General features: G+C 32.7%; 16 protein-coding genes and 4 non-coding genes across 29 annotated transcripts; 7 read left to right on the top strand and 13 right to left on the bottom strand.

The window, feature by feature from the left end:
• The first annotated feature begins 6,391 nt into the window (after window positions 1–6,391).
• Window positions 6,392–9,602, top strand: LOC106713936 (palmitoleoyl-protein carboxylesterase NOTUM). The gene is made up of 3 exons (XM_014506842.2): window positions 6,392–6,567; window positions 8,025–8,128; window positions 8,338–9,602. Exons 1-3 carry the CDS (start codon window positions 6,523–6,525, stop codon window positions 9,473–9,475), a joined length of 1,287 nt encoding a protein of 428 aa, XP_014362328.2. The 5' UTR covers window positions 6,392–6,522; the 3' UTR covers window positions 9,476–9,602.
• A 44-nt stretch (window positions 9,603–9,646) lies between these two features.
• Window positions 9,647–19,976, bottom strand: LOC106713569 (PI-PLC X domain-containing protein 1). Of its 3 annotated transcripts, XM_045679910.1 has the most exons (9): window positions 19,668–19,976; window positions 19,239–19,251; window positions 18,844–18,920; window positions 17,789–17,940; window positions 15,478–15,734; window positions 14,365–14,577; window positions 13,403–13,490; window positions 12,754–12,988; window positions 9,647–10,570 (listed from the first exon to the last, which is right to left on the bottom strand). In XM_045679910.1, exons 1-9 carry the CDS (start codon window positions 19,729–19,731, stop codon window positions 10,227–10,229), a joined length of 1,443 nt encoding a protein of 480 aa, XP_045535866.1. In that variant the 5' UTR covers window positions 19,732–19,976; the 3' UTR covers window positions 9,647–10,226. The 3 variants fall into 3 exon arrangements, with proteins under 3 accessions (XP_045535866.1, XP_045535867.1, XP_045535868.1); XM_045679911.1 differs by lacking the exon at window positions 19,239–19,251 and having other exon boundaries at window positions 18,840–18,920; window positions 19,668–19,975; XM_045679912.1 differs by lacking the exons at window positions 18,844–18,920; window positions 19,239–19,251 and having other exon boundaries at window positions 19,668–19,970.
• A 2,475-nt stretch (window positions 19,977–22,451) lies between these two features.
• On the bottom strand, window positions 22,452–28,607 carry LOC106713563 (glutamate receptor ionotropic, kainate 2-like). Its single transcript, XM_045679919.1, has 16 exons — window positions 28,433–28,607; window positions 28,220–28,360; window positions 27,586–27,912; window positions 27,168–27,259; window positions 26,977–27,093; window positions 26,618–26,800; window positions 25,925–26,080; window positions 25,561–25,761; window positions 24,887–25,138; window positions 24,595–24,818; window positions 24,131–24,268; window positions 23,612–23,810; window positions 23,287–23,515; window positions 23,093–23,208; window positions 22,853–23,005; window positions 22,452–22,752 (listed from the first exon to the last, which is right to left on the bottom strand). Exons 1-16 carry the CDS (start codon window positions 28,512–28,514, stop codon window positions 22,570–22,572), a joined length of 2,793 nt encoding a protein of 930 aa, XP_045535875.1. The 5' UTR covers window positions 28,515–28,607; the 3' UTR covers window positions 22,452–22,569.
• Window positions 28,608–28,705: 98 nt separating this feature from the next.
• LOC106714162 (glutamate receptor 4) lies at window positions 28,706–35,354 on the top strand. The gene is made up of 16 exons (XM_014507129.2): window positions 28,706–28,912; window positions 28,981–29,118; window positions 29,297–29,400; window positions 29,653–29,815; window positions 30,156–30,370; window positions 30,491–30,640; window positions 30,823–31,002; window positions 31,083–31,286; window positions 31,356–31,586; window positions 31,671–31,894; window positions 32,150–32,287; window positions 32,470–32,668; window positions 32,877–33,108; window positions 34,388–34,503; window positions 34,634–34,786; window positions 35,041–35,354. The coding sequence occupies exons 1-16, from the start codon at window positions 28,831–28,833 to the stop codon at window positions 35,233–35,235; spliced, it is 2,724 nt and encodes a 907-aa protein (XP_014362615.2). The 5' UTR covers window positions 28,706–28,830; the 3' UTR covers window positions 35,236–35,354.
• An 87-nt stretch (window positions 35,355–35,441) lies between these two features.
• Window positions 35,442–41,680, bottom strand: LOC106714152 (glutamate receptor ionotropic, kainate 2-like). Its single transcript, XM_014507117.2, has 16 exons — window positions 41,662–41,680; window positions 41,486–41,578; window positions 41,166–41,309; window positions 40,709–40,818; window positions 40,296–40,452; window positions 39,919–40,127; window positions 39,530–39,715; window positions 39,287–39,439; window positions 38,633–39,070; window positions 38,329–38,552; window positions 38,110–38,247; window positions 37,720–37,918; window positions 37,090–37,321; window positions 36,646–36,758; window positions 36,286–36,444; window positions 35,442–35,826 (listed from the first exon to the last, which is right to left on the bottom strand). Exons 1-16 carry the CDS (start codon window positions 41,675–41,677, stop codon window positions 35,650–35,652), a joined length of 2,748 nt encoding a protein of 915 aa, XP_014362603.2. The 5' UTR covers window positions 41,678–41,680; the 3' UTR covers window positions 35,442–35,649.
• Window positions 41,681–46,631: 4,951 nt separating this feature from the next.
• LOC106713944 (ejaculatory bulb-specific protein 3) lies at window positions 46,632–47,273 on the bottom strand (the record flags this gene model as incomplete). The annotated part of the gene is made up of 2 exons (XM_014506855.2): window positions 47,086–47,273; window positions 46,632–46,810 (listed from the first exon to the last, which is right to left on the bottom strand). Coding segments are annotated over exons 1-2 (363 nt in total), but the record flags the coding sequence as incomplete, so codon positions are not given.
• A 5,993-nt stretch (window positions 47,274–53,266) lies between these two features.
• Trnav-cac lies at window positions 53,267–53,339 on the bottom strand. The gene has a single exon. It is a non-coding gene; the product is annotated as a tRNA-Val (tRNA).
• Window positions 53,340–67,679: 14,340 nt separating this feature from the next.
• Window positions 67,680–78,460, bottom strand: LOC106713684 (glutamate receptor ionotropic, kainate 2). Of its 4 annotated transcripts, none has more exons than XM_014506554.2 (20): window positions 78,226–78,460; window positions 75,964–76,040; window positions 75,271–75,426; window positions 74,552–74,736; window positions 74,303–74,460; window positions 74,048–74,189; window positions 73,317–73,484; window positions 73,228–73,248; window positions 72,654–72,806; window positions 72,303–72,521; window positions 71,951–72,201; window positions 71,469–71,648; window positions 70,587–70,724; window positions 69,435–69,633; window positions 68,880–69,111; window positions 68,618–68,733; window positions 68,297–68,452; window positions 68,148–68,161; window positions 67,989–67,997; window positions 67,852–67,916 (listed from the first exon to the last, which is right to left on the bottom strand). In XM_014506554.2, exons 2-18 carry the CDS (start codon window positions 76,037–76,039, stop codon window positions 68,150–68,152), a joined length of 2,562 nt encoding a protein of 853 aa, XP_014362040.2. In that variant the 5' UTR covers window position 76,040; window positions 78,226–78,460; the 3' UTR covers window positions 67,852–67,916; window positions 67,989–67,997; window positions 68,148–68,149. The 4 variants fall into 4 exon arrangements, with proteins under 4 accessions (XP_014362024.2, XP_014362017.2, XP_014362040.2 ...); XM_014506546.2 differs by having other exon boundaries at window positions 67,886–67,916; window positions 68,135–68,161; XM_014506538.2 differs by lacking the exons at window positions 68,148–68,161; window positions 70,587–70,724 and adding an exon at window positions 71,002–71,133 and having other exon boundaries at window positions 67,680–67,916.
• Window positions 78,461–84,450: 5,990 nt separating this feature from the next.
• Window positions 84,451–89,388, top strand: LOC106714336 (glutamate receptor ionotropic, kainate 3-like). Of its 2 annotated transcripts, XM_014507363.2 has the most exons (17): window positions 84,451–84,695; window positions 84,767–84,927; window positions 85,007–85,174; window positions 85,255–85,421; window positions 85,568–85,764; window positions 86,150–86,415; window positions 86,485–86,589; window positions 86,664–86,780; window positions 86,935–87,141; window positions 87,240–87,401; window positions 87,471–87,670; window positions 87,748–87,949; window positions 88,024–88,115; window positions 88,228–88,364; window positions 88,438–88,553; window positions 88,720–88,872; window positions 88,949–89,388. In XM_014507363.2, the coding sequence occupies exons 1-17, from the start codon at window positions 84,620–84,622 to the stop codon at window positions 89,225–89,227; spliced, it is 2,805 nt and encodes a 934-aa protein (XP_014362849.2). In that variant the 5' UTR covers window positions 84,451–84,619; the 3' UTR covers window positions 89,228–89,388. The 2 variants fall into 2 exon arrangements, with proteins under 2 accessions (XP_014362849.2, XP_045536086.1); XM_045680130.1 differs by lacking the exon at window positions 84,767–84,927.
• A 1,000-nt stretch (window positions 89,389–90,388) lies between these two features.
• On the bottom strand, window positions 90,389–96,921 carry LOC106713715 (glutamate receptor ionotropic, kainate 2). The gene is made up of 17 exons (XM_014506565.2): window positions 96,839–96,921; window positions 96,288–96,433; window positions 95,863–96,027; window positions 95,407–95,564; window positions 95,055–95,251; window positions 94,712–94,962; window positions 94,376–94,480; window positions 94,104–94,217; window positions 93,593–93,793; window positions 93,312–93,473; window positions 92,992–93,191; window positions 92,640–92,838; window positions 92,466–92,554; window positions 92,153–92,283; window positions 91,855–91,970; window positions 91,107–91,253; window positions 90,389–90,808 (listed from the first exon to the last, which is right to left on the bottom strand). Exons 1-17 carry the CDS (start codon window positions 96,903–96,905, stop codon window positions 90,551–90,553), a joined length of 2,706 nt encoding a protein of 901 aa, XP_014362051.2. The 5' UTR covers window positions 96,906–96,921; the 3' UTR covers window positions 90,389–90,550.
• Window positions 96,922–109,052: 12,131 nt separating this feature from the next.
• LOC123721409 lies at window positions 109,053–112,742 on the top strand. Its single transcript, XM_045680091.1, has one exon. It carries the CDS (start codon window positions 109,053–109,055, stop codon window positions 112,740–112,742), a length of 3,690 nt encoding a protein of 1,229 aa, XP_045536047.1.
• Window positions 112,743–114,100: 1,358 nt separating this feature from the next.
• Window positions 114,101–230,007, top strand: LOC106714260. 2 transcript variants are annotated; one of them, XM_045679902.1, is made up of 12 exons: window positions 114,101–114,182; window positions 132,562–133,284; window positions 133,547–133,779; window positions 220,302–220,475; window positions 223,779–223,938; window positions 224,376–224,683; window positions 224,925–225,146; window positions 225,502–225,639; window positions 225,723–225,849; window positions 226,254–226,360; window positions 226,849–227,063; window positions 229,603–230,007. In XM_045679902.1, the coding sequence occupies exons 2-12, from the start codon at window positions 132,638–132,640 to the stop codon at window positions 229,831–229,833; spliced, it is 2,562 nt and encodes an 853-aa protein (XP_045535858.1). In that variant the 5' UTR covers window positions 114,101–114,182; window positions 132,562–132,637; the 3' UTR covers window positions 229,834–230,007. The 2 variants fall into 2 exon arrangements, with proteins under 2 accessions (XP_045535858.1, XP_045535857.1); XM_045679901.1 differs by having other exon boundaries at window positions 226,843–227,063.
• Trnag-ucc lies at window positions 171,266–171,337 on the bottom strand. The gene has a single exon. It is a non-coding gene; the product is annotated as a tRNA-Gly (tRNA).
• Window positions 172,756–172,827, bottom strand: Trnag-ucc. The gene has a single exon. It is a non-coding gene; the product is annotated as a tRNA-Gly (tRNA).
• A 302-nt stretch (window positions 230,008–230,309) lies between the features above and the next one.
• On the bottom strand, window positions 230,310–230,920 carry LOC123721385. The gene has a single exon (XM_045680007.1). The coding sequence runs from the start codon at window positions 230,909–230,911 to the stop codon at window positions 230,384–230,386; it is 528 nt and encodes a 175-aa protein (XP_045535963.1). The 5' UTR covers window positions 230,912–230,920; the 3' UTR covers window positions 230,310–230,383.
• A 156-nt stretch (window positions 230,921–231,076) lies between these two features.
• LOC106714014 lies at window positions 231,077–235,259 on the bottom strand. Its single transcript, XM_045680006.1, has 7 exons — window positions 235,011–235,259; window positions 234,710–234,789; window positions 234,093–234,250; window positions 232,672–232,743; window positions 231,496–231,634; window positions 231,306–231,424; window positions 231,077–231,223 (listed from the first exon to the last, which is right to left on the bottom strand). Exons 1-7 carry the CDS (start codon window positions 235,061–235,063, stop codon window positions 231,077–231,079), a joined length of 768 nt encoding a protein of 255 aa, XP_045535962.1. The 5' UTR covers window positions 235,064–235,259.
• Window positions 235,260–235,418: 159 nt separating this feature from the next.
• LOC106713550 (DNA mismatch repair protein Msh2) lies at window positions 235,419–262,740 on the top strand. The gene is made up of 16 exons (XM_045680005.1): window positions 235,419–235,672; window positions 236,229–236,278; window positions 245,594–245,788; window positions 245,990–246,181; window positions 248,609–248,761; window positions 249,297–249,532; window positions 252,327–252,485; window positions 254,473–254,677; window positions 255,256–255,415; window positions 256,414–256,588; window positions 257,480–257,664; window positions 258,453–258,671; window positions 259,636–259,868; window positions 261,066–261,157; window positions 261,831–262,056; window positions 262,450–262,740. Exons 1-16 carry the CDS (start codon window positions 235,636–235,638, stop codon window positions 262,678–262,680), a joined length of 2,748 nt encoding a protein of 915 aa, XP_045535961.1. The 5' UTR covers window positions 235,419–235,635; the 3' UTR covers window positions 262,681–262,740.
• Window positions 236,958–241,463, bottom strand: LOC106714007 (uncharacterized protein DDB_G0283357). Its single transcript, XM_014506932.2, has 2 exons — window positions 239,096–241,463; window positions 236,958–238,825 (listed from the first exon to the last, which is right to left on the bottom strand). Exons 1-2 carry the CDS (start codon window positions 241,419–241,421, stop codon window positions 237,066–237,068), a joined length of 4,086 nt encoding a protein of 1,361 aa, XP_014362418.2. The 5' UTR covers window positions 241,422–241,463; the 3' UTR covers window positions 236,958–237,065.
• On the top strand, window positions 259,024–259,108 carry LOC123721428. The gene has a single exon (XR_006756233.1). It is a non-coding gene; the product is annotated as a small nucleolar RNA U3 (small nucleolar RNA).
• A 1,383-nt stretch (window positions 262,741–264,123) lies between the features above and the next one.
• LOC106714023 (death-associated inhibitor of apoptosis 1) lies at window positions 264,124–272,241 on the bottom strand. Of its 3 annotated transcripts, XM_014506949.2 has the most exons (3): window positions 272,152–272,241; window positions 271,874–272,009; window positions 264,124–265,952 (listed from the first exon to the last, which is right to left on the bottom strand). In XM_014506949.2, the coding sequence occupies exons 2-3, from the start codon at window positions 271,941–271,943 to the stop codon at window positions 264,862–264,864; spliced, it is 1,161 nt and encodes a 386-aa protein (XP_014362435.2). In that variant the 5' UTR covers window positions 271,944–272,009; window positions 272,152–272,241; the 3' UTR covers window positions 264,124–264,861. The 3 variants fall into 3 exon arrangements, with proteins under 3 accessions (XP_014362435.2, XP_014362451.2, XP_014362443.2); XM_014506965.2 differs by lacking the exons at window positions 271,874–272,009; window positions 272,152–272,241 and adding an exon at window positions 270,875–271,197; XM_014506957.2 differs by lacking the exons at window positions 271,874–272,009; window positions 272,152–272,241 and adding an exon at window positions 267,520–267,631.
• Window positions 272,242–279,168: the final 6,927 nt, after the last annotated feature.

The following is a 279,168-nucleotide window of genomic DNA, read 5'->3' as shown; positions in this document are numbered from 1 at the left end:
TTCAAAGTGGCACAATGAAGTGTTACTTTGGTCTAGCTTTGTTTTTTTTTTATAAAATTTATTTTCTACGTGTTTCAGTTTTATTCTGTATAACTGTGCGTTTCCACTGCCCGATATACATTACAATTGTTTTTAAACAAGTATAACGGCAGTCGGAACTCAAAGTTAGTAAGAGTAAATTGTATTTTGAAAGAGATCGAAATGTGTATTGTTTATTTATTAATTTCAATAAAAGAAGTGCATAATATAAAAATTGTTTGAATTTTTCCTTCTACAGGCTATTTTATAAATATATATTTTATGTAAATCTATACTAGTAAGGTTTGTTAATTGGAATAATGCTTCATAATTATGATACTTGCTCATTTATTATTCATGACTTCAAGATAAATCTTTACAGTTAATAAAATTGGAATGTCCGTATGATATATAAAAAAACATATTTCGTTTATTGTTCACACGATGTGTTTACATTAATTATAACGAAAAATCTTTTCTTTATATTTGTCTATCTGGTCTCTTCGCATTTGTTCCTTGTAATCTCTAAAACTGTTGGATCGATTTTGATGGAACTTTTACTGGAAAGTAAACTGTGTATAAGAGATTAACTTATGCTATTTTTTTTATCGTTGGCGGAGTCGAGAGCAAAAGATATTTACAAAGTTATTTAAACTTGAGTTTTTTGTTACGATCCAAATAATAATTTCTCAAAACACAACATACTTGGATATTAAGAGTTATTGTTGGCTCGTTTTTTTTCAAAGAAAATGAGGGAGAATGTTTTATGTAAGTGTTCTGACAATGAAAACGCACATGTTCATGCAAAATATAAAAGTTGAGGGTGAAAACATTTTATAGCACGTGTGGGATTTGAATATACCTCTTTATAACTGGGCTACTTAATTTTCGCATGTTTAAACACTTTAAATCAAAATAATCTTTTATGTACCTTATTATGTCGTAATGTACACGTGTAAACAGTTCGCGTATATAATGTTTACATATTATGAAGTTACCACACTTTCTAATTAAATTTCAGGACATGACAATTTTAAAATATAGCTGTAATGGAACGGACATACTTTAGGCGGCTCAAGGCAACAGCGCGCTGCTATCGAATCTCTTTACGTTACACTTAAAACTGTGTTCTACGCAGTGATTCGTACGACGTTCCAAGTTTGACAATATGTACGAGTATTCATTTTGTTTGCAAAATTGGAATGTCCGAAGTTAATCGTAATTTATAGTCACCTAATCAGCAGTGTATCCAGAATGCGGTGAGGCGTAGTAGCCGGTAGCTACGAGCACGTCGACGTACTCGCAGATGTTTACGCTAAATTAATTATACAAGCTGCCACTAGATGTTGCAGCAAACGAACCTTATTGTAATAACAACTTGTGGCTTGAGTACCTATATTTTAATATTCATACTAGTACGAAATTAATTAAAAGTAAATAACATATTAAAACTAGGTCTGAACTTTTAACTTGTTTAAATAGAAACTAAAAGAAACTTTTCTTATTGCAAAAAAAGAGTTGGACGATAAATAACGACGTCCAGCAACTTGCCAACCATCGGAAAATTTTGTCACCATTTGATGGATGGATTATTTTAAACGGTCGCCAGTGAAAAAAAATAAGTAGCTACCATCATCAGCTACCTTCCAGTCAATTCCGTTAAAATTGGTCCAGCTGTTTCGGAGATTATCTGGAACAAACCGGGACTTGTGGATAGACAGACAGACAGACAAAAATTTTATACATTGGATTTTCGTCATGAGCAACGTAAATATACATCATGTTCAAGAGATATGTGTTTTCTAAACATTACTTACTTTACTTATAGTAATGGTAGTTGGCTTTTAAGCGTTTATTAATACTGCTGTTATACTGTTTTTTATTTATTTATATCCTGCCACGAATTAAAAAATAATTCTTTTGCCTAAAAATATTTTACATCTATCGAAAAATACAACGAAACTTCGAATTATAGAATTAAAAACGTTCAATATAACATAAAAGACATGGATATTTATACAAAACGAATGTATCCTTGTCGATGTGTTTGTTATCGATGAGTTACATCTATTGAATAAATTTCAGGGCAATAAATTATGTCAGATATAATCAAAAATAAATTAACTGTGAATTATTATTGAGTCTTGTGAAATCGATAAAATAAATTGGTTGAATAAAAACTCTCACGATTATTTTGCTCAAACAATCATGTTTGATAGCATTGACGTTGATTCTCACTGCTTAAACATCACTATCCCCCTTTAACACTAAAAAAACAAATATAGCATCTATTTTTTACAGGTGTTTCAACAGTGGAAAATCATCTTAACATAATGTTTTATTAGAATTTCAAGTTAACTTCGATTTTTTTTTAGAATTTCCATACGATGTAAAAGAATTCATTTTATTTTTGTATGGAATGAATATAACATTTCTTTGTAATCAACCAAACGGCAACTGGGCTTAGTAAATTCTAGTGTGGCTGAACACATTTTATCGCAAACAGGTTGATCTATAATTGCAGTCAATTCTTAATCGATTGCATCCTGAATGTGTTACTATTAAAATAGTTTTTCTAAACAAAACATTGTAACGACTGAGAACTGGTTCAATTTGCAGCATTTTTTTTTTAGTTTTATTTTATGTTATTATCTAATACCAAAGATGTTTTATTATTGATCTTTCAACCAACCATTCTCATGCTGTCTCTTGGAATTGGAAAGATACGTCACAAACGCATGTAAACCAGACGCCCTTTGATAATAATAATCTTGGAAAATGTCCCACATTCTACACAAAACTGTAATCTGTCCCATAACGCCTTTTATAACCCATCCTGTATCTGAATTAACTCAACCATACCCATAATACATAGTTTAATTGCGCGCCTACGACCTATATACAGCGTGTCCGGACTCCTTTGTACTCAACGTATCCGGACATCCTCTGATATAGTTTGTTGTATACATTGATAGATTATATTTATGTTTTAAGAATAATTTATTTAGAAAATAACTAAAATACGATTAGTTTTACGTTAAGCTTAAATCTAAAAAGTTAATTTTAAAGTTAAGGGATCAAATTGTTGCAGTCGACAATTGAAAATTCGTATAGTAGTATTCACAATGAGCACACCTTCGTCACGCGCTGTCATACATTATGTCATTCAAAATTATAAAGCAATTAATTAAAACGTCACCGCACAAAGGGCCGATCACACGTGACGGCCGGTGGTGGAAACGGCACTGGTGCGCCGGCGGCCCCTTTGATGTCCTCCCTTCTCTTTGATCGCGCCGCTCCGACAATCCGCCCGACTACTTATCGGTTCGGATTTATTATGATTCGGAGGCTGCGGGTCCGGGGAGCGGGCGGCGGGCGGCGGGCGACGGCGGGGGCTCAATTCAACCACTCGCAGACTGCATACTACAACTTACAAGAAGCTTTCCCATTCATACTAATTTCACTTTTGTCTCATTCTATTGAGAACGTATATAACTTTTTTTCCAATAAGGTGCTATAACGAAAGCTTCGCTGAAATAATCATCGTTTACTGACATTTCTGTAAATTATTTCAAATAAGTTTGAGCTAGGTTGTGGTTCAAGATACGTTGTTATTTCTCAGGTATTATTTTGCGTAAATCATAAATAAATTTGGAGGTACTTCTTAAATAAATTATTACAAATATGACTTCAGTTGTAAAAAAAAAACTAAGAGAACATTGTGTGCGTGAGTGGACATGGTTATTGACGGGTGCCATATTTTTTGTCCGCCCGTATCGGCGCGGAGTTCGGTAGCACTTCGAGAGCTTTTATAAAAAAAATCTTGACCGTATTTCAAGCGACGGATGTTTTATTCGGTATTTTGTTATTGCAAATTAGTTCACATATTTATTTTGGTCAATAACATGTTTTGTGTGGACAAAAGTTCGCAGGAAGTAGTGTACTAAGATGTCGATAGTAACATAATTAAAAATAGAAAATAACAAGTTATATTTTTGAGTCAATGAACATATGCATTCGAAAATAATTTTGAATATTAAATTATATAAGGTTACCCTAAGTATGTTTGGTGAATTGTTATGTATCTCTTTGGTAACTGTCAAAGACATAATAGGGCTGACAACTGAAAAATGCAAATATAATTAATTAAAAAAGGGATGAAAAATTTAATTAAAATGGGCGAAAAGTTACCCGACAACATGGAAAGAGTCGTAATGTTATTGTGTAAATAATATTGTATTGCATTCAAAAGCATAATTTTTGGCCGCCGATCTGTTTGTATGTAACTTGTCCAAATCGAAATATCTGATTGGAATTTGTTAGAGAATCAGCACTACATATCTCTTGCGAGAGATTTTTTAACAATATACTTTATGGGGGTTATAGGTCTGTTAACTGCCTTAACGATTTAATGATAAACGATTAGGACTCGCGCACAAAACAGTATCTTTGTTGTGTTTATTGTTAAAGAAAAACGAGCTGTATAATGGTCTCTTGTACTAAATCGCTTTTAAAACGCCGTCCAACTAAATCATAATGGGATTGAATAATAAGCCGTGAAGATTTTGAATGATCTTAATGGCTAATTCTTCCGCTCTGCTTGTAGCGGCGGCGTCGGCGTCGCCTCTTCTTTCAGACGTCCTGATTTATCGTCCGGCCGCTAGATGCTATGCCGGTAGTCAATAAAACAAATTTAATGAGCCTGCCTCGTATCATGTATCAGAGGCGGCATCATAAAGGTAGGTACCGACTGTCAAAGGGCTCATTGTGCCGGCTTGCCTTTAGATGGCATTTTTACAGGCAGGTACAGGCTTTGAAGGTCCGTGCCGCAAGTCAATTATATTCTACTTAGCTCAGTGCACATCGAACGACACTTCGCAACAAAATTGTCTTCTATATCAAATGTAATATTTCTTATGAGAAAAAGAAACGCTGATAGGAAGCATGTCGTAATACACAAAAGAAAACAATTATTGCGAAAGGGAATTACATACCTTCCAATTAAGACAGGTAACTACAAACATATGATAATAATAATCAAAGTTATTAAAACATTATGTTTATTTGTTGTAGGCTGTTCGATTTTCTTGTTTGTAACAACATTAAATTTATTAATAATATATTGATAAACAATGTCATTAAAATGCAATGTTTATGCGATAAACAAGTTCTTGAATTATTCATGATACATTGGTATTATTATCTGGGCAACTTAGATAGATGTCATATAGGCGGCGTATCATCGTCTGACAGCCACATGACCTTTACCAAGACAACACAATCGCAGAGTAGTTGTAGGGTCATAATGTTCTGCAATCACTGTTTCTATGACAAAAGAGTTTAACTTTAATGCTTTAATATATTGAGACATATAAGACACCAAGGTGTTACTGGCCTGCTCGTTCTTTTGACGTATGTACCTTGTTGCAGTAATTCTTTTTACGGTAATAGTACCTATGTCGCGACACCGTTCCACTCATGTGGCATGTCCTTTAGAGCATGAACCTTGGCGTTTAACAGTCGTGCATAGGTACTAAATGCTCTATTAGGATTCATTAGAAAGGTTTACATTGCAATCGACATAATTATTGAAAACGTGTTATTTGTATTAACTATTTATGTATGACGTCATCTTTACACGAAGAATGGCACTTCTAATGTTTGTTTATGTTTATAACGTTTTTATAAAATTGATACAATAAATTTATAGCCTTTATTGCATGAAGCAGGTAGATCCTAATTTCGCGTTTACCACAAAGATACAAAGGTGTATCGTAAATAATTTTAATCAAAATTACATATATGTAGGTGTATCGTAAATAGTTTTATCTCAATTGTTTTCTGGGATGTAAAGTTACTGACATCGACTAATTTCTTTCTGATTAACGATACATATTGATCAACAAGATAGCTATAACTTTGTTGTATAAAATATCAAATTGATCAAAGCAAAATTCACTTCAAAAGGTTCGCTTTTCGAAACTTGTAAGTATGGTATAGAGTGTACTGAACTCATTAGAATGTAGATATAAATTAGAAGATCAAACGGGCCGGTGGGCGGGACTTGACGCGTCCCACAGATGTTTGCCAAAAGGAGTTATTAAAGTGAAACGAGGTGCAAAACGCGTGGCCGGTGTGCGCGGGCGCAGAATCCCGAGGGCACAGGCACGGCAGCGGCAGCCTGGCTCGCTCGCGTGGCCCTCGCGCCCTCGCGCCCGACTCACGCGCTCCGTAATGCTTGCATAATAATAATGACGGATGCCGATCGCGCGGCGGCGCCTTTGATCCGCGCCGCCTTTGATCTCGCCGCCGGAGCCGCTCCTGGCGCACAAACGAGCGCCCGCCACTCTTTACCTTTATTCGGTCGGACGCCGCGCCACGAGTCGTACGGCGGCTCCGTCCCCGGCATAAATACAGCCTTTATTCGGTGGCTACTGTGCGCGCAGTGACGTCACGAGGTATGGGGTGTGCGAGATACCGGGGCGCGCAGGCGCAGCCGCCGCGATGACCGCGCTTCTGCGCATCTCTCGCCTCGCATGGACCATATGTGTACGCATACTATTTTTTTAATAGTGATTTATTTTTGTTTTGATGTCTGAAAAATTTGGTGATGATAATTTCTAGGATATGAGGAAAGTACTAAGTTTTAGAGTAAATTATTTAAGTGAATTTATGTGACAAAAGTGAACTAGGTATTTGTTTGCAGACTGTGTTTGTTTTTTAATGTCGCGCGTGTTTTTGTTGATTCTGTCTTATCGTGTCAATACATTGATATTTTACTCCAAAATAAATATTTGCGTGTCTATTTTTTGGAATTTAAAAGAAGAAATTTAAACTTACTTAACTAGTTTCTCCGTATACTACTAGCTTGCATTAAACTTCCTATCTAGCTATTCAAGTTCCTACCTAGTTAAAGTTGTTTTAAGTTAAACATAAATTGGATGTATTAGGAGTTCACACTTCGTTTAAAATTAATTTACAAAAAGTAGGTTTAGAGGGGAATTTGTTATGGTGCCTTTGCACGCAAACCAGCTAAATATTTTGTAAAACATTTGTCGGGTGTTATACGAAAACAGCGATATCTAGGCTTGTAATTCCGCTATCAGAGTATAGAATTTTTGGCTTATGTTTATAAATGGTTGTTTAAAAATTAGACATAATGTAATTGAGAAAGATAAAGTTATTTTGGTTTTTTGACCGAAAATAGAAGACAATCGATTTACGTTGTAAAAGTTTCTGGCGAAGTGAATACGAATCTATACCGTACCCTTTTTTGTATAAGGAAAGGATGGGAAGGGAAATAAGACTAAAATTAGGCCTCCGAAACGTCAACTTATCAAATGAAATGCGGAATTACTTTCGCTTCACGCCTGGCTTCTGTGTGGAGATGATTGAATTCAGGAAACACCTTCAAATTGATGCCAAATCATTTCAGTTCAAATCAACTACAAATATGATTTAGTTCAATCATTTTAAAATGCTTCCAAAGTGCCCGATTATTTTTATAGAAAAAAGAAGAGGACAAATTAAAGAAACAAATTACATTTATTTAACAGATTACAGAGACGTAGTTTTATTGTAAACACACAATTTTATCGTGTTTATTTTATTTATTGTAAGTAAAGAGAAGCCGCGATCATAAAATTGAATTATTCATATTGGTCGCATCGCTCGGGGAATGTGACTTAATAATGCACTCGCATGAAGAACGCGTTCGTGAAATAAACAGAAAAAACATCACTTTGAGTGTACCGCTTAATAAAAAAATACACTTCATGTTGCTTTAATGGTTACTCTTTAGAAGCTATGATGATAAGGCTAGGAAGTGGCTTGCATCTCGGCTTAATATTTACGATAAACCTTAGATTCTTAGATCATTACAACTCGTCTGTACAACTTTTTTTAGCTTATACCTTTTTTCAATTCTGCAAATGAGGGGAAGGGATTTCGAAGGATTCTACCGGAAAATAATACTAACTCTGTATTTGTTTTTCATTGATACTCAGGTTGTACTGTGCGTCAGCAGCGAATGTGCGGCGCGGCGCGAGGGTCTGCGGCTGGCGCGGCTTGCCAACTCCTCGCTCACCTGCAACGATGGCTCGCCGGCCGGGTAACTATATGCTTTTATTCAATATCAAAATTATACAATGTCACTATACATTCAAGCTCAAGTTTGGCACAAAAAAGTTTAGCGTTTTGGGTTCTCGTTTACCGTTTAGCTGTTGATGCCTTCTCAAAGGCCCTAAAATCTAGTTCACATTCGATGCAAACCATTAGTGCCATTTTTTTATAAAATAGATATTATGTGTTATATTTCAGGTTTTATTTTCGGCGCGGCAGCAACAGTCAGCACTGGGTGGTGTATCTGGAGGGCGGCGGTTACTGCTGGGACGAGGCGTCGTGTGCAGCGCGCTGGCGGCGCCGGCCCGGCCTCATGTCTTCTGCGCGCTGGCCGCGAGCGCGCCGGCCGCCTGCGCTGCTCTCCGCTGATCCCACTGCCAACCCGCTGTGGCACGCCTCCAATCATGTCCTGTTGCCGTACTGCTCTAGCGACATGTGGGCCGGTACTCGACTCACAGCGGTGAACGGTAGTTTTATTTTCGCCGGCCGTCTCATAGTCCGCTCGGTGCTGGCCGACCTTCTTAAACTTGGTCTGGCAGGACGACTGCTGCTCGTCGGATCTAGCGCCGGTGGAGCTGGAGTGATGCTGAACGCGGATGCTATTAGAAGGGCACTCAGACCGCATGGGGTGCGAGTCGCTGCGATCGCCGATTCGGGCTGGTTCCTTGATCGACCAGCAAAAGGTCGACGCTCGTTTTCGACGGACGCAGTTGCCAGATTAGGACACTCGTATTGGCGTGGTTCTCCGCCAACTTCTTGTGTACGCGAGTTTTCCGAAAAGCCATGGCTATGTTACTTCGGATATCGCTTATACCCTTACATACGAACGCCTCTATTTGTGTTTCAATATCTGTTCGATTCCGCGCAACTGACGGCGGAAGGGGTTCGCGCGCCCCGGACACGCGCTCAGTGGGACGACGTGCATCAGACGGGAGCGGCGTTGCGGTCCAGCCTGAAGACGGTCAGATCGACGTTCGCACCGGCCTGCATAGCTCACGGTGCACTGGCTCGGCCCGAGTGGCTGGCGATCAACGTCTCTGGCGTGACGCTGCCTCAAGCGATCTCATGCTGGGAGCGTCGGTTGGAGAGAGGTACCCGTGAGAGGGTGCGGTGCGCGCCGCGAAGGCTAATTGAGCGGTGTTCGTGGCCGCAGTGCAACGGATCGTGTCCGCGGCTGCGGGACCCGCGCACGGGCGAGGAGGTGGCGCTGGCGGCGCTGCTGCAGAGCTTCGGGTTGGATGTGCGCGGTGCGGCCGCCGCCATGGGACTAGACGCGCGCCAGCTAGCACGCATGAGCCGCGCTGAGCTCCTGCCGCTCCTAGCGCCGCACACCTGACACGGGCCTTCACTATACAATTTTAGTGCAAACGCACTGTAAATCTACCTCGTTTATTACAAGTACAAGTATTTTTAATGTTTAGGTACTATTTATTAATATTAGTGGTATGCTTATTTGAATAAGTAAAAAGAAGATATTTTTAAATAATGTTTTTATTTATACCTTTGGTGTCTAACAATCGATGTATTCTTATATAATACCGTAATTTACATATGTACAAAAAACATCCTTGCTGAGCAGAAGTCCCAAAACTCGAAAATGCGCATTTTCATTATGGTAAGTATTGAATATTTAGTGTCCGATAAGTTTATTATATCATAGTCGCAATGACTTACATTTGGAATACAAACAATAGTCGTGAGTTTCTTTTCATATATTGATCTTTGCTGCGCTTTTTCTGTTAATTTTTGAACCTCTATAATTTTCTTAATGACTACGGAACTAGAAACATCGCGTGTCAATACATAAGTTTGATACAAGATGAGCTTTTGAAACTGCAGTCCCTGTAGTCTTAGAGTATGAAGCTTGTAAACTTCTGTTCCGGAATATATGATATGTTCATTTCTAAATAGAACTTACAAAATATCTCACTATAGTATCCCCAATGGAAAGTATGGCAGTGTAGCATTGAATGCGATCATTATTAAACTAGATAAATCTGTGCGGTGTGAACAGAACAAATTGCGAGGCGGCTTGCTAACGAGCGACCTCAAATCGACCTATTTACCCGTAGAGCTGTTTCACTTCGTCATAATCGAGCTCCTCGTTCTGAGCTAAGTGCTATCGATAGGTCGATGACATCGTTGCCTAGGAAGAAGTCTGTTGAGATTATGTTAGCGTGACGTCGCCATTGGTTGTACAGTCGACTGGTTACTACTTTATTAACAGCTTCAGCATTCGCTCGCAGTGACCCGCGAAGCAGGAGAATATCTAGTACTGTTGGTGTCGTTTGTGCCATAGCTGAGAATAATGGTGAGAGCGCATGTGGTTGTGGTGATGACGGTATAGCATCATCTAAGTACTCGAATAAGAGAGTGGGACTGTTCGTATTTGCCCATAGGTGAGGTAGGATCGGCCACAGCCATCTGTTTTCTGAAAAAAACAAAGAAATAACATGTAAAATACGTAAACAAAACAAAGTACAGTCAATATAAGAAGCAATCGGCGTTAATTTTCGAATAATTAAAAATTCTTGGAAAGCTTTCATTAATTTATTCAGCCTAGCATAGGCAGACCGATAGCAGCAGACTTAACAATAAAGTAATAAGCATCCAATATGTTAAGTAATCTCTGTGAAACAATAATTTTCCTCGAATGTAATTAATAAAAGAATAATCTAGAAGATTGAAAAATATTACTAGTATTATTAAATAATACGAAATTGATCAAAAATAAGCTTAATAATTAATTTATGACAAGTTTTGATAACAAAATAAAAGAAAGTTTAAATAATGCACTGATATGATATAACTTTTTGTGTAATAACTTTTTAAAATATGTGTTCAAAAGGAAAGGTCACGTAACTCTAATAATGTATCTGAAGTTACTGACGAAGCTGTTTTTAGGCCGCTTGGGCATAAAGTTATGATCTTAACGTGCTTAGAGTAAACCCCAGTAGAGCTAAGTTTTCGAAAACTCTTGAGTTTAGTCACTCTTTAAGTTTAAATATACCGGAAGACGACCTTAATACTAAAGTTTTTAGTACGTTACTAGTCCCTTTCAAAATTTAACTGATACATTGATTTTTAATATTTTAATATACTCATTAATTTATGAAATGGAAATTACTTTAGATCCTATAATTGACATAAGCTATTTCCGTCGTTGTTTTTTTTATGAAAACGAGACTGAAAAGATACCTAAAGATACGGGGAACTGTGTGAGCACATTTTCTTGACCATCGATAATATTGCCACCGTGTAAGAAATTAATAATAAGCCATAATTAAGTTTTGTACTAAAATATTGAATCTACATACAGCGTGTCCCAAAATTCAAATTTAATTCAATACATTTATCAATAAAATTGTAATGTCTGTATGTAACAGTAATGCATGCATATTATAGGCCACATTTTTTCGCGCTGACAAAGTCGCGATCACGTTTTAATTCTAGATAAACATTTTATAACTAGTATGTATTTCTTAACAAGTCCTTTATGTTGCTTTATAATTTAAATCTGATATAAAATAAACATCGCCAGGAGAATTCTCTCAAGTTATATGTGCTTAGAATGATGTTACATTCCAATGTTATTGTCTCTATGATTGTAATTGAATAGTCTAGACCAGAGGTGGCCAACCTTTTTAGACAAGATATCTACTGTTTTGTGAAATCTTCATATTAATGATCTGAATATTAAATCTGAATGATTAAATTTTATAATCTCTTTATATTAATGTGAGCATTTCTTGTGCTTTTCTTTTGACTTTTTGTTTGTATTTTTATATTTTTGTTCGCGCAAAAGAATTGTTTAAATTGCTTCTATTTGTGAGGACCTATTATTGGCTATGTTTGTATTAACTACTGTCTTACCTACTTTGTAAAAATGGCTGTTGGTCTTCCTAGAAATAAACAAATAAATAAATAAATTACGTCTTAGCACCTTCCGTACCGTTTGTTATACTTATTTATATGTTTCGCTTTGATATAATTGACTAATATAAACTACTCGCATATTAAGTCAGCTTTGTTTACTTATAAGAAATTGAAAGATCAACTAAAAAATTTTGTGTTCCGCAGAAATATGATATGTAGAGTGTATGATAATATTATATATATATATATATGTATATAGTTTTATTCGGAAATATGTGATCAACATGTTTGTGAAAAGAAATCCCACATTCATTTCATTCATCTAATATTCTATTTTTCTCGTACTTTAATATAAGGAGTACTTTATTGATTGAACTGTTTACTTGGATTTATAAAGAACTTACACAGTACTGTTTATTTCCAATTGATTCGAAAACTTTGGGAACTGGCAAATATATAAGATTATGAAATCTTAACATATGTGATTGCGCTTTATTACTATATACGTATGTATTATACTATTTATTTTTATATGTACTAAAAATATGATTAAACAAGTTTTGGCATGACAAATAAATAACGTCAGGCTAAGAGGTAAGGGAAAGTATGCACATTTTACAATTATACCTCTAATTTGGGGATTATACCTATTATTACAACTGTATTATGTACTCTAGTTTAAAATTTCCTTTCTCATTCAAGAACTTTGCCAACATTTTGCGTTTTAATTTATATTACCTGTAACAACAGCATGATCGACGTAACTAAACAGCAGACGCTTGTTAGCGTTGATAAGAGACTGCAGCGTGGGTCCCCGGGTGCCTGGGCCGGTGCCCAGTTGCTGCGCATGTGCGAGGTGCGGACCCAGTTCACGCTTCACTAGATCCAACAAGCCAGCGTGCACACTGCGTATTGGGCTGCCGTCCTGCTCGTAGAACCCCACTGGGAAGTGGTGTGCGTCCAGAAAGACAACCTAATTTAAAATACAAAGAATCAGTTTACGGCAATAACTAAACTATGTCCGTAAGAATCACAGTTATCCAATTGCAACGAATTTCTATAAAAATAAACGTAAACTGTGAATTTTTTGACCTAAAGGCCAAAAAACTTCTTACGCGTTTATTATCAACAGAAACGCGTTCATAAAAATATACGAATTTTGTGAAAACTAATTAGAGGCATATGATCTTTACACACAGGTTCGCACACTTTGTAATCACTTCACAATTAAATTTTGTAATCTTATTTTGAGATATTTGTGAACTTTCGTGAAATTTTGTTTAATAATCCTAACTTCGAATCTCGTGTTGCAAATTAGCCTCCTTACCCTAAATATTCTTGCTTATTATTTACAGATAAAAAATAAATTACCAAAATAATTTATTACCTCGTTAGTGGCATCTAAGAAAGCTCTAATTTCCTTCAGTAAGGGCGCCAAAGGACGGACTCGTATTAAGTTGTGATTTAACCAGTATCTGAAAAACGAATTGATGTTTACATAGACATTCATTGTATGTAGGTTGAACTACGTAACTATCTTATGCAACGTCTCCGGAAACGAGCGGAGACCGCTAATCAACGCACCGCATTCTGCAATCGTCTAAATAGTACTACATTGATACAAAAAGATGCTAGAAATTGTTTTTTACATTTTCTAGATCTGCATGTAAATGTCTGCTTTTTTACTAACGGTAATTTTTTATAAAAATGGCTTTAATTTAATAAAAAGTTTATTACAAACATTTGGTTATAATTAGCAACAAAGTCGAAATTAAGGCTTCTTGAGGTACAACATTAATAATCATAAAAAATTAAAATTAGTACTTCTTTTTGTTCTATTCTTTTCAACTTACTTAATTTTTAGCAATACATCTACTTTTTAACATAAGTTTGAATGAACGTTATGCAATTTTACATTTTATCTGTTGTAACAATCGATTGTCCATTTTAAAAAACAATTCAACGTGAAGCAGCTACCAAAATTGTTGTATACACCAATTTCATGTGTAATTGAGTGTAAGCTAAATTTGGAACCTTGCCAACATTGTTTCAAATTCTTTGATTCCATTTCAAACGATGTCTTTAATATTATTCTAGTGTTAGTAGTTTGGCTAATACCAGTGTCGGCTCGTATCATTGAAATAAACAATACCGGAATTACCTAACTCTGTATGGAACTAAAGTTGGAGTATTCTAATTAATTATGAGGTTAACAATATTGGAACAATAGTTTTATACAATTCATCATTAAAGGCCCTATCCATTTATCCAACGTTAAATAATCCATCATTGACAAGGAGTGATGAGTCTTAAAAATTAACCATTGAAAATGAAGATTACTTTACGCACCTTTCATCTTTATCCGTATAAAATTCATAGTATCCTATCCTAAAGTCCAAGTATCTGATGCCGTGGACGAGCTGCGCCCAGATGGAGCGGTCCTGGCAGAGGACGAAATTGTCTCTGGTCACACTGCTGATTTCCGTGTCGAAGCTCCATGCGCCCGCATTATGTGCGCCTGGTAGCACCAAATGACCGATCCGGAGCTTGTTGATCTTAGCTCTGCAATTAGTTTTATTATTAAGTAATACTTGAAGATTTATCAATGCTTTTGTAGATATTTAAGACCTCACTATTAAACAAGTCACACTTCATTCGAATTGATGAGTAAGTGCCTATTTAAATAACAAACTTTCTCGCTTCTCAAAATTATGTTAAACAATGACTGATCGTTGGTTTCTGTTACCAATATCTCTGTATACAACATATAGTCATCCCTCTCATTATCTTTGACAAAATAAAGATAACATAACGTTTTATACAAGAATTTTGGTCTCAGAAAGCAACGATAAGTGAGGAGTTTGCGTTTGACCGATTTTTTAGAATGCAATTTTTAAAATATTGATCCCAGCAGTCTGTCAATTTCTTATTTAAGGAAGAACCAACCAACTTTTCACTAAATTTTGGTTTCACACGTTGTGAAAAAATGTGTATGATTTTTGTTGTGCCATATGCTCAAGTTATATAGTAAACATATAACTATGGTAAGTATACAACATGTATGTATTTTCGGTTATGTAAGGGAAGAGCAGTATCGTTATTAATATTCATTAAGTTAATTGAGGCCACAGTCTATAAATCACTACGCCGAACGTGGAAGTGTAGCGTGCTCTGAGTAGTATTGAAAAGTGTAAACCTCAAATGTTTTCATAGAAAATTACAGCACGAGAGCATTTCTCTACGAATATAGAGTTGCAGTTCAAGTCAACAAATGCTTATATTAATTCCTATTTCTGATTTTTGCTTTTGTTCATATTTCATATGCAATTAAAAGGTGTAAAAAACCGTAAGATCAGCATAGTTCATTGAACCAGTATTAAAAATTATTTTACATGAAAGGGCAAATAATTTTGCAATTTTTTACAATAATTATTGAATGCAAAATAGAAAAAGTATTTTTACGCGTTATCTTCCATCCATGTTGGTTGTATCTTCAAGCAGTTATACGCCTTGATTTCGGCATTGTCTTTTGATTGTCCGGCGCCGACCCAAGGCCATAGACAGTGTGGTCCTTTAGCACCAGCGCCGGTGTTCCAACCAGCAGGCAATGTGCTCGCTCCCAGAGATGTCTTCGTCACGATGCGACCTTGCGGTGACTCTATCGGGTAGAAAACTAACGCATCATTCCACGTACCAGGTTGATGATCAAAAAGACCAATCTGTAAGAGGGAAAATGTAAAATATCATTATTTTGTACTGAAAAGTACACATTAATAGTTTTTCTAAAATTCACATAAACGTTTTCATTTAGATCCTTGAAAAATACACGTAGATAGACATCTTATTAAATATAATTAAACAAAATTAGCACGAAGGAACGAAATCGATGAGTAACTACAAACTTTCTAGCCTATAATACGACATAGATTTGAACGAGCCAGTACCTCAAACTTACCATCTGATTATGGCGGATGCCTTCAAGAGAAAGTGGACAGGCGATAACTAATGCGTGCTATCCTTCACTAATTAACTACAATTAGATGGAGCTACGATTAGGTTCGTTATACTGATTTAATTTCTGCCATTTGCATTGTCTTCTAAATGAGTATCTAGTAAATTAACTAAGGACAGTGATATAATTTAGCTTATTTTTACATAACCGTGAAAATAATGTGAGAAATAGTTCTATAAAGTGTGGTTACACTCTGAGTTTCCACTTCAAAACAATGTTTTTCTATGGGTTTCAGCAGTTTAAATACATGGTTAACATTAACACATTCCTATACGTAATTTTAGAAATAGTATACTAGGGTAATTGACCAGTAATTGCTTTCGAGCACTGATGACATATCCTGGCTACGTTCTATTCGTATTCCCACTATTATCTAGTTTCGTAATAATTCGTTTGAAAGGGAACGAGTGATCGTGATATAAAAATAGGTCGTCAATGGAACTCACGTGGGGCTTGCGATACACACGAGCAATAGTTACTAGCATACAAGGTAGTGGATTGACTCTTTCAGTTGTAATCTGCATACAATAGCTTGTAAGACATTTATTAATGTTGCGAAACACGTGATACTACACGTGATAAAACTTTTGAATTTACAACTATATTTAAACGTTATCGGTAATCGGTAAATGTATTCTAAAAGACAGTATTGTTTTTTTAAACATATACCTCACAAATTATATTTTTTAAGATAATTTAAGATGTCAACGCGTGAAACAACGAATAATTTACGACCGTATCCTGGAAGGGTAGATAGAGACGCCGGCCCTTCATTTGAAGCAGTCAAGATACTTGCTTCTTCTACATTTATACATTTACGCATAAACGCACGTCGGTTTCGGGGACGCGTTAACACGTGAAATTTAAAATAAAAATAAATTGACTCATGGCAGTAATTCATAAGTCAAATAAAAAAGGAAAACGATTGAAGAACGTAATTTTAGAATTAGACAAAAGCGGAATTCCGTGATCATGGTTAGTTTGATTAGAACAAGTTGTCGTTTTCGTAAATAATTTCGAACATTTATTTTTATCAAGTAATCATTGGAAATATTTGTACTTTTAACGCATAAAATCTTTTAAGGGGGTTATAACTTCATGGGCTCTAGCTAAGTTACATGATGTACCAGTAGGTATTTATTATCATATGTGCATTACGATGTTACGTGGATGACGTGGAAAACAATGTCGTGTGGAAAACGCGGTAGTTATCTGATTTATGAGTGTAAATTAAACGCCTACCGCGTTTAAATTGTGGTCGTCAGGTGAACGGACATCCTACTGCATGTATTACGTTCGCGATAATATGTATGTTGTATTATTACATTTGAAGAACACGAATATTTAAGTTCATACAGTTTGTCCAAAAATTATTGTTTTTTTTATAGACAGAAAAAGGGAGGTGTTTGACATAAAATGTTACTAAACTAGCGCGTACCATGTTTCAGTCACATAACCTCTTGACAACCTGATGGCGGGGTCATAGTCAAGCACTAGCTTATTTATTAAAAAAAAAAAGTTTATTATTTTTATTATTTGGCAGTAGCAATTCACGATTTCGTGCATTCGCAGTTTAAATGCGTATTCTAACTGACCCTCCCACCGAGACCTAGTGTTATTTGTACTGTTCGCATTCAAATTCAGTTCACTTCGCCCTGACGCTAACATTACGCATAACGTACTCGCAGAGAATAAACGCAGTCTGCTCACAGTCAGCAGCTTTTATTATTTTAGGTGGAAACATGAGTTCTAGTTACTCACTTGTCCAGGTGCGTCGTGGCAATCGGCAAAGTCCCAGTTAAGTTCAATAGCATCCAGTATTTCCCCTCCGCCGGCCAATCTGATCGCAGGCGAATGGATTGTCACCCAAACTCTCCCGCAACTCGATTTCTCTAGCAATTGTTTTTCTGTCGCTGAAATATTGAATTATGTGTTGAATTTGGAAACATAATTAGATTTGTGCTGTAAACAATACAAGCTTAAAATATTAAAAGTAGTGCAATCGACAGACGAAAAACAAAGTGGCTAATAAAGTGCTTGATTGCAATTTAAAAAAATTCGCCCGCATTTTAAATTTTACTATAACCTCGCGTCAACTATAATTCAAAGAAATATTTCTTTTGTCGGTGAAATTGATTCATTACTTTTAATGCGCATAAAGAGAGAAGTTAAAGCATCAACGCGTGGGTCAGAACTTATTTTTTTTTATCAAAGTACAGGATATTCACTTTATGGTCAGTGACACGACTGTAATTTTGTACATTACGCTTTTGTCACTGTCACATTTCATGTTATTATCTACGAATTGTTTAAGAATTCAATATAGTTATTCGTTTAAAATAAATAATATGACATAACCGCAAACGGTACAGTATTTTATTATTAAATAACATAGCAAACATGACTGTACTTTGTATATCGGTGGTAAGAGAAATATTTTCACAATATATTATTGCTATAATTATTACGTGTTAGTATCGACATAAACTAATAGTAAATATTATCACAGATTTCATTAAATTAACGGGAAGTTGATTTATATATTACGTGATTAAAGCCTTTACCGAACTAACTGAACTAATTTTACAACAAAACTGTGATTGTTAATTAAAACCAAAATCTTACTTGAAACATTGTTACAATTCTATTTTGAGTAAATTTATACATATTCTATAAGTTTTTTACGCATCTTGCGTAGACGAATGTTTTTAAACCAACACCCAATATTAGATCTAATTGTTAATAATTGAAGATGCATTAGTGCAACCTATCACCAAATTAGTGCTTCCCTTTTGAACATATATCTACGTACATACACGTTGTAAGTTCCTCACAATTCGACTTGAGTTTATGAAAGTTTGAGACGACGGCGTTCGCAGAGGTATTACTCGCACTGAAATTGTATTGGATTCATCAGAATGCTTTTTTCTTCTCATTTGATTGGAAAACTGTTTTTTTATTATTTCATACTTACGCTAGCTTCGATTTTTCACTTGACATTTATTTAAAGCATGGTTATGATTTTTGTACATTTTCTAAATTAATAAAAAAAATGACAGGTAGTTTAAACTATTGCAAATACGTTAATTAATTCAATTGTATTTAATTTATTGCAAAAATGCATCCAAAATTCACACTCCATGAAATAATTGCATTGTGAAATGTTGTGTTGTTAATTGTGTACGAAGATATGTATCATTGTAGTACTCACCTATAGGTCATACCTGGAAGAGTATAACATACAATTGTATAATGTAAATTAGTAGATATGTGTGTTAATATTTTTTTACAAGTTGACACTTTGGCCAGTTATATTGTCAGATTTGAATCACGAAATAGATTTTTTGCACTTAACTTTGTGTTTAATATTGTTAAAAAAAAAAATTGTCTATTTTATACGTGTTCCTAACGTTTGAGGCTAAATCGTTTAGAGTCGATTGCAACACTAATTATGTAATTGTGATGACATAACAAATGTATGTGAATAATACGTTAGTTTAAACGCGTCCGTTCCTTTTACGGGTGGGTCGATGTTATGCAAGATAAAAGCAATACAATTCGATAAGAATCGCGATTAAAATAGTAATTATAAAATTAAGCGAAATAAAAAAAAAATTTGAAAGTGTAAAAAAAAACTTACGCGCAATAGTAGCGCCAAGCGCGGTTGCGGCGAGCACTACCGCAGCTACCCACGCAACGACCATATCGATCGGTGGCCCACGCGCCACTGGCTCACTACAAGCAACAGATTTGGCATTCTTTTGCTACAATTGAACACAAGCAAGCAACTGTTCACTTCACGTTATGTGAATCATCGTGCCTTTGTGTCTGCCAGTCACAAACGGTCATTGGAATCCATTAATAGAACTCTCTGTTAACATATCAGCTGGAAGACCGGCTCTCGCGTGTAATTTTGATAAAACACGAGACAGATATTATCGCAGCTTCTTATATATAAAATTCTCGTGTCATAATTTTAGTTACCATACTCAGCCAAAACGGCTTGACCGATTTTTATGAAATTTTATATGCATGTTCAGTAGGTCTAAGAAACGGCTATTATCTATTTTTCATACCTTTATTAAGTTATTTTACTCCGCGCAGACGGAGACACGGGCGGCAGCTAGTTAAAGTCTAATATAAATTCGGTTTCTGTCTATGTATGTTTTCAAGAATAACTCTTTTAAAATCTTCCGGGTTGTCAGATTTATAGGAAGTAAACCTTTTCAAAATATGTATGTACATATGTAAGCACGTATGCTTTAGTATTGTTTTTCCACCCTTTACGAAATACGATGAACTGCACCGTGTTCCAAACCAGACAACAATATGTGTGTGTGCCGGAGGCCGTATTGTAGTTCTTTCTTTTCTTACCTTTCTCTGACAAGGAATTTTGGTGAATTCAGGTGTTCACTGGCTTGTTTGCCACCTTTATAATATGAAAAAATGTACAATACTGTGCAAGGGATCGCACAGAGTAGACCATAAAAGAGAAGATCAGAAAGAAAGGTCGCGACTCACGGAGAGGCGGAAACGACGCACAGAAAGAGAGAGAAATCCTTAATTTTTTGTCTCTAACAGCAAGCAAATCTCTAACAGCGAGCAAAGTCGGGATATTTTTAAATACTTTTAACATAACATATGACGCATTTGCAATACATTACCTATATTGTTATTAATTATGTTTATAATTTAATGACGTAAACGTAACGTGATTTTTTGATAATTTTATCGCATATTACTGTTTTATATCACTAGCCTACTGTTTTAATACGTACTTTAGATAAATAATCATTTGACGGTAATAATTTAAATAACAATTAAATTAACAATTTTTAATATGGACATCATAACGCATTAGCAATAGAAATTCAGTGAAGACGCTATCAAATAATTGTCGTCAAATTTTTGCCAGCGTAATTATCATAAAACATATTAAAAAATCACAGTTATGTTTGTTTTAACGTAGATTAAAGAATGAATTAGATAAACTAAAAATCTTATTAATATTATAAATGCGAATGTTTAGATGTATGTATATATATATGGATGGATGGATGGATGTTTGTCAGAAGGTATATATAGGTAGGTAATATGCAGAACGCCTCAAAAGATCCCGATGAAATTTGACATAGAGGTAGAACAAAGTCTGGAAGAACACATAGGCTACTAATTATTTTTTTAAATTCCGCGCGGACGAAGTCGCGTGCGACAGCTAGTATAAAGAATGAAATCCAGAAATCTATACTATTGAAAGAAGAAAATTTCACAATCTCTTCAAAGTATACAAAGAACTGGATAAAAGTAATCAATTCCAAGAGATAATACATTTTAATTGTAGATAAAAAAATGATTGAGACTTATCATTAACAATCAAATAAGAATTAACTGATAATTATTTATTTATTACAATCATTATCGTTCATTGTTTTGTTCTTTTATGAAAAGGAATCGGTAAACAAAGCTTTGCAATTTTGTATTTCGAACTGTGAATACATAACCTAAATATTTTAGGTACTTTCTTATATTCTTTTTAGCAACTCATATTTGTTGATACATAAAGCTTTTAAACTCGCATTTTACGGCAAAATGTGTTGTTTACTTGGGATTAGTCATGACATTTGGACATATTACCATAAAAAATCACATTAATTTGTTATCAAGAGTTTCTATTGCTTGTAAAAATACATAAAATCATCCCTTTAATTCGCTATGAAGAACAGAGAGTGCTTTTCCCTTCTGTCGATTAAAGGTAGGCATCTGTAAATACAGATGTCTATGGGCAGCGGTCGATTCGTTAATCGTTTTTCACCTTATACTAAAAAAATAATAAAAGCGTTATTAGGCGTTTACGTAACCAGAAGTACGTTTCATCGTTTATGCGAACCGAAATATCAACCGATAATTGATTTTACATTAATCACTCCAACGACGACAGTAGCAAATTATTCGAGGTGTACGTATACTCGTAGATGTTGTTTTTTGATATTGTCGCGTTTAGAGATTCAGGTACTGGGATATTATTATTATTATTATTATTATAGGTATTATACATCATCATCAGCTCACTATACGTCCCCACCGAGGGGCTCGGAGCCTACCCTAAGTTAGGGGTGACTAGGCCATAGTCAACCACGCTGGCCAAGTGCGGGTTGGTTGACTTCACACATATCATTGAATTTCTTCTCAGATATGTGCAGGTTGCATCACGATGTTTTCCTTCACCGTAAGAACGTCGGACAAATGTACATATGTAAATCGAAAATCGAAAACACAGTAGTACAATGCGGGATTCGAACCCAGGACCTGCAGATTGCAAGTCGAGTGCTTAACCCCTGAGCCACCGACGCTCTCCTGAGCCACCGACGCTCATTTAATTGACTATTATACATTTGAAACAAAATCCTAAATGAAATTGGTACATTTATTTAGTGTTTGCATTAATATGTGACTTCTTTTATATATTATCAAAATCAAAATATTACGAAAATTTTAATGTCGAAATGTTTTTGGAATATTTTGTGAACAAGTAGGTTGTAAGTCTAGCGAGGTTCTCTTTCGAGATCAAGAAAGTTGTCGATGCCATTAGCACGTTCTTTGTTTACGGTCTGCAAAGAGGAGGCAGCAGAGGGCGCGCGGCTGGGGTTACGCAGCACGGGCTTCTGCAGTTGGAAGAAATTCAATGAAGCTTTAAGTTCTTTGATGAATACTTCCTTGTGTGTCACCTGGAAATACCGTAATCAGTTAGAAAACATAATAATTAATTTCATTAGTACAAATTATTAAAACATTTTCCAATACAGAATTCTTTAAAAGTGTACATACCCTTTCACGAACAACGATATTTCTGACTTCGTTCATAAATTCTGCTGCCGTTATAAACAACGCTAAGACAAGTCCGCCGATTAGTACGAGGAACGCTCCAATCAAATTTTTTATCTCCAAATCTCCCTCTACATCATTCTTATCTTCCTCTTGCTGAAGTATTTAAAATCGTAAATCTAATTAAATTAAGGTTAACAAGAGCTTTAGTAAGCCAACAGTTGTGAATAATAATGTACTTACGTTACATGATTTAGCACCATACTTATTTTCCCACCATTTTCTTTTAATTTTATCTAAAGCATTGGATTCCTTTAACTTTAGAATAGCTCTATTAATATCTGTTCTAAAAGGCGAATCTGTAAGGAAAATAGTTTTGTTACATTTTTTATTTAAAGGAGTTATTTAAAGGAAATTCTGTGACAAAAACTTCTTACTTGCAGGCATAGCTATACCATAATCTTTAGAATCTAATTCACCACCCACTTTCTTTAATTCACAATTTCGTCTTAATTTATATTCGATAGTTACAGATTCCATAAAGAAAGCATATTTCCCTTTGCCATTGATTACTCTCTTTTCTCCTTCGTCATTATTATTTACTAAAACTACTTTATTTGCGTTCATGTTCTCGTACATCCTTTGATACATCTTGTCTTTTGAATTCTGTAAATTTAATTTTTCTTCAATTAACGTAAGTTCTTTTGTTTTTATTTTGACATTTGTATGTTCTTTAAGTTCGGTCATTGTTATTTTATTTACCTTGAAAAATCCCAATGTAGATCCACCATCTATAGCACCATAGAGGATTTTGTTTTGAGTTGCCAAATCTTCGACGCTATTAATTGGTTCGTTCTCTAACGCAGATGTCATAGAGGCTGATAGTTGAGCAATATATGTCTGACAAACTATCACTGCGAAGAACCACCACATTGAACAAACCCATCTTGTGCCTATAGCTCTAGAGAAAAATGGAATAAGTGTTTTAATGTGAAATTAAACATAAAATTTTTTGAAGAAATAATGAGTATATAAGAATAATGAGATATATTAACTATTAACTAATATTTAAATCATATCTTTAATATATGAGGAAGGTAACATCTTTCGAAGCATAGAATTACTATATAAACACCACATACCACGTTTCTTATTTACCCTTATTTTGTACAATGCTCATTAGCTAGAAGAAAGAATACTTTGAGTATTCCATAAATATCCGAAAAAAAAACAAGGAACATGTTCTGTCATGGTTTCTTGTATAATATAAAAAATGTATACTTAGGTAAAATATCACATCCTTGCGTCATTATAGAGCCCATTGTGAGCCAAGCGCAATTTTTGAAATTCCAAATGTTTTCCAATTCCTCAGGATCTTTATCACACGGTTGCGGATTTTCCCAATCAGCTGGTGATATTCTGATAAATATAATTTATGTTTATCTAATCGTTTCAGTAAATAAATTAGTGATTTATAAAGAATGATAAGTAACTGATATTTGAATAGATCTATTCATTTGTGATATTAAGATTTAATCAATATTTTGATGAAAATTAAACAAGCCTCGCATAAGTAACTCTATTGGTGTAACATGGATAAGATTGAAGCGATTAAAATAGTTTTCTACGTGCGATTTTTGTAAATTTGCGTATCACCATCGATTAGAAAAGAACCGGTGGAACAGAGATATATTTATGGTTAATTAATGACATTTAAAATATTAATTAGGAATTCAAATTGTTACCTCGAACAAACAAATAGAACGATAGAGACAACGCAATATGCTGTCGCTATATACATCCAGACTTCAAATGTATAAGGATTTAGAAATGAAAACATTCCTGGGTCCACTTTCTTCTCTTGAACGTACAAAATACTTATTCCCAAACTCATGAAAGGTACAGAGAAGTCGACGACTTTCTTCCTTTCTTCTGTTATTGTCAAATCACAAACCGCTAAATCAGCTTTCTGTGAATATCATTGTCATCAAATTATAAAAGAGCGAATTTTAATCAGGTCTTAATTATTTCACTAACCTTATCCAACAAATCTCCAATTAAGCCATTCCATTTCTTTTTTTCTTTATCATATTGACCATAAATATAATCTGTATCATATTTAAATGAATACGTATAGTTAAAATTTTCTTTCTTTAGTGTTTCAAAGATTTGCTTAACGAGGTCAACTGAGAAACCTTCGTATCTTTCACCGTCGTCTTCTTCTTCACATTCAAGTGTTGTGCATTTTTCTTTTTCATAAAAGTAAGGCTTAGCTTTACGAGATATTACCTAAGGATACGAATTTTACAAAACATATCAAATAAAGCAAAGCTATATAAAATTATTTCGAGGAATCGAGTGATTAAGAGATTTACGTCAAAATTACAAACACAAAATTTTTCAAGTAATAATTTATTTGAAATAATAATAAAGTATTCTACGTTCGTATTTGTAATGGGTAAATGTATTTTAACATTTCTGATAGCAGTTCAAAGTCATGTACTATATTGATTTATTAGAAATGTTTAGTATCAGTCTCTTAAGTCCTCTGGAAGAAGTCTTTTAAATATCTTCTAACGATATCGATTCATCCATCCATCCACGCAAGTGATATTTTATATTAAAAAAGCAATAATTTATAAAATATACTGTATCGAATGAAGAATTATTGAATTGTGATTTTTTGTGTGCTTCAAGTATACTATACTTACGTAGAAATGTTTTCTAGTTTGCTGATTAACAATGTTATCGGCATCCGGCCGGTCCTCTATTATATTTTCTCCCGAAGAGGACTCCCAATTACCTATTGTTTGTCTTTTTCTTAGATATATTTCGTTGACGTGTAGAAGATAATTTGTTCTTTTACCCATTTCATTAAACTCAATGTTTCCAGAAACTCCGGTTGTTTTCGTCTGGAATTTTAATCAAATAAGGTTAGTGAATAACTGATCGCTGTTTTCATTTTGGATTGAACTATTATAATCTGAGTAATGTTTGAATTAAAATTAAACGTTGTTGTAAGTAATACATAAAAAGTATTAAATTATAAGTAATATAGTTTAGAAAAGAAGTAACCTTTAAAATTTCCTGTTGCATCAAACCACCATGCTCCCATATATCTTCAGAATCGCAGGAGAATGTTGGAGGTTTTTGGATAGATGTTGTTTTTTCTACAGTTTTAAGAGCCTTAACAACATGATTTGCTACGTCATTTATAAGCAACGCCTCTATCTGGAAATCATAACCGCGAGTTTTCACTGCCGAAACATCTGTTTAAAACATCATCTGTGTCTTTCCAAAAGAATAAGAGGGAACACCATAATATGTTTTTTTAGATATATTTTTGGGAAATTCACGATAATGTTACATTTAATTATAAACTTAGACAATGTTTCAAATAAATTTTAGCTTAAACAAATGTCGACCCTTCTACTACACACTGATATTAGACATTACGAGAAATCATGATTATTGAAAAAACGATTATGCGTAGACTTTCGAAATACGATCTTGACAAATAAGTGTAACAAAATACTTTATTAGTAAAAGTTTTGTTGATACATATTTAAAGGTAAAACTCTCTAATAACCACGTTGACGTCCTTAATATAAATCACTGACGGACAACGGTTTAAAATACGTGTTTATCTAAACAGAGTCTAACTGTAATTTTTTGGAGTAATACAGTTAATCTTAAAGAAATTCTGTTTAAATGATAGCAGATTCTTTGATTGTTTATTTTCGCGAAAAAAGATGTATATTTTTATACCGGCATGTCAGTGACAGGAGGTGACACTGTGTTGATAGCCCATCGTTCAACTCTCTGTGCTAAAAAGTGCTGTGCGTCTATTAACTTGTCATAATCTGTGATACTAAGCCAAGTGATGTTACATCGGTAGTCAGTGAGCTTGTGAGCCACGATCGAAGTGTCCAGTGAAGCGAAAATATAATGCTGCAAGAAAATAAAGATAAAAATTATTACAATAGTAAATTAAATTAATAATAAAAGAAAAATACAATTTGTTAACAAAAAACGATAATGTCAAATGTGAAGAAAATAGAAAAAAATATTGTTTAAGGGGAAAAGGTTCAGTTGATGCTGTTTCCTGCTATAAACAAAATTCTTACCTGATAAAAATCATCTAAATTTAACATGTTTATAATATCCATGTACTTAAGAACATTATCCACGTGACAATCAATAAAGAATCGAGTTTCTTGGCTGTTTTGCAACTCTTTGAAAACCTGCAATTTAAAAAAAAAGCGATTTATTTTCGTAGTTATTTTGGGAACCAACTTCGTGATATATTTTTACTAACTTTATAATTATCACCATCGGGTTCGAGTTTTCTTATTGTCACTGGATACTGGTCTGTGTATTCTGCTAAAATTTTCTGTATACGTATTAACCCTGAAAAATATAGACAATTACAGTACTGTTGGCTCTCAAGACTTGAAAAGATTTTCGTTATTTGTAACTAGCTTTTAGCCGCGACTCCTCGTTTCCTGGTTCTAAGCTACCTGCCCACCAATTTTCAGTCAAATTGATTCAGCCGTTTTTGAGTTATAAATAGTGTAACTAACACGACTTTCTTTTATATATATATGTAAGATTACACTCTAGATTTTATTTTCGCCTGAATGACCAATTAGACTCTAAAATACTTTTTACACATTAACATGTTTCTGTAAAATTTGTTATAATAAAAATTCATTAATAATACTATAGTATCTTACCATATTCATCTTCATAAAGTGCAGCGAAATTTTCCCATTTGTAATATTTTAACAATGCCGCATGCGCTGTAGAAATTTCATCACTGTCAGGATAGAAATTAATGATATTTTTTTTATATTCGACTGCATCTTCATGCATTTCAGTTTCGGTGCTGTTATCGACTATTGTTGAATCATTTTCAAATATATATTCGATCTCTGGAGGCTGCCAGGTAGCTTGTAAATATGGGATTTTAGAAATAAAGCACTGATCAAGTACTGCTGTATTTTTAAATGGACTTTGTGGTCCAACTATAGCTATTGGTTGCATCATTTTGTTTGAACATACTAAAACAAAAGGAAAATGTTTATAAAAATACAATCCTATGTACCTTTTTAAGGGTATATGTATGATTATTATTCGCTACGATCAAGAGTTAGTTTTACTAAAGCTTTGATAAAAAATTTAGCTGGAATTTAATTCGAATGATCTAATAAGGAAGGCGAATTTCTGAATATTCTGCTAATCATAAAAGTTAATTCCCATTACGCATGTAAATTAAATTTAGCTCAGTTTCTTTCAAGAATAATGATAGTGATGGTAATATTATTTTTACACAAGTGTAATGATTTGGATTTGGAATTTGGAACTTACCGTCGCGCCATGTTGTATAAATATCCGGTCTAGAACGCGGTATAATAATTGGTTCCAGTCTGTAATCATCTAAGCTTGCATCTTTCATACTATCGTCGAATGCTAGCCTTTGAGTGATAGCTTCTTCTTCGAATATACCCGCTAAAAGCGTTTTTTTAAAGAAAAAGTTTACAATATATTTTGTATCAATGTTTTGTTATTTGAAGTCCATACCTATTTGATATGTTGCATCGCTTCTGCTCTGCGCACTGCACTTTTGACTTATTAGGTACAAAAACAAAATAAGCCAACACATGTTTATTTACAATACTATTTAATATTCACAAAAACAATGCACGTCTTCATTTGTTTCTTACTTTAGATTAGTAAACATTGAATTTTACCGCAAATATTTGTTTATTTTATTATTCTTTTCTCAACATAACTTCACTGAAAAATGTTTTCGATGTTATTAAACTGAATAGACTCGCAATCGTGGTAAACATCACTTCGTTTCTGCCACATTTATAGTGCGTGATGTGACCTAAAATTGTTTTCCAAAAATATTTCAGACGGCGTGAGGCCGGCGCGCTCGCCTCATGCTCGTCTGGAAACTATTTTAAAAGTAAAATATGTCTCCCATAAGTTCATTGTTAATATTGTTTATTACGTATCTTTGTGTAAAAGTTGATACTCTCTCTCGTTTTCCCGTAGGTATGAATTTACAACCTAGAAAAGTCTTCTCTCACATTACTTGTCATTAATAAATATTTGTTTTTCAGGCGCACTATTTAATCATGAAACAAAATCAAGATCAGAAGAGGTTTTTAAAGTACTATCGAGCTTGGACACTTCGAAGCCGTTTCAAGGACGTATTCTTCATCCAAATGTCATCAACTCTTTGTCTGTATCACAAGAACGTATGTATTCTGACATTTAAAGGCTTTTATCTGTAAATCCCCCCCCCCTCCCAAACTTTTTAATTTAGATACGATATTTTTAAGGCATCTTATTATTAAGCACTTCGAAAGCAATAAAGCGCTATGTAGCAGTTTTTTGAGAAATTGCAGTGTAGTAATTTTTTTTTTATATTTTTAGTATGCTCCGATACTTTGGAAAATAGAGGTATCGTAGCATTAATCGATGTGCGGCCAACGAATGGTATTTGTGATATCACTTGCTTGCTTTGTAATAAACTGCATGTGAGTATAAAACATATTATTTTACCTTTCTTTGTCTTTTTAGCCTTACTGTGTTATGTTACTTCGGCTCAGTAAAGCAAAAATTGCTGTCATTTTTTAAACAGGCGTTAATTTTCTTTGTATTAGTTTGGGCCATGTAAAGTTAGTTATCCTCGATTGGCTGGTTATTTATTGAGTTTTTTAAACTTGTAGTAAATTTTACAAAGCTTGTCTTTCTTCAATCTGAAAATATACATATATTTCAAATTTCAGGTTTCCCATCTTTCCGTTGCTTGGGAAATACCAGATACCTCGGATCAAGATGAGTTTTCATTTTTCTACCATCCGCCACCAGAGCTTATATCAAAAGCATACGCCACACTTATCAAAGAGTTAGAGTGGGACAGATTTACGTTCTTCTATGAAGATGATGGCAGTAAGTTGATTGAATGTTTTTTTTTTCGTAGATATTCTAGGATGCTATACTTACAGATGGATTAAAAACCGAATATAGTGGTTGGATGGTGGAAAGTTGACTTTTACAGTAAGCAGAGGACAACCTGGCTTTGATAATTATGTTAAATTCACACATGAGACCTACGACTTTACAGGTTGTACACGGCCTAAATTATGTTGAGTCATTGACTGCCACATTTAGGACCTTATTTAAAAAATAATTAGGTTTAAAAATATTACGGCTATCAATATACTATATATATGAAAACACCACTTTACATTGCCGGTTCGGTGTGTGCCATTAAATATTAACCTTTCAGGTTTCATACGACTTCAAGAAGTAATAAATTATTGGCCATACAACAATGAACGGATACAATTTGAAAAATTAGAACCCGAGGGCGATAATCGGAAGACATTCAAAAATGTATTTGGGGTACTAAGAATTAGTTACCACTTAATAGATTGTGAAGTTAACAACATACAGAAGTACATGAAGGAAATTGTTTCTGTGAATAATTCAACACAATATCAGGTACATTGAAATAAGGGTTATTTGTATGAAATGCTTTTTTCAAAAGTAGTTTCTGATAGTTTCTAACTATTTTTTTGTAAAGTATGGGTTAAGTTATAATTTTGTTTTTAATATTTGCAGAGTTTTATTTTAACAGCTCTCGATTCGTACTTGATAAAACTAGACGAGATCTCTCAACTTCGTGCAAACGTATCAACTCTACATTTAACAAAATCAAATGAACCCATTTGGAGAGATTTCGGTATAAACACTGCTGAAATGCCAGTTACGGTGAGATATTTTTGTTTACTTTATATAACGGTCATAGAGGAAAACTTTTAAATTTTATTCATATTCATTGAAATGTATGATTGTAATAGTACGTTGTTTCAATTTATGTTTGAATTTTGATAACTGTGTTAATTATTTCAAAGAAATAACGTATTGAGGAATTGTTCTTACTTAATTTTTAGATTGAGACAGCACTAACTGCTGATGCACTTAATCATTTTGAAAAGGCTATTCGTACTATGAGACAGGAGAATATGATGGAATATATTGATCCACCTGAAATATGTTTTGCTGAGAATAAAGCTGCTTATAAAGAAAAAGCTTGGATACACGGAGATGCCTTAAAGGAAGTGTTATTACAGGTAGGGATAAACAATGGAATAATATTAAAGATTACTATAAATAGTTTCATTAAAGATATTAACTTATTTTTTTGTTTCAGACTACATTTAGAGGTACTACTGGAAACATAACTTTTGATGAGAACGGTAAAAGAACTAATTTTACACTATATTATTCCAAATTAGATAAAGAAAGTCAATTTGTTCACGTCGGTACGTGGGATTCAAAAACAGATAGCTTTTTAACCATAAACAGTGCGGTTACAGATAGATCTAAAGCTATAACTTCGGATTCTGTTGTTAGGGTACGTACAGTTCATAAAACATTAATATCTTAACATAAAATTATCATTAAAAAATTTTCTTTGTATTAGGTTGCCATGAAAGTAGGTATGCCATACTTTGATGTTGAAGAAGCAAATGGAACCATCATCCAAAAGGGTTATGCAGTAGACCTTATTGATGCCATTTTCAAACATATAAGACAGCAAAAAGGATATGGTGATATTAAGCATGAAATATATAAAACTAATGCGAATAGTGCTGGAAATCCAATAGTCGGTACAAAGAAGTGGGATGGCTTAATAGGAGAAGTTTTAGAATTGGTAATTGATACTTAGGTCTATGAATTTAAATATTTTTCAATTACTGAACAGTGACTTCTGAGTGACTCTGTGATTATGTTACAGAATGCTGAAATGGCTGTTAGTGATATAACAATAACATCTGAACGTAGTGCCGTTGTGGAGTTTTCAATGCCGTTTATGTCGTTGGGTATTAGCATGCTGGTCAGAGAACGTGATCCCCAGCAACCTGATATGTTTTCCTTTATCAAACCTTTGGCTCTGGATGTTTGGTTATATTTAGCTACTGCTTACATAATTGTATCATTTGTTTTACTAATTTGTGCTAGGTAAGTTATTAATATAATTAAACAAAGTCTTATAATTATGTCAATGTCTGAGCTCAAAAAAAAAAACTTAGCTCGATTTTATTTTCAAAGAAAGAATGATTTGTGAAGAAGGTTTAGGTAGACTTCTTTTTGGCAAAATGGCTAAAATATTGCATTAAATATTAAAGGTGGCTGAAGTAAATACTTCGTGCTGAATAAATTTTCAAGTATTTTGAACATTTCTTCAGCATTATTGCAGTAGTGGCTTATTTTTAGAATGAGTCAAGGCGACTGGGTCAATCCTCATCCTTGTAACCAACATCCTGAAAATCTACAAAATATTTGGAGTCTATACAACTGCATGTGGCTCACAGTCGGTGCTATAATGACACAAGGTTGCGATATATTGCCAAGGTAACTTAAATCGTTGATGTTTTTACAACTAGCTAAATTATCATTGTTAAAATTTAATTTAGATTTTGTGCATTGTTTTGTTTCCATATTGTACAAGTTTTCTTTCTGTATTAATTTGTTTTAAGTTTGAAATTTTGTGACTTTTGTGAAAGTTATTGGTGATAATAATGTTATGATTCTAGAGCGGCGGGGTCACGTTGGGTGACAGGAATGTGGTGGTTTTTCGCCCTCATAGTGACTGCGTCATACACAGCTAACATGTCAACATTTTTGAGTAACAGTCGACGTGATAACGAAATAAAAGACGTCAAAGAACTTTCGGAACAAAACGAAGTTTCATATGGTGTTCTTATTAATGGTTCAACTTACAACTTTTTCGCGGTGGGGATAAAATTTTATTCTTGAAATTTGATTATCATTTTAATCTACTTGCTATGTTTTTCTTTTTACCTTGAATAACTGCCATTGCGGGGTGTAGATTTAATTTAAGAAACTTACTAACCCTTACGAAGTGACTTTATCGTATCATATCAGTATAGTGGAAGATAAAAAATTTGCTAAAATAGGTAATTCTTTTTTTTGCAATTAGAATTCAAATGATTCAGTATATCAGAAGATTTGGACAGTAATGAAATCCGCCAAGCCAACAGTCTTTACCAACAACAACGATGAAGGCAGAGATCGAGTGGTGAGAAGTAAAGGAAATTACGTCTTCTTTATGGAATCTACTGCTATTGAGTATTATATGCAAAGGAATTGCGATTTGAAAATGGTCGGTTCTAAGCTAGATTCTAAAGATTATGGCATCGCTTTACATAAAAGTGAGTTTTAAATTTAATCTTTGGTTTCTATTTTTAAATAAAAAAAGTTTTGGCTTTTAATTCACTAATAAATTGTTTATTTACACAACTACTAAAAATTACTCGGATAGGTAATTTAGCAACAATACGCATTTGAATTGTCATGTCCGGAACAAAAGCAAGATTTAGAAAGCGTTGTATTTGTCTATCGCAATTAATTATAATCTAATCTACCTGACTAATACCGATAACCAATGATGTTGTTAAGTCGATTTAATAAATTAAAATATTAGATTAAATATAATACATAAAAACTAAAATATATCATTAAAAGGTGTCCCTTTAGGCAAGGTTCCGAAGATACTGGCAGCGTTCCCCCTTTGAATGGCAAGACTTATTCTTTGTCCGAGGTAGCTGCCAGCTCTTCGGTCTCCTGTGATGTCGACTAACCTTTTTGCTGTTTCCTTAAAAAGACTTTTAGCGCTAGGACCCCACGGACCAAGGGTCTCGACACCGAATGGGACAAATTCATATTCGGAGCCGAGACCCCTGTATTTGTTAGCCTTAGCCTTTTCAGCCGCTTCACAAGCCGCACCAGCTCTGTTGTTGGTTCCATGAAGATGGGATGGGGCCAGCGTGTCTGAACAGGTAGCATCCCATACCAGCACCCGACCCATCTTCCATGGAATCAAACTCATACCGTCCGGCCTCTTGCCATCGTCTCTTGCAATACCAGTTGGTTCTAGTAGACTTGGTACGTTGACGGTGGCAAGAGACCGGCGTATGATATCGTTGAGTGCTGCATGTCTTGAGAAGCGGCCTGCACTTTTTTGGCATGACAGTCCGTGATGTCCTAGAATGTCGACATCACTGCCACAGGGACATTTATGAGAAATGCAGACCGGAACCCCGAGCCGTAGACAGGTTGCGATTCGGAGCGTGTCAGGCTCAAGAAATGTTCCTTTATTTGTTGACGGGTACGCGTGAAGCCAGTAGCCGGCCTCATGCGTACCCACAGCCAAAAGCCTAGCACGCGCCGAATCTGTACTACAGCTCAAAAGATTGTCGTAAGTCAGTTTGCAGTTTAAGTCGTCCCAGCTCCTCTGTGACTTTGGAGAAACTGGAAAATTTTGACCTGGGCATGCAATTAAAAAAGCGTTTCTAGCTTCTTCCAAGCCAGCAATCTCAAAGTTTGAAGGGGGTGCCCTTAAAATTTTACTTATGAGATTTGCTGAACTATGGACAGAAGATAGAAAGGCTGGTAAAGCGACACTGGAAATTTTGACTAATTATATTTCAGATTCTCCCTACAAAAGGCTAGTTGATAATGCTATATTAGCATTACAAGAGACAGGAGATCTATTGGCAATGAAAAAGAAATGGTGGGAGAGTGACGTTAAAGAAGGAAATTGCGAGGTACTTTTAACTTTTTGATATTGTTTTGGAATTTTTTCTTGGTTTTTGATTCGAAGGTCAATATACCAATTTAATACTGTTGTATGAATACTATTTTGTATTGGTGTTTTAATTTTATATCTCTTTTCAGAAATCTACGAACGAAGCAGAAGATAATGGTTCATTACAAATGAAGAATACCAGTGGAATATTTTTAGTGTTGGGTTTCGGTGGAATTTTAGGTTTCTTCGTGGCGATAATTAATTTCCTATTACATGCGCGACAAATTTCTGTGAAAGAAAAGGTATAGTAAATTTTTTGATAATTATTAACTTACCTAAAAAAAAATCTTGTACTTACATTTCCGAAATCAGCAGCCGAGAAGAATTAATTCTTCATAGCGCGTGGTTTACTACATGACAAAATTAACAAAATTAATGTATAAATTGATTAATTTGTAGTAAAATTAACCACATAAAAATAAACGGAATCTTAGGTAACCAGCTCTTAGATGAGAGAACCGACTGGCATCACCATCATTTCGTTTTATGGTTGCAGGTGACATTCAAAGAGGCTGTCCTGAGCGAGTGGCGGGCGTCGCTGGACCCGCGCGTTCTGCACAAACCTGCCGCTCCCCCGCGCTCCGCGCCACCTTCAGCCTCGCCATCCCTGCGCCGTGAGCGCTCGCAGTCTCGAGCCGTCTCCGTGCTCAGAGCTGCTACATCTTTCATCAATTTTGATGAGATATATTAATTTAATACTATAATAATATATAATATACTTGTCATCACAACATTTTATTGTTTAACTGCTTATTCAGAATTTATAAATAATCGGAATCTTTTCATTAAACACAAATGATCAAATAAAAATTAATACTTAGGAAGTGCGAACACACGACAAAAGCCACAAATAAGTATCGTATAAGACGACTAGCAGATAGAGAAAAAGGGAGGAAATAAAAGAGAAATGGACGTGTAAGGCATGTTGACTTTATTGATATAAAATTTTTACAGTGATTTATCTACATTGTCAATAGTAGTCAGAAACTGAAGGTTCAGATCGCCGTGAGAATTGTATTATCACATTTGTTATTTCGGGTTTTCTAAGAGATGACAATATTACTAGTGTTACTAAAGTAGAAACCCAAGTAGCAGTAGTGTTAAATTATTTAAAAACATCGAGGTGAAAAAGATCAACCGCTGAGCGTAGTACTGACGATGCCCTCGATGCTATAGACCCCGAGGCGGATGATGACGGTCTCGAGTGAACAACGGGCTTCTCAGTTTCCCAGAAACTTAAAGCGAACGCCAATTCCGCCCAAAACGCATCCGTTTGCGACATCTGAAAGGGATTTTTCTTATTCATTCGTTTATTTATGTATGTTTTTTAACGACTAATATTATTATGTTTATTGAATATAGATTCATTTAGCATTTCTATGTTAGTTAGTTAGTTAGGGCTTTGATTTTTTTAACATGAACATGTAATATTGCAAAAAGTCAGGTTCCACTGTTCTAACACCCACCTGTATGATAACAATATAGTTATACCTTTTATTCTTTTAAGAAAAGGATACAACAAAATATCCTTATTCCGCTACGGCAGTAGCAATGATAAATAATAATAGTACAAAATTGCAACAACTCCATCACAGTTCACGTTCGTGCCCCAGGGGCGTAAGCAGAGATTACGGATTTAAATGCGGCGCGGTACTGATACACCTTCCTTGTTTCTTCCACATTAATACATCTACGCATATTGCAGAATGGTTTCGGGTGCTCTTAATAATGGAAAAATTACCTTTTGCTCGATTGCAACTTCTCTAACATGCCAAAGAAACTCAAAGCCCCCCATAGCTGCGGCCATCCCGCAACCAATACCCAGCACCACGAACACGCCACCTACGTTGTCCACGCCCAATTCCTCAGCACTCGCACCCTCCTCTCCTGCTTCTTCTGCCTACAAAATACAAAAGTTAAAAAAGTTTAAATTTAATCTGACAGCTTGACAACCGAGCCTGTTAGAAAAATTCAATTAGTTAAAACAATAAAAAAAAAATTATAAACTGAAAACTATCGTATCGTTGGATAATGTATAGTGCAAAATAGACTCTGAAATTTTGACTTATGTACAATTTTCATTCTTAGTGATATAACTTACAACGCAGGCTTTTTCCTTGGGGACTTTCCACCAACGATTTTTAAGTTCAACTAATTTTCCACTTTCAGCAAGTTTCAGCACTGCGTTATCAACGGCTGTGCGGTATGATGAGTCTAAAACACAAAGAGATAAAGAGAGACAAGCATAGATGTTTCCGCAGTAAAAAGTTTTTTTTGTAACTTGTCAGTTACAACTTGTTTACAGCACCTGTTTGCCTTGAAGAGGCACTTAGATGGCAATAAGCCTAAAACAGCTGGGGCTGTTACTTCCATATTATTACCGGATTTTGAGGCAGACGAGCTCTTCGGTGGACGATTCATGAAGTGACTGGGCTCAAGGGCCCAGGAGAGGGGACCACGGCTTGGGTTGTCACTCATTACGCGTTTAGTATTCCGATTTAAGGGTGCCTGAGAGAGGAGTGAAAACGTTAACTTGTTTACGTACCAAATGGCATCGCTATGCCGTATCCTTTGGAGTCCAATGTGCTACCGATTTGCATGAGGTCACAGTTGCGCTCTAATTGATATTCAATGGCAGTTGATTCCATTAGGAAAGCATACTTCTTTTTCATTTTTATCACTCTGTCTACTCCTTCGTCGTTATTTTTAACAAAGACTGAGGGTCGCGTCGATTCCATGGTTCCCCACATCTTTTGAAATGTTGATACATTTGAACGCTAAAACAGTACAATCACTATTATCGGCCGGAGTGTCAGTCTATCGATCGACCCAACGGGAAACACCCCTTTTATTAGTCAGTTCATATTATTTTACTCATCTAAGATTCTTTGCTTGGTTTACGTGGCATTTTTAATTAACATTTAGTACGAATTTAACCGATCTAAAGATTGCCATTACATTCGAAAAACATTATCTATTGTTTAGAGGAAGATCAAATAATTTTTGTTGTCCGTTTGTTCAAATTAAAATAATTTTTGAATTGATCTCAATGATTGAAAATGATTTTATGCGTCCAAGAATTAATGACGATAACTTATTAAGGTTGCTTAACTTAGTCTTGGGTTGAGAAATTACTTTCAAACTTAGACAAATTTAGTTTGATATCGTGTTTTACCTTGAAGAATGAATACGTCGATCCACCTTGTACCGTACCATATTTAATTTTAGTTTGCATAGCTAAATCTTCAGCGCTTTTTATTGAATCATCCATGGCGGCGTTGGTCAGGAAAGCAGCCAAGTTCGCAGTATACGAAGAGCACATTATAAGTGCAAAAAACCACCACATTCCGCACACCCATCTTGTTGAATATCCTCTGAGAAATAGTACTTCATTATACTACTTAGTAAATAGATTTTCATTATACAGAAGAATTTAAAGGCCAGAACATTTTTAATACAACGAGTTACGAAAGATCTTTCACGAGGTCTTTTAAATGTTAGTTGTAAAGATGCTTAAATTTTATTAAGTTGTATTTAATAAACGTTTGGTATCAATACTCCTTACTTTGGTAGGATATCCGAACCTTGCGTCATAATTGAACCAACGGTAAGCCAACATGAGTTTTTGATATGCCAAATATTCTCCAGTTCCTCCGGAGATTTGTCACACGGATGAGGATTTTCCCAATCTTTTGGCGCTAATCTGAAAAAAACATGTCTCTTAAAAATGTCTATTAATGTATGAAGAATTTGAAGAACAATTTCAAATTTAATACTTTCTTACCTAGCTAGTATGTGAAGTAGTAACGAAACCATTAAATAAGCCGCTGCCATATAAATCCAGACATCGACGGAAAATGGTTTGAGGAAGGAAAATAATTCGGGAGGAGGCGGTGTCGGTTTTGAATACAGAATACTTATACCCAAAGTCATAAAAGGCGTTGTAAAGTCAACCGAAGATCGTCGCTCGTACGTTATAGTTAGATCACAAATAGCTAAATCAGCTTTCTGTAATAAAATAATCGAAATCCATTGTTGGGTATTTTATGGACATTTTATTACTAACTTAACAAAACAAATAAACAAACCCTTTCCAATAGATATCCTATAAGACCGTCCCAGGTCTTAGTTTCTTTATTGTATGAACCGTAAAGATTTCCTGGTACTATGATTATTTCATAATTGAGATGTAACGATTCCGCTAATATTTCATGTATTAAATCTTTTGAATAACCTTCGTATCTATCATTACCAGTCAATTCTTCGCCTTCTTTAGGAGTCCTTTCAACCAAATATGGGGCTCCAATTCGTGACACTACTCTAAAAGTTTTGTTTTGCCATTTCTCAGCTAACAAATCTGAAACTTCCACCGCTGTTCTCGCATATTTATAACCAGTGATGGAATTCCATTTTGCTATGCTGTTAAAACCACTATTAGATAGTTCCATTATTTCGACATTAAAATAAGTTCGTTCACCAGTGGTATTATCCAGTACTATTTTATCTGTGATACCAGTTGTCGGATTCTGAAATATTTAATAGATCAATTAATTATGAAACAAGCAAGTTAGTGTTAGAGTAAAGTTATGTTATGCTTCTGCATTTTTTACATCTCATTACTGTTTCAGGATGTTTATGGGTAGCAGTACTGGTTACTATCATCGGGTGAACATAGAGATCACTTAACGATAGTAACCAGTGTTTGCTTTAAAAAACGTTTTTCTATAATAAATTAAATATACCATTAGTAAGTGATCTAAGAATTCCTCGCCAACTTCCCATTGACTTTCAGAATCACATTCAAGTTCTTGGGGCTCTATCGTAAATCCTTCCGGTGCAGTTTTAAATGCATCTGTTATCAATGTTGCAGCATCGCTGGCTAGTGCAGCTTCTACCTTTTAATAAAAAAAAATAGAATAAAAAATTTAACTTTAAAATTATTTTCTTTGTCACTAGTAAGAACTGTATTGATTAAATATATTTACTGTTATTTCCTGGGTTGTTTTTGGTATTTCGACATCAGACCCACCCCTCGTCTTCCAATCTGCTAAATATGATAATGTTCTTGAATCGGAATGATCCACAATACGCATTGAGGTCACGTTTGATAGACCATACCGAAGCTCTTCTAGATCCAATGTATGTGCATCGAGTGACATCAGGACATAACTCTGGAAAAAACACGAATAAAATTATATGTAATATCAATTACTTAATACGCAAATGATATTAGATGAAATAGTTTTTGTATGAGTATTATGAGAAAATGAGTCAAAGGCTGAGTTTTGCTATTTGAGGCATAATTGTTTCCAAGCAGTGATATATTTATGGTTGTTAAAGATAAGAACCTAAACTAGGTTAAATGTGAACGTACCATGTAGTCTTCGAAAAATTTTACTTCATTAGCTTGTCTTAAATATTCAAGGATCCTTTCTGCTGGACAATCGATGATGACTCGCGTAGCTCCGGTTGTCTTCACTGCTTTGAACAATGGTCGATTGTCCCCACCGGGTGCTAGTCTACGTACAAACCATTTGTGTCCCGGCTCTGCGTGTTTTAATATTTCTTGGAGTCTTATTAGACCTTTTGAAATAACACAGGACATTTGATTTTGCATTTATGTTAAAAATATTATTCTGCATGGGTGTTGTGTCGAATACATATATTGCGGTGACTTTTTACCTATTGTAACGATTCAGAATTCTAAAATACCACAAGTTTGCAGTTAAAAATATATTAAACTTATCTAACCTTGATCATCATCATAAAAGAGTGTGTAGCTGTTCCAATTACTATCCTTAATGTGTGACGCAACAGCTTTTGAAAGAGCGACTGCTTCAGGATACAAGTTAATTCCGGGCGGTGTAGGTCTTTTTATTCCTCGGGCAGGAGTAGGTCGCCAAACAGCCTTTAAAATGTTATTTATTTAAAATTTCCTCTTATAAGTTATGGGGCATATCTATTGTTGTAATTGTAGTTGTATACAAAAATAGTGATGTGAACATCTGATTTCTGGATCACGACTTGTTAAGTTATAACAACAGTTAGACGACTTCCCTGCTATAAATATGATAGGGGGTAAAATAATTTATTTAGGAATTATAATTTCAACAGTGTTTTAAGTAAAACAAGACATTGCGGACAAAATTTTGTTTAACACATACTTGTATGTGAGGTACCCTCGCAGCTCTACAGCGCGCTTCGACCACAGCAGCTGAGTTCGCGTCCGATGGCCCGAATATTGCAACAACGCCGCCGGCTAACAGTTCGCATGCTGGAATATACAGTATAATCATATATAATATAAATTCTTCTTTTTCATTTTTCTTTCTGACATATACAGTATACAATTCCAGAAATATTTACGCCGTAATATTCATGGGATATTCATGTAAAAAAAAGGATTCAGTAGGAAAACAATGTTCACTGAAATTTAACAAGATTTATGTTTTTAAGTACACTTATGATATTAATCATAATATGTTCAAGTTATTTAACTGTCACTTCTTTTTGTTTTTTGGAAGATTAGATAAGAAAATGTATCAAAGAACAAAATTGACATTAAAAATAGATCCATGTCTCTAAACCTGTAGTAAAAAATCAAAGAAGAATTTGTGTTACCGGCTTTAGACGCAGCAAAGCTATCACCCTCAGGTATATGTATGACTTTCATTGTAAAGTGATAACGTTTACTTTCAACAGACGCTCGCGTCAATGCCGAAGAAAACGCAACTTCTGCCAATGTATTCGGTGGTAAGATAACACCTGAAATAGAAATCTTCATTTAACTCTTAACTGTAAAACGATAGAGTTCCATTAATACAAATTTTACAAATATATAACGTTTAGGTATTTTATTCTCAGATTTTAAAAATTAATGGAGTGACGGAAAGACTTTCCACAGTCACAGAAATATTCTGACTATCAATTTTTATACTTACCAATAGGAATAGTTGTCTTTAAAGATTCAAACTTTCTAAACGCGTTAATTTTAGGTGCAACCACAAAGTAAAGTAGACACACTTTGACTACATCTGTGAAGTAAAAAAATCCTTGTTAACTACATTTAAATTAGCCCTAAAAACTACAAACAAAAACTACAATGAACAGAACGTACCTTGAAGACGAACCATTTTTTATTCACGAAACTTTGTGAACGAAGAGATTGTTAGGGTGCACAACGTTTCTTATTAAAAGTTTCTATGTTGCATTTTGCTTTTTTTTTAAACGAAACTTGGGGACTAGGATAGTAAGAGACACTAGGTCACTGTAAGCCGATCGATGCCAGCGCCCCCAACTGATTCGCTACCGGAATCGTTCCAAGCGTTTGACGTATGCATCATAAGAACACAGCCAAATAAATTGCACTGTATATTATAAATAAACGACCGAACTAAATTAGTTTTCGAAATAGAACATCACCTAATTTAATATTCAGCGCATCGATTGTACTATAGTACCTAAATACTTACTGAGCTAGATAATCAGAAAAATTTACTTCGTAAGCCGGCATTGGCAAGCCGGAACAAGGCTGTTTATGTTATATGCCTATAGTTCCGCTTTTTTGTTGTAAGTACCATTGTGATCCGTAATATAATCGGCTTGACCAATTTAGAATTGTATGATGTCACTCGAAACATATTCTTACTGCACCAGAGAAGACCTGTCTTGTTATAAAGACATAATCAGGTCTTTGAGTCAGTAAGTCAGTTTGCGAGGCAAGAGCAGGTGAGACGAAATGCCACGGTCTCTGCGCTTGGCACTAGTCCAGAAACTAACTACTAGTTCTAACTGTAGACACTAATATCGGTCGTCCGTAAACTTGTGGTTAACGCATGCTTACATTGTTAACCACTGGATCTGGTTTCGTATAAACAATATGCTGGCTTCCAGTTATGACGATATTTGGTTAGTGTCTTAGCACAAATATTATCAACTCGAATATAATAATTGTTCTACTCGTCAAAAGTAATTTTATTACCAAACAATGAAAATGGATTTCGAGGAACAAAGGAAAAACAATGTTTATCCTTTCATTGAAATTGTCACTTCAGAGATCTAGCAAGTCGAGAAAGTATTCGTAAAGTCGTCGAAAAAGTTGTATTAGATTTGTACAGCGTCTCCTTTGGGGCGTAAAGTACAACGACAAATCTCACAAAAATTTTGACATATTATGTCGTGACGTTACGAAAATGCATATCGAAAAATTTTCGTGATAGAACCTCTGTTTTACCCTGCACTAATATATTCACAAAATTTATAATTTCATTTAAATAGTGTCTCAAATACAAATAGTAAACCATTAAAGTAAGTATTCTTAAAGTATCATAAAATCTGTATTGTATATGAAAATTTTCATATTCAATTCTTTACCCTGATATATATTTCACACGGCAAAAATACGTTCCCTGTTTTCTATAGATATTTACATATCAAAGTTAAAATATCCTTTGTGAAAATATACAACAGTTTTATGGCAATTTATAGAATACAACGACCTTTCCTCTCGAGGAAAATAACTTTAGATGTTGCCAAACTACTTTGAAGACATGTACTGTATATGCTCGTATTTGAAAAGGAAGTTTATTTATAATCATAAATTGCATTTAACTTAACAACTTCTTGATATGATAAAACAAGGTTAAATATCGAATAGTAAAGCAATATAAATTTTGGCAATAAAAACTCAATATTCACAATAAAATTTACAGAAACTTGCCGCAAAAATTACGTGTATTTCAGAATAAAACTGCATCTTTTGGATAACTAATTCTAACTAATATCGAAAGCCCAAAGCAGGCAGACCTTACAGTAACAAGCTTAATTGGTATATGTTTAGGCAGTATTCAATTGCACTATAAGCGAATTGGCATTAGTTATCACACGCCGAAGTCGGCAAAAATACACCACAATTTCACTTCTTAACATTGGCAGACGCCAGCAACAACAACATCTGTTGCATGAATAGGTCGGATTGCCCGGTGAAATACCACGACCACATAGAAGACAGGCGTGAAGTGGAAGTAATTCCGCGTTCCGTCTAATGAGTGTGTTGCTGGAGGCCTCATTTTAGTCCTCTTTCTCTTTCCACCCTTTTCTTATAAGGTGAATTTGATGGAGGAAGGGGCACATAGGAAGGGGATGTATTATTTTTGTGTTCGTCCCCTCTGTCGACAAAAGGTGAGCAAAGCATTTGAAATTGCGGATGTCGATGAGCAGTGGTCGCAGTGGTGGCCGCTTGCTCGTTTACCATTGTATAATATAAAAAGAAAGACATTAACAAAGTTGATTATGACACGTAACAATGACTATATGAATAATGACAGACACTTTAAACACTTTAAAACTATACTATTTTTACAATATACAAGGTAAGGAAAGTTTATTTAGGGTGTAGTTAAAGAAATATGTACAATGTTACATTTGGTATGAGGTAAAAAAGCAATAAAAAGTAAGACTGCTGATATATTGAGGTTATTTATAGCGGTGTTAGTGGAATTGTCGCTATTACGGCTTACGGTACATTAACTCGTAGGTAGAAGTGTTTAATATTTTGAAATGAAACCGTTTATGTTTTGTTGAAATCACCACAATAATGATAATGACTGAAAACTCATCATCATCTCATTGATTAGTCCATAAGCTATCCATACTTTCTTCTCATGCCTTTCTATATCCATTCCTATTTAAATGTCAATCATCTCTCTATGGTTCTTCAACAGTTAAATTTCCCAATGTCGCTAATATATTCATTCATAAGTTTATTAATTCTCATCATACCACAAATCCATCTTAATATACGGACACATGCAATGTTTTTTTATTCTATACTTTGGTGGATTAGTAGGCGACAATTGTTGACCCATTTTCCCATTAATTGTTAATACTAAAAACAATATATGGCCATATTTTTGTAGAAACATAATACAGTATTGTTGAAAGTAAAATTCATATGCCGACAGCTGTACCCGCTGTCTAATTGCGCTTTTTCTCTTCGTTTTATTAGCAAAAAAGTCGTTTTACAAATGTTGTACGCCGCTCGTATTTTCTTTGGTTAATTACTTTTAGTGGAATTACAACAGAGTTATCTAAAGCGCGTTACTGATTCATCGTTCTTCTTGTATTTCTTTTTGTACTTACGTACTATTAGTTCATCTGGAATTTGCTTCGTTCAAGACATTATTGGGTACGAATAATGAGTGTGGTGGGTTTTATTATATGTACTTTGGTTTTTTTTTAAAGTTTAATTTATACATATCGGTAAACTTTAAATTCTTAATTATGTCTTCGGTGATACAAATAAATTAATATAATCATGATAACACTAGAAACTTCTTTAAGGATTTTATAATTAAAAATATATTAAACTTTTTTATTTCATAGTTGGTAGTTCTAGTAATTAGATTTTTTGTAGTAAATTAGACAAAATCCTTATTTTAAAAACTGTTCTTAGTAATTACATTTATCTGAAACATCTGAGGATCTTAAAAAACTTTAACTACTAATTTACCTAACAATTTCATCTGCTTTGTAATGGACAATAGAAAATACTTGGTAATTTTTTGTTTATCCATTCTCTCTTTTCATCCATTCTACCAGATTATGAGGTCGTTCCTACGTTTATATTAGAAATTTTTATGAAAGGAAAAAGAAGGAAAAAGGAAAAAGAACGTACGACCATTTATAACGTTCTTTCGATCATTATCTGCGTATAAATACATAAAAGTTTCATCTTGTATCGTTTATTATTCTTTATTTATTAGGTATTTATTTTTTCATTATATAGTAGATAGAATGTTCAAAATAAAGGGAAAAAATACGAGTAATATTCTTTTTCGTTATGATCACATTTTCTGTTTGGCTACAATATATTTAACATACACTGATATATTTTGCGTAGCACAAAACTGGCTGTTATTTTTTAAACTGCAGTCTCGTGCGATGCACAATTTACTGCAGAATGTATTTCCTTTAGAACTAATTAGAGCCAGCATGATGTAAACGAACTTCAATGTCTACAATTTTTAAATCTCATCACTAATTAGTAATTTTAGGCTATTTTTTTAAATTAAAAGAAAAAAGGAATGTACTTTAACAATAATACAACTATGGTGGCTTCATTGGTGAAAAATATATTTCCGTATATTACTTCTTACCGAATTTTAAAGTGTATGTGGTAATTAAAAAAAAATATCAAGAAATGAAATTTATATATGAATTGAATAAAAAGTACATATATTTTTTTTTTTTTATAAGAGAAGGGGGCAAACGAGCAGCGAGAACACCAAGGTGTTCATCGACGCCCATGGACATCTGCAATACCAGAGGAATCGCAGATGCGTTGCCGGCCTTTGAGAAGATGATACGCTCGCTTCTTGAAGGACCCTAAGTCGTAGCGGTTTGGAAATACCGCCGAGGACAGACCATTCCACAACGCGGCGGTACGCGGTAGAAAGCTACGCGAAAACCGCACGGTTGTGGATTGCCAGCCATCGAGGTGGTGTGGATGGAACTTGGCGGTCTGTCGGGTCATCCGATGACGGAACTCGGCGGCAGGAATTGTTCCAAACAACTCTTCTGAGCACTCCCCGTTGTAAATACGGTAGAAAATGCAGAGGGAACTAACGTCCCTCCGCAACGCAAATATATGATGAGTGCCGAATGAATCATTTTGCCAAAGATGTGACATACTGGCCACTAAGAACTGTTGACTTTTTATCGAATAATTTAGACGAGAAAAAGAGAATCGCGCGGAAAGTGTCAACGACGGGATGTAGTAGATAATTAAAGTTTAATTGAAATTTTAATATAATATCTTAACAACGAAATATGGCATTTTTGTCTGTCGTGCAGCTGTTTTCAATTTTTGATTTATTTATTTTTATGCAAGATGTGATACGAACGGGATTACAACGAAATGGCTATTGTAATTTATTGTAAAACTAAATAAAGAACATTATAAAACTTATTAGTTTACAATTATCCATTTTGTTATCAAAATACTCGTACATACAGACCTGCAAACACACTTCTCTCCTTAGGGCAAATAATATTAATACTTATATCTTTTTGTAATTCAATTTATTTTTCTAGAATAAACTTATTAAAGTCATCGACATATTTATTCTCTGGATCATACTTGTCGAGGAGTTGAATCCAAGATTTGGGATGACGTTTCATAACTGTCCCTATAATTTGTTTGATTATCTCCTTTTGTTTGTCTGTACATTTTTCACACGACGTTCGTAATACTTCTGGTATATCTCCTGAAATTGTAATAATTTATTGACAATTCAAATATTTAAGAAGAAATTCAGTAATGCGTGCAGCCAATCCGCACTCGGTCATTATGATTAATTAATTAATATTCAATCAAAAACGTTACTTATATAAAACAAGCTAGAGCCATAAGAAAGGTGACGAAATACGCTATTAAATAATTTTATACTGTAACTATAGCTTTAATACTTTAGGACAAATTCCAGTTTTATTGTATTGCTATTTTGTTATAACTTTTTTAAAGACTTAGGTAGTTACTTACTTTTGAATTCCTTAGCATCAGGTGTACAAGGACCTTTGTCTAAGAAGCATTTTGTATAACTTATTAAAATTCTATCATTTTCTAATAAAGATCCAACATCGAAGTCATAGTATCGCGGATTGTTAAAATCACCTTCCACTAATATTACAATAGTAGACAAAGTCGCAAGACGAAGTGTCATCATAAAATAATTTTACTATTAATATGTTTGTAAAAAAAAAGTTAAAAACGAGAATAAGTTTATAATTTACGTGAGAAAAATAAACAATACAACACATTAACGAAATCTACATGTTTATCTAGTTATAACTAACAGAGCAATATCAACAAGATGACTTATATATAGTGTTTTCGCTGATATTAGATGAGTCAACAAAAAATATGACTGTAATTAGTTTTGTTTGTATGCTTCGATGCACAACAATTATGAAGAGTTTAATTTTAAGTATGGAAAAGAACGTATTGTGTACTATATATTTGAAGAAGGATTCTAGAGACTTTTCATCATTTTTATTTAAACTAGTATATCATAATCTTTTTTTTTCGATGCAGATAAAAGTGAAATAAAAATTGTGTATTGATATTTGTATTAAAAATCTTTTATAAAGTATAAATGCAAAATATTACCCGGATTTATATATAAAATTGCTTTTAAATCCATAACCAGATGTGTGGGACAGTTCAACTAGTTCAGAGTAAATCAATACTAACTTGATTACGGATTCAGCGATCCAACAAACAGGATGTGCTGTCTACATAATGTATACTTAGTTACTACGCACACACAATCACGAGTTTGTCGTGTTGTTACCGACTTTATCGTGCGATAATTAATCGTCTAACCTTAGGTTTCTGAGACAATAATTCCCGTTCTTCTGACCGCCAGTGATTCATAATGTGGTCAATGTTATAAAAAGTATGTTTCCTTTTAATATATTTGTATCACCATAACTGGTTCCGGTATAATTACTTTGTTATTTATCTGTTAAGATCGTATATCGGAAGCATATTCCAATATTCATGTTTTTTGATAATCTGTCTGTCTAATGTCAGCGTGCTATAAGAGGGTTGTCATAAGTTTAAGTTAAACTGTAATTGAAACACTATCTGATTATACGTAGGCTTCTTAAATAACAATGTTCTTATACCGAAAGCATTTTTGGTGTTAAATATATTTAAGAGTAAAACTGTTTATAACTTTGATATCTATAATTTCAATCACCGGCAGCGGTCAAAGGGTTAAGTCATGTGTTTAACTAAACAGTGCCCAATCGTATTTTTGGAGTAGTATTGTTATTTTATGTACTTCCAAAATTAACAAAGGCAATAATGCTCATCTATCGAAGGCTTCATTCGCATTTCAGTTTAGAGAAAAAATCATATGAAATATATTAAACTAGCTGTCGCCCGCGACACCTTCCGCGAGGAATTAAAAAAAAACTTTATAAGTAACGTAAGTGTTCTTCCAGACTATATTCTTTATCTGTGCCAAATTTCATCAAAGGAGATAGCTTCAAACAAACATCCATCAATCTAAACATTCGCATTTATAATATTAGTAAGATTAAATGTGGAACTCGATTAAATTTAATTGCTTCAAATAAAAAAAAAAAATTTGTATATAGGGAACAATAAGACAAACATTAAATGGAAATAATGAGATACCTCTGAGAGAATGTTGCTTCACAAAGAATGACGAGGGGTCTTGTACTCGTAATGCTAAAAATATACAATGTTAAAAGGACAGATAAAAGAATCGTATGACTGGAATTTGAATAACAAAACAGATTCTTTATAAATAAAGCTTCACAATAGTTAAAATACAGAATTTGTTATATATTCGTTGACTGGATATAAAAAAATACGAATAACATAATACAACCGTAACCTAGAGGGTTGAAATGGGTTGCAAATTATAGATTTCTACATACTCTGCGTAGCATATCGTAGAACACTTTTCTTATTACGTTAACAGTCTATATTTATAAATCTAGGCATACATTTCCGGCTGTGAAAGATAATTGTTGTAGCGCCATTTACCAAAGTTATCGATATTTATAATTTTTTTTCTGTATGTTCTTTCAACATTTCTTTTAATTTAACAACATAATGTATCTCTATTCGTCTTTACATGATATCTGAATTACCTAAGCATACATTTCTCATATTGTCACCTCATTTCAAGTCATTTGATGTGCCAGCTGAAAACCAGCGCAGGGGCAGTTTAGTCTTCGCTGAGCTTCGCTGAGCTGGCTCCCTTTTGCCACACTATTGTACCAAGTTTGTGCCTTGTATGTGTGTGTTTTTTCTTTTTTGATTTTATATTTCTTGTGTGGCAATAAATGTTTTTTCTTTCTTTCTTTCTTTCTTTCTTTTATTTGAATAAGTAACCGTAGAATTCCACTGTGGTGACACTTTGAAAAAGTCGAGACAACAATTTGTTTCAACACTGTTTGACAACCGTGGAATTCTATGGTGGAACGAGAATCATAACATTGCCGAATCTGAGTAGTCTTTAAAAGTTAGAACAATCAATCTCTCTAAAGGCATCTCGTAATGGACGATTGGGAGTGATTTAATTAAAACATCGTTAATCATTTCGCTAAATTAATCTGCTTTCTATTGTTGATACTTGTTGTAAACGAGTTCATTAGTTATCTTATTAAATTGACACTGCGTTTACCATACCGTGCAGGTACCGGAGGCCTAATTTTAGTCCTCTTTCCCTTCCCACCCTTTTCTTGTTAGGAAAGGATGGGAAGGGGAAGTGGATTTGGCGGAAGAGGGGACGCATGGGAGGGAGAATTGTCTTCTTTCTGTGCGTCCCCTTCTCCGTTGATTAAAGGTAGGCAACGCATCTGCATTTGCGGATGTCTATGGGCAACGGTCACCTCGCTATTGCGGCGAATCCAGGTGGCCGTTTGCTCGTTTGCCACCTTATGACATATATAAATAATAAAAAAACCATGTCTTGTTCCTCACACAGAATTATATTGTCATCCTGCTCATACTGTTTGAAAAAATACCTAAATTAAAACCTTTGTTTATTAAAGATAGGTCGAGTACTATAGTGAAATTTTCGTGAATAATAATTTAAAAATTCATACGTCCTAATTATAGAAATACAAAGTGAAATTATCAAAGTTAAAGTTTTGATTAAGGTTTTAACAAAATATTACAGCAACAGGTGTTACGAAATTTGCCCTAATTTAATAATTGTGCCCCTGTCATATTGCAAGTGTGAAATATACTAGTATAACCTTTGCGTTGTAAGAATCTTATATTTTTCTATATTCTTTTATTAAAAAATAACAATATACTCATGTGACTCTACAATGTTGGCTCTACAACACTACCATAAAGAATTAGAGTCGAATGACACATCACTCTTCAAAACCGGTTAAGCGTATTAGGCTCTAGTGAAAGATATATTTGTTACATAGTTAATGTAATATTGCTTCAGTATCTTGTTTTCACATGTAGCCGAGTTATAGGTACGTACGAGCCATTAATCTTGTCTGGCATAGATTCGCTTCTGGTTGAGCTTTACACTTCGATTGCTCTCAAAAACTCACTTTAGGTATTTTCACCTTATGTTTATTTATAAAAGGTTAAATAGTTTGCTTTAATATAACCATACCACTACAGCTGTCTGTGCGAAATTAAAAAAAAAATAATTAGTAGCCTATGAGTTCTTCAAGACTATGTTTTACATCTATGCTAAAATTCGGCGAGATCCGTTTAGCTGTTCTGGGGATACCTAATAACAAACATCCATCTATCCATCCATCCAACATTCGCATTTATAATATTAGTAAGAAAACATTAATTAGGCATTTACTTTTACAACTAAAACATTGTTCAAGATAAATTGCAACCTATGAAGTAATCCACATGTTTTTCCAAGAAAAACCAAAGAGATGAGTTCAGACAATTTTTTCCTAAAGTTAAGTAATGTAAGACAATGCGTGAGTAATATAGATGTGTCTGAGACGAAAGTGAAAGTTCTAGACGGAGTTACACTGTTTATCTGATGTGTTAGCCCATTTTTTGGTCTGGGAATGTGACAAAATTTATCAGTAGCAATAAATAAGAAAGTTTGAGTAGACCAATAGCGACCGTAAATGTAAGTGAGCCTCCTGTAAAAAAAAATAGAAGAACCATTCACTTTATTATAAAACAACAAACTTGATTTTTTTGTTTGATCTACGTATATTGTTATTAAAACATAATGTGATTGTATTAAATTAAACTAATATTATAATTTAGATAGATATATTTAGATGAATGGAAGGATTTTTTTTAAGTCCAAAACGGCTAAACAAATCTGGATGAAGATGATTTGGCCCAAAGATTGATTACTGGGGAAGCAAATGTTAGTATGATGAATTAATTAAGTGAGGTTACTTATTCTGTATACATTTTGTTCAAAATATTTATAAATTGTAGACTGATAACTAGAAAATACAGCATTAAAAATAATTTATGAACGGTACTTTGTTGTCATGTCGAGCTAAAATCCTTTATCTTCTGCATTATTCACTGCGTTTTGCTGTGAGTAGACACATAAAATGTAAATTTGTACGAACTGCGAAGTGCATCTTGCTCAACATTTGTGATTAAGTTAAATGTAATATTTTGATAGACGAAATGAAATTGTCATAAAGTAAAATATTATAACCGACGCAAAATAATATATGCGTTAGTTTTGTTATTGGTTAACCCAAGCCTAAATAAAGTAAGATAAATAAATAAATAAGGTTTAAATTTAATCGGACAAAAAAGATCCTTATTTTTGATAACATATTTTTGATTTACAGAAAACATAATACATATAGGAAAAAAAAAATTAAGTTCTGACAGTAAAATTTACCATAGAAAAAAGTTATAGCAAATTTACTGGAAGAATATTACGAGTATATCCAGGTAAATAAAAAATAAGCAACAATATTATCAAAGCACGAGAAAAAAGGATGCTTGTCGAAATATATGATCCGCAAAAAACTATTTTTACAGCTGTATTCTGACTTTTGCAAAGGTAAGTTATTTATTTTTTTAGAAAACTTATGAAGAGAACAATATTTTTAATAAAATCTTTCTAAAGAGTTACTTTTGTAGTTTTGAGTACTTTTTTCTAACAGAATGTTAGAATGTGAAGAAGCCATGTACAGTTATATAGTTAATAATTTAAAATTATTAGATTTTGGTAGTTAAAATACTTATTTTATCAGCAACACGTATTCATCATCAGCTCACCATACGTCCCCACTGAGGGGCTCGGAGCCTACCCCAAGTAAGGGGTGACTAGGCCATAGTAAACCACGCTAGCCCAGTGCGGGTGGTTGACTTCACACATATCATTGAATTTCTTCTCAGATATGTGCAGGTTGCATCACGATGTTTTCCTTTACTGTAAGAACGTCGGATAAATGTACATATGTAAATCGAAAATCGAAAAACACATTGGTACATGGCGGGATTCGAACCCAGGACCTGCAGATTGCAAGTCAAGCGCTTAACCCCTGAGCCACCGACGCCCGTACACGTAACACGTATTCATTAATATTTAATAGTAGTAAATTTGTCGTAAATAAAGGATGTTCCATTAAAAAGTTATTATTAGTTTTTTCTTCATATTTCGGAATTCAATTTGATCGTTTAAAACAAATGATTATTTCTTTAACGACACAGGTATGAGAGTTTAAAAATCGCACTAAAGAATTGTCAAGTAGTCTTTGTAGCCCTTTGTGTACAATTAATATTATAAATCTACTAAGTGACCAGTCAACGTGACTGTGTAGAACAGTAATTTAAATTATTTAATACTCTGAGAACAATTATGTTCAACTTCATTTCTGTGCAACGTCAAAGACAACAAGTTACAAAGAGCTTTCGCTTGAAAGCTCATTAAAACAGAGACGGTAATTTCGGTCGCTTTGCAGTTGAATCCTATCCTGTTTATTCCTTCTGTCTTTTTACTCTAAAGGTAAGAAAAAAATTGCTGATACAACTTTTTACTTATTTTCCTCCTTCATAAGAATAATCAATGTTTGTAAAATTGTTGTCTATTCCTAAAGCATTTAATAGAAGATTTTGAAGAAACTTTGGTTTTTTGTGTATGTTTGGCCTAAAATAAAAAAAGGAATGTCTTAATTTTCTGAAAGGAGAATGTTAATAAAAATGTTTCCGCCCGGGATCGAACCGGGGACCTTGTGCGTGTGAAGCACACGTGATAACCGCTACACTACGGAAACTTATATTTGTTATCCAAATGCATTAGTTACTTAATAATAATGATACTGCACATATTAAGACAAACTAAGAATCTTTTTAAATACCCTAATTTTAGTAAATGGATGTTATCGTGTAACACTATTAAAAAGCTCCAAAAACAACGACTCTTCATCTTTTTTGATTACAACTTTGAAACCAGGCAACGTATATCCAAATCTACGCTTCGGATCCGTGTCTGCAATCCAAATCCATTTGCAAATTACGACGTCGTTACGAACACAAATTTCGCAATGCATAGTGATTTATAAATGCCATTTTCCGATTTTGCTATCTCTTTTTTAGCATATTTGAATTCATTGAAAGTGAAATTGTGTGTAAATTTTAAAGATATTCTTTGAAAACGCTATAAAATGTCAAATAGGGACTGCGGCAACAGATATATTTTAATGAGGCAAAAATATACAGCCAGGTTGAAAAAAAAACCGGTGTAATTTTCTGTCCATATAATTTTAGGAGTATACGAAAACTCTTTTAGGTGAAATTCTGAAAAAAAAAAATCTTTAATTTACATTTTTACACAAAACTATTGTCTATTTAGAATTTCACATTTCATTCGGCGGGCATAAAAAAATCCAGGCCATGCGTGTTGGGGGGAAAGTGTGGGGAGGCAGATGTGTTTGCTCAGCCGACGCCTGTAATGCTGTGTTCCGGATGCTGCGCCACGCACGGACCAATCTGATGCTAGTTAAATACGAGGGGAGCACAGTTAGTCAGAGCAGCAGATGCGGACAGTACTGCTACCTATTGTTTTCATGTGTGCGTTCAAAAATAGCAGTACTGTTTGTTCTACCATACTCTTCCGTCGCACTGTTCTTGTGAAAGTAACATTAATTTCAATTTTAGTGTGAACATTTCAAGCTCTCCGCAGTGCGAGTATTACATGGTTACTTAAAAAAAAGTTGACGTACGACATTTACGTTTACTACATATTTTTTTAGATAATTGATACAGTATTCATAACACCAAGGATTTTTTATAATGCTGTTGCAAGTAAATTCTAACTCAATGTTTCTTTGACATGGTGCAATTTCCTTGGATGAGTACATTTCCTGCCATATTCGTTCTAATTGCGAAACGGAAATTGAATCACCGTATATGCATATTGTATAATAATCCACACGGTAATATCCGAAAGCGATGTTAAATTAAAAATATATTAATTTCAAACTAAGCCATAATAAATGATTCTTGTCTTTTGTGAAGGAAATTGATTAATATTGATCTCTCAAAAATTTAATGTAAAACTTATGTAACGAAATGTACATAAACTAGCTCAAAATGAGAAGAGCGAATGTAATTAATAAACAGTGTGAAAACCATAGTAATGTGCAATAAAACGTTTTAAGCATTAAATGGGTTGATGTAAATAGGAACACACCACGTGAGCGGATAGATTTGAGTTCACCTAGTTTTAATATCTATTGTGCTTTAGTCGTTTGAGAGTTAAATGAAATTGACTGCTACTGAATTAAATAAAATATAGCATTTGAAAATGAAAAATTAAATTAAACGTTGTGTTTTGAGATGGATAGTTTGTACATACGAGTACATCTTTTGATAGAATAGTAGTTAATGTGACGAAATTAACCAAAAGTCAAGTTGTTCATTATTTATTAAAGTTTTCTACCTCTTCAATAGTTTAAGAAAGCAAAGAGATAAACGTACAACTGTTGCTTTTATTTAGTGTTTAGATTTAGATTATTAACATTTTATATATTGGTAGTAAAGCCGTAACACAATTTGCATGAATGAAACACAAGGGAATAGCTTGACCAATGAGGTGTCTCATTTGAGATTTACTACTTCTCATTTTACTCCATTTTCATCTATTTCTAGTTTTTTTTTTAATTAAAAATATATATCTCCACTGGCTGTACAAAGCTGGTAATGCAATTTTTACGGAAGAAATTTGTACGTAAGGTAGTAAATAACATTGAAATGTAAATTATAAGAGGCGAGGCGACAAAGAAAATTATTGCGTTCACACTGATGTTTTTATTACTTTTCTTGTTTAACATCTTTGATTCGGAAATAATGTAGGGTCGTAATTCTTACAAGAAAAGAATTTAAATGATTTTTAGCCACTTAGCCACAAACAAATTTTATTTGCTTTTGGTTGTCTTTACGAAGAAATTTATTTAATATATTCGTGATTTCTTGTTTTTTTATATTACTTCTCTGGTAAGAACAAGCAAGTTTCTTTCTGTGAAGGAAATCTGCCCATGTCTGAGAAGAAATTCAAAGTTGTGTGTAGACAAAAAATCCGCACTCGGACAGCGTGGTTTACTAAGCCTCGTCATGTCTACTTTAGGGTTGGCTCGAGACCCTTGTGTGGGATATACATGAGCTGAGGACATTCTACACTGTTTAATTGAAACTGAAGATTGAAGTATTTACTGAATATAGTACAAAAGTAAAAGAAAATTTAAGTAACAATTGAAACTTTCTGCCAAACTTCTATTTGCTTGCTACACTGCATAATCGACCAGTGAACTGTAAAACATCGTTCTAACATCTTCGTCCGTATGCTATCACGAAAATCCTTATATTTTGTATAACTTACATAGTTCAGAAACATTTTCAAAAATTTACAAAATATATAATCTGCCTAAGTATATAGAGAAAACTATTGGCTTAAAAATTGAGGTAGCGAAAATTTATCTGGAAATGTGCGTGGTATACCTACTTTCTTATTCTTTTCCTTTATGTGTCACATGGGGACTTACGGAAGTTATTTATGGACCTTGAATAATTAATTTATATTGTTTTCCTAATACTTCCTACATTACCTGTTGCTAATTTATTTTCGTATTATTTTTTTACAAATTAGATACATTTATCCCGAAGTGAAGAAGCAAGTAATGTTATGTAATTATTTCAAAAAATAATGAGTAAGTAAAAATGTAGAAATAAATTTGAAAACTTAAATAATCCTGGTAATGGTTTCTTTGCTGATTTTATTCACTTTTTCCTATGTTTTTTTGCAAACCTTGGCTAAAGAAATTGAATATTTCCTGTAAATTACATAAACTCCACTTTGCTAGCGCTAAGCAAATGATTGAAATAAATTTTACGCGCGTATTAGCTAGTACAGATTGCTCTACCGCAAATCACTCGCCGTCCACAATTAATTGCTCGTAAACACGAAACGTTCTCACTTTAACAAAAGCTATTTGGTAACGACCATGTTCATTCTATATCCTGTATAATTTATTTACAAGAAATTACGACCAAACGTCTTGTTTTTAATAAAAATACAAATCAAAATTCAAATATTTATATATATACATACATGTTTTAAGTTTCAAGTCAACATAAAAACTATGTATACCTTTTATTAAAATTTTGATTATTGACGGTCGAGTTGGCGATTGCAACTTTTATGGCGAACACAGTTATATCTAAGGACTTACTAGCCAAAGTTAAAAGTTGCGTAAGTAGTAAGTCCTTAGATATAATTGTGTTCGCCATAAAAGCTACAATCGCCAACTCGACCGTCAATAATCTAAATTTTAGCCAAAATTTTTTAATTTTCGTAAATTATTTGTTATTCAGGGCTCGAAATTGGGATTACTGGAACATATTCCCGATATAGAAATTATTTTGTAATAATTTTTGACAAACATCTACCGAATACTTTCGGAATAAAACTGACTTGCACCTGTCGCTTCTCTAAATATTCAATATTGGAAAGTCAAAGAGAAGATTCGAATGGAATAACTTATAAAAGAATGTGATGCAAGGAGGGATTTGGTTTCATATTTCTCTCGAAGTTTTCGTACATTGTATTAAAACAATTGACTGTTGTGTTTGTATTTACTTCACCAACAAACTTCTTTTATGAACATGTAACTGTATCATCTGAGCTCTCCGTTGACATTACTAGTGGAATATTCCCAATGAAACGGTATCAATTCATCGACATTTCAGACAGGTTTTCACAAGTTTGAACATAAGTATAATAAAAAATAATTTCAATTACGAGATTTGACCCAAACAAATAGGTTTCGTAAAGTTAAATATTATCATATTTACAGAAAATATTGTTTCAGCTTTACTTCCATTTGTCTACGTTGTTTGTTTTTTAATTTTAACTACAAAGACCACGGTAATTTGATGAAGACACGGAAAACTAAATAAAAATTTCTTAAATGATTAACAAACATCATAAAATGTCATAAATTTTTTTAAACAGATTGTGTTTGATTTAAATGAAATATTAGGGTAAAAGGTTAAGATATTTACATCGTTCAATCTTAACTAACATAAAATCAGGTTTCGTAATCTTAAATTGGTGGCTCACGTGGAAACGATCAATTTTGAGCGAGTCACGTGTCGGAGAATGTCTTGACGTTCGATAGCTTACAAAGGGTGAGCTTCTGCAAACATCGTTTATCAAAGGATTCTCAATAATGTATTAATAATGTTAGCTCCGATATCCGCATCCTTTTCATACGATAATCGCTTCCAAAATCTTTAGGAAAATCAGTGCTTGTATGTCTAATATCATAAACCAATGGAAATATAGCGATTCATTTTTAATAGGGTAAGAATGCTAGAGAAGGTTAGTATGTTAAAAATATAATCTTACTAATATTAGGTCCTTACATATGAAATTGGCGTTTTGTATGGGAGGAAAAAAAGTCGAATATTTTTTAATATAATATATTTAATTAATCAAAGTATGAACCATTATTTTCTATGCACTTTTGCCATCTCATAGGTAGTTCATTGATCCCTTTACTAAAAAAACCAGTCGGACGGGAATCAATAAAATCTTTGAAGACGATTTGGACTGCCCCATCGGAGTTGAATTTTTTCCCTTGCAAGAAGTTATCCAAATTTCGAAAAAAATGGTAATCTGTTGGAGCAAGGTCCGGGGAGTACGGAGGATGTCTTAGACTTTCCAATTGAAGCTCTTCTAATTTAGTAGCCGTCTGTTACGCAGTGTGTGGTCTAGCGTTGTCGTGAAGCAGCAGTGGCGTGGAGCGATTGACCAGCCTAGGTTGTTTAGCCGATAGCTTTTCCATCATGGTTTGCAATTGCTGACAATAGACATCAGCCGTAATAGTCTGGCCAGATTTGAGAAAACTGTAATGAACAATACCGGCACTAGTCCACCAAACGCTTACAAGTAACTTTTTTGGGGTTAATTTTCGCTTGGGGCAGGATTTGGCTGGCTGGCCAGGATCCAACCATTGCGCTGAGCGCTTCCGATTATCGTAAAGAACCCATTTTTCATCACAGGTAATGATTCGGTTTAAAATACCTTCATTATTGTGCCGGTTTAGTAATGTAACGCAACAGTCGACGCGCGTTTGCCGGTTTGCTTCACAGTCAATTCGTGAGGTACCCACCTTTCAAGCTTTTTAATCTTCCCAATTTGCTTCAAGTGAATTAAAACAGTTTTATCACTACCATCGCAGCCTGCAGCTAACTCGGACGTGGTTTGCGATGGATCCGCTTCCAAAATAGCCTTCAACTCTTCATTATCAACTTGAGTCTCAGGCCGTCCACGGGGCTTGTTTTGCAGATCGAAATTTCCAGAACGAAAACGTTGAACCAAAAACGAACTGTGTTTTCTTTTGCAACACGACCGCCATACACATCATTCACCCTTCGAGTCGTTTCCGCAGCACTAGTGCCACCGTGGAACTCGTACTCGTAAATAATGCGATATTTTTAGTTTTCCATTTTGTAAAATGAGTGACGCAAACAGAAAAAAACAGAAGAAAAAAAACAAACGAATGACGGTCATCGAACCACAGATACATGAGTCTATAGCTGTACAAATTTGAATTTGGAATTCCTTACCAAAGAGGAGAAATTCGTGATTAAATTGGCCAGTACGAAAAACGCCAATTTCATATGTAAGGACCTAATATTATATATGCGAATGTTAGTATAGATGGATATAATACATGGATGGATGTTTGAAGGTATCTCCGAACCGGCTCACCGGATCTTGATGAAATTACTACGTATAAAGTTAGGCTACTTATGAAGTTTTTTCTTTAATGTCACGGGGACAGAGTCGTGAGCGACAGCTAGTTTATATAAAGTAAAAACAATATTCAATTTATATACATTTTGTTTACAATATGTTTTGAAGTTAATTTGACATCTATACAATTAATAAAATTAGAGTGTAGTATAAAATGAAGTGAAAACAATTTTCAGGTCTAAATGAAACTTTTTGATTGCACAGTGTTTTGACATTTTACATTTTGATACAAATATTGCTGATAAGCAGTTTTCAGTATGCGTATGTGGAATTCGTTATTAAATGAGGTTTTTTTAAAGCTCCAGTCGGAATACTTGTTACCTGTTACTACGCTGCTCCCATTACGTCGTCGTCACGTCCCGCTGTCGTGAATGTTTGCGGATGCGAACAAAGTTTGCGGAACCAGAGAAGTTTGACAATTTAAATAGAACGCTTTTCATGTTACAAATTTAGAAATAGGGTGAGGAAATTGGTAAAGTTTTAATTTAAATTGTATATAAACTGTGATTACTTTTTTATTATTTGTACTCATTGTTAAAAATTGGTTTCCTCATTCATTTAAATTTTAAACGAATTAAAAAATTGGAAATTTAACTGTTGAAGTCTGAGCGTCAATTAAAAAATTAATTGTAGTTATAAGGAGTCATCATATCAGTGAATTACTTAAGAGATTAATACAGTACTTATAATCGTAGTCGATTATAATAAACAACATTATTCTTTAAGGATGTAATAACAGACTTATTAAAAACATACTTGTTCACATCATCAATTTAAACACTAAAACTATCTAAAATAATATTGTTAGCCAGCGAAATGTGTATATGAATTTTCTCATTTCCATTGATTTCGATAATAGCTGTAACCTTTTGCTAGGGATTAGACCGGAAACCTTTAAATTTATTAATTCATCTAAAGATATTAATTTTAGATTGGTTTTAACTTGCTAGTTCATGTAAATAAATATAAGCAACATCGAATTTCTCATTATTTATGCACAAGGAGAATAGTAGAAAGGAGTTAATAGTTCTGTATTTAAATGCAAAGCGAGCGAAATGAACACTGTTCTAATTAGTTGAAAGTGGCCACAGCTCTTTATGAATTTTTCGCCTCGCTGAATCCTTGGAAACTCTATTTAACTTGAAACTAGGATAAAGATGAGTAAGACTAAATAAAAATGAATATTTAAATTTCCTTGTAATTTAAATTTCATAACTTTAAAATATGTATAAGGTCCAAAGTTTTTGTACAAAACAAGATTGTTTTTTAGAGTATGGTGTACATGTTTACTGACCGCTTGATGTTTTTGACACACTTGTATGACTTTTAATACTCGTAATAAGAAGTATGAATGTTTTCATACAAGTGTTACCATAGTGAAAACCCAGCATGAAAACATTTTTCTACTACAAGCATTTATCATTTATATCCCTGAATTTATCAAAAGCGTAGACGGAACCAACACCGACTAAGGTTGATCTCGTTATCCGTCAAAGATTTCGATATCATTTTTCATCGCCCCATGAAAACATTTGAAAGAAAGTAGAAAAATATTCCATATGTCGTTTGAAATAAGTTTCTGTTTATTTTCATTGAAGTTTGAAAAGTATTTGTTCCTGGATCTAAAAACACATAGAGATAATCGAGAATCCATGAAATGCAAACAAACTTTTCAACAAAGATTCCTTTTACATAAGTACTTGATAAAAGTAATATACATAAATTAACAGAAATTTCCATATTCAGTTAAAAAAACATCAAGTTACTCCCGCACCAGTTATCTTCAGTCCAATTCCTGATAAAATTAGTCCAGTTGTTTCGGATATTACTAGAACGAACGCGGTTTTGAGGACAGACAGACTTGAATTTAAAAAAATTGGTTTTTCGTTATAATTTTATTGATATAATATGTTAACTATTGTAAAATACATATACACAGGGAATCTTAATACAGTTGCAAACATCGTACATTATGCAGTTGAAGAAATTTACACAACGTAGGAAATAAATTATTCTCAAAGACCAGGGAATATGTTTCGCTCGAGTTAGTCAAATTACTTCAAGTACTTTCTGTTTTGTTGCATTTCCCAAGTTACAGCAGCTGTTAATGAAACTACACTTAATGTAAGTTAAGTAACAGTAATAAAGATGGGAAGTTTTTACCTCAACTATAAATTTAGGTTATAAGTAGAGAAAATTTGTTTTTGAGATATACTCAAAAACTAGATACTAAAAATAGATTGAAATTGTCGTCGTCATCTCATATAATATGTTCTCATCGAGGGGCTTGGAGCCTACTCAAATAGGGTGACTATACCATAGTCAACTATGCTGGCCTAGTACAGGTTGTCTTCGCACACATCTTTGAACTTTTAACAGTGGTAGATCCCGCAACAACAATATTTGTTGGGTGCACGAATCTCGACATATAAATTTCAGTCCAGTCCGGTCAAGGACTTAGCACTGCGCCACTGACATTCTACGACTGAATTTAATACGAGCGTTAAGATACATCGTTCAATGCTTACTGGGTTTCAATCGATAGGTCGTCTGAAGAATTTCTTTTTGTAGGCTAATTTTTCTCTTTTCATATATTGTTGTCTAACTTTATCCGAAATGTTGAACGTGCCAAAAATCTATCAAAATAAATGAATTACCCTTGGTCTAATAAGTGGGTATTCGTGTATTAGCTTTTGTCTTAACAGCTTTTAATCTTGTATCTGTAACAATTTAACTGAATTTTATCTAATAATGTATAAGCTATAAATATTTAGCTCCGCCATTTTCTTTACCACTAGTAAAACAAACAGTGCAAATAAATTAAATGCAATAAGCAACAATGTATGTAATTACCTACATAAAAGATTTCATTTCAGTCAAATCTCCAGGCCTAATTTAGCTAGCACTCAAATTGACAAAAAGATTTTTAGTGTAACCTGAAAACAAGTTGGATCGATCAGGCGTCTGAAGAATTTCTTTTGTGCCGTGCTTTTGCTTAAATGTCGTAGAAAATATCTTGTAACTTTTAAAAATAAATATACTGATTTGAAGATGAATTAGTTCAAATACAGATCAGATACATTGTCTTATTATACAGCTTAGTATTAAAATACTCTTACATAATTTATGTCTGAATACTGGCAGTAAAATGACTTTTATATTTAAACGTAAAATATGATTTGTTTTATGATTCATACGAAATGTGGCTGTGACAATGTTTCATATTAAAATATATTCTCCACCATGTTGTTCGTTTAATAATGTTACAATGTTGTCATGATGTCATTATTATTATTAAAAAAATAATGTCATAACAATTGGTGAAAGACATTTTACATAAGAAAAAGTCCAGCAATGAACTGATATAGTCCGTTGATGTCAATGTGTGCATTTTTTTATTCCGCGCGGACGGAGTCGTGGGTAAAAGCTAGTTACTAATAAATCAGACGGTATCTTGTGATGACTTCCAGAGAAAAGTGATTGTTTTCAATGAAGAGACAAGATGAAAGTTACCTTAGTAAGCATTGTTGAAGCAATTGAAGTGTAAAGCTCTTGAGATATCCGCTCTCCAGACGCGGCACTAAGTCAGGAGAGATTAACGGCTTGTACGTGCACATAACTTGCGCGAGTAATCGTCTGCTCGCAGATTTAGTTGATAATTCCATATAAAATCTGTGTACTTTTGTCCATAAACTTTAAATTTTCTTTAGGAGTCAATATTTCTAAACGACTTTTCTTTGTTTCTTTCGCAACATCTTTAAAGTAACTTTCTGTTACGAAAGCAAAAAGACTGGCTTTGTCTGTTTGATATTATTTAACTTCACGCCTACGAAATCGCGGAAAATGTTACCATATGTACATAATATGTGCACCGAGACATGAAACGTTGAGTTGTGTATTCTAACAAACTATGAAGTCTGTGTGAGACGTCTTCTCCTTTGAGCAAAGGATTAACGTTCATATTTCGTATGCATATATTTTAATTAGAAAGCGATTTTCATCTCTGTTCATACAACACTAGCAGTTGCCTGCGACTTAGTCCGAGCGGAATAGAAAAAAGAACAAATATATGTCACCCGGGATAGTGTAGTTTCCCAACAGAGTAGGAATTTTTCAAATCGGTCCTGTAGTTTCGAAACCTACTCAATGCCAAAAAAACAATGAAATCTTTTCTCATTATAATATTAGTGTAGGTAAAACATTTCAAAGTGTTAATGCAATTATTTAATTACAAATCATTTGGTATTTACTATAACTGTTTTTAACCATTTTAACTATTGCGTATACAAAAAGTCCGATTTGAGTATTTGTATGGAAATCTTATTAAATTACAATAAAAATATTTGTTGTGGGTAGACATTGTGTAGGCGGTTAGATTCATACGAAATGAAGCAGTATTAAGTCGATAATATTATAATATCAGACCACGATGTCTTATAAAAAGAGGCATCTAAAAATAGTTCCATGAATTTTCAAGTTCTTCGCAATTTTGCTTTTTCGTTTAAAATGGTAGAATTTATATGAATGTTTGATAATTGACAGGTAATTCTTCTTTTTAAAAATACAAATTAAATTTAATCATCGCATTTTGACTTGTCATTGTTTTTTTTTTTTTTAAATTAAGAATGTCTTCATAAAAGTGCTTTATATATATTTTTTATGAAAATATTAACATAAGTAAATTTCTAGTTTTTTGTGAATCGAACAGAATTTTGATGAATATGATAGGTATAAAAATGTTCTTAAAAAAAACAAATATGAGGGTACTTTGAAATATGTTTAGGGCTTCGTACTGAAAAGCAATTCACTAAACGCAAGTGGCGAGAGGGTGTCTGACGTCAGTGAAGGCAGGACGAGAGTCTAGTTGCGTTGACACTCGAGCTTTTCATTTAAATAACAGTGCCTAAAGCCATTTACACATCTTCAGTTTTTACCTCGCAGTTTTAACCGAACAGTCCAATAAATAGTACAGTGAACAATGACGTGTGTGACTGATGGAAGAGATTAAATTGAAAAAGTGATCTTTGCAAGTCTTTGTATCTAAAATTCATGCACCGGTGGATTAAGTAAGTTGCATTTGCATTAATACTTTTAAAACATCAGAGATACTTGTTTTTCTTTCAGAAACTCAACGTAAGAATGTTACAAAAATCTACGAGGTAGATAATACTTTGCGGATTCTGTCATTGCTTTTAATTAAATTAATATAACCTAAATTTATTCACATTTACACTTGATTAGCTGATGCCCGCGAGTTCGTTGGCGCGGAATAAAAAAACGTAATAATTAGCCTATGTGTTCTTCCAGACTATGTTCTACAGCTGTTCTGCAGCTGTTCTGGAGATACCTTCAAACAAACATCCATCCATCCATCTATCTAAATATTCGCATTTATAATATTATTAAAATTCATATACGTGATTACATTGTGGCTTACGAAAAACTATTCTGAAGACTCAGATGTCAATAGATTCTAATACTTCCCTAAGAATGACATAATTAGTACGATGTGAAAAAATTATAGCAATTTAGATTTTTTAATTAAATTTTATTTGTTCCTAACCTTCGTGAATTATTTTAAATCACCGTAAACATTAGTTCAAAGAACATTGGTCTTGCGAGGGCTCTGACGCAAGCCATTCGGGCATTCAGTAAAGAGCAGAGCTCTGCTTTGAGACTAATTAGTTAAGTGGGTTCGGTTTCGTTAACTAAGTAATTAAAAAGTATATTTTTAAATAAATTTAAAGGAAAACCATAAGAAATGTAAAACAAAGAAATAAATAAAAATTAAATAACTGCTTAGTTTTTTATTTTTATGAAACAACATATTTTTATTTTAATTTGAAGTAAATATTATTCGGTTGGCTTATATAGAATTAGGATAAAACTTAGCGCAAAATTCGTGTACATTTGTCCCTCGAAATGTCTCTATTAACCGATGTGTTTTTTTTTAATAAAGTTTGTGAGTCTAAAATCAACATTTTAACTTAACGAAATATTAGGCTTACATTAATTTGACCTCATTTGCTACCCTACTTAAAGTTTGTTTGAAATAAACAAAAAGTAGAGTGTGAGTAATTGAAATTAAAATTATTTCACCTACCAAAGTAAATAATTCCACTGAATTAACTTGAAAACTAACACAAGGCTGGCATGTATTTTGTAAACGAACTTGGCAAAAACATGTTCTACTGAAATTTACTTTGCATTTTTATGATTAAATGCAAACTTCGTAGTGAATTTTTATTTAGCTACGCGAGGTGAAGTTAATGACAATTTTTATTATTTTAACTGTGATGTAAACTCATAATACACTCCCGAAAAACGTGAACAAAACTAACTTCTTTATTTATCGCTCGAGGAAATTATTGCAGATGTTTCTGAATTAAGACTTTGGAATTTTAAATATCCTTAATATTTTTAATTTATTTTCGTCTGTTAATAACATATGAATTTAAAATAACACGGAGTAAATGTTTACAGCACTATCCGTATAATCCACCGATCCTAATTATTCACAACCTCATTCTATTGTTATTGTTCAAGTTGACCCAAATTTTACACGCGTGGCATGTTCCTGTACGCTGCAGTTTACATGTATACATAGTGTGTACAATAATGTTTACACAATTGAAATATTCTATCATTTCAATTCATGTAGTTTCATAGATAGTTTAATTGAGGTATTACGTTAACTTGAGAATTTAGAAAGACCACTTTGATGATAAAAGTAGCGATTGACCATCACCTCACCTAATTTAAACAAAGGCTGAAACTAATATTTTATTATACTTGTGACTCTTTATAATAGGTTGCCATCTAATCTGAATACTTCATGTTATAAGAACTTTATTAGTTTCTTTAACAATGTTTCTTGCAAAAGAATATGTGTTAGTTGGCTTACTTAATAAAATAAAAGATATGATTGATAGATATTTTTTTTATTTTCAAATTGAAACCACAGATAAAACTCTAATCATTAAAAAGTTTAATTTTACAAATTTTAATACAGATATTTGTCGAGCGTTTTGGCACATCGTGAGCTCTAATTTATCGTGGATTTCAACTGCTGTAACGATCCTCCGAAACATAAATTAAGTAATTTTCAAAATCTTTTTTCTCTGAAAACTGGATTACTTTGCGAGTATAACGGCGGTGGAAACTCACGATTAAATACATTATACAAATATTCATTTTGGCTGTTTGGAAATTACATTACATAATTATATTACATATATTTTATGACATTCAGTGTTTTTAATTATTTTTAATATTCGTCTACTGTTTAAGTATAAATAACGACACAATAAATATTTTTAAATATTACACTATTCTATTATAATAACAGAAAGATTTAATAATTATTATCTCAAAAAATTATGTTACTTAATTTGTATTATATTTTTGTTAAACTTAAATATGTATTTACAAATAACTTTAATCCGTAGACAAGTGAACGTAGACATATTTAGTATAAATACATTTTTCTCTTAATAATTAAAGTTCCTAATTAATAATAATCAAAGTTATTTAATAGTAATATTTACATACTACTTATTGTGCCTCCAAAATTTGGCACGAATTTCTAATTTGGCATTTCATAGTATTCATTCATTATTAATATACATAGAAAACAGGGATCATTTATTTATTTCTAAGACCATATTCTACAATAAATTTAGATTAAGATATATTTTAACTAACGATATTTATAGTTTAAACTTTAAAACGATGTTAATATTAAAAGAAATTAACTAATAAAAACAAAGGCCCATGTATAACATATAAAGTTTTATTATCCTACCATTGAGTATTGACAGAACAAATATTAAAATGTCATATTTAGGTTATTATGATTGTAAATTTTTTTTAGCTTTAAAAAAAATTTGTGCACGTCTTATCTTAGCCTTTAACTGCAAATAATGGAACAAAATCATGCTATTGTCTTTAACATTATCTTTTAAAAAGGCAACAATTTTGTATAGAAATCCACGGGTATGTCGATATATTAATACATATCTCTTTTTTTTAAAGAAACGTAAATTTAATAATTAAAAGCGACAGTTATTTTAGATTAGCTCTTGTTGCAAGCTGTCATTCTTAGAACAAATTTTGTTTTAAATATAATAGTAGCAGTACGACAGTTATGTAACTCTAAAATTACCTAAACGACTGTTGATAAAATTTTAAATTTACTAGAATTTAATTTCATCTCATTACATTCAAATCTTATGAAATACAATGTATCAACGTAAAAATTACAAAATCATTGTCACTCATTCACTTATTACCTTTATAAAATACGTAATTCCGGCAATATTAGGCATACGCATTGTCAATAGGCCTACACATCGCTTGTTGGCGAGGAGGCAGAGTCACGGCGCTAGTGAAGCTGACTCTTTGTACTAAACCCATAGTGAAGGTATGGGGACCCAGCGCCATCTCTAGTATTAGCTGGCCCCCCACCGCTGCCGGTACTCGGGCACTTGAGCGCAGATCTCAGCTCCGAAGCCATTTCCGAACAAAGAGACGCCTGAGCCCACAAATTTACAAAAGGTAGATTTTATTCAAAACAAAATATATTTTGCGCTCAGAAAAAGTTTACCTCTTCCTTCTGATATATCCATTGCAGCATAGATAAAAATATTAAGAATTAATTAATTTAATTATGCTTATTGAAATAAATATTTTTTTTAATAAAAAATTAGGTGTCCGATCTAGCGGCTACTTAAATTATTCAAAGTAGTTTACCTATACAACGTACATTCAAAAATAAACCTAGAACAAAATGAAATAGGGATTAAAGCGGTTAACTAAACACATCAATAGATATTGATTACGCAAAATAATATAAAGAAAGTAATAATAAATTGAACCATTAGTTGTTGAAAAAATAATGACTCAAATACGCACCCGTTCATCAACGGCCACCTTTCTAGATTTCCAAACGAACTCGCAGACGGCTATGACACATGCTACCCCCATACCGCCCATTAGTACGACGAACACACCGCCTACATTCGCGAGGCCCAGTTCGTTAGCGGTGGACGACGATTTTGAGGTTTCATCCTGCGTAATCCAATCACGTTCATCAATAATCTTAACAAGATTAGACATACTTTAAACTATGACAAGTTTTTATTTCTTATAATATTTATTGTATTTAGGGATCGATTTTGTAATATTTGTTTGTAGTTTCTGTTATAGTGTTGTTAACGATTTTGTGAAACTTACCCTACAAGAACCACCGCCGCGTTTCTCTTTCCACCATTTTGTTTTTAAAATGTGTAATTTCCCTTCCTCTTGCAACTTTAACACGGCTCCACTAATCGCAGTACGATATGGTGAATCTTAAATAAAAATAATTTTTGTAACACCAAACATCAATATATTTCTAATTTATATTCACAGTCTTAAATCATCAAAAAAAATTCAGTTTAATAAGTAAGTTTAAAAAAAAACAGTGTATCAATTTATCGTATTATCAATGTCTTACTTGGGGGCATCGCGATGCCGTATCCTTTTGAATCTAACATTCCTCCAACTTGTGTAAGATCGCAGTTCCTTTCGACAACATATTCGATAGTAGTCGATTCCATTAAATAAGCATAGGCGCCTTTACCCCGCATCACACGTTCTTCGCCTTCTTTATTACTACTAGTAAACACAGAAGGCCTAGCGGATTCCATAAAGGACCACATTCTTTGATATGTTGAGAAGTTTGAATCCTAAGTACCAAAAATGAATAATAAGACAGAATAAAATAGATTCATAAATGAATTTTGTTCTTTATAAGCAAAAATAAATGCTAAATGCATTATAACATACTCATATAACATATATTCACTGCTAGACCTATAAGTATATGCCTTATCCATAATTGTTGTACGAACAATAACTTACAGCACCCCAGCAGTGGAGTCTCAAAATGTTGCCTCGATAATTAGCCCTTTTAATTAAGAATTACTAATTACACACTTAATGTAAAAAATATATCTGAAAAAGATGGTACATAGTGAATTGTGTAACATTGATAAAATTAAAACTTTACCCTGAAAAAAGCTGCAGTAGAGCCACCTTTCAAAGCTCCATATTTAATTTTAGTTTGCTTAGCAAGGTCCTCGGCACTTTCAATGGGCGAGTCCATTCGTTCCACGGTTAGGAACGCTGCTAAATTTGCGGTGTAAGAGGATATCATTATCAATGTAAAGAACCACCACATTCCAGCCACCATTCTTGTTGAAACTGCCCTGTTTGTAAAAAATAATAAATTTTAGAAAATATATTAAATAATGATGAACGATATTTATATCTATGACAGTAATTTTTCCACTGCTGATACACAAGTACATAAACAAACCAGGCTAAAAGAGATATAAATTGTTTCTGAAATATCAGAGGTAATAATAGTTTTGTACAAGTGTTTCTTCGGTGGAAATTAATTTTAAGATTACACTCAAAAACACAAACACAGTTAAAATCTAAACTAGCAGCTACATAATATAATTTACAACTTGATGCAGCAAGCTATAGATACTACACTGGGCCAGTTGTTTTTGAAGATGAAATCCTAGCAATGTAATACAATATAGCAACATATCCAATAATCCTACTTCATTGCATAATTTGATGGTTAAATATCACAAAGGGTTGTTGCGGTCCCTTTGAAAGTAATTAAATATACAAATATTGGAGATGGATCTATTTCCGGGATTTTATTAGCATAGGATTTCTAATTAAACGCAACTAAGGTTTGGTGAATTATTATTAACCCTCCCTATGTATGTAAAGAGGAACCTAACGGAATTAACGACAAAATTAATGAGAATGGGAACGTGAGATTCAAAATGTGGCTATTTCCACATAATAAAGTCGTTATAGAAGTATGACCCCTTTTGGAATGAAAAGAGGGAAACACTGTTTAAGGCAAAAGCGATTTCCGAAGGTTTTGCCGTTTTGAAGGTTTGCCGCTCAACCCACAAACTGATGATCTGAAGTTTCAAGAAAGGGATGAAACATGTTGCAAAATTTTATAGGAAAACAGAACTTCAGGATATTTAGACGCCAGAAACTTAGCTTAATACAAATGAATCGATTGATGCAAAATTACTAGCATCAGCTAGTTTATGATACTTCTATTTTATCTAGCTATAAACAAATATCTGCAACCGTTGAAGCTATCTGTTAGCCAATATGGACTTACTTCGGTGCGATATCCGAACCTTGCTGCATCAAGGATCCAATAGTGAACCAAAGCGAGTTCAACAGAGTGAACTGGTTCTCCAGCACTTGGGGCTCGTCAATACAGTTCCCGGGGCTGTCCCATTCGTAGGGGCTGAACCTGCGCCCAAATACAGCCCGTCATTTAAAATTATCAGTGTCAATTCTCGAAATATAAACCCTCCCAACATAATCGTAGGCATTATCCCAAATTAAACCGTTATTATCCTTGATGAAGACTTAAAGAGTAAATACATTACGTAAGTTAGTTACGGAATCTACTGTAGAAATAAATTGTTTTCATTAGAGCCGTGTATTTACTACCCATTTCATTCTAGTCGAATTCGCTACGGTCACTGTTGTAAAACGCGTTGCGTTTTTATAATCTCATATCTTACTTGGGCAGAAAATCACAACTTTGCTGCATAAGGGATCCGATAGCGAACCACAAACAATTGGCCAACGAGAAAATATTTTCCAATTTTTCGCCATCCGACGAGTGAGTTGGATGCCATTCGTACGGTGTGAACCTAGTGGTAATCAGCTTATGGTAAAAGATCTCAATTTGTTAAATGCATTATTGTTTGAATAATCAAGATTAAGTCACCGTATATATATTTTCAGAGCTAAAGTAACGGTTATTACTTTCATTGGTTTCATAATATAATTAAGATGCTATGTGATATAATTATTGTCATACTAGTTAGTATATAAAATGTAGTAAACTCTTCAGTTCAGAAAAACTTTTCTATAGAATATACGCACGGAATGTCCTTTAAGTGCATTTGAAATTAAATGTGAATCATAAAATGGTAATACCAGTTTAAAGTGTATCTATTTAAAAACTTATTTTTATTTTACGCACCTTGCAAGAATAAATAAAAGTACAGAAACTCCCAAATACGCTGTTGCCATATAAATCCAAACATCCAAGGATAGAGGCGATAGGAATGAAAATAAATTTGGCGGTTGCTTTATAGGCTTCCGATATAAAACTGATATGCCGAGATTCATGAAAGGCATCGTGAAATCAACCACTTGTTCCCTGTTGTACAAAGTAAAGTATAAAACATTTTAGGAAAACGCTATTTAAGAAAAAGGCTCGAAAAGTATTCGTTATACAAAATTTGTAAAGCAATTAAATTTTACATTAAAATTGTCATGATTTACTTCGTATATTTCGCTCCGCTAAGAACCTTTTCAATTACTAAAATTTACAACCATCGTAACTTTTAAAGTGCAGTTACAATAGATTTAAATATTATCAGAAGAAATCAACTAGCTTAAAAGTTATGAATATATGAATGTAATAATAGCACAATTCTAAAGAGCATCTACAATACATACCTATCATAGGTGATCGTAAGATCAGCTATAGCGACATCGGCTCTTTGTTCCAACAACTCTCTTATCATTCCATCCCACTCTTTTGTCTCTCGATTGTAAGAGCCGTATCGTCCATCTGGCGCTAATTTAAAAGTATAATTAAAGCCAAGTACTTTCGATATTTCATGTATCAGGTCAATCGCGTAACCCTCAAACTGCGCATTGCCAATAAGCTTTTCACTTGCTTCTTTTCTCATACAGTATGGAGCACTCTGGAATGAAAATGGAATTTGAAAAAAGCAATAATAACACTACTTACCTATTATTATTTTATCGTTTTGGGTGATTTGTAATATGTCAAAAAATCAAATACCAGAATCGTGGTCACAATCAATGTTTTATTCTGTAGTATTTCTACTATTTGCTTTTGATTATCGCCGTAAGACCTCGTGTAATTGACACCCTCTGAGGAATTCCACGTCCCAGCCTTTTGCAAGCCGTCCCTTGTTAATTCAATAATGTCAAGAGTGAAATCGCTCCTAAATCCTTGGTGGTCAAACTTTATAACACCAGTTAGTCCTTTCATCTCCACCTATTTACATAAAGTTTACACTGAGTTTAGTATTACACACTATAAACTACTAGCATAGTTTATATAAGTAATACTTATTTATTTATTAATTCAACTACTTTATAAAAAAATTAAACTAATAATGTAACTTACAATCTTCATATAATTGATAAGACTGTATCCATGAGGCCATGTGTCTTCGGCGTCGCAGGACAAAGGTTTTACGTCAATTTGTTGCGAAGTGTCGAGGTCGTGCAACGCTTTAGCGAACAAATGTACCGCGTCGTACATCAGAGCTGTTTCAGTCTGTATCAAAATAAAAAAATCATAGTTATGACGTTACTAGCTGTCACCCGTGACTCAGTCCGCGCGGAATTAAAAGAAAACTTGATTAGTAGTGCGTGTACTAGTGTTCTTCCAGTCTATGTTCTACATCTGTGCAAAATTTTAATAGATAATCAAGGGGAAAACTACGCTTAAAAAATAAACATTTTTTTACTTGTAATCTGTTATTACTGAGAAATAATTACAAATAATTTTTTTTCAGTCCGTCGCCAAAACTTAATAATTCCACATATTTTGAGGAGATGTGTTAGAAGTGATACATTCAAGTATTTATTAGTTGTTAATCCTGGGATTAGAACAAAGTCCCACAAAACTATATAAAATAATTTGACTGCTATTATCTTTTTTTTCAAACGACATAGTGAAAATAAAGTGCACTTACCTTAATAAAAGTCATATTTTCCTGAAAAAAGGTTAATTTAATTACTTCAAATTTTCAATAAGTATAAGTAATATGATTAACTTTTTTACCTTAGCTGATGTATGACCTAATTGTAATTTACGGCCTTTTCTAGCTTCATCATAAACCCAGTCCCGAACTACTCGTTGTACGTCTGATCTCTCTGGATCTAACAATCTTAAAGCTGTTATATTCGTACCACCATATTTGAATTCTTCTAAATCAACGCTGTGTAGATCCTAAAGAATCACATATCGAATATATTCATACAAAATTAAGTAAGTCACTTATCGTTGGTTTCTGAGACCAAAATATCTATATAAAACATATTGTTATCTCTGTTTTTTCAAAGAGAATGAGAGGGATTGAAGTATATTTTATACAGGGAATTTGGTCTCAGAAACCAACGATTAAACACTTATAATCAGCTCCCTAATTTATCTAACACCTATCTTCGAGTACTCGGATATTTATAAACCAAATGAGAAGTTACTTGTTTAAACTCGTTGTTTCGTTTTACCTAGAAATCCCGTTTACGTTATATTTACTCCGCTATGTCTTTTTACAACCTCTAGCACATTGTTTCAAAAAATGAACCGAAGCAAAAAAAAAATGCTATAAACCTGGTGGTTTGTTCCAGCGAACCATTTAGGCTTACAGCTAGAAACCGAAGAAATGTGGAGCTATCTTTGTGTTCCACTATTACTTCGTTATCATATCTTTCACTTATTTTCGGTTGCAGTTTATTTTCACGGCTATGTGCTATATACCGAAACTCAGATTAAATTAAAAGTATACTAACCAGTGATGTTATTAGATAGCTATGGTAATCTGACATCATGCCGATCTGTTGTGCTTGTTGTAATACATCACGTATTCTTTCTGTCGCACAGTCGAGAACAATGTGTGATTCTGCTGAATTTTTTATTTGCTTCAAAAGTGGCCTACAAAAACATTTACATTAGAAATTAGGTATAATGCTAGTTTCACACGAGTGTAGTGATGTCCAGTGTTATTGTTTAAAATAGGAATTCATGTAAATAGAAGCATAAATTACCTGTAATCATGTGATTCAGGTAGTTGTCTAACTGCGACTGGGAGTTCTGTAGGCCCATGGGCCTTCAGAAGCTCTTGTAGGCGAACCAAGCCATCGCTATTTTCATATACAATGGTAAATGACTTCCAACCCCACGCTCGAACAAGGTCTACGTAAGCCTAAAATTATCGAAAATAAATATCAAAATATGAATTGAATTATTTTAGTATCTTAAAGACAGCTCTAAATATATACTGGTATTTCACTTACACGGCTTAACGCGGCGGGATGTGGATACAAGTTTACGAGACATGACTCTCTTCTAGTGCGGTACTCCCACCTTGTTTCCAAGTGGGGCAGTTCCATGGTGTCGCAGATAGATTGGACGTGGGCAGCCGCCGGCGCCGACTGCGGCCCGAATATCGCCGCCACACCACTTCTTAGCAGGTGGCATACTACATTTGTTCATTGGAATATATGAAAAAGTACACAACATACTTTTGCTAATATACTCGTAGAAGCTAGCAACGTATATTTTTTGTGTTTTGCAAATTAAATTAGTTACTACAAGTTTGATTTTTTAAAACTAAGTTTTTGTATAATTTTTCAAATCAACTCATGACTTTATTTGAAAAATGCCGAAATGCTCTGTAAAAGTGGGACTATAAAGTTGTTCTTTAATTTTAAAAGAAAATTTGTAAAAGAATAATCGAGAGAAATTAATCCAAAATCAGTCAGTTTTATCTGTACGGATACGCTATTCCAGACTGTGCCAAATTTTATCCAGATCCTAATATTATATTTGAGTTATCAGCTAACATCTATCCATCCATACATCCATCTAAACTTTTGCTTGTGTAATGTTTTTACGATTATAGTTTAAGTATTCACAAAACTTTTAAAACATAATACGAATAAATAAAATAACTAATGATTACTAACGTAAATTACGGCGTAAATAATAAACATTTTGAATAAGGGAAACAAACCTCGTTTAGACGCGTGAAAGCTATCTTGTGGTGATATGGTTTCGACTTGGGCTAACAATTTGGCTCGGGGTAAAACCGCTCTGTCCGCATTTACCCGCTCGACCGCGTACCGGAATGCCACCTCTTGCTTATCATCCTCAGGATGGAATAATCCACCTTATTTACATAATACATTCATTAGTAAAATGTTAAAAGTCTTCAAAGCTATGATAGTTTAGGAACCAACAGAAACATTTTGTAGTAGTAAAAGCTGACAAATTTCCATCCCATGGTTTCTTTATTAATAAACTGTGGAAACGAGAAGAGGCCTAAAATTTGGCATTTGACATATATTTAACATTGATATGTTTACAATGTCTGTAGACTATCATCATCTCCCTGGCCTTTTCCCACTCACGTGGGGTGGGCTTACATGGTTTTATAAACCTTAAAGTTTTGGCTTAAGTTTTTACGGCCCGCCACCTGCCTGTCGCCTACCCTACTTGGGAAGAATTTCTTAAAATTAAATATAATATAAACTAAATAATTCAAAATTGCTTCTAAAAATACGCCAAAATTAAAAAGGAGTAAAAAATTATTATAAATAGAAAAACTTTAAGCTCTTGTCACTAGTAGTTAGTGATCCCCGTATACTTCAGTGGTCCTTCTGTATCAATTTACGTATTAATTTCTATAAATACGAGTAAGTCTTACCAATTCTTATTGTATCTGGCAACGCAGACAGGTGTCCAAATAATAATATCAGGAAAATTATTTTTGTTCCCCTCATTCTGAAACCATAAAATTGTTGGAAAAACTTTTTTATACCCAATGTCTGAAAGAAAAAAAATTAACAACCGATGATTCTTCATGTTTTAAATCTAAGTATTTTTAGGCCCTTGTCATAAAAATACATGAAGTGCTTCTTGTGAAGCATACATTAGTTCCTACTTAACCTTTTAACAGCTACAATGGGTTTTATAGGTACTTCAATAGGCATCAGCTCTGCAAATGGCTCTGTAATTACAGACAAGTTACTCTAATCTCATCGCAATTTAGGTTCATTAACGTTATTTAGTAATTTAAGCAATGCTACAAGTTTAAGTAGGAAAGGCTATTTGGAATTGTACAATATAAAATATATATATATTTTTTGTATTTAGTACTGTATTTAAAAATTATGAATGTTAAAACTACTAAATAAACTATATACTTATACCAAACTAAAAATAAAATTAGATAATGTAAAAAATCGACCCTAAATCGCTGCGCTCGCAAGGTAAGGTGCCCAAGAGGCTGGCGGCATTTCCCCGTTGAATGGCCAGGCTCAACCTTTGTTCGAAATGCGCGCCAACCCTTGGATCCCCTGAGACGTCCATGAGGCGTCCGGAAATCTCCTTGAACAGCTGAAGGGCTTCCGCACCCTAAGGCCCCAAGGTCTCCACGGCAAGAGGCACAAATATATATACGGCTCTCCCAAGGCCGCATATTTACACCATTTATTGGTTTTTGTATTTATAAAATTTCTTAATTCGAGGTGTAAAATTCAAGGGCGAATTTATATATTAACAACGAATGTGTATTAATTATTCTAGATTTTCATCATAGAACTTTCATATTGGTATTGTCAAGTCTTTCATTAAAAGACCTTTCCCTACGTTAATAATTATGACTAGATTACTAGTATGACTAGAATTTATCTCATTTAAATAATAATTTTCATCGAAATAGCCTTACTTAATATTATTTCCAAGATTTTTGCACATTGTTAAAATTTCTGAGCTGTTTTATTTATTTATTTACATATTTATTTATTTACATTTCACATTACAAAACAACATAATATGAATCAGACTGTATTTCCTTTGGCCAATTAATAAGATGATGCAGTGTTATGATAGAATTAAGACTAGTTATTGTACAAATGGATAACTACTAAATAACGTTTTATTTTAAAGATGCTGTTTTCTTAGTTGATACAACTTTATTATCCTAGGACGGCTTACATATTTAAACGGGACAGTTTTGATTATGTTTCCACAATCCCTATTTTGCGTAATGAAATGCTAAATGGTCTTGATATTCTAATCTTGATCGATCTTAACTTGAGTTTACATTGTTCGAACACATAAGATAACATATTACTATTTTCTTTTTTTGGAAAGAGTATGAAAGAGATGAGGGAATAAGATTCTACGCCAGGTGATTAAGTAGTTTCAAACATTTTAGTTTGAAAATTGGTAACAATATGAGTGTACATTTATGACGTTTAACATTGGTAGAGTCTGCAACATCTGTTACTCTAATGGAAAGCGTTCCTTGAATTAACACTACGTTACAAAAGACAGGCGTTAAGTATATTGTCTGGGTTTCGCATAACGAATAGGGGCCCGGAAGCTTAGTTTTAGACGCCTCCGCATTCCGTCCCTTTTGAAATCGAAAAATTTTGCTGAAAATTTTGTTTGAGGTAAAGGGAGTGAGTGTGAATTTAAACAAAGCAACGAACGTAACGAGAAATAAAGTAAGAACTTGCAAATTTTAAATCATATTTGCAGTCTTATTTCCATGTGCTTGTAATTCAAGCTCTTTTTTTCTGGATCTCTTGTTAAAATGTTTACCAATCATGCACGGAAATCAACAAACATCTTCAGATACTTTCGTACCTCACTTAAAACTAAGTACTTTTTACTTCTACTTCAGACCCTCCATTAAAAAAACACGTTTGAACCGTATCCATTCCTTGTGACTACGAGTATTATCTTCAAATTAGTATTTGATAACATTATTAAAAATATAAAATAATATTATAGGATTATAGTATTTGAAATTGATATGATACAAAATAAGAATAAACAACAGTGTTTGATTATTATACAAAAACAATATTTTGAACCAACAAATCTATTAAATAATATGTGTATGAGGACTCGTCACAAGCATTTCTTTGGTTTCAGTTGGCGTTAAAAATATACTCACCTGCACTGATTAAACAATTTTCCACTTCAGCAATTACATTTGGTGTAAGGTTTCAAAACTGAAGCTCAAATTATATAAATAATACATGCAAAAAGATAACGAATATAAATCACAGACACCAATCACTTCTTAGGAACAGTATTCGTTGTAGCCGTCTTATATCACATAGCGTAAACAATTATAGCAGTTATCAGAAGTAGTTATTTATAGATTTAATTGAATCGGATAATGAGTCGTTTATGGTGATTTATTAAAAGCGATATTTAAAGCCGGTAAAGGCACGGCCGGCCCCGATGGCAGCCGCGGGTAGCTAACGCTTGCAGGGACGAAGCGCTGAAACCTTACCGCGCTTGCGCGTACATCCACTCGCCGTGGTTCCTATCCACATACACGCCTTTATAATCCTCGTCTCCTTATTCTATACCCCAGGAGTACAATTACTTTTCATAAGCGATTTAGACATTAAATCTATTGACATTAATTTACATGCTTAATTAAAATTTATAATTCATGTGGCTACAATTTAACCCAATATTTGTCTTTGAATTTAAATTTCCTTCCTTCTTTACCCTTCTAGATAAATAGTTTGCGTAAAATTACAAAACAGACCAAGTATTTAAAAGTTTATACTCTACACAATAAAGCGTAAATCACCAAAGAATTATATCAATATACCGAAGTTTTTATTTTTATCTAAGTACGCAATTTTTTCGCCAGTACTCAAAGTCTGGTTATTTATTCTATCTTAGTATTAAAATATTTCAAACAAATCATTACTTAAATTAACAATAAAAAACAATAAACATCGTAAAATTATTCGAAATAAACGTTGCGGTAATACCGTGCTAGTGGATGGACGACTCTAGTAAACTGCCCGCTCGCACACACACCCCGTCGTCCATTGAACTCGTGAGGATTTCATGTCGGCAACGCAAATTGTCTTTTCATTATTCACGCCGCGAATATTTTACCCTTTGACATACCAACAATGGGCTACGAATATGCACCATGCTATGCTAATTATGATCCGCTCCAGAAAACAACAACGGAAACTCTACAGGAATTAAAAAGTAACGTTTGCAAAAAATATTTCATTTCACATTTTTTTCTATATATTAAATTAAAAACATTGAAAGCTAAAGTTGTGCGCAAGTCGATTCAGAGCGTAAAAAGGCTGCGTCTTTTCAAGAAAAAGTAGGGATTTTATAAAAAAAATCTGAAAATATGGTAACATTTAATTAGTATTTATTTGGGTGGGTTTACCCAAATCTAAATTAACGTACTTCTAGCGAACTACGTAGCTATAAAATTACGATAGTCCCGGATGTAAGAAATTATTATATTACATCACTTCATTGAAATAATATTTTGTGAGGATATAAAAGGTTTTGAAAGGCCTCATTTAAACAGAAAGGGATACAAGTGGTCGTTGCTCTATCAAGCAAATTGTCTATATTCTGGCCCGCTGTAATTCCTGTGCAAATTTTATTGTTAATTTTATATTATTTTAGTATAGTTCATTCAAGTTATCTTCATACTTATCAAAAACTGTTAAATTTGATGCATAAAATGAATCTCAAATTATCATTTTTTTTTGCCATTAATATATGATGATGAATGTATATGAGCTTCGAAGTATAAAATATAAAGATATGGATTTAGCTTTCCTTGTATTCCCTTAAAAAACTGCCTTAATGAAGCAATTCACCTGTTTATCAGCATGTCTATCAGCAATAGCTGTATAGAAATAAAGCTTTCAAATATATAGCTGATGTATCTTTTTACCATCATATCTTTTGTGGAATCGGACAATATTACACAGTTATTTATCCTTATTTCGAATAATCTTCCGCAAAAGTTTATAATAAAAATATCTTGGGGAAGTAAAGTGGGCGAAAGTTCCTATAGCAATGCACGAGGGCACTAAACTTTTGAGGTTATTCGAGTACCAATTGTGCGCTGGCTTACTTCCAAAAGATAAATGTCAAGTCGACCTCAAATTTATCTTTAAGAAATAGATCGCTTTTCGATCTTATGGTAATCATAAGAAGAAACATTTACGGAAACAATTATTGTGACAGATATGAAAAGATGTAAAGATTCAAATTCAATGAGTTATGAAAATTAAATTAACGTTGGCTTCAGTGTCGTTGTCTACGTCGTCAACTACGCCTATGATACGTCACGTCATGTCATTTCATGTCAGATGATTTGATAAAAAATTGAAAATCTTTTTCTTTCAGTTGTCAAATTGATTAGACAGAATTCAATTACATAGATAACGTGTTTTTGAGAGACAAAATCTCTTCTGCAATACCACTAAGAAGAAATTCGTGTGGAATACTGATTACGAACTATATGAGTCACTAGCTATTGCGCGCGACTTGGACTGAGCGTAATTAAAGAAAAACTTTTTCTTGTAATAAATATATCATAATATTACTCAGTTAAAATTTTGCTTTCCAAAGGTAAAAGAATTTATGAAACCGGTTCAGTAGTTTTTTACCTTATTCACAACATACAACAATACAAATCTTTGTTCTTTGTAATTTATTGGTGTAGGTGGATGTAATGAAATATAAAAGGGTTTCAATGGAGTTGTCTGTCTTGTACTCTTTACGGAATTTTATCACGTCCTTGGTAGAAAGTCTCTCACGAACGGGTTTAAATTCCTATTCATATTCGAGACCTGAATTTGACGACGTGACTGATGTCACAAATTAGGTTGCTGAAAAGGTTTTTTAAACCACAATGTATTCGTGAAGTAAAGATTTGGAACAAGTTCCCTTCGTTGATGTATCCGTTCATTGTTCGATTAACAACCCATCATTTACAATTTACATAGTTGGGTTCTTTTTAAGTTACAAATAGCAAGGCTTAAGAAACTATTTATAAATAGGATAAACGTGAACTAAACAAAAATAAATCGATAAAAGTAGGAACTGTTGAATTTTTCATCACACGTCTTGCATTATTAACAGCATTTCAACGGTCTCTTCTTAAGAGCACTCGGACTTAATCTGGCGAAAGGTAAATGCAATTTTTCTTGGTTCCCTTTGTGTTTCAAAATGTATTTTCATAATTTTTCTTTATGTAAAACTCTTTTTAGCTGTCTACAATTAAGTGTCGTTAATTGGGTAGTATTTTTGCCAGCCGAGTGAAGCCGGGACGGGTTCGTAATATTTTTATATTAAGGACTGGCGATTTTCTAGACTCCAAATTACTTTGAGATCGAAAAGTGAACAAGAGGTCGAATCCAATATTATTTTAATTTACATAATATTTAGAATATATCTCAACATATCGCGAGAAATTAAGTAAGTATATAATTACTCCTATATTTTCTAAGAGAATGTGATGGGTAACATGTTTTGTTAGGAAACTTACCGCATTTACTTTAGTAAACTTAATCAAATGTAAATTGTATTTCATTCCTTTTTAAGGATATTGCGCTAACTTATAAATGTGAAATTTGACACAGTTAAAGTTAATATGGAGAAGAAGTGGATATATTTTTGATAAAAAAAATTTATTATGAATACAAATAGAATTTTGACCAATAAACGACCACTAGAATTTAATATGCAATACGATGCAAATTCAATGTACAGTCTTCAAGTATAGATATACAAAGTAATAAGATTGAAGTATCTGTGTACAATATCGAGAAAAATTATATTTCATAAACGTGTTTCGTTGCTGATAACGAAAAACTTTTTTTTAAATTTTTTGTCCGTCAGTCTGTATGTCTGTTCACAACGCTGCGTTTGTTTTAGGTAATCTCTGAAACAGCTGGACCGATTTTGACTGGACGGGAAGGTAGCTGATGCACGCGGACATATTATAGATTTTTTTTTATATTCTGCGCTGACAAAGTCGCGAGTGTACAATAAAATGCGTAATTGTTATTGCTTACTATGTATTCCTAACATATAGAATTTTAAACGATCAGCTTACATATCACCATGTATTCCCAGTTTGTATGCAAACGATTTACATCGTAAACCCTTTTTTATGGCCTGTGTTTTCTAAGTATATGACACGAGGGAAACCCTTACCAACAACAATATATTAAAAAAGGTATTTGTAAAGGGAACGAAATTAAAAAAAATACTCAATCTAGTGATTTATGAAAACATTTAATTGTTTTCACCCATTTGTATCACTCGGTATACAAATAATGAAAGATTAACCAAAGAAAAGTTTAGTGGTAATTAATTGTACCTATTTATTTTTTTAATACAAGAACATGTCTAAACATCGATAAAAAATTCATCGATAAGAATTTTACATTTCGTAATTAGGCGTAAGATGAAAAATACGTAATTATTTAAATCTTCCTGAAATTCTATAGACAATGCTAATACCATCATAAATTAGGAAAGATTTGTGAATTTCAGTGCTGTAGTTAAATTATTAATATCGTCTGAAAGCTTTGGTAAAGTCAATTTAAGACAATGTAACGACTTACCCAAACTATACTCGATTAAAAATATTTTATACTAGTAAAGGTACTAAACTTCTAATTTAAAGTATAAAATAATTTAATCAACCGAGGTATATCAATACATAGTATAAGACAAAGTCGCTTTCGCTGTATGTCCGTATGTATGCTTAGATCTTTAAAACTACGCAACGGATTTTGACGCGGTTTTTTTTAATAGATAGAGTGATTCTTAAGGAAGGTTTGTATGTATAATAAATGCATAATATAGTAGAGAAACACTGATAAATTTAAAGTTTTCTAATGTGAACGCTGTGAACGTTGTGTATAAGGACATTCTGTAGTAGGTATATTTAGCATTGCACCCGTGCGAAGCCGGGGCGGGTCGCTAGTTTATTATAAAATGATAATAAAATCTCAATTTTTCATGATTATAAAGGACCTTTGATACTTGATAAACTTCGTATCAGAACAGAATTGTTTTTTGCGTTATGTTTTATACAAAGAGAAAAAAAAATAGCTGAAGGTTTTGAACATTACGCATAATAGAAAGATATTAAAATTGATTCTGAGCATAAATAATATATGAAATACCTTTAAGAAACATTTTGATAATTCTACGGATATATTATAAATGCGAATGTTTAGACGGATGGATGGATGTTTGTTTGAAGGTATCTCCAGAACGGCGCAATGGATCTTAATGAAATTTGGGATGGATGTAAAACATAGTCTGGAAGAACACAGGCTACTTATTAAGTTTTTTTTTCAATCCCGTATAACAATCATGGCTGTTTTACAAGGTTTAAGCCTCATGTAGCTAGGTTTTTACTACATCATTATCATCAGTTTTTGTCTTCTCATAGGACGTAGGCCTTCTCCAAAGCTTTCCACACTTTATGGTCCTCCTCTCTATGTATGTAAACAAATCTACTTTTTCTAAGAATACTTACCTTTTATAACCATTCGAATTAAAATGTGAGAAAGTATTTTCTTATTAAATTGTTCACGTATTGTGAAGTGGAAGAATCCCGAGGCGTGGGCGTAATTAAAGAAGTTTCTAGATGAAAATTCCCATCCGTGAGTGGTAATAAAATCATTGAATATATCGATGTTAGAATAGTTCACATATAGGATGGCCACTTGACCTTTGTTAAAACAACAATACTGATTTCATTCTGAAGGTTAGTATTTTGATGTTTTATCACTTACCGAGTTTTAATTCAGTCTTATTTGCAAATACTCTTTATCTTTGTTCCTAATTATTATACATCATGCTTATTATTATCAGTTACTTATGTCAGGTTTACTTAAAATGCATCACTGAAAGTCATGGATGTATTTTATCTATGTAAAGTTATTTGATAAAGGTTAGTTTTTTAAATAATCTTGATTTTCTAAAACGGGAGTCTTCATTGAATTAAAAATAACCTTTTAATGCATGATGCAATTGTATTATCCAGCCATCTGGTTATATTCCATGTTTACTAAAGAAAGTCGAAAGGAAGGACTTGCGAAATCTGTTTTAGTTGAGAAATCGTTTGATAGATGGCACTGTTTGTAATATAAGATTACGCGCTGATTATCAAAGCAAAGGCAAAAAATGGGCTATTATAAACGTTCTAAAATCCACATTCTAGGTCGCAACAATATTGAATTTAAGATAAAAAAGATGAATCCCGGCCCGGTAATCAGGGTCCAATTTTTAAAGAAGTCGTGTTGGAGTTAACCTCTTAAACAAAAGTGCATAGAATAAGATTTAGGGCACTTTGCCTATTTGTAGTTCATGCCAAGTACGAATGTGTGACACAATTATGTTGCAAATGAAGAGCAGGTTCTAAAATTATTGTCTGTTAGTTTTACCGTCTGCAACTACGCAGATCGGATACTTTGATAGTGTGACATATTTAAAAATCAATAATTACTAGCAAATAGCATGCTACGGTACAGATGCATTTTGTAAAAGAAAGTGTTTTCTACTTGTTTATTTCCTTACTCCAACATGCTTTGGCAGATAGAACTATTGGTGAGTATTGGCTTATTATTTTTTAAACAATAATATTGATAAAATTAAATCATAAAATTATGAATTGACAGGAGCAATATTCGATGATGGTAGTTTTCTATATGAGGCTGCTTTTAACGTAGCCATAGAAGCAGCGTCAGAAAATCAGGAGAATCCATTCGTACCGAATGTCATCAGAACTTCACCAGGTGATGTTGTTGAGGCAGAAAATGCAGTATGCTCTCTTCTAGAAGTAAGATTAATCAAAATAAAGAGTTTGTAAATAGCGCAAATAAAGAAAAAAATTAAGATAACATTCCTTTTGTTGTCAGAGCAACGTGTTTGGTGTGTTTGGACCTATTCATAGATCTTCATTACAACATGTGCAGTCCATAGCCGATTACTTGGAGCTGCCGCAAATTATTACAGAGTTCATAGAGGCACAAAATCGAAATTGGTCTGCCATAAATTTATACCCAAGTCACATAGCATATTCTCAGGTATATTTTAGTATCGTTTATACTTTAAAATAAGAATTGACTGTTTCATTTATAGTAATACTACCTATGTTAATTTCTAGGTTTTTGCTGATATTATCAAAATGAAAGGTTGGATAGATTTTACTATTATTTATGAAGGTGCTGAGCTTTTACCGTTTTTGAACAACATTTTAACAATGCAGAATTTAGTAACAGATGAAAACATCCGAATGACAGTTGTCCAACTACCGGATGGCGACGATAACAGGTAAAAATCATAGTTTTTATGCTTGTTCCACACCCGTTACAAAATTAATGGTAAGATGCGACGATACTATGGTACAGTGCGCTGAGGAATTTTGTTGTTTGTGTTTCTGGATACCTCACTTTTATTCAGAATTTATTTATTTTCAGAATACAATTAAAGAGCATAAAAATGTCTGGTTCAGTTAATTACTTAGTAATAAGCGGTAAAGAAAATCTAGCTGAAATCCTTTTACAAGCTCAACAAGTTGGAATTATGTCAGACAAACATAGCTACATAATAATGAATCCTGATTTCCACACAATTGATATTGAATTATTTAAACACGGAGGCTCTAACATTACAGGTACAATCGTTTTAATTCAATGTACTATTGCCGACCGAGTTAAATACTAGTTACTATAAATTAAATAAAATGGGGTCTGTATTAATAATTTTCATGATAGTAGTCCTTGCTATATAAGAAAAGGAACTGAAGTCCGGATAGTTAAATAACAGATTCAGCTTCTTGCTTATACTTTAATAGATACAGCTTCTGGATTTGTCACCCTAATTTCGTTTGCAAAATTTCGGACGACGAAATTAAATTATTATTGACTAGTCTCTACTTATCCTTGATATAATCTTGTATCTATTATACTCCAAGCGCAGTTCCCATAAATACTAACACAAACTTTTGCAATGTAAATTTTCCTCATCTTCATTCAATAATAATATTATTTATATTTTAGGTGTGCGATTTTTTGATCAAAGTGCAGAGAACATTCAAAATTTTATAAAATCGCTAAATGAACAAGTTACAGATTTATCGGAGGGTAAAATTGAAAATGCTGTTCCGGAATCAGCACTTAGTTTTAATTTAGCATTAGTATATGACGCAGTGTCCTTATATACTACTGCTTTGAAAACGATAGGTCTTGAGGAAGGTTCCAACATTACTTGCGAATATCAGGACACGTGGAATTTTGGATCAAGTATTATAAATTTCGTGAGAACTGTAAGTAATACAAAACTCTCTTCTGATTTAGAATTATTAACAGGTAATAAGTGTTTAACTTTTTATTAGATGGAAATCGATGGAATGACAGGTGTTATAAAATTTGACGAAGATGGTTTACGATCTGACTTTGAAGTTGATGTTCTCGAAGTTATGTCTCATGGGTTCGAAAAGGTGAATTAACACAATTTTATTTATATTGATCAAATTAGTTCCCCTTTAAATTAGAGATTTCTTTTCAATCTTAGGTAGGTACTTGGAATGCTGAAGACGGATATGAAGATACGAGAACTGTTATACCACCGGTTGAAGAGGAAGGAAGCGATTCAATGAAAGGCAAACATTTTATTATACTTACCGCCTTGGTGAGCTCGATTTCATTGTTTATTACTATTGTAGTTTTGAATGATTCGCATATCTAAAATGTTAAGTTGATGACCCACTACAATATGATAATACGAGTATACTGACATAGTAAATTAAAAAAAATTTTATATTTTTCATTTTCTTAAATTTTAGAGTGCACCGTATGGAATGCTCAGAGAATCTTCAAATAAGCTGGAAGGAAATAATCGCTATGAAGGTTTCGGAATAGAAGTCATAGAGGAGTTAGCTAAAATGAATGAATTTAACTATACTTTTGATATCCAAGCTGATGGTGTTTATGGATCGTACGACAGCAAAACGAAAAAGTGGACTGGCATGATGGAAAAAATTATGGATGGTGTAAATTTTCAATATTTTATAAATATGTAATTACTACACTGAATATATTATAATAAATGAAAAGGATTTTATTTGACGATTGTACATTTGTATTGCAGAGAGCTGACTTCGCTATCACAGACCTAACAATAACTGCCGCGAGGCAAAAAGTTGTTGATTTTACAAGCCCATTCATGAATCTAGGTATTACAATTTTGTATAAAAAGCCAACGAAACAACCGCCAGATCTTTTTTCGTTTATTTCTCCTTTTTCTCTAGAGGTTTGTTATTTTATAAATTTAATTATAATTAAAATTGAATATATTCAAATTAAGTAATATGTGTTTCAGGTTTGGGGTTGGTTGGCCGGAGCTTATGTGGGAGTGTCCGTCCTTTTATTTATTTTAGGAAGATTTGCTCCGGAAGAGTGGCAAAATCCATACCCTTGTATAGAAGAACCCGAAACATTGGATAATCAATTTACCTTAGCTAATGCTTTCTGGTTTACATTGGGCAGTGTACTCACACAAGGATCAGAAATTGCTCCCATGTAAATGACATTTTTATTAATTACATGTATTGTACTTGAAAAACAAAGCTGTGAACGTAGCCTAAATTTCATTCTAGAGCAGTATCTACAAGAATGGCAGGAAGTATGTGGTGGTTTTTTACACTAATTATGGTGTCGTCATATACCGCAAATTTAGCTGCGTTTCTGACGGTCGAGTCTAAATTTTATGCTATTAAATCTGTATCAGATTTAGCAAGCAATCCTTATGGCATTACATACGGAGCAAAAAAGGGTGGTGCTACTTTCAGTTTTTTCAAAGTAAGAAATAAAATTAATAAAGATAATTTCTTTAAAAATCATCAATGAATCTTTGCACAAATTGTCAATTTTAGGAATCGGATAATTTACTGTATCAAAAAATGTATCACTATATGGACGAACATCCTGAACTAATGACATCAACAAATGATGAGGGACTATTAAGGTATTTTTCTTATTATACTTATCAAATAATTTATTTGATAAAGAAATCTTAATCTTAAAGGTTATAGAGAGCAGAAAAAATGTTGTTTTAAGTAAAACTAATTATTTTTAAGGGTTAAATCCGAGAAAGAGAACTATGCGTTTTTGATGGAATCTACTTCAATTGAATACATGGTTGAAAGAAATTGTGATGTAGCGCAAGTAGGAGGTTTGCTAGATAATAAGGGGTACGGCATCGCTATGAAAAAAAGTATGTATTTGTACCTGTATGTTGTTAATCACATAATAATGTATTTAACTATATTGAAACCGTTTCCTTTTAGATTCACCTTACAGACAACCTATGAGTGAATCAATTTTACAATTGCAAGAAGAAGGCAAATTGGCAAGGATGAAAGATAAGTGGTGGAAGGAGAAAAGAGGTGGGGGCGCGTGTGCGGTAAGAGCTTCATTATTTATTTAGCCTAATCTCAGATCACCATTACCAATCTTGCAAGGCGACAACACCTCACGTTAAATACGTTACGTTGATTGGTTGCGATGACCACCAACTTCAACTAGTATAAAATCTCAAGAACTTATAACACTTATATTTTTATCATAAGGATGACGATGCAAGCAGTGGTGATGCTCAGCCGCTGGTGCTAGCTAATGTCGGTGGTGTTTTCATTGTACTGGTCGCGGGATCTGCTCTAGCGGTCGTTTGCGCTTTTATTGAAATGATATTTGATGTCTGGATGATATCACGTACACATAAGGTAAGAAATATATTGAAAAAAAAATGTTTTTAATTACAATACATACAGTATTTAATGCGAAACAATTATTTTCAAGGTATCATTTAAAGATGAACTAATTGCTGAATTAAAATTCATATTGAGCTTCAGTGGGGATACTAAGCCAGTACGACATCGGGAGTCGACAGGATCTAAAAGTCCTAAGAGGGATGATGATGATGATAAAAGTGGTGATGTGGAATTCACTGGAGACGATAACAGACCTGATCACGCACCAACCCCGCGTTCCGAAAGATCTTCACATTCGAATCATAATGCTCACAGCAGACGTCAAAGTAACGCTATACAAATAGCAAGAATGAGAAAGTTTACTTAGCAAATTAAAATTAGTAACGATTCTAATTTGCTTTATACTTTTCCTGAATGCTTTTGGCTATTAGTTATCTTAGCATTGCAACTTAAATCAAATATGCCAGTCAGTATAAGATTACTCGTATGTCTCAAAGTGACCATTATTTATTTACACATTATACAAAAGTGAAAGAAAGTTATAGGTTGTTTGCTACACAGAAATAAAAAATATTTACATTTATAAAATGTTTTTTATTCCCTGATCATAATAAACTATTTGGTAGAGTGCAGATATTTCGCCACCAAATTAGCAAATTGACATCCTTGTGCGACACGCACTTGATTAACCAGGTCGTGACACATACTCGTATGTATCCGACTATCTGTTGATGTTAATACTAAAGAAGATAAGACTATGCAGGAAAGAAATCTTTTCTTAGCGAAAAAAAATATCGCAATACAAACGAACATTTGTACATACACATTATATAAACGTCTAATATTTCGTCGATGGATGATTTATAATTCATTTTCAAACCAACCTTTTTAAGTTTTTATTGCTTAATAATGCCATAAAAGTAGTGCGATCTGATTCCATTAACACACAAAATCTTTTCCTGAGCTGAAAATAAATTCGAATCAGCCTTTAAACTGTTAAATGCTTCCACCGCTATACTACGGAGTATCAATTTGAGTAGGGTTTGATTTTTTTTAATAAATTTGTTTTAGATGTAAATCATACCCTTGCTGTGAGTTTTGTCGTGCAATTTATATGGCTAATGGGCTCGCGGAGAAAGATTGTGGTCGCAAAGGTCGGTGTCCATTTCGAGCAGACATTGAAATAATGCTCTTATATATCACTTGTTTATTATTTTATGTATTATTTAGTTTTTATATACTTTAACTGGTTACCTAATGATATACATTAATCACTTTTTCTACTTAAACCATTAAAATTAGACATTTTTCGACATAATTTTCTATATTAACGCCGTTTCACTATTCACCATTGTTTACATATTCACTATTGATTTAAAATATATAATGAAATAAAATTAAGTGATCATATTAATATAAAAATTAAAGTTTATTTCTTACACAATTATACAAAGCATTAATGTTATAATAAGAAAAAAATATCAAGACATGCAAATAAATAAACATAATAAAAGCCAACTACGTCTACTTATGTACTGAACAAGTGACATCAAATATTTGTCTGTTTTTTTTTACAAGAAATCAAGAATAAAGCGCACCTCGCCTACTCATCAGCAATTCCTCTGGTGTTGTTGGGGACTTTTAATATTTTGCGACACGCTGCTTCTTTGTCCCTTTCTCCTTTAAAAAATCAGCTGTATTCACGTCGTTTAGCGAAAGCCATACTAAGACCAGAATGTTTGGAACTATGCGAGCGATGTGTCCTATTAGTGTCCGTAGATCTGCCAGATTTAATAGAGCGTAATGATTTGATTTCATCCTTGGCTTCAGCCTCCGCTAAAGAATCAGAACTGCCCTGTGCCTTCTGGTGACGTTTCACAGGTTTGATGTCACCACTGAATTTTAATGCGAACTTCAACTCTTCTATCAGCTCAAATTTGAACGTTGTCTGAAATTTTTAAAATATTTTATGAATACACAACGACTTTAGAAAGCAACAACCGAAATACGGATACATATAATTATTTTGTTTAAATTTGGGAAAAGTCAATGTTTTAGCATACAAATTTATCTGTACTGTATTCGTGAAATATACTGTATCTTATAGAATTTGATACTTAAAAAAATATTGTTCCTTGATTTAATCGAATTATAAATACATCATAATTATTGAGTTGTTAATTTTTTAAAGAGTTTTTTAGTTTAAAAGCTATCGCCTAAAGCATAATTGTTAAATTTATACTTACATTATATTTAACTGTGCGCTTAAATACGCCCCAGAGCATATCAATAATAGATATAAAAAGTCCAATTAAACAGCCAACACCCAGTACAACAAAGGCGCCTAACATATTTTTCAAGCCGAGTTGCTTTTGTTCTTCATCCCGTTTTATCTGAAAATTATTTTAATTTAAATTAGTAACAACTCTTGTGATTACATTAATTGTAAAAGAATTTTCACAATGAAAACCTTTATGATATCTTACCACAGTATGTGTGGTTTATATACAATTTTGCTTTAAATAAATATGACTTAACAAGAAAGTATATCATAAATATAATTTTAAAAGACCTTTGGGTGAAAATTAATTTCGTCAGATGAACAGTTTTGTTTTTAAACAGTTTCAACCTACGCAAACAATAGTAATAGGCAATGTTCAAGTAATGAGTGTTCGAAACTCAATTTAGAACATTTACATACAAAAGTTTGATGATCAAATTTAATGCACAGGTGATATCTTGCTGACGAATAAAATAAAAATGTTATAAAACTGGCTCAAAGGGATCTAAACTTGCTGTTCTAATCAATGTAAGTAAAAAGTCGTAAAAACTTTCTGATTTGATTGTAACTCAAGTTTTAGAAACATCAATTGAATGTATTAAGAAGTGTAGTTTGGATTGAATTATACAATTGGATAAATTTAGTTCTATTTAAGATAACAGATTTAGAAATTATACGTATAATAGTAATTTTAAATACATCTGAAATCTTACCCCACATTTTCCTCCACCGCGTTTCTCCTTCCACCATATATTTTTCAATTTCTGTATTTCTCCTGATTCTTTTAATTTTAGTAAACCATAGTCAATGTATTTCTTGTAAGGTGAACCTGGAAGATTTTTTTTATATCAAAAGCTGCCAAACGAGCAAACGGCCACCTGGATACGCCGCAATAGCGAGGCGATCGTTGCCCACAGACATCCGCAAATGCAGATGCGTTGCCTACCTTTAATCAACGGAGAGGTGGACGCGGACGTGGTAATATTAAATGTAAAAAAAAAAATTACGCACCTTTTTTCATTCCAATACCATAACTTTTCGAATCAAACGAGTCACCTACTTGAAGTAAATCGCAATGTCTTTCTTTGTAGTACTCTAACGATGTAGATTCCATAAAAAATGCATAAGTTTCATTTTCACATCTGGAAACAATTAATCAATACGTCAGATTATCATCAAAAGTTTTAGTGTAGTAAAAGTTGCAAACAAAAAGAAATTACTGCAACACTCAAGAATCACTTGGGATATTTTGCTCTTTTTGAGTGGAAGTTAGAGTAATTGTATGTTTATTCTTAACCTGCACTGTAATGAAATATTCACTTACTTTGCCACACCGATATCATTAGTAGCTACCAGCCAATGATTATCAACCATCTTTTTGTACATACCCGCTAGTATGGGATTTGGTGAATGCTATAACCACAAAATAAAACCACATTATAACATTCCACATTTAAATTTAAATATCTTAATTAACCAAATTAAAAAAGTATATAACCTGGAAGAAACCTAAAGTTGATCCTTTTCTCTTGGCTCCGTATGAAATTGATTTTTGCTTGTAAAGTTCTTCCAAAGTTTCAAAAGGTAAAACGTTTTTTTCAACCGTAAGAAAAGCCACTAGGGTTCCCACATACGAAGCGACAATGACCATAGTAAAAAACCACCACACACTTGTAATCATACGTGGAGCTAAAGCTCTAAAACAAACAGAAACATGTAAAAATTTAATGAATCTCTAACTAAAGCATCCTGTAAACGACTTGTCCTTACAAATTTTGAATACTCGATCAAATGAATAAAAAAGTACATTCACACTTAAGAGAAAGTTTGTAACACAAATTAATACTCACATCGGAGCAATTTCAGATCCCTGTTGCATAACTGAACCAATAATAAGCCAAACAGAATTAGCAAAGCTAAACTGATTGGTCAGTTCTTCAGGTTGTTCTATACATGGGACAGGATTCTGCCATTCTTTGTACGAAATACGTCCGACAAATATCATGATTACTCCAAGACCAAGTTGCACTAACACCATATAGTACCATACCTGTAATGATGTTTTATTAAGCCTAGATTCTTAGTAACATTAATATATGTATTAACTTGTTATTAGTTTTAGTAGAAGGTAAGCAGAAAAAATTCATGGCGTATAAAACACTTCACTTACTTCTTTGGAAAATACTGCCATGAAAGAAAACATTTCGGGTGGCTGTTTACTGGGAGTTTTGTACAAAATCCCTATACCCAGTGACATGAATGGCGTAGAGAAGTCTATTGCACTTTGTCTTAGAGACGTTATCGTGAAATCACATATTGCGAAGTCGGCTTTCTAAAAATAAACTTATTATCATTTAAGGATTCCGATATCCTTGGCGGTGGAACTACTACAAATTTTAAAAATATTGATTTATAAAAATAAACTTAACCTACTCATTTTTCTTTACTTACATCTTCCATCAGTTGATAGATCATTCCATTCCACTTTTGTGTTTGAGGATCTTTTGTACCGTACTCAAGTTCTACTTCAAATTCATAGCTAAATCCTAATATTTCGGATAACTTCTCTATTAGATCTATAGTAAAGCCTTCATATCGATCATTTCCCTCCAATTGGTCAGATGATTCCTTCACGTATCCGTAAGGAGCTGACTGAAATTATAAAAATTAGCAGCATACACATTTTTTGTAATTTAATTAATATTTATTCGCACACGTTGTAAGATACTTTGACAAAGAATAAGCATACACTATAATTGGTCAAGATAGCCGTATGAATTTGTACAATTTAAAATGCAAAAAAAATTGTATTTGGCATGAGACATTTGCCTAGTTCTAGGTAAGATTGTACTAATTTTAAAAGAATTAAACCCGTGGCAATACTACCTAACGAAATTTAAGTTGCGTTAATTTTTCTGGGGTAGCATTTAAATTTAAATAGGTAACTTCGAAAAAGGCTTACCGTCGCAATCAATACTTTAAAAGTTCTATTCTTCATTATTGTCTCTTCAACAATATCTGATCCCGCTAAAATTGGCCTAGAAATTGTGAGATTATTGTTATTCCATGTACCGATCTAAAAGAAATAAGATTTCAGTTACTAACGATAAGATGTTGAAAATTATAAAGAATTAAGGGAAGATTAAACAAGCTGTTGCTTCTTAGTATATGAATATTAATGTATACCCCTAGGGGTAGTAGGGATCTAGATCATACACGTGTATACTTACTAACCGTTATGTTTCCAGCAGGTGTTAATTCCAATACATCAAATATAACATTGTGTCTGTCACCATGGCCATTGAAAGTCAATGTTCGTGTAAAGCCTTCTACCTTGTTCTGAAACAAAGCATTTGACTTTTTTGGTTATTTCTCGAATGTAATAGCGGGTGTGATCTAGAATTTCTTATATTATAAATGTGAATATTTAGAAGGATGGATGGATGCATGGATGATTTTTTAAATTTGGCGTAGATGTAACACATAGTCTGGAAGAACACATAACTACTTAAGTTGTTTTTTTATTTTTATTTCTAGTAGTTAATATTAAATAAATAGCAAGCTACATACAGTTTTCATAAAATTTAGCAGTGAAGATCCATGATTCCAAGAAGTGCCGTTTTCACAACTAAGACCTTCAGGTCTCTTGAGCCCGTATTTCATTTTCTCAGTTGCTTTAGAAAATATAAGAACAGCGTCATGTATTAACAATATTTCACTTGTTAGTTGATCTGCTTCATGAGCGTAGACGAATTCCTTATTAAAGTTGAATGCGAAATTCCATAAATCCTCATTTTCTTCGAAGTCTGCTAATCTAAGCCCTGTAGAATATGTACATTTTAGATTGATACGCCCGTGCAAAGAGTTTATACTGTTAGGGGTTATTGAAAATAATGAAAAAAAAAATATTCACCGGTCATATTAACTCCTCCATATCTATATCGTTCCAAATCTAATGTGAATAAATCTGGAGACACAAATATGTATGAATGCTCATCAGCTAACAAACCAACTTCTTGGGCGTGTTGTAAAATTATAGGAACATTTTCTTGAGGACAATCTACTACAAAATTCACGTATCCACTCTCTTTGGCACTGATAAGAACGTCTCTAAAAATAAATATTACTTTTATTGTTTATTCACTATAAACTGTTACAATGACAATTTCAAAATTATTATCTCTAATTTATTTAATATTTTAAGAATGTATAACTCTATATTGTATTGTACTATAAATGAAACTATGTGCCTAAATTAAAATTACCTGTAATCATTCCCATTTAATTCTCTTAGAGTTACGACATATCTATCATTATGTGTATTTAATTGGAGCAAACTGTTTGTGCGAATTAGACTGTAGCCTTTCAAATAAAGTATTGTAAATTCTTCCCATTCTTTACGGGCTACCAATTTCTTCATTACCTGTAATGTTCCAAAATGTCTCTTTAATATTTAATGATAAAGTTGAGTCAGACTGTTTGCTCACTATGATAATATCTTTGTTTCTTTTCTAAATGCATGTATACTATGTCGTTTTATAAAATACTGTGTTATTATTTGAAAATATGATATCTTTTTATTTTAAAATGTAATTTCTAAAAAAAAATCTTGTATTATTGATTTTTGTTTAGAATCATCCTACTTCTTTACTATTAATTCATCATACGACAATTACTTTAGTGTTTAAATATGCTAATATAGTATAGATATAGTTGCTTACCATATCATATGCCATTGAACTGGGATGCAAATTTAGTATATAAGAGTTTTCTTTAATATTATTATGTTTTATAGTGACGTGTGGCAGTTCTAGTATATCGCATAGAGCTTGAATGAATTCAGTAGACTGACCTCCTGTACCATCTATTATACCTATCACACTCTCCTGAAATTAAAGAGCATAAAAAATTCGACTATTCATAATAAATATTAAAAAGAAATTCAACTTATTTCGAAGTTATTTTTGAGGCGATAATGTAGTAGTCTAACGGCCATAACATAGCATCAAGACTGTATACTACAGGCCTAAACTAAGGTTTAACGGATTTTTAAAAGCTGGACTTTGTCAATCGTTTCGAAAACTTCCTTGGAGTGCCTTTTAGTTTTATAAGGTTTATTGTTTTTGAATAACTGCTGCTGACTCACCTCAGCTAGTTCGCATACATGACGATTGAGTTCGAGTATCGTACCATTTCTTGCGATTTCCTTAATCGATATTTCGAAGTTGTATAGTTTGGCGCTTACAGATAATGCCGCCTTCAGTTCTTCTGAGTCTGAGTAAAAGATACCTCCTGGAAGAACGTAAATATTAATAGACGTAAGCCAGATTTCTGATGTACCTTAGAAAGCCTGTATAAGAATAGCTATCATCAAAAATGTTTATGGTAAAAGGTAAAAAATTGCAATGAACTCATAGTCTATTCGTTGTCTGATAACCAACGAAAGCAGGGTTACTCATTTCTATTTAAAAATAATTTCACTATTTAAAACACTACCTAAACCTACCTATAGATTATTACATTTAAAAAGAAAAACAAAAAACAACGCTAAAAAGATTGTCGGGTCTGGTTAACGTAGCTTTTAATAGTAAACGTTTGGGAAATTAGTTCAGCAGTTTAAGAGACAAAAAACAAACGTCGATTTGTTAATTCATAATGTGATTACAGTATTACAGTGTATCAATAAAAATTACTAACCAATTGTAAACACTTCCGACAGTATACATTTCGTACATAATAAAAATAATAGCACTTTTAAAATCATCTTAATAAATATTTAAACTTTACACAAAACCACTTTCACATAATAAAAGTAATAATAATTATATTTTATAACTTATAAAAGTTTAATGTTAAACAATAGTTAAAAAAGTAGAGTTAAAAACGTATTAACGTTAAGTCGGCCGTCGGTAATGTGTTTGGATTGGTGTCTGGAGCGGCGTGCGCGACACGACGCGTCTGAAATAATCCCGGACTATATTTAGTTGGAGTTTTCCGCAAACGACATACTTTATCCGATAGCGACGCGACGTACCGACGACAACTCTGACAAAAATGTATTGAAATCAAAAGCATTGTGATATTAATTAATTAATGTATAAACAGCCCAAATTCATAAAATTTATTTCTTTAGCCGTGGGTTTCTGAGACTAAGATTTCTGTTTAAACCTTATTGCTATCTCTAATTTGTCAAAAATGATGACATGGATGACGGTATGTTTGATACAAAGATCTTGATCTCAGAAACCAACGCTTTAAGTGTTAAAAGAGGCTTCTTAAGTAACCGATAATGACTATAAGTATAAAAAATAAAGTACTAAAATGCCAAAGAAATCAGCAACATTAGCTTCAGGTTCCATTTTGGATACCAGTGTGTCTAGCATTGTTGTGGTTAGGAGAGTTTTCACTGTTGTAATACCTTTATAACAACTTTGAAAAACACTAGTGTTACCGACATTCGTAAATTAATGGTTCATTCAATTTCTTTCGAAATTTAAAGATACGAATTCAAATGTTGTTTACTTCGCAAATTTTTATTAGTATTCAAAGCAGCGTCATCGAACGCTCACTCACTTGAAGTGCATACGCAAATAAGGTTCATTACACATGATTCTAGATGCGTGCAACAAACGCAAAAATTAACCCTTCGTGGAACAAACAACGATTTTACACCAGTAAGGAATAGGCAAATTTTCCATATCACCTAACAAGTTTTTTGGATTCTTAATATCAATAAATTATCCATAATTAAATTGAATATAGATTTCAAAACATATGTTATTCATTAACAGCTTTTTATTGTTTTTACATAAAAAATATAAGCAGCAGTTTTGTATTTAATGACAGAGTTGTAAGGTTTTGTGTTTCTTCTCTAAATTCTTTTAATTTCGTGTACAGTCGTCCTAAAGTCAAATGGAAACTAACAATAGTCGCGCCGCTGATGCGCCATAAAATGTTTACGAGCGGTATTGCAAAAGTATGTTTATGTTGCTAAAGTAGGTGGCATATGTATAGAATTAGAAATATTGACTATGTTGAAATCTCTGATTTTGAACATTACTATCATTATCAGCTCACTATACGTCCCCACTGAGGGCCTTGGAGCCTACCCCAAGTTAGATGTGACTAGGCCATAGTTAACCACGCTGGTTCAGTGCGGTTTTGTTGACTTCACACATATCTTTGAATTTCTTCTCAGATATGTGGAGGTTGCAAAACGATGTTTTCCTTCATCGTAAGAACGCCGTATAAATGTACATATGTAAATCGAGAATCGAAAAACACACTAGTACATGGATTCGAACCCAGGACCTGCAGATTGCAAATCAAGTGCTTAACCCCTGAGCCACCGACGCTCTATCGAACATTACTATGATGATAAATTATTTTGTGTAACAATATTTATTTTCAACAATTTAACCGCGATAGTACAGTTGTTTAAATATTGACTTCATGAATAACTATTTCCGCAGTATAAAATAAGGACTACAATTCTTAAATATATGAGTTCAATTGAAATAACCATCATAGAAAGGGAAGTATAAAAAATAAAAGTATATTTTTTACAAGTACAAGGTACAAAATACGCTGCGCCATTAGAGGCAATTTCTTGGATAAACAAATTTGACGTTTGGAAGGCCGGTGAAAAGGTTCCGCCACTTCTAATTATTTATTTATACAGAGTATTTTATTACATAAATATAAATATCTTATAAACGCTTCTTTTCGAACAATACATTTATTAAATTGAAGTAAACATGTCAATGAAGGTCTTTTATATTTAAAAACGATGGTTTTGTTACTGTCGTAAAAAAAAAAAACATTTGACTGACTGCACCTTTAAGAAAATTGTACTAGCTTGATTAAAATAGATCCCATATTAATCACAATATGAAGATAAGAATGGAACATTGTGTAAATGCAGATAAACATTGAGGGTTTTCCTTAACGACAAGTTCGCGTGTAAGGACATAACTGGTTGTAGACTTTGCATTTACAATGTCCTAGAGTGAAGCAACGGTTTCACTTGCCTCTAGCACATTGACTTACGTAAGCTTAGCGAAAACTATACAAGGATGTCCCTCTACAGTCGTGCGCTGAACTTATACTGCATCAACTAAACCCAGGACAGTATTACGTTAGACAGCTCGTCTATTTATGTACCATTGCATAGAAAAGTGACGTATGTAAGGCTATCAAAACATATGCAAACAATACAAGAGGCTTAGCATGAAAATTTGCGAGAAAGTGTTATTTGTTGGTGTATTTTACACACGGTTGGTTGCACTGCAAATTTTGTCGATATCGTTACAAAAACGTTCACACGAATATTAGTGCTAGGCCCTCGGAACCGCTTTCGTTTCGTGTTCATTCCATTTGCTATAAGAGTCCTTCTGCCAATTATATAGTGTTTTGTTTCGCTTCGGATCTGGATGACTTTCGCCTCTTTGTGGTAGAGGCATTAAACGCTCAACTGTACTATAGTCACATTTATTTTCTTACCGGTGTGGAAACGTTACGTATATTAAGGTTAGATTCCCGCGGCGCACGGGAAATGCCTCGCCCTCGTTTTCAATGCAATTTAACAAGACCTTTCAACTTAAAAGCATTGTTTGCAAAGATGATCGTATTAATGAAAATTTATAAAATGTTATCGTCGGTTTAAACATATAGTAACTTAAGTAAAATCTTGCACTATTTGATTTCATTAAACAATTTCAACTAAAAACTGAGACTAGAAACTTTAATAAGTTATAAAATATTTTGAAAGAATTCTTTTGGGTCACATGTCATGAATTTCATACTAAAATTAAACCCTCTTTCTTTTAAACAACGACTTTTCTATTGATCAAAATTTATCTTACAAAATGTTTGTTAATATATTGTTCGTAAGAAATGGTATTCATACCACGATTAAGCTGTTTGAGCTCCCGACATTTCGGCAGAAAGTACCAAAATATCGAAAGGGTTCGGTCGTGGTAAGCATCCCGTTTCTTACGAACAGTATAGTAAAAACCACGAAAATTTAAAGTTGTATAAAGTTTTTGTTTGTTTTATTATAGACGAAAATAAAAATAGCGTTCGATTATTTAGTAAAAATAATAAAATATATCAATTTTGTATCATGAAGGATTATCCTTTTGGAATGAGATGCAGCCGTCATAAATTTGCACACAAATAGAAATTTTCTTGTTTGTGAGAAAAGTCATTGAACTGCGTAAGTTATTCGATATATAAAAATTATCAAATTATAAACTCGATAAAACTTTTTAGTAACTAAAAGATACAGTCGCGAATATTGCTTCTAAACTCTCAATTAATATATTTATCACTAGCAGTTGTCCACGAATTTTTCCAAGCGGAATTAAAAAAAAATAGCGTACGTAACCCTGGGATAGAGTAGCTTCCTAACAACGAAAGATTTTTTTAAATCGATTCAGTGGTTCGGAGCCTATTCAATGCAAACAAGCCTTTCTTTTTTATAATATTAGTGTATATAAAAATTAGCACAATGTTATACAGGCTTATCCTTGAATGAATTACTTGTCATTGTTAAAAAATGAATGTATACAAACACTTAAACTACGTTGGAAACGTAGCATTTAGCAGATGAAACAAAATACTAATTAGTTTAAGAGAAAACTCTTAATCAAAATATTTAAATTATATATGAACTTTAAAAAGTCTAAATAAATAATTTTGACTAAGTTGTTTTATGCAATACTGTAAGGTGGCAAACGATCAAATGGCTACCGTAATTCGCCGAAATAGCGATACAAATGCTACCCGTGGACTTCCGCAAATGCATATGCGATGCGATCCTTTAATTATCATAGGATTAGATGCACAGAAAGAGAATATATCCCCCTCTTTTGCGTTCCCTGCTACGTCGTTGAAATAACCTCATTTTTACAATTTATATTGTTGCATGAATTCTTTTGAATTTAAAAAAAGTAATTGATTAATATTCAATCTGCGCAAACCGATTGCATCGAAATTTCAGTAGCGAAATAATTTTATTAAGTTACGCTTCAACACAAATTCTGAGCGATATATTCCATCCATTAAGCAAATTTACCTTTTATGTTGCTCAGTACAAAAATGAATGGTGTTATCGTGCATATAGGAAATATTATAGTTTAAGTGTTTTGTTACAATGGCAAAGTGAAAGTCTACAAATTATAAAATAGGACTGGAATTGATCCTTTTGTGGTTGATGCATCGCACGTTCGAAAGATTTGAACCGTCGTTACTTGTACGTACCGCAAATGAATGGAACAAGTTGTCAACCTCAGTTTTTCCGCCAACTATGATTTGTTTGTCTTAAAGAGTAGGGTAATTACAGCAAGCGCGTCGTGCGCGAATAGGGTAATTAAATTAGTAATTTTAGCTCACACGTACCCTAATTTAATTTTCAGTTTAATATTTCAGTCAGAGCTTTAGGGAACATCACTACTCAATATCAGAAAGTCAAGGGCTAGTTCATTCATTGTAAAACAAAATTAGTTAATCTTACTAATAATATAAATGCGAAAGTTTAGATGGATGAATGGAAGGATGGACGGATGGGTGGATTTTTGTTCGAGGGTATTTCCGGAACGGCTGAATGAATCTTGATGAAATTTGACACAGATGTAGAACATAGTCTAGAGGAACACAAAGATTACTTACTAAGTTTTCCTTTATTTCGCGCGGACGGAGTTGCGGGCTACAGCTACTATTAAGATATATTCGAAAGTTGAGATGAGACGAAGGCAAGAATAAAACGTGACAGTATAATTTTGAAAGATAGAAAGATTATTTTAATAGATATTCCGGTCAAAGATATAAAATTAATATTTATACGTTCTCTAACAACTTTTCTTCAGAGTTAATTTGAACCGGCGCAACAGGTGGAACCCATCTCTGTATAATTTGTCGAAACTATGATATTATTACATTTAAGAGATGTCATTAGCGTGACAGTCAATGAATTTAGTCAGTTTTTATTGACATCCAGTTACAAAATAAAGTCCATAACTTTTTTTAACACTGACTTTTGAACATTTCTTGTACAGTTGGATTGAAATACAAAATAGGTATAAAGTAGTCTTTGCCATAACACATTTAAGAGGGTTTGGGAAATTATGTTGTTAAAGCTGTGTTTTTATTGAAAAACGAGGATAAAATAAAAGATCTTCCATTCAATTCCGCTTTCCCTTGTATTTTTTTTATCCAGCATTTTCGTGGTTAGCACTTAACATTATTGTTTTATTACTTGCCTAAATTTTTACATGTTATATGTTTTTATAGACTGAGGAAATTATTTTGCAATGTTTTATAATCGTTAACATGTTCTGACGATATCAGCTGCCAGAAAATATATATATATGAAAAAAACATAGATTTTTTAAGCCTCGCAGACTGTGGAAACTAACCTCTTTAACATCATTTCGTCTCTTGGTGTCTGTCTATTGTTATTTCACAAATACGTCGCGTGCAAAGTGACAAAGCGACTTTACTTGATATTTTAATAACGATGTGTCGAGCGAGCTTCTAACGAGACATATCATTGTTCGAAAATTGAAAAATCTTCGTCGACCGTTGAATTATTCAAGAAAAATTGATATAGAGGGGATAATAAAACAACTTACAGGCGCTTCGTCGCGACACCAAGATTTGTAGTGAAATATTAGATTCGATGTCATCCCCATCTGTTGAAATGCGGGCTAGTACATATTAAATTGTTACTTTATCGCTTATACGTTTTACGAAAAGAGACAATGGTTTCTTTTTTCTTTGTATTTCTTTGATATTTAACTTTACCAGTCTGACACGAGGGTAAAATTTTTTCTCAAAATTACATTCCATTTAGAAATTACAAATGCAATGTAAATAGCTCTAGTCTGATTATCTTGGCGTTAACGTTTAGACTGTACTCCTGGCCTATACATCTCAGCTAACAAAACCATTTCTAATTTGATAATAACTTTTTAACGATACATAACCTATAACTTAGTAATAATACTTCACAATAAAGTTAAATTTAATAGACGTCGTAAAGTTTATGTCAAACTTTAATGGTGTGTAACTCGACAATAATTTTCATTATGCGTTATTGTTTTTATAAGGGACGGTTACGAGACGGTGCTTGAAGTTTGACATACCAAATCAAACCAAGCAACTTATATAGTCTTTGAATCAAGAGAAACAAAGCAAAAACGAAAAATTTAATGTAATCTTAAATGAATTTGTTGTTTATGTTATGTTTAATATATTAATCTTACTTATCTTACTAATATTATAAATGAGAATATTTAGATGGATGGATGTTTGTTAGAAAATATCTCCGGAACGGCGCAACGGATCTTGATGAAATTTGACACAGAAGTAGAACATAGTCTGGAAGACCAAATAAATAGGCTTTACGTTTTTTTAATTCCGGGCGGACGGAAACGCGGGCGACAGCTATGTAATATTTTCTAATTTTCTCTTTTTTGTTCATTAATACAGGGTTCATTGTATCGAAGCAATAAATATGACACGACACGCAATTTGGCAATCCATCAAAATGGGTTACCGTTACAAGAGCCAATTCGACTATGCACTTGTAGTGGTCGCTTCAATGTTGTTTCGACTATAACTATATCAACATACAGATTACTATAAACTTAATAACATGAAGAAATAACATATCAGTAAGTGAAAATTAAAATCTCTATTGCATACTACAATGTACACTTCCGTGGTTAACAATAATAGGAAAAAGAAAATGATTTCGCGCAAGTTTACATTTACACCTAATTTTCTTTTTTATTTTGCAAAAAGAAAACTTTTTTTTTTTCTAATTTACACTGTAAGTAAAAATAAAAAAGAATGATAAGAGAAAGTGTATTTGTTATTTTTGTATAATCTAAACTTTAACCCATGTCTTTTCTAAGATAACTTTAATTGAATTTATTTTAAACTTTTAGACGCGTAACTATTTTCGTGCTATAAAATCAAGCTACTTATTTCAGCAAACCTCTTTTACAAATGGTTTCTTGTCTTATAAATTTTCGATGTACTTAATAAAGCCTCACAAAACGTTCGACTATTTTAAGTGCTCTATTTGGCTTTGCATTTTATTAGCACTTGACTTATTTTCATTCCTCTGGTCGTAACACTGATCTTAATATATGTACGCTGAATAGTACACTGCTTGGAAATTACAGCTTTTACTTTGTTTCGTATTAAAAGTGTCAGTTGAAGTTACTGTCGACTAATTCTATGTCTATTATTAGTTCGAGTTTCCAACACCGCTACTAACCCGCTACAATCAGCGCCAAAATGGCATAAATCAAATAGACACAAAATACCACGGCTTATAGCCTGTCCAGTGGAATATACAGGTCAGTGGGTTGTAATGAACCTTGTACGCGGAAACTTTATTGGGTCATTACCACTGCTCCCTAATTCCTGTAATCGAAGTTTGCTAAATATAAATAAATATATTGATATACGCGACCTGATTCCGATAGGTATTTGCGCTTGTTGAGATATCAATTGCTTTGAATATAAACTGCTTGATTATTTCAGATAAAGTCTTTATGAGACTCGGAACATTAAAGATCACAGCTCTTTGTGTTAATGTTCAATAAGGTTATATTGACTTACTACATATAGAAGTTATTGTTTCTATTTGCATATATGTAAATCTATAAATTATACTTAGTTACAAATATATATACCAAATTCTTTTTGAATTTATAATATTGAATTTAAAAAAAAGTAGAAAGAATAAAAGTGATATTTGAGAACATTCCATTCCACCTCTGACACTAACATTAATGAAATTGTAAGTTTAAATTTGGAATGCATGCACTTCAAAAACAAAAAACAATATACCTATATTATAAACTTATTATATAGTTATATATTGTTTAATTAAAAACAAATTCATCTGTGACTAATGTGTCTCATTTTAAACAACAATTAACTATAACAGTTCGTGTTATTTTAGTTGCAAACAACTTCTACTGAATTGCACAAACTTGTCATGGTCTTGCAAACTTCTCAAATACTAATTGGAGATTCACATTTAAAATTATTGAAGCATAAATCGTCTGCACAACACAATATTTTGTTTAATATATACTTTGTTTAATATATAATAAATATAAGATGTAATTTCTGACGTTAATTTCAATATTGAATGCTCGACCTCAATTTATTATGTTGAATAATATACAGTTTAACCTGGATGTGCAAGAGTCAAAGGGACCGATATATTTTTTCTCGCTTATAGAAGTTTCTAGCTCATCCAGGTCCGACTGCACATACATAAATAATCTAAAAAGACATATGTTTAATATTGATCAGATTATGACAAATCTTCGGTAGGATATGAGGTTAATCGCGAGGGTTTATGATCTAAAAAAAGGCACTTGCAACGCTTGATGCGTTACTACTATACTTGTATTTAAAATGTCATGTTCTGTCTATTCTTCTGTTAGCTCTTCAGTAATTTGTGGGTTTTGCCTTAGTCGAGAATGAGTTGGAAATATTAAGGACTTAATGAATAGATGTAGTGGAAAAAAATTAAATCGATGCTTGTTATAACTGCTCACTTAGAGAACATCGCGCAGTGACGTGAACTGATCCGATATAGCTCGAGTCATTTGCTACAAAAACGTAATCAAGGGATTACACGTTGTATTAATTTCAAACATTTTCAGTTATTCTTAATTACACTTCTGAAAATGGTTATTATATAGTTATGGATAGATGTTGTTAGACTAATTACAACTAGACTCTTTTATTATCATCCTTTCAGTTTCAGTTGGATCAAAATGAGAATTTCATCTTGTGGAAGCGAATATGAATATAAAATCTTTACTAACTTAAGCATTTTATGACAAAAGCAATAAGCTTTATCTTGCTAATATAATAAATGCGAATGTTTGGATAGATGTTTCTTTGAAGGTATCTCCAGAACGGTTCTACGGATCTCGACGAAATATGGTACAGATGTAGATCATAGCCTGAAAGAACACATAGGCTACTTATTATGATTTTTTTAATTCCGCGCGGACGTAGTCGTGGGCGACAGCTAGTTTTTTAATTAATTGCGTGACATCACTTGATTTAGTTTAATGTTAAACTAAATCAAATGATGTCAGACTTAAAAATTTCCACCCCTGATTAAATTTCTTATCAATTTCTTCGTCTTTTTTTTTCTTCTTAGTTTTAAAACTCGAAATCTGTAATTTAACATTTTTACATGCTTCTAGTTGTTACACTGTTAACAGTACGCAGGATACGTGACTGGCGAAATTTGTGGCTCAAACCGACAAACTTAGTTAAATAATAAAACGGCTTGACTTGATGGAACTATTGAGCGCGCAAATTGAGTTTTGTTCCGGCGAGTCTATTGATAGTCTGCAACATTAATATCTGTCGCTGCAGTGCGTCACGTCATCATTTGTTTAGTGTCAACGCACTTCCGCCGGTTAAAGCTTATATACTATTTCCACACGAAGGAAATCAGTAAGGCAGAGCGTATTTTGCATGTTTCTAGTGTTGAAACCCTTGCATCCTTGTCATTTCATTGAAGAAAACCGAACCGTTCTGTTTCGTCATGGATTAAAACAATAGTAGTACTGGACTGTCTACTGCTCTGCCTTACTGTTTTGACCTCGTGTGAAACTGCGTTTTCGAATCTTTGAAATCATTACCAAGAAATAAAAAAAAAAAACATACATACTTGAGGAACGTTACGAATACATTTTAACTGTAAAAATACTGGACATTTACCTGTCTATAAAATTTAAAAAGACATTAAGAATTATTTTGGTATGTTGAATTTTATAGCTTCATTGCTTTAAACAAGAAGGCGTCGCTAATTTGAGTCATTAAAGTTGGTTTCGTTATTATGTACTTACTACAAAAAGATGATTCAACAATGCCTATAACGGATGAGCATGTATTCGTTGATATAATATTATTTATTAAAAAATATTTAAGACTTTCATTAAAAGAGACATTGTCATTAAGACTAACTATTTATAGACAGTAACTTAGTATGTTCTATAATTCTGTTATGAATTGTTATTCCTACCGATCACTTGATAACAATCAGCAATAAATAGTACTTACTATAATTTATATTTTTACCACTTATCAAGAAAAAAGTAAAATAATTAACAATATTTCTAGTCGGCAGAGAGTAATATCCAACGAATCATTGAACATATCACCCACCATATAAGATCGAAGCCTGTTAGATTGTGGAGTGTGCGGGAAGCCGATCTGTCGGATACGTGATTAACTTGTACTTCGTTACTCACATCGACGAGATTCTTCATTTATTATAGAACTAGCAACTACCCGCAGCTTTTCTCGATATCCTTTAATAATTTTAATACATTGAAAATACATTTCAATACTGCTTTAGTTTTTAAAAAGCGCTTAGAGCCCTTTGTAAACAAAAAAAAACGTAAATTTTCGAAACCCAGCGACTTTAGTCGCTAAGCGATTGACGCAATACAATGTAATATAGGTTCATGCACATGCACGCGTCGCCAAAGTCATTCGCTCGGTATCTGCTTGTCAAGATCGTCGTGAGAAAAATCGCTGCGACTGTCAAAGTATGCAGAGCAAATTTACGCAGTTGGTTTGTAGTCGGAATGCTTGTACTAATCGAATAGATGACTCGCATCGACGATTCGACGTAGTGTTTACGAAGCGCACGTAACGACTTTGTGAAATAAAGATACAATATTACTTTCCAAGATTTACGTTATCTTGGGCTAGAAGTAACTAAATTGTTTAAGGGTCATCAACATCAAATCAATTCGTAGTAGATTATAATTATCAGTTAAGCCAACATATTAAACAAACTTATGTTATACATATATGTGAGAAGATAGGAAAGAAATAATGAGAGAAGACGTAACGAAACATATGATATGATCGCTAGAATAGATATACAATCAAGAATATATTCACCATAGGTTATTTTTTTCTTTCCCAATCACCTACCACTGAAGTAATCAATTAGAGATTTATATTCGCAATCTTATATTTAGCAACGCTGAACTGTACGCAAAAATAGATAATGATATTGCCTTGGCTACATTTCAACAATCAAAATCTTTTGTATTGTTGACTTAGATATGTTATAGATTATTTATTCTTTAGTTAAATCCTACTATAAAGAAATCGGCTTATAAATATAATCTATTTAAAGAGATTTTGTTTGTAGAATATCTTACAGACTCTACCGACGCAACAATCGCCCACGCGGTATTAGACATCTTGTGATTTCTCAAAGGAAAAGCATGAACCTAAATAACCTTACCTGTATAGTATATATAGGTATGCTTTGTTATTACAGTGATGCAAATATCAGAGGAAATGGGCTTAAGTTCAAAAAGAAAATCGCACAGAAAGTTCTGATTAAATTTGGTACTTAAGACTAAAAATTCAATTGTTTTTACAAGCAGTGTGTTAGTAACGATTACAAAACTAGATGGCGCTGTTCGATAATGAAACGCGATATGGTTTGGTGTAACTATTTTGAATATACATTGTATTAATTTAAGATTTTTTGAGTTGAGTTGTTCTTTTACTTGTGAATTGTTAAGTGAGTTGTGAGTAATAAATCTATATCAGTGAGTGAGTGTCTAGTGCTTTCCCCTACAATTTTATGGTCCAATCCACGCCGGATTTTGAGATAACGGGACTTTCGATTATTCAAACACTTAGAATAATTTGGAGAATTTCGCTTATAAGCGACTTAGAATATTTTACTGACTACGAGACTTGTAAAATTTTCAAGTTCACTGATCAAGGGACTTAGAAAAATTTGAAGAAATTTGGACTTAGAAAATTTTTCAATAAATTTGGACTTAGAAAAATTTAAATTACAAGTGAATCGATAACATTGCAAATGGAGACCTTAATATCAGAACAAGAAGTTACTTTAGAACTTATTAAAAAAATCGGAGTAAATTTCAGAAAATCCTCTAAGTCAAGATTGAAAGTTGCTACAATTCAAGTGAAAGTTGAGACGTTAAATGAGTATTGGACGAAATTCAGAACAACACATTTTTCTATAGTGCAAATAGCTACTTCTGAGCAAAAATTAAAGCATAAATATTTCGCTATAGACATGTTTGGCATAGGAGAAGAGGAATATATCAATACAAAATCAGACATGTTAGAGAAAATAGAGGAGTTAAATGAGAAAGCACCTGAGTCATTAGAGAAAAATATAACACATAACCAAACACAGGAAGTCAAGCTACCAAAAATTAATATACCCCAATTTTCTGGAAATTATCATGACTGGAGTACATTTAGAGATTTGTATACAACACTTATACATAACAATCATTCTTTATCCAAAGTTCAAAAGCTACATTATTTAAAATCAAGTATAACCGGTGAGGCAGAGCAATTATTAAGACAAATACAAATCACGGAAAGAAATTACGATGTTGCATGGGAGACTTTAAATAACAGATATAATAATCGAAGAATAATTGTTCAAACTATACTAAATCGACTCTTTAACCAAAGAAAACTATCCCAAAGTACAGCCAAAGGAATCAAAGATTTATTGGATACGACAGTCGAATGTCTTAACAGTTTAAAGAACAATGATGTGGAAACCACAAACTGGGACATCATCGTTATCCATTTGATAGTCAATAAGCTGGACGATGAATCACATAAGCAATGGGAAGAAGATGTTGGAGAGTTACCCATAGATATCTTACCCACTTTTGAGAGATTTACAAAATTCCTAGAGACAAGATTTAGAGTCTACGAGATGATGTGTACTACTTCAGTTAATGTGTCAAGAGAGAGAAACCCTTCAAAAACAAAATCATTTATTACAACTAATAATACTCAACATTGTCCATTTTGCAGACAAGATCACCGCTTATCAGCATGTACAGAATTTGCGAAATTAGATGTGAACAAACGAATTGAACATATACAGAACGCGAGATTATGTTTTAATTGTCTATCACCGAGTCACAGTGTCATACATTGTAGATCTAAAGCGTCCTGTCATGAGTGCAGAAAGAGACATCATACATTAATTCATCTAACCAGAACAGAAAGAGAGAGTGAGCCTAACAAGTCTGAAAATACAACCATAGAGACTCCAACTACATCTGAATCGAGAGTTATTCGATCACATCTTACAGTACAAGGAAAAACTGCATTATTAGCAACTGCACTGGTTAACATCGAAACTAGTAAAGGGCCTCAAACCTTAAGAGCTCTTATAGATCCATGTTCACAAGAGTCCTTTGTAAATGAAATAACTGTGAAACGTTTACAATTACGCAGAAGAATAGTGGAAGGCGAGGTGAGTGGTGTAGATCAGATGACATCAAAAATCAAATATGCTACTGAGTTGGAGATCACTTCGAGACTTACAAATGCATTCAAAATTAACTGTACAGCATTTGTAGTAAAACAAATCACAGACTTTTTACCCACTTCAAGAGTCAATAATGAATCATTCTCTCACATCCAACATTTAACTTTGGCAGATCCAACATACATGGAGCCAGGTACCGTAGATTTACTTTTAGGAGTTAATGTATTTACTGAAATAATAATGAGTGGAGTAATTAAAGGAAGTGAAGGGTCACCAATTGCCCAACAAACACAGTTTGGTTGGATAATATCTGGAGGAGGTATAAAAGAAAATATAACAAGGGGAATAGTAAGCATGCACTTAAACGTAAAACTAGAGAAAATGTTAGAGAAATTTTGGGAAGACGAGAATGTGGAGATTAGAACTAACACACCTTATACATTAGAAGAGTTACGAGCTGAGCAAATTTACGAGAGTACTACAACAAGAGAACCTAATGGAAGATACGTCGTCGCACTTCCGTTTAAGCACGACGAACCTAACCTACCTACACATACATATGAGAGAGCACTAGACAGATTCAAGAGATTAGAGAAAAAACTATCACAAAATGAGAAACTGAGTCACGAGTATAATAAAGTCATGAGAGAGTATCTTACTTTAAATCACATGGAGCCGGTAAAAGAGAGAACGAGAAACGAGAGAGCCATATACCTACCGCACCATGCAGTATTGAGAGAAGATAAAATTACGACAAAAGTTAGAGTTGTGTTTGATGCTTCAAGTAAAGGAAGCAACAATATTTCACTTAATGATGAGTTATTAATTGGTCCACCGCTACAAGAAGAATTACGTAGTATTTTGATGAGATGGAGAATGCATAAGATTTGTTTTACAGCCGACATAATCAAAATGTACCGACAAATAAGACTGAGAAAGGAAGATACAGATTATCACAGAATATTATGGCGTTTTAGTGATGAAGAAGAAATACAAGATTATAGATTGCTAACAGTCACATTTGGCACAGCATGCGCGCCATACCTTGCAATAAAAACACTTAAACAAGTAGCGATAGACGAAGATAAGGATGAGTCATTACAAGAGGCACAGAGAGCCATTCTTAACGATTTTTTCGTTGATGACATTTTATCAGGAAGTTACGATGTAGAAACTGCAATCGACATTCAAAGTAAAGTTACAAAAATACTACAATCAGGAGGTTTTGAGCTACAAAACTGGAATTCTAATAGTAAACAATTTATGGAAGAGATCGAGAATAGCAAAAGAGCATCAAAAAATGAGATAGAGCCAAACATAAAAGATACAATAAAAACGTTAGGTATTAACTGGAATACACTAACTGACAAGTTACAAATAACAAATACAGTCCACAATTCGAAAATATCACTTGAACCAACTATAACTAAGAGAAAGGTACTTACCGTGATAGCTTCGCTGTTCGATCCTATGGGTTGGCTAGCACCGAGTATTATTGTTGCCAAAATCTTCATGCAAAAACTGTGGGCAGCAAAAATTGCATGGGATGATGAGCTACCAGCCTCACTACGCACTGAATGGTGCAAATACAATTCTCAGTTAAACAAACTTTCTGAAATAAATGTAGATAGATGGATGGGTACCTCGAATACACATCGTAGATTTGAGTTGCATGGTTTTTCAGACGCTTCAGCAGCAGCATATGCCGCAGTGGTTTATGCTAGAGTTGTGCAATCCAATGATGAGATCAAGGTTTCGTTGATAATATCAAAAACAAAGGTAGCACCTTTAAAACAAGTAACGCTCCCACGTTTAGAATTATGTGCTGCTCTTCTGCTGACAAAACTTTTAAAACATGTCGCGACCGCATTGAGAGTTGATGAGACACATACTTACGCTTGGTCCGACTCACAAGTAGCTCTATGTTGGATAAACGGCGATCCCAATAGATGGAAACCATATGTAAAAAATAGAGTGATTGAAATATCAAATACTTTCAAACCAAATTGGTCTTACATACCTACAAAAGAGAATCCTGCTGACCCAGCATCACGAGGAGTAGCGCCTGAAAAATTAAAATCCCATGAGTTGTGGTGGCAAGGTCCATTATTTCTAAAAGATATATACATAAAAAGACTTACCTGTGAAGTACCAACTACTACATTGGAGCTAAAAGAAACAGTTTCTTGTATGACAGTTAAGTCGCAAGAGAAAACTAATAACGGTGATAGCATACTGTAGACGATGGCTGCACCTGAAAAATAAAGATAAGGTTAATACATCATTTATAAATTTTGAGGAAAGAGAAGATGCACTTACCGTTTGTTTAAAGTTGTCACAAGGCATAGAGTTTAGAGATGAAATTGAGAATTTGAAAAGGGACTTACCTATACAAAAGAAAAGTCGTTTATTATCATTAAAACCGTTCTTGGATGAGAACGAAGTGTTAAGAGTCGCAGGTCGCCTAAAGCAAGCTCACATTCAGTATCAGAGTAAGCATCCTGTAACTATATCAAAAACTAATGTACTCTTACCATTATTGTTAGCAGATGCCCATTACCTGATGTTTAAAGGACTATCGTCCTTTCCGGGGGGAGTGTGTTAGTAACGATTACAAAACTAGATGGCGCTGTTCGATAATGAAACGCGATATGGTTTGGTGTAACTATTTTGAATATACATTGTATTAATTTAAGATTTTTTGAGTTGAGTTGTTCTTTTACTTGTGAATTGTTAAGTGAGTTGTGAGTAATAAATCTATATCAGTGAGTGAGTGTCTAGTGCTTTCCCCTACACAGTGGAACAGTTAAATTGTTAGAAATTCTCAAGGAAAGGTTTACATCAGTTTAAACACTTTCACACCTTTTTTAATATTAATTAATTGAAGCAAATACTATAAATTTAGGAGGTTATGCATTATGTTAACTATTTCAAGTATCTGCAGTACAGATCAAAAACAGTACTGCAACGTATGGTCAATATCAAGTTTCAATTCAGTCGAATTTATCTTGATTGGAATGCACGGCCTTAGCAATGCACTCGTAACAACATTAATTATCAAAGAGAGATGCGTGTCTTTAAGGGTATGTAATTAAATTCCGGTCAAAGCGCTTGCCTAACCTTATTGCTTCGAACTTAAAGTTAAATTTTGTATCTCGTTATACATACTAAATATATTTATAAGGCAATTTAAAAGAAATAAGAACTTTGCCTACTCATATGTAGTTAGCTATTCCCTTTTCCTTATGTACTTCTTACTTAATAAGGCTTAATTTTTTCAATGTAGGCGTGAGAAAAAAAATCTTTCACAACTCAATAAACGAATTGTGGTCAAGCACTATTTTAATCGTTATAATAAAACTGAGAGTATAAAACTTTAAAATAGGTTAGAGCACATCGACATTTTCAAAACTACCACGTTGCGAAAAAACATCAAATCAATAGGGTCATCTCATTTGATGTGAAATGGTTTTTGGATTTAAACTAGTTAATTTTAAAGACTAAAGAATTTAAATACATTTTTGTTTACATATAAATATGCGTACAAGATAGCTGTAGTGGCGTGATATCAGCGTTTATCAGGCAGTGTTGGCTCGCCGCCGCTATGGATTGCACGCGGCGTCCACTCTGCGTCTCCCGCGTTCCTCGCGATCGTGTTTACTAAACTTTTTCAACTAAAAGGTAAGAATTTATATTTAATAAATAACATTTTAAATACATATTTTTTAATTTGTATTTTTAGCATACAATTTAATTTTAAAATATAAAGTAAATAAATTTAATATTAAATTACAGTTAACTTGTTTGAAAACTTTAATTACAGTTTAAATTTAGTTTATAAAATATGTTAAGTTGTGTTTGAAACTATACAATGCAAAACAATCTTATACTTGTGTTTAATTTAGTAAATTTTAAACGGACTGAGTCTGAAACATAGTATTTTTTATTAATATAAATAATTGATATTTTAAAATGTACTATATTTATCATTAATTAATAAATTATAAGATATTTTTAAAAAGCTTAAATTAAATATGAAGTTAAACTTAAATTTTCTTTAAATTAAAACTTACATATTAACTTAAATGTTAAATGTTTTCTTTTTTTCAAATAGACGTATTAAATTAAGATTGTATCACTGAATTACTAAAAACGAGTGTCTCGTTAATTAGACGTGCGTACCACTTGATTGACAAAATAAATTGGCAACCGTCAAACTTTGACCATTATTCTCAGGCTCCCAATTCTTTTGTCTAGCTCTGCAGGGTTTTAATAAAGACGAAAGTTTTAGAAGTCCCCCGTTCAATTATTATTCGGTTAATTTATTATATCATTACGTTGTAGTATCTTAGCCTAATGAACTTGCATTAATGTTTCGATATTGACAATGCAATTTTGTATAACAATCTTTTCAATCGTTTTAGTTGAATAGTTGCACATCTGTATATTTAAAAGAAAGTCGTGTTAGTTACACTATTTGTAACTCAAGATCTGTCGAACTGATTTAGCTGAAAATTGATGGGGAGGTAGCTTAGAACCAGGAAACGGACATAGGATAATTTTTACCCCGTTTTCTATTTTTTATTCCGCGCGGACGGAGTCGCGGGTAAAAGCTAGTTTTATGTAATTTTGCAAATACATAATTGAGATTTATGATAAAGTTTGGTGACAGATTAAAAAAAACACTTATGTGCCTAGCTAGTAATATCATTGAGACGATAATTTTTTTTTAATTTTTATTTTGTATACAGAGCACTGATTTGTTTGTACATTATTTTCTCTTTTTATTTCGCCATAAATATAATTGATATATTGACAGTCATATAATTTAAAATTCTTTATTACACTCAATGTCTGAATTTACCTGGCAAATGCAATAAATCTGTGCACTCAATTAACTCAATTTGCGTAATGGATTCGAAATTAAAAAAATCTGTGCGACGATTGCTACACATTCGAAATGTCACATAGTTTAATTGGTAGTGTTATACGCTACAACATTGTCAGGTGTGTGTCAGGTACTCGAGTCGCTAGTACAGTCAACTTCGTTCGCAGTATTCCACTTACAAATATTGCCTTTCATCTCGCAACGGACCTAAACTTTTCCTTTTAAAAATAAACGGTATTATCGATAATTTGATCAAACTACAGGTTTAATGAATTGTAATCTTTGATTATTGTATAGTTTAGAATAAATTATTGCAACATTTTACTTTAACATTTTTAGGCTTATTTAACTGTGATTTAGTGATCTTGTCGAACATGAATGAACGAGAATCTCTTTAAGTGAGAATCACCAGTTGGTCTTTTATAAACCAGAAAAATATCGCGGTTCCTTGGACTCCCGCTCATCCAGGTTGGACTGTACATATTGCAGTCTCTTTTTTGTCGAAGATAGTGAAAGGAATGACAGTATGTATTAATATATAAGTGCAGTCAGTACAGTTCTGTGCTGACGTTTAAAAGATTGACTTTAATGTGGAATACGACCAAAGAAGGCAACTGTACATTCCGTTCAGTACGCACCTGACCGCTAGGCGGCTACGTGTCCGCACATCGCTTGCATGACGTGACCGAAATCATTACTCACCGACAACCAGTGCAATCGTGTTTTAGTCACCTCATTGCCGAACTATAGCAAATTATTTTGGTCTTTTTTCCGTTAAAAGTTAAATAGATATAAGGAGAGTTTGAGAGAGAAATGCTAATATATTTGTTATCAAAAAAGTGTAACGTATGTATGTATATAGGTATATATTTCATTAAAGATGGTGTAGTGGAATGACTGTTGTTTCCGAACGTAATTACTAAAATTATTAATACTACGTAATTATTATTAAAAAGTTTGCTTTTATTATTTCAATTGAACAAATAACAAACTTCCACTTATTTCTTGGAAGTGAAAAACTTAGTGAGCTATAAACTGCTAGAGATACTTTTGCTAACATTTTACGCTTCGATTAATACGTGAACAGTTACAATTATAAGAAATAGTTAATCTTCATAATTTAATTATGAAATGTACCATATTACATTTAAATCAAATTCAATAATAATTTTGATAAATGTAGTACAGTAATTTTAATTTTACTAATATGATAAACGAGAATGAGACTGTTTGGATGTATGGATGTTTGTAAGAAGGTATCTCAAGAACGGCAGCATGGATTTCCATGAAATTAAGTATATGTATAGAACATAGTCTCGAGTAACACATGACATACTTTTATAGGTATATAAGTAGGTAAATAATAAAAATTAACAACAAGTCGTACCTTTTACCACGCATAAATAAATACAACAAAAATAAATAGATCAGAGCAGTTAATCTTAGGGAGGCAGAATGTGTTATGAACGCACGTTCGGCAATACACAACATATAGTCGGTTTCCAATTTAATTTACGAAAACGGGTACTGGATGTGGAAAATAATCAAGCGAATCGAAGCTAATCAAGACATGCTATTATAAAAACGTAGACTGGATAAGAATCTCGAATGAAAAGGTCAATTAAAACTGTTTAAAGTATGTAGTTTAGGGAAAATATATATATATATGTGTCGTAATCAGAAGAAGAAATTAACTTTAATAAATCGAAATTAGAACACGAGCCGCGTTTGAAGAGACTTCTTGTACGATGTGCGTGTGACATTGCTCATTCTGGTAATAGGGATTGTAGCTAAAGCATTGTTTTGTTGTACATGAGCCTGTGAATCAATTATAACCAGTTAAGAAGTGATAAACAGTGTATTCCTTGAATCAGATATTACCCACTACCGCCCACAAGTGATCTCAATCAATAATAATTCTGATAGCGAGTCATCCCGGCCGTTTATATATTTTTTAACTTAGTAACTTGAACAATTATTACAGACTACTAGTTGACCGCGACTTCCGTTAGCACGGAATTAAAAATATCTGGTAATAAACATAGCCTTGTCACCCTGGAATAGTGTAGCTTCCCAAATGTTAAAGAATTTTTCAAATCGGTTCAGTAGTTTCGGAGCCTATCCAAGGCAAACGAACAATCAAATCTTTCCTCTTTATAACTAATACTAATATAGATAAGTAGATGGATAAGAAAAAGGTTTTGTTTACGGTGGGTTTAAAATAACTGTACAAAAACATATAATTTTCTCTGTTTTTTATTTCAAACAAAATGTGAGGGTGTTTCGGTAGTGGAAACGCAGTTTTATAATACATGAATCTTCAGATAATTGAATGACAAGAGGATTTTTACAAGTCAAGTGCTTAACCCCTGAGCCACCGATGCTCACAACAACCCTCATTATGGCTATTTATTTGATATAAAAAAACAATACATTATTTGCCATGCCAAAAAAACAGTATAGCCTTTGTCAAATCAAGCTGCAATGTGTTTTGTAAATATTATCGAAAAATTTAGCTTTATTCTTTTAAATTTGTATTTTTAAATATTTATGCTTTTTCTAGGTAACATAAACACGTTTGTCTTAGTGTGAATAACATGCCAATTGAACAGAAATTGTTTGCTACAATATCTGTGTCTTACAAATAATGTATCATCAAGACCGAAAATAAACCATATTACCTTCCGCACAAAAACAAAACAACAAGTTCAACGGCGTCTATTCTTACCATTGTTCTGCAAATAAGATTAAAACAAATGCTTACTGAAAACTAAAGAATGTTTGCAAAATTTTTGGAAGCTAACAATAGAAAAGTCTCCTTGGAAAACTTTGTTGGTAAGATTGAATGAATAACATATTTCAATTTTGTCTAACGGATTACTCCAGTGGGCCTACTTCGAATATTAGCGACAAGCGCTTTCGTATCAACATCTTTAATTATGTCAAAATTTGTATGAGATTGTTGTTGTACCTTACGCTCAATAGGTGCGCTGCACAAATTTTAATATAAATTATTTCGATGACAATTGTCACAAGTATTCATGCGAGGCCTACAGTAGATAATGACAAGATGACATAAGGATTTTTACCTTTACACAATTTAATTGAAGTCTCTTTTGAATGGCTGGAAATACTTTGTTTTTTTTTGTTTTCTTAGGCTTAGACTAGATTAAGTTTTAAATGTTAGTCAATTTGGCTGCACATTTGCAGTTATTTTTAAGCACTATGCTGAATAATTTATTACAAACACAAATATGAAAGTTGATTAAATAATCATAAAATGAGGAGTTTGTAGTAATATAGAATTACGTCATGTTTAACCATTTCTTCATTAGAGAGGAGCGTTCTATTTGTACTCGGTCGCAGCCCGCCTCGAATGGTTCTCATTCTAAACCTAAAGAAAAATAATAAATGGACATAGCACGACATTTTCCTCTTATTTTATATATATTTTCTACATGAAAATAGTATGCACGACTGACATGGCTGTAATAATTTTAGAGTTTAATAATAATGTTTTGATGTAAATGGATTTCGATGAAGAGACCGTTGATAGGTTACAGTATGAAATAGCACATAGGCTACTAAGTATTCTATTTATTACTTAGCCTCTTCGTACACAAGACTGTAAATCTTCGAAACTAGTATAGTCGCGAGTATCGCGTTGCTCACACTCACGCCGTACACATAACCTTGAATCGTCGATGCAAGTTCGGTCAGGAGAGGTATGACGAAGATGAATGTGAACTGTATAGATTTGTTCCACCATCTTGAAAATGCAGTAAATGCGACAATAATTTCTACAATTTTATTATTTTTAGTTTCCTTTGATCTTCAATAAACTTATTGTTGTGCTTCAGGAAGCTTTAGAAAGTTATAGAATTCTTTCCTCTATAAGTTATTGCAGTAGTAATAAAAATGTAAGTAATTTAACTTAATTTATAATATTTAAATTAGACAATCATCTTTACTAAAGTTCTAGACCAAACCACTCTTTCTGATTATATATAAACACTAAAATTACTAATGTTTCTATACGGGAGTTCTGAACGCTATAAGACATAATTTGGAAGCCACTTTCATATACTTACGTCCCTATTTTTATTGCTATTTTATATCAAAATGAAAACACATTTGGAAATATTTTAGGCTGTTGATTTCAGAAGGCATAAAAAGGCGGTATGATGACGTCGAATTATTTAAAGTAAATTAAGTATATAAATTTAACGAGTATTCTAACGCTATAATGCTGTGTGTAACGTTCCCGTACTATTAAATATAATTAATCTCAATTGCACGTGTTTCTTGGCACCTAAAATTTATTCCATTTATAAATTGCTCGATAAAGGCCGACAATGTGTCTATGTCCATCATTATTGAATTGGTCTGGAAATTATATAACATGGCACTTTCAGGAACTCATTCTAAAAAAACTAGCCCATGGATAGATCCTAGTTATTATCATAACTGAACACAGTCTGTCAAATCAAAAACATACAGATGAATTGAGAAACTGCTCCATTTTTTTAGCCGGTTAAAAATAAAAGAATTAAAGTATTAAATTTTAGTACCCAAGTTCAAAAATAACATAGATGGAAACATGGATATGTTTCAACTAACAACAGCCAAAATGGATGTAAATGAAAGAATACATTAAGCAAAATATTTTTCATAATCTCTCGCATTCCTTTAAAATTCTATCAACAACCGGCCCTATTGACAACCAGATACATTAATATTTGTTCGCCCTAGCTTTGCAGCAAACACCGAGATAGTGTTTACTTAGACTGCTCTCTTACGGACTTATCACTGAGTCTAGATTGAATTGTAAAAAGACTAAACATTTCCCATTATAGAAATATAGTCTAGTAGTTGAAAATTTAATACTTAGAACATAATTTAATTGCGAAAACATTTGAGTTTGAGTATAATGAAAATAAGGATAACATTGCGCAATTTTAACGAAATAAGGGTACCAAAAGTAAATCCAAATAGCGCTGGCTCCTACGTATACAACCGTAAGCCACAATTTTGCGATTTAACCCCTGTTTTATGTTTTTTATTTTATTTTTATCAATTACTTATTTCTGTGCAAATTTAAAAGTAACGTTAGAATGATAAAGAACTGTATATTTTGGTTGTCTGTTGTATGCTATGTTTGATGCAACGTAATCAATCGTATCAAGTTTTGTCTTGAAAAATTAGCGTTTCAAACATACGATAGTTTACGTACCTTCGGGACCTTCAATATAGGTTTCCATTACAATGATAATAATAATTTTAGCGAACGACTTTAAACGACTGAAGATGCCTTCAAAAGTATAATTGCAAAAGTTCCAAATAGCTTTAGTATGGAGTTAAAATCGTTAGTATGAAAGTTGCAAATCGAATTCAGAATATGATTACAATGGATCTCACTCACACGATGTGATTTTCCATTAAACGAAATACAACCATAATTCTGTATTTTATGCTACTTTTGAATGTTTAATTTTAGTAATAATTTAATAATATTATAATAGGATTTGTTTGACGACAGAGGAAAACCGGATTGGAACCCACGAGGTCAGATGTCCACGCCATTACCAATTAGGCTATAGAAACTTTATTTTATTACATTTTCATTTTTCATTGTAAATATGCTTTTGTGTTGTTTTCATCGTACAAAGTTCTAAGTAACCTGGCTTACTTATTTTGTTTGCGGCAGTTGATTGCATTTTGTTTATTTTATCAAAGAAACTAAGCACGCTTGCTATAGCTATGTTATTTACAGAATTTTTCTTTACGAGTTGTTTTAAAAAGTTCTTGATCTTGATATAATTGGTATGTCTAACTTATCTTACCAAGGATTCTGAACGAAATCAGAAAATAAATCTCTTCAACTTTAATTACTTTCCAAATTAACATAATAAAGTTAAATGACAATGTTTAATTGACAGAAATATAATAAAACTAAAGTAATGTAATTGCTACCATTTCTAATTTTTCCACTTATAAATTATTTATAAAGTATATATGAGGTAGGAAGGGACATAAATTGCGTCGCGTAATCTCACCCGACCTTGAACCGAAGCCGACGCTTCCTTACCAAATATTCTTGACGTAATCCTTGTGCTTAGAACCATTAAAGCGTGCGATATAATTGTGGAAAATTATTCTACACGCAAACATTATTATGACCTCTACGCGTCCGATAAAATATTTCATAAATCGTGTTCCCATGACAATATTTAACGATGCAAATGATTACTTTGATCACCAACAAATGTTTTTGAGGGGTTTTTTTAAAAGCTTGGGAGACAATAATCTAATAACTTTAAGATTTTATAAATTTTTTAATGTAATATTTGTACACAAAATTTATTTCCAAGTTAAAATTTCAAATATAAAAACGACCGACTAAAACGACTTAGGCTGGTGTGTATTTCAGCACGTGTAAAATAAAAATTTATTCAAAATTCATTAATCCATCATATTTTATGAGGGTTCATTTTTATTCATACTCATACCAAATTTATATTCTGTAAAAGTTTTGTAGCTTCAGAATCATAATGTAACATTTTTTATAACATATCATTGATTGTACGTGGCTACATGTTATGTAAGAGTTTCTGTAAAACATGAAATGTTTGGTAGTAAAAAAAATACAACAAAATTTTTTAACAGCGTAGTGTGATTTAAAGTGTAGTAATAATAGCAGATACATAAGTATGTTCAAAATAGCAGTGCCTTTTAGGATCACCCGAAAAAAGCGAAGCTTCATAGTATAAAGTGTAGAAAAAATATGAAATGTTTTGCAATTTTTGCAACATAACACTTATTCGCCGAAAAAAGTATACGGACTCTACCACTCCCCCTCACGCTTTTTATTTCCGTGCATGTCGTGTGCATAGATATATATTATAACGGTTAACTGAAGTAAATCTGACGTTTTTCATGAATTGAGTGTCCGCGAAGGGAGCGGCCCAAACGTTCATACAAAAGCTTCGTTTCAAAATGTGAATATTATAAACAAATCGATGTCTTTTAACATCAATACACATCAGATGCATCACGTACGGAATTAATTAATTGATTAAATTAATTAAACCATTATATGCCCACTATTTTATTTTTAAAACACACTCTTACTGAATTTCTTATTGTATCCAAATATTACCTGCTATGTACCCAGCTGATCCTAGGTGACGCAGGTGCACTAAACTGCTATTTACCTCGTTATTATGTATAAAGGCGTGGACATACTTTGTTTGTATTTACCATCTTTGTATTGTTATATAATTTATAGCACAAACCATAATACTGCAATTATATTAGAGGCTGAGAGGTTTTTTACCTATACATTTTTAGTTAGCTTGAGTGCTTATTTATTTTAAATTCAATAACTTATTGATTTTGAAAACATTTCACAGTTAAAGTGCTACAACTGCTTACGAGTTCTCAGCGCGTAGCTTGACTAAGTAGGAAATATACAAAAAAGAAAAGCTTCAGTAATTTCCTGACATTGACCTCAATATCAAACCCGCAACGGACGCTGTGACTGACATTGATAAATCAGCCACGACAACGTGTTCCGTCTAAATGAAAATTCCTTGTAATCAAGACTTAAAAGATTGCAATTCACATTTGTTATTTGGGCCAATTTCCATCGATTTGTTTGATTAATTCTTCTCCAATTTCTACGGACGATTCTATATTCTGTTAGACTAGTAACAAGTTCGACTAATTTTGTCTAAATCTTGAGTTTTCACTTAGAAATCTTATTAACGTTATGCGAAATGCGAATATTTAAATGGATGGATGGATGTTTGAAGGTATCGCCGGAACGGCTTAACGGATCTACATGAAATTTGGCACAGATGTAGAACATAGTCTTGAAGAACACTTAGGCTACTTATTACGTTTTTTTAAATTCCGCGCGGACGGAGTCGCGGGCGAAAGCTAGTATTCTGATCTAAAGCTAGCATGTTGTAATCATAGTTAAACATCTTATGTGCCGAAAAAAAATTTTTTTTTGAAAAGTGATGTTTACTTTAAGTGTTAATTTTAAACATTTAAGTATTTTGGATGCTTCAGTTATTCTATCCCAAAATTATAAAATAACGAAAAACTTACTTATTTATTTGAAACTGCAATACCCTAGAGAGCCATTTATATTACAGCTTTAAAACAATGTTAACAACGTGCAACATATTTTCTTGTTACTACTAGAAGTTAGTTGAACGTTATTTATTGGCAAAGAGTGCGCTGGCAATAATTGTCTTGTATACCTTTGAAGTTATGCCGTCATATGCAATGTCATTGACATAATCAGAATACCTTTACATATTGGGCCAATTTAATTTGACATGTATCAATTTTAGCTTCATAGTGAGGTGAACTGCTTAAAAACATCGATTAAAGTGAATTAATGGATTCAAACTTCAAATATGTTATGTTAATCGAATTTCATCAGTTATACTTTTTTTGCATATTATATTTTTATATATTAACTAGCTGTTGCCCGCGACTCCGTCCGCGCGCAGTTAAAAAATGGGGGGGGGGGGGGGGTTATGAAAAATAGATGTTGGCCGATTCTCAGACCTACTGAATATGCTCACAAAATTTCATGAGAATCGGTCAAGCCGTTTCGGAGGAGTACGGGAACGAAAACTGTGACACGAGAATTTTATATATTAGATAAAATTGTAGTGTCTGTATTTAATATCCAAAAAATAGTCATATTTCGCACACATGATGTATTTACGATGCTGATTTGTTTGTTTGTCTTTCTGTCTTTATGACTGACCGCAAAGCCACGTTTGTTACGAGTATTTTTTTTAATTCTACGCTGACAAAGACGAGTGCGACCGATAGTACGAGTATACTAATATAGCTAAATTATCAAGACAATTTCAAGGAGTTATCATAACGTAGGATTATACAGCGTCATTAGTAATATCTGCAAACTGTCTAGCATCCGAGAGTCGTTTGCTATCAGCTTGAATACGCCAACATAATTTAAATGCTTGTACGTTTCAATTCTATTAACCGTCTTTTAGGTATTTAAATAATGCTAATAGCATTCCATTCTTTTTTTAATTTGGGTCGCTATTCTATGGAGGTTTATCTATATATATATTAGGGTGATTCAAAAAAATTTTTTATTTTTTTTTTTAACCGATACCCTCTCAAATGTTACTATTTGATATAAAAAAAATTTTCACCAAACCCGAGCCCTATAGCTCAACTCTAAGGGGTCGCTACTGTTTTTTTATTTTCCCATTTAATTAACATGGGAAAAATCGTTTTTTGTTTTAAATTGAATTTACACATAATTAACGCAATTTTTTATAAAAAACAATTTTATATTCTTAAAGTAGAGTCTTCGAGCTTTCCAAAACTCTATTACAAAGTACAATTATCTTTACATAAAGACTAATTACAGCTATTTAAAAATCACTAAATTTCGAAATTTGAAAAATGCTTGGAATTATTTTAAACAACACTTGTTAATGCAGAATAATTCAAATTAATAGCATATCAGAAAGGCGTATTTATCTTAACTGCTACATTGTACTCTAATTATCATTAATAAAAAACTATTAACTAGAATGAACATGTTCAATTTTTTATTTAGATTATTAATATAAAAATATGTGACAAAATTATATTCCATGATTACTTGTAATCATACACTTAATTCATTTATCTTATTGATATCATGTGTGCTGCAACCTACACAACGTACTAAAAAACATTTTCGAAATTTGTAATATATAAAAATTCAATGCTTACTAATAGTTTAAGTAAAAATTTTGAGGATTGTGCAAAAAAAAAAATATTTCCAACCATTTTTCAAATTTCGAAATTTAGTGATTTTTAAATAGCTGTAATTAGTCTTTATGTAAAGATAATTGTACTTTGTAATAGAGTTTTGGAAAGCTCGAAGACTCTACTTTAAGAATATAAAATTGTTTTTTATAAAAAATTGCGTTAATTATGTGTAAATTCAATTTAAAACAAAAAACGATTTTTCCCATGTTAATTAAATGGGAAAATAAAAAAACAGTAGCGACCCCTTAGAGTTGAGCTATAGGGCTCGGGTTTGGTGAGAATTTTTTTTATGTCAAATAGAAACATTTGAGAGGGTATCGGTTAAAAAAAAAAAATTAAAAATTTTTTTTGAATCACCCTAATATATATATATATATATATATATATATATATTTTTTTTTTTTTTTTATTTTAATGTACAAAACAATTTAGAATCAATACAATTTATAATAGGCAGCAGTACGAAAACCCACAGGGTTTAAGTGTACTCACTGGTCGCTTAGTTTATTACAATCAACAAATTAAGAATATTACAGACGTCCTTTACTTCATTTCAATAATTTTACTGAGAAAGATTAAACTGTTTTCAGATCATAAAAACCGTTTGATTGACAATTGTATGATAAATATAAATTATTGAGTTAGAAGTGCCGATTTCAAGGTACTTTTACATTTTGTTGGCTTTTTAACGATTTGGTCAAGCACATCGCTTTCTAGTTCGTTGAGCAGCTGCGGCAAGAGATATTGCCAATTGCGCATACCATATACATTATTGTAAGTAGGTAATTTATATTTGGGTACATTAGGTAAATTTCGTAACTGGTTAGGCCTTTGATTTAGTTTTAATTGGGGTAAGTTATCTATTTCATCACAAATAGTATACAATTTAATTTTTTTATGGATATCTAAAATGTTACAGTAACGGAAAATATTCTGCTCATTGCATGATTTTTTTAAATGCTTTGGTATGATTATTTTAAGTATTTTTAGTTGCAACAAATATACATTATTTATATAGCTACTGTATGTTCTGCCGTAACTGCTCAACCCATAGCCAATGACAGCGTCGGCCAGCGCGTTGTACAACATTCTCAAAATCTTATACGGTAATTTCTGTCTGAGTAGGGACAGCCTAGAAAGAACTGATCTTAGCTTTTTACAAACGTAATCTATATGTGGCTTCCAGTTAAGCTTACTATCTACAATAAGTCCTAAGTATTTATGTTCCTTGACAGTTTCAATTAAGGTACAACCTTTGTTGCAAACGGGTGTTTGTCGGTGTAGGCATTGGTGGGAATGTGCTGTTATGGAAGGTTTGATTAATGATTTAATATGAGAGGAATGTATGTGCATGAGCTTAGTTTTTTCGTGGTTTATGACCAAGCCTACATCGTGAGCCCATTTGCATAACAAATCAAAATTTAACTGCATTTTGTCTATTGCGTTCGTTAGGCATTGATCTGCTACAACAATGCAAGTATCGTCAGCAAATTGGTATACAGAGCCCTCAGTTAGTACGTTACACAAGTCGTTACAATATAGTAGGTATTCCGTCGGGCCCAGTACAGAACCTTGAGCGGTGCCTTCTTCAGTTGGAATAAAATCACTAAAAACGTTATTTATCTTTAATGTCGTTAATCGGTTGTTGTGGTAATTTTTAAATAAATCTAAAAGAGGTCCCTGTATGCCATTTTGTGCGAGTTTCTCATATAAAGTTGAGAATTTTAAAGTTTCAAATGCCTTACTAAAATCTATAAACATTGCAAGTACATGCTTCTTTTCATTCAGGTAACTGTTAACATCATTCGTGAATTTACATAATAGTTGCGTTGTGTTTTTATTTTTTTGAAAACCATATTGACGTTCGTCTATTATGTTGTTATTAATTAGATACATGCACAATTCATTGCCGATATACTTTTCTATAATTTTATCTATACAAGAGAGAATTGTGATTGGCCTATAGTTATTAAAAACATTGAAAGCACCCTTTTTGTGTATTGGTCTTATAACACCAATTTTTAACTTATCTGGGTAAGTACTTTTCGCTATGCATACATTTATAAGATGTGTTATTACAGGAGTTAATTGTTCACATACATATTTAATGTCCGAGGCACGTATGCCGTCATAACCTGGACTTTTATTAATATTCAGATTTTTTATTATAGTCTCAACAACCTCAATTTTTGCCTTTTTTAATCTCATTGTAGTTTCCGGACGATTTATATATTTTTGTTCATCTAACAATGGATTATTACAAGAGTAGCTAATATTTTTAACATTATTTCTAAATTCTCGAGCAAAGTTATTTACTAGGTCTTGTAACTTACAGTTTGAAAAGGACTTTGTAATTGTGTCATCTAACGATTTAGTTATTTTTCCACATAATTTATTTATAATTTGCCATAATCTTATTGGGTTATGAAAATTACTCTGTACATCTTTTTTAATTGCTCTGTTTCTTAAGTTGTTAATGTATTTATTTGTTTTATTTCTATATTTATTGTATAATAATTTGTTCTCTTTATTACTCATATCTTTTAACCAAATTTTTAGCAACTCCTTTCTTTTAGCACACATATAAAGCATTCTGTTATTTACCCAATTACAAAGTCCACGTTTATTTAATTTTACATTACAAATATATCTGCATTTATCATAAACAATGTTAAACTTCTCTAAAATAAAATTCAATACGTCATTAGGGTCTTCGTATGCAAGCGCCGGGCTCCAGTCAATATCGCGCAATAGAGGTTGGACTTTATTTTTATCGAGTTTAAGTACGTTTTGCCTATTCCGCACTATACTACAGTTATCGACAATGACTAATCCGGTAATGAAGTGGTCGGCGATCGCATTGTTTACAACTGCAGTTTTTATGAATCGTTCAGTGTTATTTTGTAGTAACGACGCACGGATAAAAATATGATCTATACATGTTTTGGTAATGCGATCATTTTTTAATTCCACTCGCGTATATTGACTGATTCCCGATTCTAATCCTAACTCGCTCAATACATTTAAATATTGTAAGGTGAGGGTGTTACATTGTGATATATCAATGTTCATATCACCTATAAGCACATAATTGGTCTTAGATGGGGATAACTTGATTAGTCGCGACAATTCGTAAACAAAAAGTGGCTTACTTAAGTTCGGCGGCCTGTACACCACACAGATGTCCGTCTTGTAGTCATAACTTGTAGTTATCGTACCTGTGATACACTCGAACGAAAGAGTATTTGTAGGTCTTCTGTTAAATTTTAAACTATTGTGCACATATAGAATAACTCCGCCACCTCTTCTCTTGTCACGCAATTCATAGTACATTTCGTAGTTTTCGAGTTTAAATAAATTAGTGCAGTCCGCTGAAATATTCGCTTCCGTTATAGCAATAATACTTATAATTTTCGTGCTATTCGTTATAATATACTCAAGTTGAGGAAAGTTTTTGATAATTGATCTGATGTTTACATGGAAGATAATTAACGCGTTTGGTTTACTGTGAGATGTGTTGTTAATAAAATCATTCCAGTTGTCCAGGTTAGTTTCTTCTATAGTAGCGGTTCATTGGGTATTGTTTTGACTTTTTAGCGTTGACTCCAATCTTTCAATGTCCTCAGTAGATCTAATAATATGAGGTTTGTCAGTCTCTGTACGTCTAGCGAAGATTGATCCTTTCTTGTACCAAACGAACTTGCACAACCCGTTTCGCAGGAGAGTATCCTTAGCTTTCCATAGTAAAAATGAATTATTTGGTGTAAGCGATTCGCGTATTCGTATTCTTGAATCATCGCTGCGTCCTATGTCTTTGCAATTTATGATGGTGTTCCTTGCCGAGCTCAGCCATTTATTTTCTTCGCCGTGAGACAGGACAACCACGATTGGGGTGGGGTTAGTAATATTTGAGTTCCGTTTGTTAATCTTTTTTCGGTAGACCTCTAAGATAGCATCTTGCCGTTGGTTTAATTTTGAGCATATTAATTTCGTTACAGACATAATATTTTCGTCCTTCTGTTCTTGTAAACCGTGGATCTCGAGGCGATTACTTAATATATTTTGAGATATAGCATTTATTTTTTGTTCTAACACTTCGTTTTATAATATATATATATATATATTAATAAAGTCGTGTTAGTTACACTATTTATAACTCAAGAACGGCTGAATCGATTTGACTGAAAATTGGTAGGCAGGTAGCTTAGATCCAGGAAACGGACATAGGAATTTTTACCCCGTTTTCTATTTTTTATTCCGCGCGGACGGAGTCGCGGGTAAAAGCTAGTTTTTAATAAAAATGTAACTTGACTATTCACGTCTGAGTTTTCTAATATTGATTTTCTGAAATTATTTTAATAATTTCGAATGTCAGACTTTAAAAAAAAACGTCATTACTCTTAAATCAGAGGAATTATGCACGAAAATAATATGTCTCTTGTTTTGAACTAAAGCTTAATGCCAAAGAATTTATCATAGAAATCAAAGATAATCTTTTGTCTTTTTCAAATCGACTATTAAATGTTATCGTCTAGTAGAAAAGAAATTCACAAACACATTTCCTTGCTCCCTTTGATATAATTTAAATAGACAAATTAATCAATGCCGGAGTGTCACGACGAAAATAACGTAGCCTGTCGCGGTAACAAATAGCCTCACTCTACTCCTTACAACGAATTAGCTGCGATTTCATTAACATTACACATTTTTCGCTCCAATGAGCTCATGATAAATGTGGACATACTTTTATAAGATTACACTAACTGCCACGCTTAGTTGATAAATAGCGATTGAGAGTAACCTTTGGTGTAGATTTTATACGAAACAAAATAATTAATTAAGTAACAATTAAAAACTTCGATTGCAGATTAAAGTGGAATTACTGAAATAGTTGTTAAAACATTAAGTATTTTTGTCTTCTTTTTTTCCACGAGATTGTATAGGATAACAATATGTACCAATACAAGAGTCACTGCAGTATTACTGCAGTGACTCTTCACTGCACAATTAAATTTATACAAATGTAGTTAATAGAATAAGTTTTTAATGTAGTAAATAAAAATACATAAAAATAAGCAAGTAAACACACACTCGGATAAATATATGTAATGAAGATGCGTAGACATATGGAGCTACGAGATAAATATGCAAGACAGATCAAAGAACACGTTAGGTTTTCTTCAGGGAAATGTAATCATGCAATAAGGTTGCAGATTCAAAGTAATATCGTATTTGATTTAACACACATAACATCTATATACGAGTATATAAAAGAAAGTTGTGTTAGTTACACTATTTATAACTCAACAACGGCTGAATCGATTTGACTGAAAATTGGTGGGCAGGTAGCTTAGAACCAGGAAAAGGACATAGGATAATTTTTACCCCGTTTTCTATTTTTTATTCCGCGCGGACGGAGTCGCGGGTATGAGCTAGTAGTTAAATACATGAACAAACTATTATAATTTTTAAAGCAAATCAAGCTACGGGTTATAATAATTTCGATGAAATGAAAACGAGAAATTCAATGTAACAAGAAAAATCATAGTGAGCATCACATAATTATGTGTGCAGAATGGAAAGGATCTGTATAGTAGAACCTCATTTATGTAACATTTTGCTCCTACTGGTTAAGGAAAGCACAGTTTTTATAATAATTGAGGGTCTATGATAATAAATGACAAACAGACCATTTGTTTTAATGTAAGGTATGTTACTGATAAAGTTTTCGTAGTACGTATAAATTAAAATACATTTTGCATGTCTTAGTACAGAGAGCAAAGTTCAGTTCGTGTAATTGTAGACAATGTATAGATAACTGTCTGAAAAGTTGTGAATGCTGCGTTAATTTTGTTTGTAAATATCCAATTTGTTCGTTTATTTTTAATTCTATTCTTTAAATTACTCGAATTTTGCAATCTGTTATTTCACCTTTCTTCTAACTACTAAATGTAAACTACGTTATTGTACTACGAATGGATTAAATTTTCATTCCGAATTACTAATTTCGAAAGTATTGTAAATAAAGAAAAAGTTTTTATGTTGTAGTACTAACTTATTACTTTTTAAACACAGTTCGAAAGTTTGAATTTAGGACTTCGCTTCTTCGAAAATTTAAACTACCGCTAACTCAACTTTGCATCAAGTAGGCTAAAAATAACTTAGATATGGGTTTAGTAATGTGTTTGAAGTCTCTATTAATTTCATTCTCTTTTTATGTCAAATTAGGTTACATGTAAGATTGATTCAAATCTTACTAATATTATACATGCGAATGTTTGGATGGATGGATGTTTGTTTGAAGGTATCTCCGGAACGGCAAAAGGGATTTCGCTGAAATTTTGCATAGTTGTAGAAAATAGTCTGGAAGAACACAAAGGCTACTAATTAAGTTTTTTTTTTAATTCCGCGTGGACTGTGTCGCGGGTGACAACGAGTATAGTATAATTTGCATACGTAGCGTAGATGGCGCAGTTGATACGCGCTTGACTGTATCGGACCCAAATTTAAACGTCCTAGTTCGATCCCCGCAATGTAACAATGTGTTTTTTTGGATTTTCAAATTAGATATGAACATTTATCCGGCGTTCTTACAATGAAAGAAAATATCGTGTTACAAACTGTACATATCGGCCTTGAAATTTAAAGATATGTGTGAAGTCAACTACCAACCCGCACTGGGCCAGCGTGGTTAACTATGGCCTATTCATCCCTAATTTGGGTAGGTTCGAGCCTCGGTCAGCTGCTGACTAAATAGTGTTAGAATCCATTTTTTTTTGAATATCAATTCTAGTTTTCTAAATTTAATAAATACCTTCAAAGAGTCTTTGCACAATCGCACATATATTCATGAATTACTTTGAGATATTTTAAATTAATATTTCTCTTCTCCATTCTAATAATAATATTTTCTTTGTTAAATACAAAGAAAGGTAAGAAGCGCTTTCGTGGGCGGTCTTGAGTGATCTTGGAATTATGTCTGGTTCTTTGTGCTTTTCTAACTGGTTCTTATAGAAATATAATAATAGCTAATTTAATTAATCTTCATTTATGCTAATTTAATTAACATTTCTGAGGTTTGTAAAATATACACAGCATTACATACTCGTATAAATAACGTCAGGTGTTAAATAAGGTATGAAATTTATCTTTTCCATTATAGCCATTTTTAAGCGAAATATAAATATACCCTAAACGATCAATGAAATGAGTCTTTTTCAATCAGATCTTAGGATATTTGGATAGAACTTTAAAATATATTTTTTTTGTGACTGAGTAGTCACTGTTTGCCTTGAAGAGGCATTTACAGAAGAGGCATTTACAGTTTAAAAATAAACTTCAATTGTTTCTTTTCAGATTAACTGTTGTTATCAAGTGACAAATGAAAGCGAAACTGGAGTTTTAAAAATGATATCAACTAAAAAACAAGACAATGACATTACGCCGCTGTGACAGTTTGCCTGGCCGGCTTCGGGAGGCGCCAGTTGCGCTTGATTCAATTCCATCCTCTCCGCCTAAAGCTAAACTACCAGACTCCAGCACCATTCCCGATTTTAATGACCCACCTAAATTAGAAGAAGTTATAGCAACATGGAAATCACTTTATACAGATGTTGAAAAAATTACCAATGGTTTGCCTACTATTAATGAATCGTGCAATGGTAAAACAATCAATAGAGAAACTGTCACTCATAATTTGGTATCAGAATTTGGGTCTAGTAAGAACGAGATCCGGAAAAAACTTGTTTTTGAAAAATCAAACGGTGGTAACGCAAAAGACAGCAACACTAACAACTCTGTACATGCTGATGTGGTCCAAACAAATCCAGAATACGGCACTAGTAAAGCTCGCAGAAAGACTTTATTGGAACGCCTTCTCTCCTGGCGAACTCCGGAGTGCAACTGTCGTGAAAAGTTCACACCAAAGCGGACCACGCCGAGACTGACGGCTGAAGAATTGTTATGTACTTGTGGTGTTTCTCGAGTTAATTTCCAACAACGACAGAATAAGTATGCGGAGCGAGGTCGCTCTAAAAGTGTAGGCTACGAAGCGGCTCGTGAAGTGACTCAATTTCGTCGGTTAGTGTTGTGTATTGTGTTTCGTAGTTAGAAGTTATTTATCAACTGGCCCTCCAACATTCTATCCTATTTATATAATTTTGTCATAATCAGTGAAAATATTTCATTCATTAAAAAATGCAGAATAATCTTTAGATAAATAATTTTGAAACCATTATGACATGATTATTATTTTGGAACAGATTGTTCGGTACTACCTAAGGTATAAGGACCAGGTGATGATTTACTTCGACTACATCTAATAGTGTATCTGTGATGTTAGGTGTGCTAGTGCGGGTGCAACAGTGGGTATTGAAACAGCAGCTGCGTTACGTGCGCGGGCAGCGCTGACGCTCGCTCGTCGTTACTACCCCGAAGGTGGTTGGGGTTGGACGATCACGGTCGTCGGAACGTTGGTGCAAATAATCACACACGGACTGCAACTCGGCGGGGGCACGGGAGCTGTGGCCTGCACTGCCGCGGTCAAGTATCGTGTTCCGCCGCTTTACAGCTACGGTAAGTCTTCTATGAAGTTTTTGGTAATCGTTCGTGACGTCATCTTTTTAGTGTATTACTTGCTACTGAAATGAGTAGAAGCACAAAGGACTCTTCCAAATTTTATGTCTCTATGTTACGGATAACTGTTTAGTTGTGTTGAAAAAAGATACTTTTAAAATGTCAAATATACCACGTATTTTTTCTAGTTAGCTAGTTACTAGTTTAGGAAATTTACGTCATGTATAAGATATTACGACTTTTGGACTAAACAGTGACGCCGCACAAATAATAACCATAGTAATGTATCAAGATTGATAAGAACTATTTTGTACAGTAGGAATTCTTAAAGTACATTTGGCAATTGTTATTCGTTGCCACGAAAACGTGTTCTATTTCTAGTGAATTAATGTGTTGAAATAAAATTTACGGAATTTGTTATAGAAAATTCAATTGTTTATTTTCAAATGAATCAAGGCATAATATGATTGGGTATTTACAGATTTCTTATAATTTTATGTTTAGATATTGTTGTTAATAAAGTATGTGAAAGAAAAAAGCAATAGATTTCCCAGACTAGACAGGCAGTGTCAAGTATACACGATATATTTTAGACATAAGATGCCATTGGAGCTACATTATTCACATTCTAAAGGAGAATTATATCTTGAATAGCAGCGGAAGACATAATTTTCATCGTGCCTAATAATCGTATAAATAACGGTTTGTTACGAAAAATATACTTTAAGTTGTCTGAAAAGTTTTATTTGTTAGCGAACACAAATCAAATGTTACATTGCAAATAGAAATTTCTTTTAACATTATTTATTCCATATTTAAATAATTTTTAGTTTACATTATTTTTATTTTAAATAATCAAAGGAATTCTTCGCATTTCAAATAAAATAACTAGAACTAGTTCTATATCAAATTGACACAAATACTATAATTCTGAGTAAATTTTTAATCCAATAAAACCCAACAGTGGACGTACTTGTTGTATTGATAGTGACAAGGTAAGTGTGGCTACGAATTCTGATATATTAAATAATCCAAATCCCCATTTCATACATTATTCATTCTCATTTAACCAATCAATGCTTTGAAATTTAAATGACCAATGAATTAAGGACCAATGAGGTATACGAAAAGGGATGTTAAAGAAAGTTTTGTCTCTTGATTAAAATGTTCTTCTTGACCACGGTCCTTTTAACCTTTGAAGTTTGGCAATGCTGTTAGCATGAGCATGCACTACTAAACGTCCAAGTTCGATTCTACCCAGGTATCAATGTGTATTTCGATTTTCGTATATGTACTTATCCGAGGTTCTTACGGTGAAGGAAAACACCAGCACATATCTGCGAAAATATTCAAAGATATGTGTGAAGTCCGTTAAACTGCACAGTGGGGTGTTCACAAAGGTCTAGTCTACATTGGGATAGTTCCGACCCCCTCGGTGAGGACATATTGGAGGTGACGACGACGATTTTTCAATGCTGAATAACTGTACAAAAATTTGTCATCCCTCTCAATTTCTTTATTATTATTTTTATTTATTTATTTATTTACAATACAATAATAACCTAAAATATTGAAAATTTGAAAATTTTGAAAATTGATTCATTTTCCAAAAGTATGTTCCAGCGAAACCAGCGGTTATATGTAATTAAATTGACTTGAATACTTATTAAGTCTTGATGTAATTACTTAACCTGCAATTGCAACTATTAGGTTATATGATTCAATTATTTTTTAGCCGACTTCAAAAAGAAGGAGGTTATCAATTCGACTGTATTTTTTTTTTTTTATGTGTGTTACCGCGAAACTCCGCCCCTGGTGGTCCGATTTTGATGAAAAATATTTTAATCGATAGGAAGTGCTTGCAGGTGGGTCCCATTTTTTTGTTTTTTTTTTTTAAATAACTAGAAGACTAGTAGATTTTGAATATAGCTTCAAAATTTGTTGCGAAACTTAGGGACATTTTTGCTTTCAGCGCTTACGTAGGCTAAACTATAGGACCTACATAAAATTATGTATGGCGAATTGTAGCTGTTTAAATGTGCTAATTAAAAGTTCGCGATAGCATATATCTATATTTTATAGTTTTCTCACAATAACCATTTTTTTCTTCAGAAACATCAATTAAATTCATGCCCTATTTCCGACGCTATTATTCGAGTTCAGTATTAACCCTTATGTAAATAAACATGTTCATTATCAAGAGAATTTAATGTAGATTATATTTGCAATTGAAACTATATCATTCTGTCTAATAGTTTAGGAGATATCGTAAGAATAAAATTACGCGGAAACGAAAAATGCTACACGAAAAGCACAATTTTGCTTTCTGGGCTTACGTAGGTCAAACTATATGACTTACATAAAAATGATGTATGGAGTAATTATAGATCCTTAAATTTTCTAAATAAAAGTCTTCGGTGGCATATATCTATCATCTATGGATGTCTCACAAAAACCATGTTATTGTGAACAAACTTCGATTAAAATGCACACGAAAAACAGCGTCGTAAGCTTACGGCGCTATTATATTATATTCGATATGAATCCTTATCCAAATAAATATGTTTGATGGCTAGAGTATTAAATGCAGATTACATTAGCCTTTAAACTATGTAATTCTGATCAATAGTTTGGGAGATATTAAATAATTAAAAACTACGCGCATTCGAAAAATGCTACTGCGGCGCGCGGCTGGACAAAATTATAGGCACGCTACGATGTATTAGTTCGTTAATTTTCAATTTGTATACCGATTTTGATAATTATTTCATTGTTTAAAGGATAAGTGGTTATCTGCTGCATTCTAAATTAGTTTTAGAATTGAATTACACACATATCAAATAGGAAAGTCCTACCGACACCGACTGCGAAATAACAATAATTATACAATATAGACATGTTACAAGAAAGAAGAGAACTTTCTTTAGAGTTTAGAGACACGCAAAATACGCGCTTGTCGTGGAGTTGCGGAAAACTGAGCCCCTACTACTAACTACTAGAGTTTAGAGAGTTTTCATGACATTATTTTGTTTCTTTTTAGTGCATTTTGTTTGAAATTGTTTTTTTATGTTACTTTTGAGTGCATTTTGTTCTAAATTGGTTTTTTTAGGTTACTTTTGAGTGCATTTTGTTTGAAATTGTGTTTTTATGTTACTTTTGAGTGCATTTTGTTTGAAATTCTTTTTTTTAGGTTACTTTTGAGTGCATTTTGTTTGAGATTGTTATTTTTTTGAAGTCGACTATTTTGTTTTAAATTACATTTCCTTCAACGACATTCCAGTTTTGCTAAAATTAATTTGAATATAACGTAAAGTGGTATAGTATCACTTAAATGGGATCTTTATAACTTATTCATGGCATAAATCCTTATTTAGACTCAATTAAACGAACGTCCGTTAATGTTTATGGATTAAGGGAACCTATAACATAAACAACAATCATAAAGCCTTAATCTTCATTTAATGATTTCGAGATTTAAATTAATTACAGATGAAGTGATTGATTTAAATGTCATATCTTACTAATATTATAAATGCGAATGTTTAGATGGATGGATGGATGTTTATTTGAAGGTATCTCCGGAACGGCTGAACGGATTCTGATGAAATTCGGCAAAGGCGTAGAACATTGTCCGGAAAAATACATAGGCTACTTATTATTATTTTTTTATAGTAAGAAATGTCATCATAAATACATACATCACACATACACACCTAATGAACTACGAAACTAGCTTTGAAATTTTAGTTTTCAATTTTCAATACCTTTTGAAAGAGGTTCATTTGAAAATGCCTTTAATAACAGTATTTTGTGGTTAGTTTTTGACATTTTACAGTTTACTTTTAAACTAATTCAAATTTTTCGCAAATAATATAACATCTGTTGAAATTTAATTTCATCAAATACAAAATTCAGAAGTCCAACCCACTGCTTGAGTATTATTACTTCGTATTATCTTTGTGCCGAAAATTATTTTACGACTAAGATAACTTTGCAAATTATTTAACGCTCCACTTTTTATAATTAAGTTTTTGTTTTTAGAAATAAAAAAGCTGTTGTGCCATTTGTAAGATAGTAAATATTTGAAACATAAAAAATATATTTAAACAAAATAAATAAAATATACCACAACACGATTAATGCGAGCAAATAAAATTACTTCCTAAAGTTGCAAACTCTACAAATCGTTTTAAACATAAATATTTTATAATTTTATAAACATTTTTAAGTACTCCTCAGAAATTTAAAATTCTCAACCTTTATCCAAGTAAACAATTTATACGATAAAACCTTTTACGGACTTAATTGAATGACCATTGGTATAATAGTTCGATTAACTCCATAAAGTTAAAAACTATAACTGTTAATCTTCTTTTAATAAGAACTTGTTAGATCAATTAAAGGTCTTAATTTATGTATCGATTCCTACTAAAAAAAACTTACTTTTAACAAATGTTGAGGTAATCAGATACCACAGAAAATAAATCCGTATCCCGAACTCATAGTGTCTCAGCTATCCTTACTAAGTATTATTAAATACACCAATTTAGATAAGTAATTGCTTGTCTTTCTAAAACAGCTTAAGAGGCTAGTGTTCTTGGCTTATTCCGCTTGTATCGTGACAATTACGTAAACACAATCTAGTCTTGAAAACTTGATTCTTTAAATAATTTATTTTTAAAAGATTCTCTTAGGGATGATTTCCTATTTATATTTTAGTATTATTAAAAAATTAAACATTTAATCGTTTGTTTGATTGCACTGAATAGGCTCCGAAACTACTGAACTGATTTGAAAATTTCTTTCAATGTTGGAAATATAGCTATCACCGGGTGAAGTAAGCTATATTCACTACTAGATTCTTGTCATTCCTTCAATTAAATTAATGTGTGTATAAATAACAATCAACGGTATATTCACTTATAAGTTTCTAAATCACAGGAAAGATTGTAAATCTACATATCTTGGTATAACCTTAAAACAGATTAATGTAAAATTAAAAAAAAAAGTTAATCAGTTCCAATAAAAGTATTTCATTGAAAATATGATAACTTTGGCATTGCAGTTAGAGATTAGTATAGAAATGTTGTACTGTTATTTTTTTTTACAATTACATGAGTCCTTCGTCAATGTGTCGGTTACTAAGGTTGAGACCGCTATAATGAACAGACCAATGACCAAGCCTACATTGATAGATGGCCCGGCTCACTGGCACAGAATTGTCTGTGACACATGATGCAGCAAATATTAATGGGTAAAGTAGACGGTATTTAGCGGCGAAATTAAATGTGTTCATGATTAACTATGAAGTAGTATTTACATACATCAGTGTCAAAATGAACAGATTATACTAAAATTATCAATGTCAAAATCATTATATATTTTTTTTTTACATGATGACGTGCCATTTATAAAACAAATACAATTTTATGTGTGGCTTCGCCATCTTGAACTAAATTTATCCAAACACCTCCGTAACTTCGTAATAAATTAAATTAGATTGTTATTGAGTAATATTCTTTAAGTAAAAATTATTTACCGTCTTTTTTCCAATGTAATCATAACACTCTACCCTTTCTAAAGGACTTGATTAGGGTCTAACTCAGGCAGACTCTCAAATTACAATATAATTTATCTCTGACAAGGATCTTTCTATATATTATTGTAATTTGTAAGGATTTTCCATAAATTCAAATAATTTATTACACTTATCTTTGTTATTTACTTACATTAGTTTCTTTTCGTACAATTTCTATTCCTTACTATCTGCCGCACGTGACTCCGTCTGCGCGGAATTAAAAAAAACTTAATTAAAAGCCTATGTGTTCTTCCAGACTATATCTTCATCTGTGTCAAGTTTTATTAACATACGTTGAGCCATTCCGGGGATACCATAACAAACATCCATCCATTCATCTAAATTTTCGTATTTATTATATTAGTCAGATTAGTAAGATATAATACATAAGCATGTCGATATTTTAAAGAAATAAAAGTTGTAACGGTTAAATAATATAAAATTTCTTATACTCGGTACGATTATGATTCCATTCATTTAACATAAATGATGCATTATATTGAAATAGGGGAATTACCTAATGTTCATTTCTATATCCCGCATTGCTGCATAATTCGACCAATTTCAAATGTTGAATTAGTATTAAATGCAGTTTAAATCGATGAAAATCAAATATTGCAGTACACTTTAATGCTAATATTTCAATTCAACAAACCACATTTCGAGACTTTTTAAGAGAGAATGACTTTTGAACTTTTTAAGTGAAGAGAGAACTGTCGTAATAAAAATAATATACGCAATATTTAACATTATCAAAGCGCGACGTATAAAAACCTCCAAAGAAACTATTTCGCGAACAATGTTACTAACGACGAACTTGAAATGATGAATGAGCATCAGGGTTACTTAAACCGAACTTATTCTGGCCTAAATTTCACGAATAACGCCGTATAGCGGACGATATGCTGAACTATCCTTAGTTTAACACTTATGTAAATATTTCTCACTATTTCTACACAAAGAACCTACCTTTAATATTACTAATTTTATAAATGCGAATGTTTAGAATTTAGATGAATGGATGGATGTATGTTTTTTTAGAATGTATCTCCGGAACGGCTTAACGGATCTTGATGAAATTTCGGAAAATAGTCTGGAAGAACACATATGCTACTTATTACGATTTTTTAATTCCGCGCGGACAGAAACGCGGGCGACAGCTAGTCATCAAATCATTCTTATTATGATAGAGTTAGACTACGATTTCACTATATTTAAAAAACTGTAGCCTGATATATATCATGAACTTGTTTAGTAATAGACAATTCACTATTACATAGTAATTTACATTCGCAAAAATTTCTTTCTTTGACAAACGAATTACACTAACAGTAATACGCTCATAAATGTACTCTTTCTTTCAAGTTTACCCGTTTTCATTCCACATATTTTAGCCATACAGAGCTCAATTATGATACAAGATATGCTTCACTTATTAAGATTATTGTACTGATTAAATACCTGTGCACCAATTTTAAGTTTAATTAACAAAAGAATTGATATTTTATAATTAAAACTAGCAGTATTTAAAAACGTATTCTCGGCCGCTTTCATTTTATTTCATAACCAGTTGGTAATAGCGTAGGTTTCCCCTGTCGGTACATCCATCCAAAAAAATTATTTTCCTGCCACTCATTTTTACATTTGAAAAAGATTTTGTATTCGAAGTGAAGTTTGAAAACTTTACACATTAACAAAACTGATTAAAAAAACTCATTTAAATTTAAAGAAAATTTTTTTTTGCAACTGAATTTTTTTGATGTATAATTTAATTATGTTATTTTAATAAAGTCCTTGTACTTCACTAGTGAAATCTTATAAAGAAAGTCATTTTGGCAAAGAAATTTTTTGCAAAGAAAAAAATATCTTTCATTATAATTTTCTTGAATACTTTTTTCAACAAGACATAAATTTACAAGCAAAAATATTCATAGATTAAAAATTTCACAAAAAAAAAACTGCATGATTTAACTGGTGAGCTGGCTGTGACACAATCTATGAAAACGGTTCTGTCCCATGTTTTATCATCTATGGTAAATTCATCAGAATTTCGTGCGACGGGTAAACGGATGAATTGATGGATTTGAGTTAAAATTATCTTCCGCCAAATAATAGCAAGTGATGATGCGAAATTTGAAGCAGCGTATTTGCTTACAAATAGCGTTATACTTGTCTTGTAAAGTAGCCCAAAATTAATCTTGAAATTGGAATTATTCGTATAACAAGTTTTGTATAAATTTCATTTAATCTTACTAATATTATAAATGCGAATGTAAGATGGATGGATGGATGGATGGATGGATATTTGTTTGAAGCATTCTCCGGAACGGCTCAACGGAACTTGATGAAATTTGGCACAGATGTAGAACATAATCTGGAAGAAAACATAGGCTACTTATCAAGTCCTATATTTAATACAGCGCGGACAGAGTCGGTGGTGACAGCTATTTATATAATAATAAATTAAATGTTTAACTCTAAAAAATCTTAATTTCTATGTATAGTGCAAAATTATTGTTTGATTTTTAATGAGTAAACTGATACCGAAGCCGGCAAACTTGTTCCATTCCTTTGTCGTGCCTTTGAACGCACTTTGAACTTTGTACGCACTATCAATGAAGATTCAAAACCTTTCATTCGAATGTGCAGAATATTAACTATAAAAGATGACCAGCCGTATGTTTGAACTACCGATAGTAAAATAGGGATGATCATCTACATTTTTGAACCTATGCGAGATTCTGTAGAAGTATGTTATTATATTATCTTATAAAAAAATCATTCCTAATCTGATCAATGGTTTTTCAGTACTGTTAGTGAGAAAATCAACACTGTGCCGGTGTATCGAAGCAACACTAACACTACAAAAAATATCAAAGCTTACATACGTCCCCTCACTACAGCTATCTGACACTTGGTTTTGGTAACTTTTGGCGTGCCATTCGCTGCAAATTATCTTTATCAATAATGTCTAAAAGTACATAGAGAACAGACATACAAACTTTAATATTTTCTCGTATTTAGATGGAATATAATAACCTAATTAACCTTATAAATATAATGTATTTAATACTCGTGTTAATTGAATTCTACAAACGGAGTATTAGAAAAAAAATTAGGTGTATAAAATGTTCAGCTTTACTTAGTATGTAAATTATTATTATCTCATTTGAAAGGATTATTTATTTTGAGAGTATAATTTTTGGTAGAAGTATAAAAGCTGTGTACAAAGGTGTTATTAGATTTATTAAAGTAAAAATCGCGCCTACCAATTTGATGTCTCGAACATCTGTGTAACGTCATACTCGTATTCCTATTCGATATCCATATATTGTTGCAAAGGCTTTTCTACAAAAATCAACATTGCTAAAAAAATAAAAGTTCCAACATTCATCACACAAACTAACAAAAAAAAATCCTGCAAAACTCTAATCTCTAATTCATCTATATAGATTATAATATCAAACAAGCTTGTTAAACTTTAAATATAATATTTGTTTTATTAAAATATAATATTTGAAGCGAGATTTGTAAAAAAATCTAAATAGATTAGAATTTTAATATAATTTTTTTTTTAATTTGTATTATTTTATTTTACAAATCTCGCTTCTATTATCTTAATATTATATTATTTATCTTTACTTGAATGCTCTCTAAGACTTTTGTTTAACTTTGTTTGAATTAGAATTTAATGAAATGTTTCAAACTAATTTCTTTTACTAGCATCGACTGTGGGTTTCTAAGACAACAATCCCCGTTTCAAACATGTCATCTCTGTTTTGTCAAAGTTAATGACAGGGATTACGATATGTTTTATACAGAAATTTTAGTCTCAAAAACCAACGATGAGTAATCATGTAAATAGAAACATAGATTTAAACGACTACTAACTAAAGATGCAATTCACATAACCAGGTATTTCGATATATCCATAAATAGTCAAACAACTTCTACATTGCCAACTCTTTTAGGGTATCAATGTAGACATGATTTAAAGGAATCAGATAACATCCGTTAAACTATGTTAGTCGTTATGTAAATTAACATCTATCAGATTTAAATAAAAGTTATGTTAACTAAAACTTGAGTTGTAATAGTTACTTAGCCGTAGGTAATTTTTCATAAGACACATTTGTGAGATTAGTAAGAATTCTGAACCGAATTAATTCGTATTTGTATGTATTAATTAATAATTTAATAAAATTATTCGAATAAAAAGTAATAAAGTAAACGGTTTTCAATATACACAATTTCAAAGTTGCCTTTCGACAATTATAAAGAATCCAATTTAATATGTTCGGACGAGTTATTAAAACGATATTTGTGAGGAAAATTTGTTGCCTACATTTTATGAAATAAACTCAAAAGCTTTATTTCGGCGTTGAAAATATAACAATAAAAAGCTTCCAAAAAATTTTCATACACCAAATGTACATACGTTAAAATTTTGTTACTTTTTGCGACGAAACTTACTTTAAATTCCTATGTACTAACTAGAGATTAACGTAATTGTAGTTAATTACTGATTTTAGATCACAGAGGGACTAAAAACAATATAATAAAATTAATGTCAAGTATAAAATAAATTAATTACTATAAAACTTAAATTAATTTATTAAACTGAGTGGTTCGAATTGTTTACAAAATTAACAAACACGTACCAAAAAGTAACTTTACCTTATTTTAAACTCCATTATCATAGAAGACAGAATTATGTACAATGTTGCGACACAGGACTAAAACAATACCAATTCAAGCCCGCAAACCTAATTAAAATTCAGAGCAAATTCATTGTCGTGTTAGAACGAAAATTGTTTTGATATTAATTAGTCAGCAAATTTCAAAACATACTACCAAAAGAATTATTATGTTCCTTTGATTGTTTCAAAACATCATTTTTTAAAAGGTAAAATAATAATTTAAACAATTTAAAATTGTCTGGTTATCAACTCAGACACATGAATTGAAAATATCTAACGTATATCCACTAAGCTAGCCTGTCTCTTACATTGCTGTAATAAATATTTTGATGTAACAACTTAAAAAGTTTTAGACGACTATCATTTATTTTCCACATGGCAGACAACTGATAATAAACCTTGGTATTACTTCTTCTCCAACGAATCACGAAACATAAATTTGAAGCTTTATTAAAGGATTTACTGTACGCTTAGGCATGGACGTTACTAAATTATTTACTTGAACGCTTACCGAAATAGAAATAGTACTTTGTATCCAACGACCGCACGGAATGGCTTTTTGATATTTTATAAAATCGAATTTTATTGAGGGGAAAAATCAAGACAGACGTTTTAAAGCGAAACTGCACATGAATTCATATTTTTTGTCGTCAAATAATTTCACCTTTCCTACAGACGGGTTCTCGACGCGCGTCAGGTATGTGAAGACAAAAACTGTTATGAATTTCGAGTTGTAATAAAACTTGTTTGAACTAAAAAGACCCTTAAAATATATTAAAGTCCATATTCACAATTTAAAGTAGAAAGTTTTTTTGTCTTCTGATGTTGATAATCTTCGTCGAATCTGGATAAGCTAGAACCGGATAAGCGCGATAACTCTACAAGCGAGATTCTTTGTTCTCCGACGGACGACCTCCATAAGCGAAAAACTAGGGTTAAAGAAAAATCTCTATAAGCGAGAAATGTCGCTGTACCGTGGACTCACTCTTATTCAGGTTAAACATTACATTGGAATTAATTCTTCCCTCTATCCTTATCCTACTCTATTCTTGGTGGAAATAACAGATGTTTATATCGGTGTTTTTCCGAATCAATCCTTCATTTGTAATTTTCAGTAGTTACTTCATAATCATGTTATATGGGTACCTTATTTTCTGGATAATAAAAGCCTCTATAGAGAATTATGTAGAGTTGAAGCTATTATCACCACAATATTTCTTTACAATTTCACTGTACCCATCAAAATAATAAACTATTTACATACATTATTTAGGGTAGGCAATGCATCCGTAATTACGGATGTCTATGGTCAGCGGTCGCTTCGCTATTTCAGCGAATTCCTGGCCCTTTTGCCACCATGTGTAAAAAAAATCCATAGAAGTCACTGGCAACAACTAAAACATTTCTCTACTCTATTTCGTTTTTTTTTAAATTATCATCGTTCACGCAGCCGAAGTCGCAGGCATTAGAAAGTTTCTGCAGCAAAGATTTAATATTAGTATTTAATTTATATTATTATGGTCATCAATTCATACTGCACATAAAACGAAGCTGTTGCAACATATGACCTTATATGAAACGAGACTGACAAATTATAACAACGTCTCACATATTAAATTCAAAACAATAACATGTGCGTCTAACTCTCAAATTATTACAACAAACGTGTCATTTAATGAATATTGCAAACTTTATAACTTTAATATTACTTTAAATAAATTTATAACTAACTGTAAGGATGGCGTCCGTGGGTCCTTTTTAAAAAAAGAATGATACACTTTGCTAACTACTTTATTTGGAAACACTATTACAATGGACTGTTCTGAGACTGCTTTTAAATGACTGTTCTGAATTGACTGCTCGCCGTATTGCCGCGAGTCGGACAATTTATACATTTTATGACGTCAAGGACGTTTAGGGGGTTTCTGCAAATATGGCAGTTATGCCTTATTTTCAATTGTTCATAACATAACGTTAAGTTTGTTAAGAATTATTGTGGTAATTTTATAGTTAAAATAAAACAAGGAATACATAAAGCTTTTATATTTACAAATTAAAATAAAGCGTTTTGTTTTAAGGTAAAACATTCATAAATTACAATATTTGCATGGCGGAACAAACAACTTTAATGAAGATAACATTCGGAAGTTTGTGAATAAGAATAGCCAACAGATTGTGCTAAAAGGTAAAAAGAATAAAACTTTTTACCCTCTACATAGAAAATTTTTGCCATCTTTTAAAAAATTGTTATATATTTAGTCAGGAAAAGTGTTAATAAGTAATTCAAACAAATGAAGTTTATAATTTTTTAGACAATGTTTAACCACGAATAGCTACACAAAGACATGGCTTGTAATTGTCACTGTAGTCTACAATTTGAATTTAGAAAACTAAACGTGAGATTCTATTATCTGCAATGGATACTCAAGTTAATAACATCGTCCTGTCGCAAATGGTCCAGGAACGTCTAGTGTAAATTCTTATTTTTTTCCAACGAACAGAGAAGGGGACGCACCTGTCAAAACCTTTTCTTATAAGGAAAATACAGGAAAGGGAAAAATAGTCCTTCTGAAAAATGATATTTTGGAATTTAACCTCACCTTTTTATTATAAAAAATGTTCAGTTAAAATCCACAGCACTTAAAGTTAATTCATATGATTTTATGATGTCATAAAAACATGATGCGAAATGGCTTGGCCCAAATATAATTGATAAAACCGCTTTCTGCTCATAATAGAAGCTTATTTTTAATCGATATTACAACTAAGTTTAAGCACTAAGTTATACAGTTTTAAGTTTAACTCACAAGACGTTCTAATGTATCAAAAAACATTTCTTAAAATGAACGATATTTACGCATAGTATCAATAGGGCTTCCACTTGAAAGGTGGTCTTTACATAATTCATACATCGCATTTACATAATTTGCTGAACACTCAGCTCTATTGGGGTATCGTTAGGCCCCAAGTTTTGTGTTAACGTAATAAAATATTTCATTTATAAACATGTTTAATAACCGTTTCTTTTATTTATAATATTTTATCACATAACCTAATTGCTTTATTAAACATTAATTAAAATAATGATCGATCTTTCATACAAGGTCCCAAATTGAAGAGAAGAAAAATGTCCAACATACAAAAGGTAATAAATATAAAATCGTGTGAACTGAAATTTATTTGTTATGTACAACTGAAATTCGAAACAACGCTAACCAAATTGTTACCCATAGCGACATTCTAACTGTCGGGGCGAGACTTTTTATGTTATATCGTCTAAGTATATACATATTTACACGGTACAATACGGTATAAACCGTACATTATATTCTAAGAATTTTTCATAATAAAAAAAAACAAAGATAATAAATATCCTGGGTCGCTAAAATGCCAAAGGTTCATTTTAATATCGTCAGCAATCAAACAGAAAAATATTAATTGGCAATATAGAATTAAAATAGATTATTGCATTATAAGTGCACAAACTACTTTTGTTGTAAAAATTATTTTTGAGAGTTTTATTAAAATGATAATAGCGTATATATACGGATCTTGGATATCCTGAGCAAATAGTTGTGACCTAAAATAATAATGTCCAAGAACTGCTACGTCACTTATGTCTTTAGTACATCTATCAAATTGGGCCAATCATCTGACACGACCTTTGTACCTATTACGTGCCTGTCTCGTGTGAACTTACCGCATTATACCACAAAATTTTATCACAAAAATTTGTTAGTAATAATACTGTTTTAGATTCGAATAAGATCGTGCGATCAAGTGACGGTAATCGATCGTCGTCGGTTTTTTATACATGTTGACGCCGGTCTTGTTACGAATAAAAGGCCCTGTAGCTAAAGTACATCATTATCTATCGAAAGAAATATGCATTCTTTTTTTTTGGAACGAAGTTCCTTATCGCGCGTTGTGAAAGAATTAGACGGAAAAAATTCTTACGAAAAGTTGTCACGACACTTTTTGCTGTAGTAAGTATGTTAAGGACAAATGAGCGCTACTTCACCATGGCAACGACGTGACAATATATAACGAAAATTCATAGAAATAAAATGTACTTCTTGTGAAGACTTAAGTTTTTTATTCATAGAATAAACATTGGTTCCTTCACTAATTAATCGAAAGGAACTTCGTTCCATCCGGGTGTCCCTTGACACCTCTCAAGTTTTTTTTTCTATATAAGTTTTACTAAAAAAAATCTTGAGAATGCTATATTTTGAGCCATAATAAAATACTCGAAATATTACTTGAGTGTTACTTTTAATCAGTGCAACTGGTTGCTTGTGTTTTGCTTAATATAAAAATTATACACATATGAATTAAAATGTCCATATAAGAACATTGTGTGCAGAGTTTACGTAGAATGCCAGAATACAAATTCATTTATTAACCCACTACTTTAATCGTTTGCACCCGGGGAGTTAACAAGTTATACTTCGTCGACTTCGCTTCATTTACAACTATCCCAAACCAAAAATGGATAACGCAGAATCGTTTTGTATTTTATTCTCGTGTAAGAAATTAACAAAGTATTTTTAAGTCGTGTTTTATTTATGTTAACGATGTCGTTTTGTCGCAAATGCACGGTTTAGTTGAAATTCTAATGAAAAATAAATAATAAATCATGATATATGGCAATTTTTTATTTTTTATTTAAAAATCATATTAAATGAAATAAAATATTAGTAGAAATAGTGGGCTATGGTGATGGCAACTCCGCGATAGGGTCGTATTTTGTTTGAAAATAGAAAAAATTTTTTGTTTTTTTATAAACTCGAAGGACTTTACGATAATTCAAAGAACTAATTAAACCAATCCATACTTAAGAGTATACATACAAACGTCAAAAAGCAAGAACACTAAATAAGAAAGGGTTACTAATCGGGTTTTCGTCTTTTAAGTAGATTTTAACTCACATACGAATTTATTTTATAACAAAATTTATTTTCATCTACGTAATCGAATATAAATTATCCATACAAGGTTCAACGCCAGTGAATAGACGATTTATAACCAAATAATAGTTACAAAACGTGACAAAATACACGTTAACATTATGCTTATAGATTTATTGAAAGTAGGATATATTTTTGTTGAATTTTTTTGCGATTACAATAATGTATTGTGGAAAATGACACAATATTAAAAAGATAAAAAAAAATTCAAAATTAACAATCCAACTATCTATTCCCTCAAATATATGAATAGAATAAAACAACAACAAAAAATAAACACAAAATACTATAGCTATTTTTGTTCATTCGTCATAAACTGAGATAATGTGTAACAGAAATTATTATTCATACTGCAAATTAAGGTGAGGTCACCAAGAAGTGAAAATAACTGGCGCGTAAAAATATGGAAATATTAATATTTTCATACTCTTGAAAATAAGTTTACGACGAAAATATTTATACGTTAGTGAATTATTATTGTAAATGTAATCCAAACAAAAGAAGAAGCGAAGTTTTGATTAACTTGAATAATTTAAAATGAACGCTTGACAGTTCCATGTTAAACGCTATTTCTGTAACTTTTTATTAAGAGATCATATTTGTATATATTAATATAATTGGAGTGTCTATATGTAATATTGAAAAAAAAAAAAATGTCCTAATCCACAAACATTGCGTCGCTGGTAACAAGAACCCAATTTTTATAATTTTTTTCTCTCTGTCCACAAGGCTGCGTTTTTTCCGATTAATGTCCAAATAATATATTTTAAACGGAGATCTTAGTCTCAGAAACCCACAGTAAGTTGTTTAAACTTAACCGCTTTAGTCGTTGAAATAATTTTCATTTGAGCAACTTAACGCCTGTCTTCATCATTTTATACAACTTACTAAACTTCCCGCTTTAATTGTACATTCATTTTCGAATTATCTTACTTAATTCAGAAACTTAAGTGGTTTACTTCGTTAACTTAAAGTAATTCCTACTTAATGTAATTTTCGTATTTTATTTATGCAATTTATTTAATACATTTTTTTTTATATGAGGAAGCAATAATTACTACATATTATATTTTAAAAACTAGAATGGAATATTGCCGTGCATCTTGAAGTGAATTTAGTGCAGCATATTTGGTCAAATTTAAATTATTATACATAATAATTTAAAAGGTTAAAATTTAGAAGTTATAAATGATCGTTGAACGGATTATGTCAAGCAAAACTAACACAAAGTTGCTTAAGTCTTTCCATGTTAGCGTTTTAGTTGAAAACTTTGGACAGTTTTGACGTTGCTTTGGATTGTAATAACTTTAAGTTGATATAAAATATGTAAAATAATACAAAACATTAAGAAAAGGGGAATATTGTACAGAGAACTTACTTATTTTATAAGTTCGAATGTTTGGATGCATGGATGTTTGAAGATATCTCCGGAACAGCTCAACGGATCGTCATGAAATTTGGCACAGATGTAGAACATAGTCTGGAAGAATGAAAGACGGAGTCACAACCGACAGCTAGTTACTTAATAATTGCGCAGAGGAGTATTTTCTTGTTCTGATGTCAGATAAAATATCTGGTACTACAAAATTTTGTTATTTTGACATTCGATTATAGTTATATTTTAGTCAGGGAGTAACCTACGATCATTAATAAGATATTTTTTACCTTAAAGTAGCTCTAATCCTATAAGCTCGTTGAAGTCCATATGCGGTGATCACTTTGCTATTTTCGCAGCTTGTTCCCTTCGCAAAAAAAAAAAAAAACCATTGTACTAGTGACCAGGAAGTTAATATAGGAGAGAGTTGACATCTCTGACTAGCCGTACCATAAGACGATTCTGTGAGGATCATTTTAACCCAATTTTAGAAAAAGTAAAGTTATTGTTTAGTTGCTTGAAAAAATATAAAAAAAGCCTAAAAACACTGTGACTTTTAAAACGTTATCGTTCGTCGTTGAACTTCGACAATCAATCAATATGACACGGTCCGTTGATTCATAAAACATAACCAACAAACTTTTATAAATTTTCAAAGTTTCCATACTACAAATTGATTAAGAAATTATTGAAAGTATTGTTATGTTATATACTTTACAGTTATGTTATATACGTTATATTATATAACAACATGTGATTTTAATAATTAAAATACTGTAAATTTAAAACAAAACAAAATCTACCTTTGTCAAGTATAGTAGTTATGGTTCTGCTATTGTATGATTGAATTATTGTACGTGTTAATTCTGGATATAGTTTATGTTGATTTATAAATGTGAGTGATAAAGATTGAATATGTAACAATTCCAAAAGTATATTAACATTATAAGCACATAAAAGAGCATTTAAATGGTATTTTTATATACTAGCTGTCGCCCGTCTACATAGCATAAAAACTTAATTAGTAGCCTATGTGTTCTTCTAGACTATGTTCTACATCTATCCAAATTTCATTGAGAACTGTTGAGCCGTTCTGCAGGTACCTTCTAATCTGCAGGTATCTTCATCAATCCATCCTACTAATCATTCGCATGTTATATATATAAAAGAAAGTCGTGTTAGTTACACTATTTATTACTCAAGAACGGCTGAATCGATTTGACTGAAAATTTGTGGGCAGGTAGCTTAGAACCAGGAAACGGACATAGGATAATTTTTACCCCGTTTTCTATTTTTTATTCCGCGCGGACGGAGTCGCGGATAAAAGCTAGTTTATAATATTAGTACCTACGATAAAGCTTGCTTATCATTTTGTCTGATATGTATTATCTAAAGCTTTCAAAAGCTTTACCAGGAATCCTTGTATAATTCATGTTATCATCTTATTTACATAATATTTGAAAGCTCAATCGTGGTAAATCCACTAAAGGCTTGTTACGATAATCATTACATAAATTGTATCAAATTAATCATTTTTTTAAGTGAACTTTGGTATCTAAATTATATTCTTATCTAAAAAATAAACCGAAAAATAATATCATTAGTTTACGTATCACTTGGACTTGTAAAGTTGAATAACTAACTTAACTGAATTAACGGAAACGATCGAACTTTTTGTCAAATTTGTTTGAACAAGGTTTAAATGAAATAATTCAAATATGGTAAAAGTAAAACAAATTCATATACTAGTGCATTTTATAATAAAGACATTGAAAAATGTGTCAGCTAAAATAAATAATATTGTAGCCTGCGACACTTTGCTTATGAAAACTGTAGATGTTACAAATTAGGTCATATTTATTCATTTATAAATTATCTCTCATCAATTATCAATCTCGACTAGAAATTCCAAGCTTAACCTTAGTTAGCACTAATCTATGAGAAAACGCGATTCGGTACCACTATAATCACAGTACCAACTAGTGAAGCCTTTTGATGGATGCTGACTCACGACCAGCCCACTGCCACATAATGGCTAACGACAAATGACGCAGCAACTGTCTATTATCGGTCACAGTAAGCGATCACTTTATTTCTAGCTTGGAAATAACAAGGAAATAAAACACAAGTATATTCATATATATTTATATATTTGGGAGCGTCGGTGGCTTAAGCACTTGACTTGCAATCTGCAGGTCTAGGGTTCGAATCCCGTCATGTACCAATGTGTTTTTCGATTTCTGATTTACATATGTATTTTATCCGACGTTCTTACGGTGAAGGAAAACAACGTGATGCAACCTGTACATATCTAAGAAGAAATTCAAAGATATGTGTGAAGTCAACCAACCCGCACTGGGCCAGCTTGGTTGACTATGTCATAGTTACCCCTAACTTGAGCCCCTCAGTGGGGACGTAGCTGATGATGTAATATCTAACCTGTACGGCTTACAATTAAATAAATAATAAAAATAAAGGTTACAAAAAAAATCAATCATTAAAACTGGGAACTTTTTAAGGCACAAACCTTTCCTCGCGTCCTCAGAAGGCTCTACTAAAGATCCATTACAATCTTTCTAGTAGTTTAGGCGACAAACATATAAATAATTTTTTATAAAGACTAGCTATTAACCAAGACTTGGTGTTCGTTCTATTTTCGTATTAGCTTTTGCATATGAGTTAGAGCCAAAATCTCTTAGACTATTTCAACTCATCTTGCTTAAACAATTCTTTACCGCTGTGTTATTCAGAAACATTTTATGGTTTTATTAAAAACAAGTTTCCCATAAAATAAGTTCGCAACGAGCGGATTGTAAAATCGTAAAAAACAAAACGTATAAGAAAGTAGACACATTATTCATAAACTATAGAAGATATTTTCTTATTAAATGAATAAATTTGTCTGCTTATAATTTGAGTATGTGGATGTCCGAGAGTTCTTTTGTAATTACAAACGTATAACAAATTATTCCCAGTGTTAAGAATAGTATCAATAATTTTAATAGTTTCAATTTTTAATCCATATGTTTTAAATTTAAACTATCCAAAAATCGCAAAGGCCATTCAAAAAACCTGATCTATCGTCCAAAAGACAATTGCTTACACCCCTTCTAAAAAAGTTTGTACAAAGTACTAACTTAATTATAAACATCGTTGGATCACTGGATTCGGCCGTTAATTATTAGTGTGTACGTACAAAAATAAATGGTTATTCAATATTAAAACTAGTATATATGAGCTAGATGCAAGGCGAACATTACACGAGGCGTTTTGGTTTTGAATTCACAATGAAGCAGGTAATAGGATTGAACAATGACGTCTGCTATGATATCTATAAAATTAAATCTCAACCATGTAAAATTTTTAGATTCAGAATAATAATTTATTTTACTTTATATTTTATCGACTATTTAAAACTTCGTAAGAGTTTTATACAGTAAAATGTTGAAACAATGATTTTATTCACTTGAAAATTCTAATCTTTTCGTACCAGTAGATAAAGTTACATGTATTTGTAGTTTTCAAATTAAAAATTGTTTGTTTATTACATGTACAGACGTATGTAGATAATAAATACTAATCATATAAATAGGATTTGATTGACATTGAATAGGCTCCAAAACTAATCAACAGATTTGATAAATTCTTTCACTGTTGTGAATCTACCCTATCCTTGAGTGCTTTATTTATCACAATTTTTTTAATTCCGCCTAGACGAAATAGCGGGCAATTGCTTAGTATACTATAATTATATAAAATATATAATGTAAAAGAATAAGAAAGACTACTGTTAATGAAATAACATTTTTTATCCATGATCCTTTGAGAATAGCCTGTTTAACAGTCGCCGAGAATGACCTATCCTAAGAACTCAAATATTTTTAGTAGAAAATTAAGTTTTACTTTTCGAGACGCTGTTTTGGATCAAGATAGAGCACACCACACCAAAACTGTTGACATAGATAATAAACAAGACTGATTACTTGTAGACAATCTATTTCTGATATCGTGGGTTTCCACGGTTGACATACCTGTACAAAATAAATTCGTTACCCTTCAGGTTGAAAAGGATGACAATATTTTTTAGTTCGGGTGGGTGTTCCCGCAATAAAAGCCAACTATTAGATATCCTAGTATAAGTAAACATAATTTATTTAATGTAAATATGAACCAGTTTAATTTAGCATATCTGTTTTACTTTTGACATTTAATGACATTATTCACGTAATATGTTAAGATTTTGATAGAGTAGTTTAATGCTGAATGATATATATTTTGTTTTTCAAAACAATTTTTTTAAATATACCGAGACCCTTTTATGATTACAATATGTAATTTTTTTACAAACAAGTAATAAACAAGAAATATAAAACAAAACATTTTTTTCTAAACCGACTGTGATCAAAATTTATCGAATATCGTCTGATTTACGAGATTAAGGAAGATAGATCATGGGCTTGGTGACATTTATATCATTAAATAAAAAAAATTGTTATAAATATAACAAATTTTGTAATAAATAAAAAAATAACAATCAACAATTTAAACATTGAAAGTTTTCAAATACTATATAAAGATGTAAACTTTAAAAAATAAATCATAATCAATAATTGTAACTCTACAATCTGCTCATTCAAAATGAATTTTAAATCTTAAAACTGTAATTGGTGATTAAAATTTCCTGGTGGCTTACGAAATATACGAACCTTTATCTTTTTGATGACCATTTTTGGCAAGTGCTTGTTAAAGATTCAATTTAAAATGTCACGCATACGCATATCAGTGATGAAAACAGCTATCACTTCATTACCACTAAGAGACTGGATTGATTTGATGCATATTTAAATGGGATTCGATTAATAAATAATAAAAAATAATATCAGTTTCAACAAAAATGTTGTAAACAAATATTTTACAAATACAGTCCACTATCAAAAAGGATAAAACTGGCTTTATGTGGTTTATTTTTATTTACTCTGACAAGTATAAGGCAAGGACGCCTATGACGCCATGGTAGAGGCCAGCAACAACATCGGTTGCAAAAATGGGTAGGCTCGCCCGCTGAAATACCACGACCACAAAATTACATTAAAAAAATCCTTTGTAAAATGTACCTATACATAACGTTTAACAGCTAAAATGTTTCAACTTATCAGCAAAATTCATATATGACTTTATTTGCGTTAAAATTCAATTAATTCTGTAAATTTATATAAACAGCGAGAACACATATGCCTCTTTATTTTAATTAACCCGTCATCAAAACGGTGCCGACGGTTCCAGTGCATTCGATTAATTCACAGTATTATGTGAGTGGACGATTAAGGTTACACTGTTAAAATACTTTTACTTCAATTAACTTTTCGAAATTATTTGTTTAAGTTATATTTAACTTATAAATACCGATAGATAAGCGCCTGTAACACAAAAAGCTAAATTTATGGATCCAGATTTAAGTTGACTCGAACCTGGCACACTTTCTCACCTCTCCTAAAAATATATGTGTATCTTTACGATTATTCTTAAATTGAACATTCTATTAAATTAATTAAGGTAATTAGCGATTAATATCACCTTATTTTTCAAAGGAAATTATTAAGTAAAGGAAAAATTTCATTTCAATAGTTGGTTTCTGAGACCGAAATTTTTATACAAAATATATCATCCCTGTCATTAAATCTTTGATAAAACATAGATAACAATATGTTTTAAACAGGGAATTTTAGTTTTAGAACCGAAACTGTAATTAAACCAATTTAGTGAACATAATTTTTTTGTGATCCCGGAATTCCGTGATAAAATTTCTAAGGGTGTGAAGAGATGCAAGTGTATAAATCATGTAACTGTAACTCATAAATCTTTCTCTTGTTTGTGGCAAATTTTTGTGTCAGTAAAATGTTTTAAGGTATTTCATTCATTATATATACTAGTGAATAACATTTTCTCACACTTAATATAAAATTAACTTAACTTAATCTAAAATAAACTATCATTTACTGTGATTAAATCTTCTTAGTTCAAAATAAAGCAAATTTTTTTTCTGGTATGTAGCAAAGTTTTACAAATGTCCTATCAAAAATTAATGTTATATTTTATAGTCGTCTGACCTATTTGATGTGAACGTTTGCGATATTAGCTTTAGCATCCAGCAATACGGTATTAAATCATCGGATTAGTAATGAACAAGGAAACCTAATTCGACATACAAATAGATGTATTTTCGTCAATAATTCAATCCTGGCTTATTGTTTACTAACAAAAAATAATCAATTTTAATGTGACTTTACAGGTGTTGTACTGTACGTAAAGTATTTTTTTGTAAGAAGATGGCAAACGATCAATCGGGTTACCTGATGTTAAATTAATTTTTAATATAATATTTGTTATTAGTGCGCCAGAGATTGTCGTCAAACAGCTTTCAGTGAGATCGTGGTATTACTTCTATCCAGCCAGTCAAATGGAATGGCTAGAAATTATTTATGGTTGAATCCCAATCTAAACTTGACATAATTTTTTTTAATTAACATTATATATATTAATCTACATGTAAAATACGTAAATAAATCTAACAAAAATCATGGAAAACTAACGGAAATTTCATAAAAAAGACTACGATACGAATTGATGTTTTTTTTTTATATCAGAAGGTGACTAACGAGTAAACGGCCTCCTGAATTCGCCGAAATAGCGAGGCGACCGTTGCCCATAGACATCCGCAAATGCAGATGCGTTGCCTACCTCTAATCAACGGAACCCCTTCTTTGTTGACACGCACAGAAATAGGATATGTGCCCTTCCTATGCGTCCCTCTTCCGCTAAATCCACTTCCCCTTCCCATCCTTTAATAAGAAAAGAGTGGGAAGATAAAGAGGACTAAAATTAGGCCTCCGGCACCTTAATTGGCAAACGACGGATTAGCCCTTGTTTGCCAAACGACCATTATGTATAATGTATATCTTAGTTATAGTATAAGTATATAAATGAACCTGTGAAGTAATTATGCTATGTAATGAAAGCTTTATACACAGAACACCTTTCAGACTAACGCCTTTGTATCTTGATGCTCAGCAATTATTTATAACGAAATGACATAATATATTTTAATCCACAAATTCATCAGTTTACTAGTGCTGCCAAAATCTGTTTAAGTAATCTAACTACTTAAACAGATTTTGGCACCACTAAGTACCTAACTAATTATAATTGCGAATGTTTAAATGGATGGATGGATGTTTGTTTGAAGATATCTCCAGAACGGCTCAACGGATCTTAATGAAATTTGGCTCAGATGTAGAACATAGTCTGAAAGAACGCATAGGCTTATACTTATTAGGTTTTTTTTTTTAATTTCGCGCAGACGGAGTCGCGGGTGACAGCTAGTTGATAATATTTTTTAATCCTCCCATTTAGTAATTATATCATGTATTGACAATTAATTAAGTAATTTTGGGTTTAAGATTTAAAAAAGTAGAGATTTTTACCAGATTATTTTTTATCTATCAAACGTACGATAATGCCTCAGATTTGTAAGCGGTTTTGGTAAGTAATCCATCAATGTAGCAGACAGTTCGTTGATCCCTACAATGAATCCAAGAGAATTCCCCAAAGTAACACAAATTCGATTCCCTACAAATTTGTCATTTTTTACAAACAACTTTTATATTACTCGTACATATTTAATAACAATTATGTTATTATTAAAAATGTTTTAATAACTTCAACATTAAATTACCTTCAAAATTAATTGGGTACTTGTTATTCCTGTTAATATACTTTGAAACTTTTTGCTATAATATTTTTAAAAAGTTTGGCATCTCTTTTTTTATAAGATAAGGGGGCAAACGAGCAGCGGGAACACCAAGGTGTTCTTTACTTGGATTCCATATTATAACATAAATTTTTGATAAAAACATATTCATATATACCGATGAAATATAAAATTAATACTAACTTTTATTGTTGGTTTCCTACACCAAAATCTCTGTATAAAACATATCGTCATCCCTGTCATTATCTTTGACAAAATAGAGATAACAATATATTTTAAATATAGATTTAGGTCTCAGAAACCCACGGTTATTATGCTACTAAATGTTATATTTTATAACAATTCGCTATACATTTAAAGGGAAACGTAACTATACTTTGTAAAAGGGACGTTTTATACTTGAAACTCATAAAATTTAGAACCGTATCTACCTAAACCATGAAAACTTTCGTACTTTTTTCAAACATTTTAACTAAGTGATAAAGCGCTACGATATAAATAATCTAGATAAACCGAGATTAGTAAATAAAAGAACCAATTAAATTGCTAATTGCTTGAGCTCCATAAAACGGCTAGATTGTAGCCCATATCTATTTTATTTTGCAAAGTAACTGAAATTAAGGGTTCTCAATTTTCTTAAGATAATTTTGTACATTTTTTTTTACAAATTAAACCGAAAAAAACGGGAATTTAATTTAATTATAACACGACGTCAAGAAAATAATCAACTATCTCTTTTAACAAAAACAAAAAGAAAATTAAAAGAAATAAATCTATATTAAAATCAATATATCAATCTATATTTGCCCCAGCACGTGTCATTACTTATATTACAAGGTAATATTGAGCTAATCCATTAATCATACCAGAACAGTAATCCGACGCCTACAAAAATACCGCCTTCTATTGTAAGCAAGAATAAGTGATCAATAAAATTATTACGACTAATAGACTATTTTAATACATGATTTACTTAACGTGAGGTAAAGTGAAACTGTAAAACAATATTTTGTCATAAAAACATGATTTACTAGGTTAACGTTTCCTTAATAGGAAAAATACCGATTTATGAACTGCTCTTTGCATTTTGGCTCTTAATATTTTTATCTAGAGAAGGTGGCTCTTGTCTGTTCTATGGAAAAAATGTTCTGAGAAAAATTCAAACAAATTCAAGCTAGCATAGCCGCGTTGTGGCTCTGTCCTTGACGGTATTTCCAAACAGTTACTACTTAGGGACCTTCAAGAAAAGAGCATTTGCCTTCCGTAAAGGCCGGATTGCGGATGTACATGGGCGTCGGATCAAATAACTTTAGGCGGTCCGCTGCTCGTTTGCCCCCTTCTCCTATAAATAAACATAAATTTTTGACGTCCCCATTTCAGACGACTTCGAAAAAATGTCGGAGTAGATATAAAGAAGTATAGTTATGTACCTGATAGGTAATCCTTGCATGTCAATATATGCTTATAGGTCACTCGTGTCGAAAAAATCATTGAGTACCTTGTGGAATGCTTTGTAAATAGAATCTTTAGAAAGCAGATTCGGGAAACTTAATTCGATGAATATCCTTAATCTTGTTTAATTCTCTTATTCAACGCCAGATTCATCTGTCTTAGTAAAACAAAGAAATGTAAGCCATCTTTTCTAGAGTTCATTTATTTTCTCAATCGTTTTAACATTTTAATTTGGCTACCTTAATTGAAAGATAAACTAAATTTGCCACAAGTAAATGCTTTCAGTAATCATCAAAGTTAAGTTTTTGTTTTTAATTGAGGTAAATTGAGTTTGTGAAGCCCATTGCCTATAATTAAATTATGACTTAAGTTCTAAGTTATAAAGTCCGGTATAAACAATTCAGTAATTAGATTAACGAATTCCTATTTGTATTCCCCCGTCTATATGGCTACCAAATTCTAGAAGATTAATAAATAAAGAAGTTAGTGCTGTTTCAAGGTAAGTAGCCTACTGGTACGAGTTAATATACCATCGGATGTATCTCTACTTTGTAAAAAATCACCCCCTAATTGATACAGCCATAAGTAGAGAATACTTACAAATGTAATTGAGATAAATCGAAGAGGCGGTGCTGTAATCACACAAAATTCAATTTGAGACACTAATTAGGACTCACCGTCAATCCTTGATATGGTATCCACAATTAACGGCAATCCAGTTACTCTACTATTTTGTATTATTTTATTTAAATTTTTATTTTACTTCAACAATATTCATCCAATCTCTTCCTTTACTTAATGTTCACCGTTTCATTTTAATCAAATAGAATTTGTAAATTTAAAAAAAAAATCGTCATCTCCTTGACCTTGTCCCACCTACGTAGGTTCGGTACACCAGGTTTCCGTCCTCCAAATGAATCTATCTGCCGTTATCTCCATTGTCACACCCCCTTCTTGATCATGTCATCTTTCACGCAATCCATCCATCTCTTCCTTTGCCTACCTCTACCGTTGTACCCAAAAAAAAAGTAAAAAAAGTGCTGTGAAAAAATTATGCATTACTTTTAACTCTCATAACATAATTATAAAGCTTGTATAAGTTTTTGTATGTGTAAATTATATTTTTATTTGTGACTTTGTGTTTTGCCGTCAAGCCGTGCGGTCGATGCTCTGCAACAATCTAAATTGATTTTTAAGAGAGTCTGAGTGCACTTTCGTGATTACATCCATAAGTAAAAGCGCCGCACAGAATTATATGCTAATTCTTTCAAGATTGGAAATTGCTTTTAAGACAATTTCGTGTAAACGAGTAAAAAATGTTCTTAAATAAATTTACAACCAAAAACAAATTTTATTAAAATTTATTATTAACATTAAACTTTATTAAAAAATAATTTATTGCTGTGGTTAAAAAAAACGAGAACCAGGTTAATTTTTAACAACGCTCTTTATATTTGAAAATAAAGCTTAAGCCTAAGCCAAAGTTAACTCTTTTATTCATCTTTTATTTTAAGTCAGTATTAGTACCTTTTTGGACATAAAATATAAATGTCAAAAGTAACGATGGTCATAAATTTTTTAAGAATTTATACTTTTAAAAAATAGAAAATATTGAAGAACATGAAAATATTTACGCATTGTACATTTTCTTTGTAAAAAAATTTTAATAGTATGATATGTATATTCCATTAAAGCGTAGCTTGATATGTGTCGATACATCCGATGCACCGTCGCGTTAATATTGTGTTGTCACTTGCACAGATATAAAGTAAACATAAAACAACGTAAACATATTGAAGTACAACGAAAACACAGCAATTTATTAATGTGCTTATTAATTTATTATTAATTAAAATTACACTTCGGGGCACACAGTTTTACACAATTGAATCGAATGGTATTTTGTTCATATCGGCGAAAAACTTTATATTTCTTATAGTCAGGTTAAGGAATTATACTGTTATTATAACTTAAAACATCGTCTTTTTGACTTAAAATTCCACACCGTGAAAGAAATATCTAAGTTTGGTTTATAGTTTGAGTACACACATTGTGTAAGTTTAAAACAATGGTACGGTACAGTTTTAATATCTCGATAACGTACGTACTTGAAACTATAGCTTTACAAAATGGCCAATTCGCAGGCTGTTGGTTGCCGCCAGAGGCCGTTACCAACCTCATTCTGTGTTCAAATGATTCCACATCAATTGTAACACATCGAGTTTTCTCTTCGCATTACGCGTTTTCAACTCTATAATGATTTCATTGTTTTTACTTGACTGACTTAAGAGGGTTGTTTAACGCGCGTAAGTATATTTTTGTGTTTGTATTTCAATCCCGCTATGACCTTCTGTGATAGACAAAGTGGGTGTTTTATTTTAATAATAGTGTTTTAAATCAATAAGTATTACATGTGAAAATATTAAAACTTTAATAGGAAATCACACAAAACTAATTAAAAACGGCTACGGCTCATGTACTAGAGGCTGACGCTGACACTAGAGCATACATAAGTGTACCTGTTTGCAATTTGTTTAATGTATTTTTTTTCAATAGTTGTCTATATTTGTGAATATGACCTAACCGTGTTCTTATTATAACTGAATGTAGTTTAAGTAGCTGTATTATATTGTTTTACGTATTAATATGATTTTCTTCAGTGCAAAATATTGATTATTGTCTTACAGATTATTACTGTGTAAAATACCAAAGGGGTTGACGTTAATAATCATTACACAGTATGCAATTTTAAACTTTACAATTACAACTGTTAAAACGGTAACCTTATTATGTATGGACTCAAATTACAGACTATTAAATCACGTGTTATGTTAAGAAATTACCTTAAAATACTGTAAGCGGTCACCTGAACGGCGTAAACAGCGCAGTAAACTTTTGAATTGATTATTAATAAGAGGAGAACGCGTGGGCTCGATTACCATCTCAAACAAATTAAGTCGACTAAAAATATGCTAATTGCTACAAAACCCGAATATTCCATTAAGTTTTAATACTGTTGATACAGTTACTTTGGAAAAGAAAATAAGATTTCGACCTATTTAAGTAACATTATATATAATTGAAATCATAAAAGATGGCTTTAAAAGCTTGAATGGTCCTTATGATAATTGAAAAATTATCCAAAAAATCGTGACACACATCACTAAATTATTCAAACTGTCGTGAGACATTATCATTAACTAGTATAGGCCCTTCAGTCGGTGCCGAAACTGGACAAATGTACGTGAGTGTTTTAGCCGTTTTCTATATTAGTTAACAAAATGTAACCTTTACAAATTAACGTAAGATAGGTAAAGTTGTGTATGAATTAGTTCGATATGCAATATACCTAGTCTTTACGATTTTCCAGGGCAAATTACAAATTGGCGGCGTACACGATTTATGAGCAACAACAAGTTTAACTGGCTATTTGCTGTGCTTTGCTACTATTTTAAAAATTATAAATCTTTTGGGTATCACCCAAAAACAGTTGTCATGCCAAATAAACACTACTACGAATTTTCTTCTGACGTCATTATTATTTCGTTCTGCTTATCGTAACTGTTTTTTTTTAATTAAAAATTAAAATTAACTATAAACATAAAGGATGATAGTCCACGCTTGTACACTAACTTAATTAAAATGAAGAGGCGTATTATTTGGCGATCGGTTCACTTAATTAGTTAATTAAGTGCATCGATATTAATTAATATTTAAACTATGCAGAATCATTCAAAATATTTCATTAACCTATATTGTCCGTATAATGATTGATTTATTTAAAACGCTAAAATTTTAGTTCTCGAAATCGAAAGAGGGCATGTTATTAGTAAGAATTAACATAACATAAATCATTCAATTCAACTAAATGTTGAACAAACATTATCTACTAGATTTCAGCTATATATATATATATATATATATATATATATATATATATATATATATATATATATATATATATATATATTAAATTTACTAGGTACAAATTCTACTCAAACTTTCTTAGAAAATCCACAACGTAGATGCTAGGAAGACTAACTATTTGTGTGTGAATATCCTATAAGACATACATAACCACACACTAAATTAAAATGCATTTTGTGGCCTATTCTTTATCCATCCACAACTATATACTCCTTACAGAGATAAACTTACATAACGATATTAGTGGAGATAATTTTGTTTAATTTCCGTATAGAATAGTTCAGTAATGTATTCGTTACGCCCATTGTCTCAGATCGAAGCTGTTACGGTAATAGTCGAGCTAAATAGCTGAACATTAAAGCACCTTTAGAAAAGTTTAACGCTTATTACTATCCCTTAGGTTTTATTGCAGTTAATATGATTCTTATATAACATCGATGTAAAAAAGTAATAATAAAAGAAAAAACATTTTTTTTTTTTACAATCTATGACTAATTCTGATTTTTGTTTTTTATAGGTACGAAAGTATTTTGGTTTGAACTTAAGTATTTTACGCATTTAACTACTTACGTTTGGATTCTAAGACCAAAATCTCGGTATGACACATATCACATATCCCACGTCATTCTTCTTTCATTATATTTACTCCATTATCATTGACAAGAGATGATATTTATTAAACGGGGATTTTGGTATCAGTAACCCATGATTATAGTTGAACAAATAGACTTAATAGAGTAGGAGAGTCAACACGTACAAAAAGTAAATTAATCGTTGATCTTAAAATGGTCATTTTGTTTGCTTTCTAGCAAATGAGATTATTTTGTGTAGTATATTTTATCAATTCAAATTATATAATATAATGCAATTTATAAAAAAAAAATTAACTCTGAGCTTTTTCTGGCCGTAATAAAGCTTTTGCTTTTTATTATAAAATATACAAAAACATATCACCGTTTATAGATATATTTTTAAATATAATTCAAAATAAAATATTGTAAAAATTGTCAATAAAATAATAAAAGGACAATACATTTAAAAGTTTATTAACCCGTCTTCACATTTTAACTACAAGTTCAAATTTAATACCATTTTTATTACGCCCAAGAATTTCTTTACACAAAACAGTTTTACTACTTTTTGGGTTTTCTTTATAAAATCGTAATAAAATGTATCTAAAAATCAAACAAAAGATGTCTACGAATGAAGTATTTTAAGAACCTCATGTACCTCCATCATATACGTAAAGCGATGTCACATTTTTGTAATAACATTTTTATAGCCAAAATAATTAAATTGTGACCATAAGTAAAATAAAATAAAAACAGTTATTCTATTTTCGTTATAATGTCATTAAGTGAAATTAAACTCTATAAATTTAATACAGTTTTTCACATACGCTATTAACATAATATGATAGTCACCGTCATTTACTATAAATAAAAAAAAACACAAGAATATGTTTTATAGAAGTGCTTCACCTGTTGAAACTCGCGGATACAATTGCCAAAATAGGAAAGATTCAAATAAAAATTTTCATAAGTATGAAGTACTTGTTTTATTTAGTACTAAACTGAGTAAGGAAGGCAATTTTTTTTAAAGTGGTAGAGGCCTAATGCTAACATTAATTAGAAAAGGGTTGATTATTCCTCTTCCCCAACCTCTTTTTATAAGGAAGGTATGTAAACCAAGTGTATATGTGGATCTAGCAAAGAATGGAACCTATAGGAAAAATGGGAAAAGTCCTCTTTAAGTGCGTCGCTTACTCTGTCGATTAAAGGTAAACAAAGCATCTGCAAATGAACATATTTATAGGCAATGGTCACTTCTCTATTTTAGTAAACTCAATTAGCCGCTTACTCATTTGTTATTTTTTGCTATAAAAATAATATTTCGGTTATGTACAAAACAAAATACAGATAAAAATAACACATTGATTCGAATCCCTATATCTCAGAATAAATAACGAAAAACCATTCAAGTTTTTATTCGCTATGCTTATGATACGTAACTTATTGCGAAGCCTCCTGTATTCTTCGTAAAGCTATTTGTGAAGAAATCGACAACAAAATCATACCTTGCTTCGAATATTTTGGTTACGGAATAAACTATAACCAATTTTTTTAGTCTGGACACTTATTACTCTGTGACTGAACCCATACTGATATTTCTAAGTTATTTATTCCTTAAAAAGGACATAATTTTTATCATATACGTATTTAAATTAATCCAGCGATAAAACAACTAGTTTTTGTTAATTAAGGTAATTATTCGTGTAATAACTTAAATTTAAATTTTATTTTATAAAATTTAAGTTCAAATATAATAACATTTAAGAATATTATATGTTTAATTAAAGTGAGTAGAGTTTATTAATAAAAAAGACGTTAAAATTCAGTTCAAACTATTAACTTACGGTTTGTTTTTGTTAAAGCGCCATCTATCGTTGGAACTATACACCATAGTTTAAAAAAGCTCAAAAGCAAGCTTTCGTCTCACCTTTCCAAAGTTTTCCTTCAAGTTTTAACGTTTGCATGATAGATGGCGCTGTACAAGAATTAGTTTGTACTTGAATTTAAAAAAGCTTATACTTTTTATTTAAACAGACAACAATGTTTACTAAAGTTTACTTTTAAGAAGTATCTTTTAACTATATCGATGTTCTAATATTTTTTCCTCGAGACATGGTCCTCGCTTTAAGAACAGTGCCATTAGAGTACCATTTTAATACAAATGAAATTTATTATGACTGTACAATCGAAAGATACATTCGAACCTTTTTTCTTACACATGTATATTACATTTCAATCAATGTACCATAAACGATTGCACTTTAGCAAATGCAATCTGTATTATTTTTATCTCAGTAAATTATTTGTTAAGTAGTATAGTATGTTAACTATTTTTCAAATTCTTATTGGAACGAAGTTCCTTATCGAGCGTTGTGAAAGGGGGCTAGACGGAAAAAATTCTTACGAAAAGTTGTCACGACACTTTTTGCTGTAGTAAGTATGTTAACGACAAATGAGCGCTACTTCACCATGGCAACGACGTGACAATATAAAACGAAAATTCATAGAAATAAAATGTACTTCTTGTGAAGACTTAAGTTTTTTATTCATAGAATAAACATTGGTTCCTTCACTAATTAATTGAAAGGAACTTCGTTCCATCCGGGTGTCCCTTGACACCTCTCAAGTTTTTTTTCCTTAATTAAAGAAAGCAATTACGAGAATTTATATATCAAATTCTACAAAGAAATGGGGAAGTCCCCCAATAGCTTAGCAACTTATTTTATCAGGTTGAACATTAATCACAACAAAACTAATGCCATCATTCACACGTAATATCAATAGATGTTGTTGTTTTGTTTGCAGAATCAAAAGAATGATCTATTGCAGAAAATAACGTAAATAATTATATTAGTTCTTAGTAGTACAACCTACTTAGTACTAATTTGATAATATTCAAAATTCAAAGCTTATATGAGCCCATCCTCACATTTCTTAGGTATTTTGACAGTGTTAGACGCCAGCAACAAATGGTGCACCAATGAGCCGGCTTGACCTGTGCTATACCACGATCACATTGAAGACAGGCGTGAAGCGGAAGTAATTGCGCGTTTCGTCTGATTAGTGTGCTTGCCGGAGGTCGAATTAATGTCTTTTTGTGCGTCTGCAACTACGGAAGTCGCTTCGCTACTTCGGTGAAGTCTACTCTCGGTTGGAATTAATAAGTTTTAAATATGCTTTAGTTCAGACAGTCTGAGTTTATTGGTTCAATAAAGATGTAAATTTCTAAATCTAGTTCACAAAACATCAGCAGTAAGAAGCAAATTTGATTTAAACAAAACTATACGTAAGCAAATACTTTAGAGAACAAGTAAATCACAGACATAAAGTATAAAAAGAACATAATTTGCGTCAGCTCAAAGCATTTGAATAACGGGTTCGTTTGAATTTAACCTAATACCGTTCCCTCGGAGCTCTGGGAGCAACAGACGAACATAAAACTCCCCGCCCCTTACAAACAAGTACGAATAAGGAAACAAAAGCCATAAAGAAGCGATAACAACCACCATAGTTGTTTCCTGTCGCGACACCGTTATTCTTTCATCTTAGCCACTCGGCCAAACAAAAGTCCCAATCAGCACATACGCCTACAGGACCCTGATTTATTCCTTCAGTGGCTATTTGTCAAATAATCAAGGCAGGCTGTTGTTTGGGACGTCGGTGGCATTTTTAATATATTTCCCCCAAACTTTTTTCGTCAGATAACGAGCTACTAAGAAATGTGCCGTCTCCCTGCATAATTTGTTCAAGCGTCATTTTAACGCACCAAATGTCGTTTCTAATTTTCTATCATTATTTTTTCGTCAGATAACGATATTCTTTTGTTAGTAAGTACATTTTTGTTACTATTAGCAATTTTTATAAATATATTTAGTAGGCATTCTTCTAAATAGTTTTAACGGAGCCTTAAGATGGGACATAATAATAGTCGAATTACAAGTTCAAATTCATAACAACTTTACAAGCATAAATACGCATTTGTCGAATACGCACATTGCATTGGACTCTAATATAATATAGGACATATGCTAACAAATTAAGAATTATTGTTAGAATAAATATAATGCATTCACATAATATGTAAATACTAAATTTACATAAATTATTTGAGAAAGCAAATAAAAAGATCAATAAAAATAACAAAGACCAGATTTAAAATATTAAACGTAAGTTCACATTACGAAAAATGCCTTATTATTTTTATGCGATTGATTCAACAGTAAGATTTTAAATAGACATTCAATAATATGTAGAACAACTTTAGCCTTTAACGAACCTCTAAATAATATATTTGAAGTTATAAAATAATTTAAACCAAAGTTATCCTTCATAAACTGTTTATTTATCTATTCTTACCGTTGCAATAGCTACGATTTTTAGGAAACATATCGCTTTCTGCAATCGTTTATATCAAGGTTAAATCAGTGACAAAAAAGTGAATTCAATTTTGCAACTATATATAGGTTTAAATTTTATTACACGGTTAATAAAAAAAACGTTAAACTTCTACATTGCTTTATCTGTCGGAGTTACGATCAAGTTCGGCAAATAAACATTAAAGAAACACTTCGAAGCAGTGATAAAGTGTGACCCTATAAATACGGGTGTTATTTGCCCTGCCAGGGCCCGTTAGTATTGTTTTATATGTCTTTCGATTATCGAAATGTCGAACAAACTAAATGGTCAGTTATACTTCTAGAATGTTCAATCCTCATGGTTTTTATTAAAGTCACGTATAAATTATATTATGTAATAGATTGTAAACTTAAGACCCAAAAAAAGTTTATTACGTTGAATGTGATAAATTGATTTTTTTACACCGGACAAAGATACTTGAGTGTTTTAGCCGTTTTTATATTAGTTTATGATAATGTATCAAGAAAGTTCGAATAATTTAAAAGAATCTAAGTTATAATTTGATACGTGCCAAATCACAAGTTCATTCGAAAGTAATTTAAAAATAATTTGCACTCTTGTGAAAAATGTAAAGAAAAAGTAATCATATATAATTTTACCATCACTCACATTATCACTTCCTCTGCATTCGTGTTTACTTATGCGAATACACGTTCTAAGTAAAATTAGTATTGTTTATACAAGACTGTTGATATCGAACACAATACTTTAAAATATATTTCTAAGCTTGAACGTATATAACTTTGTTAGTTTTTTGCATGATTTCCAGACTTATGTATTCCATTGAAGCAAAGAAATGTCATCTGATTAAAGTGGTGAGAAATTTCTTAACAAAAACATTTATCTCATAGAAAATAAATCTTTACATTCACAAGGGAAGAACTCTTAGTTATGAAGGTATTCCAACACAGTACGATTTATTATTTGCTTGCTCCCTCTTGAAAATAGTTACACTCAAATATTTCTTCCAAAGATTAATGAATAATGTATGAATGCACTGTGAGAGATATTTGTCTCTTGAGGTATGATTTATAAAAGTCCAACAAAGGGACGTGGTCAAATTTCATTAACTTGAATGTCTGATTGCGATAATTTGCATTCCATTTAAAGTTTTATCATACATGTAACAAACTCATGCATTGACTGAATACAGACACATTTGTAACTTGTCAAAAAATATTAAGATTTCAAAATGTTTTTGCACCAACGAACATTTTTTAAAGTCTTCAATAAAACCATATAAGCATTACTAAAACCTTTTCTTAATCTTATTTCTATGATGTATTTTGTAGTTTTGATTATCCTTCTAAAAATCTTTTTAATTTTAATAATTAAGAGCAATAATATAAAGAGATGTTTGATTATCATAACTCATTGAGATCAGTGTAGGCGACCCATCCTTTTAATAATAGGAAGAGCGTGGGCAGTTGCTACGATGATAATTATTCTCGACGCCACGTCACGTGGAAAGGCGACGACCTTTGTATTTGCGTAGACCAAGCTAATAAAAAAGGGATTCCGATCATATATATCGGAATCTCTCAACCAAAAACACAAACAATAAGAACAACGGGCCTAAGTATCACGAACATTTGTGACAATCGCTATCGTATCAAAAAATTGTGCAGCGCTTAAACCAAAAATCCAAAAACCAAAAAAATCTCACACTAATATTAACCTAACTGACGATACGGAAACGATTATAACAAAAATTCGTTATAGGCCCACAGTACTCATAATAACGCTAAATGAACAGATTATAGGTAAGATAAAGAACACATGAAAATGTCATTCTTAAACATTTGAATGATTACCAATATTGGAACAAAATATAGGATTTTAAAAATGTTTTCATGAACCTGGTAACCATTTACATTTGATGATAATAATAGGTATTATTACATTATTTTGTTGACTAACATATATACTTATATGATCTCAACCCTTCTGTCTTGATATTTTCATTATATTTTCCAAAAGACACTGGTGTCTTTTGTTTTAGTTAAGACGTCTATATTAAATAACTAACTGACGCCCGTGACTCTGTCCACGCGAAAAAAATGTAAGTAGCCTATATGAGTGACTGTTCTACATTTGTGCCCAATTTCATCAAGATCTGTTAAGCCGTTTTAGAGATACCTTCAAACAAACATCCATCCATCTAAACATTCGTATTTATAATATAAGTAAGATAATAACGTCTTTTTGTTATAATTCAAAATCAGTTAATAAACTCCACTCTTTTATATTATCATTAAATGCATTGTTTAATGCTTTAACATTTAAAACAGAAAATAGGCCAACGATGACACTCGAAATGTATTATTAAACATTTATCAGAATGCTAATTATCACATTAACAAAATGAAATATTTGTGTAACGAAAATGTACCGCTTCATTTTGTTTATAATGCAACAATTTTAATATTTCATCCAAAAGTCTTATTTCAATTGGCAAAAGGAAAAAAGTTGATGTAGCAATTTTAAGCGCCTGCATATTTTTTTTTAATTTGCCCTAAAACTTTACCTACTTTTTAGTAAGGCGATATTAAATTAGAAATTAAAAGAAAAACTAAGAACTCCGAATTTTATATGCATAGGATACGTTTTGGGAAAAAGATTACTCAAATGACAACGCAATCTTTAAAATTGGTTAAGTCTACAGGAAGTAATAGTATTCACCTATTTTTCTGTATCATAAAATTTTTTATTTCTTTAAAAAGTATGATGCGTTGGCCGGGAATCGAACCCGGATCAACTGCTTGGAAGGCAACTATGCTGACCATTACACCACCAACGCATGTGATACACATCACAATATACCGACTTTTGTACCATAAATGATACATTGTCTTTTTACAATACAAATAATACATTAACCGTGGGTTTCTGAGACCGAAATCTCTGTATAAAACACATTATCATCCCCGTCATTATCTTTGACAAAACAGAGATAACAATATGTTTTACACTGGGATCAAGGTCTCAGAAACTCATGGTAAATCAGGGATGTTAGAACTGTCATAGTTAATTTACTAAAATTACTCACGGCTTAATTTGTAAAATTTAAAATAGGTGTTTCTGAAATTAAAATATGTTGTTATCTCTGTTTTTTCAAAGATAATGACAGGGATGACATATGTTTTATACAGAGATTTTGGCATCAGAAACCAAAGGTAAATGACATTTTCTTAGCGTTCGACATTATCACAATTGGAATAAGCTGATTATTTAAAAAAAATTGCAGGTCGTCTACATAGTAAGTTTACTTAACTATTCAAGGATAAAATTAGAACTCTTAATAGAAATAATTTTATAACATAAATATTTAGTACTTAATTATTTGTCTTAAAGCTGTTATATTTTGAAATACACCAAAAAAGTATGTATAAAATTAAATACAGTTCTTGCCGGAGAAACATACACAAAAGTGTTACATAATTACTCAACTTTTTTATTTTTAATAATTTTAAAATTTAATCAGTGGTATATAGCTGTATTTTTTTGTTTACAATAATTAAATTCCTTATTTTCATCGTTGTTGTCACGGACTTATCTCAATTTAATGATCATGTTTTAAGGTAAGATTTTTAATTACTTATGTCGGCGTCTTGTCATTTTAATCACTTGTATACGTGAATACATTTTTGATATTCTTGTCAGTTTTTTTGTGTACATTAATAAAACATGCAAATAATAATAAAATTTATAATTTAATTAATAATTAATCTGTTACAGTTTTGAATTACTATTAAGTACTTTAAGCTGGTGCCGGAGGCCTAATTTTAGTCCAATTTCTCTACTCACCCTCTTGTTTATAGGAAAGGATGGGAAGGAGAAGTGGATTTGACGGAAGAGAGGACGCCTAAGAACAGAAAATATCGTTTATCTGTGCATCCACTTCTCCTTTTATTAAAGGTAGGCAACACACATCTCCATTTGCGGATGTCTATGGGCAACGGTCGCCTTGCTATTTCGGCGAATTCAGGTGGCCGTTTGCTGGTTTGCCACCTTTTGATATAAAAAAAGCTGTTAAGTTTCTAATATTTCTCTAGACTTGTGGTTAGTTTGGTCGACATCAATAATCGAATGGAACCATCGACATTTTTTTCGGAAATCCGTCGTAGTCTTACCCATTAGGTTACTGGCGCCTAAATCAATATTTAATCAATGAACGTGAGCTACGTTTAGGTGTTTATTGTTTTGCTAAAAAAAAAATGCGTTGGCCGGGAATCGAACCCGGATCAACTGCTTGGAAGGCAACTATGCTGACCATTACACCACCAACGCATATGTATAACGAGGATACATACTCAATGCTGTGAATGATACGTGTCAAACGCATCTTTTATAATAATAATTTCGTTTACACAATTGCATACTAGAAACTTTATTTAAAGGGCACGTACAAAGACAACAAATTATATAATTTAACCTTTTGTAACTGTCTCAATGTTTTGTTGTATGTTACTATACTTTTTAAAATATTATAATTTATTTAAATCCTATTTCAATGAACATTACGCGTGTGGTCGGACCACTTAAACGAAATGTCAAATGACATAACTATAACATGTTAATTCAAAGGAGCGGTTACTAGTACATAGATTAATTTATATCAGACAAAACAATGCACTCTATGTACCAAAGATGATTTAAACCGAATAAAGTTTAAAGGACATTAAAAAGTAAAAATTAAAATGAAAGGTAGAGGTTATTATAACCGAATAGTGCACCCGTTTCTTTAACTAAACAATAATGTTTTAACAAAATAAAACATAAATAGTTGCTAAATTATCTTTTACCATAAGAAGATGTTTTAAAATTTGTGTTAAATTACAATATTCTCAATTTACACAAAAAATAAAAATAATTTCTTAATAACGATATTCATATAATAAAAATATCGTAAAGATAGCAGGCACAATAAAAGCATGCTATATTGTACCGTTCGAAAATAATTAAATAAGAAGAACAGTAGAATTAAGTCCAGCGCGAACGCATATCGACAACCAATGATTTGCGTGCAGGGTTGTCACTAATATAATCTAAATAATAATCTTAAACGACAAGCTGTTGTTATCTTTATCGATTGGAAATCCCAGTTTTGTAGTATTTGAGTATTTGCATTGCTTATTAGGAAATCTATTTATTTTTTATTTTTTATTTGTCTGTCTGTTGACACAAGTCCTTTGTTCCGGGTTATCCCCGAAACGAATGGGCTGATTTCGACGGGCCTTTGAAAGAAAGATAGGTGATGTATGGGGGGATATAATAAGGTACTTGTTTTATCCAGCGCTGACAAAGTCGCGTGCGACGGTTAGTTGCTTTAAAACTAACACGAATTATATTCAAATTAAATATATTCTTTTTGGGAACCCTATTTTAAAAGCACCTACGTTTGCATGTCATGTTGCCACTGCTCGCGTTTTACTTACTCTGGGTTTATACTGCATTTTCAGTCGTATAAAAACTTATTGTCATCCCTTTCATTATTCTTAAGAAATATGAGATAACAATATCTTTTAGAACGGATGTTTCGTCCGTGAAAACTCACGGTACCAACAATCACAAGTCAACGAACTTATTATTTTTGAACTTATTTCTTTAACTACTCAATAACATATTCACGACCCAGGAAAGTAATTGAGTTATTCGTATTTCACATTTTGAGAATTTATAAATAAGTCTTTCACGTATTGTTTAACTTGAAAATTTGGATTCTATTTTAGTTAAATCGAAGCATGTTTGTCTAATTTTTTGCTTTTCATTTGTCTTATTAATGAAATTGCCAACATTAAAGATGCCAAAATATCACTTTAAAACTGACTCTTGTAATCGATTAATTTGTGCTTTGATACCTTATCTAATGATATAAGGCCATAACTTTAGTTAGCGACTGTACTGCACTTTGGCAGACTGATGTAACTTTGGAATTTTATTGTTTCAGAAGTCAGATTTGGCTACGATCATTTCCTTAAAGTGATTTAGATTATACGATTTCAATAAGTTGTTGTAGCATAATATCATGGCAATTTTTAAATGACATTTCATTATACAAATTAAAAAAAAAACTAAAACAATGGAATCATTTGTTTACGTCAAACTCATGTGTTTATTCAGCCAGAAAATGTTTAATAATAAAGTAACAATCGAAGTGCATTCGAGAGCAAAACCAGAAAACTGCACTCCGTTGTGAACAACTCGATTTCGAATACAAAACTTTCTAATAAGAAAAGTTATTTTAAAATAAGAAAATCAGATCTCTTGAACATCCCTTCCTTATTACACGGACTTGTTATTTTGTTACAAAATCTAGAAAGAGCAGACGTAAATTGTATAAATAATAAATCTTTACTTTAAATTAGAGAATACTACCGCAAACTATCACGCATAGAGGCATTGTCTTAATAACAATATTATTAAATGCAAAAGTTACACAGGAATTTAAAAACTAAAAACATTTTTTTATTTGTTTTTTATATACGTTGCACATCAGACAGATGAATCAAGCGTATAGTTGAGAGTATTAAAACACGTCGAGATTAAGTCGATAAGAAACGATAATGTCTTAATGGCAGCCACCGCTACACTAATTAAAAAAGCATTCCATGATCAGGCGACAACTAATTGAGACGGCGAATGCCTATCATTTTGACGAACACTCGCGCATTCAAGTAAATGTTTAGTTTAACTTTTTACTTTGTAGAATAAGTAAATGTAAGAATTGATTGTGTCTTTGAAATAAAATTATTAAATCTTAATTTAGGAAATGAAATTTGTCATTATAAACTACACTAAAGTAAGCTTCTTCTAAGCGCACTTAATGGCTGCTAAAACGGACCTACTAGACAACGTTTCTCGGAATAAGTTAGGTGTGCCTAACACGAATATTTATGGCTTCGTATCGTCATCTTTAATTGTGTAAAAATTGTTATGAGATTTTTGGCGCTCGCTCGCTCCACAAATTTAAATTTAAAAATAAAAAAAACAAACAAATTTTGTCGATGAAGATACAAATATTCGTGCTAGGCAGACTGTACAACTCTTTGGAAATAAATGACTTCAACGTCTTACCTGCTGAATTGAATTCATGTTGAGTTGTAATAAATTTATTTATTTATCTGTAATTACTAACAATGTTGCTACAAAGCGTACGAATAAAAAAATTAAAAATACACGTCTGGAAACTGCGGTTCTCAGAAAATGTAATTTTGTATAAACCCACAAACAAAGCGATCGATCTTAGCACATGACAAAATTGATACCTTAAACAAATATGGATACAGGCATGAATAAACTGACATGCGAACAATTAAGCTCTTAAGAGATGTGAATTTACGCCTTTATTTTGTCCTTGGCACGGATATGAAATCTACATGAATGTTATGACACGTACATCGTTTCACTATACTTTATTATTGATATTAATCGCCCATATTAAATTACTATTTTAATGTTTTTGTTTTTGTTTATCTGATATTCATATTGTAACAGGGCATTGCTTATATTATAAAACTAAATAGTCTATCATTTCATCACGTTCTACGTGTAAAAAATATACGAAGAGATAGTGCCATTATAACGGTAATTATCTAGTAAGAATTAAAAATAAGGACATTGCAACTGATAAAAATAAAAGTTTCGTAGACCGCCAGAGGCTGACGGTGATGAAGCGAAGACCATTCTATTTGAACACAAATCTAATTATTAACTAATATGTACTGACAAAAACAAATTGTTTCATAAGCGAATACCTCCTTACGTAAAGATAACCAAGTATGTATAATGTATTGGTCCAATTTTAATGCGTTCACATTTAACACTATCGTCATATCAATCTTAAATACACGACACCATTGCGCTCTTTAAATTTATTGACAGAGCTTTATATTATGCTTGAGATACGAAGAGTTTTATTTACATGCTGATAAAATTGACGACCTACTACGGACTTAAAATGTAACTTGAGTTCATTAGCATCGACAGGAATGCAGATATTGCGTACAAAGATAGTAATGACTGGCAATATACAATTTGAACTGACTGTGAGCACTTTCTCAGTACGTATTATAAAAGCATTGACATCTATTACTAGGTGTGTATCAATTACGTATTAATGTATTTTGTTCGATGCGCAGCTCATGATTTCCCTTTTCTACCCCTCACTTTTTTTGTTACCAATATTACCTCTTTCTTCTTCCCTTCTCACTTTTGTTTCACAAATTTAATAGTCGCTTAGTAGTAGGACTCTATATTAACCAATAGCCTATAAATGACAGGTTTCTTTATCTATTTTTGTATTGTTTTGTAACAACCTCAAATAGAACGGGTAATTTTTAAAAGGGCTTCGTAACAACGAAGTTGATAACATCGCTGAGCTGCATTTAAACTTCATTGCTTCGTATCTGGAATTCGTTCCCTGGAAACAAGCGCAGCCATTCGTCACCTCGGGGCAAGGGAGAGCGAACAATTTATGTTCTTACACTGTTGTTTATTCGTTTTTCCGGTAAAGTAATATTTTCAATGTTGAAAATATACTCGTATTATAAATAAAATACGCAAGAACAAAATTCTTCACATGACAATTTAATCCTTAAATAAAATAAAGATGTTTTAGCATATTGTACTTACATATTGACAGAGACTTGGCAAGCGAAGGCCAATTCCAAAGTATAGTCAATACAATAAGGAGACAAACTGAAGCTGAACTCGTTTTCTGTTCTAAGTAGGTGGCGCTAACGCCACGAGTGGACTATCATCTATCAAAGCTTTATACGTCATTCAAGCAATTATTTTTCGTTATAAATAAATTATGAACTATCTTAAGAAACTTATTTATAAATTTTTTTCAATGGAAGTTTCACGGAAGCCGTTGCTATGACACAGAGTCCACAGAGTAGTTTGTTTATAAAATAAAGTGTTTTTATTTAATATCCGTGGTATATTTAGTGCTACTGTCACTCTTGATTATGCTGACATCTATAGTGAGTAAAAGGAAGTTTATCTCGCTGTTGCATTGTCGTTGTTTTGCTATCATTCGGCGTCGCGTAGTAAGCCGAGTTTACGAATTAAGACATTTAAATCATAATAAAGGGTAAGAGAGGGATAAAGGAATTACAAATGTGTCATCTTACAAATTGAACTTAATCAGTATTACATAAATTTTCGTTTATCGTGAAGAGTAATGGGTCTGAAATATATCTCCTCAGTAATGACGGATCGGAAATACTTCCGGGTGAACGTATAAGGAAAACAATAAATATTTGAACAATTGCTTAGATATGCAGTAAGGGCTGGTTTCGATGTAATAAAGGAAAGTAATTTAATAAAATAAAAATACATCTCATTTTAGAAGTAACAATAGAGAAACCTATAGTGTGATGTCTAAGCATGTTAAAAATTCTAAGAATAATACACACTGTATTATTTGTATAATTTGTTTAATCTTGTATGGATAGTAAAAAGTACTTACTAATATTATAAATGCGAAAGTTTGTATGGTTGGATGTTTGTTATAATGTGAGAAACATTATAACAATCATCCAAGAACAGAACGGCTCAACGAATCTTGATAAAATCTGGTGTAGATGTAACATATAGTCTGGAAGAACACATAGTTTTTACAGCGCGAACGGAGTTTCGGGCAAAAGCTAGTTTCATAATATTAGCTCTACAAATATTGCAGTAATGTAATTAACTTTTTATTTACTCCTTATCTTAGATTAAAATCAAGAATGAACTATTTTTGAATTCATCTTACATGAGTACATTTAAGAAACGTTTAACATTGAAGATGTCGAAATAATTGTAGAGCAGAAACCATCGGCTCACCGCAGACAAAATCGTATTTTAAATTCAGTGAGAGTAGAAGACAAATATATTTTTATTATTATTACTAAAGATGTTATTTTGAAGATCACTCTTAAAACTTTATTGACTGTTTTATATTTAGTGAATCGCTTTCGTTACAAGAAAAAATAAGTTTTAAATGCACTGTGATTTTTATTATTATCTCCCATTTTTTGAGTGTTCCAATAAAAGTCACAGAGATAACTTTTGACAAGGTATCAGATGTAATAATTTCATCTTTTTAAATAATTTGTTCCCCAGATATCTACCACTAGTATTAGTGGAATACTCCGACTTTAAACCACCTCTATTCATTATACTAGACTCTAATTAATAACGCAACATAAGCGCGAGTGACGGGTTGTCACTTTACTAGTCAGGACTCCAAGTGTGTGTGTGACTCCAACTCCAACTCCCTAGGAGTTCTGATTATATACAATAAGTGAGTAAGGCAACCGTATCGAATACTCCGGAAACGATGATGACAACGTCCCAAAACAGGAACAAATGTAAATTGTTATTTGAATGCGACCTATATGAACCATAGAGTAATAAAATAAGATGTATTTAATGCAAAAAGACAAGTCGAACTCATCTTCATAGAGATAAATTAAGTAGCACGCTTACATAGTTTTCGATACATACGTGTAAAAAGGTTATAAAGTTTTATTTATATTACTAAGAAACACAATTATATAGATCACCCGATTTCTCCATTCTCATTCAATGTTATTTAAATGTCACGCAAATTACATCTAGATACATTGATTGTATGAATGTGACTATAACAGATATCATTAAAATAAAATGTATGAAGTTGTCTAGTCGTATTAATTCTGTTGTTGTTACATACAGAAAAATGATGACATTTAACTGTCTTACACAAAATACAAACATTTATCAGTGGTAACTGAATTACGTAAATATTTTTCGTCATATGGAACCATCAAAAATATTTTTTTGATCCTACAGTGAAATTATTTTAAATAATTTTGTGGGACATAGTTGTATTTCCAAGGTTAACACTGTATTATAAATAAATAAATAATAAATAATTACTGATTATTAAGTTATTTTTTAATAATTGTCTTGTTTTGGGTAATCTTACTAATATTATAAACTAGCTTTTACCCGCGACTCCGTCCGTGCGGAATAAAAAATAGAAAACGGAGTAAAAATTATCCTATGTCCGTTTCCTGGTTCTAAGCTACCTGCCCACCAATTTTCAGGAAAATCGATTCAGCCGTTCTTGAGTTATAAATAGTGTAACTAACACGACTTTCTTTTATATATATAGATGAGAATGTTTAGATGGATGGATGGATGTTTGTTTGAAGATATCTCCGGAACGGCTAAACAGTTTTTGATAAAATTTTGCACAGATATAGAACATAGTCTGGAAGAACACAGGCTATTTATTATATATTTTTTTAATTCCGCACGGACGGAGTCACGGGCGACAGCTAGTTCTTAATATAATTTAACCCAAAACTCTTTTAATCTTGCGAATATTGGGTTTGATTAAAATAAATATTTAATATCCAACTTTGATACTTTGTTATATTTATGAACTTAACCACCTTAACCCATTTTATAGTAGATAGTAACATTGATAAGATTTCCAGATGTAACTTTTGTTTTGATAAATTGCAGGTGATTAAGACAGGAAAACAAGTTTACGAGGAATGTTACTTATCTTTTGAAAACTCTGCTATTTCGTTGAGTCAACAACATAAGAGGAAAATTGTTGTTATTGTCCGTCACTATTACATTTAACATTCTAGACGGGGGTTTGTACTGTCTACCTGTAAAAATATTTTTTTCTTCCCTCTCATATTCACAAAAAATATATATAATAAAAAATATAAAAGAAAAACCTACAATATGTCTAGAATAGTCTCAAAAGCCAAAGTTAAGTTTATCACAAACCACAAACATCAATATAGTAGATTAGTACCATATAAATAATAGTAGCTATAAAACACGAGTTTAAATCCTTAAAATCCTCGTTTTACGGATGTCGAAGCGAAAGAAAAATAATATATAATCAAAGAATTTGGTTAAATGTAAATATTCAGGAAATCCACGCGAACAAATTGCGCCGATTGGAGAATTAATTGTCAATTATAAGTTATTCCATCAGAGGGTCGCCTTTAGGCGTATCGAAATAAAAAGCCAAGAGCTTCTGCACATTGGAGATAAATCTGACATGCGGCCTTTAATACACGCTTTTTAATGATATGCTTCGTAAACTATAGCGCCTTGTAAATATTGTACAGTAAAACGATTTATAGCTGTATCTGATTGAGAGGTACGTAAGACTTCTGGGTTGGGTGGTTATGTTAGTTTTTTTCACACATTAAGTAAAATATTAATAAAAAAAAAGATTATAACATTCAAAGTAAGCAAAATTTGTAGTTTTTCTATGTTGAAGTTAACTTTTTTATTTTAGACACTAACATATTTGTAAAAAAAATACTTAAAAGGCTTTTTCACGCTAACATTTAAGATTTAAATATTTTTCACTTTCATGGGCATCGATAAAATAGCTTAAAGCATTTCATAGACAAAAAACACTAGACCGAAATGTGTAAAAGCAGACAAATATATTTTTATTTTTATTATCGAAGATGTGATTTTGAAGATGAGAGTAAACTTTATTGTACGCCTAATGCTTAATGTTATTGAAATGTTTTGACAAGAGCTTTGTAGTTAAAGACATTTAAAAATATAAAAACTGGACATCGTGAACTGAACTTTTCCGCGGATTCTATCTAAGGATTGTTTCTATCTCAATTTTTAAATTTGTAACGCCGACTCATTTCACTGTATTGACATGTTTTAAAAAATATCACAAAATTGTAACTAGCTCTTTCTGTCTTTCTGTTATGAAATAAAATAAAACACAAATATATATCTTACTAGCTTTTACCCGCGACTCCGTCCGCGCGGAATAAAAAATAGAAAACGGGGTAAAATTTATCCTATGTCCTATTCCTGGTTCTAAGCTACATGCCCACCAATTTTCAGTCAAATCGATTCAGCCATTCTTGAGTTATAAATAGTGTAACTAACACGACTTTCTTTTATATATATAGATATATGCAAGCCACAACACCTATGTCTTTATAACATGTTATATTCTATCCGAATAATGTATTCATATTTCATAATACGGTTAAGCCTCCATTTATAAATATTTTTAGGATATCTATCGACTTACTTTAATTGAATCTAATTATATTGACATGTGCTTCTGACTATTGATTAGGTGAAAAACTATATAAACGTGGGTATTACGTCCTCTCTATTACTACATGTTATTTGAATCTCTTTGACTGTAGTACATAAAAATCTATAACATTTTAGTTTACACATATTTTTATTTTATAGTAAAAAACGCTTACTATAGTGTATTATTTGTTTGAAGTTTTCTTTTTATTACGTCGAAATGTATACATGTGAATATAAACTTAGAAATATGTATTGTTTGTATTTTAAATAACATTTTAATCGTTATTAAAAAAAATAAGAATAAGGTGACAAACAATTTTTAGTAAATCATTTCAATTGAAAAGTCTTAAAGACAACATATTTTCCAGCGTCTCTGTAACATTTTTGGGACATTTATAATTACAATAGTTAAAGCAGTAAGTGAAATGTTTTTAACATATTCATGCGTTACGTTATGTTGTATTTTCATCAAACTTTGATTTTCATTTTTTTTAGTCTAGTCGTGAAACGTTTACGACACTAGAGTACAGTAGAAAAATTTACATACAATACATGTAAGTTGCTTGCAAAAATGAACTTAGTGAATGTTTTGACATTGGACAAATTCAAATATCGAGAAATTGCTGAGCAAGGGACTTCAACTTTAGAACTATTTGCAAACTAAATTTTCTAACACGAGGAGATGCATTGAAAAATAGTTTGGAAGGGTAAAGAAAATTTGGTTGCACAGGAAATGAACCGAGAGGACAACCAACTTTGTATGTGTAACTTTGCAACTACTTACGTGCACCGTTACACAAGAATTTGTCGATCCGGAAGTTTTAGTTCTCCATCCTCTTTGTTATTTGAACACTAAAAATAGTAGAATATTTAAAAGAGAGTATGTTGCTGTTTTTATTGTGTCAGAATAGCTAAAGGATTTTCAAAAAAAATGTGAAAAATTGATCGCCAACATCTTTGTTCCAATCCAATACTTTTTCAATGATACACAAACTGCATATTTTGTACTAAAACTTGTAATTTCCAAAAAATTTCACGTGAAATTGGAATGGGATTAAGATGGGGTAGAAGTTATACTTCCATTTATTAAGGAAATTAAAAAGTAACATATAAAATTCATACTTTACCAATAACGCTAAACGTTAAGTCTGTTTTAAACGAGTCTTGTTAATTTTTATTTTATAAAGATTATTTTATGACTGACCTGAAACAAATTAGTGCCCTCTCTTTAGTGCTTTTTAATTTAAAAAAAAATAATTAATCTCCACTTTACATAAAATACTTTCATAAATTAGATTATACCCAAAACAATAAAAAAAGGTTTAGTGATGGAAAAAGTGTTAAGGAGAACGAGATTCGAACTCGTTTTTCAATATTTTAGATTTTTTTTCAATAATTTAGATGTATGAAGACGAATCGAATGCTACCTCACTAATCAAAACTGGTTCAGTCATTCAGACTCTAGACGATCACAAAGGATCTTAAGTACAAACAAACCAACATACATAAAACAAACTTATTACGCACGAAACTCATCACCCTCTTGTCAGTCGGGTAAAATGTCCATAAAGCGTAAAGAACCAAAGCATGAAAATGCAGGTGTACGTTTTCTTTATCTTTATAACTGTTGAATTGTAAAATATTTTTATTTATCACAAAACTTTGGATCATAGTTTAAACTAATTCTGATAATTCTAATCACACAAACATGTTAAAATGTGTTTGTTCATTTAGATTAATGGCTTGAGTGGGAGCTGGATTTATCTAATGCAACTTATATCTTTTAAAGTTTTAACAACTGGACTAAAGATTTATAGGTTTGCGATTTTTGTTTATTTTCAAATTCCAATCAGAGATATTTGAGTAAACAGTCGGTTTGAATGGGGCCGATAATTATGTTTACGCAGCTGTTTGTGGCAGTTGAAAATATGTTTTTTTTTTTTCTTGTAATTTATAAGCAGTTTATGAGGTTAAGTGTCAATTTACAATGTAACAGTTTTCACCGTCTAAGCCCCTGACTAAAAACATATTATTCTCTCTTATTTCAAAGATAATAAAAGTGATAATATGTTTTATACAATTGATTTTATAGTGGAAATTTGTATTTAAGCAATGATACTTCAAATGTTTTGATTAAATAAAGAAAATTCAACATGTTTTATTTTTATGGTGTTAAAATTAGGAAAATAGGCAGTTACAGGATGTGCGAAAAGAGTCCTTTACCATACCGCAATATTTAAAATTTTGTGGTATTATTTATTAAGAAACTGTTACTCTAAACATGAAAAAATTCGAGAGATATGATATTTAAAACTCACAGCTTCACTAACGTAGACTTTGGTATAGGTACCGACTAGTTTCTAAGCTGGTTTGTTCAGGTCTAGGTCTGAAACTACCTCGTTCCCTACACCAAAATATACGTAACTGAAGTCGTAATTTCTAATTATTTTAAATTTTAGTCTTTTAGATTTCGACATTGACACAGTTATTTCAATTTATTTATAAATGTGTTATCTATAGTATAAACATTTTTTCTACTTAACCTAAACTCAGTAACCCGACTCCAATAAAGAAAAATACTTGGTTTCCAAATATTAAACAACTGTTGCATTGTTGTTACGTTAATCCAATAACAACATTATCATATATTGTAATAACAATATTGTTATTGTCCATTTATGTCACCGCTTTCCATCGAATGAATAAACGGAATTCATATAAAAACAATTATAAAATGCAATTTGTACTCTATTGCATTGTAGATACGTATTAATTTGCAAACACGATATAAGCGAGTGCATTCCGTGTAAACAAGAATAAATCTTACGTTGTTGTTCGGTACGAAAATAAATATCAACAAAGCCTTCTTAATAATTTGTTTTCATGCAACTTCGATCTGTCACAAGCTATAGAGAAGGGGAAGTAAAGTAATCGACTACCAGTGGGCCTAGCACGAGTATTTGTGACAATAGCCTTCGTATCGTTATCGTAAATTATTTCAAAATTAGTATGAGATTTTTGGTGTACTTTACACCCAATAGGACGCTGCATAGTAAAAATTTTGTCGATGGCGATTGTCAAATACTGTCAAATATTTTCGCTAGACCCACAGATGTTACTAGGAAATACGTTTTCATTACAGCACTAGCTGTTGCAGGCGACCTTGTCCACATGTAACTAAATATCATTTTTTTCTTCAATTCTAAAAACTATTAAAAAAGCATATGTTATTCCCGCATACATGCACTACTTTTTATTACAAGTCCCGTCAAAATCGGCCCAGTTTCAGAAATTACCCAGAACAAACGCGGACTTGCGAACGGACAGACAAAAATTTTAAAAATAACACAAATACATTATGTACATGAAATATGTTTTTTATATGACAAACAGACACTTGCATTTTATTTATTTGTATATATTTTATAAAGAATATTATTAGAACTTGTTTAATGCTTTATTATGTTTTATTCATAAATTAAATTATTAAATTATACTAACCATTACACTTTAACAGAAGGATCGTTGCTTGGTGTTAGCTTAGTAATATTGACTTTAAGGAAAATAAATATGTTAAATTAATTTAAGTCAAATAAAAACATCTTTTCCGGCGCAAAATTTGGGTTCATCAGTTATTTTGTAGCTCATTGTAAATAAATAACCATAATGTTTCATACTTAGCACGATTTAGCGGCAAAAATATTGAAAAATAAGATTTATTCGCATTGCCACGGGTAACGGGAAAGTAAAAAAATCCCTTCCATAACACAAACATAAATATTAATAAAAGGGATTCAAAGATAAATATAATGAAAGGACTCATAATTCATAAGGTTTCTATCATGATGAAAAATCGAAATTACAACACAGTTATAATTTTATGAACAAACGACACACTTAGCTTCAATTACTCTTCAATAAATAATTAACTTTAGTGATATTATAAATGCGAATTTTTTAGATGGATCGATGTTTGTTACAAGGTATCTCCAAAACGGCTGCATGGATCTCGATGAAATTTGGTATAAATATAGACGACAGTCTGGAAGAACACGTAGGCTACTAATTAAGTTTTTTTAATTCCGCACGGACGGTGTTGCGGGCGATAGCTAGTGAGTCATAAATTATTAATATCAGGAGAATGATTGCTCATTTCATCTATTGACTATTCAAAAACACACGTAAACTTAAGTATGAACACTTTAAAAAGGTTTTCGTTTAAACCATCAAATATGACGTCGATTATTGATAATATTAAGACCATATTTTTATTTATGCCGCACGCTAACGATGTCGTAAATCTTGGAGGCGTTTACAAGAGCTCCTTATACTTTATCTCGACGTAACCGAAGACATCGCCATCGACAATGTAATTTGTATCCGTCGATTATACGGCAATCAAGTCAATTTGTAGCTCGTAAATATGAGAAAACTGCCGCACTTAATTTCATATTAAAAAGGGTTCATCGCAACATAATTGTTTTATTATCGGTAGTGACCAATTGAGATAAAGTTATGGTACAAACACCTGCTACTAATAACTAAACAAGGGCTATCAAATTAGTTTTCGTAGTCGTAACTAAATTTATATCTACCAAATAAATTAGAAACTAATTTCCAATAATCTTACTAATATTATAAATAAGAAACATTACATAAATGGATGGATGAACGTTTGTAAGAAGGTATATCCAGAACAGCTAAAGGGATCTCACTGAAATTTTGCATAGATGGAAGAACGCATAGCTACTAATTAAATTTTTATTAATACCGCGCGGTTGGAATCACAGGTGACAGATAGTTTGTTTCTTTATATCACAAGGTGGCAAACGAGCAAGCGGCCACATGAGACGCACAAAAAGAGAATATTTAACCTTCCTATGCATCTCCTCCTCCATCAAATCCACCTCCCCTTCCCATCCTTTCCTTATAAGACTAAAATTACGCCTCCGGCACCACACTCATCAGACGAAACGCGGAATTACTTCCACTTGACGCCTGTCTTCTGTGTGGTCGTGGTATTTCACCGGGCGAGCCGACCAATTCGTGCAACTGATGTTGTTGCTGCTGGCGTCTACCACTGTCACAAACGAGTACGTACGAGTAATGTTTATGGAAATAAAAGAGTAGATAAACTTTTTTTTATATTTAAAAAGGTGACCACTTAGACACGCGATTAGATTTTAAATAGAACCTTTATGGTCGAGGATGCCTAATCTATATATATAAAAGAAAGTCGTGTTAGTTACACCATTTATAACTCAAGAACGGCTGAATCGATTTGACTGAAAATTTGTGTGCAGGTAGCTTAGAACCAGGAATAGGACATAGGATAATTTTTACCCCGTTTTCTATTTTTTATTTATTCCGCGCGGACGGAGTCGCGGGTAAAAGCTAGTCGTAAATAATAATGAGATAAGAGTTTATTTCATTTAACATAGAAAAAAATATTTCCAATAGATATTAAAAGATAAATATAAATATAATAAGAATTTTCTTACTTTTACTTCACAAGTCATTTACGAAAACGTTTAATGTGTTAAATGAACATTTTAGCCAATGTTTAGGTTTTAAAATGTGGGCATGAAACCCAAGACTAATGTGTCGGCTGTCATAAATGTCAATGGGTGGTCTGTACACACATGTCACTCGATATAAGAAAACAAATAATTTTCTCTTTTAAATTTCTCAGTATTTCGCATTAATAATTGCATACTGCAAATATTTTTAAAGAATTTATAATCCTTCGTGTTATAAATATTCAATCAACAACAATAAATGACAATGCATTAAAAAAGTTAGTAACAACTTGGCGTATAAATTAGCAAGGGTCGACTTCTTAGAAAAATTACAAATTCAGATGTGAGCATGTTTCACGAAACAATAAATTGTGCGTGCAATCAAGTGTTTATCATTAACACCATTTTACGTTTATTTAAAAAATTCCCAATGAAACAATAATTCTGTAAAATCCTGCGATAATACTATCTGAAACCTAAAATAAGAGAAAGCTTAGTGCTTTCTCTTATTTAGCTCTTACCTCATGAGGTGGAGTCCCAAGAATTTTTACTTTTTTGTGAAGCAATAAAGATTTTTAATGCGATTAGTTAACACACTATGTAAGCAATCTTTAAAATCCAAGTTATAATATATCTTTCTGGTTCCAAGTAACACCTTTTTATAGGAAAAGGGGCAAACGAGAAATGGATCGCCTAAAATTGTTAGATTCGACGCCCATGGACATCCGCAACGTCAGAGGAATCGCAGATGTTTTACCGGCCTTAAGGGAGGTATCAGATTTAGGCCTGTCTTTGAGAGACGCTGTATAACCAAGTTAATTTTATCAAGTATTTCTGAAAAAAATGTTTAAACAATAACTATATATTTCGCCATTTATAACTACTACGAAAATTATCGATTATTATTACGTAGGACTTGAACACTCGAAAGTTAAAGCTAACAATATGCAGTTTTGCGGGACTTTAGGTTTAATTCGATAGTTGGACGAATGTTCAACACCCAACGCAGAAAGAAATATTCATTAAAATGAACGCTGGATGTTGCAGACAGCCGAGTCGGCTAAATAGAGCGATTCAAACAGCTATCCGTCGTATGGAATTATAACAAAGGACGCCATCCAATTCTACAGACCGCAATGTTTACTTGCAAATGAAATTGCATTAAGTCAGTAATTTGTTTGATGAAACGCCTTCGCTACGGTTTTAATTTAAATGTTTAGAATGAAAATACGTAGGTATTTTGATAACTAGAGGGTTAAATATTGCTACATCATGACGCCCATGAACATATAATTTTGTAAGCGGATTAAAATTTTATAAAACAATTAAGAAAGCCTTTCAAAATCAAAATCAAAAATCATTATAAAGTCATCTTCTTTCAAGTATGTAGTTATTAAAGGCGGCACTTACTCCTATTCAATTTGTTCTCGTACGTGTAGTACGAGACTTATTTAAAACATAGACTTAATAAAAAAAACTACAAAATCGTAGTGTCCGTTAATACAGTCCGTTAGAGCAAATGCTGTGATTTTTTTTATTAAGGAAAAAGCTTTGTCGCTATGCAACCGCGCCAACAAAAATACTGCGTATTGTTACAAAATTAAAACCAATTTCGGCAGCATAACTTGACCAATGTGTCAAGGGGTGTAACAACAAAATATTAAGGTCCCATGTAATCCTATGTAAACAACTCCCACAAAAATAACTTCGGCCCGGCCGCGCTTATCAAAATTTATCGGGTCACGCCAATTTTACTGCAAAAAAATTTCAAGTTTTTTTACAACTGGCCTGTAGATTTTTTCTAATTGCTATATTTTCCTGGTAAAAAGAAAAAAAGTAGGAATATAGGGTTTATATAATTTCCTCAGAATTTTTCATCTATGTATTCGAATCAAACTGAAGTGTACTCTTTGTTTACGATGTTTCGATTTTGATTTAAAACGGGCTATTTTCTGTTTACTGTGCTGAGTAAACTCAAAGTTCTGGTAGTATTCACAACAAAGTTACGGGGTGTCAAAATATGCTGTCGTGAAAAGGATGGTTCGGCCGTGATAATAAAACTGGACAGTTGGTATATGTTTAAAAAATAAATGTGGCGTAAAGTCTAGATTGTGCTGACTGCAGACCCAGAGCGGTATAACTGAGAGAATTAAAAAGGAATCCGTCAGTCGGAATGATGTGAAAGAATTGCATCCAATTATCCTGACCGTTCTTTTGCAAAGTAAATTGCTCTAGAAAAGTAATAAACATTAATAGAAGCTTACTTTTATATTCACACTAACCGTCGCCCGCGACTCCGTGCGCGCGGTTTAAAAAACGTAGTAAGCCTATGTGTTCTTTCAAAATATGTTCTACGTCGGTGTCAAATTTCATCGAGATCTGTTGAACCGTTCTGGAGATGAAAATAATAATATGTTTTATTTCTTTATTTCAAACACAATTATTATACATATAGTTGAGGTATCCTCCATAGGTTGAGGCATCCTTTTAAGTAAGTACATATTTGTGTCAGGATGCCTTCGTTCTTTTTTCTTCTTTTTATTTTGTTACATACCTTCTAACAAACATCCATCCAAACTTTCGCATTTATAATATATATTATTGACTTAATTTTAACATTAAAGCACGAAAACTTCCCATTAAATTTAATTACCTTGAGCTTATGCATATTTAATCGTATTTTTTACAAAAGAAAAAAATTGAATAAATTAATTTGAGCAAATGCAGTGATTTATGAAAGCTCGCGTTTTTCTTCGCAATTTGTGGCATAAGCGTATTAATTTAATTTATGTTCATTTTTAGTTATAATTCACGTCTATGAGGAATTAAGGTTTATGTAATGAAGCGAAAAATCTAATTAATTAACTATGATTTAAAAATCTTAACAATATCAGGTTTGTTACTTTAATATCTAGTTTAAAACTAGATGGTACATTTAATTATTGATACTAGATCATCCACAAAGAAGCTCTTAAAAGAATGTATGAATACATATGGATTAAGTATAAAGATCAAAACTTGTAATAACATTAGTTCAGTGAACATAATACTTAACAAAGTATTACCCTGCCCTCGCGAGACAGTTACAAACTGTCCACATATTAATCGTCTTGTATATCTGTGGAATGTTTGACATTATGTCACACGTTTCTACACGGCCATACGTTTAAATGAGATAGAATCTTTCATACCAAATTCCGGTTTCACAATATCATTAATCATTATGCATTTTTACTTTAAGTAATAACTTTAGACACTGCACTACTTAGTACGTAATCAATTCTATTACAGATATTATTTAAAAGATAGGAGTCAACATGCAATTGTAATGTAATACAATTCATCTTTTCAGCAGATCTTCTTCATCAAACAAATTAAAGAAAATCTACTCTCCGCCTGCTGAAATCTTTTTTTTCAGGAGAGCTTTTCTAGATATAGTTATGTACAATGCGGTGGTTAAACAGTCATGATGAGATAATTGTATCGAGATTTTCAACTAATATCGGAACCAATGAGAGCGAATATTGTACAGATCGGCGTGCGCGCATTGCGAAACCGTAATAGTACGTAATTGTATCATACACGTTGCTCAGCAGGTAACGAGTTAACCGACTACATGCAGAAGGTCGACGTTTACTTGTCTGTCTGATAGAAATTAGAATACTGCTCGCAGGAACGGGTAATAGTCGCACGGGATACGTCTACACCGGTCGTCGTATGTGGAGCGGCGGCGATCGGCGATGCCTCCTACAAAAAATCAGTGTCAGTGTAAGCTCAACACCGAGCCGCTGCAGTCGTGTGTCGCTCCCGCCGCCGACACGCCAGCGCGCGACTCACGAACTCTTCGACGATCGCGAACTTAGAAACTTTGAAACTCGGTGCTGAGTCCTCTCTCAGTCCGCTACCGTTGCTCGCGTGTACAATATCAGTGTTAAGTGTCCCATTCGTGTGTAAGTTAACATATGGTGGCCGAGGTCCGGCCGAGCTCGTTAGACCCGCGGCGTTTGATGATAGTATCGCGGGGCACGTGCGCCCGCCGCTGGAGGCTCACCGTTCACTTATTTCGGCTCACACTTGCATCACCGATTTACATCTGCTAGCCTGCATTATTCAAAACTGAATTAGTCACCGTTTCCCTACAAGGCCTTCCGACAAGGGCTACTTTTATTTATTAGAAAACTAGTTACTGACTTCACGGCACTTTAGCTCAATATTACGATGATGTTTCAGATTTATTGAAAATATTATGTATATAGTACGGAATGGATTAGTGATCCGTAGCTAAATTTGATCACTTAGGAATGAATCGACGACGGTACAAGTCAATAACTACAAAAAATATATCAATGAACTGACTACCTAGTGACCTTACCTATTTTAATCTAATGTCCGTTTAAATCTAAGTGTCAACTATATTAACTGAAAATAAACTTTTGCAAAACAATTCTATTTGATCTTATTGCGAAAAGCCTATAAGATTATAAATCTATCTGTATTAGCGAGAGCAATGATAAATATTATCTACCCAATAAAGCATTGACAGAGAAACCACCAAAGGCTCGCGTACCATAAAGATAACGTGTGCGAGCAAACCAGTATCTATCAATTTATCATATTAAGTCCGCGCTACATACGCACTCGTTCAAAACAGACACATTGACAATTACAATTTTATCGTTGCCGAGTGACTTTTAGCAAATAAAACATGTAGTGCGACAAACTTTACTGACCCGGTGAAAAAAGCGCGTTAATATTATGAGAAAATATAAAAAAATATACCAAAGCCATAAAAAATGACAAACAAAGCAAGGCAGCTACATTCCATTTAGTTTTACTTTTTACTCGGGTCAAATAAGTTTATCTTTACACATTCTACAAACACATTCAGTTAAAAGCTATTAACTCTTTTTGCTATATCGTTTTATATTTAACAGTTTTAATATGAAAGTTAAATTAGTATAGTTACAGTCAAAAAGTAATACAACAGATAATTAAAAATACACTCGTACGTAAGGTCGCGTTTAATTCATGTAAGTAAATTAGTTCGTTTAAATATATTCAGCTTGAACTTATGCGTTTATTAAATTCAATTGGACTAGAACCCAACTTTTAGATCAGTGCTAAAGTCGATTTTGTGTTTTGAAATCGAGTTCAAATTCCAACTATTATAATCACCAATATCACATTTAAAGTACAAATAAGCTTCCTTAAATCTAGATTAAAATGCTGTCTTAATTAAATTAAAAAAATATTAACTAAAGAAGGATAGGAAATATTTTACAAGTTTAACTAAGTTCTCACGTTACTTTCGCTACATCAATTAATGCTCTCATAAAGGTAACTATTGCATAAATATTAATATCCAGTAGTTTTATTTTCTTTTTGCCTAACCAACTATCGGACAGTGCTGATACGTAAACTTACCTATTTAGTGCCATAAGTGAAAGTATCAAATATATAAAACTAGCTTTTACCCGCGACTCCGTCCGCGCGGAATAAAAAAAAATAGAAAACGGGGTAAAAATTATCCTATGTCCGTTTCCTGGTTCTAAGCTACCTGCCCACCAATTTTCAGTCAAATCGATTCAGCTGTTCTTGAGTTAAAAATGGTGTAACTAACACGACTTTCTTTTATATATATAGATGTCTAACCGTTGGTTTTTGAGGCCAAAATCTCTGTATAAAACATATCGTCATCCCCGTCATTATCTTTGACAAAACAGAGATAGCTATATGTTTTAAAACGGGGACTTTGGTCTCAGAAACCCGCGGTCAGTAATGTAAATATTACTTCAAAACCGCGAGGTAAACTAATAACAAGATTCACACACGGTAATCGAAAGTTGAATAAAAACAATTTCGCAAACAAGCTCATGCCTAGCATCTACAGAGATTCAAACATAATACTATTTATAGAGCGGGCATTATGAGAATTTTATTTTAAATTAAATATAAATAAGGGAAGTTGGCAGCTTCCCTAGAGAATATAAAAAATTTAAAATAGATAAATAAACTAGTACATATCACTAAAATGCCTACAATCCCTTTTCATAACTTAAAACCACATGTTGAAAAGCGTTCCCTTTGGAATATGAAAAGCATTTTCAATACTAGCCCTGTTTCTCCCCTAGATCATCGCCTGGCGATGCCCTTTTAGAAGTGTCAAACTAGACTAAGAAGCTAGTAAAGTTTTGTTGGCGTACTTTTTAGTTCATAATGTCCCGTCTATGGATATAAGTTGAACGTCTTTGCTGGCATCGCTCGCTTATTCGTGAGTCGATTTCCGACCTCCTACATACCAATTAAATTTAATTTATTAGCGGACCTATCGCACGTAAGTTTAAATAAAGTTCAAAACCTTCACTAATACACATCTTACTAATGGGAATATATACCTTAAAGGTATGCGTTATTGGTTGACATAATACTAAGTAATGCGATTATGTTTTGCAGCTACACCATTTTTATAACAAGACAAAGATATAATCCAAAAGATTTTGAATCTCATGTTTTACTAGCTTTTGCACGCGCCTCCGTCTGCACGCGGTTTAAAAAATCTTAACTATATGCCAAATTTCAGCAAGATCCGTTTAGCTGTTCTGGAGATATTTATATAAAACTATAACAAACATCCATCTAAACTTTCGTATTTATAATAGTAGTAATGTTCGTTTTAACCTAAATTATAAAATCTATTTCGATCGTCCAGTTGCTTTTTAATTGAAATTCAAGTAGCAATCGTTACACAGATCCAATTGATTTGATTGGTTATCAAAAGCTTTTAATAAATATTACATAAAAAAAACTATACGAACTCTTTGCTTTAAAAAGCATAATGGCAAGTTGCCCTTAAGTAACTGGCCACTAAGAATATCCTCCGAATTCTGACATAATTGTTTAACTTTTTAATTCTTTTTTTTTCGTCAACATATAGATGCAACCGTATTCCAAACTAAAATTAGAAGTATAAAAGACTAACAGTCGCCCGCGACTCTTTAAAAAAAACTTAGTTAGTAGCCTTTGCGTTCTTCCAGACTATGTTTTACATGTATGCCAAATTTTATCGAGATCCTTTGAGCCGTTCTAGAGATACCTTCAAACAAACAACCATCCATCCATCTAAACATTCGCATATATAATATTACTAGCTGTCGCCCGCGACTCCGTCCGCGCGCAGTTAAAAAAAACTTGACAGGGGTATGAAAAATAGATAGTAGCTGATTCTCAGACCTACTGAATACGCATATAAAATTTCGTAAAAATCGGTAAAGTCGTTTCGGAGGAGTACGGTAACTAACATTGTGACATGGAAATTTTATATATAAGATAGCTGTCGCCCGCGACTCCGTCCGCGCGCAGTTAAAAAATGGGGGAGGGGGGGTTATGAAAAATAGATGTTGGCCGATTCTCAGACCTACTGAAGATGCTCACAAAATTTCATGAGAATCGGTCAAGCCGTTTCGGAGGAGTACGGTGACGAAAACTGTGACACGAGAATTTTATATATTAGATATATTAGTATGAAGTATGGTAGACAATTTTTTTACAACATCTTGTATTCTAATCTACGAGTATATTAGTAGTTTAATTTAATGTTAATATTATGCAACTATTTTGCACTCGATTCACGAATACTTTACCACATGCAAATGTTACTTAATCATCTATGTACCTATATATACTAGAAATACATTGTGTAAAGGTCACGTGTACTCGAGACATAAAACGTTCAATTAACTCTCAAACTGATATATTCCACTCACGTTTTGAAACTATCGAAGTAATATTATTTAACAAAATTAAGCAACTTTGTTATAATATTGAATTTGAAGCCATTCTCTTGTTTGACAGACTAATTGAAGATTGGCGTCAGTCGGTGGCGAAAAGTTGTCTTAACTTTTTGAGACTTATATAAAAGAAAATTGTAACACCCTGTTTTTATTAAATTAGATGTTTCTTTTACTGATTCAACTAATTTGTTAATTAATTGGTAGTGAACGTTAAAAAACCCTCAATATGTTTTATTTGGCATTTTAAAACGTTTAATTTATTTAAATAGCGATTTTTTTCTCCCTTTAGTTAAAGGGCCTTTAACACATTATGACGAAAGCGAAACGAAATCAAGTAATCACAAAGTTGATATGAATCTATCATGATCGCATAACACGAAACCTAAATCACAAGGAAAGAACTTTCAGTATTAATAACTAGCTTTTACCCGCGACTCCGTCCGCGCGGAATAAAAAATAGAAAACGGGGTAAAAATTATCCTTTGTCCGTTTCCTGGTTCTAAGCTACCTGCCCACCAATTTTCAGTCAAATCGATTCAGCCGTTCTTGAGTTATAAATAGTGTAACTAACACGACTTTCTTTTATATATATAGATATGTCATTATTCGCGATTAAAAAGTCTACAAATACAAAAAATAACCTCTTTTGATAGGTTAGTAAATACAAAAACATGATAAATGTTTGAATTAAAAATAGTAATTACTAGATGCAATTATTTTAAAACCCCTTAACAATTTATTTTAAATTTAATAACTGAAGCATTAAACAAAGCTCAAATATATTAATATATTTGATTAAAAGATTTTATTCTCAATTTCACATTCATTCAGATTCAATTTAATTGAGTGCGGGGATTTAAAGAACACTTATAAAAGGAAATGGTTTTGAACGGTCCCTCGAGAATTTACTTTTTTCAAATTGTATCACATTTTCTAAAGAAGTGAAGTTTATCAATAAAATAAATATATAAGTATATAATTAAGATAATTTTAAAACATGGCAACACATTAATAGAATAAAAATGTTTATAAAATATCCCCAGATATTTAACAATCCATTGTCATGTACCATAAAAATATAATTCCAACAAAGTACAATAAAATATTCAATATAACGCCCTTGTAAGATAAATTTAGTATCGGCTGAAGCAATAAATTTTATTTTATTTTACGACTCTAATAATTGTCGATTTGAGGACGTTGATAGGATTTAATATGAAAGGTACATAAAATAATTGAACATCGGTAAAGTATTTCTATAAAACATATAACTAGCACTTTTTTATATATTACTAGCTTTTACCCGCGACTCCGTCCGCGCGGAATATAAAATAGAAAACGGGGTAAAAATTATCCTATGTCCGATTCCTGGTTCTAAGCTACCTGCCCACCAATTTTCAGTCAAATCGATTCAGCCGTTCTTGAGTTATAAATAGTGTAACTAACACGACTTTCTTTTATATATATAGATTTTCATATAATAATAGTTATCTTTCATTACAGAAGATACTTTTTAAATATTTACACTCTTATAAAATTTTACATTAAAACATTCCTAAATGAAATACAAAAAATATATTAATTAAATTTTCACTTCAGTCAATGACTGTTTTTGTTACAATGTTTACTCTGTTTTGTATAGAATCCATATCGCGATCAACTTATAACTTTATCTTAAGTAATAACTTAATGCAACTTACTCACTAGCTTCAACTTAAATAAATCACTATTGTTACTAATTAAGTTAATGTAACTAAGAGACAAGACTATGTACATAAGTGCATATTACACAAAATTTAACAGTTTGCGTTCAATGAACTTTAAATAATTCGTACACGAATAGGATCGAATATTGTACAACAAACTGTCACCATAAGGGCTATTATTTAGCACTTATCTATAGTACTACGACAAGATTTCAATCTAAACGCATTGTGATCGTCAAATGAAATTTAACCGGAATGGTTAGGAAATATACGTCCTCCACCGTATTGTGATTCCCTAAAGCAAACCGCAAAGTTATAAAGTAAGGAATGCCTAATAAAAATTCACTTAGTATTCAAGTATGTACGAACACATTAGATATGAGAAATCACGTTTGTTTTTCGTTTACACGTCTCGTTCCTGTCCTGCAATTTAATTTATTATTGACAACTTTTTGGTTACGATACGCATACAAACAATAAAAGAAAAAATTTCCTTGTGCAAGAAAACAGAGAAAGACATCAGAAACAGTCAGATTTATTTTTTGTACGTCGGGTTCGTCTGCGAAGTGTTGTTTTTCTTTTTAATTTTAAACTAGTAATTATCGACTTCATCTGTTGGAGTGAGTAATGTTTTGAAAGGCCAATTACAAGACGACTGTACCACCGAAGTATATGATGAGCACTAACTACATAACGACAAGAGCTTAAAGTTTTGTTCAATTTATAATGTTTTATTACTCATTTTTATTGTTGGCGTATTTTTAGAAGTAATTTTTAATTATATAGCTCTAATTATTTAGATTACATTTTATTTAATTTCAAGATATTCCTCGATCCTGATAAGTAGGGTTAGCGGCAGGCAGGCGGCCGGTCGTTAAAATTAAGCCAAAACTTTAAGGTTTATAAAACCTTTTGCGCTGATCTTACGTGAGTGGGATAAGACCAGGGAAATAATGATGACATTTTAAAGTACAAAGAAACATATAATGTATTAATATAATAATATTTTTAGGTACCACAAGTACGGGTCACGGCGTTATCAAAGTTCCGGGCCGGGCCCCACAGAGCATGTAATAAGAAATACTTTGATTGCCTATTCATACAAATCTCGGATCTCCAAAACTTTTAGCTTTGATTACGTATGAAAAAAAGTTTTAAGTACTTCATGCATTACGATTTTGTTTTGTTAAAATAGAGTTTGAAAAATTGTATAATACTTGTTATTGTTTTACTTTTAAAATAATATATTTCTATATTATAATTTACATATTTTATTTGATTAATGAAACATCTACGTTATTTGATTGAATAATTGAAATTTGATTTAATTTCGGACTTTCCACTTTAAAACGATAATCCACACAATGTAAGCTTTTATTTTGCGACAAGATTTTTGTACTATTTATCAGGGTTATTTATTGCAAATTTTGCGTACTTTGGGCGTGACAGTCACGGAGGCGGTTTTAGACATAGAGAAGTTATGGAGGCGTAATACATTTTATACCAAAATACACTATTTACTATGTCTAGTGAAGCACAACTCAGGAGACAAATATTTCGAAAAACAAGGTAACGGAGCAAATAAAAAAAAAGTAAAAAAAAATAAGACAAGTTTGTACGTTAATGATAAAAATGTCCTATCATTAATCCGCAATTTTATTTTTGACCTAGTAATTTTCAATGAAAGTCTATGAAAATGTCATAAACGTAAAACATATTCGTCACTGACAATATATTAATTTTCAGGCATTGTTTGATTTTATCATATTTGTATCACTAAAGCTACTATTCTATGTACATTTTCAAATTTACTGTTCACTCTGTACTCTTTAATTAAGACTCATACATAAACAATCAATAAGTCAAGAGTTGCATTCTCGTTTGAGTTGTTTATAAGGTTTATAACAGAGCACTAATGGTACAGTGTAGTGAGTTATATCGCATCATTGAAAGTTCGGTGGTGTTTTAAGAGACAGATTGATGAGCTTATGTGATGCCTCGTAAAACTTAAACGGTAAATGAATTCAGGCTGCGTAATGGAGGCCCTGTCGAGTAATTACAACACTTTAATGTATCTCATCTTACTAATATTATAAATGCGAATGTTTAGATAGAAGGATGGATGATTGCATGAATGTTTGTTTGAAGGTAACTTCGAAACGGCTCAACGGATCTTGATGAAATTTGGCAAAGATGTAGAACATAGTCTGGAAGAACACATAGGCTACTAATAAAGTTTTTATTTTTAATTCCGCAACAGCTAGTAGTTTATAAATGTTGGAGTAATTTTTGAAAATTTTTACAATTTTAATTTTTTCTTAATCAGAAGTTTAATAATAATTTTTACTTGACAAATACTCTTTATGCATATTACCCAGTGAAACAGTGAAAAATCATTTACAGTGGGTTTCTGAGATTAAAATTGCCGTTCAAAACATACTGTTGTACATAAAATAGAGATACTATTTTGTCAAAGACAATGACAGGGATAACGATATGTTTAATATAGAGATTTTTGTCCCAGAAATCCACGACTTTTTCGCACTGTGTACCAATACGTTGGCATAAAAAGGTATAATTTGATAAATAATGATATTAATATCTGTTTTAACTACTCAGTAGTCATTACTACGTATATAATTGAATGTTATTCATAGATGAATCAGAATTTTCCAGGCGAAAAAATTGCACTATGTCAATAAAGAACCCAACACAATGTTCACACTATTCAATTCATTTTGCGTCGTTCACTATTGACTTCGTTCCAATGACGATGCACTAATAACCCGTTACATAGAAGAATGTGATCGGATGTTGGGACGTAGTCGGTGTTCAAAGCTGTCAGACCACGGACGTAATAGTGTTGCCTATTACTATCTGCATTATACGTATACTTTCTATGGATTTTACATAGATGTTTTCGCATCTAAATGATTTTGTATTTTCGTCGTCAGTAATGATCACTGGTATTCGTTTTTTTTATTGTCAGTTTTCGTGTCTAAGTTTATTATAAGTTGCCAGCCCTAAATAGGAAGCTTCTGACCTAAATGCGAATCTTTGCATCCCATTGCATTCACGGCATTTGCAATAAACGCAGTAGAGACATGTGTACCATAAATTCACTATCGTTTATAATCTTTGTCATAATTTTCAACGGTAACGGATGCAGTTAAATTCGATTGGATACATGTGCCTCCTTTGTGCTAAAATAGACCAATGTATCACAAGACAAGTTTGGCTATAATGTAAATTCGAATGCTTTTTTACTTTTAATATTTACCGGCCAATTTTCTTTAAAATAATCTTTAATGCTATCATGCTGTGCCAATTTGACATATTTTTTAGAGGAACAAATACGTGAAAATGACGACTCCACGATACCATTTAATTTTCTCAATCTTTGTTTAGTCATTTCATAGTAATAGAGCATTTTACATTTGTTTAAACATAATAAGTTCGAAAGAACCGTTCAATTGTAGAAATTTTAATATTTAATTTATTCTTTGCATTGATATTTGTAAGAAGCGAGCATAAAGCACTTTGTCTAAAGGTCGGCAACTGCAGTTTCTCTAGTGTTTCAGATGTGCATCAATGATCACCTCAGTCTTCAAGAAGAACGCTTACCCCTTTTCTTGTAAAAAAAAAAAGTGTTCAATGTGCAAATAATATGTTTATCTTGTTACTAACGTATTTTGTTTATATTTTAATACGGGTTAACAACAGATTAAATTAAAATAAAATCTAAGCTCAAATGCGCCTTGCGGATATTACAACGTGATAATGCGGATATAAACATTATATTATAGGTAACGATAGTATTAAGACCGTGTTAATGAATACGTAACAAGAAGATAAATATTTAGTGACTTCGTTAAATACTAAATTAATATTTTCCAATATGCCTAGTTATATATAAACTGACGCAGTGCACACTCGGTTGATGAAATTTAACAAAAAAAGGGAATGAACTAATAAAAAGTAGTAGAAATTTTTTCAATTCAATTTGATGAAAGGCTTAGAAAGTTTATTTTTTTAACATTACTATTTACACAGCTCATATTTTTTGTCGATTTCAAACTTTTCAACAATGCCAATAAAAATTATTTAACTATATAAGTTTCTTAATTTGACTCTAATGACGGCGCGAATCATCCAACTAATTAATCTTAAACGAAATAATCTCGTGCGTAGCAAAAGATTTAAATCGCTTTAATTTATATCACTCGTAAATCTATCTACAGAAATGAAAGAAGTTTTACTTACATTTGTAAAGTTATTTCATGTTCTTTTAACATTTTAGAATTTTTATCTCTTTAATACAATAACATTTAATAGGAAAAGAACATAATGTTTGTGAAGAAGACTATTTTCTTTTTTGTGTTAAAACTTAATTATGTCAAGCAATTATTATTTAAAGTTAAATCAAAGAAAAAGGTGCAAATGATTGATACCTATTATTTATATTGAAACTAGACTTATCTGACGCGAATTAATGTTTATCATATAAGAATGGAAAATAACACGGCATTAGATAAAAGAGGACATCCCTCCGGCTGTCCTCAATGTGTTTTAAGACGACGTAACCCGGCTGAAAGAACTATGCGCGATGTAGGAGTGACAGTCAAATGGCCGTATTAATTAACAGAATTCTGTCTCATGGTAGTTTCACACGAGGGCAAAATGGTGAGACAGAGCAGTCCAGTACGGTTATGGCTTGAACATACACTTACAGTACTGTACAGTCCAGATACAAAGTACCATTCGATAAGATAAACACTTGTAGAATCGGCAAAAAGTTTCAAAATGTGTAAGAATAAATAATAATTAAAGTTAACAATGCTTAGAACAGTCAACATTTAGCAATATGGCTAATCAAATGTGATTATCTACTGTTTCGACGTTGTAATTGTAACAGCAATACTGCACTGTCCTACTGCACTGTCGCACTGTTCCGCCTGCGTGTGAAACTAGCATTATTCGTTATAATGACGTACAAATTTGAAACAGCGCATTATTATTTTTCTCAAATTTATAACAACATTAACATAGGTGACGGTGTTATTTATTAGTTTACAGTATATTTATCAATGAACCCTTTGATTAAATCACCAAAGAAATTTAACGAATGAAAATGATTTGTGTGACTTAAAAAGTTTTTATTTCAGCATATGCACAAAGATACGATTTATGATACAGATGTCACAAAGAATGTCGTTAATAATGAAATAAGTTACATACTTCGTATTACATATCTTCAGATCGATTCCTTCTTTAATATACTACCTTATTTTAAAGGGAAGAATTTTAATTAATCAGTGGTTTAAAATGTAAAGGAAAAACTCGAAACATTTTAATGGGAAGTATGCTGGAATGAATATAATTGATTTGGGTTGGTTGACAAGGGACCAGTAATGAAAAGTAATAAAATATTCGAAACGCCATTCGCTGAAATCGTAAAACAAACAATAATTTACATGTTTCTGATCCTTATCTAAAAATGATACAAAAATCAATATATTTGTTTAGCAATATTAATAAAGTAGAATTAAGTAAGGATTAAGTATAAACTCATCTATATATATAAAAGAAAGTCGTGTTAGTTACACTATTTATAACTCAAGAACGGCTGAATCGATTTGACTGAAAATTTGTGGGCAGGTAGCTTAGAACCAGGAAACGGATATTGGATAATTTTTACCCAGTTTTCTATTTTTTTATTCCGCGCGGACGGAGTCGCGGGTAAAAGCTAGTACTTCATAATTTAATAATATATTAAAACATTGAGGATAAAATTACTTAATAATACTTCTAAGAAGACGATGTAAAAGGAGAAATATAACTTCAATCTGAGTAAAGTCGAATAAAATTATCGAATAAATCAATTTGATAAATTATAAAACTTTATCATAATATTAAGGTATATTTTTGCTTCAGTTGTATTATGTATTTTTCACTATGTATACATATTTTAACACGGAAATGTAGATATACACTAGACATATTTATAGTTGTTACCGTGTTAGTCTTACGCGATTGAGCCGATGAAATATCTGCAATAAAAGCGACATTAATGGACGTCCCAATCGCTTACATAATTAATCTCCACCAGAAAAACAAAGTATAGGCCACAGTCTACGAATCAGACGACTTTTTTTTTGTCTGAAATAAATTAAGAGGCACACAAACTGAATACATAAGTTTACAGTATATTTTTAACATATCATTTATTTACGACCCCTAAATTTACAAAAAAAATAGATGAATATATTGCATGTATTAATGAAGAAACAAAATCAATGGTAAAATATTATTAATTATGTAACATACCTATACAATAATTTACCCTTTGAAGACCCTTCTCTCATCTCATAATGATATTTTCCACATAAAAGGTCTGAAAATGGTTTCAATACGAAAAAATAATCATTTCATCCACTCAACCATTAACTTTCAAGTTTAATGCGGATATTAGTTTATGATATAAAATCTCAAACGTCTAAAGCTAACTGTATTATTCACACTGAAATGCTACAAAGGTCACCGACCCAAATATTGATGTAATACTATTTTCTCGAGCGTACCTTAAAAAAAGGCTTTGACATCCTGCCAAGTAGTAAAAACGCGTTTCTTAAAGGTTATTTTTATTGAAGGACATCCTGATTTTCCTTCTCCACGCCGGTTAACATAGAAAAGTTAATATGTAAATACATTACAAATAATATTTATTTATTTTATTCTTTTCTTTACGTTAAATTAAATGCGATAGATATAAAGAAAAAATGTAAAACTTATATAAATTTATTTAACACTTTCATTAAAAATATTTTGTGTGATCTTTGTTAAAACCTGCATTAAAACCTATTTATTGAAATAATGGCTTCCTTGAACCCAATAGACTCAAATAAACGAAAAGGGAATATTTAAAGGAAGTAAATAACATTTCCCCTTCACTCGAGATGTTTACCAATAAATTATCAATAACAAACAAGTCACCAGTCTCAGTAATACGAGTCTTGCGACGGCAACTTGAGCCTATCGAGCATCTTTTCACAGTTTCCACGCCATTTGCCGAGCCACATTTCACTCTTTTATCTTCAAACATTAAGATAATACCCATTCACCTAGATTTCGATCACTGTAATTCGTAGTTACGCTCTATTTTTTTAATGCATTATAAGGTGACAAACGAGCAAGCGACCACCAGAATTCACTGAAATGGCGAGACAACCGCTGTCCATAAACATCCACAACTGAAGATGCGTTGCCTACCTTTAATCGACAGAGGAGGAGACGCACAGAAAGAGAATATTTCCTCTCCCTATGTATCCCAAATCTCCATCAAATCCACTCCTCCTTCTCATCCTTTCTTCGTAAGAAAAGGGTGGGAAGGGAAAGAAGAAAAAAGGTGAAGAAATAGGAAAGAATATGTTTTTCCAGCATACATAATAGTTCCATATAGCACACCATGTAAAACAGAGTACGATTTTACAATAGCAAGTACTTATTCGTATAATAATCTTATTTAAGTAATACACTTGAAATAAAATATAACTATGATTATAAATATCAATAGTAGAAAAGTAAATAAAGGAAGTAGCTCAATGCTCGAGCTCGATTCAAGCTCAAAGTATACGGACGTCTATTCAATGAAAAGATTCAGTCTTTTCATGATATCTTTTACAGTTTTGTTTTTCGTTTCCATACGTATCGTAAAAGATACGCTGGTCATATTGACTTATTAAAACTAAAAGATAACGGAATAATGATACGTAGGTTACTGTATTAAAATGGGCCCTAATATTATATAAAAGATAGAAAATAGAGACATTTTTTATCTTGTTAGGACTGATCGTGTTGCATTAAATTTTGAAACTTGTTTAATGGGAACATATTATTTTCTTTTTTTCTTTACCTTCTTCGTTACAGATCATAAACATATTTTATACGACTCTGTTTCACTGTTGCAATTTCGTAACTTTGAGATAAACTAGAGTAGTAAAAATTAAACGAACAAACTTCTACAAAAGTAATATAAAGAAACTTAATATCAAATAATATCTCTATTTTTGTGTGCTGTAATTTTTTTTTAAAGTTTATTTTAAGTTATTTATAATGCAACCTGAAACACTTGTGTCAAGAAATTATCATTTCCTTTAACAATTGCTAAGAGGAACACTTTAAAAGAATTATTCCTCCTGACATTTCATAAATATTCAGTCAATTACCCACTTATACGGTAAATTTAATCACCATTTTATGTCTTTAATGACTCATTTAACTTCATTTGATGAGCATAAGTCATTATGACCCTTAACTTGAAGTTGTCTGACCAAATATGTTAGTTTACTTAAGATGCATTGTTTTAAATTGCGCGTGCAAAACCGTGAATGTCGTTTCTTTACTTGTATAAATTTTTTGAAACATGTCTACGTTTCGAACGTTTGTTACTGAGTTTATACACCGCAATAAAGTATGAATGAAAATGCTATGCAGGTGCCACATTACTTATCTATCTGAAATTATTCATGAGGTCCTTAACTCATTGAAATATCTGATCGCACTAAAAGCTTTAAGAATGGATATAATACTCATGAAATATATTATAAAATATTAATGCTAAAGATGTGGAAAATATATTTCAGTATGACTAACATTTGTAACATACGAGTATAATGTGGAGATTAATTCTTTCCAAGTTCACTTTACTTTTATTACTCTGTGTCATTTTCTTTCGTTCGACATTATTGAACCAAAATAGACTTTAAATTCTTAATCATTCCATCCACTTAAACATTGGATCCTACGGTTATATTAAAACCTATAATTGTAAACATTAACATGCATTAACATTTATAGATATTGTCAGACATGCTCCTTTCGGAATCATTCGATCTGCGACAGCGATTCTAGAGGCTATTACATCTCGATTCTTAGATATATCAAATCACTGTCGATAGAGACTTTATATCCAAAGATATCTGGCATCGACAATTGCTCAAGCGGGAGACGAGGCATATTTACTGAAAACGTGGGCGGACAGACAATAAAGCGATAGTTTTATCTGATCTAGAATTAAGTTACATGATTTGTGTCAAGTGAAATAAATTATATTCTTAATGCGTATCAAATTTTATTACAATTAAGAGAATTCCATTTCTTAAGATTTAAAATTAAAAAAATGTCTCAGATCACAGATTATAACATAGCATTACAACCCTTTTCCTAATTACCCTCATATATTTTTTCTATAATTTACAGCTATAAATTATGCGGATTGGTTAAACGTCGAACATAAAAATATTTCATCATAAATAATAATTATTTAATAAGTGAACGGTGAACCTCCAATAAATAGACGATAGTATTTAAGGGGCGGAACGTCACTCGCAATGTGGGGTCGGGGAAGATGAGAGAGAGGTATTGTGGCGCGCTGTGATGCGTGGTTATGATGCGCGGCCGCATTGATGGAAGAGTCATGGTCGTCGGGTGGCGCGCCGCTGCTGCGGACCCGATCGCTGCCGCTGGTACTGGAAGCAGCGAGTGCGCCGGCCCGCCAGCCCAAGCTCGACCCGCGCCAGCTGCTTACGCTCACCCGTCACTACTATCCCGAGGGTGGCTGGGGTTGGGGTGTAGCAGCCGCCGGCACCCTCGTACAGATCCTAGCCCACGGCCTGCACCAGGCCGCCGCGGTCCTCACCTTCGAGGTAGTGCGCCGATTCGGACCCGACGTGCGGATACAAGCAGGTAACAAAATTAAACACGTTCTATGCCAATACGTTTTTCTCGTAAGAATATCAACTAACCAAGCAAGTCGGTGGCACTGAACCTAATATCTCGAACCCTCAAAAATATTCTGAATTTAAGACCAAAAAAGAGCAAACAAACAACAAGCTTTCTCTGATACATTTCAAATACACAACTTACACAATACAATACAGACAAAATATGTTACTTATACCACTTTATAGCTAGAACTCGAATAAAATTTCTGATTTAAAATTTTCAAGTCGAGTTAATTCACTTTTATCGACAATATCGGTTTAGCTAAACAGTTCGCATAGAGTGGAATAAGCTTCTTCTTATTTGTTGAACAATAATTTACATTTCTATAGTAAGTTTTCTATTTGGACTAAATCCAATCACAAATTCGAAGCTTACGTAAAGAAACAACGAGCGCAAGATGAGTCTGTTTCCCAAACTCTCAATAACACCTAAGATATGTCAATTTGTAATGAAAAGATTTGAATTGTGGTAGATTTGTTTTCTCATGATTGAATTAATTTTAACATCGGTCGCTAATGGAGGCTGTCGGTGGATATTCAGAATGGGAACTGAACACTAAGGAGCTGCTTAAATAAAAATTAGAAGCCTCTGAGTATGGCATTTAGTAACATAAATAGAATCGATTATGAAAAAAAAAACTTTACGTATTCTCCAATTACACTGAATGCAAACAAAAGGGTTTCTCAGACACATTTACAGTTCCCCATGTTCAAACAATCGTGCATGTAAATACACTCGAAGGAAGCGAGTGAAACCTTTTTAACATGGTCGACACAAGGGATCATTTTACGTGAGAAAATATTGAGACATACGTCGCTTGTATCCGCTTTTTATTACGCGTTATCCATCTAACTTACGCTAAAAAATTGTACCTTAATGTCTTTCTTTCAAGCAATGGTAGTTCGACAATAAAGAACCCAATAATTTTATACTATACTAACGGTTGACCGCGAATTCTTCAGCGGAATTTTAAAAGAGTAGACTAAGTTACTCTCGCCCACTTAAACTACATTCCATGAAAAGATCTGTTACAATCAGTCCAGCTGGAAATTACCCGAAACAAACGCGGATTTGCGAATTTTAAATTGATTTTTTGTTATCAGCGACGCAAATGCAACATGTTCATGAAGGATGATTTATATTAAACTAGCTGTTACCCGCGACTCCGTCCGCGCGGAATAAAAAATATAAAACTGGGTAAAAATTATCCTATGTCCGTTTCCTGGTTCTAAGCTACCTGCTCACCAATTTTCAGTCAAATCGATTCAGCCGTTCTTGAGTAATAAAAAGTGTAAAGAACACGACTTTCTTTTATATAGATAGATAAAGACACTTTATTTTTAATTTATTGTATAGATAGATACAATTAAATATAAAATGTACATCTGCATTCGTACTTTTAATTAACAAGTATTAGTAAACTTAATCTTTATACACCAGACGAGGTTTTTTATGATGCGTGGACGTGTATAGTTTTATAGACGTTTACACACATCACGCACGGTTGCTAAGTGATCTGTCTTCGATCCTAGACAATACTCAATTGAACATAGACCGTTTAATGTGACGTCATGGAGTCACCGTCTAGTCTGCGAAGAGGCTGATAAATGAAATGCCACAAAATTGGCCTAAAACATAATCTCAACATGATCAAGAGTTGAAATAGCACTAAATATACCACAAATACATATTAAAACTTTATTTTATATACAAACTACAAAGTACTCTTTGGAATCTATTCATAATAACGACTTCCCACAAAATTCTCACAAATAAAATAAAAAACAATTAAATATTTTTAAGATATTTTATAAATTATTTATAGCAAAAAATGAAAAAATAATTAAATTATTTTTTTTTAAATCGCTAGAACGTATAAAAATTTTGACAGCCCACTATCTATCGACACCTAATAAGAGCTTTCAGTTTTTCTAGCGATATCGTGGCGATCTTTGGGGGAGGGATATGCCCAGCAGTGGGCGTAACGAGGCTGAATGGATGAATGGAGGGCCTAGCACGAATAATCATGAAAAAGTTTCATGACGTCATCTACAAAATTTGTCTTAAAATTTTTGCCAGGCCCTGCCGGACGTAAAGTACACCAAAAAATCAAATACAAAATTTGACATATTTTGTCGATAACGTTACGAAGGCGTGTGTCGCATATATTCGTGCTAGGACCTCTGATAAATAATTTCATTACGTTAATGTTTTTCGTCTATTACGATTACTTTTCCTGTTTAAAACAAGTATCCATTGAGGAATATCTTGATTGATGTCTTATATCAAATTAAACAGGTCAATTCATGAAAAAACGTTATAAATCTCAGTCGAGGCTAGATCAAAATGAAAAGAAATATTACCAAAATGATATACGGACTAGTTCGTAAAAAAATATATTGTCTGCTAAACTGCCAATCACGGCTAATCGTATATTAGGATCGCGCCTCCAGGCCTGATAAGACCCGTGTACCATCATCGTAACGCATTTATCATTTCTAAGGAGGTTTAATATGTTGGGCCGCTGACAGGCGCAGATAAAAGCGCTTTAACACGACCCGATAATTTGATACAGTTTGTATATATCCGTTCCCCATTCATCCGAATTCATACGAATGCAAATTATTGTATATAATATTGATCCTGATACTAATCTGAAATAAATGTATAAAACGGTTAGCTTTAATCTCTTATTCATTTAATGAATCAAATTGAATCAACAAACAGCAGAAATAATTGTCAGAAAAAGTCCAATACTATTTGACACAAAAAGTAAAACACAGAGACTATTTGAAACACGGCAATCGTAAAAGTAACAGTCAATAAATTTATTGTATAAACGTCCGAAGGATGCTGTTGAGGATCAATAATTTCGCGTAAAGGAGTCATTATCCTTTGAAGTGAATCGGTGTGCGACAGAAACCTGCCGTAAAAACAATGACAGGGGTACCTTTTAGAGTAATTTCGATAGAAATGACAAATGTAAAGCGTGTTACTAGAATTCCTTGCTCCAAAGTTTGTAACAATTTTATAAATAAAAATACTATATGGATTTCGACTGTATGATTTCCCGTTAAAATCGTAGTTAGAAGTACTTCTATTGTATTCTGAACGAACAATTAAAACGACTAAAAGAATCGTCGTAAACCTATGACTATACTAAGTGAAGTTGAACCATAAACCAAATTTGGAACATCATAATATATATTTATGCATTATTTTATTGAACCATATACGCTAATAACTACACTTCTGGCACTAATATAGCACTTAGAATACATAACCCACATTAGGCCAAAGTTACATAAATACACAAGGATTTTCATCTTAGAAACTCAGCATCCGGAAATGAATTTGATATCATAATTCATTTAGATACGACACAAGATTAGAATTAATGTTACAGATACCGTCTAAAACAGATCATTTGTTGAAGATTACGTCTTAACTACAGTCATAAGTCATACAAATATACAACTAAACTACAATATATCATTTACCATGTAGTCTTGTATGTACATTTATATCAAATAAAAGTAGCCTATGTATTCCTCCAGACTATGATGTACATCTATGTCAAATTTCATCGAAATCTGCTGAGCCGTTCTGGAGATACCTTCAAACAAACATCCATCCATCCAAACATTCGCGATTATAATATTAGTATGTTTATTATAAGATCTTAATACTATCACTAAAACTTATTAAACAGTTTTTTATTGCTAAATTAATTAAAAAAAATCATTCATAATCTGAATGTTTTATTATGTGTTTATGTGACAAAATTGAATGATTTCAATATTCGACGTTAACATAGTTATACATATACCATGTCAAACTTTTGGACGAAAATGGATCTAACGAAAAACTTTTTCATATAACAGATAAAATTTATCTTCCTTAAATCCTGTTATCTAACTATTAAGGCATAAACAAATATGTCTGCAGATTATTTCTACCCCAAAAGATTATCCATGTTGCGTATTAATGGATCTATTAGAATTTTATCAGCTTCCAATTCATAAAAAAACATTTAAGCTTTATTAGTTTAAATTTTCCGGAATTGACAAAACAATCGCTTTCTACTTGTAACTATTTAAACGGAAAACTGTGTACTTAAAAAATTCCCAATGAAATCTACTAAAACAAGCTGTCACCCGCAACTCCGTCGGCGCGGGATTACTTAATTAGTAGCCTATGTGTTCTTCAAGACTATATACAACACCTATGATAAATTTCAGCAAAATCCATGCAGCCGTTCTGGAGATACCTTCTAACAAACATCCATTCGTCCATACCTTTAAAAATTCGCATTTATAATATTAGTAAGATGTAAGATTTCAAAGAAATTCTCAGTTAAATATTAATTTATTTACCCATTACTCTTTTACCAGATCATACAGATTAGTAGATATAAATATGATTAACCGTAGGTTTCTGAGATCTAAATCTCCGTTTCAAATATATCTCTGTTTTGTCAAAGATTACGATAGGTCGCTTTTATCGTCTGCTTATGTCAACGAAACTGTGTTTCATTTTCCTTGTCATAAAACAATGTTTCGCCGTATGTAATTGCGTAGTTTGCTTTATAGAATCGATGCCAAATGTGCCAGATGAGAACTACGTAAACGTGTTGACTTCTCAAACAAGCGCCAATAGTCTGGCTTTGCGATATCTATTAAACTTTAGATATTTTGAATTGTACACGAACACTAAGAAATAAATGACTTCTAACAATTGCCATTGTATATTTTATGTTACTAATTGTTGGTTTCTGAGACCAAAATCCCTGTATAAAAAATATCTTCATTCCTTTCATTATCTTTGATGACAGAGATAACAATATGTTTTATACCAGAATTTCGGTCTCAGAAACCAACGAAAATTCTGTCTTTTTTTAAATATATTTGAGTAACATTTTAGTAGTCTATGAAATTTACTCTCAATCTTCTGTTATCTATTTCATTTTGTACACGACCTTTACAACGTCTTAGTAACAACGCAATAAACTTGTAAGTATTTTTGAATTGAGACCTAAGCTTCGTTTAAACACTAAGATAGACCTCAGCTATTCACATCTAAGTAGTAATAAACAAAAATATAAAAACAAAATACTTGACTTGGCATCAGTCCATCTAAATTGTGAAAATTTGAAAGATGTCCGACATGTGATCATAAACGAGATTCAATTAAAAGAAATAACGATTGATTCGTAAATTAAATAATAGTTTAGTAATAAAATAAATTAACTTCTTATTCACAAATACTTTTCAAGTGTACGTTAATCCATCTTGGAGAATTTGCGCCACACTTTTCATTTATAATACTGTTTCATCATCACTGACCATGGCCATTTTATTTGTTCTCTATTTGAAATAATTAAAAAAAATATCTTAACAAAAGAAAATTATTCTTAAATCAATATCTCAAAAATTCGACGAAGTCACCTGTCGATTTAAATACTCATCAATGCAAATCATTCGATTATGTTTTGATGAGTGGTCGCCTGTTACAATGACCTCACATTTATCATCCCCGAAGATGTTAAATACGCGTCGACACGCGTTGACGCGACATCTCCAATGCGTTAACGCGCGCTCGATTATAATTATGTGTACAGTCGCTTTCATTCGCGGTGTTCCAGTTACAAAAATATTTCCATGCAACACGCAACTAATTTAAAAACCACCCTTTCTGCAAATAACGGAAAGGCTGCTATCGTCGATCATTCCAATAAAACTCAACTTCATTGTATCTCTGAGTATTGTGTGGAATACGCTATTACAAAATTTAATAACTTTTATCGTTTTAAGACGTCCAAGACGCACAAACGTTTGCCACTTCGAAGGTAGAATACCGCGAGCGATGGCGACTGTACATTTTGAAGTGGTGTAACACCGGCGATATGTTAATGCTCACTCGATTATAATTTTTTCATTCAGATCCAATCTTGATTCTGTTACGCGAATGTGTCCTGCACAGGAGACGGGCCGTAAGATTAATGTTACCATAATTCGGCGCGATAAATTATACACATCGTGTTTATATTCCGCAGATAGGATCGCGTCGACATTTAAAAAATTTATGACTCTGTTTGACTTGAGAGAAAATTATTTTTTTATGTTTTACACGTTGTTGTTTCGTTTGAAAACTTTATTTGATTAATGTTTTTTACGTTACCGGATATATAACTTATGTTTTCGTAAATTATACATTGATTAATATCTACCAAGTTTTTCTTTATAATATAAATAAGATAACAGGAGTCGACAGAAATAACTTTTCACAGCAAACTGAGGTATTCGAAACATCATCAAATAATTTAAATATTTAGAACAAACAAGCTGATGTTTTACAATTATTTAAGTATTTTAAAACACATTACATAATATGTTGATATATTTAACAATACCAAGAAACATTCTTAAAAGTGTCGGTCCACATATGTTATTACGGTTCATTATAATTACTGGCACTTGTCCGGACAAAAAAAAACTTTGTTGGAAGGATAAATCTCATAAAAATTACGTAATGTCCCAAAAAAAATCTCGTTTGAACCGTTCAAACTAACTTTACAGAAAAGTACACAGTCCTTTGATCAATAATTAAAAAGATAAATGGGCCCAATCGAAGCATACTTTTTCTCTATTTAAGTTACAACTTCATCTTTAATTCAGTTTTTAACGTTATTTTAATCGAGACGATTGGATTACTTTTTAAACTGTCAGGTCAATCAAAATGTTATTTCGAAATCGGGTCACGCTCATTTAAGCTTCAAACTGAAGTCATCGGATCTGTAAGAGTTTATTTTTATGAAAATAACTCTTGATAACTAATAGCGGTCAAATTTACAAATTGGATTATTCACAAATTATTGCGTGTAAAAATTATTTTGTAACAGTGTGACAGTGTTCATGAAAATGTTTCTTATCGTTACTTCTCACTGCCGTCATACTTGTGCAAAAACATATTATCATCCCGCAGATTCTCAATGAAAAAAACAAACGAGATGTAAATATGTTTCTAAACACTTGTTTCGGCAGTGGATGGTGGTTGGTTATGGTGAAAAAAACCGAGTAAAAACATTGTTATATTTTTTATTAAACTAGCTTTTGTTCGCGACTTCAAAATGAATTAAAAAAAATGTGTTCTAGACTATGCTCTACATATGTGCCTAATTTCATCAAGATCCATTGAGCCGTTCCGGAAATACCTTCAAACAAATATATATCCATCCATCTAAACATTCACATTTATAATATTATAGTAAGAAAGATATAATGTGATTGGTATAAGTGTACTTAGTTTTAATTTATTATATTTAGTATTGTTTAATATTTTAATATAATTTAGGGTTCTCGGAGGTTGAAGTAAGTCATAACACAATATATCACTTGCGTTTGAAGGCGGCCCTTTGTGCTGATTTATTGTTCTTTATACGTTATTGTGCTTCAATGATTCACCCTCCTCATAGATTTTGTGACATTAAGAGTGATTGGAAAAACAAAAAACATAAAATTTACGATACTAGGCGTCTATTATATTGATGTTTCCTAAATATCGTGTAGTAAATATAAAAAAGTAGGTAAACTATTTTTAGCGAAAACAGAACTTTTCTAATTTTCCAAAGACTTTTAATTGTATTTTAAAATTAGCTGTCGCCCGCGTCTCCGTCTGCGCGGAATTAAAAAAAAATATATTTGAAGCCTATGTGTTCTTCCAGCCTATGTTCTACATCTATGTCAAATTTCAGTTAGATCCCTTGAGTTGTTCTGGAGATACCTTTTGACAAACATCCATCCATCCAAATATTCGCACTTATAATATTAGTAATTATATAATATATTAATGATTTGTTACTATTATATAAGTACTAATATGTAAGTAATTTCGTAAATTTAACTATTCTGTCAGCTCTCATTTATAAGATTACAAATAATAACTTGTGAATAACTCGTCATTGTTCAGTCTATATGTTCAGTCTATTTAAAAAAAATCACTCGTATCTGTTGGGAATAAGTTTTCGATTCCATTCCACAGAATGGTCCATCAGTGTCACATTTTAACCGATTGCGTTCGATATGAGTCGATATAGACAGAAATACTGGCCACTTAGTTAAACCCATGATGCAGCACTATTTCTTTATTTCGAACCTATTCAGAGGCGTGACTTCAGTGTAAAATACAATGTACTTGGTGGCAAGTTACTTTAAATTTAAAATGACTTAGTTTTTGTCTCGTCTTTGTAACATAAATATTGTAAAAAATTCTTTAGTTTTTAAAATTGTAATAGAACAAAATATTTACATTTTTAACAACCTAAAAGTAAAAAAGGCTAGAATATATCTTAGACGAAGCCGATATTTATTTAATTTTCGTTTGTATCCCCAGTAAATTAGGTATAGTGTGATGTGACTGGGAGATAAATACGCAAGATCAGGCCGGGGTGACTGGCAACGGGGCGTCACTCATCAATCTGTGAAGCTAGATTTAACATCGTCTGTGCAGGCTTATCCTCTATATGGGTGACGTGATGGGTGACCGATGTTGGTGACGGCTTGCAAAGCCAATGACCCCTAGTCGGTGACTCAAAAACTTTTGCAATAGCTGTTTGTTCCAACTGATATATTTTGGACTAAACGATGGCGTTTTTTTTTTCAGTCGTGTTTACTGGCCGCATGCCCGACACACTTTGATTGCTTCTAAACTCTCGAGACAATCTGTCTTTACAAACTATGTTTACTTTTTATTTTTTTGTTTTATTTAATTTGCCATAGTTGTTCATTTTATTACTTTCCAGTCTATAAAACAATTAACGTGAAACTGTAATGTAACTAACAAATATAAAATGTCTATAAATCAAGATAACACAAAACGATTTTCGAAGAAGCTAATATCTACATTACACTTAAATTATGCAATAATCTGAGCTTACGGAAACTTACGGAGTACGTCTTACATGAGTTCGTAATTTACATACGAAATTGCGCTGTTTATAATAAAAGATAAGAAATAGAACTTACCATATGATGTCATCACTGGGTCTAGTCAGTTCTAAAATCTTGCTGTACCGAGTCCGTGCATTGCTGCAAATGTCTGCAATGTCACCTCAACATTTTTAATCCACTCTACGCGATGACGGATGCAACTGCTTGAATTTCCGTATCGTCTTGATTTTAGCAGGACAGTTTTTTACTTGCACCGCTATATTGAGTTATGGCGTATGATATCATTTTCTGACATTTTCTTCTTTCTGTCCCAGATAATGATTAAAAATAAATTTAGTAAAATTAAACTATATATCCCACACTTAGTTGTACTCGAGACAAAGGACAATGGGCATTTTGGGCCAACATTTCAACAGTGATGAAACCCATGCCATTTGAAAGATTATGGGGTGTTATTTAATTCATACTATGGCAGCCATGTCGAAATCGAGTGCGAACATGGTGTTTTCGAGCATTCAAAAATATAATAATTACTATGGGAGTTAGTAGCATTAGCGTGTTGTGTTTTATATTTAAGAGAAAAAAACAACATGTTTGTTTGTTTATTGCTTTATTATCATTTATTACATAGATTCAAACATTTTTTTCGAACTACAATAATATTTGTTACATTTAATAAAATCTGTTACATTTTTGTTTTTTTACTGAAACAAAAATGTAACAGATTTTATTTTATGTTCTCATTGATGTATATATGTAAATATCTATAAGGCATTTTTCATGCAAAGAAAATACGTCAAAAATATAACATAGTACATGCCACATTTATTTTTCCTCTCACATTCTGAGATTGTTTGGATGTTCTTTTTGTTTGTATATTATCAAAATATTATTGTAGTTCGAAAAAAATGTTTAAATCTATGTAATAAATGATAATAAAGTTATAAACAAAACAAACGTGTTGTTTTTTTTTTCTCTTAAATATAAAACACAACACGCTAATGCTACTAACTCCCATAGTAATTATTATATTTTTGAATGCTCGAAAACACCATGTTCGCACTCGTTTTCGACATGGCTGCCATAGTATGAATTAAATAACACCCCATAATCTTTCAAATGGCATGGGTTTCATCACTGTTGAGCATTTAGCCCAGACTCCATACAAATTTGCCCAGTGTCCTTACTGATCTAAAACTCACCTATAAAATTTATACAGTCTAAACAATTAATAAAAAAAATCATATTTGCGTTGCTTAAATGAAAAACCAATTTTTAATGTCAGTTTGTCTCTTTCTGTCGAATCGACTGGACAGATTTTGACAGGACTTATACTGGAAGTTATGTGTGTAGTGTGTGTAGGAGTATTTTTTTAATTCTACCGCCAGTTCTGAATATTTAAAAATGTAAACATAATTCAAAAATAGAACCTCGTTTGGATACATGTCACTTGTATGTTAAAGATTTTGATATTGTTGCCAAAACATTTTTAATGTATTCTACTTAGTTCACTTTGATATATTCGATATAAAATTTCACCTTTTTTTCTGAACTAAATTTTAAACATCATTATAAATCATTATAACAGATTTTGTTATCTTTGGGAACTTAATATCACTATGTTATACAAGATTCAAGAATTTCTCGACAGATTAAGTTTATAAATGTTTAATTAATCCCAACTCAATTTTAACAAATGTCATTAATGGCACAGATTATTTAAGTAAATTACAGAAGTATTAGTTTTCCTGTCTGATGAGAGCGACGCTGTTGATAGTTCTGTCAAAAAATTAGTAACCTATAAAATAGAAAATGACATTGACTAAAGGGTTTCTGTAATTTAGTTTCACTTATCCCCAACGGGTCGGATCAGTTCGTAGGACTATGAATTATTTATATGTATCAGGTACGAGTGTACTACAAGCTTTTGTTTCTTAACTTTGATATAATTTAACGTATAAGATAAAATCTTGAAGATGACAGTTGTTATATAAATGGGATAAATAGATAAATAGGTCAAACGAACACTATTTGAACTGGACGAACGTCTTGTCAGGATTTGTTATTCATCATTTAACAGGGTTTTCACAAATAGTATCTACTTTTATTTGCTATTTTTTTTAATCACATAATTAATAAATATTTGATTAATATACTTGTATTTTCGAAGGATAAGTGTTTTAAACTTTATTATGATGTAAAATATCATCACCGTATATATTATCGCCATCACAAAAACAATTAGAAAACGCGTTTTCTTTAATTCATTAATGTTTCTGATTGATAAATAAAGTAACTCTTGTTTTCTTTTGTGCAAAAAGTGTCAATCGCTTTTATATTTTATTTAGCAAACGATATCTTAAAGTACGATCAGTCAAACACAATTCTCAATTATTAACTTCTTATTGTGTTAAAATTTATCAAAAATAAATAAAATAACATGATATCATAGTACATCAATATACTCGTATTACTTAACTTATATCGACATCCCTGTTAAGAACACGACAGGCGCCGTACAAGGTGAGACGAACGAAATCTTTATAGCTTCGAGTAACAATAAAATGGAGAGATTCTTGCTGTCGAGCAAGTGCATTAAGGCTGCCACATCTAAGAATTTATCTCGCCTTTAAACAAAATAAAGACGAATCTACGTCTGTATAGATTCGAGTACACTCCGACAAACTTATCCTAGATCCGATGGACGTAAACGAAACAACATAATAATAGGTCATGAGCACCTATTTTAAATGTCAATAAAATTATAGCTGACTTGAACAGACTAATTACGTTAGGTAAGTTTTCATTTGTAAGAAACACTCGTCTCACAGGACCAGAAAGTATATCGTACTGTAATAAAATAGCGAACGAGTCACGTCATTTTAACCATCTGCTAAAACCATCTGTATACAGTCCACCTGTAAAAAAGCAAGTAATCGCATTTAGTGTGCAAATTTAATTCATGCCAACAATAAAATATAATACGAGTCATCCACATTCATGCCGCCAAAGTGTAGCGCGTAAACATTCATCATTGCTTTCATAGTCCACGAAATCTATGCCCTAAACATTCTGCTCAAAGCTCCGTATAACCACAAATCTGAATAAGTCTCATAAAAAATGGTTCTCATTTATCAGCGGCCGTTAATAAAACTGCCACGTCATTGATTTTAATGATATCTTCGAAATGGGGTCATGATGTATTTAATATCTAATCATATTAAATTTACAAAACCGTCTTTAGAGAACTTGTCATCAATTTTCGTCTTAATTTATTTAGCAAGACTAGATTACAAGCAATTATGAACTATAAAATTAACATACTGTTTACTTGATATAAAATAAATTATAATAGTTTGTTATTTGAATGTTCTGGAACGCGTGAAATAAATTCAAGTATGAATAAGAATGTATTTTTAAAACGATTTTAACTTCTTTTTACTTTTCACCATACGAATTTTATATTCCTTTCAGTCTTTTATAATATCTAATAAAACGGAAAATAATTTAACAACAAAATCCATCTAAAGTATTGCGTCTTATTTACATTTACAATGTCTTATAATTCACTCTAATATAATATTACATATTATTATGCATATATTACTAAAAATACTGTTTAGAAATATAATTGGCGCATTATATTTCGTCCTACGCCTCTCCAGTATTTGTTGTTCCACGGAATGATACAATTAATGTTGCTTTTGTTAATTCTATGTGTGTATAAAGATGTCAATTAAGTCATATTTACGTGAGCTCCTGAGTGCAATCCGCTATAAAGTCATCCTACACACATTCCGAAACGCATATCACTGATGTGTATCGGATATGTCGCATTCCATCGTACATTTAAATCGTGATTAATTTGGACTAAATACTTTACAAAGAAACAATATGGATATATATTTAAAGTAAATTATTACAGTAGAATCCGTTTATTATGACTCCGCCTATATTGACCTACCGATTATTATGACGTAATTGCACTAGGAAGTTTGTTTTCCATATAAAATTCTTATAATCAAGTCGGATATTATGACTTTCCTTACAGTGACATGTCGCTTAATATGTCCGGTTATAATGGCCGACATAATTCTTTACACCTTCGGTAATGTTCACTGATTCCCAATGATATTCGGCACGTGGCTCATTTTTGTTTTGAATCTCAGTTTCTCAGTGAGTAATTGACACTTGAAGGTCACGCAGAGTGAAAAAAAAATCATCTAAACGGCGCGGCGTAAAGCAATTACGATTGAGGAGAACGGTGCAATGCAGATTAGAAAATGGAGAATCAAACTCGTCTCTCGCAAAGAAATTTGGCGTGGGTCATTCGACAATCTCAATGATTTTTAAAAACAAGAACCGCATTAAGCAATCCTTCAATTCAAATGTTTTGAAACCGAAGAGGCTTCGAAAATTGGGACAAGAAAATGTTGATCAAGCATTAATTCAGTGGTTTAAAATCATAAGAAACAAAGGAATACCTATCAGCTGCCCTGGGTTACATAAAAACGGTTTTTTTTTCCATAAAATGCTTTGTATGACGTCCGCTTATTATGACGTGTTTGTCAATTCCTTTCGATGTCATAATAAACGAATTCTACTGTACATTCAAAACTAGTGTCATATTATTCTGGCATGCAATTAACATATGTAGGTATCGCCTACATTAGACAAGGATGAATGTATCGGATTCTCACTGAACTAAATCTCTTTGATTGACTTCTTAACGGTTTACAGAAAAACAGAAACGCTCGCATAGAAGTTCTGTGTCGAATTACCTTACACAACCTATCAACAGTAGATAAATAGTTAATGTGTGTTCCAGGTTTCTGTGTGTCTGTGTGTTCCAGTTTGTTACTAGCGTAATCCAACTATGAACGGATAGCTCAAGGTGTATACCTAAGTTGATAATAGACATATTCGTTCCAGGTTGCCTGGGGGCGCTCTCAGTGGGCGTGGCGCTTGCGCTGTCTCCGGTGTCGGTCGCGCTGTGCGTGCGCAAGTCGACACGCGTCACGGCGGTCGTGGGGGGTCTGGTCGCAGCGCTCGGTTGTCTCTTCACATCATTTGCGACACAGTTCCATCAGCTGTTCTTCAGTTATGGTCAGTACTAGTCTTCTTAATAATTACTGGGCTAGATAATAGCTAAAATATGGAATGATTTAGTACCGTTCCATATTCTAACAGCACAACTCAAGACATGCTAAATTATCATTAAGAGTATTTTTAGTGTATGAAATCTTTACTCATAATGAAGTAAGTTATGTATATTTTATTTCCAGAGTAACTTTAAGAATTACCGCGATGACATTTCTTCGCAATATTTGTTCAAAAGAAAGATAAATATCGCGTTAAACTTACGTACTCACAAAGTGTAATGTAATATATACTTAAAATTAAGTCGCGCAAACACTTGACAGTTTAATTTATATCATCAGATTCATTTAATCGAACTTCAAAGGTATCCGCTAATTGGCTCTCAGAGCAAACAAGCGGATATCCAATAAAACTGCGATCATCGAAAATAAACAAACAGAGAAAACCGGCGCGCGTAAGAAGTGCGCTGCACATTTCACGCATCGCGAATAAATAATGAAATTATCAAAGGAAACTGTCAACGAATCCTCGTTTGTAACAATTAATGAAGATATTTACAAATTATTCATTTACATTTACAAAATGCAATTATATTAACATTTTTCAAAAATGTTTTAAAGTACACTTCGCCTAGTTAAATAAAATATTGTTCCCAATATTTCAGATCTTAGATAAAATCTCCAGTAGTTAATTAAGATCACAATTTATTTTTTAATTTATAAATACCAATATTATTAGTATGAATAAAATACTATTAACTGTTATACCTTATAACATCTTATAAGTACATTACTTAAGTTGCGACAATTTAAGTCTAAAATTTTCCATTTGATTACGCTGAAGTTACTTCTTAAACCCTACTAATAAAATAAAACATAACTAAGTAATGCATTCATCTTAAAGCCCTCTATTTGACGACAATTTCCAAACAAAAGCATTCTTTACTTTGTATTTGATATTTCCAAATCGAGTTTTAACCAAGACTTAAAAAAAATGTTAGAAAATATCGAAACAATAGTAATAAATATTAAATCGCATTGTTCCTGTTCCAATTCCGTTCAGGCACACTTTAAAACGAAATAGACCGAATGATAGCCGGCAATGGTAAGGCGACACAAACTGTGTACAATTGCAATAACGTACGCGCTAAGCTGACACTATTCTTGAGGATAATGCTGCAGTCAGCAGGAATTGTATTAGCATTTAAATTGAACCAAGTCGCGGTATGACCGCCTCGGCCCGTTCTCGCAACGACCGATATTTTTAATTCCCGCTACAAAAAAAGAAAACAGTTCGACACCTACCAATAAAAGCAACGGGGGCGATGTAAAATTTTAACCAGTGGTAAATTTATTCGTTTTTTAATGACTACTTGAAAAAGTATAAGTAGTTAAAAAGGAAATAATAATTAAAACCTTTAAAAACAACTTTACTTACATTATTAACACAAGTAGCTTGGTAGATAAGTAGTAGATAATAAGTAGTAAACGTAGTCAAGTTTTGAGCAGCAAAATTATGAACCAATTTAAAAAAATGCCGATAGCAAGTGGTAAATTAAAAAGTCCTTTGATATCGTAATAACTGTAGTTGTTATTTTTTTTCCAAAAAAACTTTAAAGCATACATAGCAGCAGCACACATATTTACAGAACAAATAGAGATGACATAAGTAAAACTTTAAGATGAAATATAAAATATTTATTTCACGAAAAATACCCTACATACCGTCAAGTATTACTTTTTCAAATAACGAAGTTGAATTTTTCAATGCAACAACTATTAGGTGGTGATAGCAAACAAGTCGATACATTCGGTAGCGGAAATGTTCCGTCAGATAGCTGCAGCTCCATCCATAGCCTGAGAGCATCCGAGAAAGAAAACACATTATCTACATTGCTCCTCATAAACGACCCCGGAAACTAGATCTCGTGGAACTCGGATATTTTTAAGTTGTTTTCTTCAAATAATAAAGTGAAGATAAGTTATATTCTGTACGTTGGTTGGTTAAAAGCAAATTGCAAAGGTTTATAGATTTATTTAAATTAATTTAACTTGGCGATCGTCCATTAATCACGAAGACGGAGAGTTCTAAAATATGATATCCCATGTATCGACTATACGAATAGATTCATTAACAGATAGTGCTGTTAATAAGAAAAGGGATGTTAATTTGTCTGAGGGAACATAGACATTTTTTCCCCTCTATAAATAACTAAATATTATATTTGAAACTCTTTTATTGAATATAATATAGGTATGTCTACAGTATTCACATTCAACGTAAATCCTCTACGCGCATGAAGAAATATAAATTACCCCTAGATTAATATTTACCTAAAACATACAACACCTTTTATTAAAGACAATCGACTCGTGAAAAATGTGTACATTGGGAAAATTATTTTACAAATCTAAGGGGCTGAGCTAAGGGATACTTACATGAAATACGTGAAAAGCTTTTAGTTAAAGTGATAAGTTGTTTGATTCAAACTATAAAATCTCGAGTGTCTCAGAGTTACAACGATATGTGCCTATTTTGTAACCTCTGATTTATATTTTTTTCTGTGTACGATCATTGTATGTGTGTGTATCATATACAACTTGTCTCGGAAACTCATCCGATACGCATCACACGGTTCTGAGAGTGTTATAAATATCACGTCACGAGTTCCCGCGATGAGTGTTGATAAGCGGCGATATCCTGGAAGTTCTTGCTTCCCTTCTCCCACGTACTGACGCGATGCAATCTTTACAGCTTCCACTGCATCATCGTCACGTCGCCGTCTATGCCTACCATTGACGTTGTATCTAACCATTTATCTATTAATGGGTACTTCCAGATTCCGGTAATATCTGCTCTATGATAGTAAAGAATGCATTGGCGTTACTTGTATCCCGAGACTGTAAGTTTTTTTTATCTCAGAAGATCGTAAAATAGCAGTCACAGTTTCCTCTAGGTACATCCACAAACATCAGATTGTAAGATACAAGTTACTGAGGCGAGCGCGAGATCAATCTTTATGGCAATTTATGTTTCCATCCATCAATAGATTGCACAAAAACAATTGAGAACAGCAAATTTAAATGTACAAATATAGTGGTCCCACTACACTAGTGACTGCTCACTACACTCTCCAGACAGCATAATATATTTTCCAATCCTAAAAAACATAAAATATAATTAGTATATAGTATGTCGGCGCTCCTTAGAACAAACAAGAAGGGAGATGATGAAAACAAAGAACGTCCGAGTAGAAAGGAGAAGATTAGTAACAGACTATTTACTGTAAAGTATTATGCAAAATTCCAGGCACTGTGGTGGGTGTAGGCGTAGGTCTGACACGGGACTGCTCGACGTTGATGGTGGCGCAGTACTTCAAACGACGCCGCGAGCTCGTCGAAATCTTCATAGTGAGCGGAAGTGGCCTCGGCATCGCCGTCATGTCCACATTCATCAAAGGCGCTATAAGGTAAACTACGATCATAAGTAATACCATCGATACGATCAAAAGCTTGACACGTTTTAAGTATAAAGCAATTTATGTGATTAACGCATTAAAAACAAATAACATTTAACATTGTTTAACTTTTAATTTTCTTATTTAAATTGGGTAATAAAGTAAGCTACATTATATTCACTTCATATTTTAAAAAGCATCTTGAGTACTACATGTAAAAGAACGAAGGTACTTTCTTTCAACACGATCCCATTTTCCAGTAATTTATGTAAGAAAAGCAAAATGCACAGAATATTTTTAAAGCAAAAAATATTGTTTTAGAATATCTCATCAAATTGCATTTTGATATAACGTACGATCGTCTCATCATTATCCATAGCAAATATCAATTCTGCAGTTCCATGCTTCGCTATACCACTTTTATTAATTTAGATATTTATTCTGTGTAGAGCAATAGGATGGAGACTAGGACTTCAGGCAGTAACAGGAGTCGTGTTCGTTACCTTCATCCTCGGGACTTTTTACCGGTCCGCATCCCTATACCATCCTCAGCGTCGTGCCATCTTGCATCTTAAGAACCAGAACAAAATCAAAAGGAAAATGAAGGACAAAAACAAGTCGGATGATCGACAACCCTTCTTCGACTTCTCTACGCTGAGATCAAAGACTGTAAGGATCCTGCTGATGTCTACTGGCATATCAGCGTTTGGGATCAACACTCCGATATTTTACTTAGCTTATCATGCTGAAGAAGAAGGTAAGTACAAAATTTGTCAAATAATATTGTAAATTCTTACTTCTTAAATGAGAATTTGTTGTCATTAACTCAACTACTAGGCCTCTGATTTCACAATCGATTTTAAAACTATATATGACGCAGAAACGATTGAATCTCTATAGAATCCATCAGTTTTCATAAATATGAAGGAAAATAAGAATACAATCAGAGAAGTTTTAATTGAATGTTTGAAGATGCTTTTGAGAATTATTGTTTCCAGGTTTGGGTGATACTGCAGGCTTGTTACAAGCGTACCTCGGATTAGCATGGGCGGTGGGATGTGCGGCATTCGGTCTGCTGGTACGTCAGAAGTCAGCTGAGTGCCGCATAGCACGGCAGTACCTGACGCAGGCAGCGGTGTTTGTGTGCGGACTGGCCACTATGGCCCTGACCGCTGTCGAGGGCTCTTATAGTGGATACGTGATGTTCGCTTGGGTCTATGGTAACGTTAACTTACGTGCAAATTATTTTTTTTAATTTTGTCTAGTACACATCAAGTGTTTTGGTGTTAAGTTACCATTACTAACTTCCCAATAATTATGTTCTCAATAATTAGGAATTTTTTTTTTTTAAAAGAAGAAAAAGTATTGAGAAAGTTATTGCATTCAGAAAAAAATTGCATCGAACTTTTAATTTCAAGTTGTATAATTTTAGTTGGAAATAAACGAATTGTTTCGGTACCACATGACTAATTGTTATAGACGAACTGAACTGGTTGAAGCGACGTCGAAAAAAGATCTGTCTTGTAAGAATTGATCTTCAAAATGAATTAAAACAACCTTATTTATCCATTTCAGGTATCTTCTGCGGAGGCTACCACTACTCTCTGAAGATGTATACCTACGAGAGGGTACGTTCGCGTAACTTCGCCAGGACGTGGGGTTTCGTGCAGTGCTCGCAAGCCGTGCCTATAGCAATCGGAGTACCCCTGTCAGGTACTAGTTTACACCGTAAAATACCTTTGCCAATCATTAAACCTCTCTGATTGTGTTAATAAGTTGTATTTATATGTTTTCAGGGTACATAAACGTGGGTTGCGGCAGTAAAGCGGGCTATTACTTTAGCTCAACGTGTTCGCTGCTAGGCTCGCTGTCTCTCTTCTGCATTGACCTGCACCGCCGCAGCGTCGCGCACAAACACACCAAGTATTCATAACTACATCCCATACTTATTATACCAAATAAATCACCTCATGCACCCAAAGGGTTAAGTATTCTTTACATCAAATCACTTAAATGATCAAAAATCAATAATTATGTATCTGAGCTAAGCACAAATTGCAGACATGCATTCGGCAGACTGAAAGTAGAAACAAAGCATTACTACTAATACGAGAGTTACTTCTCTTTCACGTGTAAACGTGACGTGTAAATATAGGCCCCACTCGGGGTAATGTAGACTACGTTATAATAATATAAAATGACATTTAACTTGTCTGTACTTTATCACATTAAGTTTCGTGAAAAGCTGTTAACCAAGCCTCTATTTGTTTACACCATGAGATCATTTGAAACATAATTTCCGTATCCGAAATGTTATGGTATTCCAGAGAAAATGGCGGTACGGCCAACTGTGAGTCAGCTTGCGGCCAGTCTCGTCGCAGTCGCAGCAGGGACCGGGAGCCGCGGACGGCCACAGGCGCTGCCACTGCCTTAGGTGATCCCTCCTCCTTATCTAAGATCATCCGACAACAGTCTCTTCTAATATGTATACCTCAAGTAAGAAGTTAAGCAATGGTAGATAAATGGGATACAAATTTCGAGGAGACTGCGCAATTATTCAGTGTCTCCAGAAGACTGTCGTACTCATTGGATTAATTATACTAAAACAGTCCTTTGGTTTATATTTTAGACACTAAATCTACACTATGGGTCGTTTTAGTTTTTTGTAGTGAAAAAGCCAGCGCTTGACCACGGTCTCACCTGATGATATCACTATGCAATGACTCTGAGTATAGCAAACTGTACAAACTAAGAGATTGATTAAAGCAGTTATTAAATATACTAACGCCATCTAGTTACCTACATCGACACTAAAGTTGCTCTTGATTTATACGTTTTAAGATGGAATTTATACTACTGAATCCTTTGCCTTGTGTCATAAATATAGTAGTTTTACTTTATGATCTCATAACTAAGTTCTAGGAGCAGAATTAGTAGCGCCGGGTAGGGCGGGTCGCGATCTCCTGCTGGACAGCATCGGACCTGGCAGTCTCGGGTCCCCGCCGGCTAAGCTGCCGCCGGAGCTAACCTGCATCAGCGAAGAAGGAGGTCTCGACTTGGACCTGGATCTAGATATACCAGAACATCTTCTAGAGGACTTGGATTGCGGTGGTGATTGTATCACTAGTTGTAATAAGGTAATCCAAGACATTTTTATCTTTCGGTTGTAAATTAAGCCCATTGCTTAATTGGTCAAAAGTATTCTTCCAGACTATGTCCTACATATGTGCCAAAATTCATCAAGATCCGTTGAGCCGTTCCGGAGATACCTTCAAACAAATATTCATCCAAAAATTTGCATTTTTTTCAAGATAATGACAGGGATAACAATTTGTTTTATACGGTTTTATACAGATAATTTGGTCTAAGAAAACAACGGTAAATATCTGAGATTCTAATAGCGATTATAATTAAGGCCACTATTTCTCAAGTTACTTTCACTCGACATTCTCTTAAATAGGAACAAACTTAATGAACGTAAAAAATGTAGAGCACCGGTAAACAGTTTAGGAATAGCAGCGCAACAACTCGTTACGCAAGACCTAATCGCATTAGTGGGCAAGTCGTGACGTACAATTTTCACGGTACAACCGACATTTACCATAGAATTCCACTAAAGTGTTCATTTTATTATTACATATTGATGTATGAAAGGGATAACCCTTTTGTTCTTTTTAATAAAACAGAGACAATAATATTTATTAACAGAGCTGGGCATTAACTCGTTATTCCGTTAATCGTTAATTAACGAAGTTAACATTTTGCTTAACGGATTAACTTTTAAGTTAACTTCAAAAAGTGTTAACGCTTTTGTTAACTTCCGTTAAACTCAACTTCCGTTAATAAAAGTCCGTTAATCGTTAAATTACGCGCCACGCCACGCTCGTAAGTTCAACTATTTTGGGCGACTGTCAGCGACTCGAATGGTGAACGAACGAGTTGATAATTGATATATGTGAAATTCGCGTGCAAGTGTGATGCATTAGAGCGTCCGGGAAAGACGTCACCAACAGGACAAAATCAAAAGAAGGTTCGAAATAGTATATTTCATAACGAGTCTATAAAAGCACGAGTATGTAATAGCCCACACTCCGAACGCTCTTCGCCCCTGCAATACGCCACTTTAGAGCAACTGTATTAAAAACACTTTTTTACTCGTGATTTTTCTTTAGCTTTTCCAAACTCGTGCGTTCTCTTTCCCAACTATCAAAATAATGTCTATTAAAAAGAAAAAACCAACCACGAAGTTTTTACAAAAAAAAAAATCATTGAAGTTTTTATGATTCATGCAAATATTTCTAAAAAGAAGCTCCTAATTTGTTACAATATCAAATTTAATGATTTGACACAATAAATTAGGTTAGGTTTCATTTTATTTCATCTCATTTAATTTAATTTTCATTTCATATCAATAAAAATAATCTACCGAAGACTTGGTTGTTTGGGCATAGTTCCCTTTGCCTACCCAGAATAGGCGAAGAAAACAAAAAAATCTCTGTTTGTATTCTTTTACGGTTGGCGCCATTTTCCAAACATTTTAGTTAGTTGAGTTTATTGTGTTTTTATTATTATATTAAATTGCTTCATTTTTTCGCAACTGTATTAAAAATAGTTGTTTAGTACATGGGCGGAACTGTCATTACAACTTGTGCCAACTGTCAACCCTCACCTTCGGCTGCGCCTCGGGTCTGGTAGACATTTGTCGGACACTTTGCAATGACAGGCTTTCCGCACTCGTAATGAAATATACTATAATGCATTCATACTTGTCTCTAATACTAATGTTTCATAGAATTAAGATTTATTTTTATAGTAATAAAAATTAATTTTTTGTTTATAAAAACTATTTTTTTATTAATAAAAATTAATTTTCATAATTAAAATAATCAAATGAATATTTTAAACAAGTGTTGCCACCATAAGTGTGAAAGAAGTATGTATAATTTTGGTATGATTAACTGTTAACGATTAACTTTAACTTGCGTTAAATTTTCCAGAATTTAACGCTTTAACGATTAACGAAGTTAAATTTTTAATTAACGAATTAACGATTAACGAAGTTAACTTTTCGATTAACTGTGCCCACCTGTGTTTATTAATTTAAGTATAGCAGTAGTGGAATTGAAGTTACTTTTCTTAAATTGTAACGTTTTAAATGAACGCGTGAATGTATTTAATGGGATTAACTATTACAAAGTAATAAAACAAGTGGAGTATAATAACTTTATTGCAATTAAAAATATTTGCCGTAGTAAAATATTCAGTATACTTACTTATTAGAATTATAAATACAAATTGTTTGAACCTCTCCATCCATTGTTACTAATTAAATAATGTTAACAATGAGTTCAGCAGTTAAATTAATTTCAAGACTCATATTTTCCCCAATCTATGTCATAGATGTAGATTTTTTCATTCGTATTTTGTAAAATTTGTTGTTTCAGATTTTTTAAAGAGAATAATAGGGATGATAATTTTTTTCCCAAGCACAGCCAAACTGGATAAGCGAGAGTCCAAGAGACCGCGATATTTTTCTCTCTAACCCGAACTCCGTAAGCGAAGGTCGGTTGTCGAGACCGGACAATGACTCTCGCTTACAGAGGATTCTCACTTCCAAATTCGACTATATTTCGATGGAAAGCCCACATTTACTGACAATGTCAATTTTGCATACAGGTGGAGAACTATCTAGTGCTGAGCGAGTATGAGAACAATTTGATAGCGGAGTTACCAAATTTGAACGAGCGTCGCGGCCGGCGCTGGTCTATCGTAGTTGGCAACTCCTCGCCACCCGCCGCGCCCGACGACCAAACATCTCCCGAACATAGGAACTCTATCAAATGGAAGAAAAAGTGCCATAACTCAAACAACAGACTGATCACAGTGATAAACGAGGCGTCCTTATAAACTTGTAGTGAAATGACGACGAGACAATAAGTAGTATAAATTGGTTAATGTACCTACGACCTATTTAACCTCATAATTTATTTGATGTGTGTGAATAGTAGCGACAATTGTGTAATGCTCTGTATAAGTTATTAAATTATTACTACGAATTCGTGTTTCCTTTATTAGACCCGGAGGGCTAATTATAGTCATCTTTCCCTTCCGCATCTTTATATAGGATGGGAAGGAGAAGTGGATTTGACAAAGGAATGGACGCATATGAAGGGAAAAAATTCACTATATCACTTAACGGGAGGCAACACATCTGCAATTAAGTATTCTATGGACAGCGGTCGCTATTCGGCGAATTCTGGTCGCTTGCTCGTTTGTCGCCTTATAATATAAAAAAAAAATACTCTACAGTCTAATTGCTTTAGTCTGAATTTCCCCATTGTTAGATAATTAAATAAAACAACAATTACAAGACAGTAGCTAAATATATTGTTAACATTTTGTAATACATTATAACTAGGGAATATCGTACCGAAAAATATAGTATAGATTACATGTATTATTGCCGCTGTGGTACAACTATGTCCTCCAGAAACTGGGCGAAGCATCTCATCGCTTGTAATATCGCCGCCAGAAGTATAGAGAGGGAAAGGCTCACCAACTTCTGATTCTCCGATACGACTATTTCGTTTTTGACGACAGGAACTAAACTCCGACTCGACTCTACACTAAGAATGCTTGCATTATCACAATCGACGTTAAACACATTTGTACCTATCACTTCCTGACCGAACTTAGATTCACGCACATCATCGACATCACATGTCAAATCTATAACTATAAATTCAGAATTAATTATTTTATTATCATTCAATATATCAGTGGACTTCAACCTGTACACGTCTTCCCTAACATTACTATTAATCACATCTTTTGAACAACAAGGAATTTCATTCCAATGCATAGCACTATGAGATTCGTTCGTTAGGCACTTCTTTATTACTCCATCGATATTATTAGTGATATTTAAATTATTATTATTGTAAACACTCGCGTTAAAAGAGTCATCATTTTCTTCTGATGACATACCACTGTCGTCGTTGTCCAAAAGGACTTCGTCTTGTAAACATTTGTTACTATCATTGTCCAATTGTTCTATATTGACGTGGGTGTTCCCAAAGCTGCCGTAGCAAAAGGGATTCGATGCCCCACTGGAATGTGTTACCGTGCCCTGCGCGGGCACGGCCTCTGGTCAAGAGACCTTTGCACAAGTTATACTCCCCTTTATTACGATTGCACTGGAGAGCATATCTTGTGTCCTAAACACACCATCTACTTCGGAGACTGACGCATTATTCAATGAACATGCGTCATCAAGTAATAATTCGGATCGTAGGCCCTGAAATAAATAAACACAATTATATAATATTATAAATATCACAATAGAACACATCGTCAAATGAATTTGTATTTAAACTTACTACAGCAAAGTACTCGTATTCTTTCTGGAAAGAGATTAAAAATATGCAGAAAATAGCTGTTAACGAGTAACTGCATAGATATGTGATGATGAGACAAACGCGGAAGCCACTGGAACCATCTGGAAATAATCTTGTATTAAAATCCTTACAAATTAACGGATATAAAATATAAAATAATATTAACATTTACCTTCCGTCAAGAAAGATGTTATAGTTCCAAAAATAGCCATTAGTACTAATAAAAGGAAGCTCAAATTGGCAAGACATTGTCGAAGTATTAACAAGTTTTTGTCATAAAATAATGTAGATATATATGTTGTTAGAACACACTGAAACAATACAAAAAAAACATTGTAACTGGTTGACTGTATCAAGGCTGTTTTTTTTTTAAAAAGCTTTATAAAAGATTAGCGTTAAAACATCAACAATTTTAGAAAATTCATTGAAATAGATTTGCTTCACTCTGATCCATTTAGACGCAAATATGATAGACAAGACAAAAATTAGGACTTTTCTAAAAGCTTCTTTTAAAAACGTGAGAGATTCTTCAGGAGGATTTCAGTATATACCCAGCAATATTCTCTTACGTCTATGGAAGACCTACAAACGCCAAGCGCTACAGAGCGTGGTAATAATCGGGTAAATGCTATTTTATTCCTATATGTATACATATTACCGACCACCTATTTAAATGCGTTCCATAAAATAGAGTACAGTATTCATTAAAAATTTAAAAAGATCTAACATACTTGCATAATAAGCAGTAACTACGTCTGTTTATATAACAAATAGAATCAACAGCTATATAAATAAAAGCATTGAGAAGATATTGAATTGAAGCAGTAAGACCTTTTGACGAAACGCAGAACAATAAATCTTAGACCTTTAAATAATAGACCAGTTTTTTTTTTTTTTTTGAGGGCATGGACATTTCCTGTCAGGCCAATAAATTGACTGTGAAAAAAAAATTGAAACTGGACCAAATAGGCTTGTTTGAAATCTGAGTATATTCCGTTCTACAACATGACCTCTTAAGGCTTCTATTACAAACCTTTGTGGTATTGTAACGTAATAATTGTTACTAGTTATAATACTTGTGACAACGCTCAATTATTATTATTTAAACTATCGTAAAATATGTTTAACAAAAAATTTAATTCTATATATCACAAATTATATAACTTATTTTAACATGATTAGTACAAATGAAATAGCTTATTTTGTCCGTTAAAACTTCAGTAGGTTTGAATTGTTACAGTAGTTTTCAATATTTTGTTGGGGAGGGAACTGGCGGACCATAACCTTGAATCGCCAAGATATTTGAAAAGATCCATACATTAATTAAAAAAAGTATTTTTTTACTTACCTGTACCCATAAGTACAAAGTGCCGAAAGCACATATAAATATATTTAAGGCTATTAAGCAATGGCTATCCACCTGCAAAACAAAATGGAAGTAAAAATAATTCATTTGAACATAGTAATAAAATCAAATTAAATATATATAACATAATTAGATCTATAAGTACATAAATACACAAGCATTTTCATTTCAATTTTGTTTTAATATACATATATATTTTAGTAAATTTAATTAAAATATATAAACAATGATATCAAATGTCACATACAAGAGTCCTTATTTTTATGTACAAAAGGGTTTAATTAATTAATCCCTGCTTTTGCCTGCGACCTCGACAGCACAGAATTAAAAAAACTTAGTAAAAAGCCTAAATATTTTTCCAGACAGTTCTCTACGTCTATTTCATCTATTAAGACAAATTCCATCAAGATCTGTTGAGTCATTCTAGAAATACTTTCTAACAAACATCTAAACTATCAGATTTATTATCTATATATCTATATATATAAAAGAAAGTTGTGTTAGTTACACTATTTATAACTCAAGAACGGCTGAATCGATTTGACTGAAAATTGGTGGGCAGGTAGCTTAGAACCAGGAAAAGGACATAGGATAATTTTTACCCGTTTTCTATTTTTTATTCCGCGCGGACGGAGTCGCGGATAAAAGCTAGTATTAGTAAAAAGTATTTAATGTACCCATCAATTATTTTAAGCGACCTGGTTAAAATTAAGGTTGAGTAATTATTAAATAGTCCAGTGAAAAAAGAACTTAAATAACAAACTATAAAAACATGTAACACAATTATTAAAGTTACATTAGTGTTGCAAAACATCAGTTACGAAGCATTTAGATCTTGATAAACTGTGTTTGCAGTATTTCATATGATGAAAGCATTGTACATAACAATAATTGCTCTCAAAACAGCACCACATAACTTTATACTGCTATAAATTAGGTTAATAGTAATTAAGGAAAATTAATATTAATAAAATAATAGCATTTATTGGATTTTATTTACTTTTCCAATTAAATAAATCTGTATATTTCAATTATTTCAAAAATATGAATGCTTTTCTCATTGGTGTCAATAAATTGTGTACACAAAATATATTAAGCAAATATTTGTCTTGATATTTGTTAAATTGTAATGCAAAATTTTATTCTGTCTATTTATTTATCTATTTGTCCTCACATTTTGATCGCAGAAAAACATCAAAAAACATTTTAGAATCTGTTATGTCCTGTGTGAAAAATCAGAGATGTCAACATTATTTAAAACATTTTCACAACAGAAACCAATAATTTAGCCATTAAATTAAACTTAATGTTTTTTGGGAATGGTCGAATTATTAATTATTATTTATTAATGGCTTTAGTTACCCATTATATTAATGTTTCATAAAGTTCTAGTTAATTCTTACCTTGAACAGAAATAGTAAAAGATATGCTAGGAAGCCCAGAGACAGGAATGAGGCTGAAAATGTAGCAATCCTATTGGCAAAGGAGGTCACATTGGGATTTGGTGTTAGTGAACCTAATACATGAATTTGCTGGTATCTGTCATAGATGATTTTCCCAGCTGCAAAAAATTGTTAGCACATTTGTTAATAATGATATAAAATGTATCATTTAAAACATATTATGATGATGAATGATAAAGCTAATAGTAAATCCTTTCGTAGCTTAAATAAGTCAAACCATCTATTTACATAGATCATATTAACAGCAATATATTACATAAGTAAATTTATACCACTAAAGGACACACTTTAAAAGAAAGTTATTAGTAAATTAGAAAAACATTTTTGCACACTTCAATGAGTTTAAAATTAAATAAACCTATAAAAAGAATTAATACATAGTTACAACATACTGATAGTAATGTAAGTAACAAACAGTAATTAGTTTCATTTGTATTTTTGCAAATTAATTATATTTTACTTTGAAAAAGCCGTATGCACTTATTTAAAAAAATGTTTGTTATTTTAAATATTATGAAAGAACAAATTCCAAGCAACGATTAGCAATCTCCTCTCACCTATTGCTCCGCTGGCCACATACAAAAAAGCAAGGCCAGTATCTAGAGAGTTCGTTTCCTTTGCCACTTGTAAACAAAGGCTGGAAAAAATAAACGAAGAATAAATATTTTATACTTTTAATTTTGATTGTAATTAAATATTCGATAAAGTTTTAGGAAGGATGCAGAAAAAATAAAATTATAAAAGTTATGTTTTTCCTTTCGTTGTTAATATTAACTCAAGAGATTTTTAAGTTAATTAATAAGAAGCTAAAATATAAATACAAACACGAAAAAAATGTTTGAAAATATCAATACTCACGAAAAAATGTATGTAGACGATAGAACAATGAGTGCACATTTAAAAATCAACATATTAAGTTTTTGTAAATAAAGGTAAACATTTATTTATTATAAACAACTTGATTTTTCTCCACAACACAACTCCAATCCAATTGACAATTGACATGACCTGTATTTGCAATTTGTGTCAGAGTCAAAGACGGCAGCGTCAAATCAGACATTTTTTGACAGTTGGAACAACGAACAGACTTTACTTGCTGTTTTCACTACGTGGAGAGCCCAGATTAAATAAGATGTAACCATTTGTGAAATATTATACTTTTAATGTTTAAAAACTTGTACGGAACCTTATATATCTTGATTACAATGTAAAATGAAACTAAGAACAGGATAATTTAAATAGAAACCCATAGGAAATAATTGGCAAGGTCCAAAATACGTTTAAAGTTTGCAATCTATTTTAGAATTTACTCTGTGATAAAAAGCGCGCCACTTTTGCTTCAATTTGACTTTGACGTTGAAAACTAAACTATCGTGAGAACTTTGGGGGACATCAGAAAACATCACGTAATTCGAATAAAAAAAGCAAGAAAAATAGATATTATGCTTTAATTTATCGTACACTTTATTTTTTCTTAAACACTATGTCTACCTTACAACCTATTCAAGCTTTGAACTTAGGTAAGGAGCACTCTTAATGTTTTGTTTCCAATGAATGTCGTTAAACATTTTTATTGTATTGTTTCGAAACCTCTAATATTTATTTACTGTATATATTATACAATCAAACGAGTCGAATTTTCATTGTAGCAAAACTCGCACTAAAACATTAAGTTTATAGTTCAAATTGCATTCAAGTAGATGATAATATATTTTGATAAGAAAGAGCAATTTTTAGTGTTATTTACAAATACAATAAACATGTTGACCTGTACTTGCTAAATTAAAAGACTTGTTTTACAAAAACATCAGCTTTGATCTGTTCAACAAATAATGTTGTGATTGTAAACATATATAATAATTAAAACACAATAATTTACATTATTTTATTAGTCATTGATGAATTAGTAGCATACATTTAATCAAAATACAACATATGACAATATTTTAAATGACATTATAACTTTTGTGACCCTTTTTAATACATATTGGTATCCATTTCATTTTCTTTATCAAAACAGAGACTGCAAAATGCTTACAATTGCAGTAGAAACCCACAGTTTTATTTAATTTTCAGATTCAGTGCAGCAACGGGCATTCATCAAATACTTTAACTCCCTAACAGAGGTGAGTATGGCAGTAGTTACTATAAGTTTGCACCGCACCAAAATATAAATATTGTGTCTCAGCTTTGTATAACTTGTTTCAATCCCTTGTTGACCCTATATAAGCTAGAAACCTCTAAAAGTGAGTCATTATCTGGTTGTAATAGACAACCTCCATAAGCGAGAACCTCAGGAAAAGAGAAACTTCTACCCTTGGTCTCTTGCTTATCATGGTTGGATAATATATGGTGGTCATTAAAACATTTCACTTCATCTCACAATTTTATTTTGAGAAAATTGTGAGATGAAGTGAAAGCGAAAAATGTCAGGTTTTGTTATATAGTTATGTGAAATAAGTGTTTTACTAAAAATGTTTTGAAATTTATCACTTTTAGTTTAATGTGTAGTTTATTCATCATTTAGGTATTAGATTGGAACAAGTTACAAGATATAGAGATATTAATATCAATGCCAATACAATTTTAATGTACTAAAATATTCTCACAGTGTGTGGCACTAAATATGTATTTTTTTTCCGAGTATCAAATCAAAATAAACAAACAGACTTTAAAGCTAAATGTTGGTAAAAAAACATACTTATGTACATGTATTTTATTACTTATTTAATTGTGTACTTTATTAAATTATAAAGCCAATATGACATATTTTAATGTATTACACTAATTTAGTTGAAAAATTATATAGAGGTATCTTATTTATATAGATCTTAATTCTTAACTAACAATAAAATTAACAGATTTTAAAAGTTAGGTTTCCTGGCTAGTTAGTGTTAAAAGTTATTTGCATTGTTAAGAGAACCATGACATTACTTTCTTTTTAGCATTTGTTAGTTTATTATTTACTGACTGCCAAAACCCTTGCTTTTGTGTCTCTGTCTCTGGCTCTGGAGGTGTTAAATCATTTATTTTAATTTGCTGTGTTGCTTCAATTTCTTTTATTTCTTCATTTATCTGTTTCTCATTAAACTTTCGTGAGACTTCCCCTAAATGTAATAATTGTTGGTCTAAAGATTGGGCAAGATTATTTTCAGAATTCCAATCACTTTGATGTTGCTGTTCAAAGTTTTCTAATTGGCTTGGATTTTGTAATTCCTGTGTTTGCTGAAAATCTTCAAAGTGCTGCTGCATATTTTGTTGTTCTTCAGGTTCGTAGTCTGCATTTTTTTGATCCAATTCTTTGTTGATATTTGTTTGATAATAGTCGTTATGATAAGACATTGGATTGTTATGGGTATTGTGTTCAAATTCTTCCTTATTTCTCGATTGCTCTTTATAAATATCTCTTGTTGGTGTAAAAGGTGTAGAAATGCGTTTCTTATTCTGATTAAATATAAACTTATTGTTAATAGCTTGTACTAATTTTTCTTCATTTTCATTTAAGTCTGCTAATATACTTTCATCAATGTTAGTTGAAATTGTTGGGATTGGTGAAATTGTTGTGCTTGTAGTAGTTACAATCTCATCAGAATCTTCACTTTCAATTTTTTTTAGTAAGTCTTGTACTATTTTTAATTCTTTATAATTTAGCATATTAAATTTATTCTTGTCACTATTTGAGTCAGCCGATTGTACGTTTAAATTTCGAGTTAAACTTAAAGAATCTATTTCATTTGGTGTTTTGTTAGGTTTATTTGATTGGGGTATGACTGAGGTTAAATCAGAATCTTCAGGTCCGATGTCACCACGACCTATATCTATTGGCCTTTCATTTTTATCTTGATTTGGTCTCACAATAGGTTTTAATAAATTTGTGTTTAATTGGGGATTTAATGGTTTCGGTGTGTTGTGCGACGAACTTGGTTTACTTTCTTGTTGTGACCAGTCTGCTGAATCTACTTTATTTGGCTTTTGGCTATCATCATTGTCATCGATGTCTTGAAGTGTCTCTTTGGCTATACCATCAATTTTATCCCAAAGACTGCCTAACAGTGAAGAACTTTGTTCATCTTGTGAATGAAAGTCTTTATTGGGCTCAGTATTTTCACTATAAATTTTTTCCCTGCTACCACCTAATGGATGTGTATATTTTTCAGTTGTATATGAGCTTTTTTCTGTTCGTGTCTGTATATGATTAAGATTATGCCAGTTAGCGTTATTCAAACCTAAATTTTCATTTTGTTCAAACGGTTTCTGTTGTACTAAATCTTCTTCCTTTATGTTCCAAGTATTTTGTGTTTGCTGACTATGAAATATTTTGGGAGACCCAAATTCATACATTTCCGAATTTTGGGATTCATCATGTCTGTCAAAATTTTTGTTAGAAGTAACTGTTGAGTCCTGGTTATTTAAATCGGAATTAGAGTTTTCTTGCTGAAAACCTCCCAAATGAAGCATTACATTATTCCAAGGACCTCTAACTGAATCTTTATCTTCGTTTTGTGATAAATTACTTCCACTGTAATGCTTGTTGTCTGTTAATTGAGAATCTTGAGTCTTATTCAGATCAAAAACATTCGATGGTAGACTTTCTTGTTGACCAAATTCTTTGCCATCAAAAACCATTGTAGGTTGTTGTTCATCATGATCCTGTATTTGTTGTTCCAGATCGCCTATTTTAAATATTCAATTTATCATTATTTTTATCCGGAAAGAATTACTCTAAAAGTTTATAAAACGGGCAAAAATGATTGCATGAGATAAAACTTTAATTTTTTTTTTTTTTATTTAGAATTCAGTTTGTTCAAATAGCTAACGGATTTTTTTTAGTTATATGAATTTGAGTTATTTTGTTTATAAAGAAAGTTTATTTTATATATTTTGGCCTTTGAATAGTGACGTTTTTAGAGGAAGAATTTTTATTTATTATTTTGTATACTTACTTTGCGTATGTTGACTGAGGTCTTCCAGTTTTTGCCAACTGCGATTCTGCTGTTGCGTGCTTCCCCAATTTGCTTGTTGCTGTTGTCCGAGGTCTTCTACTTTATCTAATTTATTTTGTGGTTGCTGATCAAAACTTTCTATTTTGTCCCATTGTGTTTGAGTTTGTTGTCCAAAATCTTCTAGCTTATTTAATTTTCCTTGGGTCAAATGACCTATTTCTGGCATATTATCCCATTGGTTTTGACTTTGTTGACCCATAGTATGTAAAGTATCAAATTTTTGATCTGTTTCTTGACTTACGATATTATCCCATTGACTTTGAGGCTGTTGATCTAAATCTTCGAGCTTATCAAACTTTTCCTCGGTTTGTTGTCCTAAATTTTGCAAATTATCCCATTGATGTTCAGGTTGTTGCCCTAAATCTTGTAAATTATCCCACTGGCTTTGAATTTGTTGTCCTAAGTTTTGTGAATTCTCCCAATTACTCTGTTCTTGTTGTCCAAAGCTTTGTAGGTTGTCCCATTGATTTTGTGTTTGCTGCCCCAATTCTTCTAAATTTTCCAAACGGCTCTGTGTTTGCTGTCCATATTCCTCTTGACCTTGGTACATATTTTGGTAAGCTTGAAGCTCAGGTTTATACCGCGAGTCGGAGGAACGAGCTACGCGTACGTGACCTTCTTCGTCACAATCACTATCGAATCCATTTTGTGAAAAGCTATGATGTGCTTGTTTATATTGGGATCCATAATGATGTGATGAATATGCTCCTTGGCTGGCTGAAGCGGCAGTTAATTTCTGAGATTCCTGGCCATCAAACGTACCACTTCCAGCTGGTTTTATGATATAAGGGTCGCCTTGTCTTTCCCAAGACTTATGATACGAATACGAAGATTGGTAACTTTTTGGTTTGGAACTCAGTAATTGCACAAGATTTCCTGAACCAGTAGCACTGGCAATGCGTTCTTCAGAATTGGTTCCGTGGGAAGCTTTGTTATATCCATTTGTATTCGCGTTTAATAGAGAATTGCTACTTGTTTTGTATCCATTTGCATTAGAGGCTAACAATGAACTACTGCTGCCTGTATTGTATTCATTATCATTTGAAGCTACTAAAGAACTACCAGTCAAAGAAGCACTGCGTCTATCAGTGCCATAACCATTTGTGTTTTCTGCCAATGAAGAACTGGAGCTGTGTTTCCTGTTATAACCTGCTTGATATCTAGCCTGACTTAATGACTGAGCATTGGTCGCAAATGCTGTGTTACTCGCTTGTGAATTGTAGGTATTTGAATTGTGTTGAATATTTTCTAAATTTTTTTCTTCATTTAAGTCTCCGCGTGTTTCACTTTGTGCAGGAAAAGGATTTACTGTAGGTATGGCACCAGGGACATTGATTGGCTGAGTATTATGTTTCTCCCATTCCTTGTGGTAACTGTACGAGGACTCATAATGTTTAGGGGCATTTGAGGGCCTGTAGCTTACTTGTTGTCCATCGGTATTCAATATTTCCGCATCTCTATTACTGTTACTGTGCTCAAGGTTAAAAGAGGTATCGGTGTGGTCAGCATCGTAGACTTGAGCAGTGAGCGGCACGGTCCTTCTGATTCCGGGTCTGACGATAACTCTTACAGGAGCGGCAGTTAGGATACGGCTTCGCGTATTGCTTCCATACGCACCTGTGCGATCTAAATTAGAAGCACTTAGATCGTAACCGTGGTGGCTCTGAAAGCCTGAGGTTGAAAGATGGGCAGCTTCACTTCCATAATCGTACCCATGGACGCTCTGCAAATGATCTGCAGATTGCAAATTATCCGTTTGCATTAATTGTTGAGATTGATCGCTGGCTTGATATCCTCTGTATCCTGAACTATGGGCGCGGTTGCTACTGCCGTACGCGCCACCGTTTGATCTAGAATTTTCGAATGCAGCACTCTGTGACATCATTGAAGAATTCGAATTATCAAATGATTCGGTCTCCTCGAAATTTCTTCCTTGGAGATTACTTAAGTCGTAGTGGCCCGAGCCGTAGATTCCCCTAGAGTTTGCAGCGCTGTACACGCTGCCGGTCCTCATTTTATACCCGTCTCCCAATTCACCTTCGACGGTGCGCACGAGTCCGCTCATTTGGTGCTGTGCTAAGCCATCCATGTTGTGCGCCTTTTCATAGTTGCCTCCCATATTGCCTCTTTGAGCCCCATAGAAACCGGACTTACTGCCTTCATCTGAAGAGCTTCTGGAGTATTGGAAATCCTCTTTTTCCTTGTAAAATTCTGGCTTTGCTAAGGCCAAAGCCGTAAAAGCGGCAATGACAAGCAAAAATCTCATTTTGAAAGACTCCTTCTGTAAAATAGAAAATTTTATTTTTAAAATTGTGTTACAGTAATAACGAGGTACTTCTTATACTAAACTTTATTTGAGCACGGCCCGTAGTAAATAATTGTAAACATTAAATACACTTTGCCTCATCAGAGAATTGGACGTAAAATCGGTACTGACCCACTAGCGTTAACTAGTGCTATGTTATATACGAAAGTAATAAAATAGTTATGAAAGCAATTACCGACCGATCTTATATCCAAGTTATAAGCAATTCTTAAAACAATGAATAATGACTGTTTACTTTAATTTGCAAAATTAAATTTTAAAATAATCCTTGATTTCAAAAAATTTATGGAATTTTATATCTTTGCTGTTTATATTATAAGAATAAATGTAGAAGTACGAACAAAGGGATTTGTAATGATTATTTTAATACAAAAACCCTTACTTCAAGGAAAACCTTTTGAAGGTATTCGCTATATATTAAATTAAGTCCAGCAGGCTTATTTTTTAATAATTTTATTCAAAAAATGAAATGTTTTTGCTGTCCTGTGAATCTATCTTAAACCTGCAACTTAATATTGTACCATAACGCGATACAAACTAATCACACGTAATTAACAATCTGATATTTATATTAAAAATCTAATTTGAAATAAATTGTACTAAAAAGTACAAATTTTTATACATTTTATTAGTCGCAACATAAAATCATAAAATACGTTTTATTCTAGAAAGCTTCAACATGGTAGTTTTCTTAAAATGTGTTATATTACGTAATATTTTATATTATTTTTCACAATAAATAAAATGATTCATCAAATATAAACAGTTAAAATAATAATAATCTTATTAAAAAAATAACTTACGATTAATGTGTCTTCCTGGTTCTAAATCATGAATATACTCGCCGAATACGGCACAGTTGTCGCGCTATACTGACTTTGACCGAACGGGAGACGCCAATTTATTGTTTCAATTTTATATCTCAGCTAAGACCTAAGATAACCTCCTGGCCGGTCGTGATTGCTCCGCGTTCTCAGAAGCGGCCATGCAAAATATAACACGTCACATACCTCCTCAATCCTTGACAAGAGACACCTCTATTTTTGTTAGTGATCAATACAACATGAATCACTAGAAATCCTACCAAAACTTTAATATTCCATCTTGTTTTTGTCATGAATCAGCGACATGACATCATGTATTCAATCAGGTGGTGTTACTTAATTGCATTTACTTTGAATGTCATATATTCAAATATCTTCAGTTTTATTATTATTCTGTCTGAAAAAGTTTAGCGATTAACAACTGCACAGTGTTTTTTATGAAAAATCTACACCAAGGGGTTCTTATAGAACCGTAAAGCTATTCTTATTGTAGCAGTTTGTTTTAAAATTAACAATAGGAAATTGGAAGACGATCGTTTTTATATAGGGAACCCTTGATAGAGTCTTAAACAATGAATGGTAAACATATTTGTATTACCTAGACTACACTAAAAAGCCGATGTCCTCAGCACTTGCCATGATAAAGTTCAGAAAACACAAAATACCTACTTTAGCAAGACCAAAACAAAGGCATTAACTATGAATGTATGCAACATTCAACACCAGAGGAACTGTAATCTTTGTAAGAGAATGAGACACAAACGTCTCGATTATTTCAATTATTAACGGGCTGTAGAAAACAGTATGATTTTCAGTTTTTATGAAAGTTTCAAACTCTACGTTTCATCATTTACTTACTTGTAGTCGCATTTTGCACAAAATATAATTATTTTTGGTCTACGTTTTTTATTAAACCAATTTATTTAATTATTTATGCAATGATAAATTTCAAAAGTGTTTGAAAACTTTGAAAATGCTAAAGAACAAAGCGTAACAAACCAAAGATAACTGTCATTGTATTATTTATTGTTTGTTTTCGAAGTTTTATTGTCGCTTATTTTTGTAATAAATCGCTAATGTATTGTGAAGATAAATAGCCCCATTTTAATATTGCTTACATTTAATAAGTAGGACAAAGATACAAGGACAGAAGAAAAAATATAAAATTATCAATTTGTTAATATAGTAACTTGTTATCCCAGACATATTATAGGATAAAGTGGACAAACAAGCCACGGATCCTCTAATTTTACCTGATCACTGACGTCCATAACATCTACAAAACGTGGGGTAAGCGTAGAGTACACTCTGCCTTTTTACAGGACTCCAATCATTTAGTATCAAAAATCATTGATAACAGATAATTTCACATCGCAAACGAGACATGAAGTTGGGTGTTAAAAAATATTGTCAAATAGAAACCATGAATTTTGTTATTTTTCTTGAGACCCATAACGCGACGAGAGCGTCGGTGGCTCAGGTGTTTAGTACTTGACTTGCAATCTGCAGGTCCTGGGTTCGAATCTCGCCATGAACCAATGTGTTCTATTTTCGATTTACAATTGTAAATTTATCGTGATGCAACCTGCACATCTCTGAGACAAAAAATCAATGATAGTGAAATCAACCAAACCGCACTTGGCCAGCGTGGTTGACTATCGCCTAGTCACATTTGGGCGGTTAATCTACGGAATATGCACAGCAATTACAATCTAAAATTCTAGTAGTCAAACTACGTATGATGCAGCACGAAAGTGAAATTAATATCTCACTAACCCGTTATAAAACAATAATGTAACAAATCTAAATAAGTACCTAAAAATATTACCTCAAACTAGATGATTCGTAATTCTTTACACCGTTCTCCCACGCTATAGTCGATTCCTTCATTGGCTTCTTAACCCATAGGAGAAAAAAGATTGAAGTATATGTTTCGCTTATCTACTCTATACTTTAATACCTGAAGACCTCTTAATTCAGTCATCAGCAAATCTCTTTTGATATACAACTAAAAAAATGATGTATATTTCACTGCTGTTTTGTTTGAATTTATTTTACTAAAATGTATTTCCATTGAAATTGATCACAGTCTCAATTTTATTGTGGAGGAACTTATTTCCACCGAAAACCACTGTGTAAATAATGTGTACTGCAATTTTTTCATTAACAATATCGATTGTGTTGTTGCGACGTAATAATTGGATTGAAGTGACCTACCGCGGTATTGCTAAACTGCTGATGTAGTTAAAAGTTAAGCTGTTTTATTTATTAGTTGTCTCAAATCCTAAAAATCCGAAATATTTTCACCAAAAAACTGTACAATTTGTCGCTAAAATACGTAAACTCCAAAATACCTCCGATAAAACACTTTGTTCCCCTAACAACATTAATCCTTATTTCCTTATGCGGGCTTTAAAGCCGTTAGATTTTTTATCAATAAGTGGTATTAATATTTTCATCAGCTCAAAACTTCGGTCGAGTCGTTGCGCAGAACACAACACATAACATAAGAAATGGGTTGTGGGTAAGAGGTAATGCGCAGCCGCCACAAAAGCGAGCTATCTCGCTTATTTCCTATAATCTGTGTCTTTCAAATATAATTATAGTTCCTTTTATGTTACGGATATCTATGGATGTTGATGATCACTCAATAACAATAATTCCACTACTTTTTTGTCCCTTATCATATAAAAACACTGTAGTACTCAAATCCACTCCAGATTTATCACTGTAAGAAAAATGTCGTACTAGATTTATCATCGCTTTGTAATAACAATTGTATATTATTAATACACCAATTTTTGTATTCGTATTAGAACAATACTTGTTTCTTATTGTGCAAACCATTTTCCTCTTCGTTATCTGTTTATTTCACTATGTTTGTGAATAACAAACTTATTGTTTCGCGCAAATGATTGCTAATACAATAAAGTGATTTAATAATTATGATGCTTATTTTATAATTAAGTAACATGTAATGTTTTACTAATAGAACATTTTTTATAGTAAAACGTTTTGTACTAGAGTATTCGATATTTCTGTATTATAATTTCAGATACATTGATATATTTATAAATGGTACCAAGATCAATACGTTGATTAGTTTTTTGTAAAATATACGATATAAAATGCTATTTTATTGGACGCTTAAACATTCAAGATAAAAATAAAGTGTAACAATGAGCTATTATTATAATGTTTTGTCCTAAGTCCCTCTCTTTTATATTTTATCTAAATAAGATTCGCATACTGACTGGTTTAATATCAAAAATACTCTTTTTATATCAGAAACCGCCAACAACAGTTCGTATATTCGACCGCAATGAGTACTACAGCGTTCACGGCGCTGATGCTACGACAGCCGCTCGCGAGGTCTTCTGTTCTATCGCTAATATCAAGAAGATGGGTCTCGAACCAGATAAACTCGACTACCTCGTACTCTCTAAAGGAAATTTTGAAATACTTATCAGGAAACTTTTGTTGGTAAGTTGAATTATTACCTTGGTACACTGAATAGAATAAGGCGATATGATCAAAATGACCATAAACAACAAGGTATTCGACCTTTATAAAAACATTTTTTTTTCTGTTTTTTTCATAGAGAATAAATTTTTTAATGTTGCATCATATTTCTTTAAAGAGTTATTAAAATCCCATATTATCTTATTCCATGTCTATTTCTAGGTGAAGCGATACCGAGTTGAAATATATGTATCGGAAGGATCTACAAAGAATAACGAATGGCGATTAGAGTATAAAGGTTCACCCGGTAATCTTTCGCAATTAGAAGAGGTGTTAGGTGACGGTCTTGGCACTGCCAATGAAAACGCACCTTGCTTGATGGCGGTCAATTTTAAAACGGATGCCGTGACGAAGGTAATTTGAAACATACAACACAATTCACGCGCAAATCTCAGACTGGTAGGTGATTGTACCAATTTTAATTTGTCAATTCTGGCTTCAATCGCCTCATCAACATTTCTGGAACTAAGCCACACCCTTACTTACATTATTACCTTTTAGAATGCAATTTTAGTAGGTACTCTAATGAGACATATTTAAGGTTTTAACCTCTTTTTTTATTTTTATTTTATTAAGAAAGTAGGATAACAATGTATGCGTTTGGTTCAGTGTTAAAATAAGATAAATTAATAGTCAATTTATATTGCCTTATCTAAACTTGACCGTGATGCTTCGTGAATTGCAGAGACCAATTCCGACGCCTTATCTTATACAAAATTTAATAATAACTTATTAGAGGACATCTTACAATAATACATTTAAAACATACTTTGCAACACAACAGAAACTACTATTTAAAATGGCGTGTCTATAACTTAATTACTTATTGTTCGTTCCATCGTTCTTCTGTTGTTGATCTTGTTATTACATATAAACTCTTTATTCAACTAATTTTATTTAGGTATGATAGAATAGCATTACCAACTGGGTATTACCGGACAAAGTTTTTCTACGACATTGATAAGTATGTGGTAAACTTCAGATAAAACCCTCTCAGAAGTCTCAGAAGTGTTTCTGGTATATTAATACTTTTAAGAAATCTTATATATATAAAAATGAATCCCTATATCCCTTGGTCACACCATCACGCGTGAACGGCTGGACCGATTTCACTATTTTTTTTAGGTTTTATAAAGTTCTTATGACAGAAAAAAATTTAAAAAATTCAGATGGTTGGATGGATAATGATGTCTGTTTGAAGGTATCTCCAAAAAGGCTTAATGGATCTTAATGAAATTTGGTATAGATATAAAACATAGTCTGGAAGAACATATAGGCTACATATTAGGTCCTTACATATGAAATTGGCGTTTTTCGTACTGGCCACTTTAATCACGAATTTCTCCTCTTTGGTAAGGAATTCCAAATTCAAATTTGTACAGCTATAGACTCATGTATTTGTGGTTCGATGACCGTCATTCATTTGTTTTTTTTCTTCTGTTTTTTTCTGTTTGCGTCACTCATTTTACAAAATGGAAAACTTAAAATATCGCATTATTTACGAGTACGAGTTCCGCCGTGGCACTAGTGCTGCGGAAACGACTCGAAGGGTGAATGATGTGTATGGCGGTCGTGTTGCAAAAGAAAACACAGCTCGTTTTTGGTTCCAACGTTTTCGTTCTGGAAATTTCGATCTGCAGAACAAGCCCCGTGGACGGCCTGAGACTCAAGTTGATAATGCAGAATTGAAGGCTATTGTGGAAGCGGATCCATCGCAAACCACGTCCGAGTTAGCTGCAGGCTGCGATGTTAGTGATAAAACTGTTTTAATTCACTTGAAGCAAATTGGGAAGATTAAAAAGCTTGAAAGGTGGGTACCTCACGAATTGACTGAAGCAAACCGGCAAACGCGCGTCGACTGTTGCGTTACATTACTAAACCGGCACAATAATGAAGGTATTTTAAACCGAATCATTACCTGTGATGAAAAATGGGTTCTTTACGAAAATCGGAAGCGCTCAGCGCAATGGTTGGATCCTGGCCAGCCAGCCAAATCCTGCCCCAAGCGAAAATTAACCCCAAAAAAGTTACTTGTAAGCGTTTGGTGGACTAGTGGCGGTATTGTTCATTACAGTTTTCTCAAATCTGGCCAGACTATTACGGCTGATGTCTATTGTCAGCAATTGCAAACCATGATGGAAAAGCTAGCGGCTAAACAACCTAGGCTGGTCAATCGCTCCACGCCACTGCTGCTTCACGACAACGCTAGACCACACACTGCGCAACAGACGGCTACTAAATTAGAAGAGCTTCAATTGGAAAGTCTAAGACATCCTCCGTACTCCCCGGACCTTGCTCCAACAGATTACCATTTTTTTCGAAATTTGGATAACTTCTTGCAAGGGAAAAAATTCAACTCCGATGGGGCAGTCCAAATCGCCTTCAATGATTTTATTGATTCCCGTCCGACTGGTTTTTTTAGTAAAGGGATCAATGAACTACCTATGAGATGGCAAAAGTGCATAGAAAATAATGGTTCATACTTTGATTAATTAAATATATTATATTAAAAAATATTCGACTTTTTGTTCCTCCCATACAAAACGCCAATTTCATATGTAAGGACCTAATAATAAGTTTGTTTTTTAATTCCGCGCAGACGAAGTCGCGGGCGACATTACTCTGATATTGTTGACTTATGCGATCAGACGACGCCATTAACTGAACATACATGCATATGACCTGGAAGGTCTAGGGGGGCGAAGGCATGGTAAAAACAAGAGGGGGGTCGTGGAAATCTCCCCCAGAGCGCTATTAGAGATAAGGTAATATATTTTCCAGGGTCGTCTTCTAGGAGTGGCTTGTGTGACGGCCGCCGACTATCAGTTCTCTATCTCGGAGTTCACAGACGATGATTTACTGACGCAGCTGGAGACAATCACTGTGCAGACGGCGCCGGCGGAATGTCTCGTTATACAAGGCGATAATGAGGATGTAAGTAGCAATCTATATTATTTTGTAAGGTTCCTAAATTTATATGCAGGCTTAGATAATAGACTTTTGGTTTCGACCGAATCTATGTTGATTTACTATAGAAAATGTATGAATTCACTAGTAACGTTACGAATTCGTATACTATCGCCCGCTAAAAAAAACTTAATTAGTAGCCTATGTTCTATATTTATATTAAATTTCACCGAGATCCACATTTTTTTAAATTACTGTCTATGTATGGCCGCAATGCCGCCTTTATTCAGAATAATTTTCGGAATGGCTGAACGGAATGGGACCTTGACGGGAAGCTTAGTCTAGTCGTAGTCTTATTATATGCTAGTTTTTTCTGTGCTGACAAAGACGCGGACGACCACTAGTTTTGTGTACAAATAAATATCAAGGTCATGTATAATAAAGTCATGTTTAGGCTGTTATTTATCCTTATTAGCTGATTCTAACTCAGAAATATTACTAACTTAGGAGACGCGGAAATTTTTGTCTCTATGGATTTATGCTTTTTTTTATCACTTTCCAGCAAAAAGCTCTTAAGAAGGTGATGCAAAGAGCCAATGTGACGGTAACAAAATTGAAGAGATCAGATTTCTCCACGGAAGGTCTGATTCAAGATCTGAATCGGTTGCTCAAGTTCAAAGGCAGTCAGTCACAAGATGCTAACGCATTCCCAGAGACGCGCAAGGAAGTCGCCATGTCCAGTTTAGCTGCTGCCATCAGATATACCACATTACTGAATGAAAACACCAACTTTGGAAGGTACTTATCCATCATCAGGCTGTGTCAGTTCTCTGCTAGACATAGGCGCAAGCAAACTTATACCAAAAAATAAATCTAATAGTGATGTATCACTAGAGGGCGTTGAAAATATGTATGTATGTATATGAATGTTTTTTGATCTATATGTATGTATTTATTATTGACATACTATAGGCAAAATAAATGATTTTTTTTTTAATTTATTTATTTCGAGATTTGCCTCCATGTTTTATTTTATTTATACACTTCTAAAGCATTGTCAGTATATATTGTACATCATATTTAATTTTAATATTATAAATGTGAAAGTTTGGATGGATGGATGTTTGTTACTAAGTAATAAGTATCTTTAAAACAGCTTAACGGATTTCGATGAATTTTGTCACAGATGTAGAACATAGTCTGGATGAATACATAGGCTACGTACCTAGTACTATCTTATATCTATTTATATAAAAGAAAGTCGTGTTAGTTACACTATTTATAACTCAAGAACGGCTGAATCGATTTGACTGAAAATTATTGGGCAGGTAGCTTAGAACCAGGAAAAGGACATAGGATAATTTTTACCCCGTTTTCTATATATTTTTTTTTTATTCCGCGCGGACGGAGTCGCGGGTAAAAGCTAGTAGTACTATATAAATAACATTTAAATACTGAGAATAACAACAATTTACATATAAACATGAATACATATGAATAAAAACATTAAATAAATTACGTAATTTTTTTTTATCAGTGGAAATCCACTTTAAATTCCATATATAATCATAATATTATGGTCAAAGTGTTAGCACAACTACGTTGGATACGTTGACCCCAATTATAAATAATATATCAACTTATCTTACACATTTCTTAGGATTTCACTCGTAAACACTAGATAACTTAATCTATAGCAGTTTCTCGAATAAGTTCATAATTATATACCTCGTTTACAAGTTTCATGATAACTTAAACTTTTTATTTATACGTCGTATTTATGTAATTTCCTAAATATTGTACAACTTGATATCAACAGTTCTTATTTAAAGCTTTTTATATATTAAAAAGTTAGTGCTTAGCTTAAATTACATTCATTGGCTGATAATGTTATTTATTGTCTACAAGGTATCGCGACTCTGTCCGTGTGGCATTAAAAACATTAAATAAGTAGTCTATGTGTTCTTTCAGACTATGTTCTACATCTATGCCAAATCTAGATCCGTTGAGCCGTTCTAGAGATACCTTCAAATAAAGATCCATTTAAACATTCGCATTTATAATATTAGTAAGATAGGATTTATTTTAAAGTTTCTGTGTATAAATTTATAATACACTAATGCCTGGTTTTTAATAAATCTGTGATTAACTTATATAGGAACGGCTAAAACAATCACGTACATATGTCCGGTTTCGGCACCGACCAGTGTGCTCGAAAGTAGTCGGTGCTGACACCGGACATATGTACATGAGTGTTTTAGCCGTTCCTATATAAGTTAATGATAATGTCTCACGAAAGTTTGAATAAATCTGTGACTGCAGAGTTATGAAAGTAAATTTGTTTCGATAGGTTTGTTATAATTTCTCATTTACATTAAATTCGACTTACATTTACTCAATAACAATGTACAATTTTCCTATTAGGTACTCTATAACTATTTAAGACTATAAATTTATCGTTCGTTGTAATTTGAAGTAATAAAACTCATCTATATCTATATATATAAAAGAAAGTCGTGTTAGTTACACTATTTATAACTCAAGAACGGCTGAATCGATTTGACTGAAAATTGGTGGGCAGGTAGCTTAGAACCAGGAAACGGACATAGAATAATTTTTACCCCGTTTTCTATTTTTTATTCCGCGCGGACGGAGTCGCGGGTAAAAGCTAGTATAGAAATAAAACCTCACAATTAAGTGATCAATTCTGTTAGAATGAAGTTATGAATGTAACATATTGTTGTCTCACTTCTGTCAAAGAGAATGTAAGGGATAACAATATGTACATACATAATACGAATGGAAAGTTATACAGCATGCAGTTCCACGTGATATATTACGTGAAACACGGAAAATATTATAAATAATAACTTTATTATATATGTAATTTAACATAACTTGCGTAATATAGGAATACTAAGTACTCAATAACTTAATTTATTTTGTTATGATTTTCCATTTTTCGTTTAACAATTCTTTTGAGTTCAATTTATTAACAATACAGTTGTTTATAAATTTAATTAACGCCTGCGTTTTCGTGTAATTATGTAATTAAAAAAAAAACTTGATTATGTAACTTATGCGTTATTACTTACTTTAATCTGTCCACAAATTTCATCGAAATAAGTTCGAACAGTGATAGACGCCATCAACAACATCAGTTGCACGAATTGGCCTCGCTCAGTGAAATACCACGACCACACAGAAGACAGACGTCAAGTGGAAGTAATTCCATGTACAGTCTGATCAGTGTGGTGCCGGAGGACTAATTTTAGTCCTCTTTCCCTTCCCACCCCTTTTCTTATAAGGAAAGGATGAGAAGGAGAGGTGGATTTGATGGAGGAGATGCATAGGAATGTTAAATATTCTCTTTTTGTGTGTCTCCTCCTTCGTTGATTGATGGTAGGCAACGCATCTGTAATTGCGAATGTTTAGCTTCGCCATTTCGGCGAATTTATGTGGCCGCTTGCTTGTTTACCACCTTGTAATATAAAAAAACGTTCATTAGTTCGAGTTACTTGGTAACATCTAAACATTTATTATATCATAATGTAATGATAGATATTTATTAATTATATTAAACTGTCTCCAGGTTCCATCTGACCACGATCACAACTGCTGGCTTCCTACACCTGGATGCAGCAGCACTGACCGCGCTCAATGTATTCCCAGAACTGGGCGACATCTCGCACTCGCCCACACGAAGTATCTACGGTCTGCTCGACAGATGTCGCACTCAGCACGGAAAACGGTCAGATATTTTATTAACTAACATACTTTTTTATTTTTAGACTAACTGTCACCCTCCGTTCGGGAGGAAACAAAAAAAAGTTGTTTAGTAGCCTATGTGTTCTTGACTATATTCTCCAATTGTTACAAAATTTATCAATATCCGTTCTGTCGTTCTGAAAATACCTTAATATTCATCCATCCATCCATTCATCCAAACATTGCATTTATAATATTAGTAAAATTATTTTAGGACAGTAACACTTGGGCTTTCACAGATCACTACCGTAGTTTCAAGAACAAACATAGATACACTTAATTTTTTTATTTAAGGAGACCTAGCTCATTATATATTAGGTCCTTACATATGAAATTGGCGTTTTTCGTACTGGCCACTTTAATCACGAATTTCTCCTCTTTGGTAAGGAATTCCAAATTCAAATTTATACAGCTATAGACTCATGTATTTGTGGTTCGATGAACGTCATTCATTTGTTTTTTTTCTTCTGTTTTTTTCTGTTTGCGTCACTCATTTTACAAAATGGAAAACGTAAAATATCGCATTATTTACGAGTACGAGTTCCGCCGTGGCACTAGTGCTGCGGAAACGACTCGAAGGGTGAATGATGTGTATGGCGGTCGTGTTGCAAAAGAAAACACAGTTCGTTTTTGGTTCCAAAGTGTTCGTTCTGGAAATTTCGATCTGCAGAACAAGCCCCGTGGACGGCCTGAGACTCAAGTTGATAATGAAGAGTTAAAGGCTATTGTGGAAGCGGATCCATCGCAAACCACGTCCGAGTTAGCTGCAGGCTGCGATGTTAGTGATAAAACTGTTTTAATTCACTTGAAGCAAATTGGGAAGATTAAAAAGCTTGAAAGGTGGGTACCTCACGAATTGACTGAAGCAAACCGGCAAACGCGCGTCGACTGTTGCGTTACATTACTAAACCGGCACAATAATGAAGGTATTTTAAACCGAATCATTACCTGTGATGAAAAATGGGTTCTTTACGAAAATCGGAAGCGCTCAGCGCAATGGTTGGATCCTGGCCAGCCAGCCAAATCCTGCCCCAAGCGAAAATTAACCCCAAAAAAGTTACTTGTAAGCGTTTGGTGGACTAGTGGCGGTATTGTTCATTACAGTTTTCTCAAATCTGGCCAGACTATTACGGCTGATGTCTATTGTCAGCAATTGCAAACCATGATGGAAAAGCTAGCGGCTAAACAACCTAGGCTGGTCAATCGCTCCACGCCACTGCTGCTTCACGACAACGCTAGACCACACACTGCGCAACAGACGGCTACTAAATTAGAAGAGCTTCAATTGGAAAGTCTAAGACATCCTCCGTACTCCCCGGACCTTGCTCCAACAGATTACCATTTTTTTCGAAATTTGGATAACTTCTTGCAAGGGAAAAAATTCAACTCCGATGGGGCAGTCCAAATCGCCTTCAATGATTTTATTGATTCCCGTCCGACTGGTTTTTTTAGTAAAGGGATCAATGAACTACCTATGAGATGGCAAAAGTGCATAGAAAATAATGGTTCATACTTTGATTAATTAAATATATTATATTAAAAAATATTCGACTTTTTGTTCCTCCCATACAAAACGCCAATTTCATATGTAAGGACCTAATATTTAAAGATTATTAAAGACATCATACTTACTTACTCTGCTGGCGCAGCGACCCAAAGTGGGTCTTGGCCTCCGACATAAGAGATCGCCAGAGTCGTCTGTCCTGTGCCTTCTCCTGCCACTGCATCGCTTGTAGCTCCAGCAAGTCTAACTCTACAGCGTCTCGCCAGCATATCTAGGTCGGCGGCCAGTCGGGGTCCCGAGATACGCTGCTTTGGCATTCCGATCTTCCCCACCCTCATAAGGTGGCCAAACCATCGGAATCTGTGAGCTTTGGCTTCCCCTTTGATATTCGGATTAAAGACATCAACAACAGCGAAAGTTGTAGTTTACCTCCACTACACCTAAGTAAAGTATGTTCTCTTCTCAGTTTGTTGGCACAATGGCTACGTCAGCCGCTACGAGATATCAACTTGATCAACGAGCGGCTGGACATCGTCCAGGTGTTGATGGAGAGGTCACAGGTGCGGCTGCAGCTGCATGAGCTGCTGCGGCGTGCGCCCGACCTGCAGGCCCTCGCACGTCGTCTCACCAGGAAGAAAGCCAGTCTACACGACTGTTACAGGATCTATCAGGTGAATGGAACAAAAGGAATATGGGGTTCATTTTATGCTGGTCATCACAAATATCTTAACTAGTTGGTCATCGTACAACCTGGATCTTTCATAGACCCCCAAGTGTTCACGGAAAATCCAAAATCCACGTTGTATGGCGAGATTTTTTTTTTATATTACAAGGTGGCAAACGAGCAAGCGGCCACATGAATTCGCCGAAATGGCGAAGCGACCGCTGCCCATAGACATTCGCAATTGCAGATGCGTTGCCTACCCCCAATCGACGAAGGAAGAGACGCACAAAAAGAGAATATTTAACCTTTCTATACATCTCCTTCTCCATCAAATCCACCTCCTCTTCCCATCTTTTCTTTATAAGAAAAGGGTGGGAAGGAAAAGAGGACTAAGTTAAAGATTAACCATTTGAAGCATTCGGAGTAAAATAGAGATAATCGTTATAATATTAAAATCACACAGAAGACGTATGTAAAGTTGAAGTATTGCCGGTTTTCAGAGGGTAAATTTGGTCCTTCTCTACCGATTATTTTTAATAACGAAAGCCGTATATTCATTTATTTAACAACTAGATATTTTTTCAGGCAATAGAGAGACTGCCGTCTTTACTACAATGTCTAGCGCAGGCGGATAACGCGACCGTGCACGCGGCGCTCTCAGAACCTATATCAGAACTTCACAGCCATCTTGAGAAGTTCCAGCAGATGATTGAAACTACAGTCGATATGGAGGCTGTAGATAGAGGTACCAAGTTACTTTAAAATAACAACACACACGAGCAACAAGCACACTCTTAGTTCACATCAGTGTTTCTCAAACTGGGCTTTGAAAACTTGGGGTTTGAAAAATAGAGGGGAGCGTTAAGGGGCCAGAAAAAACTTGAGAGGTGTGTTGGGACACCCGGATGGAACGAAGTTCCTTTCTATTAATTAGTGAAGGAACCAATGTTTATTCTATGAATAAAAAACTTAAGTCTTCACAAGAAGTACATTTTATTTCTATGAATTTTCGTTATATATTGTCACGTCGTTGCCATGGTGAAGTAGCGCTCATTCGTCGTTAACATACTTACTATAGCAAAAAGTGTCGTGACAACTTTTCGTAAGAATTTTTTCCGTCTAGCCCCCTTTCACAACGCGCGATAAGGAACTTCGTTCCAAAAAATGGGAGCACAAAAAGGGCCAGAAATTAAATTGCACTTAAACACACTTACTACACAATAGCGAATAATTCGTTTATATTTTTACCCTGTAGGATGTTATGAAAACTTAAAATACTTAACATATATTTCGTATGAAATCCCGCACAATGTACATAATCAAGTTTGTAACAAGTTTCTGATAAAGTTGTGACTGATAAAGGAATATGATTAATGATAGTTAAAAAATTAGAACAATTTTACCTTAATTACATTGAACCAGAAATTATTTTAACTCACTGGTAAAAAATTCTAGTTTAGAATGTAAGTTTAAACAACCAAATTAATTAAAGTAATGAAATTGTGGTTCTTAAGTTTTAGGGGTGTATAAAAAATGGGGGGGGGGCGATGATAAATAATTGAATTTCCAAGGGTCGATAAAAGAAATAAGTTTGATAATCACTGATTTACATGGTTATATTATTCCAGTTCGATCGAATTCAGAACTGGATTACAACTGGAATATAAATACATACTGGAATGCACTATATAGATTGGAATATTGTAAACTGGGAATTAAAATCAATTCCTTGTGTAATTCCAGGTGAATACCTAGTGAAGGCGTCATTTGACGAACAGCTGCAGAGTCTACGTAGCGAGCTGGACAGGTTGCAGGTGGCGGCGGAGAGACAGCTACGAGCAGCAGCAGACAGCCTCGGCCTAGATCCAGGCAAGACTATCAAGTTGGAAAATAATCCACAGAATGGATTTTATTTTAGGTATGTTAAATGCTTAAACGCTTTTAATGGAAATGAGAAATTATTTATTAGATATGTTAGTCTATTAGTGTTAGGCTTAATATCCTTGTTAGGCTGTTAAGAAGGCTATCTCTCCAGATGACAGAGGTGCTACTGTCGCTGGTAGTTCTGTCGGAAAATATCTAAAATGGGCATAGAAAATGTCATATTAAAACATGACATGACAGTACTAAAAAGACTTTGTGACCCTTTTTTGACATTATAATTTATTTTGACTTATGCCCACCTAGTATCATATCCTTGTCAAACTATACATATGTCATTGGCTAACAATGTAATCTACTGTGTATGGATTTATGTTTGTACTTAATAAATCTATGATTCATCTTGATCAGCAACGTTCCCACCGAGGGGTTCGGAGCCTACTCCAAGTTAGGGGTGACTAGGTATGACCTACGTTGGCTAAGTGTAGGTTGACTTCACACATATCATTGAATTTCTTCTCAGATATGTGCAGCATCACGATGTTTACCTTAAACGTAAGAACGTCAGATAAATGTACATATGTAAATCGAAAATCGAAAAACACATTGGTACATGACGAGATTCGAACCCAGGACCTGCAGATTGCAAGTCAAGTGCTTAACCCCTCAACCACCGACGCTCTCTATGAATCTATGATTACTGTCTTTTAAAGGTAAAATTTTTTTAGAAATACCACCACTTAAACACTCGTAATAAAAAAATATTGCTGTCTTAGTTTTTTAATGTGAAATAGTGATAAATTGATATAACGAATGAACGATCAATTAAAACTTATCCCACTGATAAAGACAAGGAGATGACAGAAATGACAAATATTACAACTAGTAGTACAATAAATAGTTACGTATAATAAAAATTTATTTTCAGAATAACAAATAAAGAAGAGCATGCGATTCGTGGCAGTAAGAAGTTTACAATAATTGATGCGGTGAAGGGAGGAGTCAGATTCAAGAACAACTCATTGGAGAACATCACAGATGAATATGTGCAGACTAAAGATACCTATGAAAGGGAACAGGACAAAGTTGTTGCTGAAATTGTTAATATTGCATGTTAGTACAAAATTAAATTAATATATCTATATCTAATATATAAAATTCTCGTGTCGCGGTGTTTGTGGTTAAACTCCTCCGAAACGGCTTGACCGATTCTCATGAAATTTTGTGAGCATATTTAGTAGGTCTGAGAATCGGCCAACATCTTTTTTTTTTTTTTTAACTGCTTGCGGTCGGAGTCGCGGGCGACAGCTAGTAGTTAATAAAATTGAAGGGTCTGTCTGTAATGTTAAAAAAATAATTTCGTACTTATAGTAAAATAACGACTGGACCGATTTTCACGGGACTTTTACTGGAAGGTAGTTGTGTAGTAACTTAAGCTAAAAAGTTTTTTTTATTTATTCTTAAATTAACGCTGAAATCAAAGATATTTTGTACATTTATATCTCGTTATGATGCTGATTCTTTTAGAATTTGACACTTAAGATCAATAAATCTTACTAATATTATAAATGCGAATGTTTGAATGGATGGATGTTTGTTAGAAGGCATCTCCAGAACGGCTGAATGGATCTCGTTGAAATTTGACTCAGATGTAGAACATAGTCTGGAAGAACACATAAGCTACTTATTTTTTTTTTAATTCCGCACGGATGAAGTCGCAAGCAACAGTTAGTGATCTAATAATTAATGCTTTATTATATTTGTAAGCATCAATAGCTTAATGGTACAGATGTACGGACATGGTGATGGGTTCGAATCCTCCATACGTCCTACCACAAGTTAAGAGCTTAGTTAAAATTAATTATTTCAATTATAACCTAATATTTTATGTTATTTTATAGCTGGATATTCCGAATGTTTATTCAACTTGTCACATATGATATCCCGCGTGGACGTGTTGGTGTCAATGTCGGTGGCGGCTTGTTCTGCGCCGTTACCATATTGCCGGCCTGTGATCACTGACAGTATGGAGGAGCTGCTGCTCAGTGAGGTCCGCCATCCTTGCCTCGAGGTGCAGGAAGGTGTCTCTTACATACCTAACGATGTTCACTTCAAACGAGGTTACTATTGTCCTATTTTTTTTTTATGTGAAACATCTATAGGCTCACTTGTAAACTGAATTGTTGGCGTGGCGACGCTTGCCGTGGCGACGGGTCGCCACGCTATACTTAGGTATACATATATATATTTTATGTGTAGTAGAGTGTACGGTGTGGCGACGGGTCGCCACGCTATACTGAGGTAGACATATATATATTTTATTTTAATAATATTATCTTTTATGCATATTACTTGTACACACACGATGTTTCACATCTGGCAGGCGTCCCATGACGGCTCACATTTTTAGTTTATTTTGTAAATTGAAACTATTTCAAGTGGTTTTAATTAATATATATCTCGTGTATAGTCAAGACCTTACTTCATAGGATCATTTTTATAGTTAGTTCTTCACGAGACACGTGTATAGTTAAACAAGGATAATATCTGGTCTTGTGACAGTGGCACTGCTATCGCGGTTAGTCCTGTCATAAAATATATAAAACTTTTTTGATATTGATTGGGGTGGCGTTAAATCATCCTAATTTAGTTTAACTTATGCCTACTGGCCCAGATATCCTTGTTGACCTATACGTCCGAATTTTATAAGTTAACAACGGCCAAAACTTTAAGGTTTGGGAGATGATGATGAACCGCGATTTCATGATGTAATCCTCTCCGATATCGGCCACGGCGACTGTTTTCAACTCAGGTTTTGCCGTTCATGTGCTCGCATGTGGCTTAGGTATTCAATTTTGTTTGTAAAAATCCTCGCACATTACGGACATGAGAGAACACCGTTCACGTAATTATAGCTGATAGCCGCAGGTGGACGGGCTTTCAGCTCGTCGCCTCTGGCATCCAGCTCAAGGAGCGATTATCTTTATAAGACTGACTATGATATGACTGAACTATACCTAATGATGTAAGAACGAAAGTTCGCAATTCATTTCACATTATAAACCTTTAGATAATAAAATACAGGTAAATGCGTGATGCATATAATAACTGGTGCAAACATGGGCGGCAAGTCTACATGGATGAGGTCGTGCGGTGCGGCGGTGTTACTGGCGCACGCCGGCTGCCCGGTGCCCGCCTCCGCTGCCCGACTGCCGCTACTACGCTCTCTACGTGCACGACTCGGCGCTGCGGACAAGGAGCAGCACGCCCACAGCACCTTCATGCTGGAGATGCTGGATACAGCTGCTATACTTAGAGTAATATCACTTGACTACCGTAATTGAGATGAATAGACATAGAACTAAGATCAACAAGGATATCTAGGCTGTCGAAATAAGAGCTTATATCGCGGTTATTTTGATGTAAAACATCTATAGGATCACTTGTAAACCGAATCGTTGGCGTGGCGACGCTTGCCGTGGCGACGGGTCGCCAAGCTATACTGAGGTATACATATATATGTCGGCGCCCGCGCGCCACCTGAGCGAAACTGTAAACAACACGTGCACTGATCACGTCACCGATTGCGTCATTCGATGCCCCCACTCTCCCCACTACTAGCTCTGCCGCTATAAAAGACGTGCAACATTATTTGAAAGGCAGTCTTGGCTCTGGCGTGGCTCGGTGCACTAGTTGTACTTCGCTTGCTTAACCTAGACGCTTCGGATAGTTAATTTGTGGAAACGAATTAATTATTATTCCGGTGCTATAATTTGGTCCCTAGACTAATTATACCCGGTTATTATTTAAGGCTAATTTATTGAATTGTTACTTTAGAACATAGTTTAGTTTAATGGTTAATTAAATGTCATTAGTCCTGTGATTTTGCTAAAAACTATTGTAAAGTTTAAAGTAGCTTCATTCTTTTAATTATGGCTGATCCTCTTCCTACATATATATTTTATTTTAATAATATTTAATATTATTTATTATTATTTATTCATTCATTCATTTATTTATTTAATATTTTATGCATATTACTTGTACACACACGATGTTTCACATCTGCCAGGTGTCCCATGACGGCTCACAAGATTTTTTTTTATAATTAAATGTCTAAATCTATATAGGCATTGGAAATGACTTAAAAAACATGACAATACAGGATTTTGTGACACTTTTTGATATTGACTTGGGGGGCGCTAGTGTGCTGTCATAATTTAGTTGACTTATGCACACCGGGTCACTTACCTTGTTGATAATATAGTTTTTACATCATTATATTGAATTATTTTTAATTATTAACTGTTTACTACATTTATTTTACTTCAGTGATTTGTTAACGAAAATCATTGCATAGTACAGTTTTCAAATGTTATCATTATACTAGATAGTTATACTAGTTAATCATTATACTAGAGGAGATTATATTATTTTAGTAAGATATATCTACACTTAGCGAGTGTTTAATTATTACTAATGTATTCTAAGTGCGGTAGTAATGTATGTTGCAGACGGCGACTCCTGACAGCTTGGTGCTGATAGACGAGTTAGGACGCGGCACTTCCACATACGAGGGCTGCGGCATCGCCTGGGCCATCGCTGAGTCTGTATAAACTTCATTAATATATCTATATATATAAAAGAAAGTGGTGTTAGTTACACTATTTATAACTCAAAATCGGTGAAACTGATTTAGCTGAAAATTGATGGGGAGGTAGCTTAGAACTAGGAGACGGACATAGGAACTTTTTTATTTTGTGTGCATTTTTTTATTCCGCGCGGACGAAGTCGCGGGTAAAAGCTAGTACTTAATATTTAATATTTTTAATAATGATAACTAGCTTTCACTATGATCTTTAATTACTTATTACGTACTCGTACTTTGTGTTTTTTTAATCAATTTTTCAAGACAATTAAAACGAGTCCAAAATCGATGAGAATGTGTCGTTTAATTGCAAAGTTCCTCCATCATGAGATCAACATCATTTCATTATAATATTGCATTGTCACATAATTTATAAATGTATGCAAAATTTCAGCTTATTAAATAAACCAGGAAGTGAGTTAAATTTGATTTTCAAGATTTATGACAGGTTAAACTAAATAAATCTTGTAAAAAATTTTTTGCTTAATAACTGTATTTATTGATTTTTGGGCCTGTTTACTACAGTCACTGTTTGCCTTGAAGAGGCATTTAGTTTCACCGGGCGCAGATGGTGCTTAGCCTAAACCTTGTTGTGTATGACAGTATTATCAAGTAAATATTTGATTATCAGGAAATTGGCAACAGAATCTCAATGTTTCTGTCTATTCGCGACACATTATCACGAGCTGACACGTCTGGAGGCACAGCATCCCGGTGTCATTGTGAACTCGCACGCGCAGGCGTCTGTGGTGGACGGTCAGCTGCTGCTGCTGCACCGCATCCAGCCCGGCGCAGCACCACACTCGCTTGGCCTGCACGTCGCCAAGCTGGCTGATCTGCCGGACTACATCATACAGGTTCATTTTAACAGGGAGACAGGAATAATGATTACCTGGTCCAGTTACTTGAGGATGACCAAAAATATCACAGCATGTCTTCAAGACTTCGCTATAACCAATATGTTAAGAACCATAGATTTATTCAGTATTCTAGTTTATAAAATAGAACTAGTATGAATCTATATATATAAAAGAAAGTCGTGTTAGTTACACTATTTATAACTTAAGAACGGCTGAATCGATTTAACTGAAAATTGGTGGGCAGGTAGCTTAGAACCAGGAAACGGAAATAGGATAATTTTTACCCCGTTTTCTATTTTTTATTCCGCGCGGACGGAGTCGCGGGTAAAAGCTAGTTTAGAATATTAGTTTTTTTTTTTTGTAATAACCTATTGTTTCTCCTTTATTTAGTACGCTGAAGAGAAGCAATCTCAACTCGAAACGAATCTATTCGAGATCGAGGCGTCTATGAAATCTCAAGAAGCTTCAGAAGGACAAGAAATTATATTAGATTTCTTACGTAAATGCAAACAGATAAATGAGACTGCGACATCAGACGAGGAGATGATGAAGGAGATTGACAAGTTGAAACGAGAGCTTCAACAACACAACAGTAAATATTTGCAGTCTCTTATTGCGTGATCATTTTGTTTGTATTAAAAATAAACTGTCCATATTCATCTGTCATTTATTTAACCCTATGGTCTTAGAACTCATCGTTGGTTTCTGAGACCTAAATTCTTGTATAAAAAATATCATCCCTCTAATTATCTTTGACAAAATAGAAATAATAGTATAACAGAGATTTTGGTCTCAGAAACCAATTATCAGTGACAAATAATATCTTCCTTTACATTCTCTTAAAAAAAGAGATAATCAATATGTCAAAATGACTGTCAAAATTTATAATCCACAATAACCTGAAAAATGACCATTTTGTAGAAAAAAAATTATCATATAACTATGGAGTGAACTAAAACTTCATTAGCTTATCGCTGGTTTCCGAGACTAAGATCCCCGTTTAAAATCTATGTTTTGTTAAAGGGGATGTTGATGTGTACCACTATTTTGGTATCAGATAACAACAATATCATATAACTTACGTTTTTATAGTTGGTTTTTTTTTTTTGTTTATTTTTGATAAACTATAAAAAAAAACTACTCTTTGACAGTATAGATTAGTTATTTTTTTTTAAATTAATTACGGCATTGGATGGTTAGTTAAAGGGATCAGTGAAACAAAGATTAATTTAACATTTTGTTTATTAAAACATCAACAGGATCAAATAATAATTACCTATTATGAAAAACAAATTGAATGTGACTTTCATAGAATTCTCTTAATCATTAATTTGCACAACTATAATTAATTTTATGTCTAAAAAATATTACAATTTAGTCAAATGTAATACCTTTCTATATTTAAATGTAACAAAATTCAAAGAGACTTTAAAAAATGTTGCATTAAAAAGGTATTATATTTTAGACTGGACATTACATAACTAATTCAGAAATGATATGACATGCTTCATGATTTTAATAGATTAGAAAAACATATATTTAGTAATGGTACAATCTTTAGTTATCACATTATTTATTATAATTTAAATTAAATGCAAAATTAATCAACCCATTCACACAAAGGACTTTGAAACTTTGGTTTGACAGTGATTTATTAAAAAAAAAGACAATGAATTTTTAATTTCCCCGAAAAGAACTAGTAGAATTTACTTGAATATAGATCAATTTTAATACTCTGCTTATCATAATGTCTACCTAGTTCTGGGCTTATATAATTTAATTTGCCGTTATTGTCAAAATATGTACAAGATTTTAACATTGTCATTGTATTTTACTGAAATTTTTGAATAGGTAATGTTTGATATATATTTTTTTTCTAATTACACATTTTGTATTTTTTAACACTAATTATGATACTTTTTAATTTACAATATGTGACAAATGTTTACATTTTATTTTATTGCAAGAAACAAAATACTTATAAATAAAAAAAATATATATACAAATTATACACTAAAGAAATAATAGGAAAAAATTTTAATGGAATAAAGAAACATTCAGCAGGTCAGGGCGAAGGTAAAATTAGGATTTATAGAGTGTACGCTATAAAATACAAACAGAACTTAAAAGATAGAAATTATAAGTCTGCTTAGATTTCATTGCAAATGTGAGCTTCAAGTTACAAATTTAATAATTTTTTTTTTTAAGGTGTTTCTTAAGCATTTACATTTTAAGTGTTGCCTTCTAAATAGTATACTTCAAAGTGCCATACTGTAACATGGTAATTATCAGGCATAGGAATGTGTATTTTAGATCGAATACATCTTTACTGAATGTTTGAAACTTTCGGCTCACTAAACGACTCTATAAAATAAACGGCTTCAAAATAAACCCTTGTCTATGTTGAGTTTAAAAAATAATAAAATTGATAATTAACAGTTTCATATATCTTACATGTCAATTTATTTCTTGCAATAAATTATCTTCAAAATGTACACCATCATTTGTGTCGGTGGGACATAATGATAAGCTAATTTATTTACAATACAATATTTACATTTGTCATTATACTTTTTAAAGAAATAAATAATTTAAAATGATATCAACATGTACAATGAACTCTCCTGCTCGTCAAACTCTCGCTCGCGGCCAACTGCTGTTTGTTTGACGTATGTTCAATCACAGAAGTAGCAGTGTGTTTGTGTGTATGTGTGTATGGTGCGGGCGTGGTTCCAGCACGCCGCCACCGCCGCCGCCGCCACCATCCCCGCCGCCCGCCGGCTGACTACTAGAACCGTGCACTCACGAGAAGTACAGCCGCACCGCGTTCGTGAACGTCCGCCGGCACATCGGGCACTTGTCCGTCGACAGCGCGCACTTGGCGCACGCCACCACGTGCCCGCACGGCACGAAGCACACGTTGCGCTCCTCCGCGTAGCATATCTTGCACAGCTTCGAGTCCTCCACGACGTTCTCCTCTTTTTCGCTTTTACTCTTTGCGGGATCGGTGGACGCCGCGAGGGTGGACTCCCTCTGTTCTTTGGGTGCCGAGATGGCGCAGGCCTCCGACATCACTTTTTGTACGTAGTCGCGACCTTTCACCAGCTGAACGTAAGCGCAGCGGTCGAACCAGCGCGCGTGCTGCTCCCACGGGACGTCGTCGTTCTCCCAGTCCTTGAGGCCGCCGTCGCAGTAGAAGCATTTCGTTTTGTCGCCGTGGCCGGTGTAGAAGAAGCCGGCCTCCGCCAGCTCCTCTGGTTTCTGTCGCATGCACCGCGGCCAGTCTTTGAAGGTGCGGAGACGCGCCGCCTCGGAGGCGTATCGGGGGTGCACGGGGCCGGGCATGCGCACGGGCGTGGCGCTGGGCGGGGCGCGCACGCCGCACTCGTCGCGGCCGGCGGCGCTCGGGCTCTCGAGCGGCACGTTGCCGGCGGTCGCGTGCCGCCTCAGAAAGGGGCACTGCGGGGCCCACCGCTGGTGGTCCTTAGCGGGGTCGTCGCCCTCCACCCAGCGCATGATTTCGACTTTACAAAAGGCGCAGCGGACCTCGTCGCCGCGGCCGAGGTAGTAGAAGCCGTTGCGCGCTAGCTGCTCGGGCGAAAGAAAGTCCACGGGCCACTTGTCGAACGTCTTGAGCCTCTCCTCTTCGCGTCGCATGTCGGGGGCTTCGGAATAGAAGCCGAAGGTGTCGTGGTTATCGGTTTTATCCGAGGAGCCGGTGGGCGAGGTTGCAGAGGGGGAGGATGAGGCCGAGCCATTGTTCACGTCGCAGCCGGGACTGGGCAACACCAAGGGGTCCACGAGCGGTCTCAGTTTCGCTTCTCGCGGGGCGCTTCGGAACAGCTGTGTCACCATTTGACTGGTGAGTGGTGACGTTGAATTGTTGGCTGCCACTGAAAAGAAGAGAATGCCTTCGTTATTTCTATTGTAAGGCACTAATACCAAGTATGTAATAAAAAAGTCGGGATTTTGAACACGAATGACATAGCTCATCATTTTGTGAATATAGTACGTATCTTTCTGATAATAAAGAATATATTATGAACACACACATGAAGAGTTTTTATAAATGTAGAGGTACATGATGATGATTTAAACAAAAAAGGGGAACAAACATTTTGAAATCTTCGAAAAATGTATAATAATTGAACACAAAAACATATGAAATGTACATTTGTTAAGAATCAACTTATGTGAAAACAACATAGAGGCTATATTGATCTTTTAGTCAGTTCATCTTATATATATGGTTGAGATTAACTTATCAATAAGTCTTCTGAATACGGAGAAATGTCGCAATATTATCAAACATATTCTCGGAAAGATAACATGTAAAATATGTATTTAGTACGTTTGTTAATGACTCAATTACAATATCCAAATAAGACTACTGTTGATAATAATATTTGGAAGCATTATTATAAAGATTCTACAAAAATATGCCACACATTACAAAATGGTGACTTTGACAAATATGGGAAATAAGACATGTTTTTTTTCCGAGAGTGGGCTATATCTTTATTAAATTGTTCCAAATACAATCAATAGCAGTTGCCCGCGACTCCGTCCGCGCGGAATTAAAAAAAAGACTTTTTAAGTAGCCTATGTGTTCTTCCAGACTATATTCTACATCTATGCCAAATTTCATCTAGAGTCGTTGAGTCGTTCCGGAGATACATTCAAACATCCATCCATACATCCATCTAAACATTCGCATTTATAATATTTGTATGATTTCCCAAAAAACAATCCTTACCAATAGTAATATTGTAAGTCTGAAACTATACATTTTGGAGAACCAAACTTTGATGATGGTTTTATAAATAAGACTAATTTAATTTGATATTATTGATAGTATATTTTAAAGTTAGTTAAGTATTTACTATAAGTTAATGACATTGTACATAATTTAACGTCTGATATAAATTTTTTGGGACATTCTACTTCTGTTCTGTTGGAAAGGCGAGTTGTAGTGTGGATGTACGGATTATGGGGATGAACAAGTGTGCTTTCAAACAGTTTCACATAACAACCAGTTGGCGAGCATGGCCGGCGCGACTGCGTCATACATTCCATTCCCGCAGCTCCCGTCCCCCGCCCGCCTCCCCACCCCGCTCTGCGTGCACTCAGTGCGCATGCACTCAACTAAAGCGATCAATTTTTTTTTATTTTAAACTCTTAACATGTACACTAAATTCAAACATTTTATGAACTAATATGCCTCAATCGCATAATAAAATTATTATAATAAACGCCACTGCGATAATCAACCTCTAATCATCAGAGCAATGCTTAATTAGTATTACAAATTGCTCTGTTCTTTTCCAAAGTTATAATTGTAGATTACAAGAAGTAAACTGAATATGTTTCTTCCCTTTTGGCATTAAAATTTAAATCAATAAGTGTAAACACGAACAAAACAAACAGAAATGGCTGCCACGTAGCACGATCGATATTTACCATTTCTTCGACTGCAGTCTACTAGTATGGGCATATTGAGTAGAAAACGCTTTTATTTATGTAACACTAACACACATCTCCGCGTTACGAACAGTTATTTAATTATACTTTTAGTGAAACTTTTAAAACTTAATATGGTCGCTCGTTTGTACCGGAGCATAGCTGACTACTGTACTACGGACATCAGTTTTCGTACTACGATGACATCCCCACGGCGCATGCGTAAATTTAGGAGGGTTCGAATCTGTGGGGTGCTCGACACAGCTGTGAGGGGCCGGGGTGGGGTCAGCTAGCGGTTGTTTTCATGGCCACCCAAAGGACAAACTTCGATAACGATCCTTACTATATCAGACATGGGTTTAGTTTAGATATATTTTTGTATTTGCATCAAAGTATTATCGTTCTAGACATATCTTATAGCCGTCATATAGCTATGCGACATCACGTGCGGTTGACAGTTGATAAATAAAAACTGATGGACGCGGTATGCGATGCGCTCACAGGCTCAAACCTATTCATGTATAGGATATACGACAAACAAGCGAGGAGCGCAAAGGAGCGATGCGGGAGAGATGTAGTTCTCAATCGGACAGGCGTCTGGAGCGACGTTGCCGCTCCGCCCACCGCCGACCGGATTTCATTCATATTTGAGGCGCGACGTTGCCGCTACCAGCGGAAACCGCGACCACACAGCGTAAAAAAGGGCCTTTGGAATGTGGCGGTACTGCTGGCCGGCTCTAAACAGTACCGAATAAAAAAGTGACGGAATGGAATGCGGACGGTACTTAGTACCGTGCGTGCCCGAACAATGTTAGGCCCTGTCAAAACTTTTACCATGAAGGTAGTCATAGAAACATTACAAGTATTAAAAGTAATTGATTAAAACATAATCATTACTATATAATTAATGGTAATGGAGCGAAACGCACATAAGCGAAGCAGATTTCGTTTGTTTCAGATAAAAAATTGTGAAGCGTACAATAAGAGAAAGACAAAAGCGATAGCATCCAAGGTCCAAGTCGGCGCAAAGAGCAAATGAAATTCAGCATTGTGGCTGAGAGCGGCGGGGCGTACGGAGCGAGGTGGGGCGGCGGCGGGGCAGCGTGGGGAAGGGGCCGGGGCCGTGTTCTCATGCCTATGGGTGGTCGCCGTCGCCGTCGCCGCTCGGCTTTCGAATTCCTATGTCTCGCCTGCATCGCCTACGCAACACAGTGTACTCCACTTCTATAGCTTCAGACATTCTCATACAATATCTAGGGTTGCCAGATGTCGCTATATCATTTATTAGTAAAGTATTACATATTTTCACTATTGTATAAGATTTAAATTCATTATACATTTAGGGTTCTAGTTCTTCTATAATTTAAATATTTTTCAACACTAGGTTAACATAATCTAAATAAATAATGCAGAATTATAACGACTATAGGCAATGAATATTACGTCCTTCACAAAGCAGCTTTCTCAATGGAAGTCATGAATGACTTTTATGCCGTGTGCGTTGTCTATACAAACATCGACTTCCTTCTTCATAAATGCTTTGAAAAAATAAACTCGCCTATAGTCGTCGAGTCGCCCGGAAACGGTATCGGAGGAAACGTACATCCGCCAGATGGGGTACATATTTTATAGCCACCGAAACGCCCGCCATTGGGTCAACAAAAATATAGTTTGGCTGTAGTATTTGACGTTTTAATGAATGAATTATTTAATTATATTACAAAAAGTTAATAAATAAATATTTGAAATGAAGCAAATATTAACGTGTAAATGTAAAGCTTCCTTGGTTGATTATGGAATAAAAAATAAACTTCTTGATTGGTATAATCTAACGAATGGGAAGGGCCCGCTAATATAACATGCCGCTAGCGCCGACAACGCGATTCTAAATAATACTCCCACGATACCCGCGGGATAACAGCATTCCACAGCGCAAGTTTTCCTATATCTACATAAAGTAATAGAGTGAACGAACGCTAAAGGAATGCAATATACAATTGTAATTTTATTTCTTTTAGTACAGTAATATTTTATTAGTTAATTACGTTAAGAAACATTCTTATAGAACAACGAAAAATTTAAAATATGCCAAATATGAATAAAAAAAAACAAAAAGGTTATTTATAACAAAGTAGAATTCGAACATTGTTCATGGTTGGTACAATGTTCACATAAGAGATGGCGCTAGCGGTCTCATACTAGCAATTTATCAGAAGGAAAATTACTTAAAATATAAAAATTATGGTTAATTACATTACTTTACTACAAAATTTAATAACAGGAATATAACATTAAATACATTAAAACAAATTTAGCAAACTGAGCCTAGACTTTAAATGGATATTGATTTAATTCAGCCTTTGCTTTTGTTATACTTCCAGTACTTGTTTTTATAAACATTTTTGGATGTAGCCAGAGTAAATGACCTTAAACATGGCACATTTGTGAGGTCATGCCACTAATTCAAGAGGCACTATTGGGTAAAACTAAACACAAGGCCAGTGTATAACAATACCTTAAAAGTCTTTCCTTATATGCAATGACTTGGAAATATAGTTTTCTTTGTAAAGCCACTCCGATATCATACCTTAAGTAATTAAAAGATATATAGCTATCAGCTCTTTGTATTTTCATAGAATTCACTTTACAATCAACTCATTGTGATAATTTTATACTGATGATGTCAAATTCAGGGAAATCAAATAAAAACCCTTTTAAGATATTGTCAATATGTTTGATTGAGTGGATACTAATGCTTACAATGTGCATATTTAAAAACTAAGGATAAAATTTGCAACATATCTTAGGTTAGAAATAATAAAATGTCATTGTTTTAACCTAAGAATAATTTTGTTTTCTATTTGTTTTCTTCAAAACTACGTAAAAATTGAAAATAAATTTGTTTTAACATCATTGTATTAAACTGTTGAGAATAATTTTCCTTATCCTACCTACAAGCACAGAAATTTCTGTATGGTGATTTACCCTAGTAACAAAGACTACCAACTTGACATTTATTAATAATACATACATTACTAAAAAGCCATTTAATACATACTTTAGTTAGGTGTAGAAACTCGAACGTCCAGATATTATTCAATTTGTTTTGGAATTAAATACATTTGTTATTTACTGTTATACGGAATAACTACGATATTATCCATATTCTTAAAACATTATTCACAATAATTTAAAACTATTTGAATTTTATAATCCTAGGATAGAAATAAACTTAAACACCGACTTTTTATGTCTACGTCAATAAATTTAAAAACGATAAAATGACGTAGGCTGCGTTCCGATTTACTAACATATGTTAGTAAATTGGAGAAGTTATGTAAGAAAAAACCTTTACCTCTTATCGTGTCCATTTGCAATCCTTGTTTATATACACAAAGTCAAAATAATAATCACATAAATTGCTTAAATATAACAGTTAAAATGTGCTCACTTTCACTATTATTACTAAAACCGATAATCAAACAGACACAACTCTTCTTCCATGAGCGCGAAACTCGCAACTGTCGAAGGGAACGAGACGGTGGCGCTCCGTGGTCACCGATAAGACATGCGTCATGCGCTGACGTTCAGAAACTGTTCGCGTTCGCGCCTTCCATTCGATGCGGGACCGTGCCGTGTGAGCGTGTTGCTGTTGGCAGACTGGTCGGCCGACAGAACAACACGAACTTCGATACAAACAACTCATATTTGTGTTATATAATTAAAATATTTAATTAATTAATTAAACAAATTTTTTTAAACACATATTCTTAATAGTCTTATTTGAGATTTGAACATGTTAACAAAATCGTACCTTTTAGGGATTAACTTTATAAAATGTATTTAATAATGCATTTTAAAGTGATGTAATGAACTCAGCTTTCTAGCAATATACTTTAGCAGATCAATTCAAACTTTGAAGCTTAAAGTAATGTACCTATATTGTAGTTTAACTACTCGTGTAAAAATGCATAGCGCAGAACAAACAAGAAGATTTGCAGCTTAAAAAACCTTATAGCTTATAGTTACTTGCACCTACTTATTGAAAGTATAGTATGTAAGTGCTTATATGAATGTAGCTTAGCTAAATTATTAATAATTGATATATACATACAAACATGATTTCATTAGCATGTTTATTATCTGCTTTTAAGGTTAAAATGTTTGTTTTTTTTAATTAGCAAAAGAGTAAGTTCGTTAATTCGTAAATATTTCGTAGTTTTTTTTTATAAACTTGGGAAACTAGATTTTTGATTGATAATAATCTACAAAAACCGAGAAATATACATTTTTATGTGAAAAAAAGGGAGAGAAAAACCGAAAAGTAAAGGTCGTAAATATTATTGTATGTTACCTTTAGATGGTCCTGCGATGGCTTGTTCATTGCCTTGATTTGACTCTTCTGATGTTGATTCATCATCCATGGTAACTAATGCTATATTCAATTACGTACGATATTAAATATCGTTTTATGTATTTGCATTTTGTTTCTGAAAACCAAATAATAAATGTTCCACATTTTATAACTAAAGATTTACATTTTTTTAAATAAAAATAAACATAATTGACACCGATTTGACGTATAAATGTTTTTTTTTTAATCTACGAGGCGCAAAGTCGCAGGTAAATTACCTGAATAGTGGAGTGTCGCGCACTAACACAAACGACACTGGCGATGCATCGCAAACGGCGTTCATCCTACGATGTAGTGTGTGATAAATCATTACGTAAAATGTAACAAGCAATCATTAGGTGGATTATTCATGCAACTAACAATCACGTACAGTTTTTTTTGAACTCATAAAAATTGTGTAAGTTTAAATATGAGTATAAGCGGCAATGATAAATATAACTTGTATCGTTAGATATCGCATTATCTTATATTTTTAAATGTTATCAAAATTGTACACGTAATAATTTGCTTATTTCTATCTTGGACAGACTTAACATATCTCTAGGTACTAATTATTTAAAAAATAACCTCATGTAATATGCTCGCCAGTTATCAGTACGCTGTTTTGTATTAATCTCGTCCTTTAGAGGCTCAGGTCAATATGTTTTTGTCTACCCACGTATAGATAAAGGGGATAGATAAGATAATTTAACCGTAAATGTTCCTAAAATTCTACATTCTTTATAACAAAAAGAGATATATTGTAAAACATTGCTGTCCATAATTTAAACAAAGACCAATTTCACAAAAGATACATGAATTTAATTCCATAATCTTTGAATTGTCAGCAAACAATTTAAAATGTGTCTCAATAATATACCTTTTTATTTAAATATAAGAAATCGCAGTTATAATATACTTTTAAAGCCTTAAAGACACAAGTCAAACGGTCTACTTTACTATAAAATTGTTTACGGTTCAAAACGAAACAATCACGTAATTTTTTACCTTGATTTAAGCTCGGCTATCATCGGTACAATCGAACAGCTGTTCATCTAATGTCTTGGTTTGAATATTAAAAAAAAATACATTTGTGTTGGCGGCAGGTGTTGGGAACAGCTTGCTCGTGCGGGTGTTTCCGCAGCTGTTGTTCCACGTGCCCCCCAGCTGTCATCCCCCAAGGTTTACGCGCCAAAAATGAGGCACTTTCACAAAATTCAATCATCCGAATACAGGATTTTGAAGAAAATTGCACAAGACACGAGTTAATGGCCGCATTCAAAAAGTTTTTGCCTTTTTTCGTTTAACAATTTGTATAAAATTGTCATTGATTTTGAAAAACTGTCTAACATTTTACAGTGATATAATTTATTTTCAAATATTTACTGGCGTTATTTTTTTTTAAATTCAATATCTAGTAAATACGGCGATTATTGGAATAGTTTTACGATTGAAATAATCTTCGTCGAAATGATAACAAAACTTCGTAGATGATAAGATTGTTAAGCAAATTCCTAATTTTTTAAATGCACAAAAACCACGGATTAGCATTGTTATTCAATACATTCCTTCTTTTTCAGTCATTAAATTGATAAATTAATTGTCTATTTGTCCCTCTCATTCTGGTTTGAAAAGACAGAGATAGAAATATATTTTGTACAGGTGTTTCGGCAGTGAAAACTCACAGCGAATACTAAGCGACTGTTATGACATACAACTCTCGTGGAATGTGATGCACCTGCCCACCTACGTCTCACCTTACCGCATACACTATTGTTGCTATAATAACATGAAGTTATAAGTTTGTTTCTTGTTAGATGCAACCGCGAGGTGAAACCTCGAAATTTTCTTTAACAAAAGACAACTGTAACTGAGTTATAAGTTTCTATGTAAATAAATACGATCACATGGTTACATCGAATATTCCAGTTTCTAGGTAACTTCATTCAAAATGGGATCGCCAGTGCCAGCTTTACAATATTGGATGCCTGGGTGTGAAAATCAGTTCGACGCCTCTAAAAGTTGTACGTCTACTGACTAGCGCCCTGCACCCATTGCATCTCTGGGATAAGACGGCCCTGGGATTTGTAATGAATGCAATGCAAGTATTGAAAAATTTAATTTCACTTTGGTATCTTGCATGCTTTTTAAACTTCGTTCTTGCTTGCCTACAAAGTATACTAAATATTACAAAGATCAGTGTATCGATACCTTTACATCACTGACTAATTATATTTGTCACGTGGGCCGCCTCCCACAAACTATAGACTATAGGTATAATTTGATATTCTCGTGTATTGATATGACGTCATCTATGCATGTAATTGTTTTGTTTATTGTTTCATAATCTTGAAAAATAATTAAAAAATCACCATTTGTGCAATAGTAATAGAATTGGTGTGTGTTTTTATATATACGTTTCTTTAATTACTTTCAGGTTACGAAAAATATGGTTTATCTATATAAATGATGTCTTCCATGCCACCTAGCCTTAAAGAGTACCTTGTTGATAAAAATCAGTACCTACTGGCGGAAGGTAAAACCGTGGCGCACAGCGTAGTGTTATGTAGGTGCAAGTTTGAGCTTTCTTTTGTTATCTTATGTAATCAGTACTCTGTCTTTTTACCGCGTCCAGGCAATATTTCTGAGAGTCAATAAACTAATACGGGATAACTGCCGCACCCAAAATCACCTAATGGTTACTTAAACATTCCCTTAATGTGTACTTGTAATGCGTCTACCCTTAGGGACTCCCTTATTGGCCATTTAATGAGTGAGTCCACTATGAATTCGGCTATAAGAAGTTATTTTTTAAGTCTTCTGTTGGCTTTTTTACTATAATGAGTCTATATAATATACTTATAATGATTGTATCGAGGCCAGCCGCCAGATATATGTAAGTGCTGGCACTCGCCGGCGCCGGAACTGTTTTTATTTATTTGTCACCCTGAAATAAATCAGACGCTCTTGGCTTTGGTCGGTTATTTTGTCATGACTCGAGACCAATTTAGCATATCTAACGTACATTTCGAGCTGTAATTTCATTTGAAATAATTGATAATTATTTTCTTATAATATTATGACAATGTTTTATTGTGTACGGAATAGTTATGGAGTTTTTTTTTATCGGTAGAGTTCAAAATTTAGAACGCTTAATATTGATTTAGAAATATTTTTACGCCATTTCTAAAATCACAAACACATAATTTATGTTGAAAAGAGTGTTTAGGCACCGTGTATACCTCTGGGAACACTGATATTTCATTTTTTTATTAATAAATCAAGTTATCTATTAACAATGTAAAATAACAAACACTGTTCAGTTTATCAAATATTGTAGTTAATGGCTTGTTTTATCAAATACACTAAATCCGACCCACGATCCGCCCACAGCATTGAGGTTTCTAGCAATGCCGCCATCTTTGTCTAGCCATAAAATATGTTTCTTCTAATAAATAGACACACTGTATGTTTTAAATAAATATAATAAAACAAGACTTTTCCCTTTTTCTAGAAAAAAACAAATTAAGTATACGAAATTCGACTACGATTGTTTTTTTTTTTTTCGGTGAATTAGTCAATTATAAGGGTGGCCAGTATATAATGTTCAATAATACATTGATAATTATAAGTTATAATCCCAACAACAACCAATTCGTGAAATAATTTTGTATAGATATCAAGAGAAATTACCGTTTTTCAATACATTTATAAGCATGGCCGCATGGTCGTATAATTTAGTCGATCTCGGTCGCAAGGCAACCGATCCGCCATACTTGTTAATAGACATTTTAATGAATGAACCATGTTCAACGAGCGACAAGCTCATGCTTCTGACCTCACGATAACTGGAAAAACACACATTGTCTATGCCTCTATGCGTTTTCAAATAACAACGTGTCAATGACCTCGATCTGTCAAACATCGCTACAAATGTGCAGGTTTTAGCATTTTGTGTATCAAATTATTTATTGAATTTTAACATCCTTTTCTCTGACCTTGTCCTTTTTTTTCGATTTGAGAGCTATGGCGTCACAAATGATACGAATTCATGCAGCTTATTAAGTGAAACCTATTTTTTTTTTATAGTAAAGTCGATTGAGTTTACCAATTAAGTGTGCTAATTGTAATACTTTAAAAAGCCCGCCATTTTAAATGTCGAGTGTACGTAACTGTTGTCTGACTCGAAACTTTCTTTTAAAAATTAGTGCTGGAAAATATTTTGTAAAAAAACACAGTTTAAAATATTGATAAAAGCAGACATTTATTTTAATGAATATTTATAAAGATGCTTTTATAAATGTTTCAGATAACGTCGATTTTAACATCTATCTTCCATTTCAGTTTCTTCACATTCTTAAGTTTTAAAGAATATCTGCGTGCAAAACTAACGCCTAGAATTAGAATAAAAATGAGATATCATATCATCACATGGAGATATTTTATCTATTTATATCTTTCCACATATCTATTTTCAGCAAAGAAATAAACTCTCGGGCGCCAGTGCTGAAATGAATATATTCGAGACATATTTAATATGTCTGGTCTGGATCATTTTAAGTCTTTGTAAAGCAGCCAATGGGCGCGCTCGGCGCGGTATGCGTTCTTTTCCCAGAACTGGAGACCGCGTTGGGACGGCGCGGCGGGCGCGGGACTCGCTCAACAAACCTGAATGTAGAAACAGCATCCGAGCTCGCCTTACGATATTTATTATCGTTAAACCGTAAAACACGCGAGTTAATTACATCCCTTCTCCTTTAAGTACTAAACTCTTATGCATACCAAATGAGAATTGAGTATGTTATAGGAAAAGTGTATATTCCCTGGAACATTTTTCTTGATTTCATGAAACTTAAAAGTTCTTTCGGTCCTGAAACTAAACAGGTTATGTTAGAATAATAACGTGGTGTAATGGCTGCAATGGTATTAGAAAATACCATTGGAGACAGGTTAACTTTTCTATAATTCGGAAGTACGTATATACGTATAATTCGATAAGATAACCATCGCATACTATGAAGTTTATTTATATTTTAGACAAAAAATTCAAATAAATAATTTGAACCACCGAGACAGGGCAAAAGTTTTCAAGTGGCCTCCGAAATACTCATGCAAAGTGGGTCTTGTAACTTGGCCCGATCCGTAAAAAAGTGGTTTTGAGAACATATAATACTTATTTAATATTCATGGTCAATAAAACATGGTTAAAGTGCTCTTACTATTAAAAACAATAATGATTGAAAATAATATAATAAAGACGAATTATTTCTCAATAAAATGATGACAGATTGAAATTTTTTTGTGAAAAAAAATAATTTACAATGGAAACTCATGTAATAATATTTCAAAAGCTGTTAAAATAAAAATAAAAAAACAGAAAAACGGCTATTTGGCCTTGGTTTCTGAGATTAATTAATATCTAACAAAATGAATTTTCTACCTTTAATGACAATATTTCTCACGACGATTTAAAAGCTAATAAAAGTTTCGTAAAGAAGTTCACAATGAAGGTCGATACAATACGAGCGAACGCTTTTTTCTACACAAAATCCGTTACATTCCATTCCCTGAAGCTGCGACTTGGGCACGAAGCTATCTCGACGAGATTTCGAAATTCCGAGAAAGGCAGAGCCTTATAAATTATCTCAAAAGCGCCGACGAGGCCCTATAGCCAGAAAGTTTTTTTACTCCACAGGTAGGCCGGCGCTAAGAAGGGAATGGAATTTATAGTGCGACCTCCACATCTTGATCTAGTCTTTTCCGCTTTTGTTAAAATACTTTTTTAAAAGTGTATGTTACTATGTACATTTTGTTTTCTTTAAAAGCAAACATTGATATGTACCAAGTCTGTAGAGAAGCAGAATTTTGTTGGTTGAATTTTTGATACGTCTATTTATAAAAAGTCTGCTGCTCAAAATATCTGCTATGAATAGTGCTTTATGCATAATCGTATGACTTACTTCAGAATCAGTCTATAACTATACTCTTTGATCATTTATTAAAACTGAAATTGAAACTCGTATAATTTTAAAGTATCAAAAATATTTTAAGTGTTACCATAAACTTTTCGAATTTGTAAACCGTAGGGAAAAAATACGCGTGTTGCAAGGATATGGTTTCTCGGAAAATAGGGCTGTTGCTGTGCAACCAACAAACATTCCGGGACGCAGGCAGCCCTGAAGGTCGCCTCCTAATAATAGCAGCATTGTGCGCCGGCGCCGCCTAGCCCGACTCTGACTGCACCATACAATGCACTTTTTATTTTAAACGCCGCATGGCAACTAGTTTAACAAGCCTTAAAATAAGAAATGTTTGACTGAACAATGTCATTAAATCGACCCGATTTACAAATTACCTCTAGTCAAATAGATGAATCCAAAAAAGTGGTTTTACAAATGGTAAAAGTTATAGGAACCAATCTAGGCTAGCATGGTATAGGTTTTCGTCATTTCTCATCATATTTACTTTGAACTCAGGACCTCAGGAGCTGAGCTTAGCCTATGATATTTTTATTTGATCTGAAATAACAAGCAGTACACATCAAATGAAAACTTAATCAGCTAGTTGTAATAGAAAATGCGAATAGAAATTGTTAAGAATTCAGTAGCTTGATTATAATAAGCAAAACAATCCTTGGCTTACGAAAACAGATTTTGCAATACAAATCAAAATTCATTGAGTAGATAAACACAATACAAAGTGTAGGTCGATCTCGATGTACCAAAGTATACGTTCATAAACCATCTGCTAGACATTAAACGCATAGACAGCCGGAGCCGTGAAACAACGACTTATTGGAATTTGGCTCACGCCATTCTGGTACGTGTTTATAACGGGTTTCGGTTGGTATTTCATTGAGATGGCTCAATGAACGGATGGTGTTCCTTGGAATTTGGGCCACGCCGCTGACTCAACTACGATCTAATCCCTTCCCTATAACTCGTAGTCTCGACTCTCGATAGGCGAACGCGGATGTGAGCGGACTGCGATAGTTACTTGGGCCGTTCTAAAAGACAACAAACCAATATAACTCAAAGGTAAAGAAACAAGGTTTTTGTACGCAAGAAAACTATAAAATGTTTGCTTGTTATTAAGAAAAGATCCTACGAAACGTCTGCACACACGCCAAGTTCACCTTCCAAAATGTAGATGCGTCTAACTTCTAAACGATGCTGAAACAAAGAAAACAGAAATAAATAAACAGAAAAAAGTTAATAATAATTAACGATATATATACCCAAAAGTTTTGCTTGCAA

This window comes from Papilio machaon, chromosome 11 (genome assembly GCF_912999745.1).
Source record: "Papilio machaon chromosome 11, ilPapMach1.1, whole genome shotgun sequence".
Lineage (NCBI taxonomy): Eukaryota > Metazoa > Arthropoda > Insecta > Lepidoptera > Papilionidae > Papilio > Papilio machaon.
The sequence above is the reverse complement of the archived record's forward strand: the minus strand, read 5'-3'. Positions and strand labels throughout refer to the sequence as shown.

Coding starts and splice junctions, on each gene's coding strand:
- LOC106713684 (XM_014506531.2), bottom strand. CDS start 76,039: ATGAGGGGAACAAAAATAATTTTCCTGATATTATTATTTGGACACCTG. Junction 71,649..71,950: donor CTTACGATCACCTATGATAG/GTATGTATTGTA, acceptor TTTGTACAACAG/GGAACAAGTGGTTGATTTCA. Junction 70,725..71,468: donor CTTTTATTTATTCTTGCAAG/GTGCGTAAAATA, acceptor ATTTGGGCGCAG/GTTCAGCCCCTACGAATGGG.
- LOC106714336 (XM_014507363.2), top strand. CDS start 84,620: ATGCATTTTGTAAAAGAAAGTGTTTTCTACTTGTTTATTTCCTTACTC. Junction 84,696..84,766: donor TTTGGCAGATAGAACTATTG/GTGAGTATTGGC, acceptor ATGAATTGACAG/GAGCAATATTCGATGATGGT. Junction 86,416..86,484: donor TTATAAATTTCGTGAGAACT/GTAAGTAATACA, acceptor ACTTTTTATTAG/ATGGAAATCGATGGAATGAC.
- LOC106713563 (XM_045679919.1), bottom strand. CDS start 28,514: ATGTGTTGGCTTATTTTGTTTTTGTACCTAATAAGTCAAAAGTGCAGT. Junction 27,913..28,219: donor TTATACAACATGGCGCGACG/GTAAGTTCCAAA, acceptor CTTTTGTTTTAG/TATGTTCAAACAAAATGATG. Junction 23,006..23,092: donor ATGGTGCTAAATCATGTAAC/GTAAGTACATTA, acceptor TAAATACTTCAG/CAAGAGGAAGATAAGAATGA.
- LOC106714162 (XM_014507129.2), top strand. CDS start 28,831: ATGTCTCCCATAAGTTCATTGTTAATATTGTTTATTACGTATCTTTGT. Junction 31,003..31,082: donor TAAAGGAAGTGTTATTACAG/GTAGGGATAAAC, acceptor TTTTTGTTTCAG/ACTACATTTAGAGGTACTAC. Junction 34,787..35,040: donor AAATTTCTGTGAAAGAAAAG/GTATAGTAAATT, acceptor TTATGGTTGCAG/GTGACATTCAAAGAGGCTGT.
- LOC106713550 (XM_045680005.1), top strand. CDS start 235,636: ATGTCTACCTTACAACCTATTCAAGCTTTGAACTTAG. Junction 252,486..254,472: donor CGCACTCAGCACGGAAAACG/GTCAGATATTTT, acceptor TTCTCTTCTCAG/TTTGTTGGCACAATGGCTAC. Junction 255,416..256,413: donor TATGGAGGCTGTAGATAGAG/GTACCAAGTTAC, acceptor GTGTAATTCCAG/GTGAATACCTAGTGAAGGCG.
- LOC106713569 (XM_045679910.1), bottom strand. CDS start 19,731: ATGGTCGTTGCGTGGGTAGCTGCGGTAGTGCTCGCCGCAACCGCGCTT. Junction 13,491..14,364: donor TATACGGATAAAGATGAAAG/GTGCGTAAAGTA, acceptor TTCGTTTTTCAG/ATACTGGTTAAATCACAACT. Junction 10,571..12,753: donor CGATCATGCTGTTGTTACAG/GTAATATAAATT, acceptor TGTTTTTTTCAG/AAAACAGATGGCTGTGGCCG.
- LOC123721409 (XM_045680091.1), top strand. CDS start 109,053: ATGGAGACCTTAATATCAGAACAAGAAGTTACTTTAGAACTTATTAAA.
- LOC123721385 (XM_045680007.1), bottom strand. CDS start 230,911: ATGTCATCAGAAGAAAATGATGACTCTTTTAACGCGAGTGTTTACAAT.
- LOC106714260 (XM_045679901.1), top strand. CDS start 132,638: ATGACATTACGCCGCTGTGACAGTTTGCCTGGCCGGCTTCGGGAGGCG. Junction 225,850..226,253: donor GTCGCGCACAAACACACCAA/GTATTCATAACT, acceptor ATGGTATTCCAG/AGAAAATGGCGGTACGGCCA. Junction 227,064..229,602: donor GTATCACTAGTTGTAATAAG/GTAATCCAAGAC, acceptor TTTTGCATACAG/GTGGAGAACTATCTAGTGCT.
- LOC106714023 (XM_014506949.2), bottom strand. CDS start 271,943: ATGGATGATGAATCAACATCAGAAGAGTCAAATCAAGGCAATGAACAA. Junction 265,953..271,873: donor CATCGCAGGACCATCTAAAG/GTAACATACAAT, acceptor TCTTCTTTTCAG/TGGCAGCCAACAATTCAACG.
- LOC106714014 (XM_045680006.1), bottom strand. CDS start 235,063: ATGTTGATTTTTAAATGTGCACTCATTGTTCTATCGTCTACATACATT. Junction 234,790..235,010: donor TCGTCTACATACATTTTTTC/GTGAGTATTGAT, acceptor TATTTTTTCCAG/CCTTTGTTTACAAGTGGCAA. Junction 231,224..231,305: donor AATACGAGTACTTTGCTGTA/GTAAGTTTAAAT, acceptor TATTTATTTCAG/GGCCTACGATCCGAATTATT.
- LOC106714007 (XM_014506932.2), bottom strand. CDS start 241,421: ATGAGATTTTTGCTTGTCATTGCCGCTTTTACGGCTTTGGCCTTAGCA. Junction 238,826..239,095: donor CCTCAGTCAACATACGCAAA/GTAAGTATACAA, acceptor TATTTAAAATAG/GCGATCTGGAACAACAAATA.
- LOC106713936 (XM_014506842.2), top strand. CDS start 6,523: ATGACCGCGCTTCTGCGCATCTCTCGCCTCGCATGGACCATATGT. Junction 6,568..8,024: donor GCCTCGCATGGACCATATGT/GTACGCATACTA, acceptor ATTGATACTCAG/GTTGTACTGTGCGTCAGCAG. Junction 8,129..8,337: donor AACGATGGCTCGCCGGCCGG/GTAACTATATGC, acceptor GTTATATTTCAG/GTTTTATTTTCGGCGCGGCA.
- LOC106713715 (XM_014506565.2), bottom strand. CDS start 96,905: ATGATTTTAAAAGTGCTATTATTTTTATTATGTACGAAATGTATACTG. Junction 93,794..94,103: donor TTAAAGTATTGATTGCGACG/GTAAGCCTTTTT, acceptor TTATAATTTCAG/TCAGCTCCTTACGGATACGT. Junction 91,254..91,854: donor GCGGTGGAGGAAAATGTGGG/GTAAGATTTCAG, acceptor AATAATTTTCAG/ATAAAACGGGATGAAGAACA.
- LOC106714152 (XM_014507117.2), bottom strand. Junction 38,553..38,632: donor TAGGATATCTATTGGAAAGG/GTTTGTTTATTT, acceptor ATTTTATTACAG/AAAGCTGATTTAGCTATTTG. Junction 36,445..36,645: donor CCAAGGAAAAAGCCTGCGTT/GTAAGTTATATC, acceptor TGTATTTTGTAG/GCAGAAGAAGCAGGAGAGGA.